Source organism: Malaya genurostris, chromosome 3, assembly GCF_030247185.1.
Source record: "Malaya genurostris strain Urasoe2022 chromosome 3, Malgen_1.1, whole genome shotgun sequence".
In the NCBI taxonomy this organism is placed as follows: domain Eukaryota; kingdom Metazoa; phylum Arthropoda; class Insecta; order Diptera; family Culicidae; genus Malaya; species Malaya genurostris.
In genome coordinates this window covers 177770645-178059002 of record NC_080572.1, presented here as the reverse complement: position 1 = coordinate 178059002, position 288358 = coordinate 177770645, and the positions used below count along the sequence as shown (strand labels likewise).

Sequence of the window (288358 nt, the reverse complement as noted above, 5' to 3'; positions counted from 1 at the left end):
GTGCTAAAATGTTTTGTAGCAGTTCGCCTCAGCCACAGCAATATTACACCTCCCACTAGGCTCCCCGGCCCGGTGGGTAGGCAAGCGAGCAGGATTCAAAGCAATGGAAATATCTCTGCGAGGCTTGCGAAGATCTGTGTGACAAAGCATAACGTTTTCCCTGTTTGTATGTAGTCGTGATGGTTTGTGCTCGCTACAGCAGAGTAGCCCAAAAGGGAAAAGCGAAAAATCGATATTTGTTACTCGCTTCAACCCAACGTGGAGCCTGAATCTGGGGAAAATTTTGGAGCTGGAATAGTCAGGGAAAATTTAACGTGGCACTGATTGCATTTTCTCGGAAAAAAAATGTGTAAAATCCAGGGTTTTTTTTTTTATTCAATAGTAACATATTTGAAGGCACACTGCTTAAGCTCTTAGATGCCAAGGGCATAAAATCCAGGGTTGTTTTGATTCGAATTTTATATGCTTGCCGTATTTTTTGACATGTGATTCGAGAGGCGTTTTCGTATGTGAAACCACAAATTATAAGGCTAATATTATTCATTGCTTGAATTTTATAGTAGAAATAACAAACTTATTATTTTTTGCATTGCTTCGAACAAATCATGTCAGATGTTGAGAAGAATTTCGTTTAATCTATTTTCCACCTGACACAATTGAAACAAAACATTTATAACTAAAACACTTGTAATTTGGAAACACACCTTGTTCAAAACTTTTCACCACTAGATGATAAAATGAATACTGAGATTCAAATACTGAGTGGAACTAATTTTAGCCTCAAGCAGCATTTCCGTGCATAAATAATGTCAAGCGGACAATGTCAGAGACATAACCGAAATGACGTGACTACGAGTTAAACGGTAATACAGTTTTATAAAAATCATAATTTTCTAAGATGATAATGGTAGTTGAAATATGAACTATTAAATTCGTAGGCACTGATGTTGAAGATTGATGAGATGGATTCGACTCGTAGTCTTCATCAATTTATCAGTTTGATAAGTCTCTTTTTTACCAAACCGATGAAGCTAGATGAGCAAAGCAAAGTCCTGGCATTACATTCCTTTATTGAAATTTGTCCTTTCTGTTGCCACAGATTTCGCAGCCGATTCATAGCGTACCGAATCATTGCATGGCCAGTGCTACGATCCTACTGACACTAAAAATCCTTCCAGGTCGAGGCACGAACATACGACAACTGGCTATGCATTGGACCGCCAACCCGGGCCAGATAAAGTATTCCAATTACGTAAATAATTGTATTTTGACCTGTCATACTGAATGCAATTGTTGTGACGTGATAGTGAATTATCGAATCCCATGGTGACTAATTTGGTGAAATTTGAGATTTTAAATGGTCAAATGGATTCAAAACATAACAAAATGATGAAATTCTATCAAATTTTTTCGCTCCTCAATCGGATGTGTTTGTGAAGCGAACGACTTTCACATTAGTTTTTTTGTTATTTAGGGACTTTGATATGCATGTGGACCGGATTGTGTCTAGTGCATATAATTATTTTATAATTTTAACACTCCATCTTTGACCCATCAGTGCATTAGCAGTTCATGTTGAACTCCTGATGCCACATAACAGCCCAAAGCATGAAACTGAGGGACGAGCTTTGGCCGTCAACGGAGAGTTTATTTGTAAGTGTTAGGGGAAAGTAGAGATTTTCGAACCATGGTGTATTTCGAGCCACCAGTCTTATCTGTTATTATTCGACATCGATCTATATGAATCTTCTGTCGTCGTATTATTTCAGCTTCATTTAATTTTTTCATTAGCAATAGAGCCGATCAGCCGTAGTTTTTGCTATCTGAAACAATCGACGGATTTTCAGAGGTAACAAACATGTTTTTGTGTTTCAAAAGCTACATTGAGTTTCCAACACTTTTGCATAAAACCAAACAGGCTGATATCTTTAAAATCTTTTTGTACTCTTTACATATTGAACAAAAAATGTTTGTATGACATTTGGTTCTTTGACTCCGCTTGTCAGAAATGTCGAATCACTACGTATTGGTATGCTCCTGAATGTATTTTTTATGCTTCTCAATGTATTTTTATGCTTCTTTATAATTTTTCTGAAAAATAACAAAAAATTATCATAAAAGAAAGTTAGGTGGTTAGTTTCCAGATTTTTTAAATGTTTCTCCGGGTAATTTATTGCTAATATATCGCGTCATGTAGCATATTATGACCAATCAGAAGTGCGGCTCCGAAAAACCAACATAGATACATTCGTAGTTTTAATTTGAATTTTGTGTTTTTTATTACGAGGTTATAAATGAACGTTTCACGTAGGCCGCTACTTATATTTCAGGAACTGGCCACACAAATGTCAATAGCTAAAATCTGGCAACACCAAAATGAAGTTTGACATTTTTAACATAAACGTACTCAGAATGTTCTGATGTACAAGCGCTATTTGTGTTGTTGCCGGTGAGTTAAAAAAATCAATTTGGCCAAAAATTGAAAATTTCAAGAGAAAGATTTCGTTGGATTATTTTTCACGACTTTCGACGTGGATTATCGCAACAAGAGTGTGTCGATGAACTTAGCTCTTTGTTTGGCGATGAAGCACAATCAAAAACCACTGTATATCGCTCGAGTAGTGAATTCAATCGTGGTCACCGACGAATTTCAAGAAGGTCGTTTAAAATCAGTTGTTTTCATTTTTTACGTCTCGCTTTCAGCTCATCAGTACGACAGTACAGTCCCGGGTGGGCGGTTGAATGCACAGGGCACTGGTCTTACAAATCAGTTGTCGTATGTTCGATCCCCGACCTGGAAGGATTCGTAGTGTCAGTAGGATCGTAGCACCAGCCATGCAATGGTTCTGTTAGGCACAAATCTCCAAATATCAAGGGGAACGTGCCATTTGAGCCAATTTGTTCTGATTCTGATTCAAAGTTAATGTTATTCGCATATACACTTATCACACCGAAGTGCTATGTCTGACGTGCCGAAAGAAACGAAACTAAGTGACGACGTTCTGGCCGTCAACAGATAGTAGTTATTTAGGGGTTTAGTACCGCATGGGTCATTGATAATGCAAGATCGTCGTATGACATACCATGAGATAGAGGCATCCTTGGACATTAGTTCCACATGAGTGCATTAAATATTGCATGAACACTTGACCGTAAAAAAGGTTTGTTCTCGTCTGATCTCGCACAATTTGACAATCGCTTAAAAAGAGGCTAGTGTCGATTGGTACAAGGAAATGTTAAAAAAATACGATCGCGGTGCATCACCCGACGCATATAAGATTGTAACAGGTGTGGGTGGGTATTACAAGACGAGCCAAATCCAACAAAAGTTGTTCGCGCACGAAGCATTTCGAAGCAAATGGTCGCCTGATTTTTTCGGAAGAACGGGTCATGTGGCCGCTGGAGCAACGTAAGACGGTCAATTCTGAACGGTGCACAACCATTTGTTTGCCTGAAGTCATTGGAGAAATTCGCCAAACGAACAAGAGAAGAGGAATCATCCGCCATCATGGCAATGCGAGCTCTCACATGTCAGCCTGAACCAGTCTTTTTGACTGACCAAAACGTCGAATTGATGGGTCACCCACCGTACAGCCCTGACTTGGCACCCAATGATTTCTTTTTATTCTCGCATATCAAGAAAAACATTGCGTGGTCAGCGAGTTTCAACGCCAGAGATGCTGTTGAAGCATTCAAAAATCATTTTGAAGTATCTTCTTCACCGCAGCAAAAGTGTATCGAACTTTATGGAGTATACTTTGAAAATGTTTGTTCTTTTTCGCTATGTCCAAAACATATGTAGTGGCCCTCGTATAATTTAAGTTTAATTGATTGGGAAGAGAAAACATTCCAGATGGATCGAAATACTGTTTCAAAGAGATTTTCAGCCGAAGGTTGGTTCGTCTCTGAATGAAATATGATCATCAACACTTTAGTAAAAATATTTCACATTGGCGCGTTCAAAAAATCCGATCGCGCTGTCAAATTGGGGTACTTTTTCTTAAAATATGTGGAGTAATGAAACTGTCGGCGGCGGCGACATAGTGCAGCGGCGAAAAGATCTACTTACGGTCTCATAAATTACTGTTAAATCTCATCTATTATTTCATAGGGTGAAATGTGTTTAAAACGTTCAAAATACTACTTTTTTCGGGATTTTAACCCTTTTTCAAATCGGAGATTGGCGCAGTTGCTGTTCAATAGAGCCGATTTCGGCTATATTGGTCTCTAGTTCAATGTTCCGTAGGTACCGGGAATAGTGGTCAGAATCACCAAAAATGGAACTCATTTCATCTTCCTAGAGGCGCCTAAACCGATTGTCATAAAGTTAGGCTCAAATAAAAGGTCTTACAATCCATTACGTTGTTATTGAATTTTATTTGGATCCGACTTTCGGTTTCAAAAGTTCAGAGTGAAGTGAGTATAAATTTAAAACCATCATTTAGAGCGACTATGCTAAAAAACGGAAAACTTCAACTAAATTTTGGTTCAAAACTGTTTCTAATTGTAGTTTATATTAGTTGCTGGCCAAACGAATCTATTTCTGCTATATCGGTTCCCGGTTTCTGATTCCAGAAGTACCGGAAAGAGTGGTAAAAACTCCGATAACGGAGCTGATTTAACTCTTATTCAAGATTCAATGAAATTTTCTTCGAAGAGTATTTCGTTGTTTCGATATTTTTTATTTAGAGCAATGATGTGAATGTATAGGGTAACGGCTCCCTATTTCATCTGAGCCCCTATTTCCATCTCATCCCGTCACCTCATTACTTTGAACATGAATAATATTTTACAACCTACCTGAACCAAACTGTGAAATGTTTTAAAATGATTATAAAAGCTATTGTCACACTTTCCTATTGAAAGAAATGGTTTTAAATTCTTCGGTGATCGTTTTTTTTCATTTCAAATAAACTCATTTTTCAATTTAGGACACATTTTCGTCTCAATATTTACAGTTCGTCATGTTTCTGAATATCTAATAATCGATTCGTCTCAGAACATGATCACTATTTCGCACAATTACACTACCATTGAACGCTGGATGACTTCATAATTAGTAATGTTCACTTGCCATTTGTTTAGTTAACGATTAAAAACTTCAAAAATAACCCGACAAGCAATAAAAGTCTTCAAAAATATGAGATGAAAATGTTTCACTTTGTTCACTTGATTGCGCTTTGTTTTCATCTCATTTGGTTTCGCAAAGTGGCCAAGTTATCTCATAATGTTACAAAACAAAAATAGTTTTTCTTCTTCAAATTATCATCAAAAGGATTGTTTTTCGTATCCGTGACATTAGTTTAATTATATTATTGATATTATTATTTCAATAAAACTGTTTCGGCTTCGAATATTACCAGAAAGAGCGTGTACTGGTTTCATTCCGCTATACGTCAACATAACGCTGTGAAGTGTGTGTGTTTCATTGGCTGTGCACAGAGATGCCAGATATTTTCATAGAAAATATGTATTACTTTCCATAGAAAGTCTATATCTAGCAAAGCCTTGGTATTACATTCCTGTAGTGGAATTTGACCTTCTGTTTCAACAGACTACGCAGCCGATTCAGAGTGTACATAACCAGTGCAGGGCTGGTGCTACGATTCTACTGACACTACGAATCCTTCCAGGTCGGGGCTCGAACATACGACAACAGGTTTGTGAAACCAGCGCCCCATGCATTGAACTGCCAACCGGAGTTAAAAAAGTATATATCTGCTAATTCTGCTAATCATAGTCTAATTCTGTTAATCATAGTCAATTATCTGCATAAAAGATTTCTACTTTAACTTGTGATTTGACCGTTGATTAATAAACCTTTAAAGAATCACTGCAATCAAACACTAATAGAAACTCAGAGAGAAAAGTTTAATTTTTTACTTCTCACTTTTTATGAACCTGTACAAATCTATTGTATTTAGGAAATCTGTGTGAAATCTGTACATTGATTTAAATCAGTATGCGAACGCAAAAATCTATACAATACAGATCAATCTGTATAAATGGCATCTCGGGTTCTGCATTGTTTTAAGAAGGGCTAATGCCTAAATAGTAACAATTCCGTTTTTGGTTTTATTTAAAGTTCACCAAATTAACTTTGAAATAAAATTTTAAATTTAAAGCGAAAGGTAACGGGAACGACCGAAAATTTTTTAAACGTTTAAATGATTTTAAAGTGGTTCTAAAAATATCGTGTGTTGTTTCATAGTTTGCATTAGGCCGTTTTTAAGAAGAATTCTGACATTTTGAACCTGAGAGTGTAATAGTGGAATATTTTGTTTTGATTACTGTCGCCATTACTAATTTATAGGATGAATAAAGGACCAACTATAGGATGGATAAAAATCCCTTGAGATGAAATTAGGAGCAGAGTAGTGAACACATCAGTGTTTCCAGCTGTTTCATGAATATTAGTTAAATTTTCAAGAAATGTGAATCAATTCTTAACGTGGAGCAGCGCGAATGAAGCAGTAATATGAAAAAGTTGTAGTGATTTTGGTGGCTAAATCGGGGTTTTGAGGCGGCGTTCTTACAAATGAGATGAAATAGGGAGCCCTTACCCTAGAAAGGAAAGGTCGATGGAAGACAAAACAAAGTTGATCTTTTGTATTCTCTTGGTGGTGGCAAGATACGTTGTTTAACCCCTTAACGCTCAAGGGAAATATGTTTCCCTTCTATAAAAATCGTTATAGATTCTTCAATTACTATTAAATCGATGTTTTCACTGAATGTTAAGAGAAAACGTATTTCCAAGGCAGCAAATGTGTTTCTGAACGTAAAAGTAAAATGAACTATCAATCTTTATTGCACTAAAAAAGTTTGTGCAAAATGACGTATAGAAAATAGAACACATAATAAATGTGTTATGTGCAACGTCCACAAGTACAAGAAATCGTTTTGTAGAACGCCATAACTAGCTATTTATTTTACTATTCTGATAATTAAAGCAATTAAAGCAAAAAATAATATTGCGATATAATAAACATAACTCTTCTTGTATTTATTTCTAAGAATCATAGAGAAAAATATTTCCCATGAAATTATAGGAAACTTATGCACCCTGCTATGTTTTTCTGGTGATATTCTCTTAATTGACACCCATAATAGCTGAAATATTGTCTTTTACTGACATATTTCGTCCTGCACATCTTATGGTCGTGAAAGGGTTAAGGGGAGCATCTTCTGTAAACGGGGTTTGTCGTTCCTTCATTTCGAGCGTGTGCCTTCCGAGTGAATCGCAATGCTGATTGATTCAAGAGAGTGCCTATTTCACCACATCCGCAAACTGCCAGCCAGATTTGGAACTTATCCGAGAATTTCGATAATTTCCCATTTCGAGATATTCAACATGTTCCTTCAGAATTTTGAAGACTTGGTAAATTGTCCAGAAATTTGACGGTAGTCGGTAGTGACGTTAGTTTTGAAATCCATCACGACGTAACAAAATTTGAAGAGCAACTTCGTTTAATGTTTCCGGGCGCGGGTTTCTGCAATGATGTTTTTGTTTTTTCATTCCTGTTGGAGGCTTACTGCACCTTGTAAAAATGTAGCCCAGTAAGCTTTATGATTTACTGCACAAAACCAATGAACAGTTTCTACTTCTAGTGACATCTAGAACACACACGTTTAGATGGTTTTTGGACTGTTGAATCACTTTCCTATTAATTGGACCACTCCCTTCCTTATTTCGGACACTTAAATGCTCGTTGAAAGTTTTTACCACACGGGACAGGTGTAATTGCAATTTCAAGCATTTTAGCGATCCATCGGAAGGAATTTTTAATGTCATTGTGAGCAGAGCTGCTAAATGCCACTATCAATTAGAGACTTTGTACGACGAAGATTGGAAAGCTTATGTCACTGGACTGCTACCAACCAGACTCTATCAATCATCATATATTGAGTGTCTGAGAGCCGATCTGTCATAACTTAAATTCTCTTGTTATTACACTCATCATAACGCTCATTGATCGCGATGCGATTTATATTATCTTCATTTCTCTTGTCACTACTTGATTACAATGTGAATAAATATTAATCAAGCAGCATAAACATTGAATTAAATTCATTTACATCAATAAACTCCGAAGTACGATGACTTTTTGTAAAGAACTATGAACTTTATCAATTTATGTTAATGTTATTACTCTCATGAAATATGTTTACTTTTCTGTTGAAGGAGAATGAGAGAGAAAACAAAAAAGTCGTCTGTCTTTGACTGAGTATACTTCACGCGTTTTTTTTAGAACGGCCAATAAGGCACCTGTCAACTTCCACTTTCGAAAGAAATTGCAAGCGAGCTATGAAAGATAGAGAATTAAATTTAACACCAGACGAAAGAGAAAACTTTTTTTGCCGTTTACTATTATGGCTTACTCTCAGCGAGTACCGAGTCATTCGAAATTACTCTTCAAAGTGAATGTCGATGGATTGCTTATTGGCCGTTCTCAAAAAAGGCGTGACTTCTACTTGGTCATAGAACTATCGAGTATCTCATTTGACAGATACTTTGACCGTACCGATTACAGTTGACGATGACTTTAGTCAGTCTGCCATAATCATTTGACATGACTAACAATTTGCAGCTCTGATTGTAAGTACTGATTCCCAGCCCCGCGCATAGAATCAGTAAGTTTTTCTGGCACGAAAAGATGAATGTTCTTAAGGTTAAAACCTCTATAATCGAAAAAAAAAATTCAAAATGTATTTTTTTGTTGAGAACAAGCCTCTAGATGGCCCAATACCAAATTTCATGACAACTTATCCACTAGTGTTTTAATAAAGACTGTCCCAGAAAGTATGGACGCACTTTGATTTCGCTGTAAATAATTCACAAGTGTTAGATATTCAAATTTTATTCGATATACCGATAACATTAGACTATAACAACAGAATATTATTCTCAACATTTGCTACTTAGCCATTGTAGACTAGCTGGCGCACCTTCTTGAGAACGTTCCTTATTAAATTCCGTACAGACTTCTTGGCGACAAGTTTTGACACTTTTTTCCAATTTTTTTTTTCGAACTGTTGAATGGTTTCGGCTGCCGAGACATGTTCCCTAAGATGTGCCTTCGTTTTCCGACAAAAATCGATGCAATCTTCAATTGAATCGATTCGCTCTCTGTATTAGTTAGTAAGTTAGTATATAAGTTCCTTTTCCCCATTACACAATACAAGTAGGTTTAGAATTTTCCCTACACAAAAATCTCAGAATTGCGGAAGCAAATGATGTCTTCATGGTAATAACCAAATCATATATATATATATAACAGGGCTGAAAAGTCACCACTTGTGGCTGAACACCCAATTTAAATCTTAATAATTTAATTTTAACTCATATTCCAATAAATAGTTATTTAAAAAAAAAAAAAAAAAAATGTGCCTTCGTTAATGCCCAAAATTCCTCGATTGGTCGAAGTTGTGGGCAATTTGGATCCATGTCTTTTGGAACGAAAGTGACATTTTTGGTAGTATACCATTCTACCGTTGATTTCGAGTAGTGGCAAGAAGCAAGATCTGGCCAAAAGACAACAGGATCCTTGTGTTTTCGAATCATGGGTAGAAGTCGTTTTTGTAAACATTCCTTGATGTATATTTCGCTGTTCATTGAAGCAGTGGTGATGAAAGGTTTCGACATCTTACCGCAGCTACAAATTGCTTGCCAGACTATAGCTCTCTTACCAAATTTTTCGACTTCAATCGATGTCTCGGACTGGTTTAACATGTAGGTTTCGTCGTCCATGATTATGCAGTTAAAATTTCCAGCAAGAATCGTATTGTACAGCTTTTGAACCCTCGACCTGATCGATGCTTCTTGTTTCGGACTACGTTTTGGTTATTTCTGCTTCTTAGAGGTTCGAAGATTCAAACGTTCTTTAGCACGAAGAACATTTGACTTCGAAGTGCCCACTTTTTTGGCCACATCCCGAACTGAAACCTCCTTCTTTTGCTCGAACGCCTTCAGTATACGTTTATCCAACTGAGGGTTAGCAGGTCCTTTTTTTCGACCCGTTTTCGGTTTATCCTCGAAGGTGTTATCCTTACCGAACTTCCTGATTGCATTTCGCACGGCTTTTTCACTTACTCCTCTCATTTTTGCTATCTTTCTCAGTAAAAGTCCGCGTTCTGTGCACCATTTGTACACAATTTTTCGACGTTGTTCTGCTGAAAATCCACGCATTTCGAAATAAACTAATGAAAACGAATAAACAACTGCACAAGTGGTTAGAGAAGAGTGTAAACAACAGGACGCAGCCATAAAAATTGACAGATTCTGAACCACTGCGAAATGGCAGCGGTTTTTGGTTGCGTCCATACTTTTTGGGACAGTCTTAAACAGCTGATCGTGACAGACGAGCTCTAGTTTTCATCAAGCTATGGAAAATGGCGAGTTTCATGTACTGATGAAACAGCAACGGTGAAATTGAATTGTTTGCGGTAAGAATTGGTCCACCATCCCCAGTATTCTCGAGACTTGGCCCAGTGACTATTATATATTTCCAAACCAGAAATGGTTTCTCCAGGGAAAGAAATTTTCGTCGAAAAAACGGAAGTCTATTTTGAAGGTCTTGACAAATCTATTTTTTTTTCAAAGGTTAACAAGATGTTGGAGGACCGATGAGTTAAATGTATTGCTCTAGATGGAGGTTATGCTGAGGAATAACAAAGTTTTCATAGTAAAAAATCGCCTTTTTCTTTGTTAGGGCCGGAACTTCTCATTCCATGTAGTATATCTTTGATATTTGTATGGATTGTATTGACGCTTTTAAACTTTTTTTGAATAATCGATCAAACAAGAGTTTCGTATCTGGAACTGATTTGCTGGGAGCCATATTTACGACTGCTAGGGCATTAGGGGGCATGCGATAAAACTGAGAATGTGGTCGTTTTGGAAAATGTGTTTACATCAATAAATTTTCATCACTTCTACCATAATCATTGGAAAATTATGTTCCTCAGCCCTATTGCAATGAAATACCGACATTCTGGAAGAAAATATATTAATACATTTAGAGATATCACAATGTTTTCATAAGGGAGGCTGTTTACCCTATCTCAAATGTCGCTTCGGAACATAAGTTTGAAAGCTTTGATCAATCAAAGTAGTTTTATTTTCGATGTTGGATTCTTAAAATGTTCGGTTAGCTTGAAAAATCGAAGTTCAATCGACGATAATAACTTTTTTTTATAATAGTTCAATCAAGAATTAGTTTGAAAAAGCAAAGTTTGAAAACGTTGTTCATTAGCATTCTAGCATTCATTCAAACCTAACGGAACTAGTAAAGGTGTTAAATTTCTTTTTACAAACACATGACGTCGGTTGCTGGTTTCACACGGAGAATTCTACCGAAACAGAAGGTGAAGTTCCGCATCATAATTTATGCCGTGATTGTTTGTTTTTGGCGCTGCACAATAATCGGTCGATAAATAAATCTACTAAATAAGGATCCCGTTTCAATCAATATGTACATACCTCAAGTCTCACTGTCGTCACACATTGTAAAATTTGCGCGTGTGACACCTCGGCGGTAAACTCGGTGGCTGTGATTTGTGACTGTCGGTCGTTTTTTGTCTGGTCTCCTCCACGATTGCTAATTTGCAAAGCCATGCCAAACCAACAGACCGCGACGGTGTCCGTGAGACACATTTCAGGGTAACTATAAGAATCCGTTGTCTTGGTGATGGTGACGACGTGAATGGAATGGTTGGATGACGATCGGTGGTTGCTGGTAACAGCGAGCGGCGAAGAGTCGAAAGTAAGCGACGAAATAAATCTGTGTGTGACTTGAATTTTGTGCAAATGAAATTTTGCGTGAAAGGAGAGAAATCTGGTTTGGCTGAACTTCGCAGGCGATAATTAATGGTATTGGAAGGTGTTCGCCGTGGAGTGTGAATTTATGAACCCATTGCGGTTTGAGCTTGCTTTCTGGGCCAGACGTGGTGTGAGTAAAGTTATATAATCCCATAATGAATAATGTTCAAGATATCGATAGTTGATTGAGGGAAACACCGTATGAGGCTCATTCTCATGTCTGACAATATAAGAAGAAGCTGAGTTATTAAATTAGTCAACAGATTTTATACTAAGCTGTTTATGGCAAAAAATTTTATCTTAAGTTAAATTAAGGGTTATCAAATTTATTTTTATTGACCTAATAAATATTTTAAGACGTTTTCAGATTTATCATTATTCTCGTTATAATTCAATGCGATTCCTTGAAATCGAATTCAGTGACAACATGCGCATACAAGGCTCCATAGTGTTATTATTATTGAGTCTAGAAGTACGACTTATCATCTTCCCAAAACTTGAGGTTTTGTTGTGGAAAACTAACCGTGTACCAATTCATACGAGCCGGTGTTCCGCAGGGTTCGAGTGTAGCTCCAATCTTGTATAATATTTTCACTTCTGATCTTCCAAATCTACCCGTTGGTTGTCAGAAATCGCTATTCTGTGACGACACAAGTCTGTTAGCCACAGGTAGAAATCTAAGAGTGATCTGCAGTCGCCTACAAAGAAGTTTAAATATTTTCAGTGATTATCTGTCAAAATGGAAAATTAAACCAAATGCAGCAAAAACGCAATTAATTATCTTTCCTCACAAGCCAAGAGCTTCTTTTCTTAAACCAAACAATAATCACATTCTCAAATTGAATGGCTTGGAATTGACATGGTCTGATCAAGCTAAATACCTAGGTTTAACGTATGACAAAAAACTCACTTTCAAGGATCACATTGAAGGAATCCAGGCAAAGTGTAATAAATATATTAAATGTTTATATCCTCTTATAAACAGAAATTCTAAGCTCTGTCTAAAAAACAAATTGTTAATTTATAAACAAATTTTCAGACCAGCCATGCTTTATGCGGTACCAATTTGGTCAAGCTGTTGTTCCACCAGGAAGAAAACGCTTCAAAGGATTCAGAATAAAATTCTGAAAATGATTCTGAAGCGTCCTCCCTGGTTTAGTACAAATGAGTTACACAGACTCACAAATATAGAACCATTAGATGTAATGTCACATAATATTATAAGCAAATTCCGACAAAAATCGATGCAATCTTCAATTGAATCGATTCGCTCTCTGTATTAGTTAGTAAGTTAGTATATAAGTTCCTTTTCCCCATTACACAATACAAGTAGGTTTAGAATTTTCCCTACACAAAAATCTCAGAATTGCGGAAGCAAACGATGTCTTCATGGTAATAACCAAATCATAACCAAATCTGTTCTGAGACTCTAATTAATTAAGATCGGCTTTCGACTGGAGTTGAATTCGGTTGGTGCCCTACGAGTGCTTAATAGTGAAGGCTAATTTCTTTGTATCGCGACATCTTACACTTCACTCCTTGTTTTTTTTGTGCCCTATTGCTCAGCTTGCTCCCGCACTTTATCACTAATAAACCCGTGCAAAGCAAAAATGGAAAAAAAATTGTGCGGAGAGTGTCAATTGCTAATCAACGATCTGGAGCCGGTGCGTTGTGGCTTTTGTGATGATTTCTTCCACATTAGTCAATAGTGCTGCGGTTTTAACAATCGCTCGAACAGGGATCTGTTCACTCAGAATAAAGCGATTTTTGTTTGCTCAAAATGCAGAGTTGAGTTGAATGGTCGCAGCGTTTCTGTTTACATTAAAGACACTTTGGATGATCAGGAGTTCCAACCTTCCAATTCGGCCAATCTATCTGCTCAGGTTCGTCAACTATTTGATCTGGCCCAATCGCTAAGCAAACAAGTCGAACATTTAGTGTCTGAGCGTTCGACTTCTGATCCCTCTATCGGTAATAATTGGCCAAAATTAGGAGTGAAGCGGCGCCGTGGAAACAACGGTCGCCCCGTGCAAGTGACCGCAGATCGTGGAACTAAGTCTATCGACTTGAGTGATTTATCTGTTCCGTTCATCGTTACTCCACCCGCGCCACAGAAATTTTGGATTTACTTATCGGGATTCCAGCCCTTGGTTACTCCCGATGATATACAAAAAATCATCTCTCGTTGTCTGGATGTGTCCGATGCTGTTGATGTGGTACGGCTGGTTCCGAAAGAAGCAGATGTCTCTAAAATGTCATTCATCTCGTTCAAAATTGGACTTGACCCTGCGTTAAAAGAAAAATCACTGGATGCATCTACCTGGCCTAGTGGAATTTTGTTCCGCGAATTCGTCGATCAACGAAGAATGCGTGCTTCTGAACGAGTTACACCTAGCATCCCTTTAGTCACCAATTCAGAGATGTTTTAGTCAACCCATTCTCATCACACGCTCCGGGACACCCTGTAACAAGCATTGAGGAAGTCCCCCTACCACCCGGCCCAGTCGTGCTCTCCGCTGACATCCAACATCGTCATCGTCCCGGTCCTGTGGTTGGTGATGGTAGTGGGGACTTTCGACTTGCTACTCCAGGCGAGTATTTTGTTTGTTCTAATCCTGCTGTTCCTGATACTCAAATGCATTTTAGCCATCCACCCTGCTCTACTTCATCGTCTGAGTGCATCAGCATCTAAAGGGTGATTTTTTAAGAGCTTGAGAACTTTTTTAAACAATAAAACGCATAAAATTTGCAAAATCTCATCGGTTCTTTATTTTAAACGTTAGATTGGTACATGACATTTACTTTTTGAAGATAATTTCATTTAAATGTTGACCGCGGCTGCGTCTTAGGTGGTCCATTCGGAAAGTCCAATTTTGGGCAACTTTTTCGAGCATTTCGGCCGGAATAGCCCGAATTTCTTCGGAAATGTTGTCTTCCAAAGCTGGAATAGTTACTGGCTTATTTCTGTAGACTTTAGACTTGACGTAGCCCCACAAAAAATAGTCTAAAGGCGTCAAATCGCATGATCTTGGTGGCCAACTTACCGGTCCATTTCTTGAGATGAATTGTTCTCCGAAGTTTTCCCTCAAAATGGCCATAGAATCGCGAGCTGTGTGGCATGTAGCGCCATCTTGTTGAAACCACATGTCAACCAAGTTCAGTTCTTCCATTTTTGGCAACAAAAAGTTTGTTAGCATCGAACGATAGCGATCGCCATTCACTGTAACGTTGCGTCCAACAGCATCTTTGAAAAAATACGGTCCAATGATTCCACCAGCGTACAAACCACACCAAACAGTGCATTTTTCGGGATGCATGGGCAGTTCTTGAACGGCTTCTGGTTGCTCTTCACTCCAAATGCGGCAATTTTGCTTATTTACGTAGCCATTCAACCAGAAATGAGCCTCATCGCTGAACAAAATTTGTCGATAAAAAAGCGGATTTTCCGAATGGACCACCTAAGACGCAGCCGCGGTCAACATTTAAATGAAATTATCTTCAAAAAGTAAATGTCATGTACCAATCTAACGTTTAAAATAAAGAACCGATGAGATTTTGCAAATTTTATGCGTTTTATTGTTTAAAAAAGTTCTCAAGCTCTTAAAAAATCACCCTTTATTACCAAAACGTGCGTGGATTACGGACAAAAATAGATGGATTCTTTTTGTCTGTAATGGAAGCAGTACATGACGTCATCGTTCTGACAGAGACCTGGCTCGACGATCAAATTTTCTCCACTCAACTTTTCGGACATCAGTATACCGTTTTTCGTACCGATCGGTCCCCGGCTAACAGTCATAAAACTCGCGGAGGTGGTGTCTTGATAGCTGTGTCTAAAAAATTGAATTGTTACATCGATCCCTCACCGATCTCTGACACCATTGAACAGCTTTGGATTGTCGTCAAGCTGCCACAAGTTGCTGTCAGTATTGGTGTGATTTACCTGCCACCAGATCGGAAAAATGATTTTATGAGCATATGTGCACATGTAGACTCATTGTGCTCGATTTCATCACGTTTCGATCCTCACACTCCTGCACTTCTTTTTGGCGACTACAACCAATCCGGTATTCAGTGGCATTTCTCAGAGAAAGGCTTACCGTACATTGATCTATTGCATTCGCATATGTCAACCGCCAGCAGCGCTCTTTTTGACGGGTTTAATCTAAACGGGTTCAACCAAATCAACGATCTGCTGAATCGAAATGCTCGCCTGTTGGATCTTGTTCTCGCCAATGATATTGCCACACCAATCACCACCGTTTCATCGCCGATTGAACCTCTTACGGACCTCGACGCTGATCATCCCGCCATTGAAGTTTCTCTCAGAATACTGACACCAGTCGTCTTTGAAGAGTCTGCTGTACTGCATTACCCAGATTTTCGACGAGCAGATTACAACGTTTTGAACGATTTACTCTCTCACACAAATTGGCGCGCTCTTGATGCAATTTCCGATGTTAACGATGCTGTAGAGTATTTCAGCGAAGCAGTTGAGTTCGCTATTTCCTGTGCTGTTCCCCCTAAACGACCTACACAGAAGCCACCTTGGTCTAATAGTCGGTTACGTGCATTCAAGCGTGCTCGATCTGCTGCTCTTCGAAAATACTGCAACTCCCGTTCTGCTTACTTTAAACGCCAGCTAAATTTTCACAGTAATAGATACCGCCACTACAATCGCTTTCTCTATACTCGATATGTAAGACGAACCGAGGAGAACCTTCGCCGAAATCCAAAACGTTTTTGGTCGTTTGTTAACTCGAAACGAAACGAAACCGGCTTACCGCGCTCTATGTTCTTAGAACAGGAAACAGCCAGCAATGATAATGAGAAATGCATTTTGTTTGCGCAACACTTCAAACATGTTTTCCACGATCATTGCGCCACATCGAGACAGATAGAAGAATCCACAGTTGGTATGCCACGTGACGTGTTTAATTTCGACATACCTCACATCACAGATGACATGGTTACAGCTGCCTTACTTCGACTAAAGTTATCGTTTGCTGTCGGTCCGGATGGAATCCCATCTTGTGTGCTAAAACGTTGTTCTGAAGCCCTAATCCGTCCGTTAGCAATACTATTTAATCTCTCGGTTCAACGAAGTGAGTTTCCCTTGCGTTGGAAGTCATCCCATATGTTTCAGGTCCACAAAAAAGACGACAAGCGTAATGTTGCTAACTATCGAGGAATAACGTCATTGTGTGCTTGCTCCAAGCTGTTTGAAATCATCGTGAACGACATTTTGTTTTCGTGTTGCAAAAATTATATAGATTCTCAACAACATGGCTTCTTTCCAAAACGGTCGGTTTCGACAAATCTCATGCAGTTCACTTCAAACTGTTTACGGAATTTGGACTGCGGGTTGCAGATTGATGCGGCTTACATCGATCTTAAGGCGGCATTCGATCGGGTAGATCATGGAATCCTTCTAAAGAAATTGGAGTTACTTGGCGTTTCTACTCGTGCAGTTTGTTGGTTCAGATCCTATTTATCGCAACGCTGTGTGCGAGTTTTAATTGGCTCGGCTATGTCGGATGAGTTTTCGAACCTTTCTGGAGTTCCACAAGGTAGCATACTCGGCCCGCTGCTGTTCTCGATCTACATAAACGATGTGTCTCTGCTTTTGCCACTGGATTGTCGATTATTTTACGCAGACGATACAAAAATTTTTCAAATCATCAAGTGCCTTTCGGACTGCATCGAATTACAAAAAATGCTGAATGTATTCCAAAATGCTCTAGAAACCTTTTGGACTTAAGCGTCGAAAAATGCAGGATTATTTCCTTCCACCGTAAAAAAGCTCCAGTTGCTTTCGATTACAAAATCTCAGGATGCTCCCTCGCCCGAACAGAGCACATTAAAGATCTTGGCGTGATTCTGGATCGTGAAGTTACTTTCAAGTTACACTATGACAACATCATTCGTAAAGCAAACCGACAACTGGGCTTCATCTTTAAGATTTCGTCCGAGTTCCGTGATCCGTTATGTTTGAGATCCCTATATTGCTCGCTGGTTCGGTCATTGCTCGAATCTAATGCGATTGTATGGTGCCCGTTCCACTCTAATTGGATTACCAGGATTGAGGCAATTCAACGAAAATTCGTGAGATACGCATTGCGGTTTTTACCTTGGTCTGATCCAACGCAGCTACCGTCATACGAGGACCGTTGCCGTTTACTAAATCTTGAACCTTTGGAATTGAGAAGAGCATATGCTCAAGCATCATTTGCTGCGAAACTGCTTTTGGGTAGTGTAGACTGCCCTGCTTTACTCGAGCGACTAAATTTGTATACTCCTGAGAGGCCTCTTCGACAACGACCTTTTCTGCTATTGGAAACTCGTAACACACTATATGGTCAAAATGAACCATTCAGATCCGTTTGCCTACGATTCAATGAATTTGCCGAATATTTTAATTTCAACGTGTCGTCTAATGTTTTTTATCTTAGATTACTTGACCGTTTTCGTGTTGTCTACCGTAATAATGTACTTTAAGTTTTACTTTTACATTAAAATTTTTTATTCATTAAGACATACATTGTCAGATGAACTATAAAATAAACAAATAAACAAATAAACATATATATATATATATATATATATATATATATATATATATATATATATAACAGGGCTGAAAAGTCACCACTTGTGGCTGAACACCCAATTTAAATCTTAATAATTTAATTTTAACTCATATTCCAATAAATAGTTATTTAAAAAAAAAAAAAAAAAAACCGTGTACCAAATGTATGCGCTTGCTGGGGGAGGAAAAGGTAGAAGCGAAAGCTGAAAGAAGTTCATTGATGCTGCCGAAACTAAGTCAAACATAATTAATACTAAAAAATAAGGAGGGAAGTGTTTTAACAAGCCCACATTTCATTCAAAGTATTATCCTTTGGAAACTGTAACAGGCAACTTAGGAATTCCGCACTTCTCTGTACAGAGAGAGAGCCTACCCGAGCGTCTGTTCTCCATGTTAGAAGCGGCTGATTACCCTCCTAGTGTCAGTGTGGGACTCAGGTGAGACAGGAGGTTGGTGCAAGCCTAACAAGCCGTCCGGAACACACATCTTACGTACGATAAAGAAAAAATACGACTCGGAAAAATCGGCAAAGACCTACGCAACGAACAAAGGACTATGATTGGAAGCTTGGCACATGGAACTGCAAATCGCTTGGCTTCCCAGGATGCTGCATGATGAGCTTCAAATCCGCGGCTTCGATACCGTAGCACTGCAGGAGCTTTGTTGGACGGGACAGAAGGTGTGGAAAAGTGGGTAGCTACGAGAGCTGTGGCACAACCAGTGTTCTAGGAACGGGATTTAAAGTGTTGAGCAAGATGCGCCAGCGCGTGATCGGGTGGCAGCCAATCAGTGATAGGATGTGCGTATTGAAGATCAATTATAGCATCATCAACGTTTCTTCAATTATAGCATCATCAACGTGCACTGCCCGCATGAGACGAAACCCGATGTCCACGGCGGGATGTAAAACTCGTCATCGGTGACTTGAATGCTCAGGTAGGCCGGGAGGCAATGTACAGGCCCGTGATCGGCCTGGAGTCCGCACTTACCGTAGTGCCAACATTGATTCTGACCACTACCTTGTCGCGGTTTGTATGTGCTCAAAACTATCAACGGTACACTACATTCGTCGCACAGGAAAGCCGGGAGTAGTACTGCTGCAACCGTACTAGGTAACAGCTCGGCTGAAAAGTTCGTATCGTTTAATAGAAACACACATTTTTTTGCCAAAATTCGTTTTTATTATTCAACATAATTGCCATCAGAGGCGATACAGCGATTATAGCGATCTTCCAACTTTTCGGTACCATTTTTTTTAGTACGATTTGTCCTTTGCCTCAAAATAGGCCTCAGTTTCAGCGATTACCTCTTCATTGCTTCTAAATTTTTTACCAGCGAGCATTCTCTTGAGGTCTGAGAACAGGAAAAAGTCACTGGGGGCCAAATCTGGAGAATACGGTGGATGAGGGAGCAATTCGAAGTCCAATTCGTTCAATTTCAGCATGGTTTTCATCGACTTGTGACACGGTGCATTGTTTTGATGAAACAAAACTTTTTTCTTCTTCAAATGAGGCCGTTTTTTTGAAATTTCGTCCTTCAAACGCTCTAATAACGCTATATAATAGTCACTGTTGATGGTTTTTCCCTTTTCAAGGTAGTCGATGAAAATTATACCATGCGAATCCCAAAATACAGACGCCATAACCTTACCGGCCGATTGTTGAGTCTTTCCACGCTTTGGGTTCGGTTCATCGCGTGCAGTCCACTCAGCTGACTGTCGATCGGACTCCGGAGTGAAGTGATGGAGCCATGTTTCGTCCATTGTTATATATCGACGAAAAAAATCGGTTTTATTTCGATATAACAGCTCCAAACACTGCTCAGAATCATCAATTCGTTGTTGTTTTTGATCGATTGTGAGCTCACGCGGCACCCATTTTGCACAAAGCTTTCTCATATAAAATATTCGTGAATAATATGTCCAACTCGTTCCTTTGATATCTTTAGGGTGTCAGCTATCTCGATCAACTTCACTTTGCGGTCATTGAAAATCATTTTGCGGATTTTTTTCACGTTTTCATCGGTAACAGCCTCTTTTGGACGTCCACTGCGTTCATCGTCTTCGGTGCTCATATGACCAGTACGAAATTTTGCAAACTACTTAAGAATTGTTGCTTCGCCCGGTGCAGAGTCTGGATAACACTCATCAAGCCATTTTGTGGTATCGGCCGCACTTTTTTTCATCAAAAAGTAGTGTTTCATCAACACACGAAATTCCTTTTTTTCCATTTTTTTTACAATAACAAAAGTAGCTTCACTCAAAATGCAATATCTCACAAACTAATAATCAGACAGCTGTCAAATTTATACACGTATCTTTTGAAGGTCGGTACTAACTGAAAATGGTATGGATTTAATTCTAGTGGCGCCCTCTCACGATACGAACTTTTCAGCCGATCTGTTACAAGGTTATCGAATCGAGGAAATGACGGGTGCGGAACAGATAGAACACGGGTTTTCACGAGGAAAAAGCGCCACCAGGAAGACCAAGATCGCGAAGCGATGGAACAGCTGTACCGCGCTAATGACACACGGAAGTTCTATGAGAAGGTGAACCGCTCACGTAGAGGCTACACGCCACAGGCCGAAATGTGCAGAGATAACAGTGGTAACCTTCTCACGAACGAACGTGAGGTGATCGACAGGTGGAAGCAGTACTATGACGACCATCTGAATGACGAAGCACAAGATACAGAGAGCGACACAGGAATCAATCTGGGTACACGCTCAGCCGACGACAGATTCCTAGCACCTGAGCTGTCGTAGTTAAGTGAGGAGATCGACAGACTGAGGAAAAACAAAGTCGCGGGCAACGACCAGTTGCCAGGCGAGCTGCTCAAACATAGAGGAGAGGCACTGGCTAGAGCGCTGCACTGGATGATTACTAAGATTTGAGAGGAGGAGATTATACCGCAGGAATGGACGAAAGGAGTGGTATGTCCTATCTACTAAAAGGGTGATAAGCTAGACTGTTGCAATAATCGCGCAATCACATTGCTGAACGACGACTACAAGGTACTCTTCAAACCCTTTGCCGTCGTCTATCACCAATAGTTAAGGAATTCGTAGGGCCGCACCAAGCGAAATTTACTGGAGCCCGCGCCACTACGGACCACATATTCGCGATAAGACAAGTACTCTAGAGGTGTCGTGAATACAACGTACCCACGCATCACCTGTTCATTGACTTTAAAGCGGCATACGACACAATTGATCGAGAACAGCTATGGCAGATAATGCACGAATACGGTTTCCCGGATAAACTGACGCGATTGGTTAAAGTAACCATGGATAGAGTGATGTGTTATGTCCGATTATCTGGGACGCTCTCGAGTCACTTCGAATCTCGGCGAGGGCTACGGCAAGGTGATGGACTCTCTTGTATCTTGTTCAATATTGCCCTGGAAGGTGTGATTTGAAGAAAGAGAATCGACACGAGCGGCACGATCTTCCGAAAGTTCGTTCAACCTTTTGGCTTCGCTGACGATATTGATAATGTGACACGTAACCTTGAGAAGATGACGGAAACCTACATCGCACTGAAAGCTGACGCTATGCGTATTGGACTGGCGTCAAAAACAAAATACATGAGAGGAACAGGCTCTAGAAAAGAAACACTACGCCTCCCACCACGAATATTGATAGACGGTGACGATATCGAGGTGGTTGACGAGTTCGTGTATTTAGGCTCACTGGTGACCGCCGATAATGACACCAGCAGAGGAATTCAGAGTCGTATTTTGGCAGGGAATCGTGCTTACTTTGGACTCAGAAAAACCCTTCGATCGAGAAAATTACGCCACCGCACGAAATTGACCATCTACAAAACGCTCATTAGATCGGTTGTTCTCTATGGCCACAAGACCTGAAGTATGTTGGCAGAGAACTAACGCGCCCTCAGTGTTTTTGAAAGAAAGGTACTGAGGACCATCTATGGCGGAGTGCAGATAAAAGACGGAACGTGGAGACGGCGTATAAATCACGAATTGCAACAGCTGCTAGGAGAACCAAAGACAACTAAAATCGGATGTCTACGATGGGCTCGGCATAAGCATCCGTGCCGTGATACAGCAAAGGACACCACAGGACTATAGCTGTTAGGTGAGGCAAGTATGCACGAGAAAAAAAGATATTTTAAATAAGAGCGATCTGTATGGATTGAAACAAGTGGGCCATGAAGCGGATAAGACGGAATTTTCCATCCACTTCTATCCAAAGCGCTTTTTTTCTTAAACCGCAAAACCAGCCCGATCGTTGACGTGATGCAAAATCAATGGAAATGACTACCTGTAATATGACGGCTATAATCTATGCCTCTTTTGATAAGAATAGTAATGGTTTTTAAGTCGTTTCTGAAGTTTTTATAAATCCTTTCGCAAGGAGTAACAATTTAGCAAAAGTTTGGCTTTCGCTTGATAAAAACAGTGTTTAGATTAACTAATGAGTACCAACATACTAATATGATATTCGAAATGTATTAGGTTTAAAGTACTATGTATTGTGGATGCCACGGCGAAGAAAAACTTATGTATGTTGCCTATGAAATAAACGTATTTATGAAAAAAAAAAAGTTTGGCTTTATCATTGGTTTATTAATTGTATTACAACTCACTAAAAATGAAATAACTAACGCGAGAATTAAACAATGCATCCATTTAAAAGCACTTATAGCATATTTCATGGGTTCAACATATATTTATGGCGCATGCGTTGTGGGTTTATATGTTCTATTACTTTTAGGTTAAGCATGATTTGAATTAAGCAAATTTTTATATTTGCCATTTTGATGTTCTTCTTTAGTACTTAACATTTAAAATAAATTTCAAAATACTAAAAAGAGGAAATATGATCGACTTTCATGCTTCACTTTCAGAACTTAATAATAATTTTTAAAAATCATACGGACTTATGCAAGAAGCGCATATATTTCAAAGCGTTTAGTTATACTTATTATTTTTTGTGCACATTCAGGATAACAATGAAAGTGATTTTTTTCTCATTCAGTAAAAGCCTAAAAGTCGTAAATAAAATCTAAGATATTCTTTTCATGGAATTCATCCGAATAAATTTAATATTGATCAGAAAGCAGATTAAAAAACTTATTCTTAAACCACCTAGAGGTGTGATAATGCATTTCTCTTTCATCGGAACAGTCTCATTACAATATTTTTAGCTTTTTTATTACGGTAATTTCTGATTCTAATTTTGGCTCATATTCGACACAAATTTTTTCTGAATGATTCGAGTAGTTCACAAAAGTTATTCTATTGAGAAAGGTAAAAATGGAACACTTTCCTCTCTGTATAGCTGTATACATGTGTAAAACTTTGTTACTATCTGTCAAGTGGTTATGAAGATGGATTTCAAGTAAGAAGTGCTTTAACTAAACATTCTGCACGAGGTTGTGGAAAATCTAGGCCAGTCCTGCACTTGGGTCGTGAAAAGTTGCGAATCGACAATTCGACCGTGTCCAGTGTGGTAAAATCGTTCATGAAGACCCAGACGACTCAGTGACGGAAAAATGAAAACCGTTTTTCAATCCACCTAGTGGTGTAATGATGCCTTTCTCATATTACATATATTTTCGAAAACATCACAAGATTCTCTCAAGATTTTTTTTTTCAAACTAGAAGAAAATCAAAAATTTTCTTTGGGTATAAACTACCATAACCTTTTCATTTTGTAAACAGTTATGTCAAATTGAAATATATTTACATCTGGTAACCCTGCACATACCCTGCTAGTCGGTGGTGTTTTCTTCTTCCGTACCAGCACGTACCGATGCGTACCGGTTTTGCATTATTTTGAATTACAGTTTGTATGTTTTTACAATAATCGCCATCTAATATCGGAATCGGAAGTCGGATCTGGATGAAATTGTATCTTTTAAGACAATGAAAGCTGTTATTTGAATCATGATTTGTGAAAATCGATTTAACCGTTGCTGAGAAATCGAAGTGAGTTCCGTTTTGTAGCTTTTCTTTAATATTACCGGTGCTTTCGGAAACGGAAACCGGGGACTAATAGTTCCAAAGTAGATTTATGTATCGACTAACTAACAAGGTCCGCCGACTAGGTGAAATTACCAGTAAGTTTTATTAAAATTCGCATCCCGTTTCGCCATCACTTGTAAAGAAATACTCATGAAAATACAAATATTTTCGACGATTTTTAAAAGAATTTCAAGACCTTTTATTTGCATCTTTGTTTGTAAAAATCGGTTAAGAAATTTCCGAACAAAATGAGTGCGCATTTTCTCATAGATTTGCACATTTTGCCTTGTAACTCCGGAACCGAAAGTAGCATAAAGATAAAATTTAATAGCTATGGGACCATAAGACCTTTCGTTTGAATCCAAGTTTGTGAAAATCAGTCACGCCAGCACTGAGGCAAGTGAGTGACAATTGTTTTCATGTTTTGGTGCATATCACCCTGTAATTCTATGGGACTATGGGACCATAAGACCTTTCATTTGAGTCTGAGTTTGTGAAAATCGGTTCAGCCATCTCTGAGAAAATCGAGTGACATTATTGGTTACATACACATATACACACAGACGTTTTGTGATTTCGACGAATTATGTCGAATGGTATATGACACTCGGCCCTCCGGGCCTTCGCTATAAAGTCGGTTTTCACAGTGATTGCTTAGCCTTTCTATATGAGAAAGGCAAAACGCATCTGAACCTTCTGTTCCGGGACGTGGCCAAAAAGGTCATTTCGTCCGTCTAGTTTATCCAACAAGCAATGAAGCTGACCGGACTTCATGCCTTTAAGGTATCAAAGGGCTCTAACCGAACAGCAATGAACAGAATACGATGGACAAATCCCACGTCATGAAAGTGTACTCGTATCGGAAAAATGGAAAATATAACCAGATTGTTTTTTGCTTTGACCACCTGTTCTGTTGTCCTCAGAATCGATTTTAACCACTGATATCGCGGGAGATTTCGTACGTAGTGATAAATTGTCATCAAAATATGACTGTAAAAATCAATTACAAGAGATCAAGACTGTGAGCAGAACGATGCATACCAAATCGGATCATCCGAAACAAGTAAAATAAAACCTCGTAAAAATATTCGGTGTACTTTTCTTGAATTTGATGTTTCCTGTAAAATTGGAAGGATGGGTGCTACTTCCAACGAACTTTAATTATTATCATTAAGAATCTTTTCAGGTCAGGGCTCGAACATTCGACAACTGGCTTGTAAGACCAGTTCCTTATGCATTGAACCGCCAACTCGGGACGCCCGCATTTAAACTATCTAAAAATTAGATGAATGAAAACATCAGTTGTGTTCTTGAATAATTTTCTTGAGATTTAAGAGATCAGCATCGAATGGGTAATAAAGTTGCCTGTTTGTAAACTTGCGCGAGCTTTCTCCGATAAATTCGAAACGTGATTTATGTATAACAATAATGAACTCGCAAAGTACCATCAGCTAACTGGCCAGCACATTAAGCCAATTGCACACTCATTAGCATGCCACACAAACTGAAATGATTTATCGATTCCATTCACCAACACACAGCATTGTTCCACTTAGGTAACCTTCCGTGTGTGAATGTTGTTTTTTCATCCATCCTCGTATATCCCGGCACTGTCATGAATATTTAATGACGAAGGTTGAAATTAGAATCGATTTTTGTGTCCTCGACCGACATGACAATTGAAGTTTTCTGCGGTTTGCTGGTCTGGGTGAGATATGAATTGCTGTACTGTCCAGTATCCATTTGTGTCATGTGAGGCATGAAAACTATAGCCAATGATGATAAATTGATCAATAATATCTACTGCGAGAAAGGAACAAAAATTCCTTTCCAGTTTCGCATGCAATTGCGTGGATATGACTTGGCGGATAACTTCTAACTAACTAGGATAAATTATTATAAAATGCTATCCTTAAGCAAACTTTTTTAACTTTTTATGGTTCTGGCGGAAGGGATAGAAATTGATCAATGAAAAAAAAAAACATTGTTCAAAACGACTAGTAGAAACTGCGCTTTTTGAGTCACGCAAGTGGTTAAATGTTAGTAACAATCACTCAAATTTGCAGGTCACAAATAAGCTAGCGTAACAAAAAATTGCTACTTGGGTCATTCCATTACGGCTGAGAAACATAATTTCTAATGATTCTGGTAGGAGTGATTAAACATGATTAATAAAAAACAGCTTTTCAAAACAACCACATTGTCAGTTGTTTTTTTCATGTGTTATAGATATAATACCCCAGTAACCGAATAAAATGACTTACAGAAAATCAGTGCTATGCCTCACAACAAAAGACTATATGCCCCACAACAATGATGAAATATGCCTCTTAAAATGAAAAACCTGTTTTAATCCACCGTCTACTGATAAAAACTATCAATTGGAAAAGATTTGAGGTCGATTAATTTCTTAATTTTATTAAGGTTTTTCCCCATTTTCAGTGATGGCATACAATTTTTAACCAACTTTACCCTATATTTCCGGATCCGGAAGTCGGATCCGCATGAAATTCAGGTATTACGTATGGGACCACATGACCTTTCATTTGAATCTAAGTTTGTGGAAATCGGTCGCGCCATCTATGAGAAAAGTTAAAACACATATTTTCACAATTTTTTGTACATTTTACCCCATAATTCCGGATCCGGAAGTCAGATCCAAATAATATTCAAGAATTTTGTATGGGACCATAAGACCTTTCATTTGAATCTGAGTTTGCGAAAATCGATTCAACCATCTCCGAGAAAAGTTAGTGCAAAAAAACGTTACATACACACATACACACAGGCATACACACAGACATGTTGCGTACTCGACGAACTGAGTCGAATGGTATATGACACTCGGTCCTCCGGGCCTCGGTCCAAAAGTCAGTTTTCACAGTGATTGCATAACCTTTCTATATGAGAAAGGCAAAAAACAGAAATGTTTGTATCAGAAATTATTTTTAACGATATATTAATTTTAGTTTGTTTGACGTAAACTCGCCATAACTAAGTTTAGTTTGTTGCAATGACTTAGTGTAAACAAAAACAGTGGGGTCTCGTACAACGCGATTTCGTTATTGCCGGAAAACCGCGATAAAAAGAGACCCAGAGCATATGGGATTTCGAGTGATTGGGGCTGTGAACGGTTATTTTTTTATTTTTGTGTGTCTCATTTTTCGGAAGGACAATGTATGGAACACTTGTAGAGCTAATTTGATACTATTATTCTGCTGAAGGAAGTATGTTGATACGTTAGGGCGCTTAAGAGTTATGCAATGTTTTTGAGTTTTTTGAAGGTATTTTTAAAACTAATTTAAATAAGCTAAAAAATAACACCCTCTAAATTTTCTCGTAAATTTTTAATTATATTATGACCTTTCAGGAGCCGCATAGGATACATTTTTATCGATCTGGCATCTAATGAATATTGATATTTGAAGTTTGACTAGTTTTTGATGAAAAAATAATCATAACTTTTTACTGGAAGCTCATATGAAAAAGCTAAGTTGAGCAAAATTGTGCGCAATGATTAGTACAACAACTCTTCTGAAGACAACTTTTCCGTAGAACGTTTCACAAAAAATTAGAACAAAAAAAGTGAATTTTCAGGAGCCACCCTACTTTTATTCGGGAAAATTGATGTAACTCGATCAAATAAAAAGCTAGAAAGGTGCTTTTTCAAGCAAAGTTGCTCAAAATAAAATTACCTACAACTTTATTGCATTAGCATTAGCATTAGCATTAGAGACCGGCCGTGTGTTGCTACTCCGTTATTGATCTGGACCAATTGAGATTGCAAAATGATTTTTTGAAGTAACATGTTTGGGCATAACACATTGTTTCACACTGTGCAAACTGTATTGAACCATGCATGCCGATCAATACCGACGCCGGCCACGTCCGAATGCAGATCTACTTGGGAGGGGAAGGATTGTTAGTTCGATGCATGTTGCTACTAAGAACCGAGGAATCCTCTGCATTCCCACATGCATCACAGGAGAGGATACTTTGTTAGTAAATGTTTTAATAATGTTATCATGTGTTTATTGCTCTGGGTAGCCGGCTACCAAGAATGTTTTAAAGTATTATCGTTTTATGTGTTACTTTGTGCTGGCAATATAATGCACGAAACAGTCAATCTCCGAAATTGACAAAACTCCGGACAGCCGGCTGTCGAGTATGCAGTCACTCGTTTATGCATCTACCTTTCGCGTTTTTTTTAGTCATGCAAAAAAAACACATGCGGATTGATAAAAAAAAGGTATCATCTCACTGCTAGGTGGATTAAGCACGTTTTTATAAATGAAACTACGTGATACAAAATAAACGAGCGAATAGGATTTAAACAAAAAAGTTGATTCATTGCATTGAAATATTCTAAACAGTTATTATAAAATCATTTTAAATCACCAAACAAAGGTCAACAGATTTCACACGCGTCTTGATTCTTTATTATTTCCGCTTTATTATTTTAATTAGTTATTAAAATTATTAATTGATTATCTTAGTTGATCTGGGCAGCCGGCTACCGAGAAAAATATTAATTTACTGTTTGAAATATTAATAACAAGTGTTTTTTTACTATGTATTCAATATACCGATACATGTCATCTCTGTTATTAACTTTGTAATATAAACGGATTTGCGCAATGGTTGATTTTTATCATTCATTTTATAATCCTGAAAGACAATCAATAACATGGAAGAAAAAATCATTCCTAATAAAAAATTTTCTCCGAAGCTAGACGGAAATTGATAGGTTGAATAAAGAGATGATTTAGTAAAATAGAGTAATCAGAAGTAAAACATTGAAAATATCTGATAACTGAAAGGAAAAAGAAACTCCTGCAATTGTCGCCTTTTACGACATGGAAGCAGGAACCCAGTGGATCTATTCTTGGTTCATTTTTTTTCCGCCGGATTCCACACGGCATCTAGGCTGGTACTGTCCGGAGAGAGCTAATAGGTACTATCAATCTCCTAGTGGACCCCAGCCCCTTAAAATTACCTACAACTTTATTGTACTACAAAATCATTTTTGAGTTCAATTAAGAAAGTTAGATTTCAGATTTCAATCCAAATGAGGACCACCCTATTAACATTCTTCATCAAAATGAGCGCAATTTGATTACAAACAACTTTTGTGAAGACGACAACTGCAAAAAACTAATATTTAATAGTGAAATTATTTTTGTCACGCCAATTTTCCGTTTCGGACCATAGTGCAATGTATTCTCTCTCGAATTAGATTGTATAGCTTATTTTTTCGTACAGTGCATATGGAGAAATATTTCATATATTTGAAGTTGTTCGATTCAGTGTACTGGTTGGAAATGCTGTCAAATGTGCATATATAGATTTGTAGTGTATTAGTAACCTTTTTCGCCACTGCAGTATTACTGTAATGTCCCTCGTGAATAGCAAAAGTGATCCATATTGATATATAATATATTTGACTATGGGGCGTTACTATGGGCGTTAAATAAACTTATTTTCAACTAGTAGCTAAAAGCATAGCTGTGATCGAAAGTAACGGTAGCTTATAAACTGTAATTACATCAATGTCACAAAAAAATGTGGTGAATGAAAACCAAAACAACTATTTCGTAACTAGTTATGTTATGAAGAAATATTACCGTCACCTTGTTTTACTCAGTGTAACATAACAACTTGTTTGTGCTCTTGTTGCAACATAGTTTGGCATTGATTTCAAATAAATTCGAACGTTTTAATTTCAGAGCCCTTCTATTCTTATGTTGGGGTCATTTTACACCCTTTCTTTATAAATACCCAAATGGCACTCTCGAGTAGCAAGAAATATCTAAATCAAACTATCGCTTATAGGGGAATGGGGACGAGGTATGATATGCCTGATATTTTTTCTGGATTAAGGTGCCATCTACCGAAATAATTTAGAATTTGGTGTTGAAACATCCTCGGACTTTAACATGCGTAACCGCTTTGTTCCGATGTAAGTAGTTACCTCAAACCATACTGAAAACAAAGTTTCGTAGTGTTTCATAGTGCTTCCTTTTGTGCTTCTATAACTTATTATTAATAAAACTAGCACTGCGTTCAGTGACGTGTAACATTATTTTGGCTGAGTGGGTGCAAACTCTAACTCATCCAACTGACACAATTTCGACGAGCAAAAGGTATCTATGGTGTTAAATGAACCCTGCCGGTTTTTGTTGCTGCGATGATATACGCTTCTCTTTGATGGCGCGGATTGAATCGTGTGAAGAGTTGCTAGAGAGCGGTTTTTAATAGAATAAATGCCATCCTTGTGTAGAATCAACCATGTAAAGCGTAAGATAATAATCCCAAATAAGTTTTTGCTGATTCAAAAATAGGAATACAGATTGTCTATGAAATTGGGAGTGATATTTAATACATAGTTTAAAATAAGCAAATTTCACGCATGGAAATGTGAATCTAGATTTTAGGCGTTAATGAAAAAAAAACTATACTCGTGATTTGTAAAATTTTGTTATGAAATAATAATAACGTTTTTTATTTTAAACTAGCGGACCCCTGCACACTTCGTAGCGCAATAATATTAGATCAGATTTCAATAAATCAAAACCACTTTCAATCAATTTTAATGGTTATTGTCGAAAAGACGGAGCCACAGGTAGAGAATAACGGTTCTGCGACAAAAAAATTTCGGTACACAACAATTTTCCATGTAAAAACTTAAACCTCATGACACAAACTCCTTACGATTACCCTTGTGCTTTATTGACGGTAACATAAAAGCTAAACGAATGGGAAAATGACGTTTAAATTTAAATGACATATCAGTGGGAGTTCCTTCGATAACATTTGCCATTAACCTTTTAACTTTGAACTTTTTTTCTCCATTTGCTTCTGTACTTTCTGTATTTAGTGTTATAATTTCTGAACCTGTTCCTGTACTCTCTGCTCTTGATTCTGAGTTGTATGTATCAGTTTCTACATCTGTTTCAAAACTCTGTGTTTGTTCCTGTGCTTTCTCTACATGTTCCTGTCCTCTCTGCACTTGTTCTAGTATTTTCAATATTTGTTTCGCTCATGTCTGTACGCGTTTCTGTACTTTCTGCACCTGTTCCTGTACCTTACACATTTGTTTTTGTGCGTTTGGCACTTGTTCCCCTTATTTCTACATCAACTCACAAAATCAAAATAATCAAACGACCTATGTGAAAGATGGTTTCAGAAGAATGTGGCCATGACTGTTCGCGATCAATGAAGTTGAATGATAAAATGAACCAACAATTGTTTTTAATTCGATCGCAGAAACTTTTCAGTTTGTAAGAAAGTTGATGAATCGTTTAAAAGAGGAAAAAAATGTCAACGTGGTGATTCTCAAATCCCGTTCGATGATGTACGTAAAAGCGACAGAAGTGTTGGTTAGAGTGTGCTGTATGGAACTGTTCATAGCCACATAATAAATTAAAATTTCGAAGTACTCTGCAAGAACCGATGTTTAGAGAAAAATAGGCCCAAAGACGTCTCGAACGGGTTGATATAATTTGGATCGTATCTGGGTCAAATGAAGACGTTTGGGCTCAAATGAATAATCGTATTTGAAATTTGAAACAATCTCTAAAATTTGGAGGTCATTTTGAGAAAAATACGCATAAAATCTCCAAAGGTATCAAGGATCTATTATTGATGCTGAAGGTGAATGGATTTGCAATAAATGTATTTGCCTGAAAGTACTCGATCCAATGAAGCGATATTTGAAATGAGTTTCGCACACTTGTAGCTGCGATTATGATCTTAAACCTTTTGTACAAATAGTCATCTCAATAGTAGAGTCGCCATATTATTTCACCGATTGCTCGACTTTCATTGAATCAACGAATTGTGATAAAATCGGATACAACATATTTGTTTCGATTCTAAGAAGCAATACCACAGACAGAATAGTTCGAAAACTGTTCAACACTACTATTATAGCGACGTGAAAACTCGAAGCGAATGCACATATTTTCACTTACGTCCTTCTATCGAACAGAGATATCGGATCTCACTCTGACAATTAGTTTTTGCATATTGAGATGAACAGGGTTGCCGTTACTCTACCAAATTATATTCGCATTTTACTCCAAATTTATTTCATTTATCAATTGAATGTAGTTTTTGTAACAGTTGTGTTTAGGTTCATCTAATGAAATTCAAGAAGTTTGACTATAACTGACCCCAAACTTGTGATGCAAAATTTTACTTTTCGGGCAGTGGTAATGCTTATGTAAAATTTAGGCCAAACACAAACCAAAAAAACCATCCTTCGAATTTAAACGGAATTACTCCTGTATGCTGTGCATTTCGTGCCCATACTGAACATGTGGTTCGAAATAAAGAAACACGTGAATCAAGTAGGCTCAGTAAAATGTGAATACAAATCAGATAGTTTGGCGCCAAAAGATTTTATGAATAATCTAGTATTCATATTTTGCTCTCCAGCGGGCAGCAACATTGCATAACTCGATACGCGCCAAACAGTCATCGGAGATCTAGCAAGCATTGAGAGGAAATTTTCCAGTTCAGAACGAACCAATTTTCTAGTTTTTCTCTACTTTCCCGAAGGATATTCCTTATGTACTATAGCCTAAAACCTCCGCATAAACATCACCTTTCGAACAAAAAAAATCATTTGAAGATCGGCCCACGCATACCAGAGAACATTAGCAACACACACTTTTTTCGCTATTATTGTTATATAGATTTGTGGAAACTGTGTAATACAAGGTATACCAGCCCGTTCCACTTTGTGACACTTTTGCAAACGCTTTTCATTGATGTTATTACGCAAAAGCACACTTTTACTCATCGCTACTCAGTTGGACAAAATAATGTTTTACCCGAATTTGGGTAGATCTCTATCAAATCGATTAATACAATGTCATATGAAAGTGCTGTTGATTTTAAGTGACATCTGTCGTACATAGGCAAAATTATTTCTGTACACAAATGCTGATTGGTTTTTTAAAAATTAGGTTCGATCTACTCAATGTTGGCCAAACTCATAGCAGCTGCGAAATGGTTTGTGTGGAATAAAAATCGTCGTAAGCTTGACGTGATGACAATGAAAGTAGTTTCCCGGCCTCAGTTTTATTGCAAAGGTGTTTTCCGAGCGGCCAGACTTACTGTAAATTCCGAATCGAACAGTGATACTGACAACGATGAAAACATTTCTAAATTCTGAATAAGACAGGTTTATCTCGTTAGAAATCATTGAAGAAATAAGTCGTTTCAAAAGTCATTTTTATACCAACAATAAATATGTGACATGTAAAAAAGGACTGCTTCTATTCGACTATTCAACGAATACAAGAAATATCCATTATTCTTACTCGTATAATGAGAGCCGAGAGCGCTACGACACTTGAAAATCTAGTTTGAAATTCTACTACGAGGAAGAAATTTATGTTTTATTCAATTGATTGGACTGCTGTGTACTATTTATTTGTTACTTTCTATTGCCCGTTTTCGGAAGGATATTGATATCTTTGCCTCAAACTGAAAAAATGGCGTGGTTGTATTTCCGTTTGTACAATTTAAATTAAATTTTGATGATTATTCCACACTTCGATGATTCTATAGAAATAATAGAAAATAATCTCGTATGTTGCTAACTCAATTTGTAAATAAAAACTAGTCCCAAATAAATGAATAATTTAAACATAATCGCCTACGATTTATATTTCTCCCTCGAAAAACTTTCCATCCCTTTGTTTGAGTTTCATCTCAACCGAAGTGGAAGACGCAAAAGCTCTCAAACTTTTCCAGTCCCCTTCCCACTGAACTGTCAAATGCCGAATAAAACTGGCGCAAAAGGCCTTCAGCGAGGATGGAAAATCCCAGGGATTTTCTCTTCCCTCGGAAAATCGTGGATATTTTCTATGGAAAATACCCATCCCCCTAGTGATCACCCAGCCTTTCGCTATTTTCCTACCACCCACCGACGCATGTGTGGGACGAGGCGGGGGGTCGTTTCTGTAGCTCTCTACCCAGCGAGTTCGGTGCGTGTGTTTGTGTATGTGTGCTCGGAACGGCCAAAATCGGTCGTTGCATAGTGAAACAAACGACTACGACTACGGCACAGCAAAGAAGGTAATATCATTAGTCTTGTCATAAACAGAGAAATTTGGTGGAATGAGAGACGTTCCGGTTTGCTACGTGGATGCGGAGGCAGTGTTGTCAAAAGAATGATTCGACTCATCAGACAGAGAAGGGACGGGTTTTCAGGCTGTTTATAATAGCTTGAGCTGTTTTGTTCATGTAGTTCGGTCGATATATTATTTAACATTAGTAATTATTTGTTTATACCAGGTAATATTGATCTTTCAATGATATAAAACCGAATACGGTAAGACAGCTGACAAAATTTGATTAAAGTAACAAGTTACTAACATGATGTGAAATATCCCATTTTCTCTTGTTCTAATGGCTAGAAACTCAAGACCGAGTTTTAATATTTTTTACAACTCTCGTGTAATTTTTAACTACCTTTGCCTATCGGGCAGATGTACTCGAAAGCTCAAAAATCTTTGAAGACCCGAAATTGAGAGCTTCGTTTCTTGAGGTTCTTTCTCAAATATTGAGAGTAATTCATAGGACTGAAAATTGGTTTGAGTTCAATCCAAGTTGTCGTACTCTGCTTATATTGGAATCAGAAGGGTATCGTATAATAACTCCATTTTTGTTTTTTTATTTCTTCCTTGACACTGATCATCATTACTAATCAGGTATTAGGCATATCTAATAAAATTTGTGTAAATAGATCAATGTATTTTTTTACTACTAGATCTCATTTGTCTTTTTGTCCAAGCTTTGCTATAGTAAACAAATTGTTCACAGTGTTGACAGGTGGCTTGCAGGTTTTCGTAGGTGATCAGCGATCTACACCTTTAGTGGTAATCGATGGCCACACCAGATAGAATTGGGTTCGTTTAAAACACCGGCTAAAAACTTATTTCAATATAGTTTATTTATGAATAGAATCTCTCAGGTTTGCAACAATTTTTTTCAAACATTTGTCTCCCCATCTGATAAATGGTAATCATGCACGAACCTTTCTATTACACTAACCTCCATCTACACCCGTATGTTGTACTTCACATTTCTATACTCTTGAGAGTGCATGATCTCAGACTGACTGGCCACCTAGATCACCTAACTTAACACCACCGGACTTCGTTTTGTGGGGTTATCTAAAAAGCAAGGCTTACGTCAACGAGTCTCAAACTATTGACGAGCTCAAGGCAAACATTCGAGATGTTCGAAAAGGTAATGGCAAACGCAGAAAAAAGAAATCATTTTGTGATTACTAATTTAATTGATATTGTAAGGAACTAAACTGAATAAAAATATATCACTTATAGAAATCGGTTGTTTTTTTCTCTAAGTTATTCAATGTTTACATACTGACATAAAATATGGAGCACCCTGCATAAAATTTGGGATGGATCGATAAATTTTCATCACGACCACGTATGTTCACGCAGTAATGTAATTTGTAATTTTGATACCCAATTAAGCACGTGGCTCGAAATGACGAATAACTCGTAGCGCGCCAAACTATTTTTTCAACGATCTAGTATTCTTTTCTTCGACGGTCAAACACATATTCAACTTGTTGCGCGCCAAACATCAATCGTAAATCTAGCAAGCATTGGTGACTTTTTCAACGGAAAATTCCATTGTCCATACAAAACAATTTTCCCACTTTTCCGGCAAGTTTTCTTAATTTTTTTGATGTACGAACCCGGTGGGGGTAAAAACTGTTCAAACAAAAAAAGGCGGGTGGGTAATGTCAGAGACATAACTGGACGTCGTGAATACGAAAACAACTGACATGTTCCTTAACACTTCCGAATATCAATTAGTTGATCAATTGTATGAAATTGTGTGTAGAATTTAAAACGATGCACCTAAACTAAAGTACGTATTAGTTACATTTAACATTCTGAAACACAAATATTATGATATAATCAGTGTAGTTCTTTATAATAAAATAATGGTGGCTCTGAAAAGAACCTTTTATGAAAGCGTTTGTGATGGAGAGTGATGAGTTGAATTCGAATTCCGATGGATGCCGCTGACTTCCGTCATCTAATTCCAGGCTGAACTGTTGTACGTGGGTGCGATACTGATATGGTTGGTGTAGGTGTAGCGTTTACAACCGAATATAATCTTCCAATAAAGAAAACATTAGTTCGCTGGGTTGATCAATAATACAATAGGAAAAATTTATTGAACGAAACTATCAATATGCTATAGGAATTCGTTTCTAGCATTCAGGAGAGTCAAATTGAGTAATTCTCTACGATATTAAACTCTGGAACATTTTTCGAAAAAACAAAGAAGGCTTCACTTGATCTCGATTACTGTGAATTTCACACAGCGAAAAGTGCACAAAACTAACCAAGCTGTTCTAGATTTGTACTAAACTGAGGATATTTTACTGCGATTTGCGAACAACAAATCCTAATAGTTCTTTAGAAAACTTTTGAGCCATTAGAACGGCTGATTTTCTGTAATGCTCTCCACCGTTGTTTTTTTTTTATCCATGCAAATGACTGGCAGCTGTGACGTAATCGCTCTTGTCGGAAGCGAAACTAGCTTTGCAAACGGTACAAAATACATCTACTCGCATTGGCGATAGAATCCAAACTGATCCAATTTTTGTTAGGAGCTTTCTTTTCACGTGATTTCGTTTGTAGCCTTTTCACTAATGGGCGGTCCTAACGGCTATAAAAATAGCCGCATACATAATTTTAATGTCGATTATTTCGTTTCGGATTTGCATTTCATTGAAAGAAACTATCAGGATACTGTACAGTCCTGCCTTTCAGATTTCTGATTGGCTGGTATTGACATGGATCAATTGAGACAGGTTTTTCAATAGTGTACTATTGAAATACTTCAATGCTTTTGCTATACACGTTTAAGTTGAAAAATTTCGATTCTATTGGTAGTTGGATTATATAAATCCTTTCACAGATCACTGAGCTATGAGCTTTAAAAATATGAGCATGGCAAACGCGCCTTATGGATTATCCCCTTTGATACTCGTTTATACCAAACATTTCAGAAAAGTTTAATTTTGAATTATTTGAGATTATGTCATACAACTGATAATTTTATCATAACAATGTGATCATGTTTCCGATGGCGTGTAGCAAAAATTATGTTGATTCGTTAGATACAACAAGAGACATTCAAGATCAAAAACTTATCACTCTCTCAGAGGGTAAATTTTGAAAAGGCACCCCATAGTAAAGTAAGTCGTATTCACGACAAAAGAATCATGTAAATCCGTCCATCCGTTCTTACGTGATGCGATTACAAAGAATGATCTCTGCATTTATATATATATATATATATATATATATATATATATATATATATATATATATATATATATATATATATATATATATATATATATATATATATATATATATATATATATATATATATATATATATATATATATATATATATATATATATATATATATATATATATATATATATATATATATATATATATATATATATATATATATATATATATAGATTTCTTTGTTTGAGAAACAACATCCTTCAACCCCGGAACCGGAAGTCATATCAACATGAAATTCAAAAACCTGTTTTAATCCACCTAGTGGTGTAATGATGCCTTTCTCATATCAACCGTACTATCATATATAATACTGTGGTGTTCTTAATAATAAATTTCTTCGATTTTTAAAAGAATAACCTAAATCGGTTTGTTTGACTCTCTACTGATAAAAACTATCAATTGGAGAAGATTTGAGGTCGATTTGGAAAACTTTCTACAGTTTTTCTCCCTTTTCAGTGATGGTATAAAAGTTTTAACACACTTTACCCTATATTTCCGGATCCGGAAGTCGGATCCGGATGAATTTCAGGAATTACGCACCATCTATGAGAAAAGTTAGAACACATATTTTTATTTATTTCAACATTTTTTTTTATTTATTTGCACATTTTACCCCATAACTCCGGAACCGGAAGTCGGTTCGAAATAATATTCAGGAATTTCGTATGGGACCACAAGACTTTTCATTTGAATCTAAGTTTGCGAAAATCGGTTCAGCCATCTCCGAACCATTTTGTGATCTCGATTGACTGATTTGAATGGCATTTGACAGTTGGCCGTTCGGACCTCGGAATGCCGTTCGTGTGTTACATATACAATTACGTGAGGCTATTCTTTCATATGTTATTTTTGGTCAGGGTTTGCGGTGTCCTTGTTAATCGCAGTTAACATACCTGAATGCACCGATTACTTGACAATTCTATAAACAAGCTGTTCACTACAATCAACCCTGCACTGAAACTGCGAAAAAGTCAAGGGAAACTGTTCAGCACTAGCAACTTTTTATCTAATAAATGTAACTGTCAATGAGATAATAGTCTTTATCTACTGGAACACCAACAGCAACGTTTGTAAAACAATGCTAACCTGCTACAATCAGTGTCGATTTCAAACTTTTAAGTAGTACTAAAGTTAGAAAAAAGTCACGTCAACTAGGACAACTCTAGAAAAGACAACGACAGTAAACAAAATTTTTATAGATTTTTTATCATAAAAGTTATCTGTCTCTGTTCAACTTTTGGAATCTTGAGCCATGTCAAACGAACGAAATCGTCTAGTAGTTTCATTGTAGTGGTATTTACCATTAGTAGGCACTTCATTGTGGTTCAATATTTATGTCTTTTTGATTGAAAACCATTACCTGAGCTGAGGGCCGATTGTCTTATACCATTCGAATCAGTTGGTTGGGATCTCAAAATATCTATAAGTGTGTAACATTTTCGGGCACTCACTTTTCTAGGAGATGGCTAGACCAATTTCAACGAACTTAAATTCGTGTAGTTCCATGCAAAATGCTATCCGGGTAAATGTTATTGTAAATAATTAAATGAAGACATGTGCATTTAATATTCCCGAAAATGGATACACCGTTTTTACAAACTTAGTTCAAATGTAAGATCTTATATGGTATTTCTGAATTTCATTTGAGTCCTATCTTCGGTTCCAGAGTTACCGAGTGATAGGTTTTAAAATTTTAGTTTCAAGTGTGTTCTTTACAAAAGACTATTCAAAACTGATTAGCAAAATTCTCCAGTTTGCAGATTGCAGATTGTTGATGGCCAAACAAACTCATTTCTGCAGTACCGGTCCCCGTTCTCGGTTTCGGGATTAACGGAATTAACGACTAAGTTTTACAAAATGGGACATATATCGATTATATATTTCAACGAAGACGATTTCTACAAACTCAGGTTCTAATAAAAGATCTTATTATTTAATAGATCGTTATGAAATTTTGTCCAGATCCAACGGCCAGTAAAGTGAAGAATGTTAAATAATTGTAGCCCTCATCTTAGTAATAAAACATTGAACGTAAAAAAACAGTGCTAAAACCGTGTCAGTTGATGACTAATTGAAACGGTTTGGATGCGCAAATGCGTTGTATTCTCCTTTAAAACTAATATTGAATCCGTTCACTGAATTCGTATCTTACTAATCGATCGCGTTCTGTCAAAATTGGGAAAAGCGAGTCGGATACTTTCTTTAACCTGTCAGGTGTACCTCAAGATAGCAACATAGGTCCTATGCTGTTTTCTCTATTCTTTAATAATATTTGCTTCGTCCTGCGACTAGGATGGAAGCTGAGGACTGTATTGTATTACAACGACAGCTCGATGTTTGCTGTGATTGGTTCACGCGTAACCGATTAATGCTTAGTGTATCCATTCATCTTCTGGAATTACCTTCACAAGTAAAAAACGCCCATTCTTTGGAGCCACACATTTTTCGGAGAATGCATTGGGAGAGCATCAGTTGTTAGTGATCAATGGTATACTACTGCATACGCTCATTGAAATTTTCGATTTATATTTAAAATAGTACAAGAGCTCACTGATCCTTATTTGCTTAGATTATTGTGCCTCATCCTTGCGCGATAAGTCCTTACGTAGATGTTTGGATTAACCGAATTGAATCTGTTCAAGCTAGGTTTCTCTGTTATGCTCTTAGATCTTGGCCTTGGAGTAACTCGACAGAATTACCATCCAATATGGGTAACACATGGGCTGAAAAGTCATGGCCCTAACAAAGAGAACTTTCATTTTTGCCTTTCTCGTATAGAAAGGTTATGCAATCACTTGAAAAACCGATTAGTAAAAATTGTCATATACCATTCGATTCAGTTCATTGAGCTGATCAATGTATGTGTGTGTATGTGTCAAATAATCTCACTAGGTTTTCTCGGAGATGGCTGAACCGATTTTAACAAACTTAGATTTAAAAGAACGGTCTCACTCATTCCTGAATTTCATTCGGATCCGACTCTCGGTTCCGGAGTTATAGGGTAAAGTGTGTTCAATATTGTACACCTTCACTTAAACCGGCGAATCAAAATACGCAAAAAAAAAATCTAAACTGGTCTCAAAACTACACAAATCGATAGCTAATATCAGTAGGCAAACAACCGAACAAACCGATTCCGGCTATCCTGGTCCGGAAGTACCGGAAATAGTGGTCATATACAGGGTCCGCCATGTAACTTTTTTTTAAAACATGCAATAAAACACAAACGGTTCATCCGATTTCAAAATTTATTTTTTCATATTAAAGTACAATAATTCCGGTTAATTGTGGAATATAATTTCATTCAAATGGCTGCCTCGGCTGGCCTTGCAGTACGCCATACGGTCGGTCCAGTTTTTTAGTACATTTTCGATTATATACAGCTTTATTTCAGCTATGGCTGCACGAATGTCGTCCTTCAAGGCTTGAATTGTCTCTGGCTTGTCCACATATCACTTATCTTTGACAGCCTCCCAAAGATAATAGTCTAACGGCGTCAAATTACAGCTCCGAGGTGGCCAAACGACATCCGAATTTCGACTGATAATTCGTTCTTCGAAGACTGTGCGCAGAAGATCGATCGTAGCGTTGGCTGTGTGGCACGGAGCGCCGTCTTGTTGGAACCAAATGGTGTCCAAGTCTTCCTCTTCAAGCAACGGGAAGAACCAATTGCAAATCATGGCGCGGTTGCGCTCGCCATTGACCGTGGCGGCGGCTCCTGCCTCATTTTCGAAAAAAAATGGCCCAATGATGCCGGCAGACCAAAATCCGCAACAAACCGTCACTCTCTGAGGATGCATCGGCTTCTCCATGATAACGTGCGGGATTTTCGTTCCCCAGATGCGACAATTTTGCTTATTACCATATCCGCCGAGATGATTTTTTGGCACACATTACCTCATCCGAGAAGATTTTTTGGCACACATTCCGCAACATTACCATGATTTTCAAAGTAAAACTGCACTATTTTTACGCGTTCCTCAAGCGTATATACAACCATTTTCGTTCAGCGGAAGGATGAAACTAAGTTTCTATCAAATCAGAAATGACATTAAGGTTACCAATGTCGAAATAACCGCTAGTTAAAAAAAAATGTTAGATAGCGGACCCTGTATTCCAAAATGGATCTCACTCACTTTTCTCAGCGATGGTTTGACCGATTTTGATGAAATTAGTTTCAAATGAAAGGTCTCACGGTCCCATACGGAATTCCTGAATTTCATCATGATCCGACTTTCGATTCCGGAGTTAAAAGGTAAAGTGTGTTCAGTAATGTACACCGTCACTTAAACCGGCAAAACAAAAACCGTAAAACATTTTCTAAACTGGTCTCAAAACTACATAAATCGATTGTCTCAGGGCTCCTGTTCCTGAAGCACTGGAAACAGTGGTCATATATTCCAGAATTTTGAATAGAACACCACAATATTATATTTGAGAAAGGCATTATCACACCACTAGGAGGATTAAAATAGGTTTTTTTGGTTCACAATTAACTCTATTCATCATCGTAATATCCATCAAGAGCAACGCAATCATTCCAGCGCCGCTCTAACATTTCAATACCACTTTTGTAGAACGATTTATCATTTTTCAGTGATAGGCTTTTCGTTCGTGCAAAAATTCTAAAATGCCAGCATTTTTTTAGATCTGGGAACAACCAGTAGTCGTTTGATTCCGGAATGAAGTGCTAAGTCCATGTTTCATCCATTGTCACATATCGATGCAAAAATTCCGGTTTGTTACAATTAAACATGGCCAAACACTACTCAGAATCATCAACACGTTCTCGTTTTTGGTCAACAGTGTGCAAACGATGCACCCCTTTGAACAGAGCTTTCTCCTAGTCAAATGCTCATGCAATATAAAGCTAACACGTTCTTTTGATATCTTTACGATGTCAGCTAACTTACGCAACTTCACTTTTCGATCATTGAAAATGATTTTGTGGATTTCATTTATGTTTTCTGGTGTTACCGCCTCATTTGGACGTCCAGTGCGTTCTACATCATCGGTGTCTCTACGTTTTAAATCAGCTAACCAACGTTTTATTGTTGTTTCTGATGAAGCGGAGTCTCCATAATATTTTTCAAGCCATTGCTTCACAGTTCGAAAAAGTCTTGTGATTTACATCTTATAAGATGAACATAAATAGAGCGTCATATTTCACACAGATTAATATTCTAGAACATGTAAAATTGTGTGATTTGAAAATGGCAGGAGTTTGAAATCGAATGAAATAAAAAACAAAAGATCGATAGTAACAGCACGACTTGAACCGAGAAACATTCGATCACAAAGCTCGTCAGTTAATCGACTGAACCAAAGAAGTCCATATCCGCTTGATGAATAATTGATTCATAAAATTCATACAGCGGCGCTTGGTAGACAAGTGCAAATTACATTCGGAGCCTGTAAAATTCTGTACGAGTGGAATAATGCATCATTTGAAAAGTTAAGTAGTTATGAATTGTATCGATTGCAGAATTATGTCACCTGTAAAATTCATAAATTTTTTCTGTGTTTGCTTGAACGGTGTTTTTTACCATCAAGAAGCATTGCAAAATTAAAATACGAATTTGTTTTTTGATCCATTGTTCTGAAAATAACAAAAGTAACATCACTATTAGCACAATAGCTCATCACACGCATATATTTTTTAGAGTTAATAATAATGCTTTAGGAATGCAAAACTTTCGAAGACTTGACCATCAACGTACTGATTATGAACAAAACGGACCCTTTGGTGGGATGTGTCGTATTTTTAGCAATGTCTTTGACTTTCTCGACTTTTCCCTATTCATGTGGTAATTTTGAAAATAGACTTAAGAGATTCACTGTAAAAACTAATATTATGCAATATGAAACTGTTTGTGATGTGATTATACCCCATAGAAACTGGAAAAGAAGAAGGGGGTTTTATGCCGAATGAAAGATAGTTTTCGTCTGGATCTTTAACTGGGTTTTTCCCTTTCCAACGCTTCATGAACAAATAAATAAATAATTCAAGACTCTTCTCCGATCGGGATTCGAAAATCGACATCTGATTCACTAGACCAGTACTACATCTTCCGGTCAATGGGAGAGTAACAACTCTTGACTCTCATATTTTTCTTACACAGGATAAAACTTTGAGTGAATCCAGCGGTTTAAATTGACTTCCTATTCGTTATTCGTTGGTTATTTTGCTCCAGAGTTTTAGCGTTGGAATCGTGTTGATAAACCTGTCTTGTAGAAATGAAAAATTTAATTCTAACTCGCTCAATGTAGCACAAAGTCAAACAATTGAAACTGACAATCACAAAAGTGTCATTTCAGTCGTATTTCAGACTACGGCAGAGGATTGATTAGATGTGATATCGCAGAATTTAGGTGATTGATTGACAAATTCATGATATGATGAGCAACTCTCGGTTTGACCAAGGAACTCGAAACGCCTATCTCTCACCGCACATAAATTACTGTAATTAAACTTATCAGTTTTTGAGCGACACATGGAAGTATTAGCGCGATGAAAAGACGAATAAAACTACGAAAAAAAAAAGCACACATATTATTACTCATGCAAGAGGTAATGAGTAATCGACTTACGGTAACTTACAGTCTTATCGAAAAGGCTTTCAATTCATTATACAAATGTTTTACATTAGTGAATTGGAAACATGCATCATTTCAACACAACTTGAAGACAACTTTCAATAAATAGTTTAATCATTTATGTTAAACGTGAAGTCTAATTGAGAATGGGTATCAATGCGGTCAACATATGTTTTCTCTCTTCAATCAGCTTCGATCTCTTCGGTCATTGAACCGGACCCCTTCTTTAGCATTCGGACAAGTTAGTACTACAACAACAGCAATTTTCAAATGTTAACCAATAACTGGCTGCTCTGACTAGATTTTCCGTAACTTTTCCGCTCCATGCGCTAATCCTCTCCGCCCCCCTCTCATGTTCGGTAGCAGTGGGAGTTCTTCCTTCGCTCGTTCCGTTCTGGGCGACCAGGCACTGCTCGAAATGAGTGCGAATGAAACGGTTTAAGCCCCATGTAGCTGTGAGGAATATTTGCTCAGCATAACGCTGTCCCTTTTCTGTCAAGTGTGCTCTTCTACAGTGCCGACTGTACGGATTAAACTGCAGCACATGGCGATGATGATGTAGATGAGGGTGGACAGTGCCACGGGGGTACCTCCCAGTTGGAACTGTAGGCGTCGATGAAGTATGTTTTTACTGGGTCCGGGATGCCCACCGTTCCTGGGCTGTGAAAATACTGCAGAATAGTAAGCTTAACTTCGCACTGGGATTGGGAGCCAACGATCGAACACACCAGGGGTGAACTGTCGGAGAGTACAGGCTGAAGAGACTGACAGCTTGGCGGGAGGGTTGGTTTGACTGTATGTTGTTTTTTTTCGTTGAAGTTGAAATTGAAACGGTTCTTGTGGACCTGATGGGGTTACACGGTTAGAACAGAACAAGTGAGTGGAATACGTGAAACGAGGAGAAACATCACATAACCAAACAAAAGGTAGGAGGGTTGGCGATCGGTGGTTTGCCAACAACAGCAAAAAAAAAAAACGAAACAGGAGGATAAGTTAATGTTGCCAATATAAATGCGCATACATTTTTTTTGGTCTGTAATCCAATTGGTTTTTATGCTTTGTTGGAGTGGAAAGTGGATTTCGGAAATCACTTTTGGTTAGAAATAAAGATGGAATTTATAGATTTTCTGTTTACGCACACGGTTTGGAAGCAAATGACTTTATTGAGTTGAAAACAATGGGGTGTCGCTGTGGGTAAAAATATAGCTGGCATTGAGTTTTCTTTTTCGTCATGTTCAAAAAAATAATGTATTCATTTTTATGATGTTTGTGTTCGATAGGCATTTTGTCAAATGTCGAAAAGGGAATACAATACGGATACAAATCCATTGCCGGTACCATAATCAAGAAATTATGAAAATCATGAAACATGTCTTCTTATGAGATCATGCCTATTACTGATGATTCTATGAGCAAAATGATGAGCTTTCATGATATGCATCATTGATCATGGTACCGGCAATGGATTTTTAACCGTGAAGCTGTTTTCAAACTCAATTACAAATTGCATGTGGAAGTATCATTCGTTAAAGTTCAATATTTTTCATATGTACTCACATTTAGTGCTATTGTACCGTAAAGACTGTCCCAGAAAGTATGGACGCACTTTGAATTCGCTGTAAATAATTCACAAGTGTTAAATATTCAAATTTTATTTGATATACTGATAATATTAGACTACAACAACAGAATATTATTCTCAACATTTGCTACTTAGCCATTGTAGACTAGCTGGCGCACCTTCTTGCAAACGTTCCTCATTAAATTCTGTACAGACTTCTTGGCGACAAGACACTTTTTTTAAATCTTTTTCGAACTGTTGAATGGTTTCGGCTGCTGAGACATGTTTCCTAAGTTGTGCCTTCGTTAATGCACAAAATTCTTCAATTAGTCGAAGTTGTGGGCAATTTGGTGGATTCATGTCTTTTGGGACGAAAGTGACATTTTTGGTAGTATACCATTCTACCGTTGATTTCGAGTAGTGGCAAGAAGCAAGATCTTGCCAGAAGACAACGGTATCCTTGTGGCTTCGAATCATGGGTAGAAGTCGTTTTTGTATACATTCTTTGATGTATATTTCGCTGTTCATTGAAGCAGTGGTGATGAAGGGTTTCGAAATCTTACCGCAGCTACAAATTGCTTGCCAAACCATAGCTTTCTAACCAAATTTTTCGACTTCAATCGATGTCACGGACTGGTATAACACTTGCCCTTCTCGCACCGTATAATATTGTGGTTCCGGCAAGGATTTGTATCGAGTTTCACGTAGGTTTCGTCGTCCATGATTATGCAGTTCAAATTTCTAGCGAGAATCTATTGTACAGCTTTCGAACCCTCGGCCTGATCGATGCTTTTTGTTTCGGACTACGTTTTGGTTGTTTCTGCATCTTATAGATTCATAGATTCAAACGTTCTTCAGCACGAAGAACATTTGACTTCGAAGTGCCCACTTTTTTGGCCACATCCCGAACTGAAACCTCCTTCTATTGCTCGAACGCCTTCAGTATACGTTTATCCAACTGAGGATTAGCAGGACCGTTTTTTCGACCCATTTTTCGGTTTATCCTCACCGAACTTCCTGATTGCATTTCGCACGGCTTTTTCACTTACTCCTTCCATTTTTGCTATCTTTCTCAGTGACAGTCAGCGTTCTGTGCACCATTTGTACACAATTTTTCGACGTTGTTCTGCTGAAAGTCCACGCATTTCGAAATAAACTAATGAAAACGAATAAACAACTGCACAAGTGGTTAGAGACGAGTATAAACAACAGGACGCAGCCATAAAAATTGACAGATTCTGAACCATTGCAAAATGGTAGCGGTTTTTGGTTGCGTCCATACTTTCTGGGACAGTCTTTAATCTCTTTCTCCAGAAGGCATAAAACCTCCTCGTCTTTTATACCAACAGATTAACGATATCCAAATGGTACAATTTAAGGCTTAGATTAAACTAAATTACATTACAAATTAGTTGTATAGTATTTGTTAAGAAACGGGTGTAATGTTAGAAGAGTGTTTCGGCAACGATACTCTGAAGAAAACAGTCGTTGATCAGTGGCACGAACGTTTCAGAAGTGGCCGTGAGTCTGTGAATAATGATGATAGAAGCAGTAGGCCATCGACATCGAAAACCGATAAAAACATAAAAAAAAAATCAAAGAATGGATGACCGTAGACCGCAAATGGACTATTAGAGAAATGGCAGAGAAGTTATGAGACGTTTATGTGAAACAATTCGTCGAAAAACGAAGATTTGTGGGCAAACAACTCGTCGATCTGGTACCACGATAACGCACCGTCTCACAATGCCATCGTTATTCGTGAACATTTGACTAAAAACGATACGAATACCATTCAGCAACCACCGAATTCACCTGATTTGGTTCCCAGTGACTTTTTCCTATACGGTCGACTCGATAAACCGCTCCGTGGAACGCGTTTCAGCACCCGAGAGGGGATTATGGAAAAATTGCAGATGGCTCTGATGGTCATACGTAAAATTGAGTATGAAAAATGTTTCGAATGTTGTTTTGATGAAAAATCTTGTATTTTTAATTTTCTGAATAAATTACGGAAACTTTTTGATCAAGGTAGTAAAATTGTTGAGCGCGTTCGGGAGAATGATACAACGGAACATTTATAGGCATTCAGCACCATTCTGTCTATATGACACCATTTTGCGAAAGCATCCAATTGCGAAAAGCATGCACTGTTCTTGGCTATTTCTTAGATGATATAGTTTGAAATCCTAGGCGAATAATAACGTTGAGATAGAGTAAGAATATGAACGGTCCTCAATGACTTCCTTGAGGCACAAATAAGAGCAAATGGTGTTGTTATTCTGTTTTCTATCTTCACAGACATCTCCCAATCAGTGAGATATTACTGCATCCATTCCAGTAGAGCACTGTTAAAGCCAAGTCTATCAGGTGTTATTACTATTAGAAGGTGTATTTTATCGAACACTGCGTGAAATCTGTGTGAATTGCGTCGACCTGTAGACGCGATTGTAGAGATCGAAGTGTAGGATACTAAATTTGTTGGATTTGTTGCTTTTTTTAAACACTAGGAAAATGTATAACTTTTTCCAGCATTCGAATCATTTCCATTGCTTTTAAATGTTGGAAAATTGCAGACTGAGTAACTTTGAGGGATTTTACAAGTTCTTGCGTTTGCGACGGAGCTTCATCGAGCAATTCCTTCGTTTGTTCACAAAAAAAAATTATGAATTCTACAGGCGACGTAATTCTACAAACATGTCAAATGATGGAGTATTCCATTCGCACAGAATTTTGAAGGGTCCGAGTGTCGCTGTATGGGTTTATATGTACATTTATTCATCAAACAGATATGTGTTTTTGTTGCTCAGTCGATTAGCTGACGTGTTTTGTGATTGATCCACTGGTTTCCTGTTCCATGTCGTAAAAGGCCACAAAAATAGGATCTCCTAAGTCAAGGTGTATTTCCGTGCCGATGACTGAATGGCTGCAGGAGGTTAACGGAATATCTTGGGGTTTTCCCTTACTGTGTTAAGCGAAGCTCTGGCACTGTGGACGACTTCTTTCTTCGCAACTCGTGGGATTTAAATGATTAAAACATTAAAAAAATCCTTACATGGTTCGCTATAGGCGATTATAAGCCAATATATTTGGTTTCTTCTAGTTGTTGTACGATAAGTGCTGGAGATGGGGTGTTCATTACTCTAATTGATAATGGTTAGAGTGGCACAAATCAATCTTCAGCATAAACGTACAGCAACTATGAATCTATCCAGACTTCTGCAAGAAGGTAAAGCTTCTATAGCTTTGGTTCAAGAACCATATTTCCAAAAGGGAAACTTCTACGTTGGAAAATTGTTAAACCCAGTCTTTGTTGCCTTCAACAAGGCCGGTATAACTAATCCACGTGAAATGCCTCGAGCATGCATACTTGCAAATAGTGCTCTCGATGTTTCTCTCATATCGGAGCTCACAACTCGGGATATTTGTGCTGTCACAGTTGATATGACTATTGATGGCATAGACAGAAAATATGTCTATTGTTCGGCATATTTGCCGCATAACCAACCTTCGCCAAGCGATGACTTCAAAAAGGTTGTATCATACTGCTGCAAGAGTGATTTACCGCTTGTAATCGGCAGTGACATAAATGCTCACCATATCATTTGGGGCAGCACAGATATAAATTCGAGAGGCTCTGATATGATGGAATTTGTGAGCAGTACAAACCTGCACATAGTCAATGCAGGAAACCGTCCAACTTTTGCGAGATCTGGTAGAGAGGAGGTTTTGGACGTAACTCTCTGCTCTGATAGAATTGCGCATGAGTTGGAGAATTGGCTCGTCTCCGATGAGCTCGAACCTTCGTTGTCTGATCATAAGTACATATTCTTTGATCATTCAAACGTTAAATTTGATATTATCACATATCGTAATCCCAAATCTACAGACTGGGACCTCTATGAAGAGGGCTTGGCGACTAGATTTTACGGGTACCAACCAACAATTGAAACCCCAATTGATTTGGAAAATGTTGTCGACGAGACAAATTCACTCATAGTTGCAGCATATGAAGAGGCTTGTCCACTTCGGATTGTGCGAGCTACTAGAGGAACTCCTTGGTGGAATGCTGAACTTGCTAGACTAAGGAAACTATGCAGAAGAGCTTGGAACCACCGACGCAGAGATGGTTCGGAGGCATTCGTGTCGGCTCGAAGGGCTTACAAAAATGCTCTTCGATCGTCTGAGCGAAGTGGTTGGAAAAGCCTTTGCACAAATGTCTCTAGTCTCAACGAGGCTAGCAGATTAAATAAGTTACTTTCGAAGTCTAAGGACTTTAATGTCAGTTTCTTAAGAACTTCAGATGGTGAACACTTGTCTGATGAAGGTGATGTACTTCACTATCTTTTTAACACTCACTTTCCAGGATGTATGGATCCATCACCGACAGCTCTTCCCGAGACTTTTTCAGGTAGTTACGATTCTTGGGCCCTTGCTCGAAGCGTTGTGACAATTGAATCGGTCAAATGGACAGTTGAGAGTTTTGCTCCGTACAAGTCTCCTGGAAAGGATGGAGTTTTCCCAGTGTTACTGCTGAAAGGGTATGATCATTTCAAACATGTTTTGAAGAAAATACTTACTTCTAGTCTTGCGACAGGATATATTCCAAGAGCCTGGCAGGAAATAATTGTCAAATTTATTCCCAAAGGCGGTCGCGACACTTATGAGGAAGCGAAGAGTTTCTGGCCTATCAGTCTTAGCTCATTTCTTCTTAAAACAGTGGAACGCATAGTCGATCACTATATCAGGAATGTTAGTTTGGGCGTGCATCCGCTACATGGAATGCAACATGCTTACCAGCGTGGAAAGTCCACTACAACCCTGTTACATGATGTTGTATACAACATTGAAAAAGCTTTCTCACAAAAGCAATCTTGCTTGGGAGTTTTCCTAGACATTGAAGGTGCCTTTGATAACGTGTCTTTCAATTCAATTCTGGAAGCAGCCCGTGGTCATGGCATACCTTCAAGTATCACAAATTGGATACACGCAATGCTTAGCAATCGACTTCTTTGTTCATCGCTTCGGCAAGCAGAGATTAGAAAGCTGAGTGTCTGTGGGTGTCCTCAAGGTGGTGTACTATCCCCACTTTTATGGAACCTAGTCGCTGATGGTTTGTTAAGGAAACTTAATAACCTTGGATTTCCGACTTATGGTTTTTCCGACGATTATCATATATTGATGACCGGTATAAGCATTAACACTCTTTTTGATTTAATGCAGCAAGCCCTGCGATCTGTTGAACAATGGTGTTGTCAGGTTGCATTATCTGTAAATCCGGGCAAAACAGCAATGATGCTTTTCACTCATCGCAGGATAATCACAGGCGCTCGTCCGTTACAGTTCTTCGGTTCAGAGGTCACTGTGGTCGATCAAGTTAAATACGTCGGGGTTATTCTTGACTCAAAACTGAATTGGTCTGCTCACATTGACTTCAGGATTAAAAGAGCTTGCATGGCTTTCGGCCAATGCAGACGAGCTTTTGAGAAATCGTGGGGACTCAAACCCAGATATATTCATTGGATCTACACAACTATTGTTAGACCAATTTTAGCATATGGATGACTTGTATGGTGGCAGAAAGGAGAAGTCGCGATAGTTCAATCAAAGCTAAATCATCTCCAAAGGATGGTCCTAATGGCGATGACAGGAGCATTCACGACAACTCCTACTGCTGCTCTAGAGGCGCTACTGTGCATTAAACCACTTCATTAAGGTTACAGGGCTTTTGAACAGTAACCCATTAGATTATGCTACCAGCCACACTCGCTTGTGGTCTCAAATGGTTACGTGGGATGAGTATTTACTCGCTCCTAGTGACCTAACTCTCACATGTAGTTTTCCTTTCAAAACATTCAATGTGAGCTATCCTCTTCGTGAGGAATGGTTGTCTGGTTGTCTGGAACAACAACTTAATGAACACATAGTTTGTTATACGGACGGTTCTCTGTTGAATGGTCGTGCTGGTGTCTACTGTCGTGAAATGAGGCTGGAGCAGTCTCATTCACTTGGTAGATACTGTACTGTGTTCCAAGTAGAAATCTACGCGATTCTGTGTGGAGTACAATCGGCACTTCAGCAGAGGATCTGTGGTAAACGAATTTATTTTTGTTCCGACAGTCAGGCAGCCTTAAAAGCACTCAGTTCGAATGACTCACGGTCGAATCTAGCGATCGCATGTCGAACTCAAATTAAAGACCTCAACATTTCAAATGCTGTTTACTTCTTATTGGTACCCGGCCATTCTGGTATTACTGGAAATGAATGGGCTGATGAGTTAGCTAGAGCTGGTGCAACGAATGATTTCGTTGGTCCTGAACCAGCTTTACCACTTTCAACTAGTTGGATAAAGCACAAGATTCGTTCTTGGGCTGCATCCAAACATGCCAGCTACTGGCGCAGCTTGCAAACTTGCGCTCAGACAAAAGCATTTCTACCAGATTTAAATCTGAAAATGTCAAAGTGTCTACTCCATTTCTCCAAGCATCATTGCAGTATTCTGGTCAAAGCTCTGACTGGACATTGCAAACTCAATTATCACATGGCTACTATTCAACGTGCTGAGTACTATTCGTGTGATTTGTGTGAATGCGATTATGGTACTTCATATCATCTGATATGTAACTGTCCCGCATTGACGCAGCTACGTATCCGGGTTTTTGGTTCTCCATACATGGTTGAGTATGTGTATGCGGAGCTAAAATTGAAGTATATTCTCTCGTTTCTCACCCAATGGGGTAAGGAGCTATAGTCGGAAGGGTTCATCGTTCTTCCTGGAGTGAATGAATCCCTTCTGTATTCACCTTAAATAGGGTTTAGCAGATTGTTTGGCATCCTTTAGGGGGTACCGAATTTACTTCTGCTCGTACATACTGCTAATCGTTCTGCATTCTTCCGGGAGTGCCGAATGGTGTCGCTTTTGTAAGATCTTTAAATCCTCTCGGGGGTTGGAGGTTTTATTAACAGCAGACTGTTCGGGACCTCGTAGAGGTTCAGAATTTACTTCTGCTTCCACTAAATGTGATCCTCAGCAGATTGTTTAGCATCCCTTAGGGGTGCAGAATTTACTTCTGCTTTTATGTGTTTTTGTGTCGTCAATTTTTCCCATCCTCCTAGTCCAACCCGTACCATTTCCTTTCAATCCTTTCCTCTTATATATCGGGAAAATGATGCTAAAAACAAATTGATGGCAAGGCACAAATCTCCAAATATTAAGGGGAACGTGCCATTTGAGCCAATTTGTTCTGATTCCTGATTCCTGATTCCATTCGCACAGAATTTTGAAGGGTCCGAGTATCGCTGTATGGGTTTATATGTACATTTATTCATCAAACAGATATGTGTTTTTGTTGCTCAGTCGATTAGCTGACGTGTTTTGTGATCTAATGTTTCTCGGTTCAAGTCGCGTTGTTGCTTTCGATCTTTTGTTTTATTTTCATTCGATTTCTAGCCATGTAATTTTCAAATCACACAATTTTACATGTTCTAGAATATAGTTCCGATTATCCTTATAAAAATTTATTTGTGTGAAATACGATGCTCCATTTATGTGCATCTGTAATATGATAATATGTAAGATGTAAAATCGCAAGATTTTTCGAACTGTGATCATCTTCTAGCTCGTTTTTCGTCTACCAAACCAACATTGCCACTTTTGATCCGTGCAATCCACTTCCGAAACGTTCGCTCAACTAGAGCATGCTCACCATGACTTTCGGTGGCTGATTTCTTTATATTGAAAAAACTTTCTATAAAAATTATTTATCCGCTACACAGCCTGAAATATTCGCAGTATATTTGTTCATTGTTGTTCACGCTTTAGCTAAATGACACGTACTGATTCTGAATGACATTAGATTTCCTATGCATTTGGAGAAAGGTAAATCACTGGAATAAAAATCAAGTTACGCCATCTGTAAAAAACTGTTTTAATCTACCTAGTGGTGTGATGACGTCTTTCTCATGTGACTTGTATTCTCACCAATATTACTGTGGTATTCTTGAAAAACCTGCTTATTGAACAAAAACAGGACCATAAGCTCTTTGATTTGATTCAAAGTTTGGGAAAATCGGTGAGCGGACCCAAAGAAAAGTGAATTTTTTCGACCACTATTTCCACTATTTTCGGAACCGGATTCCGGGGTCCCGGTATAACCCAAGTCGATGTCCGACAAATTGTAACTGTTTTGAGTCCAATTTAGAAGATTTTTTTTTGAGAGCTTAAAACACTCATTACTCTTCCGGAACCGGAAGTCAGATCTGGATGAAATTTAGCAATTCTATATAGTCCTTTCATTTAATTCTAAGTTTGAAAGAAAATCGGATGAGTAGCTTAGAAAAAAAGTTGGTTATTTGCATTTTGAAGATTTCGACCACTATTTCCGGTACTTCCTGCTGGATTTCGGAAACCGGTATATCCAATGTAAGTTCGTATGGTCCTCGACTTACAAGAATGGTAAACAAGATGAGTTGATTTACTACTTTTACACTTTCAAGACTGGTAAACTAGAGGAATAAGGAGTGTAACGAAAATAAGCTATTCACATACATTTGTGTTGTACGCATGTATTTGTGATGGTTTTTTATGCTCAGATCGCAGCATGCTGTGCGTTTGGCTGTCAGCTTTCGATTCCCTACCTGTTTGTGCGGTTGAAATTCTGCGGTTTTCAAAATGTCGCGTATTGAAAAGGAAGTGGAAATTAAGGTTCTGAACACATGGCTAAGTATTACTATACGAAACTTGGCGAAGCGGTTTATAATTCATCATGCCAGTGTGAAAAACATAATTAATAAGTTTGGGGAACATTATTCTTAGGATGAGCTACCAGGAAGAGACAGAAAACCCGGTTCTTCCAACCCGAAACTGGACCAGAAAGTTGTATCTCTAATCATGAAGAACAAATCAATGTCAGTACGTGATTTGGCAAAACAGCAGGAACGAGTGTCGGAATGGTCCTGCGTATCAAGAGGCGAAATCACCAAAGCAGAAAATCTCGGAACAAAGTGGAAAACCGAAGAAGCAAGCAGCAACAAGGGCCCGGAAATTGTATTCGCGTCTTTTGCAGGGTCCGGATGCATGCGTTTTGATGGACGATGAGACTTATGTAAAAGAGGACTCAAAAACCATTCCAGGTCCACAATACTTTACTGTCGTCGTTGGGGAGGATATGAGCAATGCGGACAGGTCGATTCAAGTGGAGATACTCGGTCGAAAGGTACTGGTATGGCAAGCAATATGTTTCTGTGGTTTGAAGTCAACCATTTTTTACACTACCGGAACTATAAATGCAGAAATCTATCGATCTGAGTGTTTCCAGAAGAGATTGCTGTCTTTATATAAGAAACATAGTACACCTAGACTGTTTTGGCTGGATTTGGCGTCGGCTCACTATGCCAAAACCACTCTCAATTGGCTTGCGGAAAAGGGTATACATTTTGTTGAGAAATATATCAATCCACCAAATTGGCCTAAGCTTCGACCCATCGAACATTACTGGGCAATCGTGAAGAGGGTCTTCAAAAAGACTGGTTAAGCAACTGGGAACATGCAGGAGTTAAAAAAAATTGGGCTCAAGCGTCCAAAAAATGCGATGAAACACTTGTCCGGAACTTGATGAAGAGCGTTCGATCAAAAGTTCGAAAACTCGTGAAGGAATAACTTAAATTTCATCCGGTTTTTTTATTATGCTCAAGTTTAACCTCGTACAATAAAGGATTAATTTTTTTGTTTAAATAAAATATAGTTTTTTATCATAATTTGAAAGAAAAATTTGTGGATAGCTTATTTTCGATACACTCCTTAGATCATCTTTACATTTTTTTCTACGAAGACAAACTTTTGAATTTGCAGTCTTTTCGCTCACCACCTTATAATTCATTTTTTTGCTTTGTATTTTCTTATAGTAAAACATTTAAAGAATATTCTGAGAAATTTTAAAGCCTATTGGAATCAAACTCAGCAAGTCATTGTCCTTTATCTTTGCTTATCTCATACTGCGAAGAAGTAAAAGCTCGATGCACAGGCCCAAGATTTCTGCTTCAATTGACTTTAAAACTTGATAAAACATTCTTGAAATGTTCCATTATAACAAAATACATAAGAAAAAATATGATTTTTTGAAAATGTTAGACGCTACGGGCTCCCTAGAGTAATAAATTGTTTCCTTCGATTTCATAGACAAAAAACTTTAAATGCGTTTGTCTTGAAAGCAGGTTTTGAAACTCCGTGTCCATCGTCATTCAAAAACTACTTTGTTTTCAAATTTTGCATACACTCTCTACTTATAAAATACCAGACCACAACTTTTTCGTTTTCGTTGTTTGTTACTTTGTGGAGGTTTTATAGATACAAAATGGTGGATTATTTGGTGAAAAATCGTAGTTTTGACTATAAACAACCATCAAAAATTCAAAACATAAAAAAAAACAAACAGAAACGTCTGGGTCTGGAAAAAATATCTACTCTATCTATGCTGCTTTGATTTGTTGTTGATATTAATTAGTCTCGCTGAGATACAGTGGGTACCGCAAATCATGATTTTTAAGAAGCGTTTTCAAAACTACCTCTTCACCGACTTATTTCTCAATGAGCAACAGAAAAGTTTTATTGTGAATTATGTCGTTTTCGTTTTTAAATTGCACTACACTGGTGTAGCGAAAGCTGCCCTGAAACCGTTCGTTTTTATCAATTGCACTACACATTTTCTGACCCGATACCACTGGTGTAGCACTCATCAAAAGTTTGGTGTAGCTCTGTTCTATGGAATCGTGTATTGTAGTCAATGGTTACTGTTGATGTTTTCGTCATTTTTGTTCGTTTATTCATGCCTCAGTGTAGCACTGCACCGGTGTAGTGCAAATTGAAAACTAAAACGCCATTAGATTCGATTTTTCAACATTACGTTCCTCAAAGAAGGCGGAAGTAAAATTTTAACAACAGACGACCTTGGAGGAATGGAGGCTCGTAAACGATTTTTTCGGACAAAAAATGAAGACGATAAATTACTCGTACGGAATTTGGAACATAAATTAGAATAGCATCGTGTTTTCGGTTGTACCTTTCTCGGATGGACACCTATTTAAAAGACCACCCGACGACACAATTTTGGTCTTATTTGTGGTATAAAACGTCTTCCCGTGGTGTTTCAGTTAATGTCCACTATCGTGACCAGTTTCAGATACTGCTAACCTATTCTCGTCATTCTTTCAAAGTGTGCTAAGTAATAACTCACCGCATTTGTCAGAATTCTACCTGAGTAGTCTACCGATGTATTTACTAAACTTACCTGCTATGGCTTTCACTGAAACGCGAAGTGCACAATAATCTACGACAAGTCAATGGATCGAGAGGGCCAGGATCGGATAGGCTACCACCGTCTTTCGTGATGGAGTGTTCATCTGCTTTGGCTTTACCTGTATCTCTGCTTTTCAACCACTCTCTTGCTGAACAATATTTCCCAGCGAAGTGGAAAAAAGCTTCGATAGTTCCAGTTCACAAAACCGGCAACGTACATGTCGTCACAAACTACAAAGGCATCTCGATTCATAGCTGCTTAGCTAAAGTATTCGAGCACATGCTGTTAGATCTTATTTACCCCTCAGTTTCTCATTAGCTCGTAGTGTAAAAATTGAGACGAAGCGGATTCTCTGGTTGGATAACTAATTGGTTTATGTCGTATCTAAGCATCGAAGTGCTACCGTATGAGTCGGAACTGTACTCTCTGAATCCTTCAATGTTACATCGGGTGTTCCACAAAGGAGTCACCTCGGCCCACTGCTCTTCGTTCTATTCGTTAACGATCTCTACAATGCATTGTCGTCATTTAAAGTAATGTATGCAGATGATCTCAAACTCTATCGCATCATAACAAGTCTTTTGGATTGTTGTGCTCTACAAATGGACGTTAAAAGTGTTTTAGACTGATGTGAAAAAAACAGTATGACAGTGAACATCAAGAAATGTAATTCAATAAACTTCTCACTAGCACATTCACCGTTTTTATTCGAATACTCAATAATGGCGGCTTCAATTAAGCGAGTTTCGTCTGTTAAAGACTAAGGCATCATTCTCGATCGCAAGCTCCGTTTCATCAAACAGTTTGCTTTTGTTACTGCGAAAGCCTTTGCAGTTTTGGGACTCATTAAACGCAACACTCAAGATTTTAATGATGTGTATTGTCTAAAAACCCTAGTACGAAGTATTTTGGAATATGGAGTTACAATTTCATAATGTTCACATCGACCGGATCGAAAGGGTCCAAAAATGTTTCGTTCGATTTGCACTTCGACGACTACCTTGGCAGAATCATCTTTAATTACCACGTTACGAGAATCGCTGTGCTCGACATCTACAAAGGCTCTTTGTTTTTGATATACTGACTGATAACATCGATTGCCCCGTGCTACTTGAAAGAATTCACTTTAAAGTTCCAGGATTTTCTTATACCGTTGACAGACATGTGGTTTCTGTACAATGATTTCTGTACAACGCTGTACGCGTACAATGATGAGGTGACAGCAGTGTTGGTGATTGCCGAAAATTTGTCAGAGGCTGCTATATTGCTAACTATATTGTATACAACATTTTCAATCCGGTAGAAGATGCTACAAGAACTCGAGTCTCTCAATGCATGAACCGCGAGAGAATTTTTCTACATTTCTTCGCTCCACTTGCAATATTTCAAAACCCTTGTGTGGAGCATTCGCGAAACGAGAATAAGCGACCGTTTGTTGCTTCAAAGAGGACTCCCACAGCAGCGTGCTAACCTTTGATTCTCAGAAATGTCATCGAGATAAATTCCCTCTCGCACTGGTGTCTATTCTATGTTAAATGAGCCATGCCGGTTTTATGTTGTTGCGATGATATCCGTCTCTCTTTGATGGCACTGATTCAACCGTGTGAAGAGTTGCTGGTGAGCGTTCTTTGATACGATAAAAGCCATCCTTGGGTGACAGATATGTTTTGGCGCACAGAATGAATATACAGTGAAACGAAATAAGGCAAAACATGGTTTTATTTTTCAGCTCCGATGATCGATAGTATAAAAACCAAAAAAATTTGCGATTTGAAGTGTATTCCTAGTGACTGATTTATGACAGATATAATCAATTCCTCTCTTAATTATAAAACTAGTTTTGTGTGTAAGTGTTCATCGGATGACAGTTTCACTCATATCGAATTTTATGGTTTTAAGGTACATTTATGACACGTGTGTTCTGGGATACAAAATGAATCACCAAATTTTGTACGTGAAACATGCCGACTTTTGGAAAATCCGCATAAATTTCAAGGTTCATATAATAATATATAATAACATATTCTTAGTATGTAACCATAAGAAACGGCATGGCACACACATATTCCAGAAAAATTCTATCAACGTAACAGTTTATTCATTACGAAATTTTCATAAAATGGCTTATGTTTATCATAAAGCTGATTTTAAAACCTTCTTTAATTTTAAATCATTCCGAAATAGATTCTAAATAGGTTTTATACTTCATTTTGCTTCATAAATCTCATGAAAAATGGTCCATTTGACTGGAATATAATCTCATGGTTTAATTAGAAATTTTAAGATTTGAAAGCTGTTTTTTATGAACTATTACTGAAAACTACTTAACAAGTATTTATTAAATTGAATATATGACTAAATATGTGTTCTGCTTCAAGTTACCCACGTTGAAAGACATGATTATCTGTTCTCCATTCATACCCAAAATAACACTCTTTCTGAACCATTTAAAAACAAGCTTTCTTTCTATCCAACGACATTCAACTTGATGATATAAGACAAAGTAATTAGAAGATTTAGAGTTTCCAAAAGTAAATATAGGAGATGAATGTGATGAATTTTCAATTGGTCATCAATAAACATGATGATTACACAATTGACTTATTGATGTATTGGATATTTATAGTTTATTATTATCACATGTGCATTCAAAATATGAATCGTTTTGTTTTTAAATCCATTTCAACAATAAAATTACTTGTTATTGAATAGAAAACAATTACTCAATAGTGCTGATTTTATGTACTAATATAAATATATTTTTTTCCTTATGTGTATTTCCAAACTTCATCAAATTTCTTTGTTGACTGCATTTTGAAAATATGCTATAACGCAAAACATGTCTGTCACCTCATCGTTGTACGCGTACAGCGTTGTACAGAAATCATTGTACGGAAATCACATGTTTATCAGCGGTACAAGTTAACATTAGTGTTTAGTTGTTAGCCAAAGCCTGTGCGAAAGGTTAACTCTAATCGAAGACAATAAAGACAACAATATTTTTCCCCGAAAAAATTACAAAATGTTGTTCGAATGATGCTTTGTAATATGCAAAACGTTTGAGTTTATTTTGTTGAAAAATAGCAAAAATGATGTTTTCTCATCATTTAGACCAGGAATTCCCCAAGTGGTCGATATAGACCCCTTAGGGTCGATAGCCTTTTTGCGGAGGTCGAAGTAAACGAAAACTGACTATGGGGGTCGACGAGGTCTAGAAATCGACCCCCTATTGTTCGATATAAGTTGTTATTTGAAATATTTACGTAAAAAAGTTGTGTTTATTTGACCATCCGCAGAAATTGGTAAGCATTTTACATCAATAATAAAAAATCAAGAAATTGAATTTCGCTTCGGAAAGAAAATGATACTGTGCATTTGGTGAGGAAATTGAAATTGCTCTAAAATGAACCAGAATGCCCACAAGACATGAGAAAATAAGTTTGCAGCACAGCATCGCCACCTTCTGAAGGTTTACAGTGATATCTGGGTAGAAATTCAAATTTCGAATGAAATTTATTCCGCGAGTAACGCAAATTGCTGCCATGAATAATTTTCCTGAGAGAAGATCATTTTGATAATCAAGATTTTATGATATGATTAAATGATTGGTTGATTGATTTTTTAATCATGACAACAGTATTGCATTTCTGGTTGAATTACGACATATTGATATGTTGCGCAACTTACCGTCATAACACGACTAGCGAGTAATAAATAATACTCACAAGTAGGACTATAATTCGAACATAGACAGAGATAGTCACGCATGAGCGGCAATGAATCGCTCTTGAAGTTTCAAAGAGTCAACGCAATTTTATCTAACCAACTACTTGGCGGGAGGACGGCGGCGTGATCGCAACGCAACATTTATAATAACCGGCACAACGATTTTGGATGCGATAAAATGTGCGACAATGATGACAATGACGACTACAAGCCGGCTTTGGCTCGTGCCTTTCGTCATTGGAGAATGCATCAAGCGGCGGTGGCATGCGGCTGATGTCGGCCGTCAGCACTCTTGTTTGGCTAAGCACCCTGGACGACTGGCTGTCGCCGGTGACGATGACGACGACGACGGTGTATAGAAACGAATCCCAACTGGGCTACTGCGTCCGCATAGATTGTAATATAACATGTACCTATCTAGAGTATTAGAGAGAGAGAGAGAAAATTGCGTTTACTAAATGCTAGAAGCGGCACGCAGACGCGCTTCGTTCGTTATAGCATAAATTACGATTATAGCTGTCTAATGACGAATAAAATTATAATTGATACTTGTCGCAGTTAATGAGCTTTGACGGTACCCATGGAGTCAATCGAGGGAATTATTTCGTTGCGTGTGCAAAGTATGTCGCTCAGGCGCAGAGGGAGATGTTCGTACCAAGGACGTTATGATGAATGAATGTAATTAAATTAGTTTTCGGCGTGAAAGTAGTGATCGTACAAGGTTCTAAGCTCATCCGCAAAAGATCAACATCCATCAAAGTAATACTATCTGAACAACCGCAGCCAAATATGTTGCAAATTTCTAGAACCTTAAATCTAGGCAGCAGAGTTTGAAATTAACGAACAATTTTGAACTCACCAAGCAAATTTTCGAAAGGACTTGTTCTGAAGGGCTGGAAGAACGAACTTCTAAACGCTCGGTAAGAACTAAGAATAAATTTCGCAGTACTTAAATGATTGTATGCAAGACACGACCGATCACGATTATATTAAAAATGACATAATTCTAAGGTACCCATAATAAATACAAAAATAAAGATGATGATGGATGCACTAAAAGCCACAAATTATAAACTTGCTCTACTTTTAGTGTTTACATTTTTTGGCGAATGATCAAAATGACAATTAGATTCTTTCAGAACAATTGATTCTACTCTATTTTATGGCTTTAACAAATTTTTACATTTGAAAATTTTTGGAAAATATCCTTTAAATGAAAGTCAATTATGATGATTTCAAAGTTACTTAAGAGATCAATTTTGGATACGAACAACCTCAAGATATAAATCTGGACAAATGAAACGATTTTATATCATAATAATTTTCAAGACATAGAACGTACAAACTTAATCATTTTATAAACAGCGATTAGAGAAGATTTTAAATATTTTGATCGAAAAATGTGGATGTGAAAAATTTGAATAGCCGTCAATCAATAAAATCAGTAATGGTGTAAATTTAATGATATTTCGTTAAAAAGCGTCGATAATCTTCGGAAAGTGTCTGAAAATAGAATGGCAGCAATATAAGGAGGAAAATATGTGACACAGTCTGCAGAACATATTTTGTTACTTTTATTGATTTTCACTTTTGCATTTTAAGGAACCAATGCATACGCAACCAAATTCCTTAATTTTGTTCATATTGTAACTTGATTTTATTAATACATGAACGAACATTATCATTGTTACAACGCATGTAGTAATAAGACACTTTTTTATTTAAAAGATATTTTATTCAGGCCTATTTGCGTACAAGCTTTACGTGGCCGATTTAGCTGAGTTTTTAGATAATTTTTTTTTTTGTATTGGATCTCGTTGTCACCCTTTTTCTAGGGGGAGAGGAGCTTCTATTTTCCTCCTGCGAGGATTGAGGGGCAGTTTGTTCGTGGTTCGTCTCGTCATCCATTGCCGTGGTATTGTTGTTGATTTCGTTGCTAGTTGCTGTAGATGCGCCTTGTTGTACATTGTTTGCAGTTGCTGGTTGGCTGGATGGTAAGCTGTTAACTGCAGCTGGTGTACTTTGTTCTATAGGGGTTACGTTGGATGGTTTCGTTGTAGGGGATACTTCCCTGTTGTTGGTGACTGTCACAGGTGTCCTGGGGCTGCTTGGGGTTGGTGTGAAGGAAGCACCGTTGTCCTTTGGTATGGTTGTCTCCTTGTCCGGTTTATCACATGGCTTACCGTAGTGAACAGCTTTTTGGCAATATTGACATGTGGCCATCTGATTGTCATAGGTAACAAGTGATTTGCACGGTATTCTTGTATCCCGACCGAATGTCACATAAGAAGGTATAGGCCTCTTCAAGCGCATGCGTAACAAAAGTACGCCATTTAGAATACCGGGGAAAAAATTCTTCCACTTTTCTTTTTCGATAGAGAGAATCTCTCCGTATTGGGACACAGTTGCGCGAATATAAGAATCGTTGACGCTTGAGAGAAGATCATGCACACGCACTTCTATAGCACTATCTTCCATATATACTGGAATGTTGTACTTGATATTTTCATGTTCCACATAATGCACATTATTATTGTCTTCAGCGAATTGAATTGCATCCAACTCTTTATAGAACTGGATATAAACAACATTATTGGTCTTATTGCATTGAAGTAAATGCACACGTTTAATGTCAAGATGCATTTGCTCCTTAAGCAAACCTTCAAGTTCTCGTATCGAAGGTCGAATTTTGCACTGTCTGAAGTCAACAATAATTGTATTCTTTCGTGTCGGCGGTAGCTTTTGTTCACTACACAATACTGTACTTGGTTTCTTCTGTCACCAACGTAAGCGGTTTTGTTTTATCGACTGACTTGGATGAGATGTAAAACCGAACTGGATGATAAGACACTTGTTGTTTTGATGTAAATGATAATTTAACTGAAGCTGGCGGTAACCCGAGTTTAGTAAGGATTTAAATGATACATGTAAAATCGCAGATCAGCTTGTCTTGAGTTTATCTCTAATACTGTATTTTATTGCATTTGATAATTCTATATATGTGAGTCGGTGCAACTTATTTGTACTAAGCTCCGAATCTTTTGGAGCGTTTTATTCCTGGTGAGACAACAGCTTGTTCAAATCGATACTGCATGACGATTTGCATTGCATTATTTTTGCTACAATTAGCCTGGATCCCTTCTATAAGATTCTTGGGAGCAAGATTAGACCAATTATACTTTATACGACTAAATCAATTTCTAACTATTGAATTGGGTTACACGATTATTGTTTGGTTCAATAATAGGGTCTGAGGAATTATGCTGAGAGATAGTTCATTGTGTTTAGCCACATTTAATGAAAAAGAAATACCTATGATTATCATCATAACACAACTTTATATTGAATTTATTTGCGCGACACCGTGTTGTTCGTATGTAAATGGAGATTTCAGTATGCAAACTACCCGTTGACAAGTTAAAACATTTTTAAACTTTTTCGAATCAAGTTAAATGAGGAAAATTTATCAATAAATCACAGAGATACAAGCGCTTCAAATTAGGTTCGAAAAATCTATCGCCGATAGTTCTAAGGTTGATGTCAGAGTGAGCGCGGAACGCGGACCGAAGCGAAGCGATTCTATGCGATGTATTGTTTTCGCATCGCATTCACTTTGACAGGTTTGCTTTGATCAAATGCATCTAGCTCGCACGCGCGTCTAGACGCTTCGCGTGACGCTTTCACTCTGACAGCAACCTAAGTTGGCCTGCTAGTTACCGGAGAATCAAGATAAGCCATGGGTAAACTAAAGCAGAAATGTATTCGGGCATATATTTATAGATTCCCTTTTGTGCTATAGTTCATACTGCGCAAATCGGATGAGAGTTTAACATCATCATTGGCTTGTGAAAACATAGGTCAATTCAATCCCATCTTTCAATGGTATGCAATTGAAATGTACTTAAATGACGTTCCCGCAAAGGTTCAAGTTAAATGAATCGATTGGTATTTAAATTATATAAATTCATCAACAAATGACTGAGTTCTAAGCGTTCAAAATTATGGCAGAAAAAGGTTACGCGGTTATTTTTGCATTTTTTTTAAATTGACACCCAAGCCTCGTACAGTGGAGATTTAGTAAAAGCGACAGTCCAACAAGCGGACGCATATACAATCTAGTCATCACCTCACTGGACGAGTTACTTGTTTCATTCACAGTCAAGCATCGACTGAAATCAAGAAATGATTTGCAGCATATATTTATAGATTTCTCTTCGAACTACGCAGAATGATGCGGTGTTTTTTATGCATGACGCAAAGCCTCCTATGCCGAACAAGAAAATGACGTCAATTTGGTCAGCTGGGATTGGTGGATGGAAACATAGGTCAATTCTAAACATTTTTTCAATAGTATGCTATTGAAATACTGAAACGACGTTGCCATACATGTTTAAGTTTAAAGTTTCCGAATCGATTGGTTGTTGAATTATGTCAATCCATCAACAAATGACTGAGTTTTTAACGTTCAAAATTATGACGCAAAAAGGTTACGCGGCTATTTTTGAAACTTTTCATTGACCCCCGGCCCAGTATAGTGAAGAGTGAATTTTCAATGCCAACATTAGGTTTCTCCTTTTTTCCGAGTGCTTACTCTCAGAATGAGGTATTGAATAGAACTGAAAGTTTATGTTTCAGCAGTATTAATTTAAGCGTGATTCATTTGTTTATAATTATAACTGTCAATAAAATCAAACACCCAAATTGGGTTTTTGTGCTCATTGTCCCGTACCTACTCATAGATTTCTGGTTACTCGGCAATTTATGAATTCTACCCGGTTGCTTTTGCCCTGATAACAGTAAAATGATTTCCGATGGCTTTCAAATTTTGAACTGCCGAGATTTATAGTAATTTAGTATTCCACCGGAACGAATACCGAGTATTCGGCGGTGCTAATTGCGGCCACTTTTCTGTCGGGACTAAGCATTAAAATTAAAGCGTACAGGTCGGGGCACGAACATACGAAATGTGGCTTTCGCATTGTACATGAGCGCGTTGAAACAAAATCCGGCGAATCCGCATTCAATATTATTATAGGGTATGGAATATCGACTATGTCTTGTAAAAAAGCATTTATGTTACCTCCAGAAACTAAACGTTATCTTCATTTTGTCATCGGTTGTGAGCCAAAAAAAATGTGTCGTGCAGTCATATCGATTGTGACGACAATTAAAAAATAACACGTTGACATTTTTTCTCTGTTTGTTTCCAATCCAATTTACAACAAATAAATTGATATGAAGCCAAACAACCAAATATCTTCAATTCCACGCGTTTTGGTACAAAATTGAATCGTTCCCCTTCCTTCTTCCAGTAGCATCATGTAATAAAACAAAAGCTAGACAACGGCTCAACCAACTTGATAGATCGTTACACAATTGGCTTCAACACAAATATTAATTGAGTAAACATCAACTCTGCTGGTTTCCCCCGCAACAGCACTGTGCGGGACAATTTAGCCACAGCCACTCACTAAATCTATAGGTTCTTCCCAGTATGGGGAACGTTTGCAGTCTGCTGCACCAAACTCATTCGAACCATTTCCTCCGGTCGGAGCCGGCATAGAAAGCACAACCACAGCTCGGGGACCTTCACATTTGGGCAGGAGAACTATAAGCTCCGATATATAACGTTATTGTAGTCTGTCTCACCTCGCCCACAACCCTTGCTACGAGCAAAGTACGAGCGAGTACTATACGCCAGATGGGACTGGACGACCTCGTCTCCGTGCCAAAGGACAATGCCGCTTCTGCATTCGGGCATCGATGCAAGTATGCATGTACATTGGGTACATGCGGTGAGACGAACAAATTTTGGCTCACCCAGACGACCTGTTATGGTGTGACCCGTTGTTTATTAACACGGTTAGTGTGAGTAATGTACGAGTAGTTGAACGGTGTTATCAATTCATATTTGACAAAGGTTCAATCTATTCCATTATTAGATGTGGTTATAGTCACTTATACTAATTTTAATTAACTAATATTTTAGTAGCGTAGAAACATAGAAAGCCTGTTTTTGTGGCAGAATGAACGGTTATCTGCTCGAATTGTTTACACAAGTATGTCCTCATAAATATGGCTGTTGAGTCTGCAGACTTACCACTAATGGGGAGTAAAGCTTATCTATCCTTTTAACCCATAACATTTTGCAATAGGCAGGTTTATCCTGGGCAACAGATGTGTAGAAAGATAATTTGTTGTCAAAATAGCGCTTATGTGTTGATTCGAAAAATAAGGTGCTTTGTATAATAAGCAATGGGTATTGGGATTAGTCCAATTTACCAAAACCTAGTTTATGTAGTGTTTCGCTTAAAATCCGTTTGTCGCGAAATGGTAGTCATGTACCATTATCTTTCAAGAGATGAAAGATACAATTTTGAAATGTCGCTGCAAGCGATACATTCGAGGAATATTAGAAAAGCAGGTACAGTTTTGTCATTAAAAAATTTCCTTGATCCACCTAGCAGTGAGATTATACCTTTTTATTATCAATCCGTGTTTTTGCATAAATATTCGTTGGTGTTTTAAATTACTTTAATGATTTATAAAAGCATTCAGTTTGATTATTAATTACTAATATTTTGGGTTTCTTTAACATTCATGGAAATTTCCATTGTGTTAAAATTTTATCACATAAAAATTATTGTTAAGAAGAGCGACAATGTATAGGTCAATGCTTAGACATATTTTTGAATGAATTATTCATTATCCTCCATCTGACTGATGAGTTTAGCCAGCCCTGTTTTGTTTTTACGCTTAACTTAACATATTTTTAATTTATCTATGGACTTGAGGTGAAATACAGCTTGATAAAATTTCATTGGTTTTCGACTTGTAAGAAATGTAACCAACCTGGTTTGAAAGAAATGAACTTTAATACACCTACACCTAAAATGCATGGAAATATATGTAAATGCATAGAAGTCTGGCCAAACCCATCAGTCAGACCAAAGGTATTAAAATGTCGCTCAGACGGAGGTATTGTATAAATATTTTCCTGTGATCTACGTCTCTCTGTTCTGTACACACATACAGACACGCAGACGATTGCTCCATTCAAGTTTGCGATGTGAAACTCATTATTATGCGGTTTGATTCACACGTTTTCTTAATGCAGTTCTTTTTAGTGAATTCTCAAATACGGAAACAATCCAACAAAGTGAACGCAAAATTGGGTACGTTGTTTGGAAAATCTTCAAAAAAATTATGCGACAGTTCCCATGTTTGAACGGTTGTCGTAGGACCAGTGCTGTAGTGAGGGTGAGGTGAGTGAGGCGATCGCCTCGGGCGCCAACATCCAGGGGGCACCAAAACATAATGGAGTTGGCAAAAATTTGTTAGTTTAGTTTATCAAAAAATGTAAATCTTATTTATTTATTTCGGGAAAACAATTTAAATTATATTAATTTTAGGATTAGTATTGTACTGGTACAAAAATCTGATGAGATGCCACCGTAATCAAAATCATCTATTTACATGAAAGTTCAACTCTATAACCGCCATTCCACAACGAGCGTAACAATTACCTTCCATAACAGTTCCTTGTTGGATGGTCGTGCTGGTGCTGGTGTCTACTGTTGTGAAATAAAATTAGAGCAGTCTCATTCGTTTAGTAGATACTTTACTGCGTTTCAAGCAGAAATTTATGCGAATCTGTGTGGGGTACAATCGGTACTAAAGCAGAGCATATGTATTAAACAAATGTATTTTTTTCCTAGTCAGGCAGCTTCAAAGGCACTCAGTTCGAATGATTCACGGTCGAATTTAGTGATCGCATGTCGAAATTAAATCGAAGACCTCTGCATTTTAAACACTGTTTACTTCTTTTGGCCATTCTAGTATTAGTGGAAATGGCGACGCTTGCAAACTTACGTTCAGACTAATAATTTTTATCAGAATTGAATCTCGAAATATCCAAATGTTTATTGCATTTCTCTAAGCATCATTGCAGTATTCTAATCAGAGCGTGCTGCATTGACGCAACTAGGTATCCGGGTTTTTGATTCTTTATACATGGTTTAATCTGTGTATGGTGATTTTAGATTGAATGATATTGTAACAGTTCGGCTGAAAAGTTCGTATCGTTTCTATGAGAGGGCGCCACTAGAATTAAATCCATACCATTTTCAGTTAGTACCAACCTTCAAAAGATACGTGTATAAATTTGACAGCTGTCTGATTATTAGTTTGTGAGATACTGCATTTTGAGTGTAGCTACTTTTGTTATTGTGAAAAACATGGAAAAAAAGGAATTTCGTGTGTGAAGTGGGAATTTCGGAGTGAAGTGATGGAGCCATGTTTCGTCCATTGTTATATATCGACAAAAAAAATCGGTTTTATTTCGATATAACAGCTCCAAACACTGCTCAGAATCAACAATTCGTTGTTGTTTTTGATCGATTGTGAGCTCACGCGGCACCCATTTTGCACAAATCTTTTTTATATCCAAATATTCATGAATAATATGTCCAACACGTTCCTTTGATATCTTTAGGGTGTCAGCTATCTCGATCAACTTCACTTTACGGTCATTGAAAATCATTTTGTGGATTTTTTTCACGTTTTCATCGGTAACAGCCTCTTTTGGACGTCCACTGCGTTCATCGTCTTCGGTGCTCATATGACCAGTACGAAATTTTGCAAACCACTTACGAATTGTTGTTTCGCCCGGTGCAGAGTCTGGATAACACTCATCAAGGCATTTTTTGGTATCGGCGGCACTTTTTTTCATCAAAAAGTAGTGTTTCATCAACACACGAAATTCCTTTTTTTCCATTTTTTTTCACAATAAAAAAAGTAGCTTCACTCAAAATGCAATATCTCACAAACTAATAATCAGACAGCTGTCAAATTTATACACGTATCTTTTGAAGGTTGGTACTAACTGAAAATGGTATGGATTTGATTCTAGTGGCGCCCTCTCATAGAAACGATACGAACTTTTCAGCCGACCTGTTAGTCAGAGGTTTCATCGTTCTTCCTGGGGTGGAGTTCCTTTATATATTAACCCTAAACGGAAATGCAGGATGATGTCTCTTTTGTAAAATCTTTAAATCCTCTCGGGAGATGGAGGTTTCATTCATTCCAAAATGGGCATTTTGGAACCTGTAGACCATTTGACATCCTTTCGGGAAAGCAGAACGAATTGTTCCTTTTCATTTCCCACCTCACCCACTTCACAATTCCCTTCCATGTTTTTACCTTTTTTTATAAATATAAAAAACAGGTATAGAATTCGCTCAAACCTTAGAGAAATTTTCCACAGTCCGGAGGGCCGAATGTCACATACCAATCGATTCAGCTCGACGAACTGAGCCAATGTCCGTGTGTGTATGTGTGTGTATGTGTGTTGTCAACTAAGAGGTCGAGATCTTAGAGATGACTGGACCGATTTTGATCAAACTAGTCGCAAATGAAAGGTCTCCCCTTCACCCTAAACGCTATTGAATGGTTTTGAGATCGTATGTTTACTTTTTGAGTTATACGAAGTTTTATGTCAAATTTTTCAGTTTTTTGACTATATCTGTCACAATTGACCTTCAAAACAGAATATGTTTTTAGACTTGGATTCCGTACGATAATATCTATCCATCAAGCCATAGATTGTTAAAATCCGTCCATTTTTACCGGAGATATCGATATTTTTTGTGTAAGCGACTTTTCGCCTTTTCCAGTAGTAGAAGTTTTGAGCGCTGTATGACAAAGCAATGCTTATGAACAACGTGAAACACGATTTTTTATACTGTTACATACAATTGTTTCTGAGTACCAAAAAGACTGGGTACAGCATCCTTTTTTACGTCATTTTGCCTCGGACCGATTTTAGCACGGTTTGTTTTTGGCAACGTTCGAATATGACATATGTAAATTAGATGATGGCAAAGATGGCAGCATTTTCGAGTTGAAAACAATTCCATAACTATACTGATTCAAACCACTGACAGTAATTAATGTTGGAAGAACATAACACAAATATACCATTCGAATCAGTTCGTCGAGATCAGCAAATGCGTGTGTGGAAAATAATTTCACTCAATTTTCTCAGAGATGACTCAACCATTTTCTACAAACTCAGATTCATACGAAAAGTTGTATGCTCCCAAACAAATTTCCTGAATTACATCCGGGTCCGACTTCTGGTTCCTAAGCTACAGGATGATATGTCAAACGATATCAAAATAGTGTAACTCATTTTTCTCATAGATGGCCGAACCGATCTAAGATTCATATGAAAGGTCTTAAGATTCTATAAAACATCTTGCTTTTTTGTCAGATACAACTTCCGGTTTAGGGGATACAGGGTGATTAGTATAAAAGCGTCCATTTCACATAAATTAATCAGGTTTATCGGGTTTGCAGATTTGGATAGTCGATAACCAAATAAACTTATTTCAGTTTCAGCGGTATTCAGTTTTCGATTCGGAAATTTAATTCGCACTACGATTTCTAAAAAGATGCCTGCACTGATTTTCGAACATTTTGAATCAAATGTAAAATAAACAGCTCCTCAGGTGAATTTAACTGACTTCGCGTACAATGATTTTCGAATTCCAGTTCCAGTATCGAATCGTTTCTCAAAGCACAATCGTTTTCTCAAAAAAAAACCATATCGAATTTCAAAAATTCAAAACAAAGTTTTTATGGTCCCATGCAAAATTAATGAATTTTATCCAATTCTGATTTCCGATTCTGGAATTTCATGGTGATGAGTTTTTAAAATTCAAGCCGATATAGAAGATGATAATTCCAAAAAGCTTTAAAGTAGGACTCCAAACTTTTGCAATTTCGTCATATTAATTTTTTGGTCATACGAATCGTTTTGGGTTATGCTGAATACCGGCGCTGGAAGTAGCGTAAATAATCGTAAACTCTAAACTGGAACTTACTTCGAAATCTCATGGAATGTTCAATCGATTGTCACACGTTTCGATTCAAATTCGATCCGGTTTGCAGAAAGAAAAATGATGAGTAGCCACGGTAAGGCACAAATCTCCAAATATCAGGGACGTTAATATATTTGCTCATTAAGTTATTAGGTTACATTAATTAGTTAAATTTTTAAAAACAAAATCAAGTTTAATTTTTCAAATACAAAAAGGAGGAGACAGTATTAACTCTTATGGTTCATTTTCAGAAAGCCCGTACAATTTTTGACGTAACAAAACTGAAACTGAAATAAATGTGTTTCTTGAGAAAGTCTGCATAAATAAAAATAAAAGAAATAACTTATAAATCATAATTTATATATTTTTTTATAATTCATCTTCATTCTATACCAAAATGTAATCTTCATTTTTATCTAAACATTTACGAGAAAAATGAATTCGCATATTTTGTTAATTCGGAAAAATGCTTAAAGTCGTAAATGAATTTCTTTCTATGAACTTCACCCGAATAATTTTTTTGTTGATTGTTAGGCAGGTTTTAAAATTTTCTTGAATTTTCAATCATTTCGTAATAGATCTAATGCAGGTATATGCTGATTCTCCATTTTGCTCTATAAACCTTTAGGAGAATTGTCCGCTTGGACGGAATATGATCTCAAAATATTTTTCAATAGGCTTTTGTGAAGTGGGGGCAAATATTTTTGAGTTCGCCACGGGCGCCAGAAACACTTATTACGGCTCTGCGTAGGACTACACAACGTTTGTCAAAATCATTTCTTTGTATATCAAATCAACTTTGTTTCGAATATTTAGTTAGTTTTTTGTTTTTTTTTGAATTCCATGTAAACTTATTTGTGTCTAAAAATTCATTGTTAACGTTTTGAGAACAGCCCTGAAAATGACCGTTTGTGATTTGTGATGAAAGGTGCTGATCACGTTCACCCAGTACTTCATGATCGAGGTTATCAAGCATTTTTCTCGTATGAGAAGAAACAGTAGAATTTTCCCAGACGTTTGCTCAATTCGTCGATCTGAATCCATTTGCATACGCTACGAGGCCCTCCGGGTCTTAATTTTTTTAATAAAAAGTTTTAATTTAAAGTTTGAACGAATTCTACACGTTATTTTCATTAATATGAAAAACCTGTTTTAATCCTCCTAGTGGTGTAATGATGTTTTTCTCATATCAATTATTATCTCTTACATCATAGCGGTATTAATCAAAATACTATAAATTGAAAAGGTTCGGGTACCAGTATTAAAGTATGATCAGTATCTAACGCGGAAGCAGACTGGAAAATTGACATGCGAATGTCATTATGTAATAAAAATCGCGAAAATATTACCGCACAGTAGGGAAAATGTTACCGCAGTCCCGTCTCTTCGGTAACATTTTCGCGGTTTTCATTACATAATTGCATTCGCATGTCATTTTTCCAATCTGCTTCCCCGTTAGATACTGATCATATTTAAAACTAGCTCGAGACGGCTCTACGTCTAAACAAAGACTAAAACTCAAATCGTTGAGTATTAAAGGTTTTTTTGGTCGTTACGTCCGGGATCGGAAACGGGAACGGGGGGCATTTAACCATCAACTAATATAAGCAAATATTGAAACAGTTTTGAGCCCAGTTTATATGAATTTTTAGATTTTTTTGCACCGTCGGTGGTTTGAAATGTCAATCATTTATTACCATGTAATTTCGGAACTACAAGTCAGATCGAAATAGAATTTAAAGAATTTTGTATGAAACCATGAAACCATTCCTTTGATTTGTGTAAAAATCATTTAGGCATTGCATAAAAAAGGGGCTGGGGTCCACTAGGAGATTGATAGTATCTATTAGCTCTCTCCGGACTGTACCAGCCTAGATGCCGTGTGGAATCCGGCGGAAAAAAAATGTACCAAGAATAGATCCACTGGGTTCCTGCTTCCATGTCGTAAAAGGCGACAATTGCAGGAGTTTCTTTTTCCTTTCAGTTATCAGATATTTTCAATGTTTTACTTCTGATTACTCTATTTTACTAAATCATCTCTTTATTCAATCTATCAATTTCCGTCTAGCTTCGGAGAAAAGTTTCATTAGGAATGATTTCTTCATCCATGTTATTGATTGTCTTTCAGGATTATAAAATGAATGATAAAAATAAACCATTGCGCAAATCCGTTTATATTACAAAGTTAATAACAGAGATAACATATATCGGTATAATGAATACATAGTAAAAAACACTTGATATTAATATTTCAAACAGTAAATTAATATTTTTCTCGGTAGCCGGCTGCCCAGATCAACTAATATAACCAATTAATAATTTCAATAAATAATTAAAATAATAAAGCGGAAATAATAAAGAATCAAGACGCGCGTGAAATCTGTTGACCTTTGTTTGGTGATTTAAAATGATTTTATAATAACTGTTTAGAATATTTCAATGCAATGAATCAACTTTTTTGTCTAAATCCTATTCGCTCGTTTTTTTTTGTATCACGTAGTTTCATTTATAAAAACGTGCTTAATCCACCTAGCAGTGAGATGATACCTTTTTTTTTATCAATCCGCATGTGTTTTTTTGCATGACTAAAAAAAACGCGAAAGGTAGATGCATAAACGAGTGACTGCATACTCGACAGCCGGCTGTCCGGAGTTTTGTCAATTTCGGAGATTGATCGTTTCGTGCATTATATTGCCAGCACAAAGTAACACATAAAACGATAATACTTAGAAACATTCTTGGTAGCCGGCTACCCAGAGCAATAAACACATGATAACATTATTAAAACATTTACTAACAAAGTATCCTCTCCTGTGATGCATGTGGGAATGCAGAGGATTCCTCGGTTCTTAGTAGCAACATGCATCGAACTAACAATCCTTTCCCTCCCAAGTAGATCTGCATTCGGACGTGGCCGGCGTCGGTATTGATCGGCATGCATGGTTCAATACAGTTTGCACAGTGTGAAACAATGTGTTATGCCCAAACATGTTACTTCAAAAAATCATTTTGCAATCTCAATTGGTCCAGATCAATAACGGAGTAGCAACACACGGTCTCTAATGCTAATGCTAATGCTAAATCATTTAGGCATTGCATAAAAAGTGGACATGAGTTCCGCATCAGTAGTAGTTTCGGAACCGAAATTCAGTATAATCCAAAACATGTGGCCATGAATTTCCATGACAAATCAATAGGAATACTTTTTAGCCCAACTTTGATGGATTTTTCAGTGAGAGGTAGTATTTCTTCGTCCTCAGTCACATATAGCTCCAGGTTGAACAAAATTACAAGAAGGTTGAACAAAGTAAAGTTTTTGACATACACCCCGAGAACGCTTCGAAATTGTGTCAATTACTATTACACATAATCGGTCAGTTGTGTTGATTCATCGCACATATCGACGAAATTATTGTGTCAATACTGCGTCCAACAGCGAGACATTATTTTTTAGAGTCCGAATAGTCCGTTCATGGCATTTAGAAGAAATATACCGTTCATTTTCAGACCTAGTGAGATAATCAAAGGCGGCGGACACTTTTTGTTAGCGGAAATATTTACACAAGGTTTCAACAAGAAGACACTACATGACATACAACGAACGCAACAATAGACCATTTTTAAATCAGATTTGTAATTGGATGTTTACTTTCCCAATTTCAATCATTTTGATTTTTCAAATCTGTTTTTTGTTGGGTAAAACTGCACTGATAATGGCTTCACGCCAGTATCTTTTAATTGAGATCGGCTATACATGAACGATAAATCCTGCTTATTTTCTCACCCTACTATCATTGGTCCTGTGACACTTGTGAACGAGAGTGGTCATTTACGTTATTACAAATTTCATGTTCTAAGTCAGTTTAGGTTGCACGTATCGTGCATTATTCTAACTAGAGGTGTACTGATGCCATTCTCACATATTCTCATATATAAATGTGTAGTATTCTGTGAAATATTTTCTTTCAATTCTTGAAAAACAAAAAGGATTGTTCATAAACTAGTATAATTTACATAGTGAATCAGTACTCAGATCATTTAGGCCATATCTGAGAAAATAAAGTGAGTCCCACTATTGCAGGTACTTCCGAAATCGGAATCCGGGAACCAGCATAATCGGCTACAATCTTCGGTCGTTAAACAAAAACCGCGGGAAGGCGGGAATTAATTTTTCAGGTCGTCTACTGACAATGACTACTGATTGGAATAGTTTTGAGGCGAGTTTAGAAATAATTTTACGTTTTTTTACTGCGTCGCTTTTAGTGACGGTATACATATTTCAACAATCTTCACCCTGTTATTCCGGAACCGGACGAAATTCAGGAATTTAATATAGGAATATAAGATTTTTCATTTTAGCCTGAGTTTGTGCAAATCGGTCAGGCCATCGTTGAAAAAAATTATTTAGATCCCTTTTCTAATATAAATTATTTTCGGTGCTTCCGGAATCGGAAATCGGGTACCAGAATAGGTGAAATCGATATGTTAGGTTGTCTACTGATAATACAGGGTCCGGCACTCGAAGTGTAACCAATTAAAAAGGCCATAAATTCAGTTTGGAAAATTACTTTTACTTAATTCAAAGTACAAAATGTGTAAATATAATACAAAATTCAGAATCAATTCACTTTTGCTCGATATGACCACATTTTGCCTTGACTTCATGACTTGAGAGAGCGAAGGAGTTGCTTCGTTTGGCCGAATGTGACTTGCAGGTATTTTGGCCCACTCGCGGACAATAACTTTTTTCAGCGCCTCGAGACTGATGTATCTTTTAGTTCGGACTTTGCTCTCCAAAATGGCCCAAAGAGAATAATCCATTGGATTCGCATCTGGTGAATTCGAGAGCCATTGTGTGGACGTGATGAAGTTCGGAACGTTGTTTTTCAGCCATTCTTGCTTCACTCGAGCTTTGTGAGACGGTGCCGAGTCCTGCTGAAACGTCCATAGTCTGCCACCGAGATGTTTGTCTGCCCACGGCTTCAAAGCAATCTCCTTTCCCGATAATATGTCGCATTTACCTTGACGCCAGGCTCGATGAAAACGATTGGAGAGCGCCCATCTGCGGTTACAGCGGCCCAAACCATTATCTGTTGCGGGTGCTGCCTCCTGGTGGCCAATCGATAACTCAAATTCTCGTATGAACAGTCGGTCAAGTAAACCCTATCGTTTTGAGAGTTTAAGAATTGCTCAATTGGAAAAATTTTCTCGTTAGAAAATACAATGTTCGGAAATTGACCGCTTTCGGCCAAACGAAGCAACTCCTTCGCTCTCTCAAGTCATCAAGTCAAGGCAAAAGGTGGTCATATCGAGCAAAAGTGAATTGATTCTGAAGTTTGTATTATTTTTACACATTTTGTACTTTGAATTAAGTAAAAGTAATTTTCCAAACTGAATTTATGGCCTTTTTAATTTGTTACACTTCGAGTGCCGGACCCTGTAGCTACCGATTGGAATAGTTTCAAGGCCAGATTAGAAATTGTTTTACGTTGTTTGTTTCGCCGCTTTAAGTGACGGTATCAAATTTTAAACACATTTTACCCCAGAATTCTAGTAGCTGAAGTTAGATTCGGATGAATTTTATTTAAGACTATGAGACCTTTTATTTGAATTGATAAAATTGATCACGCCATCTCTGAGAAAAGAGAGAAAGTAATTAAAATTTTTTTCTGTAATTCCGGAACCGAAAGTCGGATCAAAATGAAATTCAGGACCTTTATATGCGATAATTATACCTTTCATTTAAATTTAAGTTCATGATAATCGGTTTAGCCATCTCAGAAAAAAGTGAGTGCTAAAAAATGTTACGCACACACACACATACATACAGACATTTTGCGTACTTGACGAACTGAGTCGAATGGTATATGACACTCGACCCTCCGGACCTCGGTTCAAAAGTCGGTTTTCACAGTAATTGCATAACCTTTCTATATGAGAAAGGCAAAAAAAAGCCGGCCTTCGTCTCATTAGAGCAGTTAGTTCTACTATCAACTCTGATTGGTACATAACCATGTTCAACCAACTGTTTTCGGAAGAATGCAGAAAGTTAACCGCTAAAGAAAAATCATTCTCCATCACGACAATGCGAATTCTCGCGTATCGCGCCGAAACAAAACAAAATTATTGACCGTTCAAAACATCTACTACTTGGGATATCTGTTGATTAGCCTCCAGCAACAGCAACGATGGGGACCATTATGCAAAGTATTTAAACTTATGAATTATCTTAAGAACTATTAGAATTACTATCTGTTGAAATATGCAAATTATAATCAGTTTAGTGAAGATTTACAGTAGACTCTATCATAATAAGAAAATTTTCGCATTTTTTTCTCGGTTCTTTTTCGTTGGATTTGTGTGAATTTGTTTGAATGCGTTTTGTTGACTTCAGGCGGTGTCAGATATTTTATTGTTCATTACATTCGCATTAAATTAGAGAAAAGTTTTCGTAAGATATTGAGTAACGAAGTTTTTTGACGCGTATGTCTTCCTTATTTATGATAAAGAACTATACAAATTAATTCGTAAGATTTAATTATATGTCAGCATTTTTCATGTAACTAATCCGTACTTTAGGGGGAAGTGAGGAAAGCTAGCACAATACACACAATCGATTAACTAATTAATATCCGTGGGGTGAAGAATGCGTAACAGTTTTTTTTCGAATTCACGTCATCCAGTTATGTTTCTGACATTACCCGCCCACTTTTTTGTACTTGTAAGCAAAAACGATTTTGTTGAAAATAACTCAAATCAATATACTTTAGTAACGTAATACACGTCGTCGGTAATATCGTATTTGTGATTATCGATTATGCCCGAGAATTAGGGATGTTTAGACCCCTTGCCACTGATCGCTGATCACACCACCATCTCTCCCGAAAAGTCTAACCGTTAGATTGATAGCCATAATTGCCATACACAGCGAACACATACGTATAGGAACAAAACAATCGTCAGAAGAGAATACTATTGTTGATAGTGGAAGCACGTTTTGTTGTTCCGTGAAGTTTTTCATAGTTTTTTTTTTATATATTTATTTAATAATCACCATATAACAGTTCCATTATATAAAGCTTGTAATTGATTCATGCTAAATGTTAAGGCAAAATTTTCACAAAAAGTATAGTGAATTCTAAAAGTGAAGATGATATTTCATACTTTAAAATAGAATTCTGATCACTATATTTCGATATAAAGCAACGGAAGAACTCATTTTGTCAATTATTGAACATTATTATGACTCCTGCAAATGAAATTAAAACATCCTAACTGATTTTGTTATTTTATTTATATCATAAGTTTTAACTTTCAACTGTTTTCATTTGTTAATTATCTCAAAATAACACAAATTGTTATACATATCAACTGATGATTTTGTTATGTGCATCTGATCGGGTAGGGGTGTTTTGTTGTCTGTCTTCTATCAATCAAACTGTGGTATTCTTTAAAACATTTTTCTTCAATTTTTGAAAGAATAACCGGAATCGGTTTTTGTTTGGCCGTCTACTGATAATGATCACCGATTGGAGTAGTTTTGAGGCCAGTTCAGAACATTTTTAACGCTTTTTGTTTCGCCCCTTTAAGTGATTGATTAAATTTGCAACACACGTTACCCTATAATTCCGGAACCGGGATCAAAATGAAATTCAGAAGTTTTGTATAGGACTATAAAACCATTCATTTGAATCTGAGTTTGTGAAAATCGATCAACCAAGCTCTGAGAAAAATGATTAAGTAATTGGCAATTGGAATTTTTACACTAATCACTTCTGTAATTGAAGTTCGATCAAGATGAAATTCATGAAATTTTTTTTATGTGACCATAAGATCTGAATCTGATTTTGCGAAAAATATTTATATTTCATATTTTAATTTTTTTACGCATTTTACCCCATAATTCCGAAACCAGAAGTCAGATCCGAACAAAACTCAGGAATTTTGTATAGGACCATTTTATTTGAATGTAAGTTTGTGAAATTGGCTTTACCATCTTCGATAAAAATTAGTGCAAATAAACGTTACATACACACCACATACAGACATTTTGCGTACTCGACACTCGATCCTCCGGGCCTCGGTTCAAAAGTCGGTTTCCACAATGATTGCATAACCTTTCCATATGAGAAAGGCAAAAAAGTAAAACGGTAAAACCATTAGTACCATTTGATTTAGCGCATCCTAATTAGCTGAAAATACTTACCGAATATATGTTTTCATTGTGAATATAGTCTACAACCGGAAAATGTTGGAATGATAAATATTTACTTTTGAAGAAAAAATTGACGAAAAAGGGGATATGACATTTAGTTCGAATTTTAGCGAATGGAAATTTTCGACCCGCTGCTTTTTTTTCTCCCTGCTACCCCTGTGTAATAGCAAGACTTTGCACTTTGGGCAAAGTGGTTCGAAGATTGGTTCAATCTCGTGCAAAAGTGAACTGATTTTTACTCAACTGTCTTAAAACTTTGCGAACATTTCTCGTTCATATTCAAAACTATCCTGCAATTTTTCAGCTGTGTCCTACTTGAAATACCTGAGATTTTTGTCGTTAATACGACTTACTTTACTATGGATGCCTTTTCAAAATTTACCCTCTGAGAGAGTGATAAGTTTTTGATCGTGAATATCTCTTGTTGTATCTAACGAATCAACATAATTTTTACTACATGCCATCGGAAGTATGATCACAATTTTATGGTAAAATTTTCAGTAGTGTGACATAATCTCAAATAATTCAAAATTAAACTTCTCTGAAATGTTTGGTATCGAGTATTGAAGAGGATAATTCATAAGGCGCGTTTGCCTTTCTCGTATTTTAAGGCTCATAGCTCAGTGATCTGTAAAAGGATTTATATAATCTAACTACCAATAGAATCGAAATTTTTCAACTTAAACGTGTATAGCAAAAGCATTGAAGTATTTCAATAGTACACTATTGAAAACCCGGTCTCATTTAACCCATGTCAACACCAGCCAATCAGAACGCGTTCTGAGGAAGAAAACAAAATATTTACTGCTGTACAACAAATCGTTCGCGAAAAATGTTCCGAACAGTCTTTAATATCGTAGTGAGTTCCACAATTTGGTCCTTCTGGATGGCAGGAATGAATCCCGTACAGCATCCTGATAGTTTCTTTCAATGAAATGCAAATCCGAAATGAAATAATCGACATTAAAATTCTGTATGCGGCTATTTTTATAGCCGTTAGGACCGCCCATTGGTGAAAAAGCTACAAACCAAATCACTTAAAAAGAAACCTCTTAACAAAAATTGGATCAGTTTAGATTCTATCGCCACTGCGAGCAAATGTATTTTGTGTCGTTTGCAAAGCTAATTTCGCTTCCGACAAAAGCGATTACGTCACAGCTACCAGTCATTTGCATTGGTGAAAAAACAACGATGGAGAGCATTACACAAAATCAGCCGTTCTAACGGCTCTAAAGTTTTCTAAAGAACTATTAGGATTTGTCGTTCGCAAATCGAAGGTAAATATCCTCAGTTTAGTGCAAATCTAGTTTGGTTAGATTTGTGCACTTTTCGCTGTGTGAAATTCACAGTAATTGAGATCAAGTGAAGCCTTTTTTGTTTTTGCGAAAATGTTCCAGATTTAATGTCGTAGAGATTAACGCAATTTGACCCTTCTGAATGCTAGAAACGAATCCCTACAGCATATTGATAGTTTCTTTCAATAAATTATGCAAATCCGAAATGAAATAATCGACATTAAATTTCTGTATGCGGCTATTTTTATTATAAAGAACTATACTGGTTATTTCATAATATTTGTGTTTCAGAATGTTTAATGTAACCAATCTGTACTTTAGTTTAGGTGCGTCGTTTTAAATTCTAGTAGTGAAAAAGGGGAATGCTTGCATAATTCATTTTTTTTTTTTTTTTTTTTTTTTTTTTTTTTAAATAACTATTTATTGGAATATGAGTTAAAATTAAATTATTAAGATTTAAATTGGGTGTTCAGCCACAAGTGGTGACTTTTCAGCCCTGTTATATATATATATGATTTGGTTATTACCATGAAGACATCATTTGCTTCCGCAATTCTGAGATTTTTGTGTAGGGAAAATTCTAAACCTACTTGTATTGTGTAATGGGGAAAAGGAACTTATATACTAACTTACTAACTAATACAGAGAGCGAATCGATTCAATTGAAGATTGCATCGATTTTTGTCGGAATTTGCTTATAATATTATGTGACATTACATCTAATGGTTCTATATTTGTGAGTCTGTGTAACTCATTTGTACTAAACCAGGGAGGACGCTTCAGAATCATTTTCAGAATTTTATTCTGAATCCTTTGAAGCGTTTTCTTCCTGGTGGAACAACAGCTTGACCAAATTGGTACCGCATAAAGCATGGCTGGTCTGAAAATTTGTTTATAAATTAACAATTTGTTTTTTAGACAGAGCTTAGAATTTCTGTTTATAAGAGGATATAAACATTTAATATATTTATTACACTTTGCCTGGATTCCTTCAATGTGATCCTTGAAAGTGAGTTTTTTGTCATACGTTAAACCTAAGTATTTAGCTTGATCAGACCATGTCAATTCCAAGCCATTCAATTTGAGAATGTGATTATTGTTTGGTTTAAGAAAAGAAGCTCTTGGCTTGTGAGGAAAGATAATTAATTGCGTTTTTGCTGCATTTGGTTTAATTTTCCATTTTGACAGATAATCACTGAAAATATTTAAACTTCTTTGTAGGCGACTGCAGATCACTCTTAGATTTCTACCTGTGGCTAACAGACTTGTGTCGTCACAGAATAGCGATTTCTGACAACCAACGGGTAGATTTGGAAGATCAGAAGTGAAAATATTATACAAGATTGGAGCTACACTCGAACCCTGCGGAACACCGGCTCGTACGGGTAGCAATTCAGATTTACAATTCTGATAGCTAACCTGAAGAGTACGATCAGTTAAATAATTTTGAATCATTTTGATCAAATAAATAGGAAACTGGAAATCAGACATTTTTGCTATTAAACCTTTGTGCCAAACACTGTCGAATGCTTTTTCTATGTCTAGAAGAGCAACTCCAGTGGATAACCCAGAAGATTTATTTGATTTTATCATGTTCGTTACTCTGACAAGTTGATGAGTAGTTGAATGTTCATGACGAAATCCAAACTGCTCTGGTAAAAAAATTGAATTCTCATTTATATGAGTCATCATTCTTAACAAGATAATTTTTTCAAAAAGTTTACTGATAGAAGAAAGTAAGCTAATTGGGCGATAGCTTGATGTTTCTGCTGGGTTTTTATCAGGTTTTAGGATAGGAATTACTTTAGCGTTTTTCCATCTTTTTGGGAAGTAAGCTAATGAAAAACACTTGTTGAAAATTTTAACCAGGAGTCTCAAGGCAACATCGGGAAGATTTTTAATAAGAATATTAAAAATTCCATCATTACCAGGAGCCTTCATGTTTTTAAGATTTCTAATAATTGATTTAATTTCATCAAAATTCGTCTCAATAATGTCATCGTGTGATAACACTTGAGTTGAAATATGATCATATTTCAGTGAGACTTCATTTTCAATAGGACTCACAACGTTCAAATTAAAATTGTGGACACTCTCGAACTGCTGAGCAAGTTTTTGAGCTTTTTCGCCATTTGTAAGAAGTATTTGATTTCCTTCCTTGAGAGCAGGAATAGGTTTCTGAGGTTTCTTAAGAACCTTAGAAAGTTTCCAGAAAGGTTTAGAATATGGTTTAATTTGTTCAACTTCTTTAGCGAAATTTTCATTTCGCAAAAGAGTAAATCTATGTTTAATTTCTTTTTGTAAATCCTTAACTATGTTTTTCATAGCAGGATCACGAGAACGTTGATATTGTCGTCGACGAACATTCTTCAACCGAATGAGCAGTTGAAGATTGTCATCGATGATAGGAGAATTTAATTTAGTTTGAGCTTTGGGAACTGAAAGATTTCTAGCTTCGATAATATAATGATTCAAATTATCAATTGCTGTGTCGATATCCGCAGAATTTTCTAAAATAGTTTCATGATCCACATGATTTTCAATGTGAGATCTGTAATCCAACCAATTTGCTCTATGATAGTTGAAAATAGAACTAATTGGATTAATTATAGCTTCGTTGGAAAGTCTGAATGTTACAGGAAGATGATCTGAGTCAAAATCAGCATGAGTAATCGGTTCACTACAAATGTGACTTTGATCTGTTAGAACCAGATCAATTGTAGACGGGTTTTTCACGGAAGAGAAACAAGTAGGATTACTGGGATGAAGAACTGTAAAGTAACCAGCTGAGAGTTGATTATGAAGTATTTTACCATTACTGTTATTTTGCCTACAATTCCACTGGACATGCTTAGCATTTAAGTCCCCTATTACGAAAAATTTCGATCGATATCTTGTAAGTTTTTGCAAATCGCCTTTAAAGAAATTTAATTGTTCGCCGGTGCATTGGAATGGCAAATATGCTCCAGCGATGAAATAAATTCCATGAATGGTTTCAACTTCGATTCCCAAGCTTTCAATAACTTTAGTATTGAAAGAAGGTAAAATTCGATGTTTAATTTGCCGTTGGACAAAAATGGCAACTCCACCACCAATTCCAGTAAACCTGTCAAATCGATGAACCACATAATGTGGATTACTTTTCAATTTTACATTTGGTTTAAGAAAAGTTTCTGTCACAATGGCAATATGAATTTTGTGAACTTTGAGAAAATTATAAAATTCATCTTCACTCGATTTCAAAGATCGAGCATTCCAATTTAAAATATTCAAATAATTATTTAACATCACTGTTAAATTTTAAATTCATTATAATATTATTTGCAAATTTCCATCCGATTTGAAATGCTTCAAAAAGTGATGAAGTCGAATTCATTTGGATGATCATTTGAAAAAGTTGATCTTGTAGGTAGATCATTTTATTTTCAGTTATATCGCCTAAATCGACTTCATTTAAAGAAGCGAATGGCATTGAAGGAATATTTGTAGGTAGACTGCCATTAGAAGAAGATGATTTGGCCGGTCTACCTATTAATAAATTGTTTTCGTTAGAAGAAGAACTGCAAGGCGGTCCTGTGTTTTGATTATTTACATTAGAAGAAATAGGAGATAGATTTCTACCTAATATACCAGCATAACTGACATTAGAAGAAGATGATGACGAGGTCGATCTACCTGTCAATAAATTGTTTTCGTTAGAAGACGAATTGGCAGGTGCCTTAGAAGAATTTTCAGGTATGTTCTGTAAATTTAAGGTCGTTGATTTGACTTGTTGTCTAAGCGAACGAGCGTTTAAAATTTTTCCCCTGACAGGACATTTCAAATAATTGGATTTATGATTTCCATTGCAATTTGAACATGAAAATTTATCAGTGGTTTCATTCATTGGACAAGCGTCTTTCGAATGCGATTTACCACAATTCAAACACCGTATATCCATATGACAATTTTTGGTTCCATGACCGAAGCCTTGGCAACGACGACATTGCGTTAAGTTTGCAATACGATTATGCCGTTTATAATGTTCCCAATGAATTTTAATGTGGGAAATGAAACGTACTTTTTCTAAAGTTTTCAAATTGTTTACATCACTTCGATTGAAGTGTATTAGGTAAAGTTCATGGGAAATTCCAGAGCGTGGTTTAGAAGTACCATTCGCTCTTTTTTTCATAAGTATTACTTGGGAAGGGGCAAAACCAAGCAATTCTTTTAGTTCATTTTTAATTTCATCAATACTTTGATCATTTGATAATCCTTTCAAGACAGCCTTGAAGGGTCTGTCTGATTTTATATCATATGAATAAAATTTATGAAGTTTTTCGGACAAATATCGAATAAGACGTTCGTAATCTTCCAATCCATCCACCAAGACTCGACATTCTCCTCTTCGTCCGATTTGAAATGAGACTTTTACTTCCGGGAGAAAAGTAGAAAGCTCAGTACGGAATGCTTTGAAGTCGGAAATCATCACCGTCACTGGTGGCATAGATTGATGTTTCTTCCCAGAACGACAAGCGTCCATTTTGGGAATTTTTGAAGAATTTTCTTCTATGTCGCTACAATCGGATTCAGGAAGAATCTCGTAAATATTGTTAGACGGCATAGGATCAACGGAAGGGAAATCCGTCCGTTGTCTTTTATTTTTACATTCAGATTCTATAAGATCGTGAATGTTATTAGAAAAATGTTGAATAACGGATTGTGATTTATTCCGTATTGAATTATTTTTAGCCTTAGGCTTGTTGCCTTTCCGGTTGGACGCAGGCATTTTTGAAATTAATGAAATTTTAAATTAAATTAACTAGGCTAAATTAGTCTTCGATTAGACTCCTAGCTAGCCTTAAAAAAGGCTGATTAATTTCTTAGTCACTCTAATATCACTCTTTGTATCACTTAGTCACTCTAATATCACTCTTTGTATCACTTAGTTAGTGATTCAGGTAGCCTTGAAAAAGACTGAAGCCTTGAATCAATGAAACTCTAGGTAGCCAGAAAAAAAAAATTCCAGGAGCCAAGAGCTATACGCGTGCGGTGCGAACGACTGTTCAACACCGACTGTTTGCATAATTCATACAATTGATTAACTAATTGATATTCGGAAGTGTTAAGGAACATGTCAGTTGTTTTCGTATTCACGACATCCAGTTATGTCTCTGACATTACCCACCCACCTTTTTTGAATATTATTGGGATTTTGCGGTAAAATAAGCTGATGAGCAATAATTTCGTGTTCTCTCTTTCTTTAGTAGCAATAATTTAGCGCTCACTCTTTACTCAGACAGCCTGTAAATCAGCCTGTGATTTTTTTCACATTTTTTAATTGAATGTTTGTCTTTTTCGCACGGTTCTGTGGGATGATTGTTGACTTGAGAAATGCGAATTCCTTATTGTGGCATTGTGATATCTGACGAATTGATAATATTTACGGTTTACTTTTTAATAATGATTATCATTTTTATTATTTTCTCTACAGTGGTTGTTTTTTAGTTATTATTGCACTAGATACATAAATACCATTCGCTAAAACAAACATTACATAATTCCAACTTATTGTTCTCATCATCCGACGGTCCTAAACATGTTCGATTGAACAGCAAAAATTTTAGTTTCTTTCAGTTTTTTAATTTGGTACATAAAAATTGATTGTATGAATGTAGGAATAAACATTTTAATACAAATCAGCAGTGTCCTACGAAGGTGTGTTACACAGAGTCACTCATACAATCGAATCTACAGTAATATCAGTACAGTGTGAACGAGGTTGGTTGAAACGAAGTCCGCTAGTAAAAAAAACACTATAATTGAAATTTAATTCACCATCATCCACATTCGAATCGCTGAATGAGTGAATCCACGGCTCGACTCTGGCCGGCAATTCATAGATTTTCTGGCTCTTATGGTTCGTTTTCTACTTCAAGCCTTAATTTATCTTCATTATATTTGCTTCAATCATCATCATCATCATCATCATCATTGACCATCATAATTTCTCATTCATCGTCTCACGATGACTGTGGGTGGGACGATTGCGGTTGAGCCCGCAGCAGAAGGTAGAAGGAGCAAGGGTGGGGAGAAAAAATCAAAAGAGTACCGAGAATGAAATATCATTATTTCCAGAAAAGCTATGCTCATTCTGACGAATTGAAAAGATTTCTCTCGTTCTAACGCCGGAGCTGTTCGTATTTCTTCCGCTATCTGGTCATATTTCTCATGGAGCAGTTATTTTCTCATTCAACTGGAGCTGGGATTGTGTATTTGGGGATAGTAGTAGCAGTAGTGGTAGTCGTAGTAGTAGTAGTAGTAGTAGTAGTAGTAGTAGTAGTGTATATGGGGGTCGCTACTATTGCACAACATCAAATATACAGGAATACAGGGAAGAGAGGGAGTGGTGCTTATACTCAGGTTTATTGCTGATATTGATGGAGACATACACTATTTAGGGAGAGGCTGCTTTACAGTAGAATAGTACGGTTGTGCTCACACTAAATATATACGCGTAAGTTCATTTTTAATTACCTTCACTAAGAATGACTTTTCACTGTTGAACGGTATTAGACTAATGCTGTCTAGGAATATCTCAATATACATATTTATGCCGGTCGAAAAGATTTCTTCCAATATCCCAATGCTTAGTTTTTAAAGAAATTTACAATTTCTGCAAATTATTCTACTATACCACAAAAATAAATACTCTTAATCAAGCATAGCCGTTAAACTTAAATAACCTATTCGGTAAGAGACAGAACAAATTGAAGTGTCCAATATCAATGTGATTTGTTATTTATATGCTAAACAATTATTGTGCTGTCCATGGTTTGCCATTTCTCTCGACCAGCGTGTGGTCGCTTCATTGATTTGAAGTTTTTTTTTTATTATTTACATTTTTAAACACCGGAAAATAAGCCAAATTAAATCCGGCGTTCGTTTCGTGTCAAACGATCGGCAACGGTTTGACACATGTCATCCGACTGGTGACTTTATACAGACTCTGCATTTTACCATGTTTTCTGACACTTGCAAACGGTTCAACGACACAGCCGTCAATCATTGCGGCCTACTACGGTTGTGTTTTGTCTTGTTCTTGACAATAGATGAACATCTCTTCACGACATCCAACATTTGATAAGGTCGCGGTTTACCGGGAACCAACCGAACCGGCGCTGTATTTCGCGTGTTAAACAACATTTACACCATTTTTTCCGATGCCGGTGCCGCCACTGGTGGTAGTTGCGTTCCCGTTGCTGCTGTGGTTACCGTTGGACACACTAGCCGCCGCCACCACCGTCGTCGACGTCGTCGTTGCCGTGGCAGCAGCCGCTTTCAACCCAGCCGCTACTTTCTCGATGGTCTTTTTGCCACCGTTTGTACTGTTGTTGTTGTTATTGTTATTATTATTGCTACTACCACTGGTAGAGCTAACGTTATCGTTTTTGTTATTGTTGTTGTTGTTGTTGTTGATGGAGTTGCTGCTGCTGTTTCCATTCAAATTGGCACTTGCACTCGATACGCTGCTAGTAGTGGTGCTGACCGAATTGGTATGGGTTTTACCGAACGTTCCGATGGAGGAAAATGTATCGGCTGTGCTGCCGATGCCGTTATTATTCACACTTGATTTCTGTCCCGCCGTATTTACGTTGTTTAATTTCATGTTTAGGTTCATGACTCTGGTGGCTGGCGAAGTGGTCGTGAGCGATGTTATCGGACTGCTATTGGACGCCAGCGAGAAGGATGCTGACGACGTTGAAGTCAGAAGACCGGAAGAGCTGCTTATCGCAGCAGTCGTTTGATTACGAAACGCTAAAGCCGATGGGTTCGGAATGTTTCGCACCGATGGATTCGGTTGACGGACTGCGGCATTTCGATTGCGATTGATCTCCGTCAGTTTGGGCATCGGTATCGATTTTACCGTCGTTGTCGTGGTCGGGGTGGCGGAACTGTAGGTCAGCCCTAGCTTCGGCATGTTGCTGCTGTTGCTGCTAGTGCTACTGATGGCATATCCAATCATGTCGGCGGGGAGTTTCAGTCCCGGGATGCCTGCCGATTGAAATTTTGCCATCACACCTGAACCGGCCTTAATCATAGATGCTGCCGATGTTTGAATTAGTGAATTGATTAGCTCTAATCGATTGCTATCAATTTCAACCTTTCCGTCCGAAGTCGTTTTGTTCTGTGCCTCCGGACGTCTGTCACCGGTGGGAGCCTTCGTCGCTCTCGGCTTAGGCTCATTGCCGTTCAGTTTAGAAGTTAGGCTGTCACTGCTTTCGAGAATAATTAAATCGTCGTTGGCACGTGTCGTTAAGTCCAGGGCTCCACTGGTGTCCTGACTGGAGGCGGTGCTGGTGGTGAGATTTTTCGAACTGTTGGTACCGGTGCTGGTGACTTGAAAAACGGAAGGGGAAATCGGCGAGGTCGGTTGTTCGGGCAGGGAAACGGATTTTTTAATTTTAATCAGCGGAATTGTGGGCGGTGGAGGTCTGGTGGTTTTCGGGGTGAGGTTGGATTTCGATGCTGTTGCGTTCGCAACTGACACTTGATTAGGTTTGTCGGCTACGGGTGCTGTGGATGGTATTCGAACAATTTCCAGTGCAGGACGATTGTCCACGGGTGGAGGTTGTGGCGTTATATCGGTCATTTTGGTGACACTAATTGAGGAAGGAGGTAGTAATAGACTCGGGACAGACTTTTTCGGATTTACTTCTTTCGTGTAGGTCGAACTGATGGGTGATTTGTAAGGTACATCGTTGGCTGAGGTTGGCATGTTTGGGTTGCCGTTCCTTGCTAGGCTAGCACCCTTTACGAAATTGAACATCGGTGCATAGATCGGTTTTTTCATCAGACGATTCTGAGCATTTAGTTCCATTAGGTCCACGCGGGGTGTTTTTGGTGGAATGTTGTAAGTCGAGCCACTGTCCACGCTGGTGGATCGTTTAAACGCAGCATTGGCACTTCTTGGTTGGTACACACTGTTTGCACTGTACGCCTGTTGCGGTAGGATCCTCTTTTGGACACTTTGTAAGGCCAAAGGCGGATAGTTTGGTGTGTGCCGAGGACTGAATACCGCCGGCTGATTACTGGTTCGCTGCTGTGACCGAGGAATGCTATTATTGGTCGGGCCCGTCCGGTTATTGACAGTTGACGGTATCATTGTGGGAGGTTTCATCGTAAGTCCTGCTGGGCCAGCTTTACTCGGAACCAGCGAAGGCATAGTTGATTTGGAAGGCAGACCATTACCCGGCTCCAACCGACCGGTGGAAACAATTTGTACGTCATTATCACTGTCAATGAAGCCCGTTTTCGCTTGCACACTTTCGATGATACTGTCGATGGTGGATGAACTTTCCGTTAGGCTTTTGTCGAGACTTGGAATGTAGACCATCGGTTTGTGACGGATGGCCCTCATTTCATTAATTTTTGCCTTTGTGGAACCATCCGATCCCCCAATGGATGGAAGCTTGGGCAACTCGTTCACCCGGGTTGCGATTGTGGTCGGCTTTTCGACATTGGCAACACTTTTTTTCGTTCCAACACCACTCATCGGTGCTGGCAGAGCACCGAATGTCGGTGACTCAATAATTTTCACGTCATCATCATCATCACCCTTGGTAATGTCAATCACCTTTGAACTGTCTTCTTTCGGCAAAGGCACCGGTGTGTCGATAGTGCTAGCTACTACTGCTGCTGCTGCTGCTGATGTTTTTGTTGATGGCGAAGATGACGGCACCGGTTGGGGCAACGATGGGCCAACTTCCGCATTTTGTTTCGTCGGTTCCTTTGGTGTGATTTCCTCGCTTGGTTTACGATCGTGTTTCGATGGTTTTTCGGTGAATTTAACCTTCATTTTCAAACTCTCGTCGTGCTGGGAGGAAATTTCGGCATGTAATTTTCTTCGCTTGCTGCCGGCTTCTTTGGAATGTTTAGCCTTTTTGCGCTTTCGGTGAAACGACGCGGGATCCGGTGAATAAGTACTCGAGTTCTTTTTCTTCTTTTTGCCGTCGCCTTCGTCGATTTTTCGAACCGGTTTCAATCCAATTGTTTTGGCATACTCCTCAATGTCAATCTTTTGGGCATCCACCGGTTTGGCACCGTCGTCGGACCGGGACCACTGGGGCGACTTGTCCGAGGTGGACGATGATGTCGTGGGCGATGTCGCCGCCGACGAGGACGTAGATGAGGAGTGTGCCGATTTCGGGGACTTTTCAAAGTCCGCTTTCGGAATGGAGATTTTGGTTTTCAGACTAGGTAGCTCTATTTTCAACTTAGGAACTTCGGGTTTATGATTCGCTTCGACAGCGGCTGCAAGCGGCGAAACAACCGTTTGCTTCTTTAAATTTACATAGCACTTCAGCTCAGATGACTTTTCACTTCTCTCGGTGGCGGTGCCATTGCCGGTGCCCGTTGCCGTTATCGCCAGCAGAGCCAGGTTACTTTCGTTCCGTTGTGGAGAAGATTTTGATTTTTCATGCTTGGTTTTTGTCTCACCCGCCAGTCCGGTGCCGTTGATTTCACTCGCTTTGTTTCGACTATTGTCTTCGGTAATCTTTTTTCCGCTAGAATCACTTACATAGTTATAGTCATTATTTATTTTGTTATGTTTTCTAGTGTTCTGTGAGTCGGACTTTTTCGAGTCATCGCCCGGAACGGCACTATTCTTACCGCTTCCATTAGCGGACGCAGCTTTGGACGACGAACTCACCGAGTATGACGACACCGTTTCGTAGCTACTGTATCGGATATCGTTGCTCCGCAGCCGCTTGAAATCACAGGAGCTGATCGACGCAGACGGACTAATTTGCTTAGGGGATTTGCTTGACTTTGCATCACTTTTCGAATAAATAACTTTCGCGTCCTTTTTGTCACTTGTTTTCTTCGACACTAACACTAGCTTCAATGTTTCTTTTTCTTTTTTCTCACTGTTCCCTTTATCTGCTTTGCTTGTTTTGGTTATTATCAATTTGTTATCATATTTGCTTTCCACTGACATGTAACAACTTGACTCCTGTTCTGCCGCTGCTGATAACCTTGCGCCCCTCGTAGCACCGCAAACACCGACAACATGTGTATCAGTCGCGCCGCCGGTGCCTGCTTTGATCCGACCTTCACACGAGTCGATACTGGCAACACGGCCACTTGTTTCGCTACCGTTGCCACTACCCTTTGCCGGTGGGGACGATGGGGACGACAGCGGTTCGGCGTTTCCCGTACTTTCGCTAAGGTTGACATCGTTGCTGCTGTTGTTGTTTGTGTCGTTGCTGCCGCTTTTATTATTAGCATCGCGTTCCCCGCCCGCCCCACCGCTATTGTTGTTTTCATTGCTATTTTTATCGCTTCCCACATTGTACGTTGTGGTGGTTGCCGTCGGTTTTGCGGTCGGCCGGATAAATATTCGATAGAACAGTCGCATCCAGGAAACCTGTTGAAGAGAGAGAGAGAAACATTGGAGAGATGAGCGTTGGAGGGTTTGGAACAGCGTTTAGTAAGCTTGTTTTTACAATTCTGACCAGGTGACGGAAAATTGCTAATACTGTTTTTATTGCTTTTTAAAAGAAAAGGCAGTTTGGCTTTTTTTTTTGCTGACAACCCCAGCGATTTACTAATGCTCAGTTCAGCTCCCAGTTTCCCAGTTCCCTTGCTGCTTGCTGCTAATGGCTCCGTACCTTGTGGCATTTGGTTCGGTGGATAATAAAGAGTGACTGCCGTAAATCGCAGTCCACAGCCAAATTGGTGGCGCTGTTGCCGAGCCGAGAAGTGGTGGAACGAAAATAATTAATAGTAATTATGTTGAAAGATTGCAGTGATAAAGTACCTCCGAGTACGGTGTCAAGAACGAGTGGGTGGGGCGGTAAGGATGGAAACGGTGGAGTGATTAGCGAAACGTACAAGTGTGCGCGAGGGCAAAAACGAAGATTGCGAAAAAACACGATAAACGTTTCACTACAAGCTCTAGAGAGGGAAAACAGTCCTTGGAGGAAGCTCGCACTTAGGCGGTACGATGTGCCTCTTGTAAAAATGAGCGGATTCGGTTTGCAGGCAACAGAATACAAAAGTTTTTGTCTCAGGATTTACCTCAACAATTACTGTCTATGCTGTGTAACTCATCATAATTACTACGGTTGGAAATGAAGATAATTGAGAATATTCTAAATAGGAATTTAATTATTGAAATCAATTTTGTCTGTGAAGTTATATTTAATATTCATGAGCCGCGTTCAAGCTTTCTAATTGATTTCCGTTTGTTTGAATTAGAATCACCCTCCTTTTGCACATAGTCACTTAAAATACCTACATTCAATTCAGTCTCTACAATTGTTTCACTGGTGAAAGTATCAACTGTAAAATTGAGTCTAGTAATAAGATACTAACATGTTGCAAAAGACGGCGCCATCAGTAAATGTTGAACCGGAATGACAGATTGCGTGTGTCGATTTTAGAGCAATGATGATGCAATATTAATTCTCTAAGGATCATCATATTTGTGCATTTTCGGTATTGCGAGTTTTTTCTTTTGAGAGAAAGTAGAACACGCTTCAGGCGACGAGTATACACAGATAAAAATATTTTGTGATTTTACATTTATTTTCCTGCACATATTTGGAGCAGGCAATTGAATGGAAATTTACATTACAAAAAGAAGCGGTTTGTGAATATACAGTCTTGTTCAATGAAAAATTAAATGAATTTTAATGTAATTTTACATCAATCATGGTTTTAAATCAGATTTTCGTTTCAACTGATGTCTATTTCATAGTACTATCGGTTTACATGTCGTGTAGGTTTCATCTTTTCTTTCTGTGTAGCGTGATGGGTAAGTCGATACTATTCACGCAGCCCGTTTGGGTTCGTTTCCCAACCCCGCACATAGGGTCTGAAAGTTTTTCTGGATCGAAGAGGTGAATGACCTTAAGGTTAAAATCTAACATTTATGAAGAGACACATCATGAGTGCTTCAAATACCAAGTAACTGTGTAATGATATCACGTTTTAATAATCCCAAGTAGCACATGTAACTGTTCATAAAAAATTAAAATAAAACAGATGCTGCATAATGGTCGCATGACAAACACGACGAAACAAGTCGTATTATGATGGTGACAATGGAGTCAAAATAATGTTACGAAATGACATCTCATCATACTAAGTTACAATAAGTTCCAATGTAACTTTTCGGTAATCTAACTCTCACGACGTGCTCGCATTGACTGTTTTTAGTCGCCAACTGGTCACCGCAACAAAATGCGACCGTGAAAAAGTGACACACTATTAGACAAAGTTAAGTAATGATTTCATATCGGTTACCGTATTCATTGTGATGCAACAATTACAGTGTCGGTTGAAAGCTTCCGTACATTATCCAGGACAATAATATTAAATCAATAAGTAGAATAAGCAGAAAATTCCTTCAGTTTAAAAAATTGGCTAAAGCTAAATCTGCGCTTATACGCAAATTTTTTGCCGGTACATGCGCGAAGCAAGCTTGTTTCGTTTTGGGAAGTACATTCGCACTACCAGAGAGAATATTCCTGCACTTTGTCACGGCTGTGTATGCATGGAAAAACTTATGCCAATGGCTACCATTATGACCAGGGAATGAAATATTCATTAAATTTGAAAAAAGTGGTCAACTGTTTTAACTTTGGTATATGAAAAACCAATATAAAACACAAAAAAGTTCTAACTGAACACATTTCGACTTTTTAGCAGTAAATTTCATATGACAGGAATAAAAATATGAATATTATTTTGTATGTTGATGTTTTGAAACCCAAAATATTGAAGGCGCGCACATTTTCAATAAGTACAATGATCAACTTCACCATAAATATCGAATGGCACTTAGATTTTGAGTAGATATAGTGAGTTTAAAGAATATTGAATTCTATTTTTTATGCCAATTTTTGGTCGTAAATGTTGGGAAAAACATCAACAAATTATAACTTGACACAAACTTGTATGTTCTGTTTCATTGTGACTGATGTGCGCGCTAAATCAAATCAAATATACTTTACTGAGAAGTTGTTTGGCAACCCTTGGTAAGTCGCACAAGCTCCGCCTCTTACGCTTTTCAGGTTACATAGCAGTTATAATGCACGTTGCAAAGTCTTCAACTTGTTCCATGAATTTGTGTCACATAAGTTACTGTCATTGAAGTGTAATAATGTGTGCTACTTGGGATGCCACATGTTTTCCCTTTAAAAGTTGATAAAAAAAACATAGATCAATGCGTCATCACACCTTAATGAATGCTTTTGTGTTTTAATGATTTTGTGTTTTAGTGTTTTAGTGTTTAAGTGTCTTAATGTTTTAGTGTTTTAGGGATTTAGGATTCTAGAGTTTTAGAGTTTTAAGGTTTCAGGGTTTTAGAGTTTTGGGGTTTTAGGGTTTTAGGGTTTTAGGGCTTTAGGGCTTTAGGGTTTTAGGGTTTTAGAGTTTTAGGGTTTTAGGGTTTTAGGGTTTTGGGGTTTTAGGGTTTTAGAGTTTAGGGTTTTAAGATTTTAGAGTTTTAGGGTTTTAGGGTTTTAGAGTAAGAAAGTTTTAGGGTTCAAGTGTTTTTGTGTTTTTGTGTTTTTGTGTTTTTGTGTTTTTGTGTTTTTGTGTTTTTGTGTTTTTGTGTTTTTGTGTTTTTGTGTTTTTGTGTTTTTGTGTTTTTGTGTTTTTGTGTTTTTGTGTTTTTGTGTTTTTGTGTTTTTGTGTTTTTGTGTTTTTGTGTTTTTGTGTTTTTGTGTTTTTGTGTTTTTGTGTTTTTGTGTTTTTGTGTTTTTGTGTTTTTGTGTTTTTGTGTTTTTGTGTTTTTGTGTTTTTGTGTTTTTGTGTTTTTGTGTTTTTGTGTTTTTGTGTTTTTGTGTTTTTGTGTTTTTGTGTTTTTGTGTTTTTGTGTTTTTGTGTTTTTGTGTTTTTGTGTTTTTGTGTTTTGGTGTTTTGGTGTTTTTGTGTTTTTGTGTTTTTGTGTTTTTGTGTTTTTGTGTTTTTGTGTTTTTGTGTTTTTGTGTTTTTGTGTTTTTGTGTTTTTGTGTTTTTGTGTTTTTGTGTTTTTGTGTTTTTGTGTTTTTGTGTTTTTGTGTTTTTGTGTTTTTGTGTTTTTGTGTTTTTGTGTTTTTGTGTTTTTGTGTTTTTGTGTTTTTGTGGTTTGAGTTTTAGGGTTTTAGGGTTTTGGAGTAAGAAAGTTTTAGGGTTCAAGTGTTTTTGTGGTTTTATGTTTTTATGTTTTTGTTTTTGTGTTTTTGTGTTTTTGAGTTTTTGTGTTTTTGTGTTTTTGTGTTTTTGAGTTTCTGTGTTTCTGTGTTTCTGTGTTTTTGTGTTTTTGTGTTTTTGTGTTTTTGTGTTTTTGTGTTTTTGTGTTTTTGTGTTTTTGTGTTTTTGTGTTTTTGTGTTTTTGTGTTTTTGTGTTTTTGTGTTTGTATTTGGGTATTTGTGTATTTTGTGTATTTTGTGTATTTTGTGTATTTTGTGTATTTTGTGTATTTTGTGTATTTTGTGTATTTCTTGTATTTTGTGTGTTTTGTGTGTTTTGTGTGTTTTGTGTATTTTGTGTATTTTGTGTATTTTGTGTATTTTGTGTATTTTGTGTATTTTGTGTATTTTGTGTATTTTGTGTATTTTGTGTATTTTGTGTATTTTGTGTATTTTGTGTATTTTGTGTATTTTGTGTATTTTGTGTATTTTGTGTATTTTGTGTATTTTGTGTATTTTGTGTATTTTGTGTATTTTGTGTATTTTGTGTATTTTGTGTATTTTGTGTATTTTGTGTATTTTGTGCATTTTGTCCATTCTCAATCAAATTAGAAGCTGCTTAGCTTAGTAAACTGTATAAGCATTCATGAGCAATTACAACCTCCGAGTCTCACTCATACAGCAAATAAAGGCGACAGTGATAACAATTATAAGTTATAAAATGATCATATAAATTTTTCGTTAGATTAACCCTTAGGGTTGATGATTAAGAAACAAAAAAAAACTGAAAATCTTCATTGGTATGCTTATCCCTCTAAACTTGTGGAGTAATTGTAACTTGTCCTTTATATTTTACATAATTCTTTATACAAGATTGATAGACGTAGCTTCCTTATATTAGAACCTTAAACTTTAACACGATTGATATTTATTGGTGTTAAAGCATTTTAAGTACCACTTTTAATTGCATGCAAGGCCTGTCCAGATATGTCTGTGACATAATGAGCTTGCTATATACACCAAATCAGGCACCAAATGTAGGTACCGAATGTTTCAAATATTTCTACAACAAAACAATGCGCATATCCAACGCATTCCCGAAATCATAAATTAATTTTTTTCTGTTCTTATACTAACTATTCATTAGATGTGTTGCTGTTCGGATATTGAAAATCCACATATGTTCGCTCCTTCTCAGAACAATCCTGTACAATTTGCGATTATAAAAACCAATTAAAATTGTACAAATAAATAAGCCATCAAACTTGCGTAATAACCGTGCAGCCGAGAATGGTAGGCACCGACCTTGGTCCCATTCGAGTGCCACCGCACCGAGTGCCCATCCGGGCACGCACATACAATCATTAATCACTCACCCGCTTGTAGTCATAACAGTAGGCCACATCCATCAGGGTGAACTCGTGCGGCAGAATTTCGTCCTCGTAGATAATATCCATCTGGATCCGTCCGTTGCCCAGTTGCAGCCCGTTCTTGGTGAGGATGAACTTGTACAGATGGTGAATGGTGACGGCGGCTGGACAGTGCAGGTAAGTGATGGGTAAAGTCGTCGATTTCGGATCATAATCAGCTATCGAGTCATGATGGTACTGCAGCGATAGGCTGTCGGTGCAAAAGGAAATGAAATTAGTTTCAACTACCCACGATTTCCGTGCCGAGCAGCACATACCTGATTAATTCATCCGGTGAGAAAAAGTTCTGATCGTCCAGGTAGTTGGAGTCCGGTGGCTTTTGGTTGTTGGTCGCTGGCTCGTCTCGGGGCTGCTGGTCGCTGTAGAACCTAGCCATTCTTTGGTTTTCTGATTTGTACAGCCCCGGAACCAGCTTGTACACCAGAGATTTCAGTATCCGATCCGGCCTGGTGTAGGGAATGAGACGGTGTGAGTTATAAAATGAATTAAAAACAGTCGCTGCCCGCCGGCAACGAAAGCGGGAGAAACAGCGAGAGATTGAATATTAATTCTGAAGTGCTCAAATATTCATCATTTTGACAGTTGTTAAAAAGCGAGCTCGCTGCTTCCACCCTCCGGGAAGAGGAGCCACGTCGGTCATGTCGGTGATGCGACGACGAGAATGAATATATCATCCCGACCAGTGCCGTCGGCGGAACCGAGCTCTCCTTTTTCCGGGTGGCAAATTTAACAGCGCAAAAGTCAAGTGTTGAAATTACCTTAAATTAGCCACCGTAATGGTTTTGTTGTTGTACGACTTGCATTTGGGACAGTATTTATTGCTTTCCAAATATCGCACGATGCAGGATCGGCAAACTGTGGAAGAAACGAGAAAGCAAAATTAGCATGTTTGTATTTAGCTTCGTATGAGGGGTCCAGAGAGACAGAGAGAGAGAGAGAAAACAGAAAAAAATGGCATAGGATTAGCATATGGTGTCGCGGTAGGCTATGCCAGACAGACCCCGAAAAAAATGGGCGAGTAAAAACTGCTGGCAATGGCGACAAAAAGAATGAATGGGAAAACCGTTCCACTGCAGCCTGCACCAGACGCGGTGGCATCCGGTTCCCGGTTGGCAGTGACGAATTACTAGGCACGGGTATGTTCCGTTACTTCGTCGAAACTTTCAGCAGAGATGGATTGAGAGGAGAGAAAATTGGAGCAATTTATATTCTATTGATTAAATTAGGCATCAGCAATACTGGATTTAGTTCAACAGACCAGATTGAAAGCATATATTTAGACTTACGGTTATGCAGTAGAAATTTGAGTCAATTTCCGCTGTGCACCTGCCTCAAAGTCAAGTTTTTCTTAAATATTTGTTAGTCTGCAAATTGACTTAAAAATATTTGTAATGTAAACAAACCATACACACTTAGAAAAGTTTACATCTTAATAGATGCACATAAAAGGAGCGTCGCGATTCACTTACTTTCCCAATTTAAATCATGTGAAAATAAGTTATATCATTAACTTCACAGTTAATTTAGCTGAAGCTTACATCGATACAGACGCAAAGTTTTTTTTTACATGTTAGTAGATGTAATATTGTGTCGTCACAGAAGAAATTACGGCATACTTGAGTTTACGTCAAGCGTAAATTTCATTTTTTCTAAGAGTGTAGTTTAACTCATGATTCATTTTCTTAATTTTCTTAATAGCCTAAACGTTTCCATTCGTTTGCTGTTCGACCTCGCTGCCGCTGTTAAATCAATGAAACCTAGCATCGAGTAGGGCGGGCAAACGAGATGGTTACAGGTTTGTATGCAAGAAACCGCCGCTTCTGACGCCTGGTTGGTGGCCAAAGCCACCGGCGTCTCCTTAGAACCTTATTCAAGATACATAAAAGTATACAAACACTTTCGATGGCGAAGAACGTTACCATATTTTCTTTGATATAGATCAAAACCAGTAGTCGAAGCACCCGACAGAGAAACTGATTTTTTAGAGACTTCTAGAGCCAAATACTTCACAATACTACATTGTGTTTACGGTAGTTTTGACATACCGTATTTGAAAATATATGCAATATTTATACTCGTTACGATTTTTTTCTGTTGAATAACAAATTCGGTGAAATAATCCTTTCTGCGTAATGACCACCCCACTCGATGAAACGACTCAATCGGCGAAATGACTTTTGACAAAATGACTTTCGGCGGAACGGCTTTTGTTTATTTGTTTATTTGTTTATTTGGAGCAGGGAAAAGCCCGGTGGAGTTAGTTTCTGTCAAACTTGCTTTTCAACAGGCTTAAAACCTCCTCATCTTTTGCATCAACAGATTACAATCATCCAAATGATACATTTCACTTAAACATAGTATTTCTAAACTAACTAAAACTAAAACTAATTCGATAGTAACCCTAGGAACAATTTCTTGACAACGTTTCGTGATAGATTAAAGTCGAATGAATTGGAACAGTGGTTGAATATTCGGCACATGCTGCAAAAGGCTCGTTATACCCATAATTAGTTCTAGCATAGGGGGTCCTAAGAAAAGAATAGTTTCTAAGATTACGGCGATGGATATCTATTTATAAAAGCTGTAAGAGCTCAGAGCAGTCTATTCTTAATTGGAGGAGATCAGCCACAAAAGTTTACTTGCTGACATCACGACGGACAAATCTAAATCAATCAGTTTGCATCTGGTATGGTAACTTGGAAGGTTCCAAGGGTTTCTCCAAGGACGCCGACGAAGAGCAAATCGAACAAATTTTCGTTGAATTGCATCAATGCGTTGGATATCGTTTTGGTAGTACGGTGACCAGACAACCGAGGCGTATTCGAGCATAGAGCGAACTAAGGCACAATATAATGCTTTCAAGCAATGCACTTCATCGAATTCTTTAGTAATGCGGAAAATGAATCCCAGCAGCTTGGAGGCTTTGGAGATAGTATACTCAATGTGTTCCTTGAAATTTAACTTAAAGTCCAGGAGGACATCAAGGTCCTTCACAGACGATGTACTTTCCAGAACAATTTGTGAAATATTATAGTCGAAACTGACTATAGACTGTTTGCGACTAAATGAGATGACGGAGCATTTGGAAGCGTTCAAAACCATTCTGTTGATATTACACCAGTTAGGACTATTCAACTGCTCTTGTAGGAACTCTGCGTCAGCTGTGGATTTGATGACATGAAATAATTTGAAGTCATCGGCAAACGATAATTTCATGCACTTGATCGAAAAATGTAGATCGTTGAGATAAAGTAAAAATATAAACGGTCCAAGGTGACTTCCTTGAGGAAATCCAGAGGTAACGGCGAATGGTAAGGTTGTACAGTCTCCTATTTTCACTATCATTTCGCGACCAGTAAGATATGAATGAAGCCAATTCAGAAATGACCCGTTAAATCTTAGTCTATTTAACTTTGAAATTGTTATGTGATGATCTTGTCGAACGCAGTGGAGAAATCGGTGTAGATAGAATCTACTTGTAGTCGTGATTGTAACGAACGTATGATAAAGGAAGTATAGGATACTAAATTTGTAGACGTCGAACGATTCGGTATGAAACCATGTTGAGTCTCAGATATACAGTTAGAGAAATTATGTGTTATAAAATCCAGAGCTATAATTTCAAACAGCTTGCACAAAGCTGCTATTCCGCGGTAGTTGGATGATGTACACTTGTGTAATAGTGCATATTTCCATTTTTTACTGAGCAATACATTGTAGTCACCACACCACAATTGAGTATGACCAGACACTTTCGAGGCATGCTTTCGATGAGGTTATCGGCGTATTCAGTTGGAAGAGAACACCAAATTTAACGAATTTTCCGAGAGAACTGCTTTAAACTATAAACGAGCTTTCTATCAAGAATATTTGTCATGATGACCCCGGTGATCAGACGGCGGTGACAATTTCCTCCTTCCAGGCGCATCAGAAGTGATTCCAGGTGCGACAGAAGGGTCCTCTCGAAGGGCCCAATTTCATAACTATATTATAAAGTTGCATTCAAGTTCTGCGTGAAAAACTTTTAGAAAACAAATATCTATGCTGAGAAACATTCTCATTTATTTTTCATGGACATTCCTTTGTATGGAATGTATGACAGTGTGTCGAACTATCGTTTCTGTTTCCCAACCAGGCACGCTTTACTCGAACCCACGGCCAATAAATTGGTTCATCCCGAAAAATCGGTTCTACCAATCACAGTTTTTGTACTTCTCCATCCACATTCTGGTGTTTTTCTAAATAGATTGCACTAACAAGAGGATTCGAACTTGCTTCATTTAGAATTGGAACAAACTTTTGTTCATATTGTGGCGCTCCTGGTGGACGGATTTGGAAGTTCTTGGCGTCCACGTGTCGAGAATTTTGTCGGTTTCACGAATGATTTTTGACATTCCGCAAATCGACTGTACTTTGTAAATGATCAACATGGAAGCCGAAAGAAGGGAAAAAAATGTGCGCAGTTTTTTTGGAAAATCCATTGTGGTCTGCATCTAGGCTAGCTAAACAGCTGAAATTGCCCAGAAATACCGTATGGCGCGTTATCAAACGGTATAAGGAAACATTGACGACGATTCGGAAGCCTCAAGCCAATCGTCGGAGTGGAACTGTCGACCGGAAACTGCGTGGTAAGACTTTGAAGACGATTAAGAGGAATCCTAATCTGTCGGACCGTGATTTGGCCAGAAAATTCGGTGCTGCCCATAGTACTGTAAGGAGAACTCGACTCCGGGAAGGAATCAAGTCGTATCGAGCTAGCAAACAGCCAAATCGGACCATAAAACAGAATAGTGTGGTCAAAATTCGTGCTCGGAAACTATATGACCAGGTGCTGACCAAGTTCGACAGGTGTCTTCTGATGGATGATGAAACCTATGTCAAGGCTGACTTCGGGCAAATCCCAGGTCAAACATTTTACTTGGCAACGGCTCCGGGGGATGTTCCAGCCAAATTTGAATTTGTTTTTGCCGACAAATTTGCAAGAAAATGTATGATTTGGCAGGGCATTTGCAGCTGTGGCAATAAAAAAACGATAGTTTTCGTTACAAATAATACAATGACATCGGAACTACACCAAAAAGAGTCCAGCCCGTAATGTTTTGGCCAGATTTGGCAAGCTGTAATTTCAGCAAAGTCGTTCAAGAATGGTATGCAGAGAAAGAGATCCAGTTTGTTCCGAAAAACCTTAACCCACCCAACTGCCCCCAGTTCCACCCTATTGAGAAATACTGGGCAATCATCACTGAAGGCAAAGGGAAAGGTTGTCAAATACATCAATCAGATGATGTCCTGGTGGAATAAGAAACCTAAAACGATGGACGAAGAAGGTGTGCGCCGCCTAATGAGTCGTGTTACAGGAAAAATTCGAGAATTCCTTCAAAACCGTGACGAATAATTTTATCCGTATTTTTTCTTAAAAATATGAAGAAAACACTACATTTGTATAAAAAAGATCTTGAATTAAGTAATAAATAACTGAAATACAGACAATTGTCTTTGTTCTAACTCTATCTGAAGCAAGCTTTAATATGTGAAAATTAGAGAAAAAGTGTGCATTCAATTTTCTCTGAAATGGTTCAACCGATTTTCACAAACAAAGATTCAAATGAAAGGTCTTATAGTTTCCTCAAGATGTCTAGAACATTTTATCCAGATCTGACTTTCGGTTTCGGAACTGAAACAGGTTTTTTTATAATCCTTCTCAATTTTAGATTTATTTGAATTGAAAACAATGTGTCCCCAGTTTCGAATATTAACTTCATGTCAACTGCTTCTGTCATACCATATTCCATCTCCCGCACCGTACATCCCTGTTACGGTGGGGCTTGTCGTTCGAAATAACACGTCTTCAGGGCCAGCAGTCGCTCGCTATATCAATTGGCAAGTAATTATTTACCGGAATTTATTGCTTCCGTCAAGCTTTGCAGCTCACTATAGCTTCTATTGTTGATAATTTTTTTTCCACTCCACACAAAGCCTGACAGACGTTTCAAACCACGGCCAAAAAAAAATCTACACACTCTGTTGCTTCAAACTGTGCTCGCCAAATTTATTGTTGACTTAATCCTGTATTTATGCAACTTGTCCTTGTCCATTTTGTCGTTGGTGTGGTAACGATTCGTTCGAAAGCGCTACCGTAGTAGGCTAAGCAGTAAGCCAAAAAGCGCCTACTCCGCCACCGTCGCTCGTCTGCGTTTGGGTCATCGAAAAAGGAAACTCGCATCGCTGCGAAAAACCGGTAGGGAACACAGAATGAAACACTAATGTTTATTTATGGTAGAATTCGGAGGCGAATGGTGACTTTGTTTTGGACAGAATGAACGAGGAACAAACAAACGAGGGAAACTCCGGGATCATAGAACCAGACAATATGTGTCAATGTATCTTGCGTCTTGTTTATTGACCAGGTGACGTAATGGGGCACTCTCAAGACTTTATTTTATTGCTTCTGCTTGTCCTGAAGTGGAATTCTCAAGGGCCTATAAAATAATTTTCGATTTGCTTTGTTCTCCCATTAAGGCATAGTTTGTCATAAAATTCGTTGGAATGGTACCGAATGGCAGGGACTAGATAGATGGATGTTTCTGTTCAATTCGTTTTTGCAGTTTTGTTCGTTCTTCGGCCGAATTAATACGCACGTTGCCTGAAACCATGAATACAAATTAAACATACAACAAATCTTGTTAAAACGTCAAAAAATGTACATTAGAAATTAATTCGAACAAGCGGCTTCCGAAAACATCTGCTTCCAATTCATTTCCAGCATCCCAAAACAAACAGCAGACCGTCGTCTCTGTGAAAACAAAACCCCAAATCCCATAAGCGGAAACCTCTGTCAAAACTAATCAACGGAAAAGTGTGATAATCATCAAGCGCGTTAATCTTTGCTTTGTCCGCCCCTTCCTCGAATAACCGATTCCCGCACATTCCGGCTAATGGAAAGGGAAAAAAAGAACTACGGTACCGTACGGTCGGCCCAGCATCAGTAGAAGAAGCAGTAGGAGAGAACAGTCGGTGGAACACCGTTCGCATTGTCGTCGTCATTATGTTTGCCATACTCACACAGAAACAAAAGCATTATTCTCATAGTAACTTCTTCTAGCTCAGCGATTGTTCTGAACCCAGGAAAATTGGTGCATAAGTGAAATCGGAAGAAGTTTCATTTGTAGAGCTTCAGCATTACGATGTGAATGAATTGTCCATGCCTGACAAATTTCATGTGTAATGCACAATTCCCTGTTGATTTTTCAAATGGCCGTATGAATTATCAGTAGGGGAGACCGGGGCTAGTTGTCCGAACGGCCGGTTGGCAGAATAGCTTTCCTTAAAAAGGCTATCATGCGCAGTGGCGACATCTATAATGATTTCGGTGGATCATTAGGTCACGTACCGACGTAATTTTAGGTGTTTCTGTGTTGTCGTTTGTGCAGGAGCACGTTTTTTTTTTCTTTTTTCGGCACTGGAGAGTAAATTTCTGTTTTTGTAATGTAATACGTGTAACGAGAATCAATTTATCTTTGATTTCCACAAACGTGGTACCATTGGAAAGGGTATTCAAAACTTTACAAAATGGCATATCGGTTTTCAGCATAACCTTACTTTTATTTTCGTTAATCGTGATTGTTCTCGAAAACATTGATTGAGGCAGGGTGGCCGAGTTTTTTTTTCCTGATTTTTATTCAGGAATGAAAAAAATCACACATGTGCTCGAAATATGTATCTTCATAACAGAGCAAAGCGTTTATCAAAAAGTCTAACCAGAAAGAGTACAGAGTTTCCGAAAGCAAAACTCGACCAACTAGCCCCTAATTAATAGAAAAGACAGTAAACAAATGGAAACTGTTATATGCTAATATGGCCATTAAACAACGAGAATTTGGTGACAAGAGTATAACGATATCCTGAACAAACAGCATCAGAATGATCATATCCGAAGTTTGCACTACCACTACTACCCGACCTGAACCCGAGAATAAAATCTCTTCCAAATTCGAACCCGAGAAAACTTTGACAGTCGGCAGCGATGCCAAGTCTACGGATTTCTATCTTTTCTACGGATCTACGGATGCACCATTTAAAATATACGGATTTTTCATTATTCCTTCAATTTCGTTTTTACAGATATGTTTTGCATGTCTAATTTTAAAAGTTATCAAACATCTACCGTTACCGATTACTTCATACCTAATCTAAAGATACTTTTAAAGACATTTAGTGAATTGTTTTGTCCATATTGAGAACGATGAATTTCGCACTGTAAATTCAGCTCAATGGAGTATATACGAGTATAAATAGATTTGAAACCAAATTCACGGATTTAATTCCAGGGAAAAGTGGCAGCCGTCAGGTTGGAATACCCAAAACTTGACTAAATTTTTGAACCCGAACCCAATCCGTACCCGTACGTCTTTTTTGGGATGCATTGATAGCTATTGCAATGCTTCTGACTAGTTTTCATTCCAGATGCGGCATTTTTTCTTGTTCAACCAGAAATGAGCTTTGTCGCTGAACATAATTTTTCGATAAAAAAGTCGATCTCCCTCCAACTTTGCCATCGCCCATTCACCAAGTGTTAGACGTTGTATGACGATTCATTGTTAAATTATAGACCAAACTGAAAAAGTTTGATAATGACACAAAACACGATTCACGCGTGTTCTATCAAAAACAGTGTTGCCAAAAAAGGTACCATCAAAAAATCACCCTTTATAAGTGAACAAATTGAAAGTTTGTGAATTTATTCAGTGGATATAGAAGGAAAGTGAATAAAACTTGCATACGTTGTATAGATTAAGCAACAATTCATCTACTCATCAAATAACGATTGGAGAGTTTTCGAAATTCGAAACATTCATCGATGTTTTTCTACGTTTGCTGTCAATATGAGTTTCGCTCTCTTTTGAAAAACAGTTGATTTATTTGTGGAACAGTATACACCAAAAGAACGCGCTGAAATTATTCACAGAATGGCCGAGTACGAGGTCAATGATGGAGCAACGAAAACTGTTAATGGCGATCGTTATCGAGTCATGATAAATATGATAAAAAAAGAACCGGAATTTTATTAAAAAACGCAAAATTTCAATTTTTAATAAATTTCTTTATTATCGCCTTCAAAGTACTCTCTTCCTGCGGCAATACATGCATGCCAACGCTTGATCCAATTTTCCATACAAGTTTTATAGCCCGCCGAAGGTATGGCCTTTAGTTCACACAGCGAATTCTCTTTTATGGTCTCTATGGTCTCAAAACGCGTTCCCCGCAATGGCAATTTGAGTCTGGGGAAGAGGAAAAAGTCACACGGGGCCATATCTGGAGAGTACGGTGCTTGGTCGATTGATATTGGTTGAGTTTTTGGCCAAAAACTGCGACACAACCAACGCTGTGTGAGCCGGCGCATTATCGTGGTGTAAAATCCATGAGTTTTCCTTCCATAAGTATGACCTTTTTTTGCGAATGGCCTCACGCAAACGACGCATAACGACCAAATAATATTCCTTATTAACCGTTTGACCGTCCGGAAGGAATTCATAGTGCACCACACCACGAATATCGAAAAAACAGTCAGCATAACTTTGATTTTGGACCGACTTTGGCTTCGGCTTGCCTTCGAAGCACCATTCGGTCGATTGTTGTGCGGTTTTGACGTCATATTCATAGATCCACACCTCATCACCAATTATGATGCATTCTATGAATGTGGGGTCACTATCTGCGTTGGAAATCATCTCTTTGGCCACATCAACACGACGCTGTTTTTGTCGTGAATACGACTTACTGTACTATGGGGCGCCTTTTCAAAATTTGCCCTCTGAGAGAGTGATAAGTTTTTGATCGTGAATATCTCCTGTTGTATCTAATAAATCAACATAATTATTGCTACATGCCATCGGAAATATGATCACAATTTTATGATAAAATTTTCAGTGGTGTGATATAATCTCAAATAGTTCAAAATTAAACTTTTCAGAAATGTTTGGTATAAACGAGTATGAAAGAGGATAATTCATAAGGCGCGTTTGCCTTTCTCGTATTTCGAAAGCTCAGTGATCTGTGGAAGGATTTATATAATCTAACTACCAATAGAATCGAAAATTTTCAACTTGAACGTGTATTGCAACAACATTGAAGTTTTTCAATAGTACACTATTGAAAAACCTGTTTGATTTAACCCATGACAGCACCAGCCAATCAGAACGTGATATGTCTGCTTCTAAACAAAAGCATCCATATAAAAGTTGAGTGGTTCATTTTTCCTACCATTTGCTGAGCAACTGTTCCCGAAACAAGACACACGAGAGCAACATCAAGGACCTGTCGTCTCACTGTTTCCCGTTCTGCGAACAGGAAAAGGAATTTTGGCAAAGGGGCTGTCCGTACACCGCTGCCAGTAGCAAATATAAAATGAAATGTGATGTGAGAAATAGCGTCATTTAAGTTAAAGCAGCTACTCTGAACGTACGAGACACCGTCAGCACGATGGCACCGAAAACCGTTAGAAAGGCAGCCAAAAAGTCCAACAAGGCACATTCAAAGCACTTTTCATTGCAAGAGATTATCATAAAAAACTAGTTGAATTTTGTCGCTTTCCTACCATTTTCTGAGCAACTGTTGCCGAAACAAGACACACACGAGAACCATCTCAGATCTTGTTGATTGTGACAATTCAAGGCACTTTTTCATGCCGCAGATAATCATGAAGAGTTAATTAAACTTTCAATTCATCAAGATGGAAAATAAAATAATTTGTACCGTCACTAACACATTCAATTACGAACGGCAATGCGAAAGCGAAAGTGATGATGTTGAACACATCTTCATACTAGTATGGGGTCGTGTGAAAATATGGCATGCGAAACAGGGTTGCCATATATACAGATTAATCTGTATTTTATTTATACATACATATATGTACAGATTAAGCTATATTATTATTATTATTATTATTATTATTATTTTATTATTATCATTATTATTATCATTATTATTATTATTATTATTATTATTATTATTATTATTATTATTATTATTATTATTATTATTATTATTATTATTATTATTATTATTATTATTATTATTATCATTATTATTTTTAAAATGGCTCTTGCATATCGAAGATCGTCGATACATTTCAGACCAGGCCAGTGCAATTGTCTCGTACTGAAATTTCGAGAAGAATCAGATATCTTGGAACTTAATAGCTTAAATAAAAATAAACTAAAAATTTGTCGCACCTAGCCTCCTATATTAGCAAATTAAAAATAAATTATTTCAAGTTAGGAATATATAGTTGTAGAATATTACTTGTTTAATGTAACTAATCTGTACTTTAATGTAGGTGAATTGCTTCAAACTATATTAGTGAAAAGGGGGAAAGCTTGCACAATTCATACAATCAATCAACTAACTGATATTCGGAAAAGTGATGGGAGTGTGCCAGTTTTTTCGTATTCACGACATCCAGTTATGGCTCTGACATTAACCACCCGCCTTTTTGAATGAAATTCAGCTTTTTTGGCACCAGCCGAGAAGCGACGCGTTTCAAACCCAAAACATCAGTTAAAATGTGTTCGGCTGATCCATAAGAGATGCTCAACAACACAGCAATCTCTCTAATCGGTACAGAACGATTTTGCAACACGATTTGCTTCGCCGATTCATTGTTTTCTTCAGTAAAAGATGTTGTTGGGCGGGGATCTCATCATGATTCAAGCTTGTAAGACCACCTTTGAAGTGTTTATACCACTCGTATGCCTGTGTTTTTCCTAGACAGTAACATTTTCAACGTTTCGGAACACTTAAATCCATTTGCAAGACAAAATTTGATGCACGCACGTTGTGTATAAAAGTGTTGCCAACGTTGAGAGAATAAAAGTTTACCGATTGGACAAGCGCGGGAATTTTAAAATGAAAATTCCGGTTCTTTTTTTATCATAGGGTATTTATTTATTGGTGTCACGAAGAGTTGAAACATTACGTCTGTTTGGCGATTTTTGAGGAGCTACCAAGTTACATAACAGTTCAAAATAAACGAATTAAAGAAGGAACGTAAAGACTACAAAAACGGCTCGTTGATTTGTCCCTACTAACGAAAAAGAGACCGAGAGGAAAAATAGATGAATGAGAAAAATGGAAACTTGTGAAAAAGAATCACCAAAAAATACTCGAACCTGTAATCTTATCTTTACCGTGAAGATGCTCTAGCAGCTAAGCTACTCGGATACTTGAGAGAACACGTCTCAGAAGGCAACCTGATTAAGTAGCGTGAAACATGTGCATGACACTTTGCACGCGCCAGTTGAAGTTCATGCTTTACTCACCTGCAGCGTGTCTCTTATTGCAATTCTTGCTCTGACTATTTCAACCATACATCTCATTATTTCCTTTACTATGTCCTTTGTAAAGGGGGAGAGATTTTTTCATAGTCTGTCTTTTTTCATTGCCTGTTTTCATAGGGAAGGTTTTTTCATAGTCTGTCTTATTGATAAAAATCAATTATTGCGAAGATCCTTTAATATTACAATAAGATATACAGATCGGTATATTAAATATTGAATAAATAGTGTTTGATAAATTAGTAATTTTTTCTCTGTAGCCGGCTGCCCTGATGAATAAAGTGTTGTGAAGTTAAAACGTTCACTCGGGAAGTCTGTGAGTTTTGTTGTGCATCCGAGCATCTTGAAACCGAAACATACTAAGTCGCACGCGAATGCTACCATTACAGAAACTTATACTAACTTATCCTTGTCCCGTGAAACTTGTGAAGTACGCAGTAGTATATACTTCCATAAGTGTTGGACTTGTATATTCCTTCCCATTCCTTTGTTGATCTACGTTCGGGCCTGGCCGGCACCGGTACTAACCAAGGAACTCAGAAGTTTCCAGAAGATGTAGATGTGAAGATTAACCGTTGTGCACTCGAAAAAAAAAACACCTTTAACCACCCGAATGGGTACCCGGGTACCCATTTTTTTAAATCGCTGTAAGTTGAGCATTTTTCAACCGATTGAAGTAATTTTAGCACTGTTGGATTCAGGAACTTAAGCTCTTTGGGATTGGTACCCATAAAGATGGACATGGTGCTCCTGGTTCCCAGGAACCCGGATATCCTAAATGAGTTCCGACATCGAGGCATTTATACACGGATTTCACGTATTTTTGTAATCTTATCTAAGAATTGCTATATGAAATCAAGTGCTATGCTGAGTTGTTATGTTTATATATTTCAGGGGGCATCCGTTATGTACGTAACATAAAATTTTGAATTTTTCTACCACTCCTTTCCCCCTTTGTCGAGCATTTCTCAATCTTTTCACCATGTATTGTCACGTATTTTTGAAACCTCTCCCCCCTAAACGCGTGACGTACTTTATGTATGTTCCCTTATATACTTCACTTTCTTATCTTCAGTTTGAAAATTATTATGTACTTCAGGCCTATTGCGAGGAGCACGCAATACCAAATTTTGTGTTATGTATGCAATGTAATTAAATGCAATCAAAATTAGTGAAAGCAGTAGTAAATTTCAGGTAATAAAAATATAAGGAGTGTAATGAAAATGTAACAAAAACAATAAATTTTGAAATTGAACATGTAATCAATTCGGTCTGCGTGCCCCTCGGCCTCAGGCGATGTAAATATGTATAAGTGAGATGTCCTGCAACAGTTGGCAGCGTTGTGTATTCTACATATGTTTCATTTTGGTACGGCCTTTCTCAAATAGCTGGTTTGGAAAAGTTTCAAATTAGTAAATGACATTTATGGTGGAAAACACAAGTGTCGGAACATTCTACGGAAATCCGGATTAACGGGAACCAGAAGAACCTACTACAGCAATATACACGGCCATCGAAAAGTGGATAAATTTCTGAATTTACCCGTACTGAAAAAATTCAAATCGGATGGAATTTGCCTTAGTTACAAGCATTTTTATTTGTGGGTACCCGGGTACCCATTCGGGTGTTTACGTAATAAAAAAAATTTGAGCCCCCCCATTCGACCCCCCTTACTGTAAAATGAAAAGTCAAAGCATGAGAAGTTATGGTCCAACTAGTTCTTGGAATTGACCGAATTGCAGAATCTTAGTTTAAACCTAACTCAGAAATTTCTTATTTTGAAATTCGAAAAGGTACCCGGGTACCCATTCGAGTGCATAAGGGTTAAGTACATACAAAATCTTGAAACAAACGTGAAAATAATGGTTTTATTTTTTTCTAGCCGAAGAGCTGTCGGCGATCGCTTGATGCCATAGTGGAATTGAACTCTATCATACAAGTATCGAACAAAAACCGGACTATAATCTTCAAACCATCTTCAATTAGCAGACCTGTTCTGTCCCCTGAGTCGCCTTAGTGACATTTCAGAAGTAACGCGATTGAACAAATCGCTATACATGTTCATTTTGCACAGTTGACGAAATTCAATTTGGAATTTTTTAAGTAATTTTCACATCTCAAAGTTGTCAAAACTAGCGGAGTAGTTCTACGGATTGGAGAAGGTTTGAAAGTTTGAGTACTGCTTTTAAAATCTCAGTGACAAACTGTGATCGAGAGACTTTCGAATAACCATATGTGTTTTTATATTAATAACTCAACCAAAATCTATCAAATGGTGAACTGGCAACAATCTCATATCTAAACGAAAACAATTCAAATTTCTCATAGCGAACACCATATCGTGTAGTAATGACGTCCCCCTCATTCGTCTCTGTGAGAAATCGTGAAAAAGAAAATCTAAACTGTCATTGAAATTCGAATAACCGAACTTTTGGTACTTGCCAACCCTCTCCAACTTCCACACGAGCAACTTCCGAATCGTAAAGTTTTCTCAAATTGATTTCATAGAGTTCGAGACATTTTCATGGCGACAAATCAGAGCCCATATCTGTCGTTTTTGGTAGCACGATTACCACCAAGTTCATCGAAAGTTTCGACAGAAACATTATTTGTATATTTGCATACGGCTAATTACAGTTCGGTAGCGTAATTATAAAGTTACTTTGCCACATTTAAAACAACTGTTTTGAATTATACCGAGCATGTATCGAACTTCGCATCACCTCAAAAAAAAAGCTAGCGACCAAACCGTCGATTCAGTGAAATTCAATTTATGTGCTGTTTCTCATCCCACTTCGATGTGAACGGCTCTATTTTCTTCGCCTTCGGTTTGATACCACTTCTCGTCCCCTCGCACCTTCGTTATCCGGAGTTGGACTTGGACTTAGATCTAACCCTGGCGAAGGGTAAGAAAGCAGAAAGCCCATTTCTCACGCCTCGTTCTTCCACTTCCGCCATTCCATTCGATGAATTTTAATTAAACTTGTGCTTCGAGCGGTTGAGGAACTTTGACCAGCACACAGCGAAATCTGAAGCAACAAAGTATGACGACTCAAATTGCAGTTTTATGGAGTCGTTCCGATTTTTTATTTCCTGTGTGGTCGAAAAAACAACGAAAAAAAAATATAATGTAGAAAGGGTACGTGGCACAAAAACTAAGAACAGCGAAAAAAATCGCTATAATACAGTCCGAAGCATATTTCGCTTGATGGAGACACTTCCTCGTGAATGGCCTTCCTCCTATTCAATCAGCCTAGGAAAGATTTCCCGGAAGGGGAAAAGTTTTGCATTTTGGTTGTGCACACGAATAATTCAGTGCGACTTTGAGCAAGTCACTGCAGAGCTAGGACAGTTATATTTGGATGACTTATAGCACTCAAGGTAAGCTAAGAAAAGTGGGGAGTGTTGGGGTGTGACAGTTCGCCGTCAAAATAATTCTGGTTTTTCAAAGATCACAGACATGTTCGAAAAGTCGGTTTCTGTGGAGATTGACGATCTGAAAATGGAAAGAAAAAAAAAAGTATTTCGTCAGTTTTACCCTCATTCCCTCTTCCAAGCATCCCGCCTACTTCTCACATTCGTGTTTCACCCGACATCCCTCACTTTTGTTTATTTTGGGTGAGCTCAATTCGGAAGCTTTCCATTCCGCCTGCTCCCACTTAATTCTTTTCACAGTTTGCGTTATGTTTCCTTCTTTGGTCAAGCGAAATTTAAATCTTCTCTCGCTTTGTATGTTACTGGTCATAAATTTGTATAAATTAGATTGAAACACGGTAGCTTGATTAATTAATTACGCGAACAAGGCGTTCAACTTTGGGCGCAGCTTACGCCTGACGGTGAAGGTGCGGTGATCTGCGGTCTCGCAAAACCGATATCGACTTGCGCAATTTGTATTCCAACGAGATCGCTCGTTTGTCGAAGCTCATTTGAACGCGTATTTGTCAGTCGGTTACGGTTTGCTTAACAGGATCGATCGCGATCGGGGTGGCATTCTCTGTTTACTATGGATGAAGCTATTTGCTCAGCTGGTTTGAGAGCGATTCAGCGAGCTGAATTTAAATGGCATGCCGCAAACTAGGCGAACGGTGAATAGATGCTGGAGCTATTCAAGATCGGATCGATCCTAGGTTTTAAATGGAATACTCCATGAACTGTTGACTGCATTTGAATCTAAAATACCTTTGGCGCCTTGTGGAATTTACCAAGCCTTTTGGTGGAGGAAAAAGAAGAATTTGAATCAATGCAATTGTCGTAGGTATCGAATTTCAAGTTGTTTAGTTCCCAGAGTTTCGTTTTCAGGGTTTAATTTCCTCCAGTATGGAGTTCACTCTACCAAGCAAGTCAATATTCAATAAGCGTTAGAAGGTCTGAACTGATGATTACTAGACTGCAAACTATCACCAAATATACAAATAAAAATAATTATAGATTGTTTTTTTTTTTCTAAATAACGCAATCATTTCATAAATAACCAATAATTGCTTGAATATGAGGAACAATTAGAAACAAGTATCTGCAAACTATCCGAGGAACTGCTCTACCAATTGGTTCACGCGGAAGATGTGGAAAACCCAGATCTTAGAAATAACCCAGAAGTAGCAAAGTATTATACGAGCAATTCCAAAAGTTAGCAGGTTGGGTAACAGAATCATGAACGAATTTCTCTGATTTGGATGAAACTTTGCACACGTTTTCAGTATGACAAACCATGAATTTTTCACGCATGAAGAGTCTAATTTTTAAAAAGAGCGAATACATAATTTGCATGCGCTTTCTTCAAACCGTTGTAACTCAAAATCTGTTACTATAAAAAATGGTGCTCAAGAATCAGTTGGTAGAAATCAAATGGGAACTTATTTACTTATTTTTTTCGCTAATTAAACTAGTGAGTTTAACTAACTTGTTAGTGGAACCAACATTTTAAGGAAATTCGATTGGTGTCTTTGTAAGCAAAAGGAAGTCACAGCTAAAATTATTTGCAACCATTGACTTAACTTCATGGTATTGATAAATAAATTGCCAACTAAACACCTGAAGATTCCACAAATTAAAAGCATTAGACTTGTGCACAAAAATCACGGTGTAGAAGTTGTGTCTAAGAAAAAGTCGTAGGATATTAATTGAACACTAAAATAAATATACACACAGAATAAAAAGTTAAATGCATTTCCAAGATAAATGGAATAAAAAGTAAAATGAATGATTTTTTTTATTCACACTTCACATAAATTTGATTATTGTTTTCTTAAATAAAGAAACTACAATTAAAAAAATCTAAAGGTAGCTCTAAAAATTTTATTGATACTTATAGTCACTTCAATGCCAGAGTATGATTTTAGAGCTCAAGAGAAATAAATTTGTCCAGGAAATTCTCCTGAAAGTTGTCGGCCAGGCTTTTTTTCCTGAAAGTTGTCGTTACAGCATTTGCATGAAACTTTTAATCGCATCTAAATGAAATTTGAATAAAACCTAGAACGATTAACTTGTTTACGGAAAACAGAAAGGCTTTTAAAAATTTTGTTAAGAGAGCTGGAGCTACAGCTTTTTCAGAAGTAAAACAATGACTTTGACATAAAATAATGTCGGATTTTCATTAAATCATTAACCATTGAATTGCACTAGAAATTTCGAGATTCATTTTCAAATATTCTTTTTCTTTTATCCTGTTGTCTTTTTCGTATAGAACTTCTCCTTTTTCTTTTCCCCTATTTCTTGAGTCTTATTTCCTATTTCCAATTTCCAATTTCCAATTTCCAATTTCCAATTTCCAATTTCCAATTTCCAATTTCCAATTTCCAATTTCCAATTTCCAATTTCCAATTTCCAATTTCCAATTTCCAATTTCCAATTTCCAATTTCCAATTTCCAATTTCCAATTTCCAATTTCCAATTTCCAATTTCCAATTTCCAATTTCCAATTTCCAATTTCCAATTTCCAATTTTCAATTTCCAATTTTCAATTTCCAATTTTCAATTTCCAATTTTCAATTTTCAATTTTCAATTTTCAATTTTCAATTTTCAATTTTCAATTTCCAATTTCCAATTTCCAATTTCCAATTTCCAATTTCCAATTTCCAATTTCCAATTTCCAATTTCCAATTTCCAATTTCCAATTTCCAATTTCCAATTTCCAATTTCCAATTTCCAATTTCCAATTTCCAATTTCCAATTTCCAATTTCCAATTTCCAATTTCCAATTTCCAATTTCCAATTTCCAATTTCCAATTTCCAATTTCCAATTTCCAATTTCCAATTTCCAATTTCCAATTTCCAATTTCCAATTTCCAATTTCCAATTTCCAATTTCCAATTTCCAATTTCCAATTTCCAATTTCCAATTTCCAATTTCCAATTTCCAATTTTCAATTTTCAATTTTCAATTTTCAATTTCCAATTTCCAATTTCCAATTTCCAATTTCCAATTTCCAATTTCCAATTTCCAATTTCCAATTTCCAATTTCCAATTTCCAATTTCCAATTTCCAATTTCCAATTTCCAATTTCCAATTTCCAATTTCCAATTTCCAATTTCCAATTTCCAATTTCCAATTTCCAATTTCCAATTTCCAATTTCCAATTTCCAATTTCCAATTTCCAATTTCCAATTTCCAATTTCCATTTTCCAATTTTCAACTTTAAATTTCCAATTTCCAATTTCCAATTTCCAACTTCCAACTTCCAACTTCCAACTTCCAACTTCCAACTTCCAACTTCCAACTTCCAATTTCCAATTTCCAATTTTCTATTTCCTATTTCATATTTCTTATTTATTTATTTACTATTTCCTATTTATTATTTCCTATTTCCTATTTCCTATTTCCTATTTCCTATTTCCTATTTTCTATTTTCTATTTCCAATTTCCAATTTCCAATTTCCTATTTCCTATTTCCTATTTCCTATTTCCTATTTCCTATTTCCTATTTCCTATTTCCTATTTCCTATTTCCTATTTCCTATTTCCTATTTCCTGTTTTCTCTTTCCTCTTTCCTCTTTCCTCTTTCCTATTTCCTATTTCCTATTTCTCATTTCCTATTTCCTATTTCTTATTTCTTATTTCCTATTTCCTATTTCCTATTTCCTATTTCCTATTTCCTATTTCCTATTTCCTTTTTCCTATTTCCTATTTCCTATTTCCTATTTCCTATTTCCTATTTCCTATTTCCTATTTCCTATTTCCTATTTCCTATTTCCTATTTCCTATTTCCTATTTCCTATTTCCTATTTCCTATTTCCTATTTCCTATTTCCTATTTCCTATTTCCTATTTCCTATTTCCTATTTCCTATTTCCTATTTCCTATTTCCTATTTCCTATTTCCTATTTCCTATTTCCTATTTCCTATTTCCTATTTCCTATTTCCTATTTCCTATTTCCTATTTCCTATTTCCTATTTCCTATTTCCTATTTCCTATTTCCTATTTCCTATTTCCTATTTCCTATTTCCTATTTCCTATTTCCTAGTTCCTATTTCCTATTTCCTATTTCCTATTTCCTATTTCCTATTTCCTATTTCCTATTTCCTATTTCCTATTTCCTATTTCCTATTTCCTATTTCCTATTTCCTATTTCCTATTTCCTATTTCCTATTTCCTATTTCCTATTTCCTATTTCCTATTTCCTATTTCCTATTTCCTATCTCCTATTTCCTATTTCCTATTTCCTATTTCCTATTTACTATTTCCTATTTCCTATTTCCTATTTCCTATTTCCTATTTCCTATTTCCTATTTCCTATTTCCTATTTCCTATTTCCTATTTCCTATTTCCTATTTCCTATTTCCTATTTCCTATTTCCTATTTCCTATTTCCTATTTCCTATTTCCTATTTCCTATTTCCTATTTCCTATTTCCTATTTCCTATTTCCTATTTCCTATTTCCTATTTCCTATTTCCTATGTCCTATTTCCTATTTCCTATTTCCTATTTCCTATTTCCTATTTCCTATTTCCTATTTCCTATTTCCTATTTCCTATTTCCTATTTCCTATTTCCTATTTCCTATTTCCTATTTCCTATTTCCTATTTCCTATTTCCTATTTCCTATTTCCTATTTCCTTTTTCCTATTTCCTATTTCCAATTTCCAATTTCCAATTTCCAATTTCCAATTTCCAATTTCCAATTTCCAATTTCCAATTTCCAATTTCCAATTTCCAATTTCCAATTTCCAATATCCAATTTCCAATTTTCAATTTTCAATTTCCAATTTCCAATTTCCAATTTCCAATTTCCAATTTCCAATTTCCAATTTCCAATTTCCAATTTCCAATTTCCATTTTCCATTCCAATTTTCAACTTTAAATTTCCAATTTCCAATTTCCAATTTCCAACTTCCAACTTCCAACTTCCAACTTCCAACTTCCAACTTCCAACTTCCAACTTCCAACTTCCAACTTCCAACTTCCAACTTCCAACTTCCAATTTCCAATTTCCAATTTTCTATTTCCTATTTCATATTTCTTATTTATTTATTTACTATTTCCTATTTAATATTTCCTATTTCCTATTTCCTATTTCCTATTTCCTATTTCCTATTTCCTATTTCCTATTTCCTATTTCCTATTTCCTATTTTCTATTTTCTATTTCCTATTTCCAATTTCCAATTTCCAATTTCCAATTTCCTATGTCCTATTTCCTATTTCCTATTTCCTATTTCCTATTTCCTATTTCCTATTTCCTATTTCCTATTTCCTATTTCCTATTTCCTATTTCCTGTTTTCTCTTTCCTCTTTCCTCTTTCCTATTTCCTATTTTCTATTTCCTATCTCCTATTTCCTATTTCCTATTTCCTATTTCCTATTTCCTATTTCCTATTTCCTATTTCCTATTTCCTATTTCCTATTTCCTATTTCCTATTTCCTATTTCCTATTTCCTATTTCCTATTTCCTATTTCCTATTTCCTATTTCCTATTTCCTATTTCCTATTTCCTATTTCCTATTTCCTATTTCCTATTTCCTATTTCCTATTTCCTATTTCCTATTTCCTATTTCCTATTTCCTATTTCCTATTTCCTATTTCCTATTTCCTATTTCCTATTTCCTATTTCCTATTTCCTATTTCTTATTTCTTACTTCCTATTTCCTTTTTCCTATTTCCTATCTCCTATTTCCTATTTCCTATTTCCTATTTCCTATTTTCTATTTCCTATTTCCTATTTCCTGATTCCTCTTTCCTCTTTCCTCTTTCCTCTTTCCTCTTTCCTCTTTCCTCTTTCCTCTTTCCTATTTCCTATTTCCTATTTCCTATTTCCTATTTTCTATTTCCTATTTCCTATTTCCTATTTCCTATTTCCTATTTCCTATTTCCTATTTCCTATTTCCTATTTCCTATTTCCTATTTCCTATTTCCTATTTCCTATTTCCTATTTCCTATTTCCTTTTTCCTATTTCCTATTTCCTATTTCCTTTTTCCTTTTTCCTTTTTCCTTTTTCCTTTTTCCTATTTCCTATTTCCTATTTCCTATTTCCTTTTTCCTATTTCTTATTTCCTATTTCCTATTTCCTATTTCCTATTTCCTATTTCCTATTTCCTATTTCCTATTTCCTATTTCCTATTTCCTATTTCCTATTTCCTATTTCCTATTTCCTATTTCCTATTTCCTATTTCCTATTTCCTATTTCCTATTTCCTATTTCCTATTTCCTATTTCCTATTTCCTATTTCCTATTTCCTATTTCCTATTTCCTATTTCCTATTTCCTATTTCCTATTTCCTATTTCCTATTTCCTATTTCCTATTTCCTATTTCCTATTACCTATTTCCTATCTCCTATTTCCTATTTCCTATTTCCTATTTCCAATTTCCTATTTCCTATTTCCTATTTCCTCTTTCCTATTTCCTATTTCCTGTTTTCTCTTTCCTCTTTCCTATTTCCTATTTCCTATTTCCTATTTCCTATTTCCTATTTCCTATTTCCTATTTCCTATTTCCTATTTCCTATTTCCTATTTCCTATTTCCTTTTTCCTATTTCCTATTTCCTATTTCCTATTTCCTATTTCCTATTTCCTATTTCCTATTTCCTATTTCCTATTTTCTATTTTCTATTTCCTATTTCCAATTTCCAATTTCCTATTTCCTATTTCCTATTTCCTATTTCCTATTTCCTATTTCCTATTTCCTATTTCCTATTTCCTATTTCCTATTTCCTATTTCCTATTTCCTATTTCCTATTTCCTATTTCCTGTTTTCTCTTTCCTCTTTCCTAGTTCCTATTTCCTATTTCCTATTTCCTATTTCCTATTTCTTATTTCCTATTTCCTATTTCCTATTTCCTATTTCCTATTTCCTATTTCCTATCTCCTATTTCCTATTTCCTATTTCCTATTTCCTATTTCCTATTTCCTATTTCCTATTTCCTATTTCCTATTTCCTATTTCCTATTTCCTATTTCCTATTTCCTATTTCCTATTTCCTATTTCCTATTTCTTATTTCCTATTTCTTATTTCCTATTTCCTATTTCCTATTTCCTATTTCCTATTTCCTATTTCCTATTTCCTATTTCCTATTTCCTATTTCCTATTTCCTATTTCCTATTTCCTATTTCCTATTTCCTATTTCCTATTTCCTATTTCCTATTTCCTATTTCCTATTTCCTATTTCCTATTTCCTATTTCCTATTTCCTATTTCCTATTTCCTATTTCCTATTTCCAATTTCCAATTTCCAATTTCCAATTTCCAATTTCCAATTTCCAATTTCCAATTTCCAATTTCCTATTTCCTATTTCCTATTTCCTATCTCCTATTTCCTATTTCCTATTTCCTATTTCCTATTTCCTATTTCCTATTTCCTATTTCCTATTTCCTATTTCCTATTTCCTATTTCCTATTTCCTATTTCTTATTTCCTATTTCCTATTTCCTATTTCCTATTTCCTATTTCCTATTTCCTATTTCCTATTTCCTATTTCCTATTTCCTATTTCCTATTTCCTATTTCCTATTTCCTATTTCCTATTTCCTATTTCCTATTTCCTATTTCCTATTTCCTATTTCCTATTTCCTATTTCCTATTTCCTATTTCCTATTTCCTATTTCCTATTTCCTATTTCCTATTTCCTATTTCCTATTTCCTATTTCCTATTTCCTATTTCCTATTTCCTATTTCCTATTTCCTATTTCCTATTTCCTATTTCCTATTTCCTATTTCCTATTTCCTATTTCCTATTTCCTATTTCCTATTTCCTATTTCCTATTTCCTATTTCCTATTTCCTATTTCCTATTTCCTATTTCCTATTTCCTATTTCCTATTTCCTATTTCCTATTTCCTATTTCCTATTTCCTATTTCCTATTTCCTATTTCCTATTTCCTATTTCCTATTTCCTATTTCCTATTTCCTATTTCCTATTTCCTATTTCCTATTTCCTATTTCCTATTTCCTATTTCCTATTTCCTATTTCCTATTTCCTATTTCCTATTTCCTATTTCCTATTTCCTATTTCCTATTTCCTATTTCCTATTTCCTATTTCCTATTTCCTATTTCCTATTTCCTATTTCCTATTTCCTATTTCCTATTTCCTATTTCCTATTTCCTATTTCCTATTTCCTATTTCCTATTTCCTATTTCCTATTTCCTATTTCCTATTTCCTATTTCCTATTTCCTATTTCCTATTTCCTATTTCCTATTTCCTATTTCCTATTTCCTATTTCCTATTTCCTATTTCCTATTTCCTATTTCCTATTTCCTATTTCCTATTTCCTATTTCCTATTTCCTATTTCCTATTTCCTATTTCCTATTTCCTATTTCCTATTTCCTATTTCCTATTTCCTATTTCCTATTTCCTATTTCCTATTTCCTATTTCCTATTTCCTATTTCCTATTTCCTATTTCCTATTTCCTATTTCCTATTTCCTATTTCCTATTTCCTATTTCCTATTTCCTATTTCCTATTTCCTATTTCCTATTTCCTATTTCCTATTTCCTATTTCCTATTTCCTATTTCCTATTTCCTATTTCCTATTTCCTATTTCCTATTTCCTATTTCCTATTTCCTATTTCCTATTTCCTATTTCCTATTTCCTATTTCCTATTTCCTATTTCCTATTTCCTATTTCCTATTTCCTATTTCCTATTTCCTATTTCCTATTTCCTATTTCCTATTTCCTATTTCCTATTTCCTATTTCCTATTTCCTATTTCCTATTTCCTATTTCCTATTTCCTATTTCCTATTTCCTATTTCCTATTTCCAATTTCCAATTTCCAATTTCCAATTTCCAATTTCCAATTTCCAATTTCCAATTTCCAATTTCCAATTTCCAATTTCCAATTTCCAATTTCCAATTTCCAATTTCCTATTTCCTATTTCCTATTTCCTATTTCCTATTTCCTATTTCCTATTTCCTATTTCCTATTTCCTATTTCCTATTTCCTATTTCCTATTTCCTATTTCCTATTTCCTATTTCCTATTTCCTATTTCCTATTTCCTATTTCCTATTTCCTATTTCCTATTTCCTATTTCCTATTTCCTATTTCCTATTTCCTATTTCCTATTTCCTATTTCCTATTTCCTATTTCCTATTTCCTATTTCCTATTTCCTATTTCCTATTTCCTATTTCCTATTTCCTATTTCCTATTTCCTATTTCCTATTTCCTATTTCCTATTTCCTATTTCCTATTTCCTATTTCCTATTTCCTATTTCCTATTTCCTATTTCCTATTTCCTATTTCCTATTTCCTATTTCCTATTTCCTATTTCCTATTTCCTATTTCCTATTTCCTATTTCCTATTTCCTATTTCCTATTTCCTATTTCCTATTTCCTATTTCCTATTTACTATTTCCTATTTCCTATTTCCTATTTCCTATTTCCTATTTCCTATTTCCTATTTCCTATTTCCTATTTCCTATTTCCTGTTTCCTGTTTCCTATTTCCTATCTCCTATTTTCTATTTCCTATTTCCTATTTCCTATTTCCTATTTCCTATTTCCTATTTCCTATTTCCTATTTCCTATTTCCTATTTCCTATTTCCTATTTCCTATTTCCTATTTCCTATTTCCTATTTCCTATTTCCTATTTCCTATTTCCTATTTCCTATTTCCTTTTTCCTATTTTCTATTTCCTATTTCCTATTTCCTATTTCCTATTTCCTATTTCCTATTTCCTATTTCCTATTTCCTATTTCCTATTTCCTATTTCCTATTTCCTATTTCCTATTTCCTATTTCCTATTTCCTATTTCCTATTTCCTATTTCCTATTTCCTATTTCCTATTTCCTATTTCTTATTTCCTATTTCCTATTTCCTATTTCCTATTTCCTATTTCCTATTTCCTATTTCCTATTTCCTATTTCCTATTTCCTATTTCCTATTTCCTATTTCCTATTTCCTATTTCCTATTTCCTATTTCCTATTTCCTATTTCCTATTTCCTATTTCCTATTTCCTATTTCCTATTTCCTATTTCCTATCTCCTATTTCCTATTTCCTATTTCCTATTTCCTATTTCCTATTTCCTATTTCCTATTTCCTATTTCCTATTTCCTATTTCCTATTTCCTATTTCCTATTTCCTATTTCCTATTTCCTATTTCCTATTTCCTATTTCCTATTTCCTATTTCCTATTTCCTATTTCCTATTTCCTATTTCCTATTTCCTATTTCCTATTTCCTATTTCCTATTTCCTATTTCCTATTTCCTATTTCCTATTTCCTATTTCCTATTTCCTATTTCCTATTTCCTATTTCCTATTTCCTATTTCCTATTTCCTATTTCCTATTTCCTATTTCCTATTTCCTATTTCCTATTTCCTATTTCCTATTTCCTATTTCCTATTTCCTATTTCCTATTTCCTATTTCCTATTTCCTATTTCCTATTTCCTATTTCCTATTTCCTATTTCCTATTTCCTATTTCCTATTTCCTATTTCCTATTTCCTATTTCCTATTTCCTATTTCCTATTTCCTATTTCCTATTTCCTATTTCCTATTTCCTATTTCCTATTTCCTATTTCCTATTTCCTATTTCCTATTTCCTATTTCCTATTTCCTATTTCCTATTTCCTATTTCCTATTTCCTATTTCCTATTTCCTTTTTCCTATTTTCTATTTCCTATTTCCTATTTCCTATTTCCTATTTCCTATTTCCTATTTCCTATTTCCTATTTCCTATTTCCTATTTCCTATTTCCTATTTCCTATTTCCTATTTCCTATTTCCTATTTCCTATTTCCTATTTCCTATTTCCTATTTCCTATTTCCTATTTCCTATTTCCTATTTCCTATTTCCTATTTCCTATTTCCTTTTTCCTATTTTCTATTTCCTATTTCCTATTTCCTATTTCCTATTTCCTATTTCCTATTTCCTATTTCCTATTTCCTATTTCCTATTTCCTATTTCCTATTTCCTATTTCCTATTTCCTATTTCCTATTTCCTATTTCCTATTTCCTATTTCCTATTTCCTATTTCCTATTTCCTATTTCCTATTTCCTATTTCCTATTTCCTATTTCCTATTTCCTATTTCCTATTTCCTATTTCTTATTTCCTATTTCCTATTTCCTATTTCCTATTTCCTATTTCCTATTTCCTATTTCCTATTTCCTATTTCCTATTTCCTATTTCCTATTTCCTATTTCCTATTTCCTATTTCCTATTTCCTATTTCCTATTTCCTATTTCCTATTTCCTATTTCCTATTTCCTATTTCCTATTTCCTATCTCCTATTTCCTATTTCCTATTTCCTATTTCCTATTTCCTATTTCCTATTTCCTATTTCCTATTTCCTATTTCCTATTTCCTATTTCCTATTTCCTATTTCCTATTTCCTATTTCCTATTTCCTATTTCCTATTTCCTATTTCCTATTTCCTATTTCCTATTTCCTATTTCCTATTTCCTATTTCCTATTTCCTATTTCCTATTTCCTATTTCCTATTTCCTATTTCCTATTTCCTATTTCCTATTTCCTATTTCCTATTTCCTATTTCCTATTTCCTATTTCCTATTTCCTATTTCCTATTTCCTATTTCCTATTTCCTATTTCCTATTTCCTATTTCCTATTTCCTATTTCCTATTTCCTATTTCCTATTTCCTATTTCCTATTTCCTATTTCCTATTTCCTATTTCCTATTTCCTATTTCCTATTTCCTATTTCCTATTTCCTATTTTATATGGCCTTTTTCTCCAGTTCATGTTCTAGTTTTTCCTACCGTTTCAGTAATATTCCTACTTTTCAAATCATTTCTCTGTTTTTCCTTTACTCTCTTCTTACGCAGAAAAGCTGCTTAAGCACAGTGAATTGAGGTCCCAAAGCATTCGAATCAGCTTGTTGATATTACAAAATGTCCGTGTGCGCAGACAAATATGAACTCAGTTTCTACGTGATGGCTATACCGATTTCAGCCAACTTAGATTCAATTGGAAGGCTTCAAACTCCTATACAATTTTGATTTAATATTTAAAAATTTAAATTTAAACCAGTAGCCGTTTTCTAGTTCCGAGATTACAGGATGAGTTGTGCAAAAAAATGAAAAAACTAGTAGGGAGTGTCCAAAGAGTCAGTTGGAATCCTTGACGTAGGACTACACAACTATTTCAAAATCACTGCTAAAATTTGTTTTAAATCTTAAGGCTGCGGTTTTTTTTGGTGATCGACACACACCCACGCAATCGAGTATAAGCCGATTAAATACTAATTCTGATTATGTAAAGGGGCACAGTTTAAATCAGTGTTTCTCAAACTTTCCCTACCACTGCGGCAGCGCAAGAAATGTCTTAGGCCATACCATGTTTTGTAGTGCGCAGTTAGATCTTACTCTTTCTCTAGTTTAAATAGTAAGATCTTTGTACGGTTTTAATTTCCGAATTTTAAATTTTCACCTTTGTATAGAAAATAAAAACATTTTTTCTTAGATGATTACAGCAATTTTCACAAATTTTGATTCAAACGTAGAGCCTAAGAAGTCTCAAGTCGTCTTCTGACTTCGAAATTTGGCTAAACTAGCTCACTAATGCGTATTTGGTTCTCAATGTCTCCAGAGGCTAAGAAAATAGTCTTCAAACACCACCGGAATGGAACTCACATCAAGTTCTCTGTGATAGCGAAACCAATTTCCAAAAATTTAGATTCAAATGACAGGAATTATAGTGCCACAGCCTGCTATTGAATGTAGCTTTGATCCGACTTCCGAAATTAAAGGGTGATTTGGGTTTAACAATATATTTCGCTGTTTTAAATGAAGATGCAAAAATTTTATAAAATTTACTGAACTTGTTTTAAGATTGTTCCAATTTAACGGTCTTTAAAGCTACGAAAAACAACACTTGAGCCCACGCCAGATTTTAATTACTTTCATAGTTTTGAGTGTTATTTTCAACCTGATAAAAACAAATTCGGAATAGTTAAAATGAATGGGTTTAATTACATATTGATTTGCATTTTTTGAACATTTTTTGTTCGAATAATATCATTTCATTGAAAACTATTCCATTCAAAACAATGTTACGAACTACAATGTATGGCTAATTGTTCTATTTTTATGTGAGCACAAATCCCCTATTTCTTTCGAAAAAACTCCCTGTCAATCCAGTCGGCAAACTAGGGATAGTTTTTGAATGGCACTATTTCATTCAAGCGATCCACTGTCATTCTTCCCCCAAAAGATATGTTCTCCGACATGACTCTATTCTCAGTGAAACCGCGGTGAAACGTGATTCTTTCAAAAACTTTTGAAATTGAAGCGTAAACAAGAAAAATAGAACTTCCCGGACCCTAACGGCTGTAGATTCGCGGCCAAGAAACGCCAGGAATATGAGAGCAAACAAAACAAATAAAACTTATTCCTTACTTTCGAGCATAAGACAATTTTTTTCCTTCTCATTGATATTCACCCCTCGCCAACCAACCGCACTCACACACTCACCCGCCGATTCCCTTCCCGTGGCGGATATTTCCCGATGCCCCTCGTCGGAATCACCGTTTGAGCGAAGCAATTGAAACGAACTGCTTCGTCTTGTGTACGAAGTGAAACAACGGACTCGGGAGGGTAGACCGGCACTCAATGACCGCGGAAACATAGAGCGTAAAGGTCTATTTCTCGTCGGTTTCCTAGCACTAGTCGAGCGAGCGTCCCCTCGCCGGTTCAGATCTTCCGCTAACGAGCGAAGGTACCAACCGTAAATTGTGCCACGACTGATGATGGGGGCTTCTGGCACTTTGGATCTTCCACAATCTTCAGATCGAATTCGATCCGGGCGAGATCGCACCACGGCGAAACTTCCGGAACACGGTTGATCGAAGAATCGTCGTGACCCCGTTTATGTACGATGCTGCAGAGAGCGGTTCATGGGTTTCGAGCTGATTTTTATGGAAATTTCCGGCCAACTTAGGGTTTTATGCTCGACTTCCTAGCATCATTAATACAAAATTTATATTCTATTACTGCAGAGCTGCAGGTGGGTCCGGGTTTGTTTGCTCGAAGTGGGTACATTTTTCGGGTAAATTTTGGTGGCTGTGAATATTCTGTTGTTTTGAAAATTTCTCAAATTGCTTGTTAAACATGGTATCATTTTTATGCTTCTAAATAAAACAAATTACTTTTTAGTGTGATTTACTGAATTTAATATTAAATCCTGCATCTACTTTGCGACACGCAGCCCAGCATTGCAAAGGTGTCCTGCATTGTTATTGCTCAAGCTGAGTGCACCCGAAAATGGCTCTAACCTTGACCTGGTCTAAAGAAAACCTAAAGGTTTTCTGCAATGTTGTTGTAATTAAATATGGTGAATTATTATCCTATTTTTGTGTTATCGAAATTCGCAGTCAGCTTTTCTACAAGCCGTCTTTTTGTTACACCTTTCATATTGAGAACGAACATCGGTGCTTGAACCTTTTCTCCGGCAGTTTTCCGTGCAGCCTAATCTCGGCCATCAGTTGCAAGCAAACTCGTTGAGATGAAATATAGCCGGCATCGGAACTCGCCGGCAAACCAGCCCCGTCGAACTATTATTGCTCAAAGGCTGAAGCAAAGCTCAGCTCAGCTCAGGAGTCAAGATCCTATATCTAGACTAAGGTGGTATCGATGTAGGTACTTTCCTGCGGCGTGTGTTTCCCCCTCCGTGTTTTTTGCTACCATGCCCTTCTGGTGATGTTATGAACTTTTGCTTCGGTCGGTCGGTCGGTTGCAGCCTTTCGGATCTTCGAACTCTCATATGGATATGGCAAACACGTTCGCTGTTCGTTGAGAGTGTGTATTCATTTTATTAAATCAAAGCCAATAATTTTTTATTTCTCATTGGGGATTTGGTCGGTACTGCGGCGATAAGTCTGTGTTTGTCCGAGTCCGAGCACCGACCGGCCTCTTTCTGCAGTGTGCAGGATTTGTTGATATAATAAAGTATGGGATTTGATTAGGAAGGAAGGGTATTGGCTGAAGGGTCAAACTTTTTTATGACTGTGCTCGAAAATAGCGATGAAACGTGTTGAAAAACTGTTGTCAAATTTGTACAAGATAAGAAAGCTCAAGCGTATCATGTTCGATAAAATACAAAATCTCTGCAATTCTTTTGATAACACAATCTAACTTAGATTCTATGTCATTTGATATGTTCAACAGATTTCCCTGAAAAAATACCATTATCTTTACTTTGACTCGAGAAAGTTATGTGGCTATGCGTCAGACATATTGCCATTGTCGTAAAAACGAATAAAACTGACAGACTTCATTTGTTTTCACAGAAGATTAGCTTCTTTCAGCGAAAGAAAACATCATCTAGAAACTATCAATGGGATCGATTCTTAAAAGAACCGAATTGTTCAATTTCTTCGATTGTAGACAATGTTGAGAGAATTTCCCTCGAGTGTGAGGTTTCTGCTGATAAGAATTGATGATAATTATAGTCGTCAAATGGTGAAATAACTAAGTCATCACAAGTTCCTATCTCATGCCTCCCCGAGCGTCTATGATGACATTTGAGCAATTCCAGGAATGAGAAGACGAAAGAGTGACAAAATCAGAATCGACCTTCTCCGATTTGGATGAAACTTTGCACATGGCTTCAGTATGGCATACCATAAGTATTGAACCGATTGAGAGGTCAATCCAAAAAATTTGCATTTCACAAAAATTGCCTTTTTCAAATCGTTGTAACTCGGAAACCGTTAATTGTACAAAATGGCGCTCAGGAAGAAGTTGTAAGGAATCGATTGGGCACTCGGAAAAAAATACACACTGAAAAAAATTCTTGATTTTTTTTCTCAATAATTACAAAATAATCCGAAAATGTTAAATAAAAAAAGCATGGTTTTAATTTTTTTTGATAATTTTTATTTTAAAGCTGTTATTTAAACTTACAGATTGATGGCTATCCCATCCGTGTCTTTTGAAAAATGAAGAAGTTACAGCTGAAACAATTTACAGATACGTTCGAAATTTCAAGTTCTCGTTGAAAGATAATAATTTAAACAGTACAATATTATTCCACAGGTTAACGGCAATAAATTTGTTCATGATATCCTTTTTTCGAAAAGTAGCTGTTCTTGAGATACTTGGATATTTAATTATAACACCCTTATTTATATTTTCATGAATTTTTTTCAGTGTATATTTTTAGAGTGGCCTATTGATTCCCTACAACTTCTTCCTGGACGTCATTTTTGTACGATGAACGGTTTCCGAATTACAACGAGAAGAACTTGATCATTTGCATACACCCGTAAACTGTTTTAGCTGTAACTTCTTCATTTTTTTTTTGGGATAGCCATCAATCTGTAGGTTTGAATAACAGCTTTAAAATAAAAATTATCAAAAAAATTTAAACCATGCTTTTCGCCTTTCTCTATAGAAAGGTATTAGAATTGCTGGAAAAACCGACTTTTGAACGGAGCTTTGGATACCCATAGTGTTATATACCATTCGACTCAGTTCGACGAGATCGGAAAATGTCTGTGTGTGCACTTTTCCAAGATATTTATACGCGCTCAATTTTCTCAAAGATGGCTGAACCGATTTTAACAAACTTAGGCTCGTTTGAAAGGTACTGTCGGGCTATTGATCAAGTTCGAAGATCAAATGGCTGTGACTTTCGGTTCCGGAGATATGATTGTATAAGTGACGTAACCGACTAAACGCGTTGTGTTTTTGCGCGCTCAATTTTCTCAGAGATGGCTAAACCGACTTTAACAAATTTATGCTCGTTTGAAAGCTACTATCAGACCATTGATCAAGTTCGAAAACCAAATGGCTGTGACGTTTGGTTCCGAAGATATAATGATATAAGTGACGTAACCGACAAAACACGTTGTTTTTTGCCGTTTTAATGTATATAAAGATGCCAATATTTTGGGAGTACCTCTAATTTCGTAAAGCGCTAATGTTCAGAAGTTTAAGCATCTCGAAAAAATTCCTCATGCAAAATTTGAGCTAAATCGGACATGGGTAAGGGGTGCTGCCCGGCGGTTAAGGTTTGAAAATTTTCGATCTTGAAAAAGCACCATAGGGGGAAGTACATGAAATTTCCAAAATTGAAAATTTTTTTTGATGCCGAAACTCTTAAAACTGCATGAAACGTTGAGATTTAGTGTCATCTCAAAAAAAAATTTTTTTTTGAGAATATCAACTTTCTGGGACTGGGAATTTTTTTTGAGATGACCAGTTTAGAAATTTTTTTACGTTTTTGTTTCGCCGGTTTAAGTGACGGTGTACAATATTGAACACACTTTACCCTATAACTCCGGAACTGGATCCGGATGAAATTCAGAAATTCCGTATGGGACTGGAAGACCTTTCATTTGAATCTAAGTTTGTGGAAATCGGTCAAATCATCGCTGAGAAAAGTGAGTGAGATCCAGTTTGGTTTCAGTTCTCAGGCCATTATTTCAATGACCGTCGTTTCAAGCGGCAATTTGAGATTTTAATCACTCATTATTCTGTAATGTCGCAACTGCAAATCGGATCGAATTTGAATCTAAAAGTGTGACAATCGATTGAACATTTCATGATATGTGGAAGTAATGTCGTTTTCGTTTTTAAATTGCACTACACTGGTGTAGCGAAAGCTGCACTGAAACCGTTCGTTTTTACCAATTGCACTACACCAGTGCTACACTTTTTCTGCACCGATACCACTGGTGTAGCACTCATCAAAAGTTTGGTGTAGCTCTGTGCAATGGAATCGTTTATTGTAGTCAATGGTTACTGTTTATGTTTTCGTCATTTTTGTTCGTTTATTCATGCCTCAGTGTAGCACTGCACCGGTGTAGTGCAAATTAAAAACGAAAACGCCATAAGTTCCACTTTAGAGATTACGGTTGTTCCACTTTAGAGATTAGGTACTTCCAGGGCCGGTATTCAGGAACCAGCATAACCAAAACCTATTCGTATGGCCATATGACGAATAAATTGCAATACTTTTGAGTCCAACTTAAAAGCTTTTTGGGATTGTCATTCACTATATCGGTTTGAATTTTAAAAATTCATCATGCTGTAATTCCAGAATCGGAAGTTAGAATTGGATAAAATTAATTAATTTTGTCTTTGTCGTTCTGCCTTTTTTTTAAGAAATGATTCGATACTGGAACCGGAATTCGAAAATCGGTGTAGCCTAAATTCACCTGAGTAACTGTATAGTTTACATTTGTTACAAAATGTTTGAAAATCAGTGTAGACATCTTTGAGAAATAGTAGTGCGAATTAAATCCGAATTGAAAACTGAATACCACTAGAAATAAAATAAGTTTATTTGGTTATCGACTATCCAAATCTGCAAACCCGATAAACCTGATTAATTTATGTGAAATAGACATTTTATCCTAATCACCCTGTATCCCCTAAACCAGAAGTTGGATCTGACTGAAAAGCAAAATGTTTTATAGCATCTGAAAACTTTTCATTTGAATCTTAGATGATTCTTAGATTTCATTTGAATCTTAGATCGGTTCAGCAATCTCCGAAAAAAATTAGTCACACATATTTCAGGAACCTTGTTCAGGAGCATACAATTTTTCATAAAAATCTGAGTTTGTAGAAAACGGTTAAGTCATCTCCGAGAAAATTGAGTGAAATTATTTGTCACACACGCATTTGCTAATCTCGACGAACTGATTCGAATGGTATATGGGTGTTATGTTCTTCCTGCATTTATTGTTGTAAGTAGTTTAAATCAATATAATTATGGAATTGCTTTCAACTCGAAAATGCTGTCATCATATGGTTTACATATATCGTATTCGAACGATTATGTTGACAAAAACAAACCGTGCCAAAATCGGACACAAAAATATCGATATCTTCATTAAAAATGGATGGATTTCAACAAGCTATGGATTGTTGGATAGCTTTTACCATGCGGAATCTAAGTCTAAAAACATATTCTGTTTTGAAGGTCAATTGTGACAGATGTTGTCAAAAACTGAAAATTTTGACATAAAACTTCGTATAACTCAATAAGTAAACATCCTATCTCAAAACCATTCAAAAACGGGGACGGAGAGACCTTTCATTTACGACTAGTTTGATCAAAATCGGTCCAACCATCTTTGAGATCTCGACCTCTTTGTTGACAACACACACACACACACACGCGGACATTTGCTCAGTTCGTTTAGTGAACGTCTTACAAGTCAATTGTAATTCCATATAAAAAAGATCCTGTTTTGCTTTTTGCGATGATTCGATCAAATCGTGCGGTTGAAATCGGACGTGCCTTATTTTAGCACTGTATTTCACCTTAACACTCGTTCATACCGTTTTTTGTGGGTATCTCATAACACTGAAAATGTTACAATAAATTGCTGAAGATATTTTCGATGGTATTCTCGATTATGTTCTACCCATTCTTGTACTGGATAAATTTTGGAAATGGGGGCCCAATAGTAAAGTAAGTCCTTTTCGCAATAAAACGTAAAAATCCGTTTTGCTTCGTAGGTTATGTTGCAAGCTTTCTTGTTTTTATTAAAAAAAAAGTGTTTTGGAGAGTTCCACAGTGATATGAGAAATGCCTTATTACAGCACTACGTTGTTTCCACCGGTTTTTCTACTCGAACAGAACCAATTTATATTGCAATTTATAGGATAATACCATATCTCCAGAAGAAACTTGTTTTTAAACACTGAATTGGTACTAAAACAGCACAAAATACGTGCTTAATCCACCTAGCAGTGAATTTTTTTTTATCAATCCGCATGTTTTTTTGTATTAATATTCTTCGGTGTTTCAGATTTCATGAAATTATTCTAATGTCCGTCGTTCTAAGTGGCAATTTGAGATTTTAATCACTCATTACTTTGTAATGTCGAAACTGCAAATCGGATCGAATTTGAGTCTAAAAGTGTAACAATCGATTAAAAGTGTAACAATCTATTAAACATTCCATGATATGTCGAAGTAATTTCCACTTTCGAGTTTAGGGTAATTTAAGGGTAATTTAAGGTAATTTAAGAGCCGGTATTCAGTAACCAGCATTACCAAAACCGATTCGTATGGCCATATGACGAATAAATTGCAATATTTTTGAGTCCAACTTTAAAACTTTTCGGGATTGTCATCTTCTATATCGGTTTGAATTTGAAAAAATCATCATCCTACAATTCCAGAGTCGGAGATCAGAATTGGATAAAATGGGATTTGTTTTAATTTGAACTTTTGTTTCTGAGATTCGATTTGGCTTTTTTTTAGAAAACGATTGAGCTTTGAGAAACGATTCGATACTGGAACCGGAATTCGAAATTCGGTGTAGCCGAAGTCAGACAAATTCACCTGAGTAACTGTATAGTTTACATTTGTTTCAAAATGTTTGAAAATCAATGTCATCTTTGAGGAATTGTAGTGCGAATTAAATTTTTGGGTGGCTTCCGAAACGAAAACTGAATACAACCAAAAATGAAATAAGTTTATTTGGTTATCGACTATCCAAATCTGCTAACCCGACAAACCTGATTAATTTATGTGAAATAGACATTTTTATACTAATCACCCTGTATCCCCTAAACAGGAAGTTGGATCTGACTGAAAAACAAGATGTTTTATAGAATCTTAAAACTTTTCATTTGAATATTAGATCGGTTCTGCCATCTACGAAAAAAATGAGTTACACAATTTTAATTTCGTTTCACATATTATACTGCAGTTCCGGGACCAGAGGTCGGAGCCAAACATAATTCAGGAACCTTGTTTGGGAATATACGACTTTTCATATGAATCTGAGTTTGTAGATGAGATTATGTTGCCAAAAACGAACCGTGCTAAAATCGGGCCGGAGCAAAATATCATACTGTACACAGTTTTTGGGTACTTAGAAACAAATGTATGTAAAACAGTATAAAAAATCGTATTTTATGTTGCTCCCTAGCATTTCTTTGCCAGACAGCGCTCAAAACTTCTACTGCTGAAATAGGGGAAAAAGTCGTTTACACAAAAATTTCGATATCTCCGTTGAAAATGGACGGATTTTAACAATCTATCGCTTGTTGGATAGGTATTACCGTGCGGAATCTAAGTCTGAAAATATATTCTGTTTTCAAGGTCAATTGTGACAGATACTAAAAATTTTGACATAAAACTTCGTATAACTCAATAAGTAAACATCCGATCTCAAAACCATTCAATATCGTTCAGGGTGACGGGGAGACCTTTCATTTGCGACTAGTTTGATCAAAATCGGTCCAGCCATCTCTGAGATCTCGACCTCTTAGTTGACAACACACATACAGACACACACACACACGGACATTTGCTCAGTTCGTCGAGCTGAATCGATTGGTAAATGACATTCGGCCCTCCGGGCTTCGGAAAAATTTTCTAAAGTTTGAGCGAATTCTATACCTATTTTTTATATTTATAATAAAAGGTAAAAAGAATGTAATTGAAATCCATAGAGACAAAGCTTAAGTCTGAATTATTACGCAATTCGTTTGACGAGCAACCATTGCGTCTCCATATTATGAAGAATCCTCTGATCGTAGTCAAATTTTTGTATAAATGATACAATAATCGTTTGAGCTCGATTCCAAACATTATGAACTCGAAAAAGTAAAGAAAAAGGCCAAATCCTTCTCTTTATCTATTCAAACGATGACATTTACACTCTCGATTACGATCGTCACCCATCACTAATGAACGGAGCTCAGTTTGGTCGTCCGCCTTGAAACGGTCCCAAATGGCTTTCCGCTAATCCGAAGGTTACCGCCAAGAGCAAAAAAAAAGAAGAATACTTCAAACGGCCAGAGAAATGTGTACATGCACCATAAAGGGAAACAAAATCGGTCCAGCATCCCAACCCCACCCACACGCAATGGACGAAGGTTGTGCCGCCTGCACGTTGGTGGCATTGCCGAGGCCGAATCTGTTGTTCCCATTAGTATCATTATTGTTGTTATTATTATTATTATTGTTATTCAAAACTCACCCAGATACTGTGACTGTAGGAAAGAGCGAGAGGCTGCCTGCGGAGCACGAAACCGCAAAAGAGAAGGTGAAAGATGTTAGGGCCCGATTTTAGAATGGAGTCGCCCGAACGGATCGGATCGGTCGAGTTGAAAATATAAAAAAAAATCCCGATGGTCCTTCTGTGTGCTGAGCAAACAGGAGCAAGCGCCGCCGTGTAGCTACAGCATACTTTGCTGGATGAGAAATGAGCCTACGGAGCAAAAAGCACTGGTGGATACGACAGAAGCGACGGACAGAAGTATGAAATCGGAAGGGGCCAGTGCGGCTTCGTATGCTGGGCCAGTGTATGGATGAAATGAAAGAACCATTCATAATAATTGGCTGGTGTGACCTTTTACTTCGTCCTCTTTTCAACTGCCTACTTCAAGCTAGCTACAGCTCATATTAGTGAGAGCGGTGGTTTGCCTTTCCGATTTGATGAGGTTTTTTTTTGAAATAGTGAAACAGAATAAAACGATCGTTAAAAAACAAGAACAAGCAGCAGGGAAAATGTCGAGTCTGTGTGAAAAGTGATTGGATTATGATCGCACAGAACAAGATCCATTCGGAGATTGGTTGAAAAAAAAGCACCACTTCTCCTGGCACTACAGTGCCGGCGGAGGTGTTGACGGTGCCGATTGTGCTGATGGTGATGACGATGATGAGGATGATGAGGATGATGTGTGGTGCTTGGAGCTGAGTGGCACTGTTTGTTCAGTCGTCACCTTGAAATCGGTGTGAACTGAGAGAGGTTTCTATGCGGTATTATCTGTCGATTGATTTATGATCCAGTTTATGTTTATGGGCGATTTCTAGGCTAGAGTACTAAGGCGTTCAGTTTTATCTATTCTATTTAGATTCTAGCCACTTGGTTTGAAATAACGAATGCATTGAATTTTTTGTTAGTGTTTGGGTTATCAACTCGAGTAAAATTGAGCAACAAGATTGAATTTAATCGAAGTCTTACAAATCATATCGACCTCACTCGGATATTTAACCCGATTTCGATGTTGGAATGGTTTACATATGCTATAGCAATTCTCCTCAAAAGTACAATGGGAGATGTAGAATTGAACTCTACTGAATTGGCCCAATTTTAACGCTGTAAAATCAGTGATTCACAGACTACTTATGAAAATTCAGTTATTATTTTCTTTATATTTTCTTTTAGTAAAACATTTTAAGAATATTCTGTGAAATTTTCAAGCCAATTGGAACGAAACTCTGGAAGTTATGGACCTTTATCTATGGCTATCTCATTCTGCGAAGAAGCAAGTCCTCGACGCACAGACAATAGATTTCTACTTCGATTGACTTCAAATCTTGAAAAAACATTCTTGAAATGTTTCATTATAATAAATCATAAAAGTAAAAATTTGATTTTTTTAAAAGTGTTAGGTCCTACGGACTCCCTGGAGTAATAAATTGTTTCCATTGATTTTATAGACAAAAAATTTTAAATGCGTTTTTCTCGAAAGCAGGTTTTGAAAGTCCGTGTCCATCGTCATTCAAAAACTACTGCACCAATTTTTTCAAATTTTACATACACCTTCTACATATAAAAAAACAGACCCCAACGTTTTCCTTTTCCTTGTTTGTTATTTTAGGGAGGTTTAACAGCTACAAATTGGTGGAGTTTTTCGTGAAAAATCATAGTTTTCACTTCAAACAACCACCAAGAATTAAAAAAAAAATTTAAAAATCAAACAGAAACGTTGGGGTCTAGAAAAACTTCTTCTCTAACTATTATGGGTTCATTTGTTCACTTCTGATTAGTCTGCGCTGAGATACAGTGGACACCGCAAATCATGATTTCAAGAAGCGTCTTCAAAAATTCCTCTTCACCGGCTTATTTCTCAATATTTTTCCACGAAAAAAATCAAAAATGTTGTTCGAATGATGTTTTTTATCATGCAAAACATTTGAATTTATTTTGTTGAACGATAATTGTGGGAAAAATTTACAAAAATGACGATTTTTTATTGTTAAGACCCAAACCCCTCCCCCCCCCTAAAGTCCCTGCTTTTAAATTAAGTGCAATAAAATTATTCAGCTCTGCAAACTAGAATCTAGAATAATTTATCAAACATTTATATGGGATTTGCATCTGTTTTGGACCATCGTTTGTGAAAAACTACTCATAAAATGGGTAATTTTCCACTTATTACGCTTTAGTTCCGGAATCGGAAAAGGATCCGGATGAAATGTTCTAGAAATTTTTAGGAAACTATAAGACCTTTCATTTGAATCTTATTTTATAAAAATCGGTTGAGCCATTTCAGAGAAAAATGAGCGCACGCTTTCTCTCTAATTTTCACATATTACCATGTAACTCCGGAACCGAAAGTCGGATCCTAATAAAATTTAATAGTAAGCTATGGGACAGTTAGTCCTTTTATTTGAATCTAAGTTTGTGAAAATCGTTGAAGCCTTATCTGAAAAAAGTGAGTGCATATTTTTTCCATTTTTTTATACATATCATCCTATATCTCCGGAACCGGAAGTCGGATCGGAATGAAATTCAATAGCAGGCTATGGGACCAGGACGCCTTTCATTTGAATCTTAGTTCGTGAAAATCGGTTCAGCCGTCTCCAAGAAAAGTGAGTGCATATTTTTGTTACATACATACATACATACACACACACACGGACGGACACACACAGACATTTGTTCAGTTCGTCGAGCTGAGTCGAATGGTATATGACGGTTAAAAAGTCGGGTTTCACAGTGATTGCATAGCCTTTCTATATGAGAAAGGCAAAAAGGTTGTCCGAGTCGAGTTTGTAGCAATTCTGTTACATTTCTATACAAGGTTAAAGTAAAATAACTATTTATGAGTGCTACAAATACCCGTTTTCTACACTAATTCGAGCTGTCAAAAGTAGGGTATTTCTTGACATATAAAACTGGGTAAAATAATACCCATATCCATATTGCTGGTCAACTAAATAAATGGGTCAAATGGAACGCATGAATAGTTGAAAGACTCTTGAAGAATTTTACACAACGAGAGGACTTGTTTTACATGTTCATTAGAATTAGTACATAAACGAGTGCATACCTTTCCTATTTGTCCTGTTTGAGTGCTTTCTAACATTATTTTAATTTTGATTTCGATTTGCAACGTTTGCTTCTTGCTTCAGGAGTTTACATTTCATTTTTTTCTAAAGAGGAGTTGGCCTCAATAAGTTTATCACTTTTATCATCTATTTTTAAGGTTTTATAAGAGTAAGTATTCCAATGAGTTCTCTAAATAACTTTAATTTATTTTGCTATTCCTAAGTAAGTTGAATAAGTTTCTTCTCATTCTCGATTCATTCCTTCAAATAAAACTGAGTATTAAACTACTAAATTTTTGACACGTACCCTCCATACCCATTACTGTGAAAATGTTACTTACCCATCAAATGAGTTTTCCCAGTTTTGTCGGAAATGGGTAGAATAATCCACATAAATGGGTAGTTTATTTTAACCGTGTGGAAATTAAATTGCAGTATTTCATTTGATGTTTCATTACCTGGTTTTTTCAACTAAAACATTGATTTATCTGATATATCTGTTGATTTTCCATAGTCATGTAGGTAAACAAAATTGCTGTTTTCAAAAGCTGTCAGTTGGCTAAGAACAAAGACAACAAAACGAAAAGCAAAAATTCTCTCTATATTTATGTCAGTTCCAAATGACCATTATTAATTTTGATAAACACTTGTACCAGTCATTAGTATTAAAACATGATAAGGTTTTTACGTTTATCGTTTCGTCTTTGACTCATCAGTGCAAAGCACTTCAAATTGAACTGCTTAGTGCTAAACTCGGCAGTTCAATTTGAACCGCTAAGCAGACGTAAAGTTTCTGCTACTTACAGAACACTTTTTGTTTTGCAACGGAGTGCAATGTCTTTTCTGGCCGATGCAGGATTGGTCATTTGTGAGTTAGAAAAATGTTGTGCCCCTAAATGACTAAACCTACATCGGCCAGAAATAGTCAAAAACACAAAAATTTGAACTGCTCTGCACTGATGAGTTAAAGACGAAACGTAAAACGTAAAAACGGTTGTGTCCCCGGGCACAAAATTGATCATAAGGTTTATGAAGGTTTATAAAGCAAAATGAAGAGTCGGTATAATGTTGCGTTAAATCTATTTCAAAATGATTCAAATATCAAGAAGTTTTCTAAACCAACTATATGATCAAAATTTAAATTATGCGGAATGACTAAATTCCGTAATGAAAGAACTGTCATTTCGTTAATATTTTCTTGAACATGCAGGTGTATTGTCGGTTTTTTTAAATTCCTTAGTAAGAATACCTTATATTTTATATACGACTTTAAGGAAAGGCTCTGAAATGCACAAACCTTAGGCATTCTCATTTTTATCGTAAATTTAGAGATAAAATGCGATTTTGCAAAAGTCTGCATGATTTATAAATTTTTTTTTTGTGATTTGTCGTTGAATTTGCAAAAAAAAAGTATCTGAGCTGGCTATGTGTTTGAAGCTGCGGACAAAAAACCAGGTTTTCATGATAAATAAGATTTTGTTTGGATGATATTCATTTTTAACACTTAACATTAATATTTCTTTTATATGGTTCCTTCATTATTTAGTATGAAAGCTTTAGAGTAGCCATTTTGGATTCTAGATGCGTATTTCGTCTACTACATGTACATTTTCACGGATTCAATAAATTTACTTAAGATTTTCATAGTAAAAGGCACGCAAAAATGTATTTTGTGAGAAGTAATCGTTAATTTTCCACAACTAGGACGGCTACTAAACCTGTTTCGTAGCAAATATCGGATTAGGCATTGAGATTTGGTGCAAGTTAAAAATTGATTCACAGTTGAACTTCACCGCCGAGTAGCGGTACATGCTGAACTACTAAGTAGCACTAGCAGTTCAATTTAAGCTGCTAACGCACTGATGGGTCGAATATGAGCCGTAAATTAGAATAACACACTCAAAACCAGATGCCCGCCATGTTCGAATTGGTTTGGTGTTAACGAGTATTAAAAAGCTCGAATGACAGTTTTGGTGCAGAGAGTGACATTGCATTCTCGCGTTACCCGCATTACACGTTCCATTTATTCTAGTTTGCGCAGTTGACTTGTATGTAAATTAATTATCAAAGAACTTTTTTATGTTTTCTTCGTTGTACTTTAGTATAGGAGCACCGTTTCTGGAAGTAAAGAAATGAAAGCTTGTACAATTCACACAATATATCAACTTATGAGAAGGATTTAAGATATTCAAAAGTGTGAACGTGTTAGTTTTATTCGTATCAACGTCATCTATCATATTATTCGTATCAACGTCATCTAAATCATATTCCTACATCAACAATAAGGGAAATTCGTTTTGGTTGACTAGTCGAATTCATAGGATCTTTACAAATACATTAGTTTTCTGCACGAACAAGGGACCGATAACTTTTCTATTGTCAAAATAACATACATATTGTTCTCTGTGCAATAAAAAAAGTTAATGTGACTCTCTATTAATAACAAAGTTTATATAATATTAGTGGTCATAACATTTTGGTTCAGTGCACACGCAAGCGAGTCTCCTCATCTTTCGTCAATCTTCACGCACTCGTTTTCTGGTTTGTGCTGGCACATGTGTTAGGGTGATATATTTTTTTCTTTACGACATCTTTCAATGCTTTACGCTTCATAAAAGTAATCTTTCCTGGTGAGCATCAAAAGTAAGCTCTAGAGAATAATGCGGAATCGATGAAGGTGCGTTCAAAGTTTTTCTGTAGGCTGATCAAAGACTATGGTGAGAGGAATGACAATTGATAGGATCGTAAAAATCTGTTCTTATTATGATTCTAATTGGTGAAATTCTTGAATGCTTGGAAGTCATTTCAATGTCTTTAACCTTGAGCAAATTTGAATGACTCTCGCGCGCTCTGTGGGTAGCAGCTCATCGGGAGAATTCAATTATTCAAGATTCATCCCAGATGATAACGACCGAAGATCGCATAACAATGCAATCCGTGGAGATTGGTGACGGCACCGTGGAGTCACGGCGACGCAGTGACACAAAAAAAACCGGACTGTCAGTCTGTTAGTGACGAGTCAACCGGTGGCATATCTGTTCAGCCGAACGTTGCAAATCAGTATTAACAGGAAAGTGTTCCCAACAAAACCGCAATGTAAATGAATTAGGGATGAGATGAGCAGAAATTTGGCTTTGATATCTGACAGTTCGCTATCACATACTTCTTGTTCAATTATCAAGAAGCCATCTAGACAGTCGGGAATTCGTCCCCAAGGGGAAAAAGTTCTCAATACGGTAGTTAAATTATTGACGACAAAGTCCATCCATTGCCAATCCCAGCAACCTTCGCGTCTGCGATCCAACTAGACCGGATCGACTTGTTTCGGAGAGGCCTTTGCGTCCTCCCTGAGTACACTTCTGTTTTCCTTTTCCTACAATCATGCATACATACGATGACTGTCACCCATCCGACGGCCTAAGTTGGCGAGACTGCGCACAGTTGACAGCGCAGTCCAGCGCATTCTCGTCGCTCGGAACGCTGAATGACCACGCAAAGCAGCGACAATAATAATTGAGATTTCATGTGCCAAGCCAAGTTGAAATGATTGTTGAGCGCAGCGTTCGGCTTGCAAACCAAAAACCTGACTGACATAAAGCAAAGAAAAATACGCAAGCATAAATGAAAACATACACATAATTATGACCATTTTCAATTTCATTGAAGTGAATAATGATAAAGCGGAGGGAAAATATTAAAACAAAATTGAAATAACGAGAAACTGCCTTAAAAGGTAATCGCCGAGCTTATTCACTTGCTCACCAGTGTGTGCCTGTCCCTTCGCTCATATTTGGCCTTTTGGCTCGGTGTAACTGCAATTCCGAGCCAAAACCGTGTGTTCACTGTTCGGAACTTTTATGCAGGGGACAGGCGAAATGAATGTTCCTCTTTCCCCTGTTCGACGTTGTTGCCTTTCGCAGTTGTTTTGTGATAAATTGAGATCAACTAGCGATGTTGCAGATTTAGTTGCAAAGTCAAAGTAGTGATGGAACACAGTTCAATTGAAATATGTGCCTACTGTTGGAGCAAATATAGGTTTTCGTAATTAATTAAATTAAAAACTTTTTGCCTCGTTTGATTCAATAGTATCAATTTTCATCAGTGTAAAATTGACTTTATGCGCGGCCACACGTGGTCTTGTAAACAGACTGAGTTATGAATTCTTACTCGATTGCTCGTTTTTGAGTTCTCGGTCAATTCGATTAATAGTGATATTATGAACATCATTGAATTTTTGCTCTCTCTTTATGAACAATTTATGTTGGAATTCAAGGGAGAACTAATCTTCGACATTGTCTGTGTAAGTATATATTCATTCCTTATTCGAAAAAACATTAGCCTGAAAACGAGCCAAATATAAAAAAGAAGAAAGAAACTAGTCGAAAATTCAGCTCACTTTTTCTTACTCAATTCCGTCAGATTTCCGCGCCAATCAGTTTGTGGTGTAATACATTCGAAGTCGGTTGTTGCACTGGAGCTCTACACACACAAAAATTGTATTTTACAGGTGACCTAATTACTCAATGCAATTCATAAAGACTCAATTTGTCAAATGACGACAATCTCATTTTTAAATGCTTAATGAGCGAATGAAACAGCGCAAATCTGAGTTATTTGATTTTGATGAGAAAATATCACGAGAACTGCCACTTTTAGGGTTTGTTCCGACACAGCATCTTAATGTTCATTAAAGGAAAGCTGGATAGAAGGAACATAGTTTAAAAAACCAATTCAAGTATTTATGAATGCAAAAACCGGATAAAAGCATTGGACGCGGAAATCGCACCAGGAATTGGCGATAAAAAATGGGTAAGTAATGTCAAAAACATAACATAACGAATTAAATTAATACGTATCTTCACACTTCTGCATATCTAATAAGTTTATAATCTCATAAGTTGATATATTGTCACACTTATTTCAACAAACAAATTAACCAGATGGATCAGGGTCATTTCGCCGAAGGGGTAATTTCGCCGAGTTCTTCATTAGTCTTAATATCGTGATTGGAGTTGATAAAAAAAGACAAATAAAAACGATTATGTTTACTATTGTTTTGTTGACCTACAATCGTACTTTTAAAATGATCCAGAGACTTGAATATTTTTTGTAGGTTTATTCGTGATCCTCAGAACGTAATTCCCAAAAAAAAACTTGTTGACTTAATTAGTGTACCTATAAGGCAATTGTTTGCGATATTTTCCGATAACTGAGTGCAGATGAAAAAATATCTTATTTAAAATTGGGAAAATCTATTATCCAGGAGATATAAAAAGAAAGAGATATTTTTGATGAACAATAAGAACTTGCAGTTTACTAATATACCTTATGATCAAAAAAGAACCGGAATTTTAATTTTAAAATTCCCGTGCTTGTCCAATCGGTAAACTTTTATTCTCTCAACGTTGGCAACACTTTTATACACATTCTGTCAAATTTTGACGCATATCGTAAGATTAGTTTTTGTTTGGCGTCTATACAAAGAAGTTGAAAAATTTTCGTGTGGCGATTTTTATAATGGATGAAAATTTAGAACAACGTGCGTGCATCGAATTTTGTGTTGCAAATGGATTTAAGTGTTCCGAAACGTTGAAAATGTTAGAAAAGGACTTTGGTGAATCGTGTCTAGGAAAAACACAGGCATACGAGTGGTATAAACGCTTCAAAGGTGGTCGTATAAGCTTGGATCATGATGAGATCCCTGGCCGCCCAACAACATCTGTTACTGAAGAAAACATTGAATCGGCGAAGCAAATCGTGTTGCAAAATCGTTCTGTACCGATTAGATAGATTGCTGTGTTGTTGGGCATCTCTTATGGATCAGCCGAACACATTTTTACTGATGTTTTGGGTTTGAAACGCGTCGCTTCTCGGCTGGTGCCAAAAAAGCTGAATTTCACGATAATGCGCCAGTTCACACAGCGGTTCTTTTTTTATCATAAGGTATTATGTTATGTATTCAACATTATCCTTTCGGCACATTGACCCATACAGCGAAACGACTTTCGGCGAAATGACATTTGACGAAACGATTTTCGACGAAATGATTCTTTCCCAATATGACATGGTGAAAGAGAGTAAAAAACTTCAAGGATCAGCCCCATGGGGTTGGTAACCAAAATTTCTAATGATCGACATTTTCAATTAATCGTCACACTTTTGAATCCGCAAATACACGAGAGTCTGCTTAGTCTTTATTATGAACCAACACCGAACACGCGAACCCAAAATATAGACTATATTTGTCATGATTTGTATTTGTTTTTTAGCCAACGAAATTACATCACTAGCTCAAATGTATGCAATTATATGTCAGGACATGACAATTAAAGCTTCAAATCGTTTAATGGCACTTTTTGTCTTGCTGTCTAGCAACAACCTACCTCTAGCAAGTTACGCATAAGACTGAAACGTTAGCTATAATTTTGCTTATATTTATAGCTTCGCGTGCTTCCAACATCTTCGCTTTTGCATCGATTGACCAATCAGAGCGATGCTTTCCCTTTGATATATCGCTTACTCCTTCAAAACCGTCAACTATGGCAGGGAAATCCGGTATGCCGGAGATTTTTCGCATGCAAAATAGGACACTGCTAACTATTAATCAACATTTCAATGATATACAATAAAAAATACATGGCTATGAACAAATATTTCCAATCAAATGGTGACATGATATCAATAATTGATACAAAATTGACTGAGCTGTAATTGTTCAAAACCTGACCACATTTCTACATGTATTTTTCTTGAGTTTCTAGTTTGCACCCCTATATAGAAAACAAAAATGTGTTCCACATTAAAAATGTCCAGCTGTAGAGGTACACACGATACGAATTACAATAATTTCGATCGAAGAAAATACTAAAAAGTTCGTTATTAATTTATTTACTAATTGTAAAAGTCATCTGCGCTGGTTAGAATAAATGAAAAATGTCTCAACAGACTCAAAAATCAGTTGCTGAACTCCGAAGCTGAATTTAGTTCCGAAACCTTGTTCCAGAATTCAGTTTCAGCACGCAGGCTCTGAATTCTGGAACTAAATTCTGAGATAGAATTTTGAAACAAAATTTAGAAGCTAAATGCTAAAACCGAAATTAAGTTCAGAATCCAGGTGGAACAGTATAGATTCAGAATTCAGTTTTAGAGCTCATTTACAGTATTTAGCAGCTGAATGCGATTTGCGTCCAAATGAGACCACGGCCTGAGCGTTTCACGCTTGATATCAGGTTTGTTGTTACTGATGTTGGTGAAGGGTTTTAACGTGAATAAGTCTTGCTTGGCTATGGGGCGCCTTTTTCAAAATCACCCTCTGGAAGTATGGATAGAACATGATAGTTAATATATTTAGTTTTACTAAACGCAACAGTACCATGGTGCTGAATATTGGTCCACCTCAATTCTGAATTAAATTTTAGGTATAGAATTTAGTTTCAGAACTCAGTTTCAGAACATAGTTCTAAAATACAGGTCCAAAAGTTAGAAGTAAGACTCTGGAATTTAAACTTAATTCTAGAAGTTGGAGCTAGATTTTAAGATCTGGTTTCTTGACTTAAAGTTCGGAATTGGTATTCAGAATTCAGATACAGGAACAATTTTTTAACAAAATTCAATATTCTGGAACAAAATTTAAGATGTGAATTCTAGATGTGAATTCTAGATGTGGACTCTGTAACAAATTTTTGATCTGAACTCCAAAACAGAGTTTTGGAACTGGCTTCTAAATCGAATTCCAGAACCAAACGTATTTTTTTCTCAGCTCAATTTTCTCGGATATAGTCTAACTTATTTTAATAAATTCAGGTGTGTTTGAAATCTATTATTCGAAGAGCAATTGGCTGTCACTTCCGTTTATGAAGATGTAATGGTATAAGTGACTTAAACGACAAAACGCATTTTTTTCGCTTCCACGGAAAGGAATGAAACTGCGACATCGATGTTGAAACTGATTGGCGATGTTTGGTAAACGACTTAAACGACAAAACGCATTTTTTTTTCGCTTCCACGGAAAGGAATGAAACTGCGACATCGATGTTGAAACTGATTGGCGATGTTTGGTAATACTTTAAGAACTATCTGTCGAATGGATCAAAGGATCTGTATAAATAAGTTATGAGATATCGGAAGTTATTATACTTTGAAGCATAAATAGCGACTTCTGCAATGATTTTGGCTCACCTCAGCCGTGGAACTTTATAGTCAATAGAAGAAAGCACCCTGAAGAGAGCTAGTTTGAACTCATATAATTCTTCAAAAGTGCTAGACCACAATGATAATGCATGAATTAGTACATTTTTGATGAGCGCCTGAATGAATTAGTACATTTCTGATTGACAAAATTTAGCAAGCTGTTTGTTTCTGTTGTTTATAGCATTCACATCTAAAACATTGACTACCGATTCTACATTCGCAAATGTCTTGGGAGAAGATTGAGGCTTTAAAACCGAAAGTATAGGATCCAAAAGACATCATGGCCTGATCAAGCAAGCTGTCACAACAAAAGAGCTTATGAAATGGGCAGTTATTTGTTAGTTGAAACAACAATCTTCGTCATTCGTGGAAATTTGCTTGGCATCTATTGTGACTGATTATCTTATGATTGTACTTTATCCAGCAATTTAACGTTACAAAAAAAATTGAGTGGTAGTTCAACATGAACTGCGATGATCTGAAGAATCAAACACGAAACATAGAAAAATGTATTTCTTATCTTAAATCCCAGAAACCCTGAATGAGTAGAATAATAGTTTTAAATAGTCATGTACGCTTAGCAAAAATCGATTACTAGAAGCAGAAAAACGATCAGTATGTCAAAACTTATTTACTTTCGGGACATCATCAGTAAAGACACTATGCGTCGATACAAGATGAAGTAGACAGAACTTTACGTCTACCAATCGGTTTATATTGAACTGCTGAATGACGTAGCAATTTGACATGAACTGCTATGCACTGATGAGTTGAAGATGGAACGAGAGAACGTTCTCAGTAGCCTCTGTTGGTATACTTGGCGAAAAAGACATAATGGTTTTATGTTACTTCGTAAATTCCTCAAACATTCTGTGTTTAGTTTGAATGTTTACGAGTGCCAGTACCGGCTGCTCTAGCATGTATCCAACGGCCAATCATCGCACGAAAGTATGCCTCGCATTCTGTTTGGGACGGCGGTGAACGACGCCAGAAACATCAATGCTGCAATTATAAATAGAAGACCATCAACGTTGGTACTTACATGTGTGTAGACAGTCGTTAATGGTAGTAGCCTCAATCAGATAGCCCCGACAGAGCGAACAGGTTACGCTGTCGTTAAAATCCTTAACTTTTCTCCTATTGGTTCGGCTTTGAAATGCGGTCACTTGCGTCGTCGCGGGCAAGGTGGTGACGACAGCCTCGGCTAAGCCGCCATGTAACGCGGAAGCGGTTGTCATTGTGTACGTATATGTGTGTTGTTGTTTAGGAATTTACAATTTTCAGTTGTTTACGATTCACTTCGACACAGGGATACTGCGAATTAAGATTTTGCCTGTTTTACGAGCGCGGTGTCAGTGCTTTACCGTCTCGATGCAGATGCTCCAATCGGTTGCGGTTTTCATTAACAGCTTCAGTGGCATCGTGGTTCTGCAGAGAGAGAGAGAAAAAACATTGAACATTAAAGTTACAAATAAAAAAAGGTGTGGAGATCGTGGTTAATTCAATTAAAATTTATTTCCTTACATAAAATTTAATGAATGTCTAATAAAATCGTACAAATGTTCTAGCTTTTGACGCAGGACTACACTGCTGTATGAGAGTGGAAGAATGCCGGGAGATGGGATTCAAACCACTGTTTGAATCTTTTAAAGTTTTTGACGGAATATTATTAAGCTATCGGTAGAAAATACTAATACTGCATTTATTTTGGAGCTTAAATAATTTTGCGATGCCAATTCAAAATTCTTTAACTTAATTATTGTAATCACAAAATAATGAGTCTCATTAAAGACTATTTACTGTCGTATTTCTGATCTTAAAATTTATTTGCCTAGAGGTTCAACCCTTATGGTCGTACAACATTCGAGTTCCTGCAAATTGATCCCTATATTGAATCCCAAGGTGTTATCTCACGTAAAAGAAAAGTTTACTTAAAAAGAGTTAGAATCATACCGCATACTGAAAAGCGAAATCAACCGAATAGCATAATACTTCACAGTCGACGAGTTTCAGCTCAAAAACAGCCGAAAACGCGGCACGAACACGAACGAGAGGCACAGTACCACTACTTCATCTTTTTCCACTTCACTCCATAACCAGCACCACAACCACCACCACCACCACCAACACCACTATCACACACACTGCACTCTTTTGATCGTTGTTGTTATTGTTGGTTTTGACAATTATCGAAACGTGCGGCATAAATATCACCCGAGTGCGGCTGCTGCTGCTGGCACATAATCTTGAAGCCAAACGAACGAAGCACAACACCGCGACTCACACTGCCTTCCGATTGCCGACTGACTGCGGTGCGGTGACCGTTCCGACGAAAACAAACCAAACTGGCGAAGCTGCTTCTACACTGAATGCGAACGAGCTGCGGCTGTCCGTGCGTTTGCTTGTGTATGCGCGAGAGTACTATCGACGACGGCCGCGGCGAAGACGGTTCGGTTCGTTCCTGCGGACGAAAAGCCGATCTTGGACTGCCGGATCGGTGGCACCCGCACCCAGCGATACAAACACTGCTGCACACAGTCATGCGTACTCGGGGGGCCAGTGTTTTTCTTCTTTTCAAACCAGGGCTGTTGCCAGTCGAGTTTCGGCGCTGAGTGTTTTAAAAAATATTGAAATACAGCATAAAAGGAAAAATGTTTGTACTTTGTAATTAATCTAGTTTTCGGCTTACTAGATTAATTTTACACATTTTCTGCAACATTTTTTAAACAGCGTAACATCGTGTAACCCTTCACCATTTCTAGTTTACTTTGATTTGCTTCTATGCAAATCGAACACCGAAAAAACGCTTTCGGAAAGTTTTGTCAGCCCTGCCCGAATGGCACCATTCGACGCCGGGCATTAAGAGAAACTGTATTTAGAAAATCGATAAAAAAGAGAACGAGAATAATTTGATGTTTTCATGCTCGAACTACCACCACACCGCGGATGCGAGAAGGTCGTGATCCACCGCGAGAGCACAGCGTTCGGCTGAGCAGCGACGCCACACGGCCGTAGTATGAAAGCAGTCAGGGTAGGAAAATTTCTCCGGTCTCATTGCGAAACATGTCAGCGTGTAGCGCTGTGCACATCGCGTGGTTACAGTGTGTTGGTATCGGATTACGGCGAAAACAGGTGACTGTATGGGTCGGTTTTATTAGTTTTTGTTTGTTTGTTTCGCTACTATGATAGGTACGGAGATTATTCGAGACCCAAGGTGGTGAAAATTTTCATCCCATTTGGCCTTCATAGTGATACTCTGGAAATTTCGGCAGTGGATTTTGAAGCTTGTTTTTAGATTAGCCCTCTATTTGTCAGAGCTACAGCTGAATTTATCAAATTTGCTATTTAGAGCAGCCATAATTGTTCTATCACGTCTTCGGCCCATCAGTTCCTAGTAGTTCCGATAGAACTGCTAGTGTAGTATAGTTATTGACATACATCGCTAAGCAGATGTATGTAAAGTTCAGTTCTATTTGAGCAATACTTCTTTCATTTGTGCCATATCGCAATGTATATATTGATGTTTCAATAACAAAAAAAAATGAAGTGGCTTACTGCCGGCTCAGGTTGAACTGCTATGTCGCTCTAGCAGTTAATTTGAAATTGGTAGGCTTTGACAAGTCGCAGGCAAAACGTACACATTGCGATTCAGACTTTCCTCCTGTTTAACGGTTGATGCCGAGCAGTTCAAGTTTTTGGCAATCAATAAAGATATGCTTCCTGTTAAAGTTCTACTGGATATCTTCTTTTTGAGGGCAGATTTTGTCTACTACTTGTAGACTTCTTCAGTGTCGAACAGGGTTCCCGACAGGTTGTACAAAAACAAAAAGGCAGGAAAATTCTTTTGGAATATCTGCGTAGATGTAAGTTTGAAGGTAAGAAAACAATTTTTGCCTTTCTCATATAGAAAGGTAATGCAATCACTGTGAAAACGGACTTTAAAACCGAGGCCCGGAGGGCCGAGTGTCATATACCATTCGACTCAGTTCGTCGAGTACGCAAAATGCCTGTGTGTGTATGTGCGTATGTGTGTATGTAACGTTTTTTTGCACTAACTTTTCTCGGGGATGGCTGAACTGATTTTCACAAACTTAGATTCAAATAAAAGGCATTGTGGTCCAATATTGAATTCCTGGATATTATTTGAATCTGACTTCTGGTTCCGGAATTATAAAGTGAAATGTGCAAAAAAATGAAACTATGTGTTCTAGCTTTTCTCATAAACGGCGGGACCAATTGTCACAAACTTAGGTTCAAATGAAAGGTGGTGCGGTCCCATATGGAATTCCTGAATTTCATCCGGATCCCGAAATATAGGGTAAAGTGTGTTTAATTTTTTTACCATCACTAAAAAGGGCGAAAAATCGTAAAAGCTAGTTGTCGTATGTTTGAGCCCCGACCTAGTAGGGTTCTTAGTGTCAGTAGGATCGTAGTACTACCCATGAAATGATTATGTACGCTATGAATCGGCTGCGAAGTCTGTTGAAACAGAAAGGCCAAATTCCACAAAAGGAATGTAATGTCAAGACTTCGCTTTGAATAAAAAAAATGAAAATCTTTAAACATGCCTTCGCATGAGATCATGATTTTATGAGCAAAATGGCTTATATCTTGAAAAATTTTATGGAAGATGAGTTATTCAACATTCATTTTGCTCATATCATCATGACTTATAGGCATGATCTCATGAGAAGATATTTCTATTGATTTTCATGATTTTTTAATCATGGTAGGGGAAAGGTGGGTAATAGTGCGCGGTACATATTAGTGCCCATCTCATTGTGAGCTCCTGTTAATATTGAGATTTGACTCAAATAACTTTATCCGACTTCATTTAAAATTCCCTATTATTTTTATACCAATACGACAGACGTAAATAAAAAAACTGTCATTAGAAAATAATATATAATATTCCGAGTATTACGGAAAATTCGAGTATTCGAGTACTAAGCAAAATTCATTATTGCGCACTATTACCTTACCTTGCACACTATTAGGAACAAAACATGATTATTTTGTAGCTTTCATGCTCGTAAGCAACATAATAATTGTAATCGTTCATTTGAGGATATTGAAAAACAAGATTTTATGTTTCCGTAAACGTGTTTGCGATCTTGAAAAAAGTAATATTTAATTTGTAACACTTCAAAAAGTTTAGGTGCGCACTAATCGCCACCTCTCCCCTACCGGCATAAAAATCTATTATCCGTGCAGTATTATTCAATAATTTTTTATCAATGGAAAATAGACTCGAACCCATTCAATTTTGTGACAGTCAAGTATTTATTTTTCATTAGAAAAATATGTACATCTGTATCGGGGGATCAACATTCTTTTTTTTCCTTTATGGGCTACTCTGGCCGAGGGGGGTGGTTACAACGCTTCGCACTTTCCATACCGGACGAACTAGGCTATGATGCCCAAATGAACACTGGCAACGAAGGAGGAAACCGGCCTATCATTGATAGGTTCCCTTTACGGTTATCAATTTGCAACGAAAGATACGAATAACTTCTATTGCAAGTTTGCCAGAGAGTTTGTCACTTGGGCAGGAAGTGTGTGCTTCACCAGTCAATCATTGAGTCGTGCGTCTGTATCGTATTGGTATTTTGTCATCCTACCCACTGCTTTTGCGTCTTAAATGTCCTCGTCGCTGAAACTTTGGAAAATTTCGCATTGTATCCGCTTCGGTCTTGGCCCTGCTTTCCTATACATAGTCTTTTATGTGCAAACGATTATTACTTTAAAGTTCCCAAATCAATGTAGATATTTTTGGTCTACTAACACTATTCATTCTAATCTACTCTGATTGTTTCTATCTTTGTCGATGTTACGTTACGTTTTCTTTTCCCCCATTGCATTGCTTCTATTAACTATGCCGAAGAAACCTGTTAATATCTCAAGCTGATAGATTATCAAGAATAAAGGAATAATAATAATAATAATAATAATAATAATAATAATAATAATAATGATAATAATAATAATAATAATAATAATAACAATAACAATAATAATAATAATAATAATAATAATAATAATAATAATAATAATAGTAATAATAATAATAATAATAACAGTAATAATAATAATAATAATAATAATAATAATAATAATAATAAAAGTGATAGTAAAAATTGTAGTGCATTTACCTTATTTTTTACCATATCGTAACTTACCAAAAGTTAGGTTATTACATGAAATACCTATTTTTCTTCATTTTTCTGGGACATTCTTGGGTTCTCTTTTCTTGGTCTTGAATCTTTGATGATAATCTTTTATTTCAACAGTCTCGTTTCTCGTCAAGAAAACTAAATAAAATCAGGTGTTAGTGAGCATGTTAAATTATATAATGTAAGGATGCGAATTTAACACTAGATTGCCCAGGAAAGTACACAATGAAAGGATTGCTTAAAATTATGTGATTGTTTTTTGATCTTTATTTACCGGAAAGGTTTGAAAGTTCCTTAACGATTCTAAGATGTCAATTTACTCCCATTCCTGATAACAATTGTCCTCCTTTTTGAATTCAATTCGCCAGTTCAGGACGAATATGATATATTAATATTCATCCCAACTGGACCAGGATAATTGAAACTGGTGACCAATTCCAGGTATAAGAATGCCCGAAATCACCCTATGACCTATTGTCAATTTCAAGCAGTGTTAGTCCTGTCCACTTCGTGATTGATCGAGATAACATAATAATTTTCATTTTTTACATTTATAAGTGAACGATCGATCTCGGTATGGACCGACTCTGACAATACGAAGTATAAATTGACTCCCACCCCCATCCGTCAAGCGGGGGTACGCGCCCTGTAGCTCATCATCCAAAGCCTAGGTAGAGAAACTGTAAATCTGTATCGGGGGATAAACATTCTGTATTGAAAATCTGTACCCGAAAATAACAGTTTTTTTTTGTTTTGTGGACTTTCGTTTATTATAATATAATTGATATAGTTGCCATCACTGGGAGTAGGATGCGGTGCCTAAGTGTTGCTCTCAAAACAGTCTAACTTCAATGTGTATCAGACAACTTATATTACATTAATTGGACGAAACAGTTTCGAGTGATAGTGCAACTGTTGCAAGTGAAAAATCTTAGTTTTTGAATAATACTTTTTAAAAATCATTTATTTTTTTGCCTTCCTCATATAGAAAGGTTATGCAGTCATTGTGAAAAGCGACTGTTTAACCGAGGCCCGGAGGTCCGAATTTCATATACCATTCGACTCAGCTCGACGAACTGAGCAAATGTCTGTGTGGGTCTGTATGTGTGTATGTAACAAAAATATGCCCTCGATTTTCTCGGAGATGGCTGAACCGATTTTCACAAACTTAGATTCAAATAAAATGTTTGTTGGTCCCATAGTGAGCAACTGAATTTTACCCGGATCGGACTTCCGGTTCGAGAGTAATGGGGTAAAATGTGCAAAAAAATCAATAAAAAGTGCGCTCGATTTTCTCAGAGAACGCTCAACCCAATTTTTTGAACTAAGATTTAAATTAAAGGCCTTGTAGTCTCATAGGTTGCTATTGAATTTAATCTGGATCCGACTTCCGGTTCGGGAATTACGGGATAAAATGTGCAAAATGAACTCAAAACGTGCAATCGATTATCCCAGATACCGCTTATCTAATTTTCACAAACGTAAGTTCAAATGAAAGGTCTCACAACCCCATATAATCCTACCAAATTTCATCCGTATAATTCTTGAATTTGAGTGATTTGGTTAGTTGATGACCAAATATATTTATTTTGGGTATACCGGATCTTCGTTACAGAATTCCGGATAATCGAAAAAAAGTGATCGTGTACTCCAAACTGGAAACTAACTTTTGCTTCTTCGCCGAATGGAATAAGCATTTCGTTCCAATAGGCTTGAAAATTTCACAGAATATTCTTAAAATGTTTTACTATAAGAAATTATAAAGAAAAAACCTGTTTTAATTTACCTAGTGAGGTAATGATGCCTTTCTCATATCAATCATACTATCATATATAATACTGTGCTATTCTTCAGAATAATTGTCTTCGATTTTGGAAGAAATAACCAAAAGGTTTGTTTGGCCGTCTGCTGATAATGATTGGAGCAGTTTTGATGATGATTTAGATTTTTATTTATGTTTTTGTTTCGTCCTTATAAGTGATGGTATAAAATTTTAAAACACTTTACCCTATAATTCCGAAACCGGAAGTCAGATCCAAATGAAATTCAGAAGTTTTGTATATAATCATAAAGCTTTTAATTTAAATTCAAATTTGTAAAAAACGTAACATAACCACATACACACTCATACACACAGACATTTTACTACTAGACGAACTTAGTCGAATAGTATATGACACTTGGCCCTACGGGCCTCAGTTTAACACTCAAACGCTCGGGTAGGGATTTTCAAAGGATTTATTTTTTCAAAAAATCATAACTCTTGATACCGTTGATCTATTTCGATGCGTCCAGTGTCAAAAAGACCAGATTTTTTTCTAGTCCATGCTGACTCATACGGAACCGCAGCGGTCCAAAAACACCGGAGTTATTCCAGATCGCGTTGGTGTATGTCTTTTCTGCCGTAAGAAGTATGTTATGAAGGTGGCAAAAAGTAGTTGATCAAACAGCTCTAAATGGAAAGTACTTTGAATTTACATCAAAATCTCGAAAATATGCAGATCAACTAAACTGGAGTTCCCAAATTAGTTTTGAAAGTCTTTTAAATAGCTAGAAAATCGAGTGCACTTTTTCATATTTTTGCACCCTGTTACTCCCGAGCCGAAAGATCGATCTGGATAATATTCAATAACAGGCTATGGAACTAAAAAACTTTCCATTCGAATTTAAATGTATGAAAACGGGTTCAGCCGTTTCTAAGTAATTGTAACTTTGAGGAGGTTTTACAGCAACAAAATGGCGGATTTTTACGTGAAAAATCTTAGTTTTGACATTAAACAACCATCAAAAGCTTGAAATATAAAAAAAGATCAAACAAAAACGTTGCGGTCTACAAAAACACCTAACACTACAACTATTCTGCTTAGATTTGTTCACTTCTGTTTAGTGTCCGTTGAGATACAGTGGACACCGAAAATCATGATTTCTAAGAAGCGTCCTCAAAAATACTTCTTCATCGCCTTATTTTTCAATATTTTCCACAAAAAAATTACAAAATGTTGTCCGAATGATGCTTTTCTGCATAATGAAACATTTTTATTTATTTTTATAAACGATAGCTCTTAAAAAAATTCACAAAAATAATGGTATTTTTTATCCGTTAGATATTGCATCCCGCTGCAATATTGCAGAGGGATGCAATATCCAAAAAGTCGTTACATAAATAGTATAAGCTTTGCGTTTGCTTAGGGGTTCAAATTGAACTGTTAGGCGGAGATGGTAGCTCAATTTGAACTGCTTTAAGGCCATCGTCCAAGTACCGGATGGTTTTATAAAATTTTCGATGTAAATTTTGAAAAATTTGCCAAAACCAAAAACATACTGTTTCGTGTCATTCTCCAGTACCGTTCGCAACCCTGGCCATAAAACGATTTGAAACTTTAATTGGTATGCTCTGAACTTGTGTCATGCAAGCTCGGATGAAATTCCATGTAATATCGTTTCGCCTGAGAAATTGGGTAAATTTTGAGTGCTTAAGATTAATTTCGAATTTATATAAGAGGAACTCGATTGATAATAAGAAAAACGTTTATCGCTTCAACCGAAATCGCAGAATGGTAGAGAAACTTAACGCTATAAAAATAACTGTTTGCATACAAAACTTGAACACAAGACTGGCGAAGAGGAGCTTTAATATCAAAGTCGTTACGCAAGTATGTACAAAGATATAATTGCATAAATTTCGGATATTGGTGTAATTTCGTCGGCCATAAAACAAACAATGTTCGGTGTTAGTTCCTAATCAAGATCAATCTAGACAGACTCTGCAATTGCAATTGCGGATTGAAGTGTGACGATTGATTGAACTGTTTGATTGTAGAACATTAGACATTTTGGTTGCCTTGTTCCACATCAATGGCTCGAACAACCCCATGAGGCTGATCCTTGTAGTTTTTTTTATCGTTCGTCGTATACAGTTTTAAATGATTGAAAGGTCAGCTGATCGGAATTTATTTGCTAGTGCTTACACTTTCGGGAGTTGGCTGCCCAGAAATTTACTGCAAACATCATTGCACTCGGGTTCAATCCTTTAGAAAATATTTCACCCACATTTATTATCAAAGCAGAAAATTATTTATGAACAGCGCCTACTAAAAAGTAGGCATTGACAAATGAAAAAGCTAACCCTAATAGATAGACAAATTAATAACGAGAAAGCCAAACATCTTTTCGCACGAACGGGAAGTATTTTATGATTAGACTCTTCGGAGTCGTCGTTGAAAGCATAAGTTTAATCAAACCCTGAATTCGATTTTGCCCTGAAGGCAAATTATTCTAACAATCCAAACGAGAAATTGCATATCCTACCGAGGTAGGTAATTTCGTGCCCCTAACGGAACACTAAATTTGATTACTTCATTTATTGATCGCACGCCTGAAACAGCTACCGCCTGAAGATTGACGAACAAAACCCTACGCTTCTTTATTAAACTTCAATTAAAAGCAAACCCCTCCGACCGCCCGATTGGTTCGGCTCGGCAACGAAAAATTCCAATCATCTCGTACCGATTTGAGTTTAAACTTTGCCCCCGAGGGTCGAACCAGTCGGACCTACGGACAACGTAGGAAGCATCCACAGCCGATTTAACTATCTGCAGGACAAGACTGCTGCAACCATCGAAGATACCGAAGTTCGTAGTGCTTGTGGAGCTACCATAATCTATCCGACAGTGTAGTCTTGTTCTCGTACAGTACATAAATCATAACACTCGTATGAGCAAACCAGCAAAGGACTTGCATTGTATTCATTCTCGTTGCTTTGGGGTGGCTCTCAGCTGGAAATCATCATCAGAATTTATCTACGTGTTGATTCGTTTGATACGAAATGGCATAATTTAGTGTGGCATTCAAAAAAAAAAGTAACCAATTTCCTTATGTTGCACCACCCTACCGTGACCCGAAGAACCGAGGATTTGAGCATTCTAAATGAATTTTACCGGGAGCTTCCTGTGTTGTCTGGTTCGGTCGTTTGCAAGAAACCTTTCCGTCCGCATCCTCACAGCATCCTAGATGCATCATGGGAGAAGAAGCACGCCATTGCAGCAGACTAGCGACCCTTCTAGGTTATGAGTGCTGAAGGCAGATTTCGGTGTCGAGATTTCATCCATTCACTGATGATGCGAAACGTGGCAAAATGCAATTAGATGGCAAATATTTTCGTCCTTGGGAGGTAGGGTATTCATATTTTGTTTTCTCGTTGCTATTCCTAATTATTTGTAAGGGCAAATGCAAATTTCTGCATAAATTTAATTCCAATATAAAGTTGTCCTCACTTAGAGGAAATTTTTGAAAGAGAAATTAAAGAAATGGATTTTGCTTAGCACAAATAATTCAAAGTTAAAGTTTTCTGAAATGTAACGAGTATTAGAAAAGAAAACTCATGACACCTTTCTCGTACCTGGGTAGGTAAAAAAAGGTTAACAACGAACCAAGAACGATTGGGTCATCCTGCTGCTGGTCGTTTGCATAAGAGAAAAATACAACGAAAAGTGGACAACGATGGGGAACATTATTCAAAATCAACCCTTCTAATGGCTCCTATTGTTAACTAAAAAACTATCAGATTCCTTTGTTATATGCGAACCGGAAGTGAATTTAATCAGTTTAGTGAAGATGTACAGTCTAATAGATTCTAATTATAAAATTTTCGCACTTTCTAAATTTGATTTCCATTTCAATTTGATGTGTTTGCATGCTTTTGTTGACTTCGGAGTGTTCAAGTGGTGTCAGATATTTTATTGTTCATTACATTTGGTGTAATCTAAAAAATTTATTTTTCAGAAAGATCGGAAATTTTCTAAGGATTAGAGAGAGGATAACTGGTTAACTTCGGAAATTTGCGTAAACAAAACCGCGTAACATCGGAAATCCGCGTAATAAAAAAGTGCGTAACTTCAGAAATCCGCGTAAGAAATACCTCAGTATAGTCGAAAGCTGTCAAATCTTACAAAACAAAGGTTTTATGAAAAAAAATTTTTTTTTACAAGATAGGTGATTATGTTCCTTACCTACAGTCAAAATTTAAGTTAGACACTTTCAAGAAAAAAAGTTATTTGAAAACAAAAACTTTTCCTTGTTCAAACTTTTGCCTTTCTCTAAAGAAAGGTATTAGAATTGCTGGAAAAACCGACTTCCGAATGGAGCATCGGAGACCCATAGTCTTATATACCATTCGACTCAGTTCGACGAGATCGGAAATGTCTGTGTGTGCACTAGGGTGGGACAAAACATTGATTTCAGTTCCACCAAACTTTTCGTGTTCCTTTTGGGTCCCATAAGCACTATGTAAAATTTTAGCTCGATCGGAGAAACTATTTTTTCGCGCCCGAGGTTTAAGATTTGTATGGGATTCAGTATGGAGAAATTCACTTTTTACAAAAAAATGGGGTGGAGATCAACCTATGAACTCTAAAAATCAGTGCATGTGTCGTTTTCGTAGGAAATTTATCGGGGAAGAAAAACTTCAAAGACAGCAAAACAATACGACATTTGTAGAAAAAGTTATTAAAGGAAAACCGACACAAGGTGCGAACAATGGCTCATTCCGCAATATATCTAGCACCACTGCTGCTAATGGTGGTAATATGATTTTGCTTTCTTTTATTATGCTATAACGGTTGATTTGAGTTGTTTGATGTCTTGACAAAAGTTTCTCAGCTTATTATGAAGATTTTTTTAAAGTGACAAGCCATGTTCCAAAACTCACTGTAAATACACAAGAAAGTCTAACTTTTTAATTCGAAGAAATAGTTTTTCTACAATATTTTAGATAAACTATCTATCTCTTATTATTGAGAAGATACAGATGGTTTTAATTCCATTTTTCGCGATCATTTTCTAATTCATGAAAACGCGTGCAACTTGTGATATTCAACAACTGCTTTTTGAATACTATTTTTGTGCAAAATACAGCTTTTTAGTTAGAACGATTCGTAGGAAGTTTATGCAAAAATTCAACTACCCTTTTCGAAAATCAATTTTGAATCGAATTGATCTCTATCAACAAATAAAACAAATCGTTTGTCGAACTGAAAACGTGTACAAAGTTTTATTCAGAACCAAGTAAGTGAAGTCTAATGACTTGCTACTCATTTCTGAAAATGCTTTTATCTTATTTAATTTAGCGAATAGTACAATTTTACACTGATTTGAGAATCGAACACAGGTAGCCTGTTTTGACTCACTACGCTATGCCCGCCCGCTCTTTTCCGGTGCCCAGGTGTCCATACTCCCACGACCAATCCAACCACAAATTATCCGCATATATCTCGGAAATAATCGGCCTAACCAAATTACGCACAAAAAAGGTAGAGAAGGAAAATCTTGAAAGCGTTAGGATTTTTCCAACATTCAGCACCCATCGGTTTATCCTACGGCTGCAGGCGATGGTTCGCTATCTGGAGATCGTTAATTTTTTTATTTTTGCTTGCACATTTTCACTCGCCATGTCCCCTGTGTGCCGTGCCAAATTATGCACATATATAGCGAGGTGTGTTGCGCCTTTTGTAAATCGAATAAGTGGACTTAATTGACGTGTTGCAGTCGTACACTTTTGCACCATATTTACCCACCTTCCCACATGGGTAAGTTGTTTATTGTCCGCTACCATCGTCCCTGGAGGAGGAGAAGAAGAAGAAAGAGGGGGAGGCCCTGTTTTTGCGCGAGTAACCCAACAACAGGAGCGGGCAGGCGTGTGTCGAAGCGCAGTGCAAGTGTGTATATAAAGTATATCTAGTACAATGTTTACAATCACCACCGCCCGGCTGGTGCTTGGTTTCTAGAAGCTGTCTCCTTTCCCGGGTTGACGCTCATCCGAGAGTTGTGGCCAGTCAGGAGGGGCAATGGGAATTGCTTTGATCCGGTAGTGTGTGGTGTGTTACGTACTGCGCGATTACTGCCGGACTACTGGTCTGTTCGTTCGGAGCAGAGATGGTGTTCCTATTCTGTGCTTTGGCCGAGATGTCGAAGAAGATAAGGCGCAGCGAGTGTGATAATGAAAGATGACGAAGGTGATGTAGCGTTTGCTGCCGTGGGCTGCCGGCCGAACAAGTACTTGTGTTTCGAATGTGCTGTTTGTTTGCTGTTTTGTTATTATTCTGTTTGAGTTTTAATTAAAATAAGTGGCCCGATGAGATGTTTTGTTTCCAATTATCGTTTGCTGAAGCAATAGCTCAGTGACGCAATGAGGTGAGAGGTTTTGTTTTTGTCTAGACATGCCTGGGAGCAATGACTTTCCATTTCATCCCAATACAATTTTGATTGCTGGCGAATATGGGCTTTTCTATGGGGCCAATGTCGATGTCCGTACATAAAAGGTACTCTGAGTTAGAAAGGTAAACTTTTTTGCACTTAATCAGCAGAGGCGATTGGCGTTGATGTAATGGATGTAATTTAAAGTGTTCGGCTCAAATGTTATGCATTCCCTTCGAATTGCCTTGTCACGGCGCATTCAAAAGATATCTATCAAAAAATATAATTATTACTTCTGCTGTTGTTTTCTTGAATGGGTTATGACTCACAATATTACATAATTGATTTACTTAAAAGAATTACACTGACATGATATGTTGAATGTGATGCCGTGCGATGGCGTTGCTGAACTGAAGATTGACTTCGCTCCAAGCTGACAGAGTCTGTTCGAATCTAAGTTTGTGAAAATCGGTTCAGCCATCTCCGAGAAAAATTAGTGCAAAAAAACGTTACATACACACATACATTTTGCGTACTCGACGAACTGAGTCGAATGGTATATGACACTCGACCCTCGGTTCAAAAGTCGGTTTTCACAGTGATTGCATAATCTTTCTATATGAGAAAGGTAAAAATGAACATTGAGACCTTCATATCTACGATTCCTCCATAAAAAGAAATATATTCCAGTTTTCTTTCAACAGATAAACTCTGACACTGATGGAATCCAGACGTAATGTCGCACGAACCTTATTTCGTTAGTTTTCAACCACAGTCGAAAACAAATTATCTATCTTTATCGATAGTAGAGAAAGAGCTTCCTATGTCATCTCATCTGTAAGAACGTCGTCTCAAAACCCCGATTTAGTAACTAAAATCACTATAACTTTTTCATATTACTGCTTCATTCGCCTTGCTCCAGGTTGAGAATTGATTCACATTTCTTGAAAATTTAACTAATATTCATGAAACAGCTAAAAACACTTATGATGTGTTCACTACTCTGCTCCTAATTTCATCTCAATGGATTTTTATCCATCCTATCGTTGGTCCTTTATTCATCCTATAAATTAGTAATGCCGACAGCAATCAAAACAAAATATTCCACTATTACACTCTCAGGTTCAAAATGTCAGAATTCTTCTTAAAAACGGCCTAATGTCAGCTATGAGACAACACACGATATTTTTAGAACCAGTTTGAAATCATTTCCACGTTTACAAAATTTGCGATCGTTTCCGTTACCTTTCGCTTTAAATTTAAAATTTTATTGCAAAGTTGATTTGGTGAACTTTAAATAAAACCAAAAACGGAATTGTTACTATTGAGGCATTAGCCCTTCTTAAAACAAAATGCAGAGCCAGAGATGCCATTTATACAGATTTATCTGTATTGTATAGATTACAATATACAGATTTTATACAGATTTTCTAATTTTAATACAGATTTGTACAGGTTCCTAAAAAGTGAGAGGTAAAAAATTAGACTTTTCTCTCTGAGTATCTATTAGTAATTGATTGCAGTGATTATTTAAAAGTTTATTAATCAACGGACAAAGCACATGTTATTAGTGAAAACAGATATACACTTTCTATGCAAAGTAATACATATTTTCTAAGAAAATATCTGGCATCGCTGTGCACAGCCGATGAAACACACACTTAACAGTGTTATTGTGACGTATAGCAGAATGAAACCAGTGCTACTAGATTTGCCACAATGATTATTTCAATAGTATTTAACACGCTCTTTCTGGTAATATTCGAAGCCGAAACAGTTTTATTGAAATAATAATATCAATAATATAATTAATAATGTCATGGATACCAAAAACATACCTTTTGATGATAATTTGAAGAAGAAACACAATTTTTGTTTTGTAACATTATGAGATAACTTGGCAACTTTGCGAAACCAAATGAGATGAAAACAAATCTCAATCAAGTGAACGAAGTGAAAAACTTTCATCTCATATTTTTGAAGACTTTTATTGCTTGTCGGGTAATTTCTGAAGTTTTTAATCGTTAACTAAACAAGTGCAAGTGAACATTACAAATTATGAAGTCAACTAGACATTATTGAAAATATTGTCAATATTGACAATATTGACCTATAATACCGCAATACGTAACACTCACCACTACCGATCAAAGTGTTCCCATTGCTTTTCCTGACTGGCGTCAACCCAGGAAAGGAGACAGCCATCCGGAAACCGTGCACCAGCACGGTAGTGATTGTAAACATCGTATAAACCTTACCAACGAAACACTATGGGTTGCAAAAATACAACCGCTATTGACTTCAAGCATTCGTCCTTCACTTCAAGAACTTGATACGTTGCTCAATGAGCAAATGCATCTCGATATAAAACAAGTGCATTTACTTCAACTAAATAGAAACAACAATATTCGTTACATTTAATATTCCTATGGGAAATAGAAAGCAATATAATTCGTTTGGAACAACAACAATATACACTATGTGGACCACAAATTACATCAAGTATTATAGTGTAGATGAATCATGTTACCATAGAAGTGCGTATGCATGATTTGCTTCTTCCATTAGTGATGATTTGTTTTCGAAGAACCATGCCGCAGTACGCAGAAATTTTTGTTTGGTGACGTTCGGTCAGGACCAGTCATTGAATTTAATTGAACTCGAATATAGCACACATTGACGATCACTCCACGGCAGTAAACTTCACATTCTAACACACAACCTTCGCTGACGATCATTTAGCAAACAGTTTTTCATTCGTTTCTCTTCGAATCGAAGCTCAGTTCAACCACTACCGTCAGTTGATCTCTTGAAATAAAATATCTCTTTCAATTGAATAAGAGAGCGGCCTTCAATTAATTGCTCCCTCTTTCAGTTTACTGTTTTTACTGTTTTTACTGTTTTTACTGTTTTTACTGTTTTTACTGTTTTTAATATTTTTACTGTTTTTACTATTTTTAATATTTTTACTGATGGACTGGTTTTACTGTTTTTACTATTTCATTGTTTTTGCTGTCTTTACTCTTTTGCTAATTCAATACTTAATTGTTTACTTACTTCTCTGCTATCGAGTAAATTTCACTCAAAGTCGTTATCTCACTCCCGAACATCCTACAGTTTTTACTTCTTTTACTGTTTTTACTGGTTCTACTGTTTTTACTGTTTTTACTGTTTTTACTGTTTTTACTGTTTTTACTGTTTTTACTGTTTTTACTGTTTTTACTGTTTTTACTGTTTTTACTGTTTTTACTGTTTTTACTGTTTTTACTGTTTTTACTGTTTTTACTGATTTTACTGTTTTTACTGTTTTTACTGTTTTTACTGTTTTTACTGTTTTTACTGTTTTTACTGTTTTTACTGTTTTTACTGTTTTTACTGTTTTTACAGTTTTTACTGTTTTAACTCTTTTTACTGTTTTTACTGTTTTTACTGTTTTTACTGTTTTTACTGTTTTTACTGTTTTTACAGTTTTTACTGCTTTTACTGTTTTTACTGTTTTTACTGTTTTTACTGTTTTTACTGTTTTTACTGTTTTTACTGTTTTTACTGTTTTTACTGTTTTTACTGTTTTTACTGTTTTTACTGTTTTTACTGTTTTTACTGTTTTTACTGTTTTTACTGTTTTTACTGTTTTTACTGTTTTTACTGTTTTTACTGTTTTTACTGTTTTTACTGTTTTTACTGTTTTTACTGTTTTTACTGTTTTTACTGTTTTTACTGTTTTTACTGTTTTTACTGTTTTTACTGTTTTTACTGTTTTTACTGTTTTAACTGTTTTTACTGTTTTACTGCTTTTACTGTTTTTACTGTTTTTACTGTTTTTACTGTTTTTACAGTTTTTACTGTTTTAACTCTTTTTACTGTTTTTACTGTTTTTACTGTTTTTACTGTTTTTACTGTTTTTACTGTTTTTTACTGTTTTTACTGTTTTTACTGTTTTTACTGTTTTTACTGTTTTTACTGTTTTTACTGGTTTTACGGTTTTTACTGTTTTTACTGTTTTTACTGTTTTTACTGTTTTTACTGTTTTTACTGTTTTTACTGTTTTTACTGTTTTTACTGTTTTTACTGTTTTTACTGTTTTTACTGTTTTTACTGTTTTTACTGTTTTTACTGTTTTTACTGTTTTTACTGTTTTTACTGTTTTTACTGTTTTTACTGTTTTTACTGTTTTTACTGTTTTTACTGTTTTTACTGTTTTTACTGTTTTTACTGTTTTTACTGTTTTTACTGTCTTTACTGTTTTTACTGTTTTTACTGTTTTTACTGTTCTTACTGTTTACTGTTTTGCCTTTCTTATATAGAAAGGTTATGCAATCACTGTGAAATCCGACTTTTGAACCGAGCCCAGGAGGGCCGAGTGTCATATACCATTCGACTCAGTTCGTCGAGTACGCAAAATGTCTGTGTGTGTATGTGCGTATGCGTGTATGTAACGCGTTTTTGCACTAACTTTTCTCGGAGATGGCTGAACCGATTTTCACAAACTTAGATTCAAATGAAAGTTCTTGAGGTTCCATAAAAATTTCCAGAATATTATTTGTATCTGACGTCCGGTTCGGGAGTTATGGGGTAAAATGTGCAAAAAAAAAGAAAATATATGTTCTAACTTTTCTCATATATGGCGCGACCGATTTTCACAAACTTAAGTTCAAATGAAAGGTCCAGTGGTCCCATGCGAAATTCCTGAATTTCATGCGGATCCGTCTTCCGGATCCGGAAATATAGGGTAAAGTGGGTTAGCAATTCTATACCATCACTGAAAATGGGAAAAACCTTAAAAAAATTTGTAAATCGACCTCAAATCTTTTCCAATTGATAGTTTTTATCAGTAGACGGTCAAACAACCCGATTTCGGTTATTCTTTTAAGAATCGAATAAAATTATTTTGAAGAATACCACAGTATTATATATGATAGTATAATTGATATGAGAAAGGCATCATTACACCACTAGGTGTATTAAAACAGGTTTTACTGTTTTTACTGTTTTTATCTGTTTTACTGTTTTTACTGTTTTTACTGGTTTTATTGTTTTTACGGTTTTTGCCGTTGCGACTGTTTTTACTGTTTTACCGTTTTTACTATTTCTACAATATTTACTGTTTGGACTGTTTTCACTGATTTTACTGTTTTTACTTGTTTTACTGTTTTTGATGTTTTTACTGTTTCTGCTGTTTTGACTGGTTTTACTGTTTGTACTATTTTTTAAACTGGATTTGCTGTTTCGACTGTTTCTACTATATAACTTACTGTTTTGCTGTTTCTACTGTTCTACTGATTCAATACTTAATTGTTTTCTTACTTCTCTGCTATCTAGTAAATTTCACTTAAACTCGTTATCTCACTCCCGAACATCCTAATTAAGTTTACCGTTTTACTGCAGTGCCCTCAACCGCGTTGTACCTAATTTGGGAAGCAATTTATTCGCCGTCGCTCGTTATTATGCAATTTCCCTACTATTACGATGATTCCGAAACGGTTTCTTTCCGTCATCCACCTCGCAGCTTCCGGTTTTATTTTGCTACTGCGGTAGTTTCCTCCCGACGGAGACCACCGGCCCCAGCGGTCGTGCCGAAGGTAGGCGAACCGATTCTTGAAGGCCACTCAACTTGCACAACGGTTCGGTGCGGGATTATTTGACATGACTTTTGGCGTCGCGCCAGGAAAAGTTCATAATTTCCATTTAACAAATTGGCGAACTGCGAATGAATGAAGATTTTTCCTAATTTCTTAGGTAAGGAGCAACCTCCAGTAGCCGCCCTGAAAATGCAGTACAAGAAGTAGATCGGAGTTTTCGAGCGGTAAATTTTTCTCCACAAGCGGCAAATGGAAACTGGCATGAGAATAGCAAGAGAAAACTAATTTTAAACTTAATTAATATTCATGCTTTGATTCATTTTGCTACTCGTAATTCACTGGGGCATGCCAACCGGAGTCGTCCGGAGAGCTGTTGGTGAGATTTTTTGCCTCTGTTTCGGCTCTAGAAAAACGGGAATTTCGCCTTGTGGATGGGGGAAAAGTGGCATGCACACACAAGACAGTGGAAATGTAGTCCACTGCTGACGAGTTCGTGGGAGTGTTGGTGGATAATGTATGTCTTTGTGTCTGTTCGGCAGTGGTGTGACCAGTGCGCAATACTTTGCCCTCAGCTCAGAACAGAATGGTGGACGGTGTAATTAATTTACACACTTTGCTACGGAATGAGCTGGCGTGAATAGGGAGTTTTTATGCTTGTGAATTTTAATGATGCAAAAAGTACTTGAGCACTGTGTCCGCGTACCGTATGCGAGTCGGACTTGAGCTGCCAGGGATCTTGGTTGGTTCTGCCGTGACATTTTGCGCACATACAGTAGTCAAATGAAATCAAAAAGAAAATGAGCCCATATGGCTATATAGCAGCTCTACGCAGAGATGATTCATTTCTTCTTTAGTACGGATAAATGGAACGTGACATTCGCACTAATGATTACGTCAGCAGCTAGAGTCGTACTGCGACTTAGTTAGTTTGATTTATTTGACGGAGAGTACGAGACTATGAGGACACCGGACCATGCACAATAAACAGTTTTGATCCAGTGCACTCCCAAAATTTTGTTTTCATCCAGTTGGAAGTCCCTAATTAAAATTGCCAACACCTTCGTTGCAATCCCTTCCATTCCATAAATGTGCTCTCCATTTCCAGTCAACGTAGCTCGTTAATCATTATTTACAGACAAATTGCATTAAACATCCAGACAGCTAAATATGCTTATCCATTAAAATTATTACTTTCAGTTGCCCGAGGCTTCGAGTGCAATCGCTGATACGGTTTCGCATCGCGCGTGGGTGTCTGTCTTTATAACGACGATAATTAACAATCGCTACCCGATCCATAAATTTATAATATTATTATTATTCCCTTTCGTTCGAACGAGATTAGCGCTCCGGTACATATTTATATCTGTTTATCGTGTCATCATCATAAATTTTATTGCACTTTTTTTGTACGCCCGATTCGTTCGGAATTCAACACAAAAAAAAACGAGACTGGTTATGGGCTGTCCCGGTCCGTAACGATGAGCCCGAATTTAGCGAATTCGAAAACTGTTTTGTGATATTTTTATAAGCTTTTTAATGTGAAGTTTCATGTTTTAAGTATATTCAATTTAATTCAATTAATTATTGGTTTTCGTTTGTCCAGTTGTTCTGAGTTTGATTCAAACCGGAACTGTAAAAGAAACGTTTTGAAGCGTCTCTTACTCGAGTCCACAACAGAGATTTTTGAGATTTTTGCAACACTATCGATAATTCAATAGACAATGATGATGATGATGAGTAGTATTCAAATGAAAATTAGATACTGATTGACAATTCCTTTGTGTAAAGCGGATCGACGATGAATGTTCTGAGTCTACTGCATTGTGGTGAGTTGGTGACAGTGAAGGATGACAACTCTTAATCGTAGTCATGTTTAAATCAACGTTTCACATAAGTGATGTAAGCTTGTAAAAAAACAATATGAGATATATTTTTTTTTCGTTCGGAGTATATCTACGGTTTTTAACTCGGTTCTTTGGAAACTATACACTAGCACAATCTCAATATTATCGCGCTTGTGATTATGGGTTTTCTAGAGCAAATGTTGACGTAGCGAAAGTGTAACGAAATTACTCTAGATTTGATCTCTCAATAACTTTTCCCCTGATTGAGTATTTTCTCTCATTCTTTCACAAAACAAATGGAAAAGATGTAAGATTGTTATTAATTTATTAGGAAAACATTGTTTAAATAGTGAAAAAATAGGTCCGAGCACGAAATATCAAAATTAACCGAACCTACAAATAGACACATCGAGTGTGCAGACTGCCATCTACGCTAAGACAGTGGAACTACACTCGACATTATTCAACTGGTGCTTTCGGCGAATATGAGATTCCGTTCCTCAAGCCTAGCCGCAGAATAAAACAACTAGTTCTACTGTGAACATATCTGCTGTTAGACATTCGCAGTGTGAGTTTCGCTTCAAACAAAAGTGATTGCATCATCTTGCTGGTAGTCGTTTGCATTGGAGAAAAAGAAAACGAAAAATGTACAACGACAGGTAACATAATACAAAATCAGCCGTTGTAATGGCTTTAAATGTTATCTAAAAAAAATTATTGAGATTGCTTCTTTGCAAAACGAAGGTATAAATCATCCATTTAGTGCAAATCTTGAATAATTTTATTAGCTTTGTGCACTTTTCGTTTTGCTACATCGCGTTCGAGAAAAATATTCCGAACAGTGTTTAATATCGAATCCCGTACAGAATTTTGACAGTTTTTTTTTCACTGAAACATTGAGATAAATGAAATATTGAAATATATGAGCGATTGCGTCATCATCCAACTGCTGATCGTTCGCATTCGAGAAAAACACACCGAAGTGTGAGCAACACAGAAAAAGCCCAGGGTCGACTATTAGAATTATTTTTCTTGGAAATATGCAAATCGGAAGTAAAAATAATTCCTTTTTTTGCCCACAACACACCAAAAAGCTTCAATTTGGAGCCCCCTGGTAGTGGACGCAACTAGTCTCAGCGGAAAACAAGAAACAAATAAATACTGGCAATAGTAATACTAGAAATACAAATTTAATTTTGATACAAAGTCCCCTGAGATTCTATTTATTCATGGTTTGATGTGCAATTTATTATTAACATAAAGTGGAGTCCCAGTGGAAAAGATTACCTTTTAAGTGATCCACAATTTAATTACTACGCTATGTTGGAAAAAAGTACAAATATATTAGGAAATTAGTTATTAATGACGACAAATACATTATAAAACAAAAAACTACATTAGCTAAATATCTCGTTCAGTCTGTGCTTAAAATGATACTTTAGTCTAGCCGCATTATATTTAGTTGGACCAACAAAAAGGATGACCAAGGCTTGTAACTGCTCGAACACGAAACAAATTGTTACTAAGGCGTGTTGTTCGAAAACGGGATATAGTTGGGAACTGTAGGTTATGGTGAACTGTGGAGTTATGCAAATTATCATGGATGAATAGCAACGTTTGGACATCACATAAGTATGTTATTGATAAAACATTATGGTTTCTGTCAGAGTATAACAATAGACTCGAGAATAGTAAGGGTTTATTGAAAATGATTTTTAAGTATCTGTTTTGTAGAGTTTGAAGTTTCTTCAGATAAGAACTAGCGGCTCGCCCCCCCACACCGATACCAAGTAGTTGAGTTGTGAATGGATGTAAGCAAAATAAAAATTTAATAGAGCACGCTGGGGAACAAAAGACTTGACTCTCCATAAAATACCGCAGTACGACGCCACGTGATTGGCAACAAACTTTATGTGGTGAGCCCAGGTTAATTTTTGATCGAAATATATGCCCTGATACTTGAAATAGTCAACTTTTTCAATAATATTGTGTCCGAGCTGGGGATGATTATGCGTTGGTATGGTTTTCCTTATGGAACGGAAAATCATATACTTAGTCTTTGTGGCATTTAATGATAATAAGTTCGCATTAAAATATTGATCAAGAATTCTGAAATCACTTTCCATTGAGTTAATAATAGCATTGATGTCACTGTCAGGATAGAACAAAGCTATGTCGTCGGCGAATAGCCGTGGAGTTCCTTTAAGATGTAAATTTTCTATGTCATTAATATTCAAAAGAAACAATAGTGGTCCAATATTACTTCCTTGTGGAACACCAATGTTTATTGGAGCAAGGTTGCAGCTGTCGCTTTCGATGGATAAAAATTGTTTTGTATTAGTCAAGTAACTACGGATAATTGAATTAGCAATGCCCCTGATACCATAGCAATCGAGTTTGTCCAAAAGTATACTATGATCTAATGTGTCAAAAGCTTTTTTAAGGTCTAAAAATAATGCACCAACTATATTTTTACTATTGATCTCGCTTATAATTTCGTCAACTAATTCAATTATAGCGGTATGTGTGCTAGAACCTTGTCTGAAGCCATATTGGAATTTAAAGAGGATAAATCTAGTCTAGAAGTTTTTCAAATATTTTGTTGAATGCGGACAATGTAGATATAGGACGGTAATTATTACAATCACAACGGTCACCCGATTTGAACACAGGAATGACTTTAGCCACCTTGAGGCAATCAGGGTAGTAACCGGTCTGAATAATCACGTTAAACCACTGAGAGAGTATTTTAGCGAATGCAAATGAATTATGTTTTAGTACACTGACAGAGACGTTATCAGGGCCGTTACTCTTCCTCCTATCCAAATCTTGGATTAACAGTATCACTTCATTTATAGATGAAGGACGTAAAAAAATAGAATCACAAACATGACGAACATTACTTATTGGACAAAAAGATGAGTTTACAGGAATAGCTTCAGCTAATTCGTTACCGATATTTGAAAAAAAAATTGTTGAAAATATCACAAACTTCCTTGTTGTCATTAATGTTGTTGCCCCTATCGATCAAGCGTATATTTTGTTAGTTCGAACGTAGATTTAAGATTTGTCCAAAATTTCGAATGAGGTACGTTAGTGAGAAGGTTTTCGTAATAATATTTTTTATTCGCCTTTTTCATGGAATCGACCTTTTTAGAGATATGTGATAGCATTTGTTCGAGATGCTAATCGTGAGGGCTTGCCTCAATATGTTTGAGGTAACTGCTTTTTATTTTCACTAGTGTCCATAAATCAAAGGTTATCCATGGACAATGATTACCTTTCACTGCGACTGTTTTAGTTATTATTCTTGTAACAGTTCGGCTGAAAAGTTCGTATCGTTTAATAGAAACACACATTTTTTTGCCAAAATTCGTTTTTATTATTCAACATAATTGCCATCAGAGGCGATACAGCGATTATAGCGATCTTCCAACTTTTCGATACCATGTTTGTAGTACGACTTGTCCTTTGCCTCAAAATAGGCCTCAGTTTCAGCGATTACCTCTTCATTGCTTCTAAATTTTTTACCTGCGAGCATTCTCTTGAGGTCTGAGAACAGGAAAAAGTCACTGGGGGTTAAATCTGGAGAATACGGTGGAGGAGGGAGCAATTCGAAGCCCCATTCGTTCAATTTCAGCATGGTTTTTCGTTGTTGTTTTTGATCGATTGTGAGCTCACGCGGCACCCATTTTGCACAAAGCTTTCTCATATCCAAATATTCGTGAATAATATGTCCAACACGTTCCTTTGATATCTTTAGGGTGTCAGCTATCTCGATCAACTTCACTTTACGGTCATTGAAAAACATTTTGTGGATTTTTTTCACGTTTTCATCGGTAACAGCCTCTTTTGGACGTCCACTGCGTTCATCGTCTTCGGTGCTCATATGACCAGTACGAAATTTTGCAAACCACTTACGAATTGTTGCTTCGCCCGGTGCAGAGTCTGGATAACACTCATCAAGCCATTTTTTGGTATCGGCGGCACTTTTTTTCATCAAAAAGTAGTGTTTCATCAACACACGAAATTCCTTTTTTTCCATTTTTTTCACAATAACAAAAGTAGCTTCACTCAAAATGCAATATCTCACAAACTAATAATCGGACAGCTGTCAAATTTATACACGTATCTTTTGAAGGTTGGTACTAACTGAAAATGGTATGGATTTAATTCTAGTGGCGCCCTCTCATAGAAACGATACGAACTTTTCAGCCGATCTGTTATGTTGTTCGAGTAGAGAGTTATATACGAAAACTAGAGATTGAAGAACTGTTTCAGCGTCCTCAATGATATCAATACTACTAATAAAATTAGAAAAATCATGATTTACCTGACTATAGTTTATGATTTTTTCGTTAACGTCATAGGTTCTTTATCAGCCAGTATTTTGAAAGTTGTTAAGATTTGAAAGTGGTAACTAAGTTCATTAAATATTGTGTCGTTGCGAATCCGATTAACGTCGTCAAGTTTATAAATAATATGGTCAAGTATATTGTCGCCAATTGGTCTTGTAGTAGAACAATTTGTTAAATCCTTTAGAAAAAATCTAATAAAATAATCAGTATAGTGAACCGTTCGCAGTGCGAACTGCGCATTAAATGGATGCAAATAAAACCGACATTTAGTTGCTTTGAGTTCCAGGTAAATGCACCGAGCAGTGTTTAATATGGGAGAAAATTCCACAATATGGCACCTTTAAGAACTAGAAATGAGTCCCAAATAACATTATGACAGTTTAATATCGGAAATCTTTCATGAAGCAACTTCCCAAACGCTTTAGTTTTCAAAACCTAATATGAGCGGAGCTTAAAGCAGTTATTTTGAAGATATAAAAGAAATGTAGCCAATCGTTTAGTTTCATCTTTGTACAAGATAGGTGAAATTTTGAACATGTCGCAATCCATGCAGGCAAAATACTACGCGGTAAGGGCCAAGAGGAAGCGCGATAACGAAAGTTTGCGTAATTCGTCGAGGCCCGCCATGTCAATTGTGGAGCGCGGTAAGCGTCACAGAGAAAATAAAATATAAACGCAATCTTTTGAAACCGAATGGTCCATTTCAATACCACAAATTTTAAATAGTAAAACGGTATCAAATCAATTGTTATCTATACACATCTCGAATTCAGTCCTACGTCAATCTTTACATCTTTATTTTCTATATAAGGTTGCAAATTAGAAACTCAAGGAAAAATACACGTTGGAATGCGGTCAGGTTTTAAATACCTACAGCTCAGTCTATTTTGCACCAATTATTAATATTATTTCATCATTTGATTGGAAATATTTCTAAGTTTCGATTTAAATGTATCAATCTACGTATTTTTAGTTATATATGATTGAAATTATGTCTGTTAAATTTTGTCTGCTAAAAATCTCCGGCATACCGGATTTACCTGTCATAGACGATGGTTTTGAAGGAGTAAGCGATATATCAATGGGATAGCATCGCTCTGATTGGTCAATCGATGCAAAAGCGAAGCTGTTGGAAGCACGCGAATCTATAAATAGAAGCGAAATTATAGCTAACGTTTCAATCCTACGTGTCGCAGGCTAGAGGTAGATTGTTGCTAGACAGCAAGACAAAAAGTGCCATAAAACGAAGCTTTAATGAAGCTGAAGCTTTAATTGGTATGCTCTGATCTTGTGTCATGCGAGTTCGGATGCTATTCTATGTTATGTTATTTCGTCTGAGAAATTGACAATTACCCCAAGATAAATTTTAAGTGCTTAAGATTAATTTCTAATTTATATAAGATGAACTCGGATAATAATGAGAAAAGCAGAATTTTAGAGAAACTAAACGTTATAAAAATAACTGCTTGCATACAAAATTTGAACACAAGCTTGGCGAAGAGAAGCTTAAATATAGCAATCGCAAGTATGTACAAAGATATAATTGCATACATTTGGGATATTGGTGTAATTTCGTAGGATATAAATCAAACAAAGTTCGGTGTTTGTTCCTAATCAAGATCAATCCAAGCAGACTCTCGTGCAATTGCGGATTCAAAAGTGTGACGATCGGAGTTTAAAATTTTCACGTATTCTCAATGAAAGAATCCAATCCAACAACCTCATTTTCAATATTTTACTGTCTCATTCATAAATGACCTACACCAGAACAAACGAAGAGAGACGAAACATTTTTGTTTCTCATCGAAAAAATTAGAGAGTATATTTGCCAACGTCACTCTTTCAAGTCACTATGACAAGACGAAGCCAAACTAACGTCTTCAGGGAGCATCAGCAGAATATCAAATTTTCATTCTTTCATCGATATATTGAAAATCTGAGACGCTTGGCTATAAAAGAAACTAAAATATGACAAATCGAAGTAATTACATCCCAGAATCTCTTTGAAAACCAAAACTACTTCAAATTCGAGCACAAACCGTTAAAAGTTATTGTGAAACCTTTTTCTGTCATTTTCGTTTCTCACAGCTTCGGTTGAATATCGACACTGCATACTATGGGATTTTCACTGAAAAATGCGAATGACTGAAAGAGCAAATGAAAAAAAAAACACAATTTTGAAACTACTCTCCCGCTTAGTCATTGACTGGACATGGATTTCGTTCTCATAGTTTGCAAGCGAAGCTGAGAGTGACAGTAATTTCTTGTCGAATTTTGAGTCAATAAAAATGACTTTTATTAGCTCTGGTGACGGTTGATTGAATTGTTTTATTGTAGATCATCAGAAAGTTTGGTTGCTTTGTTCCACATCAATGGCTTGAATAACCCCTTGGGGCTGATTCTCGTAATTTTGCTGGAATACGACTTACTTTACTATGTGGTTCCTTTTCAAAATTTACCCTCTGAGAGAGTGATAATTTTTTGATCGTGAATATTTCTTGTATCTAACGAATCTATCTAACGAATCAACATAATTTTTGCCACATGCCATCGGATATATGACCACAATTTTACGATAAAATATTCAGTTGTGTGACATAATTTCAAATAATTCAAAATTAAACTTTTCTGAAATATTTGGTATAAACGAGTATCAAAGAGGATAATTCATAAGGCGCATTTGACTTTCTCGTATTTTTAAAGCTGATAGCTCAGTGATCTGTGAAAAGATTAATATAATCTAACTACCAATAGAATCGAAATTTTTCAACTTAAACGTGTATAGCAGTAGAATTGGAGTATTTCAATAGTACACTATTGAAAAACCTGTCTCATTTGACCCATGTCAACACCAGCCAATCAGAATGCGTTCTGAGAAAGAGAACAAAATATCTGCTGCTGTACAACAAATCGCTCGAGAAAATGTTCCGAACAGTGTTTAATATCGTAGAGAGTTCCACAATATGACCCTTCTGAATGCTAGAAACGAATCCCTACAGCATAGTTTCTTTCAATAAATTATGCAAATCCGAAATGAAATAATCGACGTTAAAATTCTGTATGCGGCTATTTTTATATCCGTTAGGACCGCCCAATAGTGAAAAAGCTCCAAACGAAATCACGTAAAAAGAAACCTCTTAACAAAAATTGGATCAGTTTGGATTCTAACACCACTGCGAGCAGATGTATTGTATGTCGTTTGTAAAACTAGTTTCGCTTCCGACAAAAGCGATTATGCTACAGCTGCTGGTCGTTTGCATTGGTTATGGCTCTAAAAGTTTTCTAAAGAATTATTAGGATTTGTTGTTCGCAAATCGAAGGTAAATATCCTCAGTTTAGTGCAAATCTAGAACAGTTTGGTTAGATTTGTGCACTTTTCGCTGTGTGAAATTCACAGTAATACAGATCAAGTGATGCCTTCTTTGTTTTTGCGATAAATGTGGAAAAGGGGAATGCTTGCATAATTCATACAATTGATCAACTAATTGATATTCGGAAGTGTTAAGGAACATGTCAGTTGTTTTCGTATTCACGACATTCAGTTATGTCTCTGACATTACCCATCCGCCTTATTTTACAAAATTCAAATCGGCATAGAGAATTTTAAAAACAAATTGCAGGTCATATATTTTTAAGGTTGAATGAACCGAATGTCACTATGCCGATATCCAGCTTTCGGAGAGAGAGAGAGAGAGAGAGAGAGAGAGAGAGAGAGAGAGAGAGAGAGAGAGAGAGAGAGAGAGAGAGAGACATTGCTCAGTTCGATGAACTGATGAACTAGTCGGTTTTTCAAGTGATTGCATAACCTTTCTATATGAGAAAGGCAAAAACTGGAAAGATTTTTAGTGTCAATAGGATTGTGGTCAGTTGTAATATCAAGATTTTTCCTTATCTTCGATCTAGCAACCCCGTGTCATGAAGCAAAGCAAAGTCTTGGCAATATATTCCTCTTGTGAAGTTTGACCTGTTTGTCTGTTTCAACAAACTTTGTAGTCGTTGAACTTGGATAAATCGACCGTGTGCATCTTTCTCAAACATTTCTGACATTTCGGTACAACAAAAACGTTCAATGCAAATAAAATTAACTCTATCCCTGCTTAGCGATTTATGTTGAGCCGTTGGGTGGCGTTAGCAGTTCAACATCAACTGCTAATGCAATGATGAGTCGGAGACGAAGCGTGAAAGTAGTAAATACAGTGATGGGTACTTAGCGCAAACCGGTGCAAATGCGTTACCAAATCCCCTAAATGATGCGGAAAAATGGCATAATTCTGATTCAAAAGTAGAACAAATTGAACCAAGCTTTTTGTCCAATATCATTACAGCCGTTGCGTAAAACAAATCGACGTGATTTAATCGGTTAGCATTCCAACCTCAGTCTCAACGCATTATAAAATACCAGCTGCTGATTTCAATGGTCGCATGACAGTTCAATGCTCAAACGTTGCCTATTGCTGCTTGGTAAGGCACACTTCACCCACGAAATCTGCCGAGCAATCTAATTCCATCCAGGCCGGATGCGTTGTCGACCTGATCTGATGGGGGCAACAAATCGACGGTGCATCTTGTTTCAATTAAAACTTTCTGCACATTAGACTCTCTCCCCCTCAAAAACACTGACATACATAGCAAGTTCGATATCGGCGATCAGCAACGGAAAGCGCATCGGGGACAGAGCGAAAAGAAACTGCATCGAAGCACTCTATCAAAAGAGGGCGTGGGGCAACGACGACGTGCAATTAACTAATTTATCTCCGGCGAAATTAAAGTTAATTGTTCCCCTCCCCCGAGCGCCACCTATGCTCCGGTATGCTACTGCCAGGGTCTGATCATGCTTTTCGATGTATCATCAGCGGCGCATGGCCCCGCACCATCGAGTGGCGAGCGGAGCCAACAGCTAAGCTACGAACGGACGTCGAGCGTTAAATCGTGTCTCACGGCAAGGTTTTCCAGTCCCCCTGGCGTGTGTTTATCGTTAAATTCAATCTCTCGCATTATTAAGGGCGCATGCATACGTGAATGAACGAGAAACACGACATCCCATCGCCCGTAGAGGAGGAAATCTTGCATGAAATCGTCAGCACGAATCGGTCGCCAACGGACTGGACACAATCTGGACCCAGCCCAGGGTCCCGATAAGTGCGTCTTGCACGTGAGAAACGCTGGGGTAAAGGAGGACCGAACGTGAACCGCTCTCCCGTTCACGGTTGTTGCCAATATCAATTCCCGGCCCCGCTTCAGCTTTTACCCCGTATGTGTTCGCGTGTGTGTGTGGGAAAGAAAATCTGCGAAAGCGGATTGCGGTTTTTATGGCTCAATTTTATCAGCTCTGTCTTTGGAGGGACGAAAGCGCAAAATCTCCCGGCAGAAAAGAGGCTCCCTGTGGTGCGAGAATGCCATTTGTCCTCGTCGGATTTCAGGACGCATTCGGATTTGAGCCGACTTTTCAAGGCAAAATCGAAGGTCATGCCGTGCAGTGCGACCGAAAAGGTCGTAATCAAGTTGGATATGTGAATCCCATTGCACTAAATTAGGATTATTATTCGCAAATATAATGTCCTGCATAATTAATATCTTTTGATTCAATTTGGGGATTGTTAAAAAAAGGCTCTCGGATACCGGCTGTTAAAGTTTTTTTTTGACACTATTGTCTTTCTTGTCTTTCTTGTCATTCTTGTCTTTCTTGTCTTTCTTGTCTTTCTTGTCTTTCTTGTCTTTCTTGTCTTTCTTGTCTTTCTTGTCTTTCTTGTCTTTCTTGTCTTTCTTGTCTTTCTTGTCTTTCTTGTCTTTCTTGTCTTTCTTGTCTTTCTTGTCTTTCTTGTCTTTCTTGTCTTTCTTGTCTTTCTTGTCTTTCTTGTCTTTCTTGTCTTTCTTGTCTTTCTTGTCTTTCTTGTCTTTCTTGTCTTTCTTGTCTTTCTTGTCTTTCTTGTCTTTCTTGGCTTTCTTGACTTTCTTGACTTTCTTGTCTTTCATTTCTGATTTGTTTCCATATTAATTCTTTACGGGTACTTTTTCAACGTGAGTGAAGAACGAAATGTCTCTGAAGCACCGCTTAGAAATGCACTATCATTCTAAAATTATCATGTTTCCCCCTCCTTCAGAGCTAACACGCAACTCTCCACTTTGGATTGTAATTGCCTAAGGCATTTATGAATATTACTTACGTCTGCTGGTTATACAAATCCGCACTGTCAATTCCCTACTCGTTGTTCATTCAAGCGATACCATATCAGAATCACGTCGTCACCGTGATCCTTGCATTCATCCTCTTTATACCCACTAAAGCTCAATCATAAATAACCTGGTGGCCACCCCGTTTGGCAAAATTGAGAATTTCAGATGGCATGAGTTTACATTTGAAACATTTCAAAAACGTAATAATATCTTGCTTCCGATCCCCAATGTGAACATTTTACCCCAACTAAATTAGCGATTATGTTTCCTAGTTATGCCGCACCTCTTTTATCTGTTTGTTTGCGAATAAATGCTGTGAGACTCCTTCGGCTCCCTAAAATATGTTGTAGCAAGAAGAAACAAGTCTATGATATGAAATAACTCCGCTAATAACACGATTTAGCTCTTCTTCGGTGTCATTCATAGAATTTCCCCTAGTTTAACTCGGCCGCGAACGAAATAATTGAAAGGTTTATTGGAAACGCTAAGCGGATATTTGCCCTAACAGATATGAAGATTGATTCGAATTAATTTCTACCGGAGAGCAGTTTACCTTAGGTTGTTTCAAAAAGTGTGCAATTTATGATACGGAACTCTTGTCTGAAATAAGATTTAATAAAAAAATATTATAAAAAAGTACTATTGAATCTATTATAAAAACGTCCTATCCTCCTAACAGTGGATTGATACTTTTGCATAAATATTCTTCGATGATTTTAGTCTGCCTAACAATGATTTTATTGACCGTCGTTTTAAATTTGAAATTGCAATCACTCATAAAATCGGGGGTAGAAATATTTGTTCCCCTTCAAATTACTACCAATATATGGCTTGTTGGATAACTATTACCGTGTGAAATCTAAGCATACTTTCTTTACAATCGTCAATTATGACAAATATTGTCAAGGGGGACGGGTATTGCGTGATGGAATAGTCGATGCCTTTCACACAGCCCATCTGGGTTCGATATCCAACCCCGCACATAGGGTCAGAAAATTTTTCTGGCCCGAACAATATTGTCAAAAAACTGAAAAATTTGACATGCAACTTCGTATAACACAAAAAGTGAACATCCGATCTCAAAACCATTCAAAGGCGTTATAGCACTTTGTGCTTTCTGGATTGTAATTCAAACTAATCTCGTGACATTTATGAAACTGGAACGGAAAACTAAAACTATTTCTGTATTGTCCAACATGCCTAAAATGCAGTGTGTGCTTATTCAAAATCAATGATTGCTGAACAAACCAATTGTCTGAGAAGTTGTTCTAAATCAGGGGTTCCCAAACTATTTTAGGTCATGGACCCCTTTACTAAAATAAACTTAGGCCTCAGTCCCCCATCAACAAATTCCTTTAAAAATTCAATCGTTTGCTTTTTTATAATGATGTAAAATAGTTACCAATTTCAGCGGATGGTAAAATAAACACCACTTTTTTAGCGTAAATATTTCAAATAACAACTTATATCAAACGATAGAGGGTCGATTTCTAGACCTCGTCGACCCCCATAGTCAGTTTTCGTTTACGTCGACCCCCGCAAAAAGGATATCGACCCCAAGGGGTCTATATCGACCACTTTGGGAACCCCTGTTCTAAATCAACCTATTCTGTTATCTAAGTAGAATGAACTCAACCAAACCATACTGTTACTGCCGGGACGGAGGAAACAAATAATAAAGCAATGTGTTCTTTCATAAAACAAAAAATATCATGACATTGGATACAGACAAACGCAAGCACACTTTGGAAGCTTATTTGGCCATACTGATACGGAATCAGGGTGGACTTTTGGCAATGTTTGGTAACTGTTGATAAAACCTGTATCCACTGTTAATGCAAAAAATCTACTCGCGCTTGGAAATCATCGATGCCGTGGAGAAGTTTTCGGCAGATCTACGGGGAAAATTACTTTTCGCGTGAGATCAAAAAGTCGGGAAATAGCTGTGGATCGACCGAAAAGGAGACTACATTGGTCTAAGTAAAATAAGTTTCAAATCATTCATTTCTTTCATAAAGTGTCTGTTTCACGCCCTACTTAGGTTTGATCAAATACTGTTCAAAGAAGTTTAGCCTTTGAGCGCGGATGCTCTTCTGGTATCAAATATACATTAAAATTCTGTAGACATGTATTAGTCTTAATCATTATATCTACTACGGGTTTCGTTGAACGTATGATGCTTAAGAAATTAAGGTACATCTGTCAATAGAGAAATAATGTACTCTCGTTACCCAATATTACCTTGGTTGGCCTACACAGCTTAAAATCTACACTTTTTAAAAATGTTTGTGCTTGAAAAGTTTAATGCATAAATTTTAGGTGTGTCGTCATATGGCTTAAGTAACTGACATCACATTTCAATTGAATGTGTAGACTTGTTGATAAAGATTGCTTTGCATATAAGAAAAAAGTTTGTAGCTGCATGACATAGACGAATGTCATGACATGTTAGTTTAAAGTGTCACCACATTGATGTATATATGTTTTCCCAATAATCTTTATTTTCCCTGACACTTGCGGTAATACTAAGAGTCAAACATATAATAAGAAAGTTTTGAGCAAAGTGGCTACAAAAATCATGAATCAAGTTCTCCTTCATAGCTTAGAAATTTATCACATCGTAAGTACATTAATTAAGTCGCCAGTGGCTTGTTTTTCTTTATTTATTTTTTCAGAATTCGTGAGAACGATTGCTTTTGTTTGTGATGATCCATCGTTCAGTTTATTCATGAGATTGTTGTCTGTTGTCCAACGGTAACGAAAGACATGTTTTTTTTACAAAAATAAATTAACTTAAAATTTCAATGAAATAAACAATATTTGCAATTTTTTTATTCTGTATATACAAGTGATGAAATCTTAAGAATTATGTGTGAAAACTGTTAAAATTTAAGTATTTCAACTAGTTTATATGCACTTGTCTGACAATTCGACTGTAAGTGCCAAACCAATTGAATATTAAATGCCATAAATTTAGATTCAGTGTATTATCCATAGAATTTATTGTGATTACATTTGAAAAAGGTTTGAAGTGTCAAATCAAATGCGGCAAAATTAAATGTAAAACACCTAAGTCCAACGTGTCGATTTTTTATCAGTGTACGGCTCTGTTGAAAGAAATCCCTCTATTGATACGAACGTAACGTCATTAACTGTTATCAGATCCTGTCAGTTTGTAACGAAATCAATCTTCAGTTCAGCAACGCCATCGCACGGCATCACATTCAACTTATCATCACAGACTAACAGACATGACAGTATGAGTAAATTCTTATAAAAATAATTTTTCGTGATGCACTAGTTCCACCTATATTGTACTGCGCGAACTATTTACTATCTGTACACCCCTTGTGTTATGTAAAAGCTTTTTTACTAGTTGGTTTCCCCTCGTTTGTCAACACCGATCAGCTGCTTGCAGGGAATTCTGATTTCATCAAAATATTTGAAAATGAATCGTCACAATAAATTATTGGATTACGTTGATAATATATTTAACTTTTTCGCGATGTTGGAAGGTAACCATTTATTTGACTCAACGTTGTTCATCTAGACTATTTTTTATTGTGTTGGTAGTTTTCACCCGAAATTAAGTGGCGGCAGACCAGAAGCAAGTAAATATTGTAACAAAACGGGTTCGATTTTATATTACGTTGGAGGATGAGAAGTAGGCACAATTATGTATGTAGTTTTGGCAATATGTATTAAATCTGTATCCTGCATGAAATTCGCATGGACGTATACAAATCAATACATTACAGGTAATTCTGTATGAATGGCAACTCTGTTGGTAAATGTAAAAAATAAACACAGTTTAGATGTTTTTGATAGGGTAACGTGGCGCCATCATGACACATGTGAGTACTGTCCCAAATAAAGGAATATTCGAAATGACCGTTAAAATGATTGAAGAATCTTATTTGAGTGTCCTGTCTGTTAGTCTGTGATATCATGTCAATTTTATAGGCGCGCAGTGCTGCCATTTTGCCGCGCACGAATTTGACATTTCTCTACCCTATGTGCGAAATTCGATGCGGATTCACCTGAGGGCACCATGCTCGCAAGAAAGGATGTTGCCAATGATTTGATCGGGTAATGTGAGAGCTGGATATCTTGCTAATATGATGTCTTTGCTGTTGCCCCTCGTTTGTTGAATATATTCATCGATACTGCGTCTATTCTCCGTGACATAATCATGTCAAATTCAACTGGAGTTTATAGGAAAAATGTTCATCTTCCATTCTTAACCAGTTCCGACAATATTATAAAGCTGACAACGCTGTGAAATAGTTGGTCTGGCCGTTTATTCCACCCAAGTAGTTGTTTAAACCATCAATTTCGGTTACGAAAATTGATGACATAACCTCACTTAGCATCAATATTATAATATAGTTTAGTATTGAACAAATAAAGGTTTACTTTTTATGCAAAAATTGAATGAATGCAAAAGTTTTACCCATTCCGTAGGTTTGTTTAAGGTCTGAGGACAGAGGGTCACGTGTTGAGTTTTAAATCGACCACGTGGCTCGCTCAATTCCCTTTGCGCATCGTATTTCTCTTGTACTCTCTCATATATGAGCAAACTGTACCGGGTTGCCAGTATACATTTTATTATTTGATGAGAAGTTTTATCACATTAATCTATCGTATGGGTTAGACATTACATGAATTCCAATGAAAAATGAAAAAATATTTAACTTTCACAAAGATTGAATGTCTGTGTGTTTGGCAGCCTTGTCGAGCCAATTTTATTTCTCTCTCCTTTTTCAGAATGCTATCAGGAAACCAAAGCGAAAAAAATGGCGGATGCATTGAAACTGACTTTGTTTCACAGAAAAATACAAGACTTTATTTTTATCGCGATAACATATATGTTTTTATGTACTAATCGCATCTAAACTAAATTATCTAGACTTTGTCACGGTAGATTTATGATACAAGCCTTCAAAGCCGAGATGTTCGATGATCAAGTAGAGGTATGCATTTCCGAGCGTTCCAATTTTCAGCAGTTCTTTAGTCAGAAAAAAATACAACACGACCGCTAAACTCAATGAATCATTCTTAAAATTTCACAGAATATTCTCAACTAAATTTCGAAGACATTGTCAGGTGGGTTTTTCTATATTCTGTACCGTTTCCAAGAAAATTTAATATGAAACGGGAAAATAGCAAAAAACCTACCACTTTACGGTACTGTCCTCAGCCCTTAAGGAAAAATGTTAGTTACTATTTCCGCATTTAATACTCGATTCCTATATTGCTCTATGTGATTATTTGTTAACATCATCGTTCGTAGCAAGTATAATCAGATGAAGAATTGAGCCAGTTCATATAAAAACCTGATAGCGTGGGTAAGCTGAGAAAAGTTTATTGTACCGTAGACATTATATTATTTTTATAGGACCCATTTGACGAATTTGACGACGAAAGATCATTTAGCGGTGAAACTCTTTTGCGGTGAATTTTTGATCCGTTAGGATAAAAAACAGATAAATCAATGGAAAATTTTTGTTGTCACATGTGTGGAGAAACATATGTTTTTCAACTTGTTGCGAAAACAACAATTTTAAATTGGTAAAATTTCAATGGAGCAACGAAGAGGCAAACGGTAAACCCACAAAATGCCCTATATTTTGCAGGAGGCCGTTCAAAGTAAGCTACAATAGAACTGGAGAATAATAGAAGAATAGAAGAGAACGCAAAGAAAATCAATACAGACTTACGACCAGAAAACCAATTACAATCCCCTAGGCCCCACTCACCAGGCACCCGAACACCTCACCAAACCGCCCGTGCCATCACCCGACCGGTGCGCTGTCATTGTTAGTGATATGGCGAAGAAAAGCAATTTGAAAAATTCATGAGAGATCGAAACTCGGGGCTCAACTGAAGTGGTTTGCTTGTCGGAGGCCGGCAAGGGACGACAAAACACGGTTGAAAGGATATTGATAAATCGGTTCAACTTCCGGCACACATTTATCTTCAACGGGTAAAGCAGCCTCACACCCTGTTTCGCACACAAACACACACACGAGCATATTGCTCTGGTGCTTCCTTCCGTCAATGTTGCTCTGAGATAGGGTGGGTGGAAGTGTCTCCAGTGCAACACGGTTAAGTGCATACGTGGCATGTACTGTTTCCTGCCTGATGACGACCGGAGAGGGTTGCCTCGCTAGATAACAGGCTCGGAGTGGGTTTGGGTTGGGTTGGGTTGGGTTTTATTGAAAGAGTGTGAGACCAGATTCTCTCACCTAGGTACTGGAAGCGGTGGCGGAGGCAGAATTGAAAAATCAGTTCAAGTGAAATTCTTTGATTCGACAGTTTCCCCTGACTAACGTTCGGAAAGTGGTTGTAAGGAACTTCTCGGTTTGCATCGTTTTGGACCATTGTAGAATCATTTTTGGTCGCTACCATGTGAGTAAGACTCCCTAGCTAAAAGTCAAGTAGCTGCACTTGATTCGAGGAACAAATAAACACAACGAGGACCAACACGTGTTTGTTCAGGCCAATGCAATTGTAAGTATAGTACGTAGAGAGTGAGAGGGAAAGGTTGTAACAAAAAGTGGATTGCGATATCATGACAATATTGGAATATGATGTAACCTGCATCGTTGTCGTGGTATAGTTTTTGACTAGTGCTTCACCACATCTCGTGAAATTTGATCAGTTGATAATTAACATCGACCTCAAAAGTTCCAAGAAGGAATTCGTTCTAAATATTCAAAAGCAAACTCCGGTTTTGCAACCGAAACGCTTCCGTCCAATAAAACCTACAGACTCAAATTCCAAGCCACACTCCCTGCCTCCGGGTGCCAATAAAGACGTCATCAAACGGCATAAACACCGGAAGGGGGGAGCACAAGCAAAAGTCAGAAGTCGGAAACGGAGCCATCGCAGCTGGGAGTACTGATTGATCTAAACAGGTGGCGAAATTTACACGATTGTTAACAAACGTGAAGGAAAATGTGCGGACGATTCTCAACCAGCAGCGCTAGAGAATGTGGGGTAAAGAAGGCGCAATTTGTTCCGATTCTTGTTGTAGCGGTGCGGTTTCAAAAGATCTTGATCAATATGATTTATGAAAGTAGGATAGTGTAAACAACGAATTCGTTTCAGCTTTTGATATTTCTGGCTAAAATAGATTTTCTGGTTTTGTTGGACAATAGTTTGAAGCGACAGTTCGAGGTCACTAATTTGAATGAGTTGACATTACAATGATTCTAATCATTATTTTTTTGTATAAAAAAGAAACTCGATAAGATTCAACTACGCCCACTATAAACATCGGCTTACTCAAATAGTACTCAAATTGATGGTTTGTCACAATCCAATGACGGTGCCGCTCATTCTTTGATCTATATGACGCTGAGATTAGATAGGAACCCTATGGCTTTCGTAATTCGGTACCTGATGAATTGGTATTTTCAACGAAACTGATTAAGCGTAAATCTAACGACTGTGTGCGTTTCATTTGGGATAGTGATGCGTACGCACACCACACGTACACCACCAAACAGCAATCAAGTGATGGGTAGCTGTGCATCTAATTTATTTAGAGCATGAATTATATGTTTATATTAGGATAAGGAAAAAGAATTTCATTATTTTCTTGTTGAACCGTTCAATTTTCTCAAAGGTGGGTTTCAACTGATTTGAACAAATTTAGGAATGTCATTGAAAGCCATTGATCGAGTTCGAATATTAAATGGCTGTGACTTTTGATTCCGGAGGTTTATGGTATAAGTGATGTAACCGACAAAACGCGTGGTTTTTTTACCGTTTGCTTTCTTAGAGATGGCTCATATGAAAGCTTTTATTTGATTTTTAATCGAATTCAATGGCCAAACTGTGATCACTTTTGGTTTCGGAGATGTAATTCATAATCCGCATGTAGTAATCCGCAACTAGTTCTGATACGACAGAGACCAAACTGTGTTACAATAAGAGTAAGAATATGTTTTTTGTGTTACGCTGGTTAAAAAAGGTCACAGCAATGTTTCTACATAACATAATTAGTTCCCAAACAGTTATTTGAGTTCCCAGTTACCACATAATTTAGGAATGTTGACTAATTATCAACTACTTCCACTTTCCACATTGCCATTACAACCATGCTCGACGGCTATAACGTCAACCTTCTTCGACAGTCGAATCCTGTCGTTAATGAAAAAAACCGGATGTTGGATCTTTGTCTTTCACACACACACACACACACACACATATTTTCCGATCTCGTCGAACTGAGTCGAATGGTATATAACACTATGGGTCTCCGAGGCTTCGTTCAAAAGTCGGTTTTTCCAGCAATTCTAATACCTTTCTATAGAGAAAGGCAAAAACGATAGTAAGTTTGTGGTTGTTGAGCGGTTAGGCATGAAACCGTGTTGAGTATCGACAATATATTGCTTGCAGTGATTGAAAATTGGTGTCAGTATAACCTTTTCGAACAGCTTTGGTATAGCGCTGAGGGAAGTAATGTTGCGGTAGTTGTTTATATCCTTTTTATCGCCTTTCTTGTGGGCTGGGAACATGAAGGAAGCTTTCCATAAATTGGGGAAAGCTTCTGTAGCGAGAGACATTCGAAATAATTTGCAGAGGGGAGCGATTACTCCACGCGAGCACTTTCTAAGACTAACTGCCGATATTCCGTCAGGGCCTGGAAAAGTTGAGGCTTTCATTCCTGCAATTGTCTGCAATTGCCATCCGTATTAGACAGGGGAATATTAAGTACTGCGGTTGCAATTTGCTGCTAAGTCAAGATTTCGTTTGAACTTTTCCGCAAACATCTGGCAGATTTCAATGAACTTTGCAATATTTAAAGCGCTTTTATAAAGAAAACGGAGAGGTTAGAATAAATAAAAAGCAACCAAGTAAAAATCACAAAAATTTTCCCTACTATTCCAGTAATAGCCAATATTCGAAAGTGGTAAAGTATAGCACATTTCATATTGTTGTAGATTAGTTTAAAAATTTTTGTAACTTAGTTAGGAAATATGAAGTATTACAGAGACGAACTATGGGTATAACAGAAAAAGTGTTATATCATAAGATATCTCTAGCAAATTTTCTAATATTTATTTAGGTTGCCAAAATGTTCAAGTAGTTGGCATGGCAGCGCTTAACGGTTTTTTTGTACAATTTAACTGATTTAACTGCACGTAGTGATTACGCAGGGACAATACTCCATGTTTAGATGTACCTCTTTAGAGTGGCTCTTTTGGTTGTTTTCAAATGTCTCACTTTTGCGGTCAGCCATGGTGGATGCCGGGTCTGCCGACTCGATCGTTTCGGTACAAAGTAGTCGATTGCGTAGCTCATAACAGTAGAGAACGTCTGCACAGCAGCATTGACATCATCGTTGTCGAGAACCCAGTCGATTTGCGTCAAGAATTCGGTCATATTGGTGTAGTCGGTTCTACTAAAATTATAGCACATGATGTCCGTTGGAATGCAGGCGTTCTGTAAGCGATTCGAATCGAGCACAATATGTAATGGTGGATGATGGCGAACAAAATTCACCAGAGGGAACGGTGAAGCACTAATCTTTGGTGCAACATCTTCTCTACTTGAAAAACTTTAACAAACTTATGCTCGTTTGAAAGCTACTGTCGGGCCATTGTTCCGGAGATACTCAGAAAAAGTCCCAAAAATCGATTCTCTCAAATCTCGACATTTCATGCAATTCTAAGACTTTTGGAATAAAAAGTTTTTTTTCGATCTCGATAATGGTGATTTTTTAAGATAACGGATCGGCTGAAAAGTTCGTATCGTTTCTATGAGAGGGCGCCACTAGAATTAAATCCATACCATTTTCAGTTAGTACCAACCTTCAAAAGATACGTGTATAAATTTGACAGCTGTCTGATTATTAGTTTGTGAGATATTGCATTTTGAGTGAAGCTACTTTTGTTATTGTGAAAAAAATTGAAAAAAAGGAATTTCGTGTGTTGATGAAACACTACTTTTTGATGAAAAAAAGTGCCGCCGATACCAAAAAATGGCTTGATGAGTGTTATCCAGACTCTGCACCGGGCGAAGCAACAATTCGTAAGTGGTTTGCAAAATTTCGTACTGGTCGATGAACGCAGTGGACGTCCAAAAGAGGCTGTTACCGATGAAAACGTGAAAAAAATCCACAAAATGATTTTCAATGACCGTAAAGTGAAGTTGATCGAGATAGCTGACACCCTAAAGATATCAAAGGAACGTGTTGGACATATTATTCATGAATATTTTGATATGAGAAAGCTTTGTGCAAAATGGGTGCCGCGTGAGCTCACAATCGATCAAAAACAACAACGAATTGATGATTCTGAGCAGTGTTTGGAGCTGTTATATCGAAATAAAACCGATTTTTTTCGTCGATATATAACAATGGACGAAACATGGCTCCATCACTTCACTCCGGAGTCCAATCGACAGTCAGCTGAGTGGACTGCACGCGATGAACCGAACCCAAAGCGTGGAAAGACTCAACAATCGGCCGGTAAGGTTATGGCGTCTGTATTTTGGGATTCGCATGGTATAATTTCCATCGACTACCTTGAAAAGGGAAAAACCATCAACAGTGACTATTATATAGCGTTATTAGAGCGTTTGAAGGGCGAAATTTCAAAAAAACGACCTCATTGGAAGAAGAAAAAAATTTTGTTTCATCAAGACAATGCACCGTGTCACAAGTCGATGAAAATCATGCTGAAATTGAACGAATTAGGCTTCGAATTGCTCCCTCATCCACCGTATTCTCCAGATTTGGCCCCCAGTGACTTTTTCCTGTTCTCAGACCTCAAGAAGATGCTCGCTGGTAAAAAATTTAGAAGCAATGAAGAGGTAATCGCTGAAACTGAGGCCTATTTTGAGGCAAAGGACAAATCGTACTACAAAAATGGTATCGAAAAGTAGGAAGATCGCTATAATCGCTGTATCGCCTCTGATGGCAATTCTGTTGAATAATAAAAACGAATTTTGGCCAAAAAATGTGTGTTTCTATTAAACGATACAAACTTTTCGGCCGAACTGTTATATGAAAATTCCACTAAGTGGACTAAGAAGGATTTTTTAAGATTAGCATCACTCTTATTTATTTATTTATTTATTTGGGAGCAGGAAAACCTCCTCATCAGTATCAACAGATTACAATGATCCAACAGATACATTTGGACTTAACACTAACAATTAGAACTAACAATCAAAACTAACAATTAAAGCTAACAATGAAAACTAAATCTATAACCCCAGTTCGGGTTTACATCTCATCCAAGTCAGTCGACAAACAAAACCGCTTACGTTGGGGACAGAAGAAACCAAGTACAGTATTGTGTAGTGAACAATAGCCCTCGAAAATGAGTGAACCAAACGAACAGAAGCTACCGTCGGTACGAAAGAATACAATTATTGTTGACTTCAGACAGTGCAAAATTCGACCTTCGATACGAGAACTTGAAGGTTTGCTTAAGGAGCAAATGAATCTTGACATTAAACGTGTGCATTTACTTCAATGCAATAAGACAAATAATGTTGTTTACATCCAGTTTTATAAAGAGTTGGATGCAATTCAATTCGCAAAAGACAATAACAATGTGCACTATGTGGAACACGAGAACATTAAGTACAACATTCCAGTATATATGGATGATAGTGCTATAGAAGTGCGTGTACATGATCTTCCCTCAAGCATCACCGATTCTTATATTCGCAAAACTATGTCCCAATACGGAGAGATTCTCTCTATCGAAGATGAAAAGTGGAGGAATTTTTTCCCCGGTATTCTAAATGCAGTTAACAGCTTACCATCCAACCAACCAGCAACTGCAAACAATGTACAACAAAGCGCATCTACAGCAACCAGCAACGAAATCAACAACAATACCACCGATGCGGCAATGGATGACGAGACGAACCACGAACGAAGTGCCCCTCTATCCTCGCAGGAGGAAAATGGAAGCTCCTCTCCCCCTAGAAAAAGGGTGACAACGAGATCCAATACAAAAAAAATCTTTTATTTAAAAACTCAGCTAAATCGGCCACGTAAAGCTTGTACGCAAATAGGCCTGAATAAAATATCTTTTAAATAAAAAAAAATCTATAACCCTATAACTAGTTCATGACACCAAGCATTACATGGCAGTAATAGTGCTCTTTCTTAAAAGGTGAGAGAGATGAAAAAAGTGGGTAGACGAATGGAGTACGAGGATTGGTGGAGGAGGTGGTAAAGGAGCGTGGACTAACGACGATGTTAGAATCGGCATGTAGATCTAATTAGTGATTGAAGAAAGTATGGTAGAAGACAGAGAAAAAGAGGAAGGGGCGACCGGGTTAATTTCTGCGAGCAAATCTAGTTAGTGTCCAATAAAGATGGTGGAGAGACGAAGTGGGGGTTGAACGAAAAAATAATATTGTCGGTTACAAAACAAATACTGATCGTAAGACTAATCTGACAAGTGATTACGAAACAATCGTTTGATCATATTTCGAGATAAATGAAAGTCGAAAATATTGGAACAGTTGTTGAATGTTCGGGACATACTGAAGAATGGTTCATTGTACCCATAATTTGTTCTTGCAATAGGTAATCTGAGAAAGGTGTGGGAATGTAGATTACGTCGATGAATGTCGAGATTAATCAACTGCAAAAGCTCGGGGCAGTTGATATGTGATTGAAGTAAATCAGCAACGAAAGTTGCCTTGGAGATTTTTCTACGAACAAATAACCGATCCAAGTCAATAAGCTTACAGCGATCTATGTAACTAGGAAGATTAGCAGGATCTCTCCAAGGTAGGTTACGCAGGGCAAATCTAACAAATTTATGCTGAATGGCTTCAATCCGCTCTATGTCGATTTGATAATGAGGTGACCAGACAACAGCTGAATATTCAAGTGTCGACCGGGCTAAAGAACAATATAATGCTTTTAGGCAATGTACATTGACAAAGCTCTTGGTGATGCGGAAAACGAAACGAAATCACATAGTCGACATGACTTTTGAAATCTAGCTTGATATCAAGAAAGATACCTAGATCTTTAACGATGGACTCACGTTTAAGTATATTCTGCGAAATGTTCTAGTCGTACCTAATTAACCTAAGTTTGTGAGTAAACGACATAACGAAACATTTCGAGGCATTTAAAATCATCCTATTGCTAATACACGAATATATTAAGCTGTGACTGCAAAAATATGGTGTTGTCAGGTGATTTTATTGGATAATAAAGTTTAAAATCATCTGCGAAAGATAGTTTGTGGCATTTCAATATAAAATTGAGATCGTTGAGGTAGAGCAAGAATAAAAATAGTCCCAAGAGCAGACTGCGTTGTAATGCAGTCTCCAATTTTTACTGACATTTCACGACCAATTAGATAAGACTGTAGCGTCAACTTGTCGACGTGCTTGTAGACAGCGAATAATGAAGGATGTGTAAGATAACAAGTACGTTGAGGTTGATCGATTTGGCATAAAACCGTGTTGATTTTCAGAGATGTAGTTGTTGCGGTTATGCGTAACGAATTCGAGAACAATAATTTCAAGTAATTTGGATACGGCGCATAGTGCGGCTATCCCACGATAATTAGAATCATCAGATTTGTTTCCCTTTTTGAACACAGGGAAAATGAATGATTTCTTCCAGATGTCGGGAAACGTTCCTGAATTAAGTGATATGTTGAACAGTATCGATAGTGGAATTAATAGGCTGTTCGAGTATTTTTTTAACACTAAAGAGGGAATTGCACCCGGACCAGCATTCAAGGATGATTTCAATTTAGAGCTCGCTTTTGCAATCATAATATCAGTAATTAAAGGGTGTGAGCCAATTGGAGAACGACGAGGAACGTTGATAATAGCTTTGGATATTTGATCATCGGATAAGATTTCGTGCGAAAATCCACTGCTAAAATGTCGTTGAAACAAGTTACAAAAATCAATTAAAGCCGATGATTCAGCATCGCCAAGAAACATCTGGTTTGGTAGTCCTGTTTCTTTCCTCTGTTCGTTCACGTGATTCCAGAAGCGTTTCGGGTTTATTCTTAGATTATTTTGTATAGGAAGAAGATGGTTTTGATGTAATGTTTTGTTCAATCGTTTATAGCGGTTGTTAAGGTGCATATAATGAAATCGTAATTGGATCAAGGGACGCTTATTCTCAGCGCAGATCGCTTAGCGCGCTTATAACGTTTCAATGTCATATTAGACCATGGAGGATGGACCGATTCTCGTCGAATTTTTTTGTGTATGAATTGTTCGATGGATTACGACATTATATGAGACCATAACGTAGCAACGAAATTGCAATCGCTATTAGAAAATAGGCTCATCCAATTTAATGACAGTAAGAACTGATTCATGGAATTGAAGTTTCCATTTTTATAGTCGTAGTAAGTGGTTTCAGAAGTTTTACTAAATACAGTTGGTCAATGTTCCGGTCAAGGATGGCTTTTATCGTATCAAAGAACGCTCACCAGCAACTCTTCACACGATTGAATCAGTGCCATCAAAGAGAGACGGATATCATCGCAACAACAAAAAACCGGCATGGCTTATTTAACATAGAATCGACACCAGTGCGAGAGCGAATTTCTCTCGATGATATTTCTGAGAATCAAAGGTTGGCACGCCGCTGTGGGGATCTTCTCTGAAGCAACAAACGGTCGCTTATTCTCGTTTCGCGATCCGATTCTATACAGGCAGTTGACAATTGCGATAGAATCATTTTACTATTGCCGCTTATTCTAACTATGTGCATATAATCTTTGTATAAGTTGTGTCTATGAAAATGTCTGTGAATGCTCCACACAAGGGTTTTGAAATATTGCAACCTAGTATGAGAATCATCAAGTCGAATCATCGATTCGTTTTTCTGCGATAATTGTCAACTTGCGATTCTCTCTTGGTAAATTCCACACAGCGGCGATCATTATCAGACTGCAATTTTTTTTAAGGGCCAATAAATACTCTGAGTATGAAGTGGAGCGAAGGAATGTAGAAAAATTCTCTCGCGGTTCATGCATTGAGAGACTCGAGTTCTTGTAGCATCTTCTACCGGATTGAAAATGTTGTATACAATATAGATAGCAATATAGCAGCTTCTGTGAAATTTTCGGCAATCACCAACACTGGTTCCGGTATATTGAACAGAAGAGGGGGGTGATGACGACACAATTTAACTAGTGGAGAAGGTGCGATGGTTATGGAACAAGTACTAGACAATTCATGACTGGCGAATCATAGATCTAGGAGGCGATTGTTACTGTTGTAGTTATCGTTCAACTGAACAAGACCAGCAGTGTTATAATCATCAAGCAGTCGTACTGAAGTATGCGATTTTGTAGTGCACGTAGCATCCGGATAGAGATAATCGCAAGAACCTCGAATCCATTTAATACCGGGTTGATTGAAATCCCCCAAGATAACGATTTTATCATTTAAACGCATTTAAACTCAAGTGCTGTTCGATCAGGTCTAGATCATTCACTCGATCAGGAGGGAGGTAGAGCACACACATGTATAGCGTAAAATGTGGGAACGTGATAGCGATCCAAATTTGCTCGAGATTGTCGCAGTTTAAGGTAGGCACCAAACGAGAATTGAATTTTGAGCGACAGGCAATCAAGATTTCACCGCCGCTCTTTTTGCAACTATTTTGACAGTTGCGGTCCTTCCGGTATACGGAGTAAGAACAATCGAAGATCGGCATGTTTAACGTATTCTCATTCAGCCAGGTCTTCTCATACAAATAGGCAACGCAAATGTCAAGCACTATTTTGGAAAAATGATGCTGACTGTGTGACATAAACACTGAAGCATGCTTTTGTGAACTACTCGAATCAATCTGAATCAATTGGTGTCAAAATTAGTATCAGAAATTATTTAATAAAAATATGAAATATATTTTTTAATGAGACTGTTATGAAAGAAGAGATAGGCATTATCACACCACTAGGTGGATTAAGAAGGATTTTTGTCTTATGTGATTGATGCAATGTCTAACGGTTTACAAACGGACGTTATTTATACAGATCTTTCCTCCGCTTTTCATATAATCAACCACAACATGCTAAATTGGACAGACTTGGATTCAGTTCAAACATTCTTCGTTGGTTACAGTCATATCTTAGGAATCGTCGTTTAGCAGTTAAAGTTGACGATCATACTTCCGGAGAGTTCCTCGCATCATCCGGAATACCACAAGGAAGTCATCTCGGACCGTTAATATTTTTACTGTACTTCAATGTTGTCAATTTTGCTTAGGAAGGTCCTCGCTTACCGTTTGCTGATGATGTCAAGATCTATCACATCATCCGCAACTTAGAAGACGCAGCCTTTCTCCAGCGACAATTGTTAATCTTCGCAGATTGGTGTAAAGTTAACCGTATGATTGTAAATCCCGACAAGTGCTCGGCCATTACGTTCACGAGGAAGAAATCACCATTGCATGTCGAATACTTTCTGGATGGATCCTTTATTGAAAGATCGACTAGCGTTAAGGATCTTGGCGTCCATCTCGATGAACAACTTACATTCAAGAATCACATCAGCTTCCCGTAGCTTAGGTTTCTTAATGAGAATGACTAAACATTTTACAGAAGTACACTGTTTAAAATCGCTTTACTGCTCGCTTGTTCGTTCAACTCTCGAATATTGCTCGGCAGTTTGGAACCCCTGCTATCTGAACGGTGCACATAGAATTGAGGCAATACAGAGCAGATTTGTTCGCTGCGCTCTTCGCCGATTGCCGTGGACCGATCCTCATCAACTACCTAGTTATGAAAGTCGCGGGTTATTAATCGGTCTCGACACATTACAAGTGCGATGGGAATTATCACGCGCTTTGATAACAGCAGATTTATTCAACGGTAGGATCGACTGTTCCGTTTTGCTCAATGAAGTTCATATTAATGTGCGTCCCAGAGCTCTCCGCAACAGTGCTTTTCTTTGACTTCCTATACGACGTACCAACTATGACGCAAACGGTTCTATTACTGGTTTACAGAGATTCATACAAGGTTTGATTGTAATGTGTCACGAAGCAGAATGCGTACAAATTTTCTGAATATTATTAGGAATTATCATTAGGACCAAATTGTGTCTGTTGATTGTAAGTAAATAAATAAATAAATTATTAGTTATTTTTACACTGATTCAGATAGCTATCGGTTGGTTTTTGCAACGTAAAGTTAACGAAAAAGCAAACATAGAAAACTTTTAGTTTGAACAAATATATGAAACATAAATGAAACGAGTATTTTTTTCAATACTACTTTTTGACAAAAATTATAATTGTCTTAATAGTCATTTTTACTCTATGCACTAATTTTGAGCATTTTAAAAATAGGGTAATTTTACAGTTTATTTAAAATTGAATTTCGCTCGACTGTCCAAAAATCGTTGTAAAATCTGTACATCGTATCAAGTTTGTAATTTCAAATACTACATTAAATTAATTTGCACTACATTACATTCAAGATAACTCATAATCAACAATAGTACGGCACAATACTCGATCAAGCCCAATTCTCGCCAGATCACTCTCTACTTGGTCCACCTATCTTGCTCGTTGCAACCGGATTTGTGGCGAACACCAATTAAGCAGGGTTGTTGTCCGACATTCTTGTAACATACGCTGCCCACCGTATCCTTCAGACTTCGGCCACATTCTGGATGCAAGATTCGTTGTCGAGTACAGCGAGCTCGTGGTTCATCCTTCGCCACCATACGTCATTCAAATGCACACAGCCGAAGATCATCCTTAACACGCATCGCTCGAAAACTCCGAGTGTTTGCAGGTCCTCCTCAAGCATGATCCATGTTCCGTGTCCATAGAGGATCATTGGTTTTATGAGCACTTATTACATAGTACATTTGGTGCTAAGCTGTATCATTTTTTAATCGCAGTTTCTTTAGGAGCCCGTACTAAACATGACTTCCACTGATGATGCATCTTCGTATTTCACGACTCACATAGTTGTCAGTCGTCCGAGGTAGACGAATTCCTCCACTACCTCGAAGATATACCCACAGACTAACAGACATGACAGTATGAGTAATCTATATATATAAAAATGCAGAGATCATTCTTTGTAATCGCATCACGTAAGAACGGATGGACGGATTGAGATGCTTTTTTTTTTGTTTGATCAGTTTTTACCCCCACCGGGTTCGTACATCAAAAAAATTAGGAAAACTTACCGGAAAAGTGGGAAAAACCAATAAAGTTATTTTGTATGGATAATGGAATTTTCCACTGCAAAAGTCGCCAATGATTGCTAGATCTACAATTGATGTTTGGCGCGCAAGAAGATGCTCAGTATTTCGCCGTTGAAGAAAAGAATACTAGATCTTTGGAAAATCGTTTGGCGCGCAACGAGTAGATTTGGGTGGGGATTTAACATGCACGATTGATTCGTCATTTGGAAACACGTGCTTAATAGGGTATCAAAATCATTACTTGCCAAATGACTGTTTTAGCTATACCGTAAACAGAAGCACAAGTTCTAATGTCATTTACCAGTAGATTTTTTTTTTTTTTTTCATAAATACGTTTATTTCATAGGCAATATACATAAGTTTTTCTTCGCCGTGGCATCCACAATACATAGTAGTTTAAACCTAATACATTTCGAATATCATATTAGTATGTTGGTGCTCATTAGTTAATCTAAACACTGTTTTTATCAAGCGAGTTGCTATTTTAATTACATTAAATAAAATACATTTATTTTGTACATGATCTTATAACTATTTCAGGATTGTTTGTATCAGTTCACCACTTATATTCAATATCCTATAGTTGGCTATTGGTTGAACTCATGGAAGAGAAAACAGTTTAACATAAAATAAAATTTAAATTGGAACTCCAATGGATTTAATGAAATGATAAAGAAGTTTCATGTATGGAAGGTCACGACAAGCAAGAATGTCGCGAACTGGGACATTGGATAGTCTACCTTGGGTACGCAAGGAATTTATTAGTTGAGATCTGACATCACGAAACTCCACGCATGTCCAAACAACATGGTCAATATCGCGGTAACCTTCGCCGCAAGCACAATGATTAGTCTCGGAAAGTCCAATTCGAAGGAGATGTGCATCTAACGTGTAGTGATTGGACATGAGTCTGGACATCACACGAATGAAATCTCTACTCACATCCAGTCCCCTGAACCATGCCTTTGTCGATATTTTAGGAATAATTGAGTGCATCCACCGACCCAGATCATCTTTATCCCAAGAAGCTTGCCAGCTGGCAAGTGTTCTTTGGCGAGACGCGCTATAGAATTCGTTGAAAGCAATCGGTCTCTCATAAATTTCACCCTCAATAGCACCACGTTTGGCTAAAATATCGGCTCTTTCATTGCCTGGAATGGAGCAATGAGCCGGAACCCAAACTATTGTGATTAGATAATTATTATTCAATATGTCGTTCAGACACTGTTTTATTTTACCCAAGAAAAACGGTTCATTTTTGCCAGCAGCGTTTGAGCGAATGGCTTCAATTGCACTCAGACTATCTGTGAAGAGGAAATAATGGTTTGGAGATAATGTGACGATTACATTCAAGCTATAATGAACTGCTGCTAACTCTGCTATATAAACAGATGCAGGTTCTTGAAGCTTGAATGAGGCCGAAACATTATTGTTGAACATACCAAACCCTGTCGCTTCTTCCATTCGCGATCCGTCCGTGTAAAACATTTTCTCAGAGTTAATATGCCTGAACTTACTTGAAAATATTTTTGGGATTTCCATAGAGCGTAGGTGGTCCGGGATTCCACGCACTTCGCGCTGCATGGATGTGTCGAAAAATAAAGTTGAGTCAGGTACATTTAGGAGGCTGACACGGATAGGAATATATCTTGAAGGGTTGATTTCCTGTGACATATGGTTAAAATATACTGTCATGAATTTTGTTTGAGATCGAAGCTCGACTAGTCGTTCGAAATTATTAATTACCATGGGATTCAGCACATCACATCTTATTAGCAGGCGTGATGAAAGCTCCCAAAATCGATCTTTTAATGGAAGAACTCCCGCCAGAACTTCAAGACTCATTGTATGTGTCGAATGCATGCAGCCTAAAGCAATTCGCAAACAACGGTACTGAATTCGCTCAAGTTTGATAATATGAGAATTTGCAGCGGAACGAAAACAAACGCATCCATATTCCATCACTGAAAGTATCGTTGTCTGATACAATTTTATTAGATCTTGCGGATGAGCACCCCACCAAGACCCTGTTATTGTTCGAAGAAAATTTACTCTTTGTTGGCATTTCGTTATCAGATACCTAATGTGTCCTCCCCACGTGCATTTGGAATCAAACCACACCCCGAGGTATTTGAAAGTCAAAACCTGTTCGATAATTCTTCCCATCATATGAAGCTGAAGTTGCGCGGGATCATGCTTTTTTGAAAAGACGACCAGCTCTGTTTTCTCCGCAGAGAATTCGATACCAAGATGAACAGCCCAAACGGACAATTTATCTAAGGTATCTTGCAATGGTTTTTGCAGATCAATAGCTTTGGATCCAGTAACTGAAACCACGCCATCATCTGCCAATTGTCTTAGTGTACATGGGGTTACTAGACAGCTGTCAATGTCATTCACGTAAAAATTATAGAGGAGCGGACTGAGGCATGAGCCTTGCGGGAGACCCATGTAGCTAATTCTGATTGTTGCCAAATCGCCATGTGAAAAATGCATGCGTTTCTCTGACAAAAGGTTGTGCAAATAATTATTTATAACCGCTGGGAGTCCATGTTGGTGGAGCTTGTCTGAAAGAACATCAATGGAAACTGAATCAAATGCTCCTTTAATGTCTAAAAATACAGATGCCATTTGTTGCTTTTGAGCGAAGGCAATTTGGATGTCAGACGAAAGTAATGCAAGGCAATCATTCGTCCCTTTATTTCTACGGAAGCCAAACTGAGTATCTGACAACAAACCGTTCGTCTCGACCCAAGTGTCGAGACGTCGTAGAATAATTTTTTCGAACAATTTTCTGATGCAGGACAACATCGCAATGGGTCTATATGAGTTGTGATTGGAAGCTGGTTTCCCCGGCTTTTGAATGGCGATAACTTTCACTTGTCTCCAGTCAGGTGGAACAATATTTTGCTCAAGAAACTTGTTGAACAATTCCAACAAACGTCTTTTTGCGAGGTCGGGCAGATTCTTCACCAAGTTGAATTTAATTCTGTCCAATCCAGGAGCGTTATTGTTACAAGACATGAGTGCTATGGAAAATTCCATCATTGAAAAGGGGCTATCAATGGAATCATCATTTGAAGAAGACTCCCTAACAATGCTATGCGTAGGAACGGAATCTGGACAAACTTTCCTCGCAAAATCAAATATCCATCGATTCGAGTACTCCTCACTCTCATTTCCTACGTTACGATTCCTCATTCGTCTGGCCGTATTCCAAAGAGTGCTCATTGAGGTTTCTCTTGACAAACCTTCCACAAAATGTCTCCAATAGCTGCATTTCTTAACCCGAAGTATGTTCTTGTACTTGGTTTCTAAAACCAAGAATTTTTCAAAATTCTGAGGAGTTCCTCCTCCTCGTTTTAAAAACGTCTTGAAAGCATTTTGTTTCGCGTGTTTAGCATCTGAGCACTCTTTGTCCCACCAAGGATTTGGAGGTCTTCTGTTAGACGATGGACCAAGAAATCGTTTGGTTTGGGCTTGTTCTGCGGCCTCCAGAATCGAACAAACGAGGAAGTCATATTCTTCAAGTGGGGGAAGCTCTTCCATTGAAGTTAAGACACTTGAAATATTACTTTGGTATTTAATCCAGTCAATATTTTTTGTCAAATCATATGGAATATTAACTGAATTAGCAATGCCTTTGTTACTGCTAATTGAGATGATGATTGGTAAATGATCGCTACCATGTAAATCAGGAAATACTTTCCAGGTGCAATCTAGTCGAATTGAAGTCGAACAAAGAGATAAATCTAATGCACTTGGACGTGCAGGAGGTCTTGGGATCCGTGTCATGCTACCCATATTTAGTACCGTCATGCTAAAATTGTCGCAAATATTATATATTAGAGATGATCTGCTATCATTGTAAACGGAACCCCACATCATTCCGTGCGAATTGAAATCTCCTAAAATCAAACGTGGAGCAGGAAGGGCTTCGACAATTTCATTAAGCTGTCGTTGTCCAACTTGAGCTCTTGGAGGAATATATACCGAAGCAATGCAAATGTCCTTTCCTTTAATGTTTATTTGACAAGCAACAACTTCTATACTAGAAGTCGAAGGAATGTTTAATCTATAAAAGGAATAACATTTCTTAATTCCTAAAAGCACTCCACCATACGGGGAGTCTCTGTCGAGACGTATAATGTTAAAGTCATTAAAATTTAAGGCTATGTTTGATGTAAGCCATGTTTCGCACAAAGCAAATACATCACATTTTTGACTATGCAACAAAACTTTAAATGAATCAAGTTTTGGCATGATGCTTCGACAATTCCACTGCAGGACAGTGATTGAATCATTTGCGGCGGATGATAAATTATCCATCAAATGATACAAAACCTGAAAGAGCTGGCCATTGAGCTGATAACTGTTTCAAAAAAGTTCTAGCTATTGGAAGGAATGCTGTTATGATGGTCTTTAGAGGTTCAGAAATATTGAATGCAGCGAAAATCCATTCTACAATTTCCGAAAATTTCAGTAATCCTGTTGGTGAATGTGAAATGGAGCCCACTGGATTATTGTCTTTTCTTGAGCTAGTTCCTGGATTGGTTTGTGAATTTGACAAACCAGGAGGCACAGTTTTTGGTTTTAAATTTGGCTTTTTAGCTTTAACACGGGGATCTTTTTTTGAAGGTATAATTTTAGGTGTCTTTTTTGGTATTTTGTGGTTTGTTAATCTCCTCTTAACAGACCCTTGAGGAGTGACAAACGAGGTATCTTCACTATTTCCGTCAGAGTCAGATTCCTCTGGCTCCGCAAGATTTGAAAAACCGTTTTCGGTTTCCAAAGGGGAGACATGTATGACCGTTTTGAGCATTTCTGCATATGTGCGCTTAGACCGTGCTTTTAAAGAAAGCTTCATTTTGTCTTTACGCAGCTTAAATGCAGCGCACACTGAAAGATCATCATGAGGGCTTTCCCCACAATAAACACATTTTTCAACATCTTTATCGCAAAGGTTATCCTTATGAGGCCCTTGACATTTGATACATTTGGACTTATTACTACAGTAAGTAGCTGTATGTCCGAATTTTTTACAGTTCGTGCAATTCATAACATGCGGTACGAAAAGCCGAACAGGAAGACGAATTTTATCGATATAGACATGGCTAGGCAATGCAGATCCGGCAAATGTTACGCGAAACGAATCTGAGGGACGATAAGACTTTTTTCCATCGACAATAGATGCTGAGTACAATTGTTTGCACTCGAGTATCTTAACTCCCTCAAGCATGGAGTTTTTAAAACGGCCAACTCCATTTTTAAGTAAATCATCTGCTGTCAGACTTGCTTCAGTCACAACACCGTCAATTTCTACCTCCTTCGATGGAATGTAAACTCGATATTCAATAGCAAATAATTTACAGGTTACAATATCGTTTGCCTGTTTCAAGTCGTTAACTACAACTCGAATTTTATCTCTATTAACCTTACAGATTTCTTTAACTTCAGAGAAATGTGATGTCAAATCCTTTGTAATTTGCATCAAGTTTAAAATCTTTTCTTTTTTTCGAAGATAGACTATCCATGGCCCAGTGGTACCCTGTGGATAATGTTTAGCCCTCGGAGTATTTAAACTTTTACTAGTATCCGGAATCGGATTCGGATGATCTTCCATGAGATCATCCATTACATTAAATTTTTTTTGTAAATTAATAATACCAAAATAAAAACTTATGTTTAGTAAAATTTCAGATATAAGAAATAAAAAATAAATTAAATTAAATCTACCTTGTAGCTGATGTCTCTGTTCCTTTATCGTGAAGAACGACGTGAAGCTCTTCCAACGATTTCCAATTGGCAGTCTTTTGCTGTTTCCAATTGGCAGTCTTCTGTCGTTTACTGCTATCTCAGTTGCTCTGCCGTCGTTGTGAACACCACTGCACTTGCTGTACCTGACCCCAGGTACAGTGCTTTTGCTCTTGGTGGCGATCAAATGCGATGCTTGCAGTGTAGCACCTCGCGATATATGCCGTCTCTTTTGATCCTACGCAGCGTACAAATTCTGGTACCTGGTAGATCAGCACTGGGTTGCTTTAGCACCTCTGTGCCTTTGCACCCCTTCGTCTTCGCACCTTTATGCGATGGCACCTCTGTGACTCGTCACTTCTATGCTCTCGCACCTCTGTGTCTCTACACCTCTGTGCGTATGAACGGGATGGCCTTCGTTGCTAGCTTTCCAGTCGGGAAACGCCCCGAATATTGCGTTTGCTATGGGCAGTTTAACTACCTGAAGCTTAGAATTGTCTCGGTAGCAGCCGTTAACTCACGAGCCAGTACAATCGAAACACAACCTCTTCGCTTGAATGGTTTTTACTGAATGATTTACCAGTAGATGTAGTTAGATGAATTACGTTGGCCATCGTGGCCGTGAGTTGAACAAATAAAATTATGTAACGATTTTTTTACGTATCAATGATAGGATTCTGCTGTTGAAATAATGAGTTTAGATGAAAATATTTTCCTTGCATTTAGCATGCTGAAGTTTGTTCAGCCGATTCGGGTGAGTTTTCAAGAGTGGTTTACTTCAAAACGGATGGTATTCATGACATTTGCTGCTTAAGTCAAATCATTTCATTTTCCGAACTTTGGATTATTTGACGAATTACCATATGGGAATCGTGAATATCATATCTGAAGGAGAAATCGTGGCATGTAAGAACCATTAGTTGTGAGATCTGCTGTTTTATACATTGACTTTAACGATAAGAAGAATACTGGTATAATCACTCCTCATGTTCACTCCGCTAGAACAGAATATTGATTCTCAGGACTAAATACTAAGAAAAACGATGTGGTGGCTCGACGAATGAGAGACCTTTTGGTACAATTCTTGAACGAATCCAGCGTTCATGTCAAAGTTAATGGACACAATATTTAATAAAAGGGTAATTTGAACTTTCGAATGTCCAAGTATTTTTTATTTTATCGCTAATTCGTTAATCGAAAATTGATCCTGTCATTATCCTGCTACGAACATTCATCAAACACGACTCAATAATATCACTAGCGGTGAAGCAAGTTATGGACAACCGTTGAAAATTAGTTTATTACTTTCGATAATCCCTAAGGATTTGCTATTAAATTTTTAAACGTCTTCAGTACAAATAAGTCTTAACATTCAATGACAAACAACCATCCCCGAGGGCTGCTTTTGGAAATTTGTGGGGTCAATTTAAAGTGTTTATCTTGGTCATCTCTTTTTCATCCATCTGTTAATTTGTTTATTTGTTTATTTAGGAGCAAGGGAAAAGCCTGCTGGAGCTGAGATTTTGGTTCTCCTTCTCCAGCCGGCATAAAACCTTCTCATCTTTTGTATCAATAGATAACATTTGACCAAATGATACATAACGAAATCTTTAGTTACCCTTATTTAAACTACAAAGCTAACTAACAACTATTCATATCGTCTAATTATGTAAATAAAACTAGCGGGAAAAGATTCGGAGATAACGGGTTTTAATGGTGTTACGAGATAAATTGAAATCAAATTCATCAGAGCAAGTATTGAATACGCGGCACATACTCGAAAACGGTTCAATGAAGCCATAGTTAGTTCTAGCACGAGGAATTCTGAGAAAGGGATTAAACCGCAAATTACGCCGAAGAATGTCAAAACTTAGCTGTTGTAGGAGATCTGCACTATCAATTCGAGATTGGATGAGGTCCGCGACGAAAACAGCTTTTTGTGTATCACGGCGGACAGAAAGAAAATCGAAGTGTATGTCTACAACGATTTTCGTAGCTTGTAAGATTAAATGGATCTCTCCAGGCGACGCAAAGCAAGACGAATGAACTTGCACTGAACAGTTTCAATGCGTAGCTTATCTGTTTGATAATATGGTGCCCAAACAACAACAGCATACTCGCGAACTAGAGCGCAATATAACGATTTCAGGATATGTTATTGAAATTTTTTGAGATGCAAAAGATGAATCCTAGCATCTTAAATGCTTTAGAGAGGGTATATTCTATGTGATCTTTGAAACTAAGTTTTGAATCCAATAACACTCCTAGATCCTTAATTGATGTCTCCCGTTTTAGTACAGCTTGCGAAATAGTGTAATCATACATGATCGTGGTTCGTTTACGAGAGAAGGAGATAACGAAGCATTTGAAGGCGTTAATAACCATTCTGTTGACGTTGCTCCAGTTAGAAAATACATCCAACTGTGACTGCAAGAAGTTTGAGTCTTTCAGATATTTGATGAGATGAAACAGTTTGAAATCGTCGGCGAATGATAGCTTCATGCATTACAATGCGAAATTTAGATCATTTAGATATAGCAGAAATATGAATGGTCCTAGATGGCTTCCCTGAGGAACACCAGAGCTCACGATGAATGATGGAGTAACGCAGTCGCCAATTCTCACGGTCATACTACGACCAGTCAGATATGATTCAATCCAATCCATCATCCCACATGTCAAATCTTTAGTTTAAGAGAGATCTACAATCTCTGTCCAATACACTGACTCGAAGGATGAGATGGCAATCGGTGCATTTGTTTAGTTTTTGCGTAACAAAAGCATTGAACATATCCACAATAATTCTTGATGATATTTCTTCTTCGGACGAAGTTATTGTGTTGGATATGAATTTGTCGTAATTCGTTTATTGTAAGCCAAGTAATCAGTAAAATAATGGAAAGAAACATTAACGTTTGGCAACTCTGCTGTTCGAAAACACAAATTTAAAAAAATAATTTCAGACGAGACGAAGTTCGACGGGTCAGCTAGTTTCTTATAAAAATAATTTTTCGTGATGCACTAGTTCCACCTATCTTGTACTCCGCGAACTATTTACTATCTGTACACCCCTTGTATTATGTAAAAGTTTTTTTTACTAGTTGGGTTGGCGGTTCAATGCATAGGACGCTGGTCTTACAAGCCAGTTGTCGTATGTTGGAGCCCCGACCTGGTAGGGTTCTTAGTGTCAGTAGGATCCATAGTACTAGCCAAGCAATGATTCTGTACACTAAGAATCGGCTGCGGAGTCTGCTGAAACAGAAAGGCCAAATTCCGCAAAAGGAATTTAATGCCAAGACTTTGCTTTGACTTTGCTTTTTTTACTAGTTGGTTTCCCCTCGTTTGTCAACACCGATCAGCTGCTTGCAGGGTTGCCTGATTTCATCAAAATATTTGAAAATAAATCGTCACAATAGATTATTGGATTATGTTGATAATATTTTTAACTTTTTCGCGATGTTAGAAGGTAACCATTTATTTGACTCAACGTTGTTCATGTAGACTATTTTTTATTGTGTTGGTAGTTTTCACCCGAAATTAACCCTTATGCACTCGAATGGGTACCCGGGTACCTTTTCGAATTTCAAAATAAGAAATTTCTGAGTTAGGTTTAAACTAAGATTCTGCAATTCGGTCAATTCCAAGAACTAGTTGGACCATAACTTCTCATGCTTTGACTTTTCATTTTACAGTAAGGGGGGTCGAATGGGGGGGCTCAAATTTTTTTTATTACGTAAACACCCGAATGGGTACCCGGGTACCCACAAATAAAAATGCTTGTAACTAAGGCAAATTCCATCCGATTTGAATTTTTTCAGTACGGGTAAATTCAGAAATTTATCCACTTTTCGATGGCCGTGTATATTGCTGTAGTAGGTTCTTCTGGTTCCCGTTAATCCGGATTTCCGTAGAATGTTCCGACACTTGTGTTTTCCACCATAAATGTCATTTACTAATTTGAAACTTTTCCAAACCAGCTATTTGAGAAAGGCCTGAAGTACATAATAATTTTCAAACTGAAGATAAGAAAGTGAAGTATATAAGGGAACATACATAAAGTACGTCACGCGTTTAGGGGGGAGAGGTTTCAAAAATACGTGACAATACATGGTGAAAAGATTGAGAAATGCTCGACAAAGGGGGAAAGGAGTGGTAGAAAAATTCAAAATTTTATGTTACGTACATAACGGATGCCCCCTGAAATATATAAACATAACAACTCAGCATAGCACTTGATTTCATATAGCAATTCTTAGATAAGATTACAAAAATACGTGAAATCCGTGTATAAATGCCTCGATGTCGGAACTCATTTAGGATATCCGGGTTCCTGGGAACCAGGAGCACCATGTCCATCTTTATGGGTACCAATCCCAAAGAGCTTAAGTTCCTGAATCCAACAGTGCTAAAATTACTTCAATCGGTTGAAAAATGCTCAACTTACAGCGATTTAAAAAAATGGGTACCCGGGTACCCATTCGGGTGGTTAAAGGTGTTTTTTTTTTCGAGTGCACAACGGTTAAGTGGCGGCAGACCAGAAGCAAGTAAATATTGTAACAAAGCGGGTTCGATTTTGTATTGCGTTGGAGGATGAGAAGTAAGCAAAATTATGTATATAGTTTGGGCAATATGTATTAAATCTGTATCCTGCATGAAATTCACTTGGACGTATACAAATCAAAACATTACAGGTAATTCTGTATGAATGGCAACTCTGTTGGTAAATGAAAAAAATAAACACAGTCTAGATGACAGACAGGATGTTTTTGATAGGGTTACGTGGCGCCATCATGACACATATGAGTACTGTCCCAAATAAAGAAATATTCAAAATGACCGTTAAAATGATTGAAAAATCTAATTTGAGTGTCCTGTCTGTTAGTCTGTGATATACCCGTCTATCGTGACATTACTTCCTAGACGAATCCTGTCGTGCACGGTTTCACCTACTTGCATGTACTTTGTTTTCGACGTACTCACCACCAGTCCAACTTTTGCTGCTTCGCGTTTCAGGCTCTGCCACCATTTTAAAGTTTTTCGCGATAATGTCCATGTCATAATTGTGTGCTTTGCACATATTGACTGGATTTCGAGAAAATCGTACCCCGGCTGTTAAGCCCGGCTCGTCACATTACACATTTCAGAGCGATGTTGAATAGTAGGTATGAGAGTCCGTTATCTTGTAGCCGTCCCCGGCGAAATCCGAATGAACTGGGTAGTTCACCCGAAACCCTTACGCAATTTTGCACACCGTCCATCGTTGCGAAGAACTGTGGTCGCTCGGAAGTTCTCGCATTCCAAATGGTCGCCTTTCTTGTGAATGAGGCAAAATACCTCTTCCTTGTACTCCTTCGGTAGCTGAACGGTTTCCCAGATCCTGACTTTTAACCAGTGCCAACAGGTGGGCATCTTTTTTGAGCCCATTTTAATGAGTTCAGCTATTTTGTTGGTTTTGAGCTGGTGCATGGCATCCTTAACTTCCCTCAGTGTGGGAGCTGAATCATTTCCATTTTTTGCTGCACTGACGTAGTCGTTTCCTCCGTTATCTTGAATCCCCATGTCCACGTTCTCCGTGCCGTTCAGCTGCTCATCGAAGTGCTGCTTCCACCTTTCAATCATCTCACGTCCGTCCGATAAGTGGTTCTCGTGCTTATCCCTGCACATTTCGGCTCGCATCACAGGGCCGTTGTAAGATTTGTCGAGCTTCTTGTAGAACTTCCGCGTTTCTTGAGAGCGATACAGCAAATAACTCGCACTCTGCTTCTTCCAGGTAGCGCTTTCTTTCCCAAAATATGCGGGTCTGCTGTTTCCGCTACTGTTTGTTTCGATTCCACGTTGTGCGTTCTTCTCCTCCAAAATTATTCTGCACTCCTCGTCGAAACATTTGTTTCGTCGACTCCGTTCCTTGTACCCAACGGTACACTCGATTACTTCGTTTATGGCTGCTTTTACTGTACTCCAGCAGTCTTCTAGGGAAGCCACATCAAGCTCGTCTGCCTCCAGAGTCTGCGTGTATGCTGAGACGACATCCGGTTTCTTTATGAGCGCAGCTTCGCCATCATCAGATAGTGGTAAGAGTCGATGTTAGCGCCACGATAGGACCTGACGTCGTTAAGGTCGGAGAACGTGGTCGATTTGTCATTCCGTCTGCTGTGGTAAAGGTGCTACGAATGACCATGTCCTTGGAGGCGGCAAAACCGATGAGTCCTAAGCCGTTATCATTTATCAACTGGTCTGATCGTCAGTCTTTAATCGTCGGTCTGAACTCCTCCTTCTGGCCTACCTTAGCGTTTGGGTCTCCTATGATGATCTTGACGTCCCGACTTGGGCAAGAGTCGTACTCGCGTTCGGACTGCGCGTAGAATGCGACCTTGTCATCATCAGTACTTTCGGAGTGAGGGCTTTGCACGTTGATTATGCTGAAGTTGAATAAACGGCCCCTTATCTTCAACCTGTACATTCATTCATCGTATTGTTTAGTGACGAAATAGTAAATATTTTATAAAGAAATTAAAGAAGGTTAATTTTATTTTAAAACGATTTAGTTGATGCTAGCTAACGGGCAAGATTGTGTATTTAAAAAAATCGGTTGTTTTTTGTGCTGCGTGATAAATGCTATATTCACAACAGTCTAACAAAATGCTTCGATTGATTAGTAGATCAACTACAGCAAATAAACGAATATGTTATTGAAAAACAAAACATTTTGTTATGCCCTCGATGGGTGAAATCACCCTAAATAGCAAGGAAAAACATAGTGTTATGTCAATAATTGAACCACCTGAAAAAAAGTAACGCTTCTCTAATGAATACAAAATCAACCGAAGAAATGTGATGCAAATACAAACATTCATGGATAAGCACTTGCCAGAAACAACAACGTTAATTGCAGATCAGATAATTTACTTTCTCGTATTCCTAGCCCATTTCTTTTCGTTCGATCTTCCAATCCGTTCTATGAAGCGCACTTCACTCCCAGCATCCAATTATTTTTCTACTGCCAAACGGCTCATTCGAAGCGCAAATCTAATTAACGTCAAATCGATTAGCGAGTGCTGGAAAACGACGATCTTAAGCAACTCGACCGCTAATTAGAATCACATGACTGACGAACGAACGAACGGACGGACGGACCAATGGACTGACTGACTGAAGCTAACGAGAAATCTTGTTTCACGTCAAGCTTCGTACCGTCCACCGAGCTGCTAATTTCACTTGAACTCAAACATACACAGGTCGAGGGAACCAGATCAGTCACAGCATCAGCGACGCTACGACTCAAAATCATTTACACGCTCGTTTTCGCTAATAAGTAAAACTATTTGTTCGAGTTTGCGCATACAGTCGTTTGCACTTCATGCTGTCTCGTGGGGCTATTTTGCTCGATCCACAACAACAAGACCGCGAATACCCTTCTAGTTGTGAAAATGTTCATGCGTTTACCGAAATAGGAACTACTTTTGAGGCTAAAGGTGTTTTGAAGTACAGAAAAGGTTTGACTTTTAATATCAATGAAGAAAGGGTTTTGTTTTAAAAAATCCGATAAATTATACACGCTGGATCTGTAGCGCGAATGCCAGTGAAAAAATCAAATCCAAATGCTTCCCGTTAACAATGTTTATTAGCGGGTATGAGCTAGGGTTACAGACATTTAGCATCTGTATAAATCCAAGGACCATCTCTAACAACTCTTGCGAATTTTAGGAAACTAATTCAATGTCATTTTTTATATAAAAAAACATCCACGTAAGCTCCAAAATGTACCTTTTTCGTTTAATTTAATTATCGTTCAAAAATGCTAATAAAACAAATTAAATTCAAAATTTCCAATCTCGCACCAGCCGAATGCCCATCGGCATGTCGAGAAATACTACGAGTCGGCATTGGAAGAGCGAGAGCAAGAGTGCGGCATGAAACAAGATTGCGCGTGCAGAATATCAACATTGGTAGGAGCAAAATTAAAGCGAAAGTATGCCCGCGCTCTCTGGCACCCTGCTCCGATGAGGTTATTTCCAATCCCAAATTCGAACGGCACGACAGACAGCCCATCCGATATTCGTAGGAGACAAGCGTCACGTGTCGATAAAACGTGCACAATCTCTCTACGACACCAATTGCATCGCGAGCATTCGTGCACCGCTCGTGAGCCAGAAGCGATAGGCTAGATGTAAGAGCGCAAAAGAGAACAATAAAATTATAGGCATCGGAAAAAAATCACAAAAGCGTAAAATGATGAACTTACCATGATCTGCACTAGAAATCGTCATTCGGAAGAGAGATTACTTAATCCAAAATATCGTCTGGCTGGCAACGCTGACAACTCATACAGACATGAGCGCGCGTACTGATTTATACCGCAATCAATAGCCTACTCTACGCACAGTGCCAACAGCAAAAACAACAACAACGATCGCTACGCAGTTGTTACCCTACCCCCAATCGGAAAAAAAACGTGCCGTTTCACATGTAAGTTATCACAACCCGCTATATTGCCACGGAAAATCGGACACAAAAACGCGACCACTCTCGCCGACAACCAGTACTCGACTAACAAACGGGCCCGAGTCGGGTTATCAAACGTCGTGTGAGGGAGAACGGACCAACCCCGCCTAGGATGACCGCGCCTCCTTTTTCGTCGGCCAATCTATAACGATAGCGGTGCTGACGTCAGCCGACGAAGCCACACGAACGCCGGAACGCTCGCTGCTGGTTCGGTACCGAAATCCATTTTGTGCCACGTTCGTTTCTCTTTCGCACGTTTTCGGTCTGCTCGGGTGGGTAGCAGTTCGGTTCGTTGCTGGCCTGCTCGGTCTGCCGAAGCAAGCCGAAGAATGATGTTTAATCCGTTGAGCCGGGCAAGGCAGACGAAGCAAAATGTCGAAAGGTTCAAAAATCTTCCACTTCGGCTGTTCACACTGCCGATGTCGTGGCGGCGACCGAGAATAATGGAAACGATGTCGGAAAATCTGGCTGATGAAGCTGACGTTGTCGGTTCGTACATTTCTGCCATTTTTTATTCATTCGAGTGTTACTGAAATTTCGATGTAGAAGGGTTATTGTTTTTTGTTTTTTCAGAACGATTTTTCCGACATATTTGTTATTATTTTGTAGTTCGAAAATAAGAAATAATAAAACCAAGTTTCTGCACTCAATTTTATTTTGTCTCTTCGATGGCGTCTGATTATGTAACCGCCTGTTAACGCGTGTGAGAATTGCAACCAATACAACTGCAGATGTAGAACAGATAGTTTCATGTCCCCAAACTGATAACAGGAGCTAAATGGTAAATAGTTTACTGTCACGCCTTTACCAATTTATTATAAATACGATTAAGCGTTATTTTAGGTGTTTAGGTGTTTACTTTCTGTCTATGTTTCACCATCGAGTCTTCATTGTATATCAAATCAAACTGAACTACTAGGGTTATTTAGCTTTTCAACTTGAACCGCAGCGTCGTGTCTTGTCCTATGTCTCGGATGAAGCAAAGAAACTTCTGCTTTCTGGTCACCGATAGACAGACAGTGGTCATTTAGGAGTGTTGGTTAGCTGTAAACGTTTCGTTAAAGACTTAGAATAACAATTGTCTCTACGGGTATTCGGACATAATCACAAAAGTTGGTATCCACGACTATATCAAACTCAATTTTAAATTTGGTTTTGAACAATCTCGAAAAGTTTTAAGATTCTATAAAACATCTTGTTTTTCAGCCAGATTCAACTTCCGGTTTCGGATATACAGGGTGATTAGTATAAAAATGTCTATTTCACATAGACTAATAAGGTTTATTGGGTTAGCAGATTTGGATAGCCGATAACCAAATAAACTTATTTCATTTTTGGTTGTATTCAGTTTCCGTTCCAGAAGGCATCCAAAAATTAAATTAGCACTACGATTCCTCAAAGATGTCTACATTGATTTTCAAACATTTTGAAACAATTGTAAACTATACAGCTACTCAGGTGAATTTATCTGACTTCGCCTACACCGAATTTCGAATTCCGGTTCCAGTATCGAATCGTTTCTCAAAGCTCAATCGTTTTCTCAAAAAAGCCAAATCGAATTTCAAAAACAAAAGTTCATATTAAAATAAATCCCATCTTATCCAATTCTGACTTCCAACTCAGGAATTGTAGGATGATGAATTTTTAAAATTCAAAGCGATATAGAATATGACAACCCCGCAAAGCTTTAAAGTTGGACTCAAAAATATTACAATTTATTCGTCATATGACCATACGAATCGGTTTTGGGTTATGCTGGTTCCTGAATACCGGCTCCGAAAGCACCTTAAATTACCCTAAACTCTAAAGTGGAAATTACTTCGACATATTTAATTGAATGTTACACTTTTAGATTTAAATTCGATCCGATTTGCAGTTTCGACATTACAGAGTAATGAGTGATTAAAATATCCAATTGCCACTTAGAACGACGGACATTAGAATAATGTCATGAAAACTGAAACACCTAAGAATATTCATGCAAAAAACACATGCGGATAGATAAAAAAGGTATCATCTCACTGCTAGGTAAATTAAGCACGTTTTGTCGTGAATACGACTTACTTTACTATGGGGCGCCTTTTCAAAATTAGCCATATGGAAGAATGGGCAGAACTTAATCGTGAATATCTTGACTTGTATTAATGGCAGCAACATAATTCTTTCATTATTTCATCAAAAATATGATCAGAAATTTAGGATATTATTTTAAACAGTGTGAGATAACCATAAACAACCCAAAAATAAAGTTTTCTGAAAATTTTGAAACAACGCGGAAAACTGTTTACATTTGCTTGGGTTTTTCGCGCAAGGACGACGATTTGGAGATAGTCATGCACATATCTTCAAGTGAACGTTATAAAGGGGAACCGTGGTCGAAAATCGATCATTTCTTCTTATGCGATGGATGGAAGCAGACGTCGGGGCGAGAAGGCACTGCGAGCGGATGTGTCGGTTTGTTCGCAAAGCTATTTTCAATTCAAGCAAGAACAATTGCATCAGCTGCTGGTCGTTTGCATTGGAGAGAAAGAAAAAAAGAAACGAAAAGTGGACAACATTATATAAAATCAACCATTCTAATGGCTTTAAATGTTATCTAAAGAACTATTAAGATTACTTCTTTGCAAATCGAAGATAAAAATCATCAGTTTAGTGAAAATCCTAAATAATTTGTTTCGTTCGAGAAAAATGTTCCGAATTGTGCTAAATATCGTAGAGAATTCCACAATCTGGTATTAAAAGTCAGAAATGAATCCTGTACAGCACCTTGATAGTATCTTTCAATGAAATATGCAAATCCGAAATGAGATAATCGACGTCAAAAATCGTTTAAACTTTTAGTAGTGAAAAGTGGGAAAGTTTCACAATTCACACAATCGATCAACTATCAATTCGAATTTGAAAGTGTAAAGAAAACATGTCAGTTTTATTCGTATTCACGACATCCAGTTATGTCTCTAACATTACACACCCGTACTTTTTTTTCTCTAGATTTTAAAATACATACGAGTTTGAAAATGGTAATTCGAGGGATTGAAATTGGCTCAAAGTTTGTGCTAAGTGATCATAACCATCTTTTATTGTTAGTTCTTTTACGTTTCGTCTCAACAGTGCGATAGCAGTTGATATTGAACTATAAACAAGACTCAGTTTTACAATATAAACCGCTAAGCAGACATAAAGTGAATATTATTTGCATAACACTCTAACTCTTACACCCGAGTGTTATTTCAACTCATATGAGCTGCAGCGTTTAAAAGTAAACAGAATCGAAAAAACTTGATTAGCTTGCACTGGCTCATGACAATACATGTCACTAGTACATACTGAATGGTGTCATCGCTGACACAATGGGCCGTATGAATAAAATGTAGTAAAGTCTGCTGTTTGTAGTATCTTCTCAAAAAACAAAGTCCACATTGTATAACGCGGTTTGGTATGAATAAACAACATGTTCGAACATGTAGTTAATGCTGCCTTCGAATTGGAGCCGGAAAAGTTGGAATAAGTATGCACAAAGCAAGAAACTTACTTACATCTGTAAAAATGCCACTTTTCTAATTTCTGTACTTCACTTTATCAGCAAACACACGAGTAGCAACCTCTAAAGCTACCTACCGAAAACTTGTAGTAAATAGTAAAGTTTGTAGCATGTTTTGACTGGAACGTGATCCACACGTAGCATTTACTAACGAAATTCAAGCATGCTACGTTTTATTCATACGGCCCAATGGGACGTCACAAAAGAAAGTCCACAGAGTAAAACCCGTTTGATATGAATAAAAAAACAAGATCGAACATGTAGTTAATGCTATCTTCGAATTTGAGCATTTATTGTATGCCGAGTCGACTCGGAGCCGGAAAAATTATGCACAAAGCAAGAAATGTACTTACTGCGGAAAAATGCCACTTCATTTAATTTTTTTACTTCACTTCATCAGCAAGCACACGAGTAGCAACCTCTAGAGCTACCTACCGAAAAATTGTAGTAAATACTACATGTTCGAAAGTTGTTGTGTAGTAAAGTCTCTGCTTTTGAAAGGAACGTGATCCACATGTAGCATTTACTAAAGAAATTCAAGCATGCTACGTTTTAGTCATACGGCCCAATAAAACGTAGCATGCTTGAATTTCGGTAGTAAATGCTACATGTGGATCACGTTCCTGTCAAAAGCAGAGACTTTACTACACAACAACGTTCGAACATGTAGTATTTACTACAATTTTTCGGTAGGTAGCTCCAGAGGTTGCTACTCGTGTGTTTGCTGATAAAGTGAAGTAGAAAAATTAAAACCAAACCAAACGTATTTTACTCTGTGGACTATGTTTTTGAGAAGATACTACAAACAACAGACTTTACTACATTTTATTCATACGGCCCAATGTTTCATCGCCATAATGGTTCCCGATACACACCATGCTGACAGAAAACGTCGGGCGCTATTCTATTGAAAAGATACCAGAGACGTCATCGACATAATGCGGTTGGAATGGCAGCTAAAGTGAGACACAGCGGCTAGTGGAAGGTTAATGTTTCTGGTTAATTAAAAATGAGAAATTCCAAGAAATGAGTAAAAAGTCATCACACTTTACACATTCCGATTTGAATGAAACTTTGCATGCGGCTTGAGTATAGAAAACCATTTGTTTTGCGTGGAATAGAGACAACTAAACGACTTGACCACTAGTTATTTCAAAGGGCGAATGTGGTTTTTGAGTGCAGTTTTTTCAAACCATTGCAATTCGGAACAATATATTTTGTACAAATTTGTATTCAAGAAAAAGTTGCGGTACACTGAGGTCTCTTTGTACGCGGGGGATACGTACTGCGTAAAAACACCGCGCAAAAAACAACTGCGTAACTTCGGAAACCCTGCAAAACTAAAGAAATTTTCTTTTGATGCCGAATATCTTAGAAATGCATGAAACGTCCAGACCTGGTGTGATCCAAAAACGAATAAAATTCTTAGATATCAACTTTGGGACTTTGAATTAAGACCACGAACTTCGGAAATCCGCGTAGAATAAACCGCAAATCTAAAAAAAAAAAAGTTTGATGCCGAATGTTTTAGAGATGCATGAAACGTCCATTTTTTTTTTAAATTCGATTTTGGAACTAAGAAAACTTTTGAGATTTCCGAAATCGAAAATTTTTTTTGATGCCAAATCTCTTAAAAATGTACAAATGAAAAGTCGAATTCTGGTGAATTCTGAAAAAAAAATTTCAAAAGAATCGAGATTTTTCTAAGTATTAGAGAGTTGACTTAAAAAAAATCGGGACAACACCAGCGCTCAACGTTTTATGCATTTCTACGGCAAATCAAGCGCGAAGAAAATGAAACCATGCTCGAATGGATTATCTGTTGGTTTCAATTTCTCGTGAGACATCATTTTGCTCACTGTAAATACAGGTATTCTCTCGAAACTTGACGCCATGCTGCACCAAACAATTGATGCTGAAACTGATTATAGAGTCTTTAGGGAAGAATTTGATTGTTTCGCTACATATAATGTTCGTTTTGCTTAAATTTGAAGTAAACCTAGTTTTAATAGATGATAACAAATAGAATAGAAATATATTAATCCATATTTAGGTATGATTCAAGAATCGGTTAAGAATTTAAAGTATAAAATTATGTATCCGGTTTGACCCTACTTTTTTGTCCGGTTTAATACCGCACAGACAATTAATTTTGAAAGACAATAATAACTTAATTTTTTCTGAGCCAAAAATCATAATGGTTAAATGAAGAGGTGTTCTTTGAACATACTAGCAAAATCGTAAAAAGCAAAGGTGGGAGACCAGTAAAAAAAAATCATAAGTTATCGCAAATGCCTAAAAGAGGAATGGTTGCAGGTAAAAAAAATCGTTTTTCGAGTCGAAGCCAAGCGATATCATTTGAATGAGTTCGTCGACATATCGGACTAACTTAAATTTGTGTTAATTCCCTTGATGAAAAAATTTCGTTATGAAACAATTCAAATGTCAAGAAGTAATGCAGGCATTATAACACCATAAGGTGGATTAAATAATGATTTTACATATTTTTATTAATATTGTATAAGAAATCAAAAATCACTGGCCCATTTGTCAAGAAATTCAATCCGTTTCAAATCCCATTTTCATTTGTTTAATGAAAGTTACTGTGCAGGTGATTGTTTGAAATTGTTAGTTGAATATTAAGTTGAATAAGCTGCAGTTAATATACATATTTTTGCCAGGTTTATTTAGAATTATTCAATTTAAGTTTTATCACGAATTGTATTTGATTTAGTAATCTTCATATTTTTGAGATATATCATTAAACGTTATTTTTTCATATTCATTATCACAATACATAACATATTCTTTAAATTGTGCAAGTTCAAATAACTGATGATATGGCACTTGCCATATTCGTTGACGCTTAATTAACGCAAAGAAAATATCAGGTTAGAAGAGAGTGCGCTCAAAATGTATTTCCACCTTATAAGTACATACTAGTTTCCAAGAAGAGATATCCGATACAAATTCTAAAGTAAATCTTCAAGCGTTACTAAATCATATTGCAATGATAATAGTGGATTGCTGTAAGGAAATAATCAAAGCTATAGTAGGCAAAAATACAAAACATGAGCTTTGTTTGATTAGTAAATGGGGTTGTGATGATTCGCTAGGTTCCAGCGAGTTTAAGCAGAAATTCGCGAATTCAATCGAGTCCTACGCTCACATTTTGCTCACGACAGCCGTACCCTCATCTTTGCGAAGTGGTAGTTCATTCATTTGGGATAACTCAACACCTTCTTTGACCAGATATTGCAGTCCAATATGGTTACTAATAACGAAGGAGACTACTTAGAACATTAAAAGTGAATATCAAAGAATTTGTTCTGAAATACAGAATTTGAGCCACTTCGTTGTAGAATGCGATGACCTGAAACTTGTTATAAAACATTAACTGCATATGACACTGGCGGAGTGATAAATAATATCATGAATACTACATACGCAATGAGATGGTATTTTTAAATGCGATTTTGAATTAACGATCAAAACGTAATGAACAGGCACTTATGGTCATATTTGAGGATTTTTGCCAACTTGTATATGGGGTGGCATCACTGTTCGCTGAGAGAGAAGTTTTATTTTGCTTTTTACTAACACAATACCAAACCTAACCGCAAATCAAGTTCATTGCATAAAAAATAAAGAACTAATTTTGTTTTTGCAAAAAATTGCCCTTCTTTGTTTACATTCACTTCGCACTCAGATTAAACTTTCGTAGGTCGCAGCCCTGTTGCTTCTACGTCGTGAATTGGAATAACTGGAAATCGGAATACCACCTTAACTATGGATATGATTTTTTTTGTTGTGGATACTGTTTACTGATTCGAAAAGCTTTTGTGCCTGGTTTCACGTACGTTGTTTGTTGGTCATTTAGGGATTAATCTTTTTTTTTTGTCGTGAATACGCCTTTTCAAAATTAGTTGTATGGAAAAATGGGTTTGTCAAGAAATTCAATCCGTTTCAAATCCCATTTTCATTTGTTTAATGAAAGTTACTGTGCAGGTGATTGCTTGAAATTGTTAGTTGAATATTGAATATTAAGTTGAATAAGCTGCAGTTAATATACATATTTTTGCCAGATTTATGTAGAATTATTCAATTTAAGTTTTATCACGAATTGTATTTGATTTAGTAATCTTCATATTTTTGAGATATCTCATTAAACGTTATTTTTTTCGTGTTCATTATTACAATACATAACATATTCTTTAAATTGTGCAGGTTCAAATAACTGATGATACTGCACTTGCCACATTCATTGATGCCAAATTAACGCAAAGAAAATATCAGCTTATAAGAGAGCGTGCTGAAAATTAATTTCCGCCTTATAAGAACATGCTAGTTTCCAATCTGAAACAGATTGCAAAGTGAATTTTCAAGCGTTGCTAAATCATACTGCGATTAGATTAGTGGATTACTGTTATAAAATAATCAAAGCTATAGTACGCACAGATACAATACATGAGCTGTGTCTAATTAGTAAATGGGGTTGTGATGGTTTGTCAGGTTCCAGCGAGTTTAAACAGAAATTCGCGAATTCAATCGAAACCTACGCTCACATTTTGCTCACGACAGCCGTACCCTCATATTTGCGAAGTGGTAGTTTAATCATTGGGGATAACCCAACACCTTCTTCGACCAGATATTGCAGTCCAATATGGTTAGAGACTACTTAGAACATTGATAGTGAACACCAAAAAATTTGTTCTGAAATACAGAATTCGAGTCCCTTCGTTGTAGAGTGCGATGACCTGAAACTTGTTAAAAAAAATAACTGCATATGACATCTACAATCTACATCCACAATGAAATGGTATTTTCAAATGCGATTTGAAATTAACGATAAAAACGTAATGAAAAGGCACTTATGTTCACATTTAAGGTTTTTTGCCAACTTTTAGATGGGGTGGCATCACTGTTCGCTTAGAGAGAGGTTTTATTTTGCTTTTTACTAACACAATACCAAACCTAACCGCAAATCAAGTTCAAAAGGCAAAATGAAAGACATTTCTACTTTTCAACTTTTCGACACAGAGAACATTGCATAAAAAACAAAGAACTAATTTTGTTTTTGCAAAAAAGTGCCCTTCTTTGTTTACATCACTTTGCACTCAGATTAAACTTTCATAGGTCGCAGCCCTGTTGCTTCTACGTCGTGAATTGGAATAACTGGAAGTAGGAATACCACCATAACCATGGATACGATTTTTTTTTGTTGTGGATACTGTTTACTGATTCGAAAAGCTTTTTTGCCTGGTTTTACGTACGTTGTTTGTTGGTCATTTAGGAATCGACTTACTTTACTATGGGGCGCCTTCTCAAAATTAGTTATATGGAAAAATGGGCAGAACTTAATCGTGAATATCTCGACTTGTATTAATGGCAGCAACATAATTCTTTCATTATTTCATCAAAAATATGATCAGGAATTTAGGATAATATTTTGAACAGTGTGAGATAACCACAAACAACTCAAAAATTAAGTTTTTAGAAAATTTTAAAACGACGCGGAAAACTCTTTACTTTTGCTTGGGTTTTTCGCGCAAGGACGACGATTTTGAGGTAGTCAGGCACATATCTTCAACTGAACGTTATAAACGGGATGTGGATAGACGAATAACCTACTACGACTAATTTTCATTTTTTTTTTATCTTTTATTCGCAGCTTTCTACCTACCCAAGCTATGGGTAAAACGCGCCATAGATCCGAGAAGGATCCAAAGGATGCTAAGATGGATTAAAAAATTCTGCTAGTTATATCAATAAAAAGTTTATTTCAAATTCGAAATTTTTCTCTTAAATATTTTAGTCCCTGGATTTTGGTTCTTAACTTGACGCTGTTGGTTGATTTTTTGAGACATAGGTGGCGCCTTAGGCACTAAAAATCAGGAACCAAAAAAATTTTTTGGTCCCTGGATATTGTTTCCTGGCTTGACGCCGGTCTTTAGTCGGTGGGTTAACATAAGTGGTTACCCATTGCGCCGTATGAATAAAATGTAGTAAAGTCTGTTGTTTGTAGTATCTTCTCAAAATCAAAGTCCACAGAGTATAACGCGGTTTGGTATGAACACAGATAACAGATATACAGGCTCGAACAAAGTTTTTCAAAATCCTGTGTAAATTTCAAATTTGCTATACGTTGGAAACACTATTGCCACCTACTCGACTGTTCGCCGCGATCTTTCAAAACGTTCCACTACGTTCCGGAACGATAACAAAATCCCTGCCTGTTGTAGAAATATTCCAACTACAACAATTTTAACACTTATCACACGATTTCCCTAAGTGTTAAAGACAATTTTATTTCCATGTCGCATAAATCACACGAGAATTCGATCGGAATAAAACAAAAATAAACTTGTCATTTTAACCAACAGCAAAACAAAAATCTAGCGAGAAGTGAATGTTGCACCCAAAGTTGTGTCTCATGTGAAAGCGGCACCCAAATAGTGGGGACACCTCGTGTCGATCGTGGTGACATCTGTATGTGTTCGCCATGCTGATTGAGCCTGTATATCTGTTATCTGTGGTATGAATAAAAAACAAGTTCGAACACGTAGTTAATGCTACTTCCGAATTTAAGCATTTACTGCATACCGTATCGACACAGAACCGGAAAAGCTGGCATAAGCATGCACAAAGCAAGGAACGTACTTACATCTGTAAAAATGCCACTTTTTTAATTTCTGTACTTCACTTTATCAGCAAACACACGAGTAGCAACCTCTAGAGCTACCTACCGAAAACTTGTAGTAAATACTACAGTTTGTAGCATGTTTTGACAGGAACGTGATCCACACGTAGCATTTACTACCGAAATTCAAGCATGCTACGTTTTATTCATACGGCCCATTGTTATAATTTGCGGCTTCCCATCCCGACAGATTGACTATATTGTGGCATTTTCCCGTGTCTAAACTATAAACTATTAATCTCAGCGCAGCTTCTTCAAGCCAAATATGTGATGAAGGTACGTATTATTTTAATGTTCTAAGCAAAAGCACAAGTATTGAGTTTCCTACATTTGTTACAGTTCCAACATGTTTGCAATTGAATGAAACTTTGTACGAAGACAATTTATTCATTTCCTCAGAACTTCGGTACAAATTGGACTCAGAACTTCGGTACAAATTGGAACTTGTGACAAGAAACTCGGAAGATCATTGCGATATTTGCCTGTTGACTAAGTCAGGCGCACTAAAAATCAAACATTCGTTTCGGGTGAATACGCAGGTTAGCGTAAAGGTGCAGTGCAGCCTAAGTCAGGCGCACTAAAATCGTACATCCGGACGATCAGAAGCAGTTGCCGAGTAGCGGGAAAACGGAAGCCATCGCAGAGGACCAACTGACGACTAGATCATCTTGATTTGTCAAAAGAAAACAAGGTAAGAGAGAGGACATGGCGTCGGGAGGGATTAAATATAAACAAAATAAAATGCCGCCCCCTTAATACGGCGTCCCTTCTTCTCCTATAACAACACGACAATCGGCCACGTTAAGCTTAAGCAAATGAGCGAAATAAAACTTTATTATAAAAAAATGTTCGCAATTAAATGAAACTTTGTACGAAGTTGTGGTTGTGTTAAATGCGCTTTTTAGGAGCATTTACGCACCCATTCTTCACCATACGGCGCTTTTGGTGTCATGGGTTGCTCAACTACATTACTATTACACTGGGAAATCTATGTTTATTTTATTTATGGTAGTAGCCAAGCATAGTAGCAATGATTCTATCACTATGCCCAAGGTGTTATTTTTGATCGTCCATATAACGACTGATGAAAATTTATTATTCACATATGGCGAACTACATACTTTACCTTTTGTCGTGAATACGACTTACTTTACTATGGGGCGCCAGTTTCATTTCAAGTCGCTTTCGTTCGGCACGTCAGGAAGGACTTGCTACTCCGGTGCTTATTATTAGCCGCAGGTAGTAAAATAGTTTATCATAAACTCTTCAACTCTCTCCAACAGTATGTTCAAGCAAGCGAATGCAATGTGATTTTGACACATTATTTATATTACTTAATAATAATTTGCCTATCTTCAGGTTCTGAAATTTTACTAGTTTGTCGTAAAGAAGTTGACGAAAATATTCCGTGGCTTGTCGTTGTTTTGTCGGTTGAGGATTAAATTTTAGGTACTTGTCCTTTTATCAAAATGTTTAGTAGAGTGTCAGCAAACTTATTATGAGAAAGCGTACAAATTTCCAAGTTTTTAAGTTTTGCTGCATCCGTGGAAAAACTAAAAAATGTGTTCCATGGCCGACATTAATTATATTCCAATAGCCAAGGCCATACTATTGGGCAAAACTTCTTCGTATTTAAGTGTTGTTTAAGGAGCAAGACTCTCTGCAAACGTATGAGTAAAGTCAACAATGTGTGCGTAAAAATAAATTCCGGCGCTTCTTTTTCTAATTTTAATCAATAAATCTCCCATATGGTTGAAAAATAAACTACTCGCATCATTCTGCTTAAAATTGCAATTCAAGAAAAGCGAAAATTTTAGAAAAAATATTTCAGTTTCAGCTTACATCCACTAACACATTTGATAAGCAACACACACATTCCTGTATGGATTTCCTCTTGCAGCAATTATTGCGATATAAAGATTTACGTACCTTCTATAAGTAAACCCGCAAAATAGAAACCTTTAATTTAACACGCGAAAGGCAATGGATATGGAATGTTGTCGTTAAACTATTTATTTTTCCGGGAAACTGCTTTTGTAACCGAAAATATTTAGTTTTGTTTATTTTGTGTAGCACAATCTAATACAAATCCACTGAAGTAGTGTTGCTAACTTTTTTATTAGGGATTTGAAGTCTCCATTCATAAATGTAAACAATTTTCCATCAAACGTTGGTGAAAAATTTATCAAAACTGATATTTCATCCAAAAAGTCTGGCTGAACATTCGTTTGAGAATAAATTATTGCTAAAAAAGATGGTTTGAAACTCAATCGTGCAAGCCACTTTGATAAACTGATTGCACGGCATATATGAATACATAGATCTATGACATACGTACCAAATAAAATGTACGTAACACACAAATTACCAACACAAGTTAACTTGGTTACGTCTTGATCCTTAGGTTTAATGAAAGTGTAGTATTTAACCAAGGCATTCCAATCGTTTTGTGATATTATGAATTGCTTCTTACATTTTTCCTCCAAGTTTGAGAGAGCGAAGCCGTCCACATAAACTAGCGCGTTCCTTTCACTAAGATCCGGGGACTGATTGTAATCCAAAGCTCCTGAACATTATTTAACTTCAACATATGGCGGATCATTTAATTCATCTATTTCCTCTAATTAGATCGGGTACGTTTTGAGGCAAGCAATTTAAATTATCTGTATCCAGCATTCTCTCAACACAACTATATTTTTTTTCGCGGCTAGGCTATAAATTGTATTGATGTTGGTGATTCAATACCTCCATTCAAATGTCGGTCTCCTGCAAACTCCAATGGATCTTGGTTGAGATTTGACAAATTAGATCTTTATGAATTACATCGTGTGAAGGATCAAGTCATCTGTAAAATTTTTCAAATTTTTTTGGTGTGTAGTTATCGTATGTACTAGCTTGGCCTACTATGTCAAAGCCCAGAAAAAGGTATATAGACTAGATACTGGGGATCTTTTTTTCCTCCGTAAATCTGGCAACAATGACGTTAGACTGGCATCGCTGATGAGTTCCCATATTTCCAATACACATGTTAAACTATTTGAAAACACGCAACCCCCATTCATAAATCAGAACTGAGCTTAAAAATTCGCTGTGCTGATAAAAATTGATTACTTTTAGCTATTAAATCCAGCTTAAACAAGTTCACATCCTACCATTCCAAATTCTTGTTCTGGAAGCAGTTTTTGCTCCAGATAAATCATCTTTCTTGACTTATGATTCTCGCCTAAAATATTGGATAGCTCATTCCAACTCGTTAATTCCATTGTCTTGTAATGGTATCTACCGTATTTTTTGTATTTGATGAAAATCTGCCGCAGTTCATTTTCAAAATCAGTTAATGTACTTAAAATATATCCTAGATATTGTCAACCACGTGAAATTTTTTTTTAAACTTAGATAATTTTTTTTACATCGGATCTAATTTAAAAAAGAACCTCTTCTTGCAACTATCGTTCACAAAATGCATCGAAATTTTTGTTGTACTTCATCATTTAACATTATCCCAACGGATCATCAACAAATCCGTATTCATACCAACGACGCCTAATTGTTTATAAGAAACACTAGCTGAATTACCCGGCGTTGCTCGGAAATCTTACATGAAGGCAAGGCCGCAAAAAGATTCTAGGAATTGTCCTGCCCATCGGAATATTCTGAATGGAGTAAATCACGGCAACCCGATTTCACAATACTCCGTACATGTCCCGATTGCGCACGGCCAGCGAGCCATTTCAGATCTCACAATAATCATAATTTTTCCCAGTATTCTCATCAAATCGTTTTAGTTTTATGTTTTTTCGTGCAATTCGACACTCACAACACTCCCTCTCCCTCAAAATAACCTAATAATCTTCTTTGATATAAAAATATAGTATCTGTATTTGTCAAGAAACATCGTTTCTCGCCGAATAAATTTTATATTGAACTCGAACACTTTTAAGTGAACTTAATACAGCTCTCCTCCATGATTACCCTAATAACCACCTTTGAGTAGTGTAGAAAGTATCTGTGCTCGTCAAAAAGTATCGATTCACACCTTTGGTACATGTGCCAAACTTGATGGCGCATCGTTTAGTTAGTTCGTAGTTACATTGAAACTTACATATAGTCGCTTTCATTTGTAGATGAAGATAAATTTCTTTGAATTTTCCGACAAAATGGAATCAGATCTCTTGAAATTATGAATTCTTTTGCGTTTCATTCCAATTAATTATAGCAATATTACCTAGCATGACCTTGAAATTCATGCCCCTCTCTTGTTTTACAAAAAATGGGAGATGGAAATTGATTTTCAAGACCTCCTTATAGTCTAACTCAACCCTCCCCCACTATTTAGTCGACAAATAAGATAAATTTTAAAATAAGCACCTCTTGTAAGAGTCACTTGCTGCAATATCCACCCTTTTGATCACCTCAATGAATATCTAAGCTCGCCGAGAAATTGAAAAATGCCCTTAAAACCACCTCTGAATTGCAAAAAGTAACTGTGCCAAGTTTGGTACAAATTTGTTGAGGTGTTCGGAAACTTTGCCGATATATGCAAACACTTCCAGCTACTTTATTAGCGACACTTGCTATCCTTTCACGTGTATAAATATCCTAATAACCATCTCTTAGTTGCTATAAATCTCTGAGCCTGTCGAAAAAAGATTTTCGCAAAATTCGAAACATTTTGCCTCAAATTCCCCTTGTTAGCAAACACTTATTATACACCTCCCCCTCCACCCTTAAAATATCTTTATAGCAACCTATAATAACTTTAGCCAAGTTAGGTGTGGTAGTCTTGTGAGTTGTTTCGGAATTATGGTCTACACTCAGGCAATAAATATATGGATTTTCATTAAGATATCTTATGGATTGTAGGAAAAAGAATATCGTATGCGAATCCTACGACCGCATTATGTACGAAAATTGGAAATCCAATTAAAAGCCTTAAGAAATTCATACGAAATTTTTAGGAATATTGTGCGAAATATGACAAACATATCTTCTCTCATATACTGCGGAATTCATAAGTTGTTCATATGAAAACTATTATAGTGATAGATGAGATGTAACATATATTGCTGACTCATAACATCATAATAGAGGTATAATTTTTGTATTAATCTTTTGAAATTGTGATTTTGGTGAGTTTTGATCTTTCATAAGATTTGCCTTATATCGTTTATCGTTAAGAATACTTGCTACACACTCTCCCTCCTGAAAATATCCCAATCCTGAAAATATCCCAATCATCTCTAAAGAGCAAGAAGTATCTGTGCCAATTCGTTCAGTAGTTAGGAATTTATGCCGTTACAAATATTACACTCCTCCTTTTCAGAGGCATTCACTACATCCACCCCACACAAAAATCCATATAAGTTGTGCAAAAAGTATCTATGATCTTCGGAAGGAATCAATTCTCGTCAAATTAAATAAATTTTGTCATCACTCTCCCTGTTAAGTAGATTTGCTACGCTTTCTCCCATATAAAAATATCCTTATGACCATCTTTGAAGAGCAGGAAGTACCTGTGATAAGTTTGGTGGCAATCCGTTCAGTAGTTTCGGAGTTATGTCGTTACCTACATTATGCCCCCAATTTTAGAGGCCCTTACTACATCCACCACGCTTATAATCATACCTGAGGTATGCGAGATGTATCTATGGTATTAAAAATGTATTGATACTCGATAATGAATTTTTTCATGACCCTCCCATCTCCCCATTTAAGATCACTTGCTACGTTCCCTCTTCCATAAAAATACTCTTATGACCATATCTGAAGAGCAAGAAGTATCTGTGCCAAGTTTGATAGCATTCCGTTCAGTAGTTTCGGAGGTATGGCGTTACAAACATTATACCCCCCTTTTTGAAGGAACTTGCTACATCCACCCCCCATATAGTCATATCCAAGTTGTGCAAAAAGTGTCTATGGTCTTAAAAAAGTATCGATTCTCGTCAAATCAGACAATTTTTTTCATGGCCCCCCTGTTAAGGACACTTACTATATTTCCTTCCCATTAAAATACCTTTATAACTATAACTTTATATCTCAGAAGAGCAAGAAATATCTGTGCTAAGTTTGGTGGCAATCCGTTCAGTAGTCTCGGAATTACGCCGTTACAAACATTACACCCCCCTTTTGAGAGCACTTACTACATCCACCTCCCTTATGGTCATATCTAAGGTATGCAAAATGTTTCTATGGTCTTCAAAACGTATAGATTCTTGTCAACTTATATGAATTTTTATCATGACCCCCCTTGCTACGCTCCCTCTTTTATAAATATACACCCTAAATGATCTCTGAAATGAAAGAAGTGCCTGTGCTAAGTTTGATGGTAATCAAACTCAGTAGTTCCATAGTTATGGCGTTACCAACATACAAACTTACATCCATTTTTATATATATATATATATATATATATATATATATATATATATATATATATATATATATATATATATATATATATATATATATATATATATATATATATATATATATATATATATATATATATATATATATATATATATATATATATATATATATATATATATATATATATATATATATATATATATATATATATATATATATATATAGATAAACGGTAACCATGGTAAAACTAAAGTCGGTTTCAATGGTACCATTTTCATAACCATTTTATACAAATACATTTCCACTCGAATAGTATACTGAATTAAAATTGTATAAAATTCTCATTCATATATTCTAATAACAAACTCATTAAACCCGAGAGCATACAATTTAGTGTTGTAGAGTATATTAAAGTTTTATTTATGAATTAAGTCATCGATCAGAATTGTTTGTAATGTTGGTACTTAAACGGAATTAGTTTTATCCGCGCCTAGACATATCGCCATAATATATATTGAAGAAAGACAACCTCAAGTAAACTTTCATGATTCAGAATATCGTTTCCGATATCATTTTGCTAGTTATGTACATCTGACGATTCACATGGTGGATTCTGTTCGTTACTTTTTTTTTTGGTATTAGTTCCTACAGAGATAAGTGAAGACAATCTCTGAAAAAAAATCCTCATTGTATTCAAGAGATTGTTTTTGCAATAATCCAATCACTTTTGCTCGACCCGAATCGTTTTCGCTGTGAGAATTTAGATACAAAATTTTCCAGCATTGTCACACATTTTTCAGTATTTTCACTTGGTGAACTGGGACCACCAATAAGTTCCTTTGTACTACTTGGGATTACAACGTCTTTTTCCTCTGTATTTTCAATTGGCTGAAGTGAATCAGATTGTTGACTTAGCCGGGTTCGGGTTTATTTTTATAACTTGTTCGTTTACATTATTCCATCTTGCCTTGTATGTATGACAACACTGTGAATTTTTTTTCAGGTGCTCGCCCAAAAGTAATTTTTCGAGTCATTTGTAGTTTTGATTTTACTCATGTTAGAGATAAAAACGAAAACATTTGAAATCAAACAGTTTATTATCGAACCACAAGGTTCCACGGAGAAAATAAAGACAAAAATTAAGTTTTTGGGATAAATATGTGAATGATTGTGTGTATTACTTTTGTTAGTATTTGGTTCTATGATTGTTAGGAAAACTCGCAAGTTCTCTCATTCAATAATAATTAAGTGATATCTAAATCTGTATTCTGGTCCTGAACACAAGATCTGGTTATCAAACAAGGTTTCTGGATCAGAATACTGAATATGAACCAGGATTCTTGACAGAGACCCTAACCTAGACTCTGAACCAGAACCTGAATTCACAGAGTTTCTGAAACTAAACTTTGGACTTAGACGTGATTCTTTTAGCAGTATTTTCCCCGTGAACTGTGAATTTTAACTGGATGCTGGACCTGAGTTCTCTAGGATTCATCAATTCTAACTTTGAACCTGACTTATTAAAAGAGATTCTAAACCTAGAACATGATTCTGAATCCCATGGCCCGATGAGTTTTCTGGATCTTAATACTGAATCCGGACATGGGTTTTGAACTAGAATTCTGGCAGAAAAATTCTGAACCTAAAGCAGAAATCTGCACTTGGATTCTGAGCATGGATTCGGATTCTAGACCTGAATCTAGTTTTTTGACTTGAACTAATGACGTAAGTCTAAATCAGGAGTAGGATTCTGGACCTGGATTCAGGATTCCAAACAAGTTTTTTTACTCTGATAATTTTACATGCACCATAATCGTGTACCTGAAAGATGATCCTGATTTTGGATTCCGAACGTGAATCTGGATTCAGGAACCGAACTCTGGGCTTAGATTCTAGGTCCAAATTTTGTATCCTGATTAAGGGCTTTAATTCTGGATCTGATTTATGTACCTTCATTCTGGATGAAGATTCTGTCCCTGAACCAGTATTCTCTGCTTGGATTCAGAACCTGGACCTGGAATGGAGTAACTTCACATAACCACTGAATATGAATTTGATATCTGAGTGCAGAATCTGAATTCTGAATATAAATACGGGACTTCGATTCTGGATCAGAATTCTTAGTCCGGACCTGGATTCTGGAACAGGATACTGGACCTCAAATCTTGACCTATGGATATGAATTTGAACTTGGACCCAGATGCTGGACCAAAATTCTTGACAGAGTTTTTACCTGAACCTGAATTCTAGATCTGGATTCTGGAAAATAATTCTCAACTGAAACTAGATCCTGAACCATGACTTTTCACTTGAATTTTGGACCTAGTTTCAAAACATGGCCCTAGATTCCTGAGCGGAAATCCGAATTCTGGGCCTGAATTTTGGACCTGGGTTCTCGACTTGAGCTCCTGACAAGAATTCATAGATTTCCGTGACCTGAATTCTGAGCATGGACCTGGACTCCAGTTTTGGACATGATTTCTTATCCCCGACCTAGATTCTAAATTCTGATCCGGTAAGCAAGATTCGGGACCTTAATTTTGTATTTGAACAAGATTTTAGACTCGAACTTTGAAAATTCAACAGAGGTCCGAGGCATACCCCTGAACCGTGAATGTGAACCTGGATTCTTATTCTGAATTCTGAACCTGGAACTGAATTTTGTTTCTGTATTTTGTATGGATTGAATTTGGGAAAAAGACAAGACTGGAATTTCCCATGAAACATTTAAACTTATTTCACTTATTCTTATCTGACATATTTTTGGCCGTAACACCACTGTATTCATCTTTTCACTTTCATTTTCTTACTCTTAAGTCTCACAAGAATGCAATGATTTACTAATAACATCATTCTTACAACTTATTTATTGACTTGATTCTGGATTGAATTTTGCAATGATATACTGATAAGTTTTCCACATTTACTCAGGGCCTACCGAAAAAGTTATTTTTTAACTAACGAAGTCTACTATTTGCGACTCATTGCCCATCTGTTGTCAATTTTGAGTTTACTACCCACTAACAATGAGCTACAGTCCACCAGTGGCCTGTAGGGACGTTAGACTTTATTTTTACACGAAAGACCGAAGCGTTGGAACGGAGTTCCAAGAAAACTTGTTGACTTAAAGTATGTAGTATTTTCCGTTTACTAAGTGAAAATGAAAAAAAAAATGTCTAATGCGGCTTCGTCACGCTGTTTTGTGCCACCGAGCCACTTGGCTTCGGTTATGTAGCTGCTCCACATCAGTTATACAGGAGACATAACACAAAAATTAATAAAATGATGTATTCGAAATTACCATTTAGGCGAAATATCCCTTTCGGCAAAATGCTCCTTCCGGCGAAATGATCTATCCGAAACGACTTTCGACGAAATGGCATTCGATGAAACGACTTTCGGCGAAATGACCCGCTTCCGTACTACGTTTCTAAAAAATGACTGTACTGAAGTAATTGATTTGATTAAATGTTCTATTAGCAAAAAGTCCCTTCAACAAGCAACGTTTGCTGTTTTTGTTTTTCTGAAGCTCAATTAGATAATGTATACTAAAAACTAGTAAAGCCCTGAAATACTTCACGAGAATATCAGTCAGACATGGATCTTTCACTCCTACGGAATTCCTGTGGCTTGAAAACAAGAAACGCAAGTAGCCTTAGCTTCACGTTTGCTTTGCGGTTTATATCGAACCGCGAGGTGGCATTAGTGGTGACATTCTTAAACTGCAATAGAAGAAAATTAAATAATAATAGGAAGAAAATTAAATAATCATAGGAAGCGTAGTTCGATTTATATAACTTAAATAACATAGTTTGCTGAGAAACAGTTTTTATTAAACCATGAACCAGTTTTTATTGATTCAGTAATTTTATTTATTTTATTTTATTTTTATCTTATTTCTTATTCCTTCATCTGACCTGTTATAGTCTCCATGAAGCATTGGAAGGGGAAAAGCCCAATTGAGGATAATTCAATCGTCCAATTGGGCGTAAAAACCCCTTCATCTTTTCTGACGGTTGACAATAATACAATTATACATACATTTTCATATTACATTGTGGGCTTACACTTATACATTACAATAATCTTCTTAGTCTATCTTTAAAAACATCACATGAAATGGAAAAATCAATTCATAGGCACTATTAAAACTATTACACATTCCCCTAATGGGTTCGTTTTGTCCATAGTCAGTACGTTGATAGTCAAGTTCCGCGATCTTAAAGTTTTAGGTGGTACATTGATATTTACTTGAGAAAGAATATTAGGAGCGTCAATTTGTCCCATCAATAGTTTCCCTATAAATACAGCTCTGGAAATATTTCTCCTTTTTGAAAGTGTGTCCATACCCAGTAATCGACAACGATCAGTATAAGGTGGTAATTCTGTTGCGCCAAGGTAAAGATCTGAGGGCGTAGCGGAGGAACTACACCTAAGTCCCTTACAATTGATACTCTTTCAAGGAATTCTACAAAAATAGCGTATCTCCAGAGAATAGGTTCTTTCTTGCGTGTGAATGAAATAACGGAGCATTTCGATATACTAAGCGTCAATCGGTTACGCGTACACCAGTCGCTGAAGACATCAACTTGTCGTTGTAAGGCCATGCAGTCTTCTTCAGATCTAATGATATGAAATAGCTTGAGATCGTCTGCATAAACAAGCCTACACCCTGGTGGCAAGACAAAACAGATGTCGTTGTAGAACAAAGAAAATAGCATAGGTCCGAGATTGCTACCTTGAGGCACACCCGACAGATTCGAGAAGCTATTTGATTCACAATTTCCAAGCTTAACAGAAAGTGAACGGCCAGCAAGATACGATTTGAGCCAATCGGTGAATGTTTCCGATGCACCTAGTTTTCGAATATTCGCAAGTAGCAGAGTATGGTCAACAGGATCGAACACTGCTTTGAGGTCTGTATAAACTGTATCAACCTGTGCTCCATCTTCAATGTTTCTGATGCAGTGTGACGTAAACTGAACTAAATTCGTAGCTGTTGGTCTACCGGGGAAAAAACCATTTTGATCGGTCGATATGTATGATTTGGTTTTTTTTTTAAACAGAACATTGCTATCGAGAATTTCGAATAACTTAGAACCAGCACAAAGAGAAGTGATACCGCGGTAATTTGCTACGTCTTGCTTATTTCCTTTCTTGAATACAGGGAACATGTACGATTTTTTCCAGCATTGTGGAAATTTTCCTTGCGACAGAGACTTTTTGAAGATTATCTTTAGAGGAACACACAGTGCATTCGCGCATCGTATGATGGCAGGAATGCCATCTGGGCCAGTTGATGTTGATGACTTCAGTTTTTTCAACGCAAAAATGATTTCTTCGCATGTGAATTGAATGTTGCCAAGACTTATAATATCGCAAGGAACATCTCTGAGCCTGAATTCCATCTGAGCAGGATCAAATGAAATTGTTTCGAAGACACTTAAGAAATGTTTAGCGAACAAGTTGCAAATTTCAGTAGATGAATTTGAACAATCATTTCCAAGAGTCATAGTAGAAGGGAGGCCTACCTCCCTGCGTTTACTATTCACGAAAGACCAGAAACGTTTTGGATGTTGTTGAAGATCGGCTTGTGTTTGTAAAACATGTCTAGAATAAAGCATGCGGTTATAGACCTTGTAGCGAGAGTGAATTCGTGCTTAGTTATAGGGTTGCGTCGAATTGTGTAATGCCGAAGTGCAGTTGCTCTTACGCGTTTCAGTGTACGAAGGTGCCGATTTGACCAAGGTGGTTTTAGGCGGGGTCGTGACGCTGGTACATGTAGATTAAACAAATATTTCAGCACATGTGTAAGCTTTTCTACCGCTACATTGACATCAGTTACATTATCCAAAAGAGATCAATTTACTCTAATGAGCTATTTAGCCCGGTGAAATCGGTTTTCGAGAAGTTAAATTTCGAGTCTTCGACAGTATTGATGAAGCAAACTTTTTGGAAGCATGTCAATTCAGCCAGAAGAAGTGGATGATGAGGATCAATCCCAACGAGAGGCTCGACAACTTGACGCACGTGACAATTCGCTAATGCTTCCTCGTTTATGAACAGAAGATCTAGAGTACGATTCAATCTGTTTGTCACCATACTAATTTGGAACATATTTAAAAGAGACATCCCGTCTATTAGAGTGCAATTTGCTCCCGGAAGAGAAGAAGATGACGGATCGATGGTAGCATAACCGTAGGAAGTATTCTTCATTACATGACCACGTTGATTGAAATCTCCAAATAGCAAATGAGAAGTAGAAGGATCCAGTCCACTTGCAATATTCAATGCAGAATCAATATGCTGTTGTATCACGCTTCCATTGCTTGCCATATCAGGTTGAATGTAGACCACACCCTCGCAGACATTATAATCGCGACTACCTATATGAACCCAGAGCTGTTCTAAAATACCTTATGATCAAAAGAGAACCGAAATTTTCATTTTAAAATTCCCGCGCTTGTCCAATCGGTAAACTTTTATTCTCTCAACGTTGGAAACACTTTTATACACATTCTGTCAAATTTTGACGCATATCGTACGATTAGTTTTTGTTTGGCGTCTATACAAAGAAGTTGAAAAATTTTCGTGTGGCGATTTTTATAATGGATGAAAATTTAGAACAACGTGCGTGCATCAAATTTTGTGTTACAAATGGATTTAAGTGTTCCGCCTCTTTTTTACCAACACCTTTAGAGTAACGATCATTCCGGTAGACTGTGTAACCAGGACCAAACAACTGCAGCGAGGAGATGTCGTCGTTCATCCATGTCTTCGATAGTACAATCACATCAAATTCTACATCATAAACAGCAACAAAGAAGTCGTCGATTTTGGTGCGCAAACCTCGCACGTTTTGATAGTATATTTTTAGTTGTACAGTAGTAGCATCAGGATCCGGATCTGCGATGGCAGTCAGCAGACGAGTGACGGAATCGGGATTGCAGACGTCATTCTCAGTCATTGGCTGCAAACAGGAGTTCTTTTGAGGAGTTGCAGTATCGAGTGTAGCTTCGAGAGGACATATGTTGTTTTCGCTTGATGCCAAACCTAACCCAGTTTCCACTATAACTGCTGTCAAACCGTTTGTTTGAAGCCAGTTTTGAACCTAGTTTCAACGTTGTTTAACTGAAAATCGAGTCAGTTTCGAACCTGGTTTGCTCAAAGTGCAGTTTCGAACCTGGTTGCTAAGTGCGAAATCAGCACAGTTTCGAGAGTTTCTTTGATGAAACAACCCTGGGTCAGTTTCAGTTTTCTCAAGCGAAAACGACATAAAAGTAGACTATATTTTTTTTTCGTGGAGCGACTCAGGGAGCGTTCTCTGTAAAGCGAAAATTCCTTTCCTTATCTTGATTTGACTATTTATACTTCATATTCTAGACAGTGAAAATCATGTCAACAGTTGAGTTAAACCAAAGACATCATATTAACAAGATATCCAGCTCTCACATTTCCCGAACAAATAATTGGCAACATCCTTTCTTGCGAGCATGTCGCCCTCAGGTGAGTCCGCATCGAATCTCATACATATAAGTAGGGAAGAGAAATGTCAAACTCGTGCGCGCCAAAATAGCAGGGCTGCGCACCCATACAATTGACATGCTATGTTGAATGTGATGCCATGCGATGGCGTTGCTAAACTGAAGATTGATTTCACTCCAAGCTGACAGGGTCTGGTTAAACGGAAGTTGAGCTTTAATTGTTAAAAGCCATTCCATAAGTTAAAATTATAGTGAACTCATAAGGAAACTATATGATCAACATTTCAACCGAATAATTGTCATATCACCTAATTGTATCGTTCGCCAGCTTTTCTAGCAATTAAACCACAGAAGAAAAAAAACATGAATCGAGCGCTTCAGTCGGTGTTGAACAGTCGTTCGCACCGCACGCGTATAGCTCTTGGCTCCTGGAATTTTTTTCTGGCTACCTAGAGTTTCATTGATTCAAGGCTTCAGTCTTTTTCAAGGCTACCTGAATCACTAACTAAGTGACTAAGTGATACAAAGAGTGATATTAGAGTGACTAAGTGATACAAAGAGTGATATTAGAGTGACTAAGAAATTAATCAGCCTTTTTTAAGGCTAGCTAGGAGTCTAATCGAAGACTAATTTAGCCTAGTTAATTTAATTTAAAATTTCATTAATTTCAAAAATGCCTGCGTCCAACCGGAAAGGCAACAAGCCTAAGGCTAAAAATAATTCAATACGGAATAAATCACAATCCGTTATTCAACATTTTTCTAATAACATTCACGATCTTATAGAATCTGAATGTAAAAATAAAAGACAACGGACGGATTTCCCTTCCGTTGATCCTATGCCGTCTAACAATATTTACGAGATTCTTCCTGAATCCGATTGTAGCGACATAGAAGAAAATTCTTCAAAAATTCCCAAAATGGACGCTTGTCGTTCTGGGAAGAAACATCAATCTATGCCACCAGTGACGGTGATGATTTCCGACTTCAAAGCATTCCGTACTGAGCTTTCTACTTTTCTCCCGGAAGTAAAAGTCTCATTTCAAATCGGACGAAGAGGAGAATGTCGAGTCTTGGTGGATGGATTGGAAGATTACGAACGTCTTATTCGATATTTATCCGAAAAACTTCATAAATTTTATTCATATGATATAAAATCAGACAGACCCTTCAAGGCTGTCTTGAAAGGATTATCAAATGATCAAAGTATTGATGAAATTAAAAATGAACTAAAAGAATTGCTTGGTTTTGCCCCTTCCCAAGTAATACTTATGAAAAAAAGAGCGAATGGTACTTCTAAACCACGCTCTGGAATTTCCCATGAACTTTACCTAATACACTTCAATCGAAGTGATGTAAACAATTTGAAAACTTTTGAAAAAGTACGTTTCATTTCCCACATTAAAATTCATTGGGAACATTATAAACGGCATAATCGTATTGCTAACTTAACGCAATGTCGTCGTTGCCAAGGCTTCGGTCATGGAACCAAAAATTGTCATATGGATATACGGTGTTTGAATTGTGGTAAATCGCATTCGAAAGACGTTTGTCCAATGAATGAAACCACTGATAAATTTTCATGTTCAAATTGCAATGGAAATCATAAATCCAATTATTTGAAATGTCCTGTCAGGGAAAAAATTTTAAACGCTCGTTCGCTTAGACAACAAGTCAAACCAACGACCTTAAATTTACAGAATATACCTGAAAATTCTTCTAAGGCACCTGCCAATTCGTCTTCTAACGAAAACAATTTATTGACAGGTAGATCGACCTCGTCATCATCTTCTTCTAATGTCAGTTATGCTGGTATATTAGGTAGAAATCTATCTCCTATTTCTTCTAATGTAACTAATCAAAACACAGGACCGCCTTGCAGTTCTTCTTCTAACAAAAACAATTTATTAATAGGTAGACCGGCCAAATCATCTTCTTCTAATGGCAGTCTACCTACAAATATTCCTTCAATGCCATTCGCTTCTTTAAATGAAGTCGATTTAGGCGATATAACTGAAAATAAAATGATCTACCTACAAGATCAACTTTTTCAAATGATCATCCAAATGAATTCGACTTCATCACTTTTTGAAGCATTTCAAATCGGATGGAAATTTGCAAATAATATTATAATGAATTTAAAATTTAACAGTGATGTTAAATAATTATTTGAATATTTTAAATTGGAATGCTCGATCTTTGAAATCGAGTGAAGATGAATTTTATAATTTTCTCAAAGTTCACAAAATTCATATTGCCATTGTGACAGAAACTTTTCTTAAACCAAATGTAAAATTGAAAAGTAATCCACATTATGTGGTTCATCGATTTGACAGGTTTACTGGAATTGGTGGTGGAGTTGCCATTTTTGTCCAACGGCAAATTAAACATCGAATTTTACCTTCTTTCAATACTAAAGTTATTGAAAGCTTGGGAATCGAAGTTGAAACCATTCATGGAATTTATTTCATCGCTGGAGCATATTTGCCATTCCAATGCACCGGCGAACAATTAAATTTCTTTAAAGGCGATTTGCAAAAACTTACAAGATATCGATCGAAATTTTTCGTAATAGGGGACTTAAATGCTAAGCATGTCCAGTGGAATTGTAGGCAAAATAACAGTAATGGTAAAATACTTCATAATCAACTCTCAGCTGGTTGCTTTACAGTTCTTCATCCCAGTAATCCTACTTGTTTCTCTTCCGTGAAAAACCCGTCTACAATTGATCTGGTTCTAACAGATCAAAGTCACATTTGTAGTGAACCGATTACTCATGCTGATTTTGACTCAGATCATCTTCCTGTAACATTCAGACTTTCCAACGAAGCTATAATTAATCCAATTAGTTCTATTTTCAACTATCATAGAGCTAATTGGTTGGATTACAGATCTCACATTGAAAATCATGTGGATCATGAAACTATTTTAGAAAATTCTGCGGACATCGACACAGCAATTGATAATTTGAATCATTATATTATCGAAGCTAGAAATCTTTCAGTTCCCAAAGCTCAAACTAAATTAAATTCTCCTATCATCGATGACAATCTTCAACTGCTCATTCGGTTGAAGAATGTTCGTCGACGACAATATCAACGTTCTCGTGATCCTGCTATGAAAAACATAGTTAAGGATTTACAAAAAGAAATTAAACATAGATTTACTCTTTTGCGAAATGAAAATTTCGCTAAAGAAGTTGAACAAATTAAACCATATTCTAAACCTTTCTGGAAACTTTCTAAGGTTCTTAAGAAACCTCAGAAACCAATTCCTGCTCTCAAGGAAGGAAATCAAATACTTCTTACAAATGGCGAAAAAGCTCAAAAACTTGCTCAGCAGTTCGAGAGTGTCCACAATTTTAATTTGAACGTTGTGAGTCCTATTGAAAATGAAGTCTCACTGAAATATGATCATATTTCAACCCAAGTGTTATCACACGATGACATTATTGAGACGAATTTTGATGAAATTAAATCAATTATTAGGAAACTCAAAAACATGAAGGCTCCTGGTAATGATGGAATTTTTAATATTCTTATTAAAAATCTTCCCGATGTTGCCTTGAGACTCCTGGTTAAAATTTTCAACAAGTGTTTTTCATTAGCTTACTTCCCAAAAAGATGGAAAAACGCTAAAGTAATTCCTATCCTAAAACCTGATAAAAACCCAGCAGAAACATCAAGTTATCGCCCAATTAGCTTACTTTCTTCTATCAGTAAACTTTTTGAAAAAATTATCTTGTTAAGAATGATGACCCATATAAATGAGAATTCAATTTTTTTACCAGAGCAGTTTGGATTTCGTCATGAACATTCAACTACTCATCAACTTGTCAGAGTTACGAACAAGATAAAATCAAATAAATCTTCTGGGTTATCCACTGGAGTTGCTCTTCTAGACATAGAAAAAGCATTTGGACAGTGTTTGGCACAAAGGTTTAATAGCAAAAATGTCTGATTTCCAGTTTCCTATTTATTTGATCAAAATGATTCAAAATTATTTAACTGATCGTACTCTTCAGGTTAGCTATCAGAATTGTAAATCTGAATTGCTACCCGTACGAGCCGGTGTTCCGCAGGGTTCGAGTGTAGCTCCAATCTTGTATAATATTTTCACTTCTGATCTTCCAAATCTACCCGTTGGTTGTCAGAAATCGCTATTCTGTGACGACACAAGTCTGTTAGCCACAGGTAGAAATCTAAGAGTGATCTGCAGTCGCCTACAAAGAAGTTTAAATATTTTCAGTGATTATCTGTCAAAATGGAAAATTAAACCAAATGCAGCAAAAACGCAATTAATTATCTTTCCTCACAAGCCAAGAGCTTCTTTTCTAAAACCAAACAATAATCACATTCTCAAATTGAATGGCTTGGAATTGACATGGTCTGATCAAGCTAAATACTTAGGTTTAACGTATGACAAAAAACTCACTTTCAAGGATCACATTGAAGGAATCCAGGCAAAGTGTAATAAATATATTAAATGTTTATATCCTCTTATAAACAGAAATTCTAAGCTCTGTCTAAAAAACAAATTGTTAATTTATAAACAAATTTTCAGACCAGCCATGCTTTATGCGGTACCAATTTGGTCAAGTTGTTGTTCCACCAGGAAGAAAACGCTTCAAAGGATTCAGAATAAAATTCTGAAAATGATTTTGAAGCGTCCTCCCTGGTTTAGTACAAATGAGTTACACAGACTCACAAATATAGAACCATTAGATGTAATGTCACATAATATTATAAGCAAATTCCGACAAAAATCGATGCAATCTTCAATTGAATCGATTCGCTCTCTGTATTAGTTAGTAAGTTAGTATATAAGTTCCTTTTCCCCATTACACAATACAAGTAGGTTTAGAATTTTCCCTACACAAAAATCTCAGAATTGCGGAAGCAAATAATGTCTTGATGGTAATAACCAAATCATATATATATATATATATATATATATATATATATATATATATATATATATATATATATATATATATATATATATATATATATATATATATATATATATATATATATATATATATATATATATATATATATATATATATATATAACAGGGCTGAAAAGTCACCACTTGTGGCTGAACACCCAATTTAAATCTTAATAATTTAATTTTAACTCATATTCCAATAAATAGTTATTTAAAAAAAAAAATGAATCGAGCGCACACACAGAAACACGTGCGCCTATTTACGCTACACTTCTAGATTGCGAAACGAGAAACAAATGCCAGCGAAAACAGCGCACAGGGTGCTGACGTGGATATCCCGCCAAAAACTCACATGTCGATAGACGCTACTCCGGAGTCCACTGCGAGAAGTATTTGTGTTTGTGTGTGTGTGTGTGTGTGTGTGTGTGTGTGCGCGCGCGCGAACGTTTGTACATATTGTATGCATTGAAGCATTCGAAGCATTGAAATGCTAGACCAGCCACCCGGCTTTCCCCTTACATACATACTCTGCCAACCGTCGACGGATCGCTCGAATGAAAACACACGGCCAACGATGCTTTCACGTTAACTGGCATATCAGGCTGGATTTCGCCTCGGTGAAGCTATTAAACATCTCATAAAATACCTACGCTTTGAAATGTGTTCTCTCTTTCTCTCGTTCTTCTAAATCACTCTGTTCTATCACACTTCCCCAGACTGACGGCTGACTGAGCACAGGCTCACTCGAATCGCACCGAAGCGAAGTGAGTGTGAACAACATGAATAGATTGTGCCCTACGTTGCGAACGAGCTGGCTAGCGAATTACTTTTCACGGCGCATAGTTTCATCTGAGAAGGGAACAAATTGTCATTTGATGGGTGATTCGGGGATTTTAGATTATCCTTGCATTAGGATGATATATTCGTTACAATAAAAAAAGTTTCTTGTCAGGATGTGTTTCAGATCTATTGCACCAACTCTATGTTATTATTCGAACATTTCAAGCAAACATAAAATAAAACAAAGAGTCTTTGTAATGAAGCTATCGAAATCGATAACGTTCAGTAGATTTGAATGTATCCATTTATTTCAATTAGATAAGTTTCATCTTCTACTCATCAGTGGTTAGCAGCCAAAATTGAACTCTTACTGGGATTGATTAGTGCTCGAGTTGAAGTTCAACTCTAGATCAGTAGCACAGTTTTATAATTTCAACGTACCGCATTGGTACTTTTATGCTTCGAGCAAAAACAAAAAGCGAATTGGGGACTGTGGTAGACATATTGACTTGCGAATAACGCTTTTTTTAGCTTATATTGCATTCCAATGGATTTAAATATCGTACATCGTATATTTGTGCTTCAACCTTAGACAAGACAAAAATGTCATGATAATTGCTTAATCATGATCCAAATCTTGAGCAATATATCTTCTCCCATGAGAAAACAGAGAGCAGCTAGTACAAACTTTTTTTCAAAAAAGCTGTGTAAAGTATACTACTGAAAATCCGTTATAAATCACCGTTGCGTACGATTTCGCACGCATGAATCGCCTATGCATGAAAGTTCGAACGCAAGAGTCCATAAGCGACTGCTGGGCTGCTCGAAGCTCCCAGGCGAATTACTACTTGGTACCGTTAATTTTCTTACACACATTGAAATTTCTACTTGAATGTCTGTTTCCTGTGAAGAGAATTCATCATAGTTTGTATTATGTCTTACACCCAAACCTCCGTTTACGAACACTTTTTTTACATTTAGGGGTTTTATTGGTTTGTGCTAAAAGCACATATTTTGTTTCTATTTCTTCGCGTTTCGCCTTCGGCTCGTCAGTGCATTAAGCGGTTCAAACTGAACTGCCAACCTTTTCTACGTTACCTCTTTTTACGTAACTCTTTCTATGAACGTACTAACTACTAACTAACGTAATCTATTTTTACCAACCAAATCCCAAATAACGTCATCTTTTTTTACGAACCTGTTTCCTAAACAGAGGTTTGGCCATACAATGAAATCGATTTCCGGCTCATTTATAATTCATGTAAACTACTACAATATGGGTTTGGAACGGGTTTAAAGAGTAGATTCCGGAAAATGATGCTTGAGGTATTTTGGAAATTCAAGATGGCGACTTCCGGTTTCTTGCTATCCCTTGAAAGCCCTTATTATATAGATATTTTCGGAACGGGATTGATGGAAGATGTCGGAAAACGATGCCTGAAGTGGTTCTGAATTCGAAGCTAGCGACTTCTTGTTCACCGATATTTCTTGAAACCCCTTACAAGATGCACGGGCAAAATTCCGATTCTAGGAATGAACAAAATGAGTCATGATTTGGAGAAAAGCTCTCGGATCCTGATCCATTTGGACTGATTCCTTTGAAATATAAACGTAACGCACTTAACGTTATTGGGTATAACTTCAGGCGTGTTTATGCTACGATGGAAACCTTTGAAAAATAAATTCGGGCGTTAAAATATGAAAATTTCAAATATGGAATTCGGACCATTTAAATGGAATGGTGCGATGAACGTCTTTTTAACTAATGTCTTAAATGATGTCCATTTGAATAGCAAAACAGTGAAAAGCACGACGAAATTTGCGTAGTCCGAATCATTAACAATTAAAATGTTATGTTTTTGAAAAACGACGATGCATAAAATAACGTGTTTACTTGCATTCATTACACCAGTTTTGATATTGTGTTTCAAAATTCAAACACTTAAACGAACTGCATGGAAAAACATGTGTGGATAAAACTTCTTATATAAAAACTCTATGTCGAATTATTGCCAACACCGCGAATTGTTTCAAATTCACAGTCGAATTTATTTTTCGGTTTACACTAGATTTCGGAATATTATTCTAACAACAATAGTCACATCAAATATGTAAGAACACATTCAGATATATTCATATAAAATGCAACGTTGATGATTGCCAAATGAAAAGTGTAGCCGATCTTAGAATCTTATGAAGTCAATTCTCTAGCCGATGGATAAAACAACACAATTATGAAATGCATATGCCACAGGATAAAAAAAATCATTTTCAGTAGTTTTTGCTTTTCAATGTCTGCTTTTTGCCTTACCATTAATCTATTAAACAATACATCACATCACTTGAGGTAAAGGGTTCAAAGTGATATCCGGGTAGAAAAATGGAGTTACGAGTTTTGAAAGAAATACAATCCTCAAGTAACGCATTTTTGGACCATGATTATTGTCATGGGAGAAGACTTATTGTTCATAGTTTCATGAGAAGTTAAAATGATTGATTTCATGATTTTCTGATCATGACAGCAGTAACTGATTTCTTTCCGTGTGAGTATTTCCGGAACAGGCTTGATGAGTAGATGTCGAAAGACGTTGTTTAAGATGGTTCTGAAATCCAATATGCAACTTCCGCATGTAACGCCTATAACTAACAAAAAAGTAATGCTTGTAACGCTTCGTAACGCCTTTAACTTACAAAAAGTAACACTTCGTAACGCTCCGTAATGTCTATAACTTACTAAAAAGTATCACATATAACGTTTCGTCACGAATATAACTCACAAAAATCCCCAGAAAAAACGCATGTAACGCTTCGTAAGGTCTATAACTTACAAAAAATAACGCATGTAACGCTTCTTAACACATATAACATACAAAAACTAACGATTTGTAATGCTTCGTAACGCGTATAACTTACTAAAAAGTAACGCATGTAACGCGTCTCAACGCTTACAATTCACAAAAAACTACAAGGATCAGCCCCATGGGGTTGTGCGAGCCATTGATGTGGAACAAGGCAACCAGAATTTCTAATGATCTACTATCAAACAGTTCAATCAATCGTCACACTTTTGAATTCGCAAATGCACGAGAGTCTGCTTAGATTGAATTTTATTAGGAACCAACACCGAATACGCGAACCCAGAATATAGATTTTATTTGTCGTGATTTGTATTTGTTTTGTAGCCGCCGAAATTACACCAATAGCCCAAATGTATGCAATTATATGTTTGTAAACTATACGGATATCGATATTTAAACATGCGATACGGATATCGATATTTAGGCTTCTCTTCGCCAAGCTTGTGTTCAAGTTTTGTATACAAGCAGTTATTTTTATACCGTTTCTCTACCATTACAACCATTCTGCGATTTCGGTTGAAGTGATAAACTTTTTCTTATTATCAATCGAGTTTATCTTATATAAATTGGAAATTAATCTTATGCACTCCAAACTCCACTGGGGTAGTTGTCAATTTCTCAGGCGAAACGACATAACATGAAATTTCATCCGAATTTGCATGACACAAGATCAGAGCATACCAATTAAAGCTTCAAATCGTTTTATGGCACTTTTTGTCTTGCTGTGTCTAGTTACAACCTACCTCTAGCATGCTACTCGTAGGACTGAAACGTTAGCTATAATTTTACTTATATTTATAGATTCGCCTGCTTCCAACAGCTTCTCTTTAGAATCGATTGACCAATCAGAGCAATGCTTTCCCTTTGATATATCGCTTACTCCTTCAAAACCGTCGACTATGGCAGGGAAATCCGGTATGTCGGAGATTTTTTGCAGCCAAAATAGGACACTGCTAGCTATTAATCAACATTTCAATGATATAAAATTAAAAATACATGGCTATGAACATTCAATGTGATTCATTCGTAGAATGTGAAATATTTCCAATCAAATGGTGACATAATATTAATAATTGATACAAAATTGACTGAGCTGTAATTGTTCAAAACCTGACCACATTCTACGTGTATTTTTCTGAGTTTCTAGTTTGCACCGCTATATAGAAAACAAAAATGTGTTCCACATTAAAACTAACGCATGTAACACTTCGTAACACCTATAATTTACAAAAAAGTAACGATTGTAACGCTTCGTAACGCTTACAACTTACAAAAAAGTAACGCATGTAACGCTTTGTAACGCCTTTTATTTACAAAAAGTAGCACTTCATACCGCTTCGTAATGCCTATAACTTTCAAAAAGTTACGCAGATAACGCTTCGTAACATCTATAACTTGCAAAAAGTAACGCATGTAACGCTTCTTAAAGTCTATAACTTGCAAAAAAGTAACGCATGTAACGCAACGTAACACCTATAACTTACAAAACCTAACAATTCGTAACTCTTCGTAACACCTATAACATACTATAAAGTAACGCATGTAACGCTTCGTAACGTTCCGTAACACCTATAACTTACTAGCAAGTAACGCTTCGTAACGCCTTTAATCTACAAAAAATAACGCTTCATAACGTTTATAACTTACAAAAAGTATCGCATGTAACGCTTTGTAACGTATATAACTTACAAAAATGTACATTTTTGTACAAATGCAACGCTTTGTAACACCTATAACTTACAGAAGAGCGACATATAGATACTCAGATAGGCCTAAAAAAGTTCGTAACGTATACAGCTTCAAAAACTAAACTGTTATTTTATGTATAGACAATAATATTTATTTTACCCCGGTTTCATCCTACATTTCAAGTTGCTTTGACGCAGGGCTTGTGCTGCGTGTTTTATCGGCAGTGGAGTTTTGACCATCACGAAACTCTTCAAATCTCTGTCTCAGGGTGTAATCTACAGAATCACCAACCCCATAATATTTCTCAAACTTTTTTTTCGTTCTTGTTTCGGATTTCGGGAGGGGTTAGGGCCCTCTGGGTAAGTGATTGACGCTGGTACATATTGATAGTGGCCGCATTTTCCTGTCCGTGTGGGTCCGCGGGCTGAAGAAAGATTGTTAGATGTAGTCACATCTTCAGGTGCAGTAATCATAGTCTGGTTTAGTTCGGTAATGGCGTTCATGGCGTCCTAGTAACTTATGATCCTGATCAGCTAGTGTAAATATTGTTTCCTTCAAACGTTCTACGCCATATGCATCTGGACAAGCATCGTTGTCCGTTTTGTCAGGAGCTGCTTTCTTTTTGTTTTCTTCGTAAAAATGATCAACATCGAACATCGTTTAAAGTCAATCGACAGATAGAGTAACAACATTTCGAAACTCGCTCGGATAGTTTTTTCAGATATTGGCCTCCATTCGCGAGGACCTGGTTAGGAAACGAATTATGAATTTTGAAGTTTCGGAGATACAATCGCACTAGTGACGTAATCGCCTATTTTTTTTCTATCCGCATAATTATTTCAGATAGTGACCTATTACTACGTTCAAATGTATTATTACTGATTCGCTTGGTTTGAGAAATGATGCCAAATATGTGACATAAATGCTGAAGCATGCTTTTGTGAACTACACGAATCAATCTGAATGAATTTGGGTCAAAAAAGAGCCCAAATTAGTGTCCGAAATTAATATATTTTATTGAGACTGTTTCGAGTAAAACGAAAGGCATTATCACACCACCAGGTGGATTAAGAATAGGTTTCTTCTGTTCTGATCTTGACATTTCAACACACTGATAAAAATAGGCAGAAATTGTTATGTGCAAAGCATAGGAACTATCAACATAATATTTTGTTATACTCATGTTTCAATCACTTGACATTCACATCAAAACGATAAGTAATACAGATGACCTAAGAATATGTATGAGATTCGACGCCAGGTTCTGAATGACTTTTTTTTATCAGTGTAAGCACCTCATCTCTTAAAGTGATTTTTTCACTGCAGAAATATTGGAACGGTTATGGACAATTGTTTAAACAAGGCTTACCTAAGCGGCCATCTCAGTTAGCTAAGCGAATATGAAGAAACATGAATTTCTGAGCTCGGCTTAAAAGAGGTGCTTAAATTTGAGCAAAGCTTACTAAAACCCAATTTTTTGGCGTTAAGCCGTTAAGGTGAAGAAATCGGCCCTTAGAGTAAAATTTAGAAAATGCCGTGATCAGCGTTGGAGCGTAAAAGAACGATATGATTTATGTGGGGCAATCACTTGATTACCAGTTTCGTGTAAAGGCAGAATGCTTGTTCTGGCCAAAACACAGTGTCACCTTCGAAAGATGCGCTTTTGGAGGCTTTCTTGTTTATATATTTGGTCGATGATGTTGTCGGTCGTTATTCACGGCTTATTGAATTCACCCCTAGTTGGCGGTTAAATGCATAGGACGCTGGTCTTACAAGCCAGTTATCGTATGTTCGAGTCCCGACCTGGAAGGATTCTTAGTGTCAGTAGGAGCCATGCAATGATTCTGTACGCTATAAATCGGCTGCGAAGTCTGTTGAAACTGAAAGGCCAAATTCCACAAGGAGAATGTAATACCAAGACTTTGTTTTGCTTGAATTTACCGCACCCACAGATTGCCTGCCACACCTAATACTTTTTGGCAAATTATTCGTCCTCTACTACCGATACTGCTCCAGAACATACGGGTGGCACTGTCCGACGAAAAACTAGGTCCCTTTAGTTATCCAGTACCATACTATCCAGCATGTACTAAAACGTCCATTAGTTATCCTTTACCATACCATTCAGCACGTACTAATTTTTTTAGAACAGGCGCCAGCACCACACCATCAAGTAGAAGAAAAATCAATTACTCGAGTATATATTTTTTAATGTAAATGTTTCAAACGTGATCTTCAGGACCCATACATGAAATTTGAGTCAATGTATCTGTCCCCATATAACTCTTATCAGGAGGAATTTCCGAGTCTTATCAAAAATAGCTCTGAAAAATGAGTGTTTTTGTGATCTTTCACAATTATCTGGAAAAATAAAGCGATGACATAAACTTTTTTTTTCAAATAAACTTTATTATGGATACACAGATTACATTCGGACACATTTTTGGAAAACCTTTTCACGCTTTTCATAGAAAATCCACGAATTTCAAAAATTTCCACGAAATCGGTTATATGAAATTCGTTGATTTTCCATGAAAAGCGTGAAAAGGTTTTCCAAAAATGTGTCCGAATGTGATCCTTGTTGCCAGCATGAGTTTTTTTTTGAAAAAAAAATTTCATTCCATCGAATTATTTTTTCAAATAATTGTGAAAAATTACAAAATAAGCTCAATTTTTCTGCGCTATTTTCGATAAGACTCGTAGAATCCTCCGAATTTTCCAGTCATTTTCACCCTGTATATAGATAAAAGTATTTCAAAGGTCTGTATGTTTTTGGTTTTGTCAAATTTTTCGAAATTTCCATCGAAAATTTCCTAAAACCACCCGCGCGCATGGTACTTGGACGATGGCCTTAAGCATCTTGGAAAAGAACACCGACTTCGAAAAAGAAACCAGAACTGAAAAATAAATCAATACAAAAAAATTGTTCGATCGCAGTTTTAGCTATCCAGAAATAGATTTTTATGGGCAATTTGCTAATAAGGTTAAAAAAATGCTCAAAAAAGGTACGAGAGCAGACTGCTCCATTTAGATTTTAAAGAATTGTTAAGTGATTATTCGATTCTGCAGTGGAGTGGAAGCTTCTGGAAAAGTTTGAAAAGGTTTCAAAGATTACGTCATGGAAGCATATGCTGCTTCAATTGTTTTTAAAAAGTTGATTCGTTCCCGGGGTTCGAAAGAAATGGCTGAGGTAGAATTAGCGAAAATGATATCGATGGCGGAAGGTAGAAGTATAGTAGCAGGATATTGTGACAATGTCCACTTCTATTTGATAATATTTAATATTGATGATAAAAGTTTTCGAGTTTGGGACTAATTTCGAAAGTTTACAACGAGACGGGCTGCGGATATTTTTAAATGCTACTCCAGAATAATACTCGGAGACGAAGACAAATCAACTGAAACACAGTGGTCTGTTATCGACGAAGATTGTCAACAAAAGGAAGACGCTGAAAGCTGTGGAATATTTGTAGCTGAATTTGCAGAAATGGTTCTATCAAAAAAATGTCACACTATTCAAACAATCGTAAAACGCACCGAACTTTACAACCAGTTTTCTTAAAGTTGCAGAAAAAGCGTAATTTGCATGAAATGTGGATTATTATTAGAAAAATCTGCAAAATATTTTACTTGTATAATACGCGGACAAAAAATGGATCCTTCCTGTGCCAAATTTGTAAAAGACGAATCATTTATTTGTTTTTTATGTAATAAAAAGCCTGAATTAATACATTAGCGAAGCTTAAAAATCATCAATCTGTTCTGAGCCAAACTGTTTAAACATATATCCGAAAAATCCCTTCATTACATTCTAATGTTTTTTTCTCATAAATACACAGTTCGAAAAAATTTTGTAATTTTACATCTTATAAGATGCACATAATCGGAGCGTCATATTTCACACAAATTTTTATTCAAGAACATGTAAAATTATGTGATTTTAATATCATATGGCTTGAATCGAACGAAATAAAAAACAAAAATTCGTTTGCAGCATCGCGACTTGAACCGAGAAACATTAGATCACAAACACATCGGTTACTCGACTGAACCACGGAGCTCATATTTGTTCGTTAAATAATTGATACATATAAATCCAAACAGTGGCACTTGGTAGCCGAGTGCAAATTACATATGGAGCTTGTAAAATTTTGTGCGAGTGGAATATTGCGTCATTTGAAAAGTTAAGTAGTTATGAATTGTATCGTTTGTAGAATTCTGTCGCCAGTAAAATTCATAATTTTTTTCTGTGTACGTTTATTTCATAGGCAATATAACAGATCGGCTGAAAAGTTCGTATCGTTTCTATGAGAGGGCGCCACTAGAATTAAATCCATACCATTTTCAGTTAGTACCAACCTTAAAAAAAAACGTGTATAAATTTGACAGCTGTCTGATTATTAGTTTGTGAGATATTGCATTTTGAGTGAAGCTACTTTTGTTATTGTGAAAAAAATGGAAAAAACCTATTTTAATCCACCTAGTGGTGTAATGATACCTTTCTCATATTACTCATTACATCATAAATATAACCGTGAAATTCGCAAAAACAACTGTTTATTGAATATAAATAGGAAAATTTGTTCGGACCTAATCACACAAACTTTATTAATCCTGTTTACCCTGTAGTTCCGGCATCTCCAAGAAAAGTGAGTGAGATTCTTTTTGCAGTTTTTAATCACTATTTCCGAAACCGGATTCAGATGAACGGAATAGCCGAAGTTGGTTCGTTTGCTATCAATAAATATGACCTACAAATTGGAACAGTTTTTATTATTATTATTATTTTTATTATTATTATTATTATTATTATTATTATTGACTCTCTACACAACGTGTACGAAATAGAACAAAGCACGCCTTGTTCGTTTTGTGTTTTCTTCTTCTTTCGGTGTTGTACATATTGCCACTCTATATGGCGATTTGAAAACTTTGACACTCATCGCCCTGTAACTGCGGAACCGGAAGTCGGATCCGGATGAAATTTCACAGTAGCTTTAAAGACAGTATGAACTTCAATTCAAATCAAGATGTGTGAAAATCGGATCAAGCATCGAAGAGAAATCGAAGTGAATTTATTTTTAGGAGTTTTTCTTCTCCACTTTCGGTGCTCTCGGAACAGGAAAAGAGGGGACCAGTAGTACCGAATTAAGTTTCATGCTCACAAACTAACAAGTTCTGCAAACTAGAAGAATTTATCAGGCAGTTCTATGGTATTTGTACCTATTTTTAACCATTGTTCGTGGAAAAATACTATTAAAATTAGTCATTTTCGACTTATCACCCTGTAGTTCCGGAACTGGAAGTCGGATCCAGATAAAATGTTCTACAAATTTGTAGGATATTATAAGACCTTTCATTTGAATCTTAGTTTGTGAAAATCGGTTACGCCATCTCTGAAAAAAGTGAGTGCATATTTTTTTCATTTTTTTTGTACATATCATCCTATATCTCCGGAACCAGAAGTAGGATCGGAATGAAATTCAATAGCAGGCTATGGGACTATGAGACCTTTCATTTGAATCTTTGTTTGTGAAAATCGGTTTAGCCATCTTTGAGAAAAGTGAGTGCATATTTTTGTTACATATACACACACACATACACACACACGGACACATACACACACACAGACATTTGCTCAGTTCGTCGAGCTGAGTCGAATGGTATATGACATTCGGCCCTCCGGGCCTCGGTTAAAAAGTCGATTTTCACAGTGATTGCATAGCCTTTCTATATCAGAAAGGCAAAAAGGAATTTCGTGTGTTGATGAAACACTACTTTTTGATGAAAAAAAGTGCCGCCGATATCAAAAAATGGCTTGATGAGTGTTATCCAGACTCTGCACCGGGCGAAGCAACAATTCGTAAGTGGTTTGCAAAATTTCGTACGGGTCATATGAGCACCGAAGACGATGAACGCAGTGGACGTCCAAAAGAGGCTGTTACCGATGAAACGTGAAAAAAATCCACAAAATGATTTTCAATGACCGTAAAGTGAAGTTGATCGAGATAGCTGACACCCTAAAGATATCAAAGGAACGTGATGGACATATTATTCGCGAGTATTTGGATATGAGAAAGCTTTGTGCAAAATGGGTGCCGCGTGAGCTCACAATCGATCAAAAACAACAACGAATTGATGATTCTGAGCAGTGTTTGGAGCTGTTATATCGAAATAAAACCGATTTTTTCGTCGATATATAACAATGGACGAAACATGGCTCCATCACTTCACTCCGGAGTCCAATCGACAGTCAGCTGAGTGGACTGCACGCGATGAACCGAACCCAAAGCGTGGAAAGACTCAACAATCGGCCGGTAAGGTTATGGCGTCTGTATTTTGGGATTCGCATGGTATAATTTTCATCGACTACCTTGAAAAGGGAAAAACCATCAACAGTGACTATTAAATAGCGTTATTAGAGCGTTTGAAGGACGAAATTCCAAAAAAAACGGCCTCATTTGAAGAAGAAAAAAGTTTTGTTTCATGAAGACAATGCACCGTGTCACAAGTCGATGAAAAGCATGCTGAAATTGAACGAATCGGGCTTCGAATTGCTTCCTCATCCACCGTATTCTCCAGATTCGGCCCCAGTGACTTTTTCCTGTTCTCAGACCTCAAGAGAATGCTCGCTGGTAAAAAATTTAGAAGCAATGAAGAGGTAATCGCTGAAACTGAGGCCTATTTTGAGGCAAAGGACAAATCGTACTACAAAAATGGTATCGAAAAGTTAGAAGATAGCTATAATCGCTGTATCGCCTCTGATGGCAATTATGTTGAATAATAAAAACGAATTTTGGCAAAAAAATGTGTGTTTCTATTAAACGATACGAACTTTTCAGCCGAACTCTTAGTACTTTAAACCTAATACATTTCGAATATCATATTAGTATGTTAGTATTCATTAGTTAATCTAAATACTATTTTTATTAAGCGAGTTGCTATTTTAAATTACATTAAATAAAATACATTTATTTTGTACATTATCTTATAACTATTTCAGAATGTCGCGAGCTGGGACATTGGATAGTCTACCTTGGGTACGCAAGGAATTTATCAGTTGAGATCTGACATCACGATACTCCACGCATGTCCAAACGACATGATCAATTTCGCGATAACCTTCGCCACTAGCACAATGATTAGTTTCGGAAAGTCCAATTCAAATAAGATGTGCATCTAACGTGTAGTGATTGGACATGAGTCTGGACATCACACGAATGAAGTCTACTCACATCCAGTCCCCTGAACCATACCTTAGTCGATATTTTAGGAATAATTGAGTGCATCCACCGATCCAGATCATCTCTATCCCAAGAATCTGGCAAGTGTTCTTTGGCGAGACGAACTATAGAATTCGTTGAAAGCAATCGGTCTCTCATAAATTTCATCCTCAATAGCACCACGTTTGGCTAAAATATAGGCTCTTTCATTGCTTGGAATGGAGCAATGAGCCGGAACCCAAACTATTGTGATTTGATCATTATTGCTCAATATGTCGTTCAGGCACTGTTTTATTTTGCCCAAGAAAAACCCCAAATTTACAAGAAAAAAATTTCGCCAAGGAAGATTTCTCGTTGTCATTAAAGTTCATTAGATAAGAGTCATATGGGGGCAGATACATTTACTCAAATTCCATGTATGGGTCCTGAAGATCACGTTTGAAACATTTACAGAACAAAAATATACTCGAGTAATTGATTTTTCTTCTACTTGATGGTGTGGTGCTGGCGACTGTTCTAAAAAAATTAGTACGTGCTGGATGGTATGGTAAAGGGTAACTAATGGCCGTTTCAGTAAATGCTAGATAGTATGGTACTGGATAACTAAAGGAACCTCGAAAAACTCCGTCTCATCGTCTGTTACGATGCATTTCGACTTCATCAACTCACTGGCGGTACAGCTTCCTCTCGTATGATTTGGCCATCGTATTCTGTTTATAGATTCGGTTAGACCGCTTCGGAAATAATGAAATTTACACGAGATGTAAATCAATAGTAACATGGAATAGACATGGGTTGAATCGAAATTTTGATTGAAAACCTTCATCGATGCAAAACTAAATTAAATTGCATTGAATTTTTAATGAATATAACTGTATCTTTCAATTAACGCTTATTTTGCGATTAAATTGTATTGAAACGTACAGTATTGTAAACTAATTTTATGTTTAATTACCTGCTCCAAATATGTGCATGAAAATAGATGTAAATTCACAAAATATTTTTATCTGTGTTGAAGATATGAAGCACGACACGTTTCATTGCCTGTTGGATGAAACAGACGGACGTATTAAGCTTTTTGGCCTCCTCCCGAGTTTCGGATTGTGCTTGAAGAAATCCCCCATCTTCCCTGCCTTCAGAGGATTACATTTCTTTGCTTTTGTTCCACTACCAGCTCGCCGCGGTGTCGTCCGGGTCTCATCAAACGCTTTGACCTCACGAAACACAGTCGAATTGTCAATTTCCATTTTTTTTTATTTGTTGGAGCACCACTTGACAGATTATAATGGAATTTTGCGCATGTAAACATTCAACTCTAAACTAGTTTTTCTACAAATTTCATAAATTTTTACACACCAAAAAAAATTTGTAGAAAGTTTTGCATTTTTTTAGGATACAGTTCTTTATTTATTGTTTCGATGAGCAAAGATTGAATTCTAATTTTAAATCAATAATTGGAGGTAATTATTTGGAACGGACTATTTGCTGCTCCGGACTGTATTGATTATTATTAACATCTTTTGACGCTGTACAGAAAACGGGGATGGCTGCTAAAGCCTACGGACACAACGACATACCTTTCTAATGGTTACACTTTCACTTAAAAATTTTGATTATATTTTTTTTTATCAAAGATATTATTTAAGGTAAAAAATTAGTACAGCTTAGAATTGGTATATAATTGATTAATTTGTAAACATTCACTGTTTGTCATGACTTTCGAACCGCTCTCAGCAGTAGACGAATGATGTGCTGGAATAAAATTTCAGTTTTCAAACCAAAAGCTGGTTTCTCATTATCTCGGCAAGGTCCGATAACCTCCAATCATTCAACATCCAAAACAGAAAAAAAATCTAAAGCGAGTGGAATTTAATACCCTGAACGAACGCCACTCGACAAACAGCAACAACAACGAAAAAAGTTGTTTACTTTTGCCGTAAATCGTTGAGCAATTTCATTTCGAGCTGATTCTGTATTGGTGGAACACGTTTTCGTCGTTAGCAGATTCTTGCCATTCCCACACCCCTTGCTCATCATCTTCATCATCATCATCATTATCGTGACTGCGAGCCAAGCAGTTGCAACTTTTTTTTTGTTCTGTCCGTCAGCTACCTATGCTCTATTGGCAACGGGTTTGTACGGGGTACTACCACGGTTACCATCACCACAATCACCACCACCACCACCACCACCATCATCGCCACACGCAAGTACGGCTACGGCTGTCTGAGCAATAGCTCACTCGCGATACTGCATAGAAAGCGCGCGTCCGTCACCGTCGTCGTTTTCGTCGTCGTCGTTCACAGCTTGCTTACCTTGCCAAGTGCTGCCACAAGCACACAGACTTGCTCGCTCGGTTCTTCTCCTGTGGCCACGTGACCCATCGCTGCTCCTCGCTTCGTTAGTCAACCAGCTCAGTCAATCACGTTCAGCTCACGTAGTTCTGGTTGCTGGGTGCTAGGTGCTCAATACAATGTATTGCCATCGAAGCACTAACTCGTATTGCGATGAGTTTGATAAGCGGAAACACCGTGCAGGCTATTCATTCAAAGCTTTTGAATACATGAGGTCTAAATCTTTTAACATATATCTAATTGAGCATAAAATTTAAACGTGTTAATAGGAGCGATTTTCTTCATACTGCAAATTATTTTAAACACGCAATCTAACAACATGTAACGTAACGAGTCAAATAAAAAAATTGTCCAAACTTGACGATTAAAGCACAGACTTTAAAGCTTTGATATGACATCAATATTGTTAAATACGGTACTTCCTGTGGTAATAGTAAAACTTTACGTCTGGTCTTGTCTGTATTATTTTTCTTTGAAGGGCCGCGATTAAAATTCATACCAGAAGGAAATAGAACAACAAAATGGATATGCTCTAATTTCTGATTATGCCAATTTCAACAGACATTGTCAATAGCAAATTGTATGCATTGATTGGATCTAACGAAATGTTATCTGTTTTTGTGATTTCAGTCATATGATAAAGATTGAACTCAAGCTCCTGGAAAAGTCAAAAGGAGTCATCACGCAGGGACATATTTCTTTTTTCCCAGGCAGTGTATTGCAAATTGAAATATATTGTCATTAAGGAGTCACATATCAAGTAGAAAAAACTACAAGGATCAGCCCCATGGGGTTGTTCGAGCCATTGAGCCATTGAGCCAACCTACAATCAAACAGTTCAATCAATCATCACACTTTTGAATCCGCAATTGCACGAGAGTCTGCTCAGATTGATCTTTATAAGGACATCGAACACGCGAACCCAGAATATAGACTCTATTTGTCGTGATTTGTATTTGTTTTATAGCCAACAAAATTACATCAATAGCACAAATGTATGGAATTATATGTTTGTACATGCTTGCGGATATCGATATTTAAACTTCTCTTGCCACGCTTGTGTTCAAGTTTTGTATACAAGCAGTTATTTTTATAGCGTTTCTTTACCACGTGTACATTCTACACTTTCAACTTCTTTCTACACTTCTTTACTTTCTACACGTAGTACTGAAACGTTAGCCAAAAGTCACAACCATTTGATCTTCGAACTTGATCAATGGTCCGACAGTAACTTTCAAACGAGCCCAAGTTTGTTAAAATCGGTTCAGCCATCTCTGAGAAAATTGAGCGCGTTCAAATATCTTTGAAAAGTGCACACACACACATACGCACACACACACAGACATTTTCCGATCTCGTCGAACTGAGTCGAATGGTATAAAACACTATGGGTCTCCGAGGTTTTTCCAGCAATTTTAATACCTTTCTATAGAGAAAGGCAAAAAGCCTTCTTAGTCCACTTAGTGGAATTTTCATATGTCTTGAAAAATCACCATAGGGGGGAGTACATGAAATTTTCGAAATCGAAACAAAATTTTGAAGCCAAAAGGCTTAGAATTGCATGAAACGTCGAGATTTAGTGTCATCTCAAAAAAAATTTTTTTTTTTTAAGTCGACTTTTTGGGACTTAGAAAAAATATGAATATATAGAAGATGATTTTTTCAAAAAAATTTTTTTTTGAGATGACACTGAATTTCGATGTTTTATGCAGTTTTAAGAGTTTCGGCATCAAAAAAAAATTTCGATTTTGGAAATTTCATGTACTCCCCCCTATGGTGCTTTTTCAAGATCGAAAATTGTCAAACCTTTACCACCGGGCAGCACCCCTTATGCATGTCGGATTTAGCTCAAATTTTGAGCACTAGCGCTTTACGAAATTAGAGGTGATCCCAAAATATTGGCACCCTTATATTTATAAGAGCGGTAAAAATCAACGTGTTTTGTCGGTTACGCCACTTATACCATTATATCTCCGGAACCAAAAGTCACAGTCATTTGATCTTTGAATTTGATCAATGGCCCGACAGTAGCTTTCAAACGAGCCCCAGTTCGTTAAAATCGGTTCAGCGATCTCTGAAAAAATTGAGCGCGTTCAAATATCTTCTAAAAGTGCACACACACACATACACACACAGACATTTTCCGATCTCGTCGAACTGAGTCGAATGGTATATAACACCATGGGTCTCCGATGCTCCGTTCGAAAGTCGGTTTTTCCAGCAATTCTAATACCTTTCTATAGAGAAAGGCAAAAACTTTCACTCGAAATATAAAAAAAAATCATATTAAATGATGTCTCTTTTAGCTATCTTAGTGTTATTTACATTTTGCCTCTCTGTTTAGCAAGGGTATAATAGCATGGCAAAAAAAACTCGTTCTCTGATCAAATCCATAGACATATCTAGTGTTACATACCGTTCGGCTCAGCTCGACGTGATCAGAAATTGTATGTGAGTGCGGCTTTCAACGCATTTCCTTTACGTTCAATTTTATCGGAGTTGCCAGATCCGATTTAAATAGTCTTGAGCTCGTACTAACTAATCAATGTTCATGTCTTACAATCGTTTGTCGTTTGTTTGAACCTAAAAGGATTCATAGTGTCAATGGGATTGTAGTACTAGCCATGTCACCTAAAGACTGTCCCAGAAAGTATGGACGCAACCAAAAACCGCTGCCATTTCGCAATGGTTAAGAATCTGTCAATTTTTATGGCTGCGACCTGTTGTTTACACTCTTCGCTAACCACTTGCGCAGTTGTTTATTAGTTTTCATTAGTTTGTTTCGAAATGCGTGGATTTTCAGCAGAACCACGTCGAAAAATTGTGTACAAATGGTGCACAGAACGCGGACTGTCACTGGGAAATATAGCAAAAATGGAAGGAGTAAGTGAAAAATCCGTGCGAAATGCAATCAGGAAGTTCGGTGAGGATAACACCTTTGAGGATAAACCGAAAACGGGTCGAAAAAAGGGTCCTGCTAACCCTCAGTTGGATAAACGTATACTGAAGGCGTTCGAGCAAAAGAAGGAGGTTTCAGTTCGGGATGTGGCCAAAAAAGAGGGAACTTGGAAGTCAAATGTTCTTCGTGCTAAAGAACGTTTGAATCTTCGGACCTATAAGAAGCTGAAACAATCAAAACGTAGTCCTAAACAAGAAGCATCGATCAGGTCGAGGGTTCGAAAGCTGTACAATACGATTCTTGCTGGAAATTCGAACTGCATAATCATGGACGACGAATCCTACGTGAAACTTGATTACAAATCCTTGCCGGGACCACAATATTATATGGTGCGAGAAGGACAAGTGTTAAACCAGTCCGAGACATCGATTAGAGTCGAAAAATTTGGTAAGAAAGCTATGGTCTGGCAAGCAATTTGTAGCTGCGGTAAGATTTCGAAACCCTTCATCTCCATTGCTTCAATGAACAGCAAAATATACATCAAGGAATGTTTACAAAAACGACTTCTACCCATGATTCGGAGCCACAAGGATCCTGTTGTATTCTGGCCAGATCTTGCTTCTTGCCACTACTCGAAATCAACGGTAAAATGGTATTCTACCAAAAATGTCACTTTCGTCCCAAAAGGCATGAATCCACCAAATTGCCCACAACTTCGACCGATTGAGGAATTTTGGGCATTAACGAAGGCACATTTAAGAAAACACGTCTCGGCAGCCGAAACCATTCAACAGTTCGAAAAAGATTGGAAAAAAGTGTCAAAACTTGTCGCCAAGAAGTCTGTACGGAATTTAATGAGGAACGTTCGCAAGAAGGTGCGCCAGCTAGTCTACAATGGCTAAGTAGCAAATGTTGAGAATAATATTCTGTTTTTGTAGTCTAATATTATCAGTATATCGAATGATATTTGAATATCTAACACTTGTGAATTATTTACAGCGAAATCGAAGTGCGTCCATCCTTTCTGAGACAATCGTTATATTGCAACATAATGCTCAAATTTATATTCATTTTTATTTTGTCAAGCAAATGTATTTATATTTTGAACATGATATGATCAAGATGTTTTAGTTTTGGTAATTATTGATTATAAAAGCATATTATTCGATTGGCTGGACAATTTTTGCGTATCTCCATAACAAGGTTATAGAATTGCTGGGTAAATCGGAACTCTGGAGGCTCATAGTGTCATATACAATTCGACATAGCTTCACGAGATCGAAAAATGTCTGTGTGTTCCTTGTCAGTTTTTTCGCTTTCCTCGGCGATGGCAGAACCGATTTCAACAAGCTTAGGTTCATTTGAAAGTTACTATTACATGATTGATCAATCTCGATGATAATATTACCACCTTTTCCGTTTCTATAGATAACATATAATCGTATAAGTGACGAAACCGACTATTTTCTATCCGCACAATTTCATCAGATTTAACCAACGGTCAAGTTTAAATGTATTATATTCCGTACATTTGGTTTGAAAAATATTGCCGAATATGTGACGAAAACGCTGAAGTATACTTTAGTTATCTACCCGAATTAATCTGAATGAATTTGTATCTAAAACGAGCCCAAATTCGTGTTATAAATTATCCTAATAAAATGTTTCAATTGGACTGTGGGAATGATAAGTAAAAGACATTATCACACCAATTCCTAGTTTTTGCATCATTAGTTCTATTAGGGGCGGTGGTGAGCTCACTTCGTCCGCGTCGCTTGTCACCTTTTTCTTAAATAGCGATTCGTCAGCAAATGCTATCTTTTTCTTTCACCGGGTATCCACCGGGTGACGCCAATAAACTTACTTACAATACTAAATCAATTGAAGGCGAAGCAATTTTTGTGTCAAAAAGTAAGCCGGATATTCTTTCCTAGCAGATTCATTGCAGCCGAACCCGGTATCAGATTTTAACTCATATTAAATGAATAAATTTGATAGCACTTGGTTAGTTTTGGCTGCAATCACCGGTGAAAATATACAACACGAAGGGTAAAATTAACTTACAATTACCAAAATTCTGTAAATTAAATGGGTGACAATTAACTGTCAAACTTCGGAAACTTTTTAAATTATAAAAGCTTTAAAAGCTACCGCTGGGTAAGCATGTGATACAGCCCGATGGCGAGGACAAGGCGCTCTAGTAAGTGCTATCGTAGCCAACCCGTGGACAACTTGACAGCTCCCATACATCAAGAATATAAGTAAAAGTTTTGTAACAAGTAACAATGGCGTCGTAAATAGAATAACATTTGGAAATGACGAATCTGTTTTTCGACAACCTGCGGTTTAAATTTTTATATTTAAATAAGTAAAATAAATTTTGCTAGGCTTTCTTGACATTTATAAAATAATTATGATGATTAGTTACTATGGTTTAGTATAAGTATAATTTTTCTCTTTTCGTCAACAGAAGGTTTAAAATGTGATGAACTACATTTCAATGAACAATGAACGTGAAGTAAGGTATTCTACTGAATCTTGAAGAACAATACTACTAATTTGCAAATCAAGATTAAATCTATGGTTCTCTTTATCCGAGTCGTTAGAATGTCATCCAATGATACCAAATACTCCTACAAATGCTACTAATTCCTTGCGTTTTCATTTATACGACTAAATACGTTAGGTACTCTTCAGTCACACACAACATTTCGCTTAATTTCTAACTCTATCAATTACTATCAATAGTTATCATTTTAGACCAAAGAGAAGACGTTGGGCAGAGTCAATTGAAAGATAGAAATATTACAAAACACGCATGTTTGGATATTTATGACGTGTGTTATTGATAAGTTTGTTGCTATGCAATATTTTGATTTCATTCAGGAGTTCTTGCGTGAGTCACACTATAAAAATTATGCTCCTTTTAAATAAATTGCTGGACGCATACACAGTGACCGTAAATAACGCAATGAAGTACTGGTTTTTCTTGTAATCTTTTTGTTTCGCGATTCATTGCACCCGTATTGTTTAGGTATACTAGCGCCGTCCTGAATTCAGTGGAACACATATGAAACAGGCTCATTTCTGTCAGGTTGTGTATGGGTTGATCGCACGATGTAAAATACACTGGTGGCGTGATAAGACAGTTTTGTTTGTGTTGGTAATTTTCTCACGATATTAAGTATGGCGCACCGGGATTCAGGCATGAAACATAAACAAACGACCAGTTCAGATTGGGATTTCACTTCTAAGTTACTCCGGTTGTCGCGCAGCCTGGCGGATCTTTGGCACTAATTGAAAGTCCGGACATTTTTTCTTCAAGGGCTTGCAAGGTAACGTCGAAATATAGATAATTGTACACACATCCGATTCTTTTCATTTCGTTGGAGGAAGGATTTGGCGGATCGCACTGTGGAATCTATTACAGTTATCATGGATAATGGAGTGATTGTGCTGTGGGTGGCATTTTTTGGCTGGTGATGCTCTAAATGATTCCGAATTGGATGAATAAAATGTTGCACTTATTGATAATTTTATTTGATACACAATGGAAACCACACGTTGATTGCGCTTAACCGATCGGTTAACCGATAATGAATACACTTGGTTTTACAGTTCCTAATCGATCAAACAATATCTGCCTGTAGCTCTTCATACTCTTAAGTATGGTTTTATTTGACTTATTATATTTTTTTCTGACGCAATTTATTGTTTTATCGACACCGCAAGGAAACATCAATCTATTATGAAACACCAAAGATGACAAAATGAAATCATTTTAGACTACCGATGTTCATATGGAGGTCGAGCGAATCGATCTATTTATTCGTTCGAATTACACTGAAATCCGTCGGTGGAGAATGTTACCAGCCGAAGTTTGAGATTCCGAATGTTTACTGGGTACATCCGATCGAGGCTAGCTACGAGCGAGTTGGTCATACGCTGCTCTGCTTTACGATACAGGCTTCAGTACGCCCGTTAACTCACACATAGAGCGAAAGTTTCATTTCAAGTTTCTATCTGTAGTTCGTAAGTACTTTTTTAATGATGGTCGACGTGTTTCTGATCTTGTTATTTTTTTACAGAAGGAAGGTGTTGGGACCACTAAGTTTGACTAGATCAATGCCATTTGCTTCTACCAAATCCGTTTCGGAAAATTTGAGCTAAAATCAGTGTACTCATTACGTGTGATGATTAAAAATATTGAACTTACCATGCTTTTCTAAGACCCGACGTTGAAAACCACAAAATTTAAGCTGCATTTCGCTCGACTGATAATCTTTGGTCCCGAAATGTGCAGAACATACGCGCCAGTTCTTTACACTATTGTACTCCACTCCGCGAAAAATATACCAGTTTTTTTCCAATAACTGGGTCTTCCATGCTCGATGGTATGGAATAGACAGATCATTTCCTCTAATTCGACGATTGAAACATCCCGGAACAAAACACCGCATTTTACTGTTAATATTTTCGCAAACAGAATCAACTCTAAATATTTTCATAAAAGCAACACCCGGAACGTCATTTGTTTATGTTTTTCTTCTTCACGTCTCTCTGTTATTCCAAAATAAAATGACAACCGCACTAACACATAGAAAAACGTGATCACCATGTATTTTACATCGTGGGTTGATCGTATCGCCCGAGATGGGCATTTGGTGGGAAATCAGTGCGCTCAAAATGTGGTGAACAAACAATCGAGCATTACAGATCGAGTAAAATCTTAATTTCTTTATCGTAGTGGTGATATTCTGATCGATAATTTATGGGAGAGTATGGTAGAAGGCATTGAATAAATGTGTAGTTAGCAATATTAAACATTTGTTTGTTATTCTTTTTCATTGTTTTGATCTTTGCAGAACAATGTTCACTACAGTAACATGGCTTCCTAGCAGGGGGCTGATGTTATATCTACCCCCAAAGGGAATTCATATCGTTATAGGTGAAAGTATTATCAAGCGCCTCTGCTGGCCAAAACACTCGCTTTGCTTTGTTGAGCATTCAAGACTTTTCTGAACAAAAGTTTTATCACTAACACTATCTTTTCGTACGATCTTTCTGCTATGCAAGTTTGGCAATTTTCGTTTGCTAAAAAAAAATGAAAAAATATCATTGGGCAGCTTCTCGATGTTAGGTTTAGCTTCGTCTAAATAAGCATTTTATCTGTATAAAACGTCTAATGATCGGTACCTATTCAGTCACTAATTTTTAGCAGTGCTAATGTCTCAATTTACGATAAAAATAAGCAGAGAAAAAAAGCCATTTTTTGGATCTACTAATTTTCTCAAAACAGTACCTTTGCAGATATTATGCCCCATCCACGATTCGATTTAAAATATTATTTTATAGAGCCATAAAGATTATTAGAACAAAATGTAGCGTTCGAAGCATAAAAAATGATGCTTCCCGATTGGATGATTATGGAAATAAATTCAGCTATTAGCTGATTACGCAAATTAATAAACCGTTAACTCGGGCTAGTATTAACTATATATTATTGATAATTGAAGGTTGAAACTTCTAAAACGAAAAACATTCCAATTTCCACTGTTTTTCAAGTCATTCTCATGGACTTTCCTAAGAGACGACAAGTTGGTATACATGAGATCACTTTGCATTTCCCATAGCATAGACGCTACAATTTAAACACAGCCCTTACTCAATCAGAATTAGTACTGATCTGACTTGTACCGTTCGCCTAGAATTAGTGACAATTAATTCAATCGATTTTCCGCATTCGAGGAAAATGATGAACATACTTCATTATTGATGATCTCGATTTGCTCAGCACCGACATCAACAATCTGGATGGACGTTTTGAAGACTTACAACATTTTTAGAGTATTGTTTTCGAAAATACAGCTTACGAATAATCTAGCAATAAATACGAGTCGGAGCAATCGGTATCGACCTAGGTGACGAATAAAGAACAACGATTGAAAGCTCGGCACATGGAACTGTAAATCGCTTCGCTTCCCAGATTACGACCGAGTGCTACACAATGCACAAACTCGCAAATTCAATGTCGTAGCACTGCAGGAACTTTGTTGGGCATCGAGCGGCTACTTTCTACCAGAACGATGGAATATCTAGTGTACTACGAACTGGTTTCATAGTGTTAGCCAAGATGCGTTAGCGCGTGATTGGGTGGCTGACAATCAGTAAAAGGGTGTGCGTATTGTAGATCAGGGCCGCCGCATCATCAATGTGCACTGCCCACAGGAATTGCCGGTAATCGGGCTGGAGAGCCTGCATACGGCCTCTAACGACAGCGACCAACGATAAGTAAACTTTGCTGCATCGCGAAGAATGGTAGTCCGAAGCAGTTTCTTCCCCCGCAAAGATATCCACAAAACCACCTGGAGATCACCTGATCAACATACGGAAAACTAAATCGACGACGTTCTCATCGACGTACGATTCTTCTCTGACGTCATCCATGTTCGCACCAGCCGCAGTACAAACAGCATGTTCTTCCCGTCTCTCGTTTAATTTTGTTTTGGATTACATCTTCCAATGCTAAGATCGACACGAGTGGTACGGTCTTCCGAAACTTCGTACAGCTTTTCGACCCACTGTCGACGTCATACATTGGACTGAAGGCCGAAACTAGGCGTACATGAATAGGAATAGGCGAAGAAGAAACACTACGCCTCCCACTGCGAATAGGAAAAAACCCTTCTTTGATAATGCCTTTCTCTTCTTTCATAACAGTCTCATGAAAATATATTTCATACTTTTATTAAATAATTTCGGATACTAATTTTGACACCAACCCGATCAGATGGTAATAACAGAATTATAACAACTGGAGTAATTTATTTCAGAAATATTTTGTAGCAAATTTTGAAATATTTTCGGCTGGTAAGCTGTTAAAATAACAAAAATCATAAAAAAAGACTCTGGCGGGAACATAATCGTAACAGATTTTGAAACGTTTGTATCACAATTATTATTGAATTTGATATAACTAATAAATTGATATTGTAATAGTTTAGATATCAAATTTAACACACACACACAAAATGTAATGAAAACGAATAATTTATTTAGTGATCTGGTTTCTTCTTTTAGTTCCTTGAAATTCTGATCATTATATTTCGACATGAAGCAACGGCAGAACCTATTTTTACAATTAATGAATTTTATCATGAGTCATGTAAACGAAAAAAAACCTGTTTTAATCCACCTAGTGGTGTAATGATGCCTTTCTCATGTACATATAATATTGTGGTATTCTATTTGTACTTCCGGAACCGGATACCGGGAGCCAGGATAGCCGAAATCGGTTTGTTTAGTTGCCTACTGATAATGACTATCGATTTGTGTAGTTTTGAGACCAGTTTAGAAAATTTTTTACGTTTTTTGTTTCGCCGGTTTAAGTGACGGTGTATAATATTGAACACACTTTACCCTATAACTCCGGAACCGGAAGTCGGATCCGGATGAAATTCAGGAATTCCGTATGGGACCACGAGACCTTTCATTTGAATCTAAGTTTGTGGAAATCGGTCAAACCATCGCAGAGAAAAATGAGTGAGATCCATTTTGGTATATATGACCACTATTTCCGGTACTTCCGGAACCGGATACCGGGAACCAGGATAGCCGGAATCGGTTTGTTTAGTTGCCTACTGATAATGACTATCGATTTGTGTAGTTTTGAGACCAGTTTAGAAAATTTTTTACGTCTTTTGTTTCGCCGGTTTAAGTGACGGTGTATAATATTGAACACACTTTACCCTATAACTCCGGAACCGGAAGTCGGATCCGGATGAAATTTAGGAATTCCGTATGGGACCGCGAGACCTTTCATTTGAATCTAAGTTTGTCAAAATCGGTTCAGCCATCTCCGAGAAAACCTAGTGAGATTATTTGACACATACACACATACACACACACACAGACATTGCTCAGCTCGATGAACTGAGTCGAATGGTATATGAAACTTGGCCCTCCGGGCCAATTTTCACTAGTCGGTTTTTCAAGTGATTGCATAACCTTTCTATATGAGAAAGGCAAAAACATCAACTTTCAACTGTTTTCATTTGTTAGATATCTCAAATATCTCAAAGATTTAGTGTCGTCTTGAAAAAAATTTTTTTTTTTTAGAAAAAATCGACTTTTTGTGACTTAGAATTTTTTTTCTAAGTCTCAGAAAGTCTTTTTTGTTTTTAAATGTTTTTTTTTAATTAGGACTAAATCTTGACGTTTCATGCAATTTTAAAATTTTTGGCATCAACAAAAGTTTTCGATTTCGGAAATTTCATGTACTTCCCCCTATGGTGCTTTTTCAAGATCGAAAATTTTCAAACTTTAACCGCTGGGCAACACCCCTTACCCATGTCCGATTTAGCTCAAATTTTGCATGAGGACTTTTTTCGAGGTGCTCAAACTTCTGCACAATAGCGCTTTACGAAATTAGAGGTGATCCCAAAATATTGGCACCCTTATATACATTAGAGCGGTAAAAAAACAACGTGTTTTTTCGGTTACGTCACTTATAAAATCATATCCCCGGAACCGAAATCACAGCCATTTGGTCTTTGAACTTGATCAATGGTCCGATAGTAGCTTTCAAACGAGCATAAGTTTGTTAAAGTCGGTTCAGCCATCTCTGAGAAAATTGAGCGCGTAAAAATACAACGCGTTTTGTCGGTTGCGTCACTCATACAATCATATCTCCGGAACCAAAAGTCACAGCTATTTGATTTTTTGAACTTGATCAATGGCCCGACAGTAGCTTTTAAACGAGTATAAGTTTGTTAAAATCGGTTCAGCCATCTCTGAGAAAATTGAGCGCGTATAAATATCTTCGAAAAGTGCACACACAGACATTTTCCGATCTCGTCGAACTGAGTTGAATGGTATATAGCACTATGGGTCTCCGAGGCTCCGTTCAAAAGTCGGTTTTTCAAGCAATTCTAATACCTTTCTATAGAGAAAGGCAAAAGGAGAATCTACTAATCAGTAATAAATCGCGGGTGCAGATCACTATTTTGTTGATATCGGTTCTGCCGAAGGCTGCTTCATCAAAAGGATAATTTCAGTGAAACATACTTCAATCTTAACACTGACTTGATCGAATCAATCAGGTATGTTTTAGCTAGCCGACTTCATTTAGACGTAACTAAGTCATCGTATCTAGACGCGTCGCTGGGCACAATCTATTAGTAACTTTGAAAAAAAAACTTCTATAAAATTGGCTAAGGTTCAATTTGAATCTTCTATGTCTGTTTTTTTATTTAATTTATTAGTGGATACAATAATGAAAATTACAAAAAAATAATAATACAGGGCTTCAAATATTATACGAAACTAATTAAACGTTGGAGTACATAACTATAAGTTACCTAATTGCTTGGAATTCCTGGTAATGAGGCACATTGTTCGTTACTGAACTCTATCGTTATAAAAATTCTAGGATTTTTATATGAAACTCAAACTCATGCAGCTATTAATCATTTCGATTCGGTGGCTCTCATCATTTCCATTGATTCGGTGACAAAAGATGCTTCGCCACTCTACTGTCACTAATTTATTCATCAAAAGTGGGTGGTAATCGTCTGTCAGAAAGCAAGCCTCAATCAACCATTCTAATTGACACAGATAATCCGTCATGCTTGTCTCTAAAAATCCCCAGATAAAGGCACCTTTTGAAATGTTAATTCCCTTTTACCATTCCTTTTTTCCGAATCCATCATTCTCGGATTCGTCGCCCTGTTCCTAAGAACTGAGCCCAACGAGGCCACCGATCTATACGATATTTTATTATTATTACTATTATTATTATTATTTCGTTTTTGAAGTTGGCCTTTTTGACTGACTCTGTTTGCATAACGGCCCTATGGGAAGCATAGATCTTTCAGCCGCAATTTCTCGCACCATTCTTCAAAACGCCCACTTCGTCTGAACGATAAATAAAAGATTATGAGCATACACAGACACAGTGCTCGTAAAAAGGCAAAACAAGCATCGCAACCGAGCGGACCGAGGCCGTCATCGCACTCACATCGGGTCCGGGCTGGGTGTTGTGCTGTGCGGGTTGCCAGACCGGTTGCTTTCAATTCGAAACGAGAACGAATAGCAACTGAAAGAGGAGGAAAGAGAGAGGTTGAAAAAAAAGATTCCTTTAGAAAAGTAAGATAAATAATCACTCTGAAATATGCGGAGGCCAGCAGCAGCAGTGCAGGAAGAATCAAGTCGACTGATGGGAAAAAGCAATCGAAAAAAAAACTTATGACACGTCGTTGTCGTCGCGTCAGCAAATGGGTCGGATATGGGCTGCCCCGGAAGGATGTAGCACAGCGATGGGATTCGAGATCAATGAAAAATGTCTTTTCGCTGGAAGCATCTTTTCGTTACTGCTTGTTGAGTGACAATTCGAATGGTTTTCATCGCTCCGATCACTGTTCGTTAAAGAGAGCAGATTGGTTGGAACCAGTAAATGAACATTAAAAGAGCGATTCGGTTGAACATTAACGAAATGTTGCCATATAGAGTTAGTTCAGTTGAGCCAATTGAATTTTTTTCATAATTAGTTCATGAACATTTTTTCCATGTTGCTAAGTTTGTGTCATGTAGCTTCTTCGGCAGAGATGTCTATCTCCTCTGTGTGACGAAGAGCAAGCAAAATTTCTCCTCTCGCACTGACAACTTCAACGAGAGCTCTTCTCTTTCACATTTATACACCACTGTTGTATAAAGTGTGCATGCATCATGAGTGCGTTTGTTTATTTCCTTTTACCTCTTCCACTGAATCGCACCAAAGTGCTAGAGCATTAGCTAATAAATTCTCTGAGGTGGATGCAGATACTTTCACAAAGGTGTGAAAAAAGGTAAAGGAATCTTTTTTTTTCAACCTCTCTCTTTCCTCCTCTTTCAGTTGCTATTCTTTCTCGTTTCGAATTGAAAGCGCCGGTGAGCACTCTGCTGTATGATTTGCGTAGAAGAAGCATGGACACGCAAAATCAGCAAAATAAAACAATTCATCGTAAAATTTTCGGTTTTCCTTGCAAATTTTTCATAGCAAGGCCAGATCTACTCTCTATTAATTGAAGTTCACAGAAGTGTTCGCTCACCATCACGCGCCAGTGGTCACTTGGGTGTATTTTGACGAGAGCGCGTGTAAGCGATTCATGCGAAGAGAATGTGTTTCACTCGCGCCAGCTGCTTTAACCACAAGCACACACTCAAATGCTGTCTATTCGACACTGAGAAGAAGTGCGCTTTCCTCTTTGTGCGGTGCTTCGTTTTTTACATCCTCGGTGTGGACAAGAATCTATCTCCAGCGTGTATCACTCTGGTGAAATGCCATCTCTGTTCTTCGGAAAGAACTTCCAATCCCAAAAAAAGTTAAGTAAAATAGTTCCAATTGATTTTTATTGCATTTTCTTGAATATACAAATTTTAAAAAATCATGTTTTAATTTTTATATTGTAACATTATTGCTTATTTTCTAGATTATTACTACATTACAAAATCAGGTAAAACATTCTCTTCGTAATTCCATACAAACTGAAATCCAATTTTTGACTTCGACATCAACAGATCGGCAACACAAAAATTTACTGATTGCCCAATAATCAATACACTAGTTTATTGTTACTTCGGTGTCCATCGGGCAATATGCACTTCTGCCAAATATATGACTTTTGGATCTAATTATGAATTTTGTACAAAAAAGTATGGAAAAATATCTCATATCTCTACCAGAAGAGACTTTGCGTAGACGTAGTTTAGAGGGCATTGTTTACGCTTTGTGACGAGACAAAAAAACGGGCTTCAACCAGATTCTAGGAAAGCTGTATGTGACTGCCAAGAATAGTACCTCCGAACACAGAAGATGTCGAAGTTCGAAAAGAAGTTCTTTATTTGGAAAGCGATTTGTAGTTGCAGAAAGCGCAGCACACATTTCGTTAACACGAGCACCATGAGTGGATATGTGTATTTGAAAGAGTGTCTTCAAAAGCGATTTCTTACTCGTCTGATGGCTCACGATGATCCGACGATCTTCTGGATGAATTTGGTATCCTGCTATTATACGTAGGACGTGCTAGAGTGGTCGAACGGAATGATGTCAATTTCGAACGGAATGATTTGAACCCCCTAGACATTCCGGAACTGCGCCGGAAAAAAATACTGGGTCACTAGAAACTTCGAAAACAACCTAAATTGATGAAGAATGTAGAAGAAATTAGGAAAGCCTGAGTTAGTATACATAAAACTGTCAATTCTGAGGACGCGCAGAACCTACGGCCTGGGATTAGGGCCAAGGTTCGTGCATTCGAGTATAAAGGCGAAATAAATTAAATGAATGATGCCAAAACGAACCGTAATTGTTGCTTTTAACTTCCTGAAAATTTGGTGTCACTCGGAAAAACTTTTTTTTGTGGATTTTAGACGATACACCCTTTATTTTTTCTTTATGAGATAGGTAAAAATACACGTTTCTTAGTTTTACGTGTTATGTAAAGTTAAAGCTTTTTGCACGTCTGCAGATTATGTTGATCCGTGGGTTTGCATCAGCTATTCAACATAATCTGCTGATGCACTGATGAGTCGAAGACGAAACGTAAAACAAGTCATGTGAACTTTGCACAAACTGGATACCCATGCGGAACCAAAACCCCTGAATGACATTTCTGGCATCCTAAAAAGTTTCTTTATTCATCTACAATCTTGAAATTCCACTCTATTAGTATGTAGGATTTGTCAACTTTATAAAAGTCGAAATTTCCATCAGCAACATTATTATCAATTCCAAATATTCATTTAAATTTCATTGAAACATACCTTATACGACAAGTATTCATTTAAATTTCATTGAAACATACCGACATACGACCTTGCTAAATAATCTCATCATTCCAAACATTCACTCTTAGCTTAGCTTAGTTGACCCGCCGTGAGTTTCCCGTTATTGATCAGAAACCGGTTGAAATTGCATATTGAACCAAATACATGATACTTGGGGAGTCGTAGATCATGCTTATCATGCAACCTAAACTGACTTAGAACATGGACTGATCAATAACGTAGACGGCCACGCCCATGGAGGTCAATATGGGAAGGGAAGGTATGTTAGTTCAACACTTGCTACTACTACTGACCGAGGAATTCTCAGCATTCCCACAAGTGTCACAGGAAAGGAGTGGTGTAAGTGGGGCGAGGAAATGATCAGGATTTATCGTGGTAGATAATGTGATCTACTTATTGCTTATATTATCATGTTTTCATTCTTCTGGGTAGCCGGCTACCGAGAATACGCTGGAATTTGATCGCGTTTTGTATTATTATTTGCTTCATATTCAAATATCAATTATCTTCCAAAAATCGTAAAACTCCGGACAACCGGCTGTCGGAGGTTCACTATCAAATCATACATTGATTATAAAAAATAAAACAAAAGACTGCAGACCAATTTAAGATTTTCAGTTGGAATCACACGATTAACTCGTAAATTTTTGCACATTCCATCTAGATCTGATAACATAAATCTGATAACAATGATAGGCAGATGGCGCTCCAATCGTTTGAGGCAGTTTAATTTTGGGCGGTAAATTCGCAGTTTCCGTCGCTTGAAAATCTTTAGTTTCGCGAATCAGCAATATTCAATAACTAACACTTTTCACTAATCAACACACACACTTGCCACAGCTGCACTATCACAGAAAATAACTATTTCGATCAACTTCACTATAAGTTGTTCGATAAACATTATAAATCGAGAGCAACACTTAGTCACCGCATCGTGATTCCAGTTATACCAAACAGTTGCAAGTCTCGGTGCATCATGTTCACATCAAAACAATAAGTTAATCGAGTTGCCCCATCATTCCTAACATTCACTCTGTTTGAAAAATTGAAATGAATGAAAATCACGTGTTTGTTTTTGGAAAGTGAGCTAATGATAAAAGCTTGTTAAACTTTTTCTAAGTCATACGACTGTGAGATGGCCCTTCGCAGATGTCATAGTTCACAAATAACTCTTCAATATTTTTTATGTGTGAAAAAAACAAACAAAATATTTTGTGTTGCTTAATAATTTGAAGAATAAATTTAATATAGCTCCTAATACGTTATTGAAATGTTTTTATCATTTTTCATTAAACTTTCTGTCAAATAGCGATTTTGAAGCTACATTTATTTTGCAATTTGTCATGCGCCTCCAACATTGCAAGTGCAGTGGAGACTCAAGACAGATTATGAACAGTATAACACATTCCATCTGCATTGATTTTAGGACTACCACCTAGACATCCTCGTCCGTCAGCAATTTAGTTAGGAGAAAATAAGATCCTACAATTGAAGAGAGTTACTGTTTTCATCTTTCCTTGTGATGCCGCAATCTCCTAATCCGTAGATCTAAAGGGATTTCCGTGCTGTGCTGGAGACGTACTTGAGCATTGGTAACATCATATTACTCGCCCAATGTTAGTAGTGCATGCACTTAACTTGAGATATAATTATCAGAAGATCTACGATGCGCATGGTTTGTCTAACATGTTTCTGGTTTTAGTAAATTGGGACGATTTCTTGGGAGGCATGATACAGCTGAGCCCAAAGAACTTTTTTGGTGTAAAATGGTCAGTAAAATCGATTCCATGTATTTTGAAGGGCCGCACGAAACGCTATCATGTTCATTTTATCCTAAGTTCCCTTTTTATACTGCTTTGTATTCAAGCTTAACTATATAACATAAAACCAAAGAACTTGCGGAAGAGCGAATAGTTTCACTGGTGTAAAAAAGTCTAACAAATCGACTACATATAGTTTTAATGACAGCAGCAGCAGCTAGTTATAATATTCAGTTGAAATATGATCTACAATCCAATACGATCTATCAATATTGGTTCATATTACGTACAAAACATCTGTGATCCAATCAAACATAATGGAAGTGATAGTGTTAGCCTGTTTAACCCGTTTTACCCCAATTTATATCAAAAGTCGTATTTCTGGTTAAACTTTCTTTTGCATACCGAAAGGTGTACAACTTTGCTTCCGCCGTTTTTTTCCAAAATTTAAAGCTTTATTGCGAAAAAGTGCTTACAGATGTATTATTCAAAGTATTGTCCGTTGCTAGCGACAACTTTCTCCCATCTTTCCGGAAATTTTCGGATCCCGGCTCGAAAAAAGGAGTCCTTTTTTGACGCTATCCATGAAGCAATCCATTTTTCCAGCTCTTCGAAGGATTAAAAATGTTGATCTGCCAGGCCGTGTGCCATCGAACGGAATAGGTGGAAGTCAGAAGGGGCGACATCTGGGGAATGCGACGTGAGGCCAGGCATTGTCGTGTTGGAGGATGACTTTGCCATGTCGCTCTTGATACTGTAGCCGCTTTTCTTTTAGCACGCGACTAAGGCGCATCAGTTGCGTTCGGTAGCGATCTCTTGTGATGGTTTCACCCGGTTTTAAGAGCTCGTAGTAAGTTGTTATTCATCTTTGAGGGTTTTTTCTCTTCCACCATCATGTTTGTCTTCGACATCGAAATCACCATTTTTAAAACGTTGAAACCACTCCCGACATTTCTTTTACTCAGAGCAGCGTCACCGTAAGATTCTGAAAGCATTCGATGCGCTTCAGTTGCATTTTTTTTTCGAATTGTAACAGAAAAGTCAAACTTCCCTAAAATGGTGAGAATTGGGCACATAAACAGACATTTTCGAGCGTAAATAATACGAAAACAAGAAAAACTGTCACTAAAACGTCAATGGCAATTCGTTAGGCACTGTACGCACTCACTTTAAAGGCATTATCATCTATGTATTTTAACCAGCCTCAGCCGGTACAGCCACCTATCGGAAAACGGCGGAAGCAAAGTTGTACACCTGATATTTATTTGACATAATGGTTATTTTGTGCTTTGTATGTATCCTTTTCATTCATATTTTGCATTAATCGACACCTCGGTCTTCAAAACCTCCTGCTTTATTCGAAACATTGTCGATTTTAACTGTATATATAAACTAATACAAAAAATTGTAAATCGTCCACTCTAAAAATTTGGTCGTCTTTGACAGATACACATTTGTTGATTCTTTCAATGAACAATGAAATAACACTTGTCGCTAAGGATTTTTACCAGTTGAAACTGCATTTAACCTCAATTAACCAGCCAGCGATTTTTTCTTGTGGCTCTAATGCTATTTACTTTCAATACAACAGACAGCGAAGGGGTTAAAACAACTGTCCAATACAACCAAAAGGGTATTGTGCACTATGAGCTGCTACAACCAGGCGATACTATAACAGACGATTGGTATAGACTACAATTGATGCGTTTGAGCCGTGCATTACGAGAACAACGGCCGGAATACAAGCAAAGACACGATAATGTTGTTCCCCTGCATAACAACACTCGGCCTCATATCGCAAAAGTTTTTGAAAAAATATTTGAAAACGCTTAAGTGGGACATTTTGCTGCACCCGCCGTATTCTCTTGATATTGCTTCTTCTGAAATCGAAAATTGGCTTCAAGTTTGGATCACTTCAAAAGACGAGACACTTCGTCGAGATGAAATTCGAAAATTGCCTGAGAGGTAGGAAAAACTAGTAACCAGCGATGGATGATACTTCGATTAATCTTTAAACTCTTTTAATTTTGAAAAGAAAGCATTTGTGACCCCAGAACAACGCACTGAATTAATTTGTACTTTCAAATAAAACTGCTTCCAGCAGAAAATACCTGTGAGAATTTTTTCTGTCACTCATTTGAAAAATAATGAAATTTACTGGTAACGCAATTTCACTTATGACATAATTTTTGAAAACGTGATTCATAAAATAACTGAATTTTATTCATATATGTGTCAAACATACCTTACCATTCAAGCAGGCGTATAAACTTACATGTTTCAGAACTTAAAAATATGAGTGAATGCAATAAAAATGTATTGAATCCACTATAAAATGAGTCTTTTTTAAGGCTCGAGTATGTCGGTTTCAAAAGACGTAAATTAAGACATTTTTTTCTAGGTGTGTAGTTCAACGGACTGAGTTTTACTGTTTCTCACAATTCAGTTCGTTCCGTCGCTGAGTTTTCCAAGCGATCACTAAGAGGCTTAAATTGAGGGACAGTTGATTGATATCTTAAATGTAAATTAAATCACCTAGTGGATCGAAGCTCCGATTCACAGACCGCGCACTGCTTTCTATTCAAACAAACCACTCCGGCGACTGTAACCATTATCTTGAGTAATCAATTCCTATTAAACGATTTCACGACTGCAGCTAGCGGCTAAGAGCAGGGCCTATAATTGAATAATCAGCATAATTCCGTTTTATTAAGATAAAATACGCCCGGTACCAGCAGAAGCAGCAATCCGACGAGGCAAATACATTCACCGATCTATTCCCCGACCACCGGTGAAACTCTTTCTCGTTTTTTCCCATTGCCTCGTCCGTCGCCACCCACCGTCACCACTATCATCATCATCATCATCATCGACTTCGTCGGTCGTGTTGTGATCATCTACCGAAATCCGGTAGCAAAGCAAATCGCTGCGAGGTGCCTGAAATCCTACAACCAGTGCAGCATCAGTAGTAGCTCTAGCAGAGATTCGACGCGGTTTGTGTATTGGTATTGCGCTCGATGGGAACCCCAAACAGCCCTTTCTCCTACCTCACCGACCAGTGCTGTGAGGGCTTCTGTCGTTTCCCAGGGTAGCAGAGCATATGGATTTCGTAACGACGGCGCTCGAAAAGATTTAGAGTCTGGCGATGATGTAGCAAACATTTTCCTCGGTTGCCCTAGGAAACACTCCTCACTCAGTTGGCCACGGTGCGTAACCCAATTCGTTCTCTTTCGCACAGCTACGGTTTTCGGATGAAATACGAAACTTTGATATTAAACCACGATAAAGGAGGAAAAAAATAGTATAATTACATGTTCCCATTTGAATATAATATGAATTTAAAATGTTCGGTAAAAAAAGAAATCTCGCTCCACGCTCATTCGCACTGTATTTGCGGTGCAATCTCGGGTTGTTTTACTCCAACTCCAACGACGACAACCGCCGGTTGAAGAAGTGTGCGGTAGCAGAACTGTAGTTTGCCTTTGTCTTTATCGGTGCGTTGGTTTTATAGCCTATAATAAGCAAGTGCGTGTGAGAGCCGCGGTAAAATTTTGATTGTATACCTTGAGCGATTTATTATTTTTACCGCACATTGGCTGAGGCTTGGCCTTTGTTTGCTAGCATCGCGGCGCGTCAGCCCGTACTTGAGCCGGTGGTTTTTTTTCTGGCGGGTATTCGTTGCGGTTAACTTCAGCGGTCGGTAAGATAGGTAGGTACCGGGTGGCTTTTGTTATTTATTGTCAGGCGGCGCTCCCCATATCTTACCGCATAAATTAAGTATGTACAGCGAGCGCACTGCTGGCAGCCGAGTTGCTGTCGCGAAACGTACTTTGGCCAGTTTTTCTGGTATTGAATGGAAATGAAGTTTTTGTTTCACTTATTGTTGATGATGGAACGAAGTTTGCGATATTGGGGAGGTTGATGTCGATATGATACTAAAGACATTGTTCATTCACATTCACCATTGTTTATTCTCTTTTAGTTACTAGCCATTGTACATTCAAGTTCTAACCAGGACGAGTTTTTACTGCAATAAACTCTAGTTGTACTAACAAAAAGAAAATATACGTGATAATTTAACTATTTTCGTTTAACTGAAAGAGGTATTGATATATTGAAGAAATATCACGCACAACTAATGAATTATTAAAATGTCTACTTCCTTATCGTTTCCACGACTTACAACAAATCTCAAGAACTCTCATTGCAAGCATCAATAATACTTAGGTGCCTTTACTTGATCGGATCCACCTTGTTCGAAGTGCCACTCCTTTTCTTGTGTCTACCGAATCAGATTCAAGAAACATTTTTATTGTGTTACATCTGTCTTCCCGTTATCGTCGATTATCCGCAGAATCTTCGAAATCATTGATCCTTTTCAACATAAGCCAGATCTCCATAAATCCATAGAAACGGCTCTAATCTACTAAACGATAGACAACTTGATTGAGATTAAGTTACACTGTCGTCCCTGAAAGGTCTAAATAGAGTTTTCATGAAAAGCATCAATTACATAAGGAGTGTATCGAAAATAAACTATCCACAAATTTTTCTTTTGATTTATGATAAAAAGCGATATTTTATTCAAACTAAAAATTGATCCTTTATTGTACGAGGTTAAACTTGAGCATAATGAAAACCGGATGAAATTTAAGTTATTCCTTCACGAATTTTCGAACTTTTGATCGAACGCTCTTCATCAAGTTCCGGACAAGTGTTGCATTGCATTTTTTGGACGCTTAAGCCCAAATTTTTTGAACTCCTGCATGTTCCTAGCTGCCTTATCAGTCTTCTTGAAGACCATCTTCTTGATTGCCCAGTAACATTCGATGGGTCGAAGCTGAGGGCAATTTGGTGGATTGATATTTTTCTCAACGAAATTTATACCCTTTTCCGCAAAACCAATTTAGAGTGATTTTGGCATATTGAGCCGACGCTAAATCTGGCCAAAACAGTGGAGGTGTACTATGCTTCTTATATAAAGACAGCAAGCTCTTTTGAAGACAATCAGATCGATAGATTTCTGCATTTATAGTTTCGGTAGTGTAAAGAATGGTTGACTTCAAACCACAGGAACATATTGGTTGCCATATCAGTACCCTTTGGCCGAATTTCTCCACTTGAATCGTACGATGACAGTGAAGTATTGTGGACCAGGCAAGGTTCTTGAGTCCTCCTTTACATAAGTCTCATCGTCTATCAAAACGCACTGCAAAAGACGCGAAAACAATTTTTCCGGGACCTTGTTGCTGCTCGCTTCTTCTGTTCTACACTTTGTTTCGAGATTTTCTGCTTCTTGTAGGTCTTCAGGTGATTTCGCCTCTTGATACGCTGGATCATTCCGACACTCGTTCCTGCGTTTTTGGTGAAATCACGTATTGACATTGATTTGTTCTTCATGATTAGAGATACAACTTTCTGGTCCAGTTTCGATTTGGAAGAACCGGGTTTTCTGCCTCTTCCTGGTAGCTCATCCTAAAAATAATGTTCCCCAAACTTATTAATTATGTTTTTAACACTGGCATGATGAATTCCAAACCGCTTCGCCAATTTTCGCATAGTAATACCCTTCTCACTTAGCCATGTGTCCAGAACTTTAATTTTCACTTCTTTTTCAATACGCGACATTTTGAAACCGCAGAATTTCAACCGCCCAAACAAGTAAACACACGAAAGCTGACAGCTAAACGCACAGCATGCTGTGATCTGAGCATAACAAACCATCACAAACACATGCGTACAACACAAATGTATGTGGATAGCTTATTTTCGATACACTACTTAGGAAACAAGAAAAATTTCTCAGTGCAAATTTGTCCAGCAATGATATACTGTACTTAGTGTGTTAACTCTGGAAGTGTTATCCTGTAAAGTTTGACGAAACGGTCTAAAAATCCAAGGAAAGCAAACTCATCCGGAATCGGTTCTTGGTCTTTCAGTGATGCGTTACATGCACCCCGGTGGCACGATTGTTATCTGCATACAATTGGCCTGAAGCCTAAAATTCTAGTTCACTGTTAAATGCTGTGTTTAAGCATTGTTCACACGATCACATTTTTCTTCAGGCGGTTGCACCAACATGAGGAAACGATTTCGATGGAATATAATCAAACTATAATAAACCACAATTTCTTTTTCTTATTCAAAAAGAGATCAAATTATTTGTTTTTATAGAGAATACCATACAAGGTTCTTAGAAAAGTAATTACTTGTGCTTACTGCTATAAGAGCGAACGTTCAAGTTTAAAAATATTCTTGGGAGCGGAATTTGCAAGTTTATATGGATAAACTCTACTATTGTACTGTTCAGTATCATGATTTATTGCATAGAATAACAAAAAATAAATCCTTAGAGTCACATATTTCAAATGAATTTCAACCGGTTCTTACTGAGGTTCGAGAAATAAGAGCTGACATCCAAGCTGTATGGGATACGATCTACGAGATGGAAAAATTTAAAAATTTCCTTTCCAGCCATTTGGATACTCTTATTAAAGAATTAAAAGTTGATCATTTCACATTTAAGAGTCATTTTTAAACTTAGAAATACAGCCATTGCCGCAAAACGCAATAGCAGTTTTCTTCGCTGTCGTTGAGCGGAATTTTACTATCACTCTTCTTGGAGATGGCTAAATCAATTTCCATAAACTTAGACTCAAATGAATGATCTTCTGGGCTTATACAAAGTTTCTGAATTTCATTGGAATTCAATAAGTTCAATTTTACTTACAGTTTATGACGACAGTTTTACTTTTTGGGTATGGGTAATACTAAATATTGGCCGACAAAAAACAAAAAAAAACATCTTTCGAATTCAAATGGCATTCCTCCATAAGATTGACAGCTAAACAGTTTTTGTGCTTCAGGTGATAATATGACTTTTCCACTTGCACATCTCAATCCTGTTGTCTCTGAATGAAATTTCAGCGCATTGAGACAGTAATTATTGTATCCATCGTAAAGACAAAGATTCACATCTCTGGAGTTTCAATTCATAAAATAACCTACCCTGTTCATTTAGCGCTCATACTTAATTGAGCATGTGGTTCGAAATGGTGAAGCACATGCATCAAGTAGGCTCAGAAAAATTTCCACACAATACAGTTTTGGAAAACGGCGATACCTAAAATAACGTATTTACTTGCGTTTATTGTTCCAGTTTTGATTTTGTATTTCAGAATTTACACACTTGAACGAACTGCATGAAAAACACGGGTGAATCAAACCTCTTGAAAACAAACTCTATTCTGTCGAACTCTTGTAAAGACCGCGGAGTGATTTTCCTTTTTTTATTCAAAACATCATTTGCAAAATCGTCTTACTTAAAATGTTTAGGTGAATCAATACAGCTTTTGTTGTTATATCTATGAAACAAATTAATCAAAGTTATGATTTTCGTTATATCCTTTGCTGTACCAATCATACATCTCCATTTAACTCGCGGCTGCTCGTCACCAGACACCCAACACGGGTAAAAGTGATTGGCAAACCAATAACAACTTTTATTATTGAAACCGAACATCTCAATGGTAGAAGTTAACATTATTTAGTTTGATATAAGAGTTAAAGTATCAAAATCCATAATAAAGTCTTCATGAGAAAATGTCAACAAAATATACAATTCTGTCATTGTAATATAAAACCAAAAACAAAATATTTAGAGAAAAAGAATTTTTCAGTTATTTTATATTCTAGCATTCAGAAATGGATAATATAATAAAAATTTCTCTTATCTGATTCGGATGCAGTTTATTCAATTGTATTTTATTTGAAGATAGAACTACTGGATCAATCATCGTACTTAATAAAATTGGAATAACTCATCAATAACAAAATAAGATATAATAATTAATTTAGATGCTAAACAGATATTGTACAATTTCTTGATTCTCTAGATGAAATATCAAGAAAATATCAAGTATCGCTATGATAGCACAGAAACGTCAAGACAAGATATGATGGTAAAATTTGTTATTATTTCGATCTTTGTTTGCCATTTACATTTACCCGGGAAGGCTCGGATACTTTGTAGATGGCCTTTCACTTATTCGATCCACCTTGCTCGCTGCACTCCTCTTCTTTTTATTCCATACGGATCAGATTCAAGAACCATTTTGACTGGACTTACATTCGACATCCTAATGGCATGTTTAGCCTATCATGGCCTTCCGATTTTAGGTGTCCGTACGATGGGTAGTTTTCCTGGCAGCTGTTGCATTTCGAGGTTCATACACCGCACCCATGTTCCGTCTTTCATCTGCATTCCGCCATAGATGGTCCGCAGCATTTTTCCTTTGAAAATACATGTCAATCTTTACTATATCGATATTGATAGGTTCTTTTCGGCGGATAGGTATTGAATAGGTAGATTGAATTAGTTATAAATTTAAGCATGATTAGAAGAAACAATTGAGTTCTACCTTACTTTTTACACTAAATTCGAGTCCCGAAGTATGGTCGCAGTACGAAGTTTCGGAAGATCGTATAAGTCGATTCGATCCTCACTCTTCGAATTACACCTTCCATAGTAATATTAAATAAGAGACAAGAGAGTCCATTACCTTGCCGTAGTCCTCTACGAAATTCAAAGCGACTCTAGAGCGTTTCAGATACTCGGACGTAACACATCACTCTATCCATTGTTTCTTTGACCAATCGCGTCAGTTTGTCCGGAGAACCATAGCCGTGCAAAATTTGCCATAACTGCTCTCGATCGATTGTGTCGTATACCGCTTTGAAGCCAATTAATAGATGATGCGTGGGTACGTTGTCCTCACGACACTTCTGGCGCGGTCCCCAGTAAATTCCGCTGGGTACGGTCCTACGAATTCCTTAACTATTGGTGATAGATCATGACAAAAGATTTGAGAGTGTACCTTGTAGGTGGCATTCAGTAATGTGATTGCGCGGTAGATGCCAGCGTGAAGCTTATCACCCTTTTTGGAAATGGGACATACCACTCCTTCCATCCATTCTTGCAGTAGAATCTCCTACTCCCAAGTCTTAGTAATCATTCTGTGCTGTGCTCTAGCCAGTTACTATCCACCACGTTTGAGCAGCTCGCTTGGCAATTGGTCATTGCCTGCGACTCCTGGCAGGATCGCCTGTCCCGGGTTGGCGGTTCAATGCATAAGGCACTGGTCTTACAAACATGCTGTCGTATGTTCGAGCCCCGACCTGGAAGGATTCGTAGTGTCAGTAGAATCGTAGCACTAGCCATGCAATGGTTCTGTACACACTGAATCGGCTGCGAAGTCTGTTGAAACAGAAGGTCAAATTCTACTACAGGAATGTAATACCAAGGCTTTGCTTTGCTGCGACTTTGTTGTTCCTCGGCTTACCGATCTCCTCACATATTTCCAAATAAGGTGCAGGGAATCTGTCGTCAGTTGACCGGGCACCAAAATTTATCTATGTCTCGTTCTCCGTATCTTGTTTTTCGACATTCAAATGCTTGTCGTAGTACTACTTTTACCTCACCTTACATTCGATATTCACTTTTCGGTCTGTGCCGTAATAAATAGAACTTCCGTGCATCAGCGGTAGGCTGTTCCATCGCTTCGCGATCTGAATCTTTTTGATGGAGCGTTTTCTGCGAAAAACCGCGTTTTGTCTGTTCCTCGCCTGTTTGTATCGTTCCTTGTTCGTCATCATGCGGTGTCGTAGCATTCTTCTCTTCGACCAACTGCTGGCATTCGCCGTCAAACCAGTCACTCGATTCGATAATCTTGTGCCTAGTAGTCTTCAAGAGTTGCCGCGCCAAGCTCCTCTTCTGATGGTAGCACTAACTCCAGCTGATCGCGTATTCCGCGGCTGTACGAACGCTGTGTAGCTGCTCGAGATTGAGTCTCGGCATTCGTGCGCAACGAGTGTTGTGCACCTTCGATTCTTTTGGGCGCATACAAACCGCGACAAGATAGTGATCGGAATCTATGTTGGCATTGTGGTAGGTGCGGGCATTGATAACGTCGGAGAAGAATCGGCCGTCGATGCAAACGTGGTCAATTTGGTTTTCCATGTGTTGATCAGGTGATCTCCAGGTGGATTTGTGGTTATCTCTGCAGGAGAAAAAGGTGCTTCGAACTACCATTCCTCGGGAGGCTGCAATTCTCACGCATCGTTGGCCGTTGATATTGCGTGCAGGCTCTCCAGCCTGATCACAGGTCTGTAGATTGCCTCCTGGCCTAGTTGAGCGTTCATTGTGCCGATGACGAGTTTTACATCCCGTCGTGGGCAGCTGTCGTAGGTTCGCTCTAGCTGCGCGTATAATACTTCTTTCGCTTCATCGGGTCTCGTTTCATGTGCACGTTGATGATACTGTAATTTAAGAAGCGGTCATTGATCTTCAATAGACACGTGCTGTCACCAAAGCTTTCATTGTTCATATGTTTGTAACGGCAGAACTCCGGAACTACTGAACGGATTGCCACCAAATTTGTTTGACACAGGTATTTCTTGCTCTTCAGAGATGGTCATGAGCGTATTTTTATAGGAAAGGAAGCGTAGCAAGTGTATTAACATGAAGGATTTAGTGTAAAGCTGTAAAGTTGGTAACGGCATCATTCTGAAACTACTGAGGGGAATGCTATCAAACTTGGCACAGACACTTCTTGCTCTTCAGAGATGGACATAAGAGTATTTCAATGTGGGGAGAAGCGTATATAATTTGATGAGAATCGTTACTTTTGGAAGACCGTAGATACTTTTTGCACAACTTAGATTATACGGAAATTCGTGTGAGGAGGATGTAGTAAGTGCCTTTAGAAAGGAGGGTTTAATGTTTGTAACGGCATAACTCCGGAAGTACTGAACGGATTGCTATCAAACTTGGCACAGATATGTATTGCTCTTTAGAGATGATCATTAGAATATTTTCAGAGGGAGTGTGTGTACCAAGTGTCCTTTACAAGAGAGGGGGTGGGTTCAATGACGAAACTTATCTTATTTGACGCGAATCGATAATTTTTGAAGAACATACATACTTTTTGAAAAACTCAAATACGGTCTTCATGGGGATGAATATAATGATCTAATCTAAAAAAGAAGTTTAATATGAAGATGAGAGAATTTTTCAAAAAATGATACTTCTTGCTCAGTACAGTTATTATATGCACTTCAGATGATGGATAAAGTAAAGGTCTCATCCAAGGGGGATGCAAAGTTCAAATTGGTTTTATGATCGAATAATACTCAATACCACATCTAACTTGGCACGAGTTATTATTTTCTGCTCATGGCTTGCTATAAGGATTGTTGGGAAGGGGGTGGTGTAGTAAATTTTTGCTAACAGGAGGAATTGGAGGCAAAATGTTTTGAATTTTGCGAAAATCGACATTTTTCGACAGACACAGATATTTATAACAACTGAAAGATGGTCGTAAGTACATTCATACGTGTGAAAGGATGGCAAGTGTTGCTAATAAAGAAGCTGGAAGTCAAATTATTCGTATATATTCGCAAAGTTCCAACAACTCAGTAAATTATTCCCAAACTTGGCACAGGTACTTTTTGCAATTCAGAGGTCAGAAGGGTATTTATTTATTTTTCTCGACGAGCTTAGATATTCATTGCAGTGGTGATTAAAAGGAGGGGGAAGGTTGTAGCAAGTGCCTTAAAAAGGGGTCTTTATTGTAAAATTTTTATTATTTGTCGATAAACAAGGGTTGGTGGGGGGGGGGGGGGGGTGCGAAGTTGTTATTCCGTTTTTTTTAAACAAGAGGGGCAATCATCTCTATGTCGTGCTAGATAGTATTACTGTTGTTCAGAGCTGCTAAATGTCACTATCAACTAGCAACTAGCAATACCAATCATCATATATTGAGTGTCTCAGAGCCGATCTGTTTTTACTTAAATTCTCTTGATATTACACTCACCAGGACGCTCATTGATTGCCGATGAGATTGATATTATCTTCATTTCTCCTGTCACTGCTTGATTACGATGTGACTAAATATTTATCAAGCAGCATAAACATTGAATTAAATTCATTTGTATCAATATTCATTCCGAAGTCCGATGACTTTTTGCAAAAAACAATGAACTTTATCAATTCATGTTTATGTTTGTACTCTCATGGAATTTTTTTACTTCAATAGGGAAAAGGAGAATGAGAGAGAAAACAAAAAAAAAGTCGTCTGTCTTTGACTGAGTATACTTCTTCTTGGTCATATAACTATCCAGTATCTCATTTGACAGACACTTTGACCGTGCCGATTACAATTGACGATGATTTTAGTCAGTCTGTCAAGGTCATTTGATATGACTAACAATTTGAAACACTGTTCTTGACGAATACAGCTGCTACTTTCACATCAAAGGAGACTTTAAGGAAGAGGTTGTGTAGCAAGTGTCCCAAACATGGGAAGTGTAAGGTAAAATTGATAGGATTTTACGAAAAAATAGAGCTTCTTGACGAGTACAGCACATTTCTAGCCACTAAGTGAGAGTCACACAACTATGCACAGTAGGGATGGGCATGATCTGAAATGACTATGAAATCATAGCATCAATGTGCGTTTTCTTAATGTAAATTGAGGAGACTGTCGATCCAAGGTGATTCAAATAAATGTACGACAATACTTGTGTAAACTGAATCGTTATTCAAAAATACGAATGTAGTCATGATGATAAACAGCCTTTCATTGTCAGATGAAAAATGTCGAGTAATTACGTGAAATAATGATCTTATAAGCAGGAGGGAGTAACAAGAGATTGTTTATCATGTGTGACGAGAGACTTTAAATCAAATACATTACAAGCAGATATACTCTGAGGTTACTATGAAGCTATTTATAGAAAGAAAGGTTTTCTACATGTCCTCACAAAAGGGACCAACCAAGAAACTGACCGGATTTGACGAGAACGTTGTGTTTCACTACATTCAGAGTGTTTCAAAGGGGTAGGACAATTTCTGGCCTCTTTTTGCGGCCTTGCCTTCACGAAACATTTCCTAGCAACGCCGGGTAATTCAGCTAGTTATTACATATAGTATAAAGATCATAGTTAATAGTTGCTCTTTTTTAGAAAATTGAACCTAGACGCAACTTTCTAACAAAGAAATTTACATTACCGTTTCCTCCCTTGTAAGATTGTCTCGAAATGCTGATCTAGCCAGCTATCAGCGGTTGTGGCCAATATAGTTTGAGTTTTATCAAGCAACTGGCTATACCTGTTAAAACGAATTTGCTATCAATTAAATTACGTTGCGCTGCACTACGATTTCGGTTGAATTTGAGTTCGTGTTATTTAAGCAAGGGTGTGCTGAAGAAATACCGTTACACGGAAAGACTGAAATCAGCATTTTGGCGAAAAAATTAGTTGATTTTCTGATTTTAGGTAGGTTTTTTTAGACAACTGAAAAAATTTCACTTTTGCTAATTTAGACTTTTTAATTCTGCATCATTCGAAACTCACTTCACTGTTCCTCGTAAAAAAATTATTACGCACAAGCGTTTCAAATGCACACCAATTCTGAATAAATACACTTTCCACTAAGAGTTTACGACATTTTTACATATTGGTATAGAAATTTATATATGGATATATCGTATCACATGCAAAAAACATCAAAACAATTTGCAAGCAGTTTCAACAAGTCCTTTTTAGCTTTTTAATGTATAGTTTTGCTTTAACACTTCTCATGAGTTTTTGGGTAATAAACTTGTTAATAAAATCAATTTCATTTTTGTTTTCTTTGTGCTGGGGATAGATGAATAGAAACAAATTTTCTGATTTTAATAACAAAATAAGTTGTGAATGAAAATTTCGTGTTGTATTGAAACATTGCTGGTTCGTGTCCAGGATATTTACCAACTAAACACATTCTCTAAAAATAAGAGTTTTTTTTAGCAAATTAAATTCTCAATTTTAACTAATTTCATAGTTATTTTGGAAATTTGATTGTTAAAATCAACTAATTCAAAAACAGTAATACGAATTAGGTGCAGAGCTAATTTCGGTCGTTCCGTGTATAATTGACTAGGTATCACGCAGTCATAAGCTCTTTCAACTGTCCTCAGTATTGATGTATCAAAAGCGATTGAGATGTAAAAGATCGGCTGAAAAGTTCGTATCGTTTCTATGAGAGGGCGCCACTAGAATTTAATCCATACCATGTTCAGTTAGTACCAACCTTCAAAAGATACGTGTATAAATTTGACAGCTGTCTGATTATTAGTTTGTGAGATATTGTATTTTGAGTGAAGTTACTTTTGTTATTGTGAAAAAAATGGAAAAAAAGGAATTTCGTGTGTTGATGAAACACTACTTTTTGATGAAAAAAAGTGCCGCCGATACCAAAAAAATGGCTTGATGAGTGTTATCCAGACTCTGCACCGGGCGAAGCAACAATTCGTAAGTGGTTTGCAAAATTTCGTACTGGTCATATGAGCACCGAAGACGATGAACGCAGTGGACGTCCAAAAGAGGCTGTTACCGATGAAAACGTGAAAAAAATCCACAAAATGATTTTCAATGACCGTAAAGTGAAGTTGATCGAGATAGCTGACACCCTGAAGATATCAAAGGAACGTGTTGGACATATTATTCACGAATATTTGGATATGAGAAAGCTTTGTGCAAAATGGGTGCCGCGTGAGCTCACAATCGATCAAAACCAAGTCGATGAAAACCATGCTGAAATTGAACGAATTGGGCTTCGAATTGCTCCCTCATCCATCGTATTCTCCAGATTTGGCCCCCCCAGTGACTTTTCCCTGTTCTCAGACCTCAAGAGAATGCTCGCTGGTAAAAAATTTAGAAGCAATGAAGAGGTAATCGCTGAAACTGAGGCCTATTTTGAGGCAAAGGACAAATCGTACTACAAAAATGGTATCGAAAAGTTGGAAGATAGCTATAATCGCTGTATCGCCTCTGATGGCAATTATGTTGAATAATAAAAACGAAAAAATGTGTGTTTCTATTAAACGATACGAACTTTTCAGCCGAACTGTTAAAAGAAGACAAATGTAAAAGAACAAAATAGTGACCAAGGAAACGATTTCAGTGATACGATTCTGGAAAGAAATAACAGTGGAAATTTAAGATCAACTTTCGCATCGAATGAAAGGGTACGTATATTAAAATGAAATAGTACAGTTCATCCGAGAGATGACACATTGATATTTGAAAAACTTATTACGAATTTGATTCTACTAAAGATAAAGATCACATTTTTATGAAAATTATTCCAGTTAGAAATATATTTTTATAACTAACATTCTACAAGTCTCCGATATGGTTCATAAAAGCAGCTTTCAA

At 37.0% G+C, this 288358-nt stretch overlaps 1 protein-coding gene across 2 annotated transcripts; it reads right to left on the bottom strand.

Annotated features, from left to right (window-relative positions):
• Positions 1–86785: 86785 nt before the first annotated feature.
• LOC131435654 (mucin-2) lies at positions 86786–211701 on the bottom strand. 2 transcript variants are annotated; one of them, XM_058603770.1, is made up of 6 exons: positions 211410–211701; positions 147940–148325; positions 98711–98807; positions 98210–98398; positions 97899–98142; positions 86786–92767 (listed from the first exon to the last, which is right to left on the bottom strand). In XM_058603770.1, exons 2-6 carry the CDS (start codon positions 148133–148135, stop codon positions 88532–88534), a joined length of 4962 nt encoding a protein of 1653 aa, XP_058459753.1. In that variant the 5' UTR covers positions 148136–148325; positions 211410–211701; the 3' UTR covers positions 86786–88531. The 2 variants fall into 2 exon arrangements, with proteins under 2 accessions (XP_058459753.1, XP_058459754.1); XM_058603771.1 differs by lacking the exon at positions 211410–211701 and adding an exon at positions 148851–149315.
• Between the last annotated feature and the right edge of the window lie 76657 nt (positions 211702–288358).

Excerpts from the sequence above, each read along its gene's own strand:
- LOC131435654 (XM_058603770.1), bottom strand. The coding sequence starts at position 148,135 with ATGACAACCGCTTCCGCGTTACATGGCGGCTTAGCCGAGGCTGTCGTC. Across the intron at positions 98,399-98,710 it reads ATTACGGTGGCTAATTTAAG|GCCGGATCGGATACTGAAAT; the intron begins GTAATTTCAACA and ends TCCCTACACCAG. Across the intron at positions 92,768-97,898 it reads ACTGTTATGACTACAAGCGG|GTTTCCTGGATGCGACTGTT; the intron begins GTGAGTGATTAA and ends TCTCTTCAACAG.